General features: G+C 32.4%; 18 protein-coding genes across 59 annotated transcripts in view; 7 read left to right on the top strand and 11 right to left on the bottom strand.

Moving 5' to 3' along the window:
• Nucleotides 1–23040, bottom strand: part of LOC145943462 (CCR4-NOT transcription complex subunit 6-like) — a 588057-nt gene extending 565017 nt beyond the window's left edge. For all 11 annotated transcript variants that reach the window (XM_083050977.1, XM_083050975.1, XM_083050979.1 and 8 more), the window contains exons 1-3: nt 22892–23040; nt 21766–22084; nt 21492–21673 (exon numbers count right to left, since the gene is read on the bottom strand). In XM_083050977.1, coding sequence (XP_082907103.1) covers nt 21492–21673; nt 21766–22073 — 490 coding nt within the window. In that variant the 5' untranslated portion in view covers nt 22074–22084; nt 22892–23040. The remainder of the gene's footprint in view (nt 1–21491; nt 21674–21765; nt 22085–22891) is intronic.
• A 40588-nt stretch (nt 23041–63628) lies between these two features.
• LOC145943722 (uncharacterized) lies at nt 63629–68019 on the top strand. Of its 3 annotated transcripts, none has more exons than XM_083051511.1 (3): nt 63629–63818; nt 63964–64173; nt 64258–68019. In XM_083051511.1, the coding sequence occupies exons 1-3, from the start codon at nt 63779–63781 to the stop codon at nt 67827–67829; spliced, it is 3822 nt and encodes a 1273-aa protein (XP_082907637.1). In that variant the 5' UTR covers nt 63629–63778; the 3' UTR covers nt 67830–68019. The 3 variants fall into 3 exon arrangements, with proteins under 3 accessions (XP_082907637.1, XP_082907636.1, XP_082907635.1); XM_083051510.1 differs by having other exon boundaries at nt 63964–65649; nt 65725–68019; XM_083051509.1 differs by having other exon boundaries at nt 63964–68019.
• Nucleotides 68020–69005: 986 nt separating this feature from the next.
• On the bottom strand, nt 69006–70090 carry Snrnp-u1-c (small ribonucleoprotein particle U1 subunit C). Its single transcript, XM_083051172.1, has one exon. The coding sequence runs from the start codon at nt 69948–69950 to the stop codon at nt 69429–69431; it is 522 nt and encodes a 173-aa protein (XP_082907298.1). The 5' UTR covers nt 69951–70090; the 3' UTR covers nt 69006–69428.
• A 1586-nt stretch (nt 70091–71676) lies between these two features.
• LOC145943571 (leukocyte elastase inhibitor) lies at nt 71677–84329 on the bottom strand. Of its 4 annotated transcripts, XM_083051171.1 has the most exons (8): nt 84135–84328; nt 79862–80419; nt 75058–75402; nt 74409–74744; nt 73809–74065; nt 73565–73694; nt 72825–73210; nt 71677–72752 (listed from the first exon to the last, which is right to left on the bottom strand). In XM_083051171.1, exons 3-8 carry the CDS (start codon nt 75388–75390, stop codon nt 72257–72259), a joined length of 1938 nt encoding a protein of 645 aa, XP_082907297.1. In that variant the 5' UTR covers nt 75391–75402; nt 79862–80419; nt 84135–84328; the 3' UTR covers nt 71677–72256. The 4 variants fall into 4 exon arrangements, with proteins under 4 accessions (XP_082907297.1, XP_082907296.1, XP_082907293.1 ...); XM_083051170.1 differs by having other exon boundaries at nt 71677–73210; nt 75115–75402; nt 84135–84329; XM_083051167.1 differs by having other exon boundaries at nt 71677–73210.
• Nucleotides 84330–84686: 357 nt separating this feature from the next.
• On the top strand, nt 84687–91420 carry LOC145943552 (retinoblastoma-like protein 1). 3 transcript variants are annotated; one of them, XM_083051135.1, is made up of 9 exons: nt 84687–85016; nt 85534–86065; nt 86179–86475; nt 86957–87058; nt 87281–87387; nt 87493–87873; nt 87965–88404; nt 88822–89770; nt 90864–91420. In XM_083051135.1, exons 1-9 carry the CDS (start codon nt 84879–84881, stop codon nt 91044–91046), a joined length of 3129 nt encoding a protein of 1042 aa, XP_082907261.1. In that variant the 5' UTR covers nt 84687–84878; the 3' UTR covers nt 91047–91420. The 3 variants fall into 3 exon arrangements, with proteins under 3 accessions (XP_082907261.1, XP_082907262.1, XP_082907264.1); XM_083051138.1 differs by lacking the exon at nt 84687–85016 and adding an exon at nt 85106–85284; XM_083051136.1 differs by lacking the exon at nt 86957–87058.
• Nucleotides 91421–93611: 2191 nt separating this feature from the next.
• Fuct6 (alpha-(1,6)-fucosyltransferase 8) lies at nt 93612–98115 on the bottom strand. 4 transcript variants are annotated; one of them, XM_083051139.1, is made up of 6 exons: nt 97853–98115; nt 96734–97016; nt 96441–96608; nt 96128–96346; nt 95945–96026; nt 93613–95869 (listed from the first exon to the last, which is right to left on the bottom strand). In XM_083051139.1, exons 2-6 carry the CDS (start codon nt 96967–96969, stop codon nt 94808–94810), a joined length of 1767 nt encoding a protein of 588 aa, XP_082907265.1. In that variant the 5' UTR covers nt 96970–97016; nt 97853–98115; the 3' UTR covers nt 93613–94807. The 4 variants fall into 4 exon arrangements, with proteins under 4 accessions (XP_082907268.1, XP_082907265.1, XP_082907266.1 ...); XM_083051140.1 differs by lacking the exon at nt 97853–98115 and adding an exon at nt 97658–97810; XM_083051141.1 differs by lacking the exon at nt 97853–98115 and adding an exon at nt 97267–97630.
• Nucleotides 98116–99532: 1417 nt separating this feature from the next.
• Pum (pumilio) lies at nt 99533–207580 on the top strand. Of its 7 annotated transcripts, XM_083050962.1 has the most exons (19): nt 99533–99872; nt 100503–100989; nt 101564–101785; nt 102076–102210; nt 102294–102407; nt 119643–119784; nt 124730–124841; nt 125283–125382; nt 125504–125634; nt 127404–127755; nt 194160–194546; nt 196517–196757; nt 198420–198584; nt 200452–200571; nt 201461–201755; nt 202478–202718; nt 203179–203569; nt 203806–203974; nt 204082–207580. In XM_083050962.1, exons 2-19 carry the CDS (start codon nt 100894–100896, stop codon nt 204419–204421), a joined length of 3753 nt encoding a protein of 1250 aa, XP_082907088.1. In that variant the 5' UTR covers nt 99533–99872; nt 100503–100893; the 3' UTR covers nt 204422–207580. The 7 variants fall into 7 exon arrangements, with proteins under 7 accessions (XP_082907088.1, XP_082907090.1, XP_082907093.1 ...); XM_083050964.1 differs by lacking the exon at nt 100503–100989; XM_083050967.1 differs by lacking the exon at nt 198420–198584.
• Nucleotides 207581–217388: 9808 nt separating this feature from the next.
• Nucleotides 217389–226678, bottom strand: LOC145943593 (transmembrane protein 181). Of its 2 annotated transcripts, none has more exons than XM_083051209.1 (13): nt 226289–226678; nt 225372–225578; nt 224974–225077; nt 224558–224707; nt 223935–224037; nt 223680–223833; nt 223504–223584; nt 222841–222940; nt 222627–222754; nt 222098–222247; nt 220048–220150; nt 219224–219454; nt 217389–219045 (listed from the first exon to the last, which is right to left on the bottom strand). In XM_083051209.1, the coding sequence occupies exons 2-13, from the start codon at nt 225521–225523 to the stop codon at nt 218912–218914; spliced, it is 1590 nt and encodes a 529-aa protein (XP_082907335.1). In that variant the 5' UTR covers nt 225524–225578; nt 226289–226678; the 3' UTR covers nt 217389–218911. The 2 variants fall into 2 exon arrangements, with proteins under 2 accessions (XP_082907335.1, XP_082907334.1); XM_083051208.1 differs by having other exon boundaries at nt 225372–225558.
• LOC145943594 (peritrophin-1-like) lies at nt 220022–222079 on the top strand. 3 transcript variants are annotated; one of them, XM_083051213.1, is made up of 4 exons: nt 220022–220182; nt 220266–220443; nt 220855–221132; nt 221402–222079. In XM_083051213.1, the coding sequence occupies exons 2-4, from the start codon at nt 220431–220433 to the stop codon at nt 221711–221713; spliced, it is 603 nt and encodes a 200-aa protein (XP_082907339.1). In that variant the 5' UTR covers nt 220022–220182; nt 220266–220430; the 3' UTR covers nt 221714–222079. The 3 variants fall into 3 exon arrangements, with proteins under 3 accessions (XP_082907339.1, XP_082907337.1, XP_082907336.1); XM_083051211.1 differs by having other exon boundaries at nt 220786–221132; XM_083051210.1 differs by lacking the exons at nt 220022–220182; nt 220266–220443 and having other exon boundaries at nt 220758–221132.
• A 140-nt stretch (nt 226679–226818) lies between the features above and the next one.
• On the bottom strand, nt 226819–231776 carry LOC145943591 (pre-mRNA-processing factor 17). Its single transcript, XM_083051207.1, has 8 exons — nt 231444–231776; nt 231010–231226; nt 230294–230620; nt 229815–230029; nt 229437–229700; nt 228471–228604; nt 228166–228387; nt 226819–227114 (listed from the first exon to the last, which is right to left on the bottom strand). The coding sequence occupies exons 1-8, from the start codon at nt 231591–231593 to the stop codon at nt 226937–226939; spliced, it is 1707 nt and encodes a 568-aa protein (XP_082907333.1). The 5' UTR covers nt 231594–231776; the 3' UTR covers nt 226819–226936.
• Nucleotides 231777–233124: 1348 nt separating this feature from the next.
• Pit (probable ATP-dependent RNA helicase pitchoune) lies at nt 233125–237404 on the bottom strand. Its single transcript, XM_083052428.1, has 11 exons — nt 237213–237404; nt 236879–236956; nt 236517–236591; nt 236284–236358; nt 235922–236182; nt 235276–235590; nt 234897–235198; nt 234663–234815; nt 234333–234503; nt 233919–234096; nt 233125–233521 (listed from the first exon to the last, which is right to left on the bottom strand). Exons 1-11 carry the CDS (start codon nt 237292–237294, stop codon nt 233397–233399), a joined length of 1815 nt encoding a protein of 604 aa, XP_082908554.1. The 5' UTR covers nt 237295–237404; the 3' UTR covers nt 233125–233396.
• A 238-nt stretch (nt 237405–237642) lies between these two features.
• LOC145944215 (BRISC and BRCA1-A complex member 1) lies at nt 237643–239709 on the top strand. 3 transcript variants are annotated; one of them, XM_083052432.1, is made up of 3 exons: nt 237643–237888; nt 238005–239162; nt 239571–239709. In XM_083052432.1, exon 2 carries the CDS (start codon nt 238121–238123, stop codon nt 239123–239125), a length of 1005 nt encoding a protein of 334 aa, XP_082908558.1. In that variant the 5' UTR covers nt 237643–237888; nt 238005–238120; the 3' UTR covers nt 239126–239162; nt 239571–239709. The 3 variants fall into 3 exon arrangements, with proteins under 3 accessions (XP_082908558.1, XP_082908560.1, XP_082908559.1); XM_083052434.1 differs by having other exon boundaries at nt 237991–239162; XM_083052433.1 differs by lacking the exon at nt 239571–239709 and having other exon boundaries at nt 238005–239352.
• On the bottom strand, nt 239535–240881 carry LOC145944216 (uncharacterized). Its single transcript, XM_083052435.1, has 2 exons — nt 240598–240881; nt 239535–240026 (listed from the first exon to the last, which is right to left on the bottom strand). Exons 1-2 carry the CDS (start codon nt 240697–240699, stop codon nt 239574–239576), a joined length of 555 nt encoding a protein of 184 aa, XP_082908561.1. The 5' UTR covers nt 240700–240881; the 3' UTR covers nt 239535–239573.
• A 206-nt stretch (nt 240882–241087) lies between these two features.
• Nucleotides 241088–259313, bottom strand: LOC145944211 (multicopper oxidase 3). 4 transcript variants are annotated; one of them, XM_083052422.1, is made up of 12 exons: nt 259270–259313; nt 258504–258754; nt 248052–248119; nt 247167–247456; nt 246263–246473; nt 245644–245921; nt 245251–245374; nt 244513–244733; nt 244049–244235; nt 243360–243575; nt 243060–243278; nt 241088–242554 (listed from the first exon to the last, which is right to left on the bottom strand). In XM_083052422.1, exons 2-12 carry the CDS (start codon nt 258515–258517, stop codon nt 242184–242186), a joined length of 2199 nt encoding a protein of 732 aa, XP_082908548.1. In that variant the 5' UTR covers nt 258518–258754; nt 259270–259313; the 3' UTR covers nt 241088–242183. The 4 variants fall into 4 exon arrangements, with proteins under 4 accessions (XP_082908548.1, XP_082908549.1, XP_082908550.1 ...); XM_083052423.1 differs by lacking the exons at nt 258504–258754; nt 259270–259313 and adding an exon at nt 257316–257454; XM_083052424.1 differs by lacking the exons at nt 258504–258754; nt 259270–259313 and adding an exon at nt 253212–253398.
• A 285-nt stretch (nt 259314–259598) lies between these two features.
• Msl-2 (male-specific lethal 2) lies at nt 259599–265672 on the top strand. 3 transcript variants are annotated; one of them, XM_083052431.1, is made up of 4 exons: nt 259599–260239; nt 260326–260489; nt 260983–261180; nt 261288–265672. In XM_083052431.1, the coding sequence occupies exons 1-4, from the start codon at nt 259651–259653 to the stop codon at nt 261558–261560; spliced, it is 1224 nt and encodes a 407-aa protein (XP_082908557.1). In that variant the 5' UTR covers nt 259599–259650; the 3' UTR covers nt 261561–265672. The 3 variants fall into 3 exon arrangements, with proteins under 3 accessions (XP_082908557.1, XP_082908556.1, XP_082908555.1); XM_083052430.1 differs by having other exon boundaries at nt 260326–260561; XM_083052429.1 differs by having other exon boundaries at nt 260326–260561; nt 260980–261180.
• Nucleotides 265673–265686: 14 nt separating this feature from the next.
• Ndc80 (kinetochore protein Ndc80) lies at nt 265687–268611 on the bottom strand. 3 transcript variants are annotated; one of them, XM_083052425.1, is made up of 2 exons: nt 268290–268611; nt 265687–267552 (listed from the first exon to the last, which is right to left on the bottom strand). In XM_083052425.1, exons 1-2 carry the CDS (start codon nt 268456–268458, stop codon nt 265847–265849), a joined length of 1875 nt encoding a protein of 624 aa, XP_082908551.1. In that variant the 5' UTR covers nt 268459–268611; the 3' UTR covers nt 265687–265846. The 3 variants fall into 3 exon arrangements, with proteins under 3 accessions (XP_082908551.1, XP_082908553.1, XP_082908552.1); XM_083052427.1 differs by lacking the exon at nt 268290–268611 and adding an exon at nt 268156–268184; XM_083052426.1 differs by lacking the exon at nt 268290–268611 and adding an exon at nt 267635–268138.
• A 1217-nt stretch (nt 268612–269828) lies between these two features.
• LOC145944173 (transcription elongation factor, mitochondrial) lies at nt 269829–274394 on the top strand. The gene is made up of 6 exons (XM_083052341.1): nt 269829–270121; nt 270357–270502; nt 270594–270807; nt 270929–271075; nt 271283–271454; nt 271805–274394. Exons 1-6 carry the CDS (start codon nt 270062–270064, stop codon nt 272119–272121), a joined length of 1056 nt encoding a protein of 351 aa, XP_082908467.1. The 5' UTR covers nt 269829–270061; the 3' UTR covers nt 272122–274394.
• Nucleotides 274395–279277: 4883 nt separating this feature from the next.
• The window catches only part of Pka-r2 (cAMP-dependent protein kinase type II regulatory subunit), a 16196-nt gene continuing 7115 nt past the window's right edge, over nt 279278–288358 (bottom strand). For all 4 annotated transcript variants that reach the window (XM_083052335.1, XM_083052336.1, XM_083052339.1 and 1 more), the window contains 6 exons: nt 284203–284286; nt 283279–283385; nt 282280–282541; nt 281715–281873; nt 281455–281557; nt 279278–280849 (listed from right to left, as the gene is read on the bottom strand). In XM_083052335.1, the coding sequence (XP_082908461.1) occupies nt 280719–280849; nt 281455–281557; nt 281715–281873; nt 282280–282541; nt 283279–283385; nt 284203–284286 (846 nt within the window). In that variant the 3' untranslated portion in view covers nt 279278–280718. The remainder of the gene's footprint in view (nt 280850–281454; nt 281558–281714; nt 281874–282279; nt 282542–283278; nt 283386–284202; nt 284287–288358) is intronic.

Here is a 288358-nt window from a genome sequence, read left to right as displayed (position 1 = left end):
GTGCTAGTCGCGACAAGCGAAATTCGTTGCAATCGGGGGGGGCAGCAGGGCAGGAAGAATCGGGCAAGAATGCGTCTCGTAAATTTCGTCGCAATACAAATTCGTCCGACGTGCGAAAAAACGAAATACAAAAGAGAGAGAAAGCTGCACAAAAAAAATGCGTAGACAGAGGGTAATCCGATATGGCGGCGTCACGGAATACCTGTATCTCGTAAGCTTTAACGACACACAATGGCGGTCTGTTTTATTTTTTTTTTTTTTTATTTTTTTACATACAAAATCCACCCTCGTTAAACGTGAAGCGAATTAACCGCATCCCGGGAAGACTAATTTCGATTCGGAAGAAGCGCCATCCCCTGCCATCACGTTGATGAGCTAACAATTGAAAATTCCTGAAGCAACGCGGTCTGTCCATCGATCGCGATAAAATCCCTTTTGGAGTTGGCATCAACACAATACCGGGATACCCTTTTTATACAGCATTAAAAACGCTTCGGAAAATTCAATTTCAAACCTTTAGAAAAATCTAGCTAAAAGTCGTATTCATCAAAATTAAAAAATTAGTATTTTTTTGTAGTAATTTTTTTAATAATTAAAAGAGAAGGAGAGCGAAAGAAAATCATCATTGTATGAATGCTTTCATCCAGAAAAATTTTCCAATCCCCGAAATTTTAGAAAATTTAGTAATTTATTTAGTAACTTAAAAAATAGAAATTAATATGTCAAAATATGGAACACTAATCTAATATAAATACAATTTCTGACATGTATATCGTTAATTAATAAATTCTGTATACAATAATAATAATATATAAGTTATATTTAATATAATAATTATATATAATATATATGATACACAGTTGAAAAATTTGTGTTAAATTTAACAAATATCACATGTCCCAAACGGTCCACAGAAATTTTTGTGTTAATTTAACATAATACGGATATGTTAAATGATGACACGAATATTGTGTTAATATTTTAACATAAAATAAATGCAAACTTCAAGTAAACTTAAAATAAATTTTGTGTTAATAAATTAACATAGTTTTAATGTAAAAATTAATTAAAAAAATTGTTAATTTTACATTTTATCATCCCCACTTATATTATAAAGTAAAATTAAAATTTTTTCTGTAAATTTTAACAGATAAATCTTGTCACTAATAATATCGAACATATTTATTGTGTAAAATTAAAAGTAAATACACATTGTGTTATTTTTACACTTTTTTTCCAGTTATTTTAATAATTTAACATTTGAGTTCAATTAACACAACAGCAATATGTTAATTTAACACATGAATGTGTTAAATATTTAACACAAAAATTTTAACGGGGACCGTTTCTAACAAGAAAACACAAATTTTCAAACTGTGTATATATATATATATATATATATATAATAGTTATATTAAAAAACATATATATAATATAATATATTGTATAAATAATCCAAAATCATGTATATCATTAATTAATCAATTCTGTATACAATAATAATAATATATAAGTTATATTTAATATAATAATTATATATAATATATATGATATATATATATATAATAATAGTTATATTAAAAAACATATATATAATATAATATATTGTATAAATAATCCAAAATCATGTATATCGTTAATTAATCAATTCTGTATACAATAATAATAATATATAAGTTATACAGAGAGAATTTTCTCTTAAAATTTACGCTGAAATGATAATCGTGGGACAATATGGTATGGAAAGAATTTTAAAAATATGTTTGGTTAATTTTACCATACTTTTAGTAAAATTAATCAAACATATTTTATATTTTATTGCGATAGATATTATTACTTTTTATTGAGATAAATATTAATCAGAGAAATTCTCATAAAATTCTTTCCGTGCCATATTGTCCCACGATTACCATGATTTTCAGGGTAAATTCTAAGAGAAAATTCTCTCTGTGTATATATTATATAATAATTATATATAATATATATGATATATATAATAATTATATACAAAAAATATATATATAATATATTATATAAATAATCCAAAATCCCCCAAAATACAGTGATCAAACTTTATGAACGCGTCAACAAGACATGTCAGTATCAATCAGTATTAATCAATATTAATCATCCGTGACTTGATTTAAAAAACAAATACGACTCTGTTCAAAATTCCCGATAAAAAAGAAGAAAAAAGAGAAGTAAATCCCGCAAAACATCCATCGAGAGAACGTATCGTAGTAGAATATTCAAACTCGTAGCTGAAACGCGACAACCGACGATATCCCCCTGGATAATCCCCTGGAATCAATTTCCAGAGAAGACCGCAACCGATTATGGCGAGGGAGCGGATCGAGGACACGACCAAGTATCCCGGACGGGGGTTTTCATAGCGTGTGACAGGTAAAACTCGGTAAAATCGCGTCGCGCGGATCCCGATCGCAGAGCGGGAGCGTTTTAGCGTAGATTATAAATGAGGCGACTCGACGCCGACGCTTTCTCGACGACGGCGATAAGCTTTGAGCTGCCAGGACGCATCCAAGGCGTCGTCGTCTAATCGATAATTACGGGTGATCGTCTGATCGCTCGGGTAATCGATCGAGAGAGGGATGACAGGGGATGAGCGTCGTGATACCCGGCCACTCGCACCATCCTCGTCCTCGTCGCCTTCTTCTTACAAAGATGACGATGGCACGTCGTCTTAAGAAAACTATCGGCTTTTAGTTACGAGAAGCGACACGGAAATTAGGATAGAAAGGCTTGTCTCTCTAACGCCATTAGATTATTGCTTCCAGGTGCTCTTAACATCCACAGTTTTATATTTACAGTTTTATAGTATAATATTAAAGATTAAAAATTATTATAAAATATTTTGAAAAGTAAAATTCTCTACTCTGATATGTACAAGGTGTTTCAGGAGGAATGATCAGCATTTTAGGACATGATTGTACACATTATTTTAAGCAAAAAAGTTTGTATAAACATGTGCCCTATTCTGGACAATTATTAAGATGTGTTCAATCTTAAGAACGAATACATTTGTTAATTTAGTAGAATCAAATGCTATGAAACAATTACATTAAATTTTCGTCGTTACAATGATTACGAATGTAAATATTAGGTCACGTTTGATTAGTCCTGTGTTAGTTTGAAATTTTTGGTTTCTGCTATAATTAAAACGCCTTATATTCACTATGTCAAAATTATTATTAATTAATGGAAATTATTGTTTATTAATTAATCAAATTTATTGTAAGCTTAAAATTTAATGTAATTGTTTCATATAATTTGGTTATATTAAGTTAATAAATATATTGGTTCCTAGGATTAAACACGCTGTATCTTTATAACCGTCCAGAATAGGATAATGTTTATATAAACTTTTTTGCTTAAAATGATGTGTACAATCATGTCCTAGAATGCAGACCATTCCTCCTCAAATACCCTGTATATAAGATTCGATATTAAAAATCAAATGTCAAAGATTTCTAAGAATGTGCAGAAACAAAATAAAGCGAAATCAGGACATCAGGAGTCAACTGCAGAATGACTTATAATAATAATAATAATAATAATAATAATAATAATAATAATAATAAAGGATCAAACTTGATGTGCCGATAAAAACAGTGACAATGGTCAAGAAAGCAGAATTTGTTTCACGCTTTTCTAGAGTTTTTTCAATGCTTTGTTTGTTTCGAAAGGCGTGAACTATATTCGCTTCATTTCAAGTGCAAAGAGCGTAGAAAGTACAGGCAACACACATGACTTTGAGTACATAACGAGTACCGAATAAAGAAAACATATTCGTGTGCAACATCCGACTAATTCATTATTACACTAGTCACGGATTTTTACATGTATTCGAGACAGGAATTATTTCCAATCACGTGTGCGTACGATGTAGCTTTAGTATACATAGTGTCCACAAATGACGTGCTTCTTTGACTAACCCAACTTCTATTTTTCTTTGACGGGAGAAGAATTTTTTTGTATATTCTCTATTTTTCTTTGACGGAAAAAAAGTTTTTTAAATGCTTTTTTTACTTCTATTTTTATTTTATACTTCTATATCTATGTATGTATATATATACATATATATATATATATAGCATTTTAAAAAATTATTTTTCCGTCAAAGAAAAATAGAATATATATATGAAAAAACTCTTTCCATCAAAGTAAAAAATAAAAATAGAGGTAAAATAAATATATAGTAATCTTCGTTAATCTTGTCTTAAATTATAATTCAATTTAACCAACTACGCTTTAAATAATTAAAGATTGATTCTCAATAATCTTGAAAACTTAATTCCTAAAAAATTTTTAAAAATTATGAGCGCTGGATTTTTTATAAAGGAAAATGCACAAATAAGGCAAAAATTTTGACTCATTCATAAATTACGCTTGACCGCATTTGGGACGAATAAGACTCTTATATTTTAATGGCCACGAGCTTAAATTCCGAAAAAAAAACCTTCGAAAAAAATATTTGCCACCCCGGTTACTCGCAGAAAGCTATTTCCGTTTCGGATATTTTTGTAAAAAAAATTAATAAATAAATAAATAAATATGCAAAGGGAGAATCTCAGTGCGGGAAAACACGGGCGTGAATTTATGGCCACCGCGTGTACATCGTAACGCGCCGTCGAGCGCGATAATACCGATATTCAGTACGATGGATTTCGATTTATGCCGCCGGTGCTCGTTGAGGACGTGTTTCCCTTTGCCTAGTCACATCGTCGCACACCCCGTTGGAAAATTGCGATCGGTAATTCTAGTCGCGTTGTCGGCGCGCGCTAGTAACGGAGTTACCGGATCCAACGGTGTTTCCGGGGGGAAGGGAAAAGGAGAAAGGGGGGATTGATGCCGGACACGAAATCTATTCACAACAATCGACCGTTGCTTCTAACAGAGCGGCTCGTATTAAAGTAAACAATAGCCGAAACCCTCTACTTCTGTCTGTCTCTCGCAATAAAACTTCGCGCCAGACGAGACGTGTGAAAGAGATATTTCGATTTTAGTATCTCTGGCTGTAGATATTTGCTGCGAGAGGTATCTTGTAAGAAAAAATTAATAATGAAAAAAGGAGAAAAGAAAAAGAGGGATACAAAATAAATACTTATGCCTAAATATATTTACATCGCTTTTCATTAAGGGCTTATTTGAAAAATTCTCTTATATAGCTTGATAAGTGCAAACTCGAAGTATATAATTAGGACAAAGTCCTAATTGAACCTAATTGAACCTAACAAGTGAGCTAGAGTGAAGCGAAAGTGCAGGAAGCCGCGGTTAAACTTCCTCTGGCGATTCGTGTTCTTTATACGGATTTCAACGTTAATCAAGCTTTGTTAATAAATCTGATACAAATAAGATAAAAATTGGATAGAAAGATAAAAATTATCTGATAAAAAGGTAAAAATTTCTTCTCGTCTAAGAGCTTTTATTATTTTTATTAATTTTATTAATAAATCTGATATCAGGTAAGGTAAAATAAAAATTTGATAAAATTAGATAATATTTTTATCTCACCTTATCTGTATCGGATTTATTAACAAATATATAAAATTATTAAGTAAGGAATGAAACATAAAATTTAATTCAATTTCACGTTTTATTTCATTCATATAACCAAGTTTCACTAAAAGTTTATCCAGAATATTATTGGTCATATATGTATATAATAAATATTATAATAAAAGTTATTTAATTATAAATAATATTCGTAATTTTCGCATATATTTTGTGCTGATCAATAAATAAAAACTTATAAAAGCTCTCAGAGATAAAAAATAAAAATATTATCAAATTTTTATCTTTAGTGCGAGAGCTTTCATTATTTTTTATTTATTATGATTTACAATAAAATAAAAATTTGTTATATTATAATAATGTTTATTATATATGGCTAATAATATTCTGAATAAAAATTTTGAGTGAAAACTTGATTTAATGAATTAAATAAAACGTGAAATCGAAACTATACGTTTCGTTCCTAATTTAATAATTTTTCCATATATGTAATACAAGTAAATTTTCAATTACCCTACTTTTAACGGCAGTATTTTATATACCGTAACTTTCGTGAAACTCGCGTAATCATAATCACAGTGTCGATGTGAAACAGAAATTTGTTTAATAATATTCTACGAAACAATTATTCCGCACCGCGCGCGAATAAATGCATAAAGCCGCGTTGTTTCACGAGAATTCCAAGCCAAGAGTTTGAGAAACGCGATTGAAATTATGGCGACAGGCTCTTAGTTTCTCTATATACGTATAGCACTCTCTACGGATCTTTCCGGTCTTTCTAACGCGCGGATTCAGATGGCGACGACTACGGAATAGAAAGTAGACGCAATCTCTCCTCTCTCGGAGCAGTCGGTTATTCTTGGAATACTCCGCAAATTTATAGTACAGTGGTGAGAGGAAACTTCTCTTTCTCTCTCTGAGAAGTTCCTCATCCCGAAACTTATTAATTAATAATCCCACCTTAAGGACGATAGGGATCCCCCCCGAACTGCGTTTAACGCAGGGTTTGAAAAAACCCGGGTTTTTTTTAAAAAGCCCAGCCCAGTGGGTTCTTTTTTTTAAACCGGGTTTTTTGGGGTTTATTGGGTTTTTTTGGGTTTTATTGAGTTTTTTGGGATTTTGTTGGGTTTTTAAATTTTTTTAATTTAATTTTTTATAATTCGCTAATGATTAAGAAAATTGGCTATTTAATTGGCACAATTCCTTATTATGAATTAATTTTTATTTAATTTTTTTTATTTATTAATGTAATAGACCTTCTATTACATTAATAAATAAGAAAAATTAAATAAAAATTAATTAATATTAAATACTTCATTTATAATATTATTAAATTTTTAGCATTTTTGGATGGGTTTTATAAATGGGTTTTTAAATAAGTTTTTTAAAGTGGGTTTAACTCAATAAAACCCACCGGGTTTTACTGGGTTGGGCCCACTTAGTCAAACCCTGGTTTAACGCGACACTCGCTAGGTGTACTCTGTGATATTTAATGAAAAGGTGCGGGTACGATAATGGGATGAAAGAGAAAATTCAATCGGATTATAAAAACAGGAGTAGTAAAAGCGTCGGTAAACATTAAAATTTTTACGAACATAATATATTAAATATGTAGAGATATACACGTATATAAATAAATAAATAAAAGTAAAATACATTTAATTTTTTCAAAATTGGGTTAAAAGCGCACTTTTAGTTCTCTATAGTCTATTGTAAATTCTTTCTTTCAGATAAATGTTTACAATGGAACTAACATTCAACATTCACTTTTGATTCCATTTCGAAAAGAGAAAAATCCAAGTATAATAACTTATTTAAATCTGTATACATGAAAAATCTCTCGATTCCAAATAAAGAGGTAAAACTAAAATATTAATTTTCCCGAAATTGGGTTAAAAGCGCACGTTTAGTTCTCTCTATAGTCTATTGTAAATTCTTTCTTTCAGATAAATGTTTACAATGGAACTAACATTCAACATTCACTTTTGATTCCATTTCGAAACGAGAAAAATTCAAGTATAATAACTTATTCGAATCTATACATACACATGAAAAAAAATCTCTCTTTCCAAATAAAAGAGATAAAACTAAAATATTAATTTTTTTCAAAATTGTGTTAAAAGCGCACTTTTTAGTTCTATATATTCCATTGTGAATTTTTTTTTATCGGATAAAAGTTTACAACAGATCTAACATTCAACACTTTTGATGCAGTTTTAAAAACGAGAAAAATCCAAGTAACTTATTCAAATCTGCATACACGAAAAATCTCTCTATTCCAACAAAAATATTTTTTTAAAAAAATCTGCGATTTTTGTAGCTTTTCTATCTCACAAAAAAAAACGTAATACAATAATAAACAATATAACAATATAAGAGTACCGATTAAACGTAAATAGGCACGAGATAGGCACCGTTCCGACCATTTTTTCCAATCGATTCAATCGCGGGCGATTACTTTTATTGCAGCAAGAATGGCGGCGAGTCGAGTTGAATCGATCGAGGGCCAAATGAATACTTCATAAAGGTCCTCCAATCGTATTCCATCGCTCGCCGCACTATTAACGGTTACGGGCTCCTCTCTTCACGATCGACTCTGCGAAAGTAACGTCATTAAGACGAAACTTGAGGGGGTCTCGAATTTAGCGAGAGACCGATCGGCCCGCAATCGAGAAAAACCCCCTCATTAAACTTTCTCCCCTCGGAATAAAAGATCGGGGGGAAGAGGAGGAAGACGAGTCGTGAAAGATCGGAAAGATTTAGGGGAGGAGGGAGTCAGCTAGTCGAAGAAACGGTAATGAGAGAAAGAGAGATAGAGACAGCGAAATTCCAACTATCTTTTATTCCTCTCGTAGGACAACTAACACAGTCGCGATTTTTGCGGATCTCATCGATAACCCATCGATAACCACGCTTCTATAAATTTCCCGGCGCTAATTATTAATGCAAATTATTATACCGGTTATTGAGATCAAACTATCGCCACCATAACAATAATAATTATGCAAATTTAATCATAATAGTCCAAACGGTCCAGACTACATTCATACGTAATTTATTTATGTAACATGGTATAAAATAACTTATTTAATAATAGATAAATGAATGTATAACCACTTTATTACGTTGATCTAATGCAATGGTCAATTTATTATTAATCCATTCGCGGTATTATTCGCATACTAATATATGTATATTTGCATGTATTCAAATTTAAATGAATTTTATAAACTCTGACCGGTTTCAATTATCAAATATATTTGCGCATTGTTTTTTAAACACATATGTATTTAGAAATAAAAGAAGGAAATTATATTACATGAAATTTAAAAGTGCTAAAAATAGTAGGTATACAGTTATCGAAATTTGCAGAAATAGAAGTTGAAGAATTAGAATAAATTAAATAAATTCTTCCGGAAACAGAAAAAGAGATTTTTTTGTTAAACAAGCATGTTCACTAATTTCGACAAAAAATTCTCTCGTATAATTAATTGCAAACACTTTATATAAATATATCTCTCTTGAGTTATAAATCTTATTCTACAGAGTACGATTAAATATCTCATTAAGCACAGACTATTTTCAATTATTAAATATTACGTTGTTTTTTAAATACATATATATATTTAAAAACAAAAATAGGATTGCAATTATGAGATTTAAAAGTGTTAAAAAGTGACATACAAGTTATCAAAATTTGCAAAAATAAAAGTTGAAAAATTCGAATTGAAAATTCTCTCAAAAATAGAGAAAGAAAATTTTTGTTAAATAAACACGTTCACTAATTTCGACGCAAAATTATCTCGCAAAGTATAATTAATGCGAACACTTTATATAAATATATCTCTCTTGAGTTATAAATCTTATTCTACAGAGTACGATTAAATATCTCATGAAGCACAGACTATTTTCAATTATTAAATCTTACGTTGTTTTTTAAATACATATATATATTTAAAAATAAAAATAGGATTGCAATTATGAAATTTAAAAGTGTTTAAAAAGTGACATACAAGTTATCCAAATTTGCAAAAATAAAAGTTCAAAAATAGAGAAAGAAATTTTTTGTTAAATAAACATGTTCACGTTAAAATGCGAACACTTATCTCTTGAATTATAAATCTTATTTCATATAGAGCACGATTAAATATATATCTCGTCGAGCGAAAACGCGTTTATTAACTCGAAATTTCTCGGAAAATTTCTTGCACCCTAATTTTAAGCGCCTCGACTACCGAGACACCTTCAACTCGACTTCGTCGAACCGTAGAAGCTCAGGACAAAACGTGAGAAGGATCGGGGTCGGCTAGTTCACAGAGATAAGGAGAGTCTCGTTTATAATAAGCGCTGCCTACACTGCCCACACACACTCTCTCTCTCTTTCTCTGTCTTCCCACTTTAATGTGTTACACCGCACGCGCGAGTGAATGTCTTATCGTTTGATTCGCCTCGTTTGTTGCCGGGACCTGGCTGCCTCTAGAGAAAGGCAGGAAATCGCGTGCGGTTATACCTGCGCACACATAACGTGATTCACGAGTGATAGACGGACTGAGGAAAGAGAGACAGAGGGAAACGAGAGAGAGGGATTTGTCGATCGGAACGGATTCGGGGTTACGGGGGTTATGGGGGTCGTCGAATAAAGTTATAACTCGTACGCGCAAACCGGAACAATGGTATCCCCGAGGTGAGCGCATCCTCGACATCATCACGCAACATCACAGACTCGTATGCAACATGAATACGTACGATCGGCGGAATATACAGGGTGTGACTGAAAAAAATATATGAAGGGCACTCTCTGGCCAATTTGGAGACGACTTTTCCTCAGTGAAAATATCGAGGCAGCAATAATTTTCAAGTTATAAATGAAAAAGAAGGGCTTCTCGCGAACTAAACTTTGTGGGGAGTTTTGAAATATTAACGAAACTACATTCTTCGGTTAATTTCTGCCAGAGTTTACATTGATAGAATTTTAATTTAAGGCTTATAAAGATACACGATGGCAAAGATTGGGAACATACAAAAAATGATGACTTTCCTCGATTTTTCGCTGAAGAAAATCGTCTCCAAATTGGCCAGAGAATTTGATGGTGTGCTCCATATATATTTTTTTCAGTTACACCCTGTATACGCGCATTGCTAGAACAATATTCTCGCACCCTTCGCGCACATGCTTTAGGAATTTATTTCTTTATTTGAGAAATTGAAATAGATCCAACGGATACGGCGAAGCCATGAATATCGCGAAGAACTTCTTGAAATATCAATTTTCTTCTTTTTTTTAATACGGACAAAGATATTTTTATCGCTACGTTGTATTATGTTATATTCATATATTTGGTAGTTTCTCATATTATGAAATGATTCTACTCTCTGTGCAATATTGAAAACGCACTGGAATAATATTCTCGCGCAACATGCTTTAGGAATTTATATCTTTATTTGAAAAATTGAAATATAGATACGGCAGAGTCATAAATATTGCAAAAAAACTTCTCGAAATATCAATTCTTTTTTTTTTAATACGGATAAAGACATTTTTTGGTGATCACGTTGTATTATATATTCATATTTGATAGTTTTATATTATAAAATGATTCTAGTCTCTATGCAATATTGAAAACACACTAGAATAATACTATTACATAATAGATGTTATGAAGGCAGACTATATGTCTCCATAAAATATTTTTTCAAACAGTCATGAATAATTCAACAAAGTTTCGGATGTGGGTTTTACAAGAGTATCGCCGAATAGAATTTATAGATTGCGTTATATAACATCGTTATAGGGAACCTCCCGATCTAATATAATGCTAATATATAGTTTGCGCACTAAATTAATTTTAATACCTATAATCTCGAGAAACGTTGAAAAAGAAATCGGGCCTCGTGTGCTGACACGTTTCCTGTCTGAACGTGAGAATCGTAAATTTATTCGCGAACCCCTCATTAAAATTCGAATCGATATCGAAATGTATACGCACATTAGTGCCCGCAAAAAAAAAGCATGGAGTATATAGGTCATATCGCAGAGAAATATCCTTCGCGGAAACGAATTGCCGAGGATTATAGAAAATCGAAGGTCGACTGAATTGTTGATAAACTGTTATTTGCAAACGTAAACAGATTAAAACCGACGAGGCCGAACGTATGATTTCTAGTACTAGACTGGTATTTTCAATATGTCGGAATATAAAAGAGTTTTTCCGCTATATTTCCAATATCAGTAAAATTTTATCCGCGTGTTTTCTCATTCATTCTCCATTTTAACGCATTAGAGAGAGGGGGAAAAATCGAACATAGCAGACAGCCGCGGCTTTTCGTCAAAAAGGGACTCGAAGGCGCTAGACAGCCCCCCCGTAAAGAAGAACGTTCTTTCTATCGTCTAATAATTTCTCTCTCCCCCCTCTTCCTCCCTTTTTTGGCACGAAGGCCGCGATATCCATTTAAAGCTTTGGCAAGCTCAAGACGCGAGACTAGGCGGCCGCAAATTCCGTTTCTTTCGTATTTTTCCCTTCGAAACGACGAACGGACGGACGGACTGTGCCCTACTTTCGTTATTGCCGGAGCTATTTCGATTGAGTATAGATCGGGGGATGCGCGCACACATATACCCTATGCGAGTCTCTCCCCCCGATAAACTTGTTTGACGACGGGAAGGTATATCGCCGAGAGAAAGAGAGAGAGAGATGCGATTCCGCATCGGTGCAATTTTGAGGGCGCGTTTTCCTCCTCTCCCCCCCTGACGAAATATCCGGCACGGACTCGAAACGATATCCGCGGCGGCGCGCAAATTCACTTTCAAGAACTCCTCGAAATATCCCGAAAGAGCAATCGCGAACATCGGTTCGAGCTCGGGCGCGAGAGGGCTTTTTGCGGATCAACCTTTTGCTGGAGAAAGAAATAATGTTTGATAGTAAAATAATCGCCAGGAAGAAAAAACTACCGATCTCTCCTGTCAAAAATTCACCCGTCTTACGCTCAACTGTCAGATCAACTGACAGATCAGCTGTCGGATCAGCTGTTCAACGACGACGTTCAGGCAGAGAAACTAGCTGTTTTGTCTGCAATCTGCATCTCTGCGTTCAGGAGCCTCGCCGGAGAAGAGAACCAGGTGTTCTCCGGATGACCAGAAAACAACACGATCGTGACGAAGCGAGATAGGGGGGGAGGGGGGCAAAAAGGGTCCGAATGCTCCTTAACCATGGACGTCGGCGGCTTTGAGCGCGCGGCGATAACTCGCGACGGGAAACGAGCCGGTGGTTATCCATTCCGGCTCGCGGAACGATTTAACGGCGGGTTTGCTCGGGCCCCGGGTTAATGATAGCCCGAGCGAGGAAAGTACCTCTCGCGCGATGGCGGCGTCGGCGGTGGGGCCCCGGGACCCCGGTTGGATGGCAGGACGCGGGTCAGGTGCTGCTCTCGGTAGAAAGTGAACCAGCCGAGTGTGCTTGGGACTCGCGAGAACGAGAACGTGAATGTAACCAGTCGGTCCGGCTCGTAAAAGGAACGGAAGAGGTAAAGGGGAAAGGGGGGACACACAGGAAGGCGCCCCCTCCCCCCTCGAGGACTGATGGTGTCCCACTATCGGAGAAGACACGTCCCGATGTTACTGCTGACATAAAAAGACTTGCCCGGGAACGAGACGGTATACAGATTCGCTCTTCTCGTTTGTGTAGAGGAATTAAAAAATAAAAGAGAAATCTTTCTGTCTCTTTCTCAACAGTCGGACGCGAATTCGGGTTACTCGGCCCGAAGCGAGTCGATGCAAACATCGGTTATGAAAATGACGAGGCTATTTCGAAAATATACAAAATGCCGTGTATATGTATGTATATATTTGGGTTAAGTCGATGTTAAGTAATTCTTGATTATGATAGAGGGAATTCGTGTTTCTTCAACAACGTGATACTTGGATAAAATAATCTAATCTATGTAAATTAATCTTAATTTACATATGTTCTTAGTTAATTGAATTATCTATCATAGAGAATCAGTTAAATTCTATGAAGAGAATAGAAGTGATATTAATAATAATATCTACATTGAAAGCTGATGCGAGAAAGAAATAATTAGATAATATTGATTATTCGAAAAAAAAAAATATTTTTAAATATTTATAGAATATATCTATAGAAATTATATTATTAATTAACATCATTTTTTTCTCTAATAAATGAAACTATTTTAATATCGTTAAATTACAAAAGATGACGTCATATGCAAAATATGGTCTTCGAGTTAAAAATTTTCTTCTTAAATGATACGTTAGCAGAAGGATGCATCTTTGCATGCATCTTGTAACTTCGAGGATAACTCGACTGGCAACTACTACCTCGATCATAATCAAGTTATTGACGAGGATGATTCTTAGACAGCATAAGTTGTTAAACTGGAAAAGCAAGCCACTTTCTCAACATAAAGTATATTAAATTAGATTTGAGTTACTTTAATAGTTACTCTGTATGTTACTTGAGTTACTGTCATATATTCTACCTTATTTATTTTATATATATTTTTTTTATTGAATTTTGAAATATTTTTTTATATAAATGTGAATTTTATATAAATATTATTGAAATATTTTTTTATATAAGCAAATCCCTCTTTAATAAAATAAGGATAAAAATAAAAAAACAATATAAAAAAATTTTTCAAAATTCAAATATATATATATATAATAAATAAAATAAATTAAAAAAACATTTTTTGAGAGAATTAAAATGATTCTCTTTGAAATATACAAAAATCAGAATAATGACAAATGTAGGAATTTCTTACTTAAAAATTTCAAATTAATAAGAAAATAACAGAGGAAATTGGTTAAATCAATAAATTCGGGTAAATAATTCTATGGTGACGCTATCAAATTTTCATCATCCGTCCCCGATAAGGGAGGATCGAGTATCTCGAAAAGTAATCTAATCTCTTACATAATTAGTACGTCGCGGAGTGCGGAGCAGTGGATGCAATTTTTGCTGGGAGCGAACCTTTCAACTTAACGAACGAAGTAATTTTCGCTCGTACTTCCGAACGCCCGCAAGAAGTGCTCCCTGGCTCTAAAAAAAGGGTGCAACTTTCGCGCGCAAGTATATATATCGGAGGGAAAAACGAGAGTTTCCTCGCAGAAAGAGGAAACACACTCCGCGCTTTCCCACGCTTTCCGAATCATCGGCTATAAGTGCCGGCCGATTCGAAAATAGCACCTCTTTTCCTCCCTGGCACCGTAAAAATAAAACTTAATCGATGCACGTAGACGTTTTATGCAAGGCCGCGAGTTTACGTAACCCGATGAAAATGACAGATATCAATTATTACTCAATGCGATATTACGCGGCTAAACTTGGCTGGACCTAGCTCGTGTCATTCTACAGCTGAAGTGTAATTGAAGGACGAAATAAGGAGTCGGAATAGCATTGATCATTAATATGTGAATACCTGAGAATTGATGGAAAGGAATAATTTACGAAAGACCTTTAATGCGACAAATTAATTTTAATTAAAATTAAATATTTAATTTGAATCTGATAAAATTATTTAATATATATCAAGTATTCTTCCTCTTTTGTGTCCTATAAATGTATTTTATATTAACATATATATTACAATTGTTAATATAATAATAAATAGTTGTCTATATATTTTTAATAATAATAACTTTGTTATTTCTTAAAATGTGAAGGGGCATTTAAAAAATAAATAAAGAATATTAAATTAAATTTGAGGTATGTAAAGTCGATTTGAAATTTCTGCAAATTTACACGTGACTCACAGTCAGAAAAAAAAAACGCGTACGTCGATTACATTTCATTTTCATATGACTCTGAAATATGTATTAATCGACAATCTAGAGACACAATGCACGTATAGTGACAGTATTACTTTCAATTACTTTCACATCAAGCGTTTCCCTTTTCATAGCGAAAACAATGCCGAACTTGTTTTATGGACATGTCGCATTATACATATACATACTCTCTATCACTTCTATTAAAAATGACACGTAACAATGAATAGAATAAAATGCTAGAAGGTTTAAAATTTTAAATCGATAAATATAAATCATTAATTCTTTTTTTATAGAAACTTCGACTCACTCGCTGTATCTCATTCGCATTTTTTTTCCTACATAAATATAAGAAAAGAAAAAGAAATAATTGTGTAGCTTTACGCAGTAATCATAGTCACATTGCAGCAAACTTTTTTGTAGCGACAATCCTTAATAAGCTCTACATAAAGCGGCTATATCCAAAGACAACATGGATCTCTTTTAAACATGAGCTTCTCGTTCATTTAATTGTATGAAAGCCCTCATTTATCAACGTTACGAGAACTCGCCTTTATTTATCAACGTGACGTCAAAGTGAAGTCACGAGCCCTTTTCTTCTAAAGAAAATTTATCTTTTTAAAGAAACACGATACTTGTGAAGCACATCTCGGCGTACTGTAGTACGGAAGAAGCGGACGAACAGCGCGTTAATGAGGACACCCGAGTGACACGAATTGCTAGTGCGTGCAATTACAATTCATGACTCGTGTTTGCTTTCGGAATCGTAACTAGGATCGTTCCAGCGCATGCACGGAAACCTGAATTTAAACCTGTGTGCTTCCGAAATCGTGATGAATCCAAAAATAAATTCAATTGTAAATAATATTACGTAATATAAAGCCTTAATAAGTCGTTAAATATTTATAAAAAAATTAATATTTTAAGGGGATTATTAAAAATATCAGTTGCATATGTATATCTTCGAAAATAACATTATAGCTAATTAAATATTTTTAATATTAATTATATATTTATTATTTTATTAATTAAATTTTTTAAATCTTTAATTATGCAATGCTATTTTTAAAGATATATGTGCAACTGATATTTTCAATTATCCTCTTAAAATATTTATTTTTTATGAAGAATTAATGACTAATTTTTAATTATACATGATGTCCCATTTTTGAATTGAAGTTTCTTAAAAACCAAGGCCTCCATCGAAAAATGTTTCATACAAAAGTTGTAGGATTTTTAGGGGGACATCTTGTCGTAAACATATCTTATTCCATGTGAAGGCATTTTCGAGACTTCGAGGTCGTCATTACTTTTTTAAACGAAACTACAATAATTTTTTTATATAAATCGATTCCTCGTAATATTGGGCGTAAAAAATTGTTACGAGTTAAATAGTCAAAAAATGTATGGTTTACGAGATATTTTATGCTTCATCCTGACACATTTTGGCAAAAAATATGAAATATCTCGTAATATGATATAAAGATAGTATATACATATATAATATATAAAGAAAAAATAATATAAATAATATAAAGAAAGACATACTTATTTTTTTCTTTTTTTTAAGTATGCAGTTGCACATTGCAAACTTTTTTTTTTAATCACAAGATTGTATTTTTCTTAGACCAATTGATTTATCTCTTATTCTATGCAGAAAATTATTAAGATAAGATTATCAAAAAATGAGTATATTACGAGATATTTCATATTTTTTGTCAAAATGTGTCAGGACAGAGCATAAAATATCTTATAAACCATTCATTTTTTGACTATTCCATTCCAACAATTTTTTACACCAAATATTACGAGGAATCGATTTATGAAAGAAAATTATAGTGATTCTGTTTAAAAAAATAATGATAATCTCAAAATCACAAAAATGTCTCCACCTGGAATAAAACTATGCTTACAACAAGACGTTTCCCTCGAAATCCTACAATTTTTGTATTAAACATTTTTCGATGGAAGATTTTCAAGAAATTTCAATCCGAAAGTTAAAATGAGACTCCCTGTATAATAAATTTAAGAATTCTAATTATATATTTTTAATATAATTTTTGTAACTGGAACACAATGCCTAAATACAGAAAGAGAGAAAGAAGAGAAGATTCATATATAAGATAAGTTTTATGATACATAGAGAGAATTTTCTCTTAGAATTTACCCTGAAAATCATGGTAATCGTGGGACAATATGATATGGAAAGAATATTATGAGAATTTCTCTGATTAATATTTATCACAATAAAAAATAATATCTATCACAATAAAATATAAAATATGTTTGATTAATTTTACTAAAAGTAGAGTAAAATTTACTAAAAGTATGGTAAAATTAATCATATTTTTAAAATTCTTTCCATACCATATTGTCTCACGATTACCATGATTTTCAGGGTAAATTCTTAGAGAAAATTCTCTCTCTTCTCTACGTTTACTAATGACATTAAAATAATTATTAGATTTTCTTGTAATCGAGACAATAGCAGATAGTTAAAAAATCATTGACGAGCGATATGCCGGCAAAAAGATTTGTGCAATCGCGACAGGTGCCATCCTCGTCATGCCCTAGTTACGGGGCCCGTCTTCTTGCGTGCGTGAACACACATGCGTGTGCGCCGAATAACGCATGAATCATGCCGCGTAAGTGTATATACGCAAAGCGACGACGGTTCACTTTCTCTCCCCTCGGTTTCGTCCTCAATTACACGCCGGAGGAGTCCCGGAATGGGCCCTCCTCCCTTTCCCCCCTTTTCCTACCCCCTGTAATTACACGGATGAGATGGCTCAGTGGGCCACGCGCGCGACCGAGTGAATCGCGAATAACAATTTTATTTTTTTCGGCTCCGGAGACCCCTTTCACTTGGCCCGCTGACGCGGGACCTGGTTTCCTTCCCAAAAGGTAGCATACTCATTACACGGATGTTGTCAAACATCCAAATATAGTCGTAAATATATGTATACAACGAGATATACGTCGTGATATTGCGCATATAAAAAAATTAAGAAAATATATTAATAAAAATTGTTTAATATACTTTATGTATATATAATAATTTGTAAATATGTTAAAAATATATTAAATATATTCATTATTTATAATAATAATTTATATTAATAAATATAATATATTATATTAATTTTATATTATTATATAAATATATTATATTAAATTTTTTTATATTAATAAATATAATAATAATTTAAATCAACCTTAATTAAATTTATTAATAGCTTAAGTTCTCTCTCGATAGTATATTTTCATCTTCATTGAGATTCTTCGATACTTATAAAAAATTTCATTTATCAAAAATCCTAAACAAAGTCTCAGATATATGTATATTTTTTCTATTTGTGCTCTAAAATTGCAGTGTAAGAATCGAGAAAAATTATTATTTATTTTAGCTACACGTCATTCAATGTATTCTGTTGTACTATGATATCATTCATAGTCATGTGTCCCTATAAAATTAATGATTTTTTTTTCCAGAGAAATAAGAGACAGAAAAATCAGCAATACTTCCTAATAAATGATCAGAGAGGCTTTTTATGGAATACATTTTTTGTAATAGCTGTGTCAATTCTTTTAAAAAAAAAACAACTTAATATTATTAACAGAGAGACATAATTCTGCTTAATCTTTCTCGGATTGATAGGTGTGTTCAGGGGTAGATGAGTGGGTAGGCTGATCAGGCTTGGATTTACGCTCGATAGAAAACGAAGGCTCATGGAGAACAAATTGCAGTTGGAGAAAGAGAGAGAAAGAGGAGATTCCCGTCGTAGGGCGGGCTCCTATCTATTGTGTTGCGCGCATTTTTACCCGTTATCCGATCGCCTGAAAGGTCTCGGCTGTACCATTCCGTTTATCCATTGTTCTCCTCGGAACTTTTACTATTCGATACACCACAATACACCGCACTGCACGTCATTTCCCCTTCGCGGCTTCTCCGTCGCGGCATCAGCGGGATGTTTCCGCTCATCATCCTTTTCGCGTCCTCCTCTCTCTTCCTCATCTTCTCGAACGCGTCCTGTCTTCCCTTTCGGAGTTATCCTCTTATCTCAAATCACGCGGAAAGCATATCTATATTTTACCGGAGAGTACCGTCGAACTCGTCTTGTACACGTCACCTCGTCAGGTGTTTTTTTTTTTTTTTTAAGAACAAAAATATCCCGATGTTATTCCCTTCTCTATGAAATGAAAAAATGTATATTAGAGAAGCAAAAAGATATATATAAGTTAGAAAGAGCTCATCTTTTCGGAAAACCTTTGCAAAAATACAATATTACAAATCCATCGAGATAAATAATCAAATATTGAGATAAATACATATAACCCTGTTGAATACATCGCGACTCGTATATAAAATATATTTTGAATGTCTTCTTGTACATAATTCTTACTTATAAAATTTATTTTCTTGATTACCATAGCATAAATGGTATATATATTATAAATATATCAAAATATATTTTGAACAGAAAATCTATTTTATATTGCAAGCACAGAATTCTATTAGGTCTTAAGAGGCAGTCATAAAAGCACCAAACATTTAATGACTCTTTTTAATTTATCTTTTATAACACGTAAAATAAAATAATTTTTTTAAATATTTTATAAATAAATTTGTACAATTTCTGTAAATATTTATAGTATTTATATATAACTTTTAATTTGTGCAAGTGCATAAATTAAGGACGTTTAATATTAATGAATCTGCCTGTTAGCAAAGTCGAAAGGGTTAAAACTCGTTCGTGAAAACAGCGGTTTCTTTTCTTAATCCATGGCATCTAAATTTTTTTTTAACTTTTTTCTGAATAATATTATATGTTAGCATGTAAACAAAAGTAGCACATGCAATTTCTAAAAGTAAGAAGTAAAAATAGATCCTTTATTCAATTTTTAAACAATCCTCATTTGGGGATTATGATATACGTGTATGTTATGCAATTTTATTATAAACTCTCTCTAATTTTATTATAACAATCTCTTTCGTTAGAAAAAAATTAATAAATCGCGAAAGGAAATTAATTAATGAGGTATACATCCTTTAAATAAGGTTGCGTGCAAAATTGCATGTGAATTTGCGAATTGTTGTACAGACGACTATCGCGAAACATTGAATCGATAAATATGATAATGATTTATATAGACATATTTGGCAATCTATTCTATGGTATCGTGTGGGAGCCAAAAGTCCCGGAAACAAATTTATGCGCATTGTATCAGCGGGGATCTCTCGGCGCGGCATCGTCGTCACGACTTCTCAGGAGTAACGTGACTACAATTACGCCATAATTGGCCTAAGTATGCCCATTGTGTTCGTGTCACTTGAGTATCGCCTACAGGTGTCTCCTCCACTTTGTTGTGTATCGCGATTTATGTTCGTCGGATTGCAAAATATCGGATATCAGTTGCATCGAAGCAGTCTCTGCGTCTTTTCGTGCAATGTGTCTCTCCGTTCGTTCTCTATTTTGCAATGATTTAAAGTGAAAGAGCCTGCAGTTTCTCGTTAATTATTTTGGTTATCAGGAATTTTTCTCTGGATATCAGTAAGATAAAATTAATTCTCTAAAAAGAGTTATTAGAAATTATCTTAATTCAACTTAAGTTATTAATAAATTTAATTAAAAGTGTTTTATAAATTATGATTATATTATTATATATGTTTAATATATTTAACAATTGTTATTATACATAAAGTATATTAAACAATTTTTAATTAATATAATTCTCTTATTTTTTATCCTTTTATATGCGCAATATAACAATCACGAGATACATTTTGAAAAAAAGATTGCAAATTTATTTAAATAAACACCATTCAATATTGATTTGGGCGATATATACAATTACCCTTTGTTATGGTCTATTTAGACAATAATAATTTAACCATTTTGTTCAAAAATAAATTATATTATAAATAATCAACAAAATGGTTTTGGTTCTCTATGAAATGAGAGATTTTCCATGTGAATTTTTAATTATTCTGTCATGTTACTCTCTCATAAAACTTCTTTCATAATACTTGTAATTATTGATAAGACAATGTATAGATAATGTAATAATTCCCTGGCAGAAAATCAAAATCAAAATAATTGTTGAGAGATACATATTCTAATATCTCCAACATTCTCCCTTCTCAACAGTCTAAAGTCTTTTCACTTACCTGTTAAGTTGTCCAGCATGTACGTCAGCAGCTTGTTCGTCCCTGCAGGCTCCCCATTCCCGTACAACGTCAACACATCCTTGCTGAGTGGATTCCCTTGAAGTCCAAGCACTTGTAATTGAAACAACTTCCCTAGTTCGTACGGTAACACGCGAAGGTAGTTTTGGTTCAATAACAACTCCCTGAAACAATATAAGAAATTTTGCATAAAGAAAGATCTACAGAGTACATTCATTGATAATTTATTCAATTTAATTTTGTTTCTTTATCTTACCTGAGGTAGATAAGGTCCCCCAGTTCAGCAGGCAGACTACGCAGCTTATTACTGCTGAGATCTAAAATGCGCAAGCTGGCAAGACGACCAATCTCAGGTGGCACTCTCTGCAGACTATTGTCGTTGAGATACAAAGCTGTCAGATGAATCATTTGCCACAAGTTGGGGCTTAGGTTCCTTATACTGCCTGTTATCTCCAACTCCGACCAATGAGATTTCTTCCCCGATTGATAGTCCTCAGGGCACATGAGTGTATACATACGGCGTGGGTTGGAGTTCTCATACTTGTCCTTGTGATTGCGGGACATGTTATGATATTCTGGAAAAGAAGCAAGAGTCTTGTTAAAATAATAATACTTTGCGTTCATAAACTTTCGACAAATTTGACCATAAAATCAATCTACTGTCGCTTCATCCCTCGCATGTAAATGGGACAAAAATATAATTAATTATAATACATCTCTCGGATATAACTTGATTATTCGAAAAGAGATTAAAGAACTTTTGCATAAATCACTTTATTATATGCCTCATCGACTGGGACTAGAAGAGTTGACGAACAATATATATTTCTCGAGTCTAATTATTCAAATGTATGCTTGTGTTACTTCCAAGAAAATGAAAAAAAGGAAAAAGGCCACACATATGCCAGAGATACAGTACAACTGCTGATAGAAAATTAACACCATCGACAAGTCAATTACTGGAACAATCCTCAACTTTGTACTTGAGTGATCAACAGCCTCGCGTGTCGAGTGGAGAAAACGTCTCTAAAATTCAACAAGCGCGTAAAGAGTAACGCGAGCGAGCATTACATGGCAAATTCATTTATTCCCCACTGACGGTGCACCAGGTACCAGCCCATAACCTATGAGGCCGAGGGGGAGTTTTCGCGGTCCGGGTCGCTCGGACGCGGCGGCAATTCGCCGATCCCGAGGCGAAACGTGCGGAGGGGCCCGGCTGGCGAATTTCGCCGGACGGCGGCGAATTTTTTTCGCGTCAACCACTCGTCCTGCCGAGAGGGTTCGTTGGCTCGCGACGACGGGTCGACGCGCGGTTTTCGCGCCCGGGAGGCGACTCCGCGCGCCGAAAGTGACAGCTTCGGGCGGGAAACGTCATTACGTACCTTCATCTACCTCTTCAGCACAAACGGGACGCGCGAGGAGTTGTTACCGAGTGAAAATTTCCGCGTAAACAAAACTACCTTGACAAACACGGATCCTCCATTTATCAACTGCACCGATCGTGCGCCAAACGGAACCGCCTGATTGGCCGAAGCAGCCGACGTCGCCGAGGAACGATTCGAGCGCTGCCAACGTCGCGACGCGAAGAGAGGTTGGCAGCCCTGACTCTCTTCTCTTCGAGCGACTGAAATTTCCGGAGCGAAGGATTTTTTCATATCGCGAATATGAAGCGATAAATATGATTAATATGATCGATCTGGGCGCAGTGTTTGCTGTTATCTAAATAAAATTATATAGATGATCATCTAGATGAAATTTTGGCCTTATCTTATCTTTATGATCATTGAAAAATTCTTCTAGATCATTAAAAAATGTATTATCTATATCTGCATCTTAGATAAAAAAAAGTGTTATCTTTACTAAATTATCTAAAATAATATTCAGATAATTTGGTTTAGAGTTTCATAGCACATGAAAATATTTTAAGTAATAGAACTTGAGCAATAAACGACAAAAACTTATAAATAAAACTATAAATATATTTTTATATCTATAATTTTCATTTTTTTATTTTACATTACATTTTTATTTATTTACTTTTTTTAACTGTTTACATAAGCGATTTTAAAAATAATATTATCTGGAAGTTATCTAGATGAATCGTCTATATAATTTTATCTTTTATCTAGATATATTTAAAACAAAATCATCTTCATCTTATCTAAGATGAATTTACATATTTTTATCTCATCTTTATCTAGCTAATTTTAAAATCATCTAAGCACAACACTGTCTAGGCGATAATCTAATTAATTATCTAATTAATTTGTTTGTATACCTGGCGATCGACTTGCACCTTTCTTGCACTTCGAGAAGGAGAAAGGATAATATAACGTGAAATATATGCATGGATTTTGATCGATCCCGAATCTACGAAAGTAGGATATCACGGAAATCACGGTGATGGCGATTGCGAGAGGTGTTACTAGACCGAAGGAAACTTCTGTCGCGAGAAGAAATACACTTGCGATAATTATTCGCGCGCGAGATTCACTGTTAAACGGTAACGAGCGCGAGAAATACGGAGCGATACGAATCCGACTCCGCCGAGTACGTCGCGCCACGTTCGTTAGTAATCGCGAATCGAATTTCGATACTTCGATTCTCGAAGTATCGAATCGAATCGAAGCGCGCACAACGTGAATTTATCACAATAGGTTTGTTCTTTTTAGCTGCAAAAAATATATTTGTCTTATTTTAACTTATTGCACCAGTGTGCACTAGTGCACCAGTGCAGACTAAAAAGAACAAACCTAATATATATATATATGATTTAAAGCATTTTGAAATAAAATGCGAAAAATTTTAATAGATATCAGAAATGATCGAAATAGCGAAATTATACTGATGTATTAATAAGAGAAATTTTCTGATGGCAATCAAAGCATTGAAAAGAAAGCAGCAATAAGTTACAGTAGAGATAAAATTATATGATATGGACAAAGAAGAGATTTAGTTGCTGTTCTTTAATTTTAATTATTTGATTAAATTGTATCATATATATATATATTTTCTTGTATTCGAAATATTTTAGAGAGTCGTGTATATAATATTTGAAACTATATATAATCTTTCAAATATAAAAAAGTAAACATTCAATAAAATTAAAAATTAAATAATAAAAGAAATAATACTTAAAGATAATATTTAAAAATAATATTTAATATAATATTAATATAATAAAAATTAAAGTAAAAAATAGTTTTCTCTTTAGTTCAATAAATCCGTCTACACAGAAATGAAATATTTTAATAAATTAATTCTCTTAACCACTCAAAACGCATGCTTTTTTTCGTTTTACTTTATCTTTAAATTTATCTTTAAAAATGATGTTAGATATTTCGAATCTTATTTGCTTGTTGGACGTCGAGAGAATTTTGTTTGCATTATGTTTTGTTTTTAGAAATATATCTTACTTTATATAGTGCAACTAAATAAACTTTCTTAATTTTACTTTACCTTGAATTTTATTTTTATTAACAGCGTGTCTTTCATTAGAACTTGTGTATGGAGATCCTGAGGGCTTCACTTGAACCATCGATTTATTGATATCAGGATGTGGTCCGCTTCGTGTATTTGAAAAGCGTGGTATGAACGGTGCACTATCTGCAGAAAGATTATGCTTTACTTGAATCATCGGTACACTGGTATCAAGATTACTATCGGATCCATATTCATCTAAATCTTCATTTATTTCCGAACTCTGAGATTCATTTTCGAAACTTGTTGTACCTTGTGGTTCGATTCGTGTATTTGAAAAGCGTGGTATGAACGGTGCACTATCTGCAGAAAGATTATGCTTTACTTGAATCATCGATTTATTGGTATCAAGATTACTATCAGATCCATCAACTTTATCTGAGACTTTAATTATTTCCAAACTTTTATTGTGAGATTTATCATCGACACTTATTGCATCCTGTGGTCCGATTCGTGTAATTGAATAGCGTGGTATGAACGGTTCATTATTTACAGAGAGATTATGCTTTATTTGAACCATCGGTTTACTGATATCAATAAGATTACTATCGGATCCATCAACTTTATTTGAAGCTTCAGTTATTTCCGAACTCTGATTGTGAGATTTTTTGTCGATACTTATTGTATCCTGTGGTCCGATTCGTGTAAATGAAAAGCGTGGTGTGTACGATGCATGATTTGTAGAGAGATCGTTATGCTTTATTTGAATCATCGGTTCACTGATATCAAGATTACTATCGAATCCATTAACTTCATCTAAATCTTTATTTATTTCCGAACTCCAAGATTCATTTATTTCGGCACTTATTGTACCTTGTGATCCGATTCGTGTAAATGAAAAGCGTGGTGTGTACGGTGATGAATGATTTACAGAAAGATGATTATGCTCCACTTGAATCATCAATTCACTGATATCAAGATTGCTATCGGATCCATCAACTTTAGCTGAAACTTCAGTTATTTCCGAATTCTGAGATTCATTTCCGACACTTATTGTACCTTGTGTTTTGCTTTGTATCATTGGAAAACGTGGTATGAATGGTGCATGATTTACAGAGAAATTATGCTTCGCTTCAATCATCAGCTCACTGATATCAAGATTGCTATCGGATTCATCAACTTCTGAAACTTCAGTTATTCCCAAATTTTGAGATTTATTTATTTCGGCACTTATTGCACTGTCTAATCCGATTTGTGTAATTGGAAAGCGTGATATGTACGGTGAATGATTTACAGAGAGATTATGCTCCATTTGAACCATCGGTTCACTGACATCAGCACGATTATTATTGGATCTATCAAAAATTGAGACTTCAGTTATTTTCGAATTCTGAGATTCATTTTCGGCACTTAAAGTACTTTGAAATCCAATTTGTGTATTTGGAAAGCGTGGTATGCACGGTGCATGATTTACAAAAGGATGATTGTGCTCCATTCGAACCATCGGTTCACTGATAATATTACGATGATTAGCATCGGCTCCATTAAATTTTAAAACTTTAATTATTTCCATTTTTTGAAATTCATTTCCCATATTTATTGTACCTTGTGGTCTGATTGGTATAATTGGAAAACGTATAAACGGCGCATGATTTACAGGAAATAAACGATTGTATTGTTCTAATTGCATTATGAACCGATTAAATAAGGCATTATTTCTATCGATGTTCTCAAATTGATATTGTATATAATTAATTAGACGTGGTCCAGATGGTGGAGGAAAATCTTTAAGAAAACAAATTTTGTCTTTAAAAATCAACAATCAAGAGTATCAAGTAAATATATAATAATAAATCCCCTTTCTAAAAAAGGCATGTTATTGACATTGTTGTCGCTTTTCCGCGATGCTGATTGGCTCTCTGTCGATACGCGTTGTGTTATATACGTAGCATCGAAAGGCTGTCATCGTGAGGGTTAGCAGTTAGCAGTTTGACAGTTAGTCCAAAATAAAATTAAATAAAATAATGACATGTTTTAAATAATATGTTATAATACTTTAAATTTTGATTAATATTTTTGCGGAAAAGAGGCAACAATACTTGCGAGAATCGACTTAATGTGTCTTTTTTAGAAAAAGACTAGAATAACACAAGCGCGCGTTATGCCATTCCTCGATTTTATTAAAAAAAGTATGATGTATTTATATAAAGTTTGTTTAAACTTCATTAATATTTTTTTACAGAAATCAAATGATTAAAGCATTACATTGCCAATTAAATTTTAAAATAAAAATATGTTATAAAAATTAAAATAATATATAATTCCTTAAATTCGATTAATATTTTTTGACAGAAATCAGCTGATAGCTGTTATAAATATTAATCGAGTTTAAGGAATTATGTATTACATTATTTAAAACATATTATTTTAAATGTTATAACATATTCTTATTTTAAAAATTAATTAGCAAATTAACGTTTTAATCAGCTGATTTCTGTAACAAAAATATTAATCGAGGATAAGATATTACAACATATTATTTACAATATATTGCTATTTTAATTTTTATAACATATTACTATTTTAAAATTTAATTACCTTACTATATTAATATTTTCTAATATATTTATTTAATTAAGAAGTAGTATATTTATTAAGTTAAAAATAGAAGTGAGACATGAATACAAATTTACAATTAAGGTTTCGTAGATATAATTTTTAACACAAAAATTATTTTCTTAATTAGAGTCACAAATATATTTCGTCCGACACTTTTCGATAATCTTGATATAATTCGAATTCCGAATGCGCAGTAGAAATGAATTTTGACATATATTACCGCGATATATGCATGCAGTCACGCATAATTCGTAATAATGTGCAGACAATGTACTGTTAAAATGTATATAAGATTAATTTTTTGCACGTTTTGAAATATCGAAAATTAAAATTTTTAAGCCGCAAATCCCATACGGCGCAGATTTATATAACGTATATTAGACCAAAAAGGTAGTACGCTGGTATGCTTATGGTACAAAGATAATCAGCAAACAATACACTATTGAAATATATATACGATGAATTTTTGGCTCGCCATAAAATATTAGAAATCGATACTTTTTTACAGTTGACCCTATGCGACGCAATCTTATTCTATGTATATCAAGTTAAAACATTTGTACGCTGGTGTATGTACCAAATGATTCTGTAATCAATGTACTATTAAAATGTATAATCGATGAAATTTTGTCTCGTCTTAAAATATTAGAAATTGATACATTTTTGTCGCTGACCCTATGCGACGCATCCCTATTTTAAATATATCATATTAAAAAATTTGTACGCTGGTATCTGCATGGTACCAAAAGATTCTGTAATCAATGTACTATTAAAATGTATAATCGATGAATTTCTGGCTCGTCTTAAAATATTAGAAATTGATACTTTTTTGCGGCTGACCCTATGCGACGCATATTTATTTTATGTATATCATATTAAAAAATTTGTACGCTGGTGTCTGCATGGTACCAAAAGATTCTGCAATCAATGTACTATTAAAATGTATAATCGATGAATTTTTGGCTCGTCTTAAAATATTGGATATCGATACTTTTTTGACGCGGACCCTGTGCGACGCATACTTATTTTATGTATATCAAGTTAAAAAATTTGTATGCTGTTTTCTGGTTGAAACCAAAAGATTCTGTAATCAATGTACTATTAAAATGTATAATCGATGAATTTTTGGCTAGTCTTAAAATATTAGAAATCGATACTTTTTTGACGCGGAACCTGTGCGACGCATCCTTATTTTATGTATATCAAGTTAAAAAATTTGTATGCTGTTGTCTGGTTGGAACCAAAAGATTCTGTAATCAATGTACTATTAAAATGTATAATCGATGAATTTTTGGCTCGTCTTAAAATATTAGAAATCGATACTTTTATGACGCGGACCCTGTGCGACGCATCCTTAATTTATGTATAGCAAATGAAAAAGTTTGTACGCTGTTGTCTGCTTGGTACCAAATACTTCTGTAATCAATGTACTATTAAAATGTATAATCGATGAATTTTTGGCTCGTCTTAAAATATTAGAAATCGATACTTTTTTGACGCGGACCCTGTGCGACTCATACTTATTTTATGTTTATCGTATTAAAAAATTTGTACGCTGGTGTCTCTTTGGTACCAATTGATTCTGTAATCAATGTACTATTAAAATGTATAATCGATGAATTTTTGGCTCGTCTTAAAATATTAGAAATCGATACTTTTTTGACGCGGACCCTGTGCGACGCATACTTATTTTATGTTTATCGTATTAAAAAATTTGTACGCTGGTGTCTGGTTGGAACCAAAAGATTCTGTAATCAATGTACTATTAAAATGTATAATCGATGAATTTTTGGCTCGTCTTAAAATATTAGAAATCGATACTTTTTTGACGCGGACCCTGTGCGACGCATCCTTATTTTATTTTTATCGTATTAAATTTGTACGCTGGTGTCTCTTTGGTACCAAATGATTCTGTAATCAATGTACTATTAAAATGTATAATCGATGAATTTTTGGCTCGTCTTAAAATATTAGAAATTGATACTTTTTTGCGGCTGACCCTATGCGACGCATATTTATTTTATGTATATCATATTAAAAAATTTGTACGCTGGTGTCTGCATGGTACCAAAAGATTCTGTAATCAATGTACTATTAAAATGTATAATCGATGAATTTTTGGCTCGTCTTAAAATATTAGAAATCGATACTTTTTTGACGCGGACCCTGTGCGACGCATCCTTATTTTATATTTATCGTATTAAAAAATTTGTACGCTGGTGTCTGTTTGGTACCAAATGATTCTGTAATCAATGTACTATTAAAATGTATAATCGATGAATTTTTGGCTCGTCTTTAAATATTAGAAATCGATACTTTTTTGACGCGGACCCTGTGCGACTCATACTTATTTTATGTTTATCGTATTAAAAAATTTGTACGCTGGTGTCTGCATGGTACCAAAAGATTCTTTAGTCAATGTACTATTAAAATGTATACTCGATGAATTTCTGGCTCGTCTTAAAATATTAGAAATTGATACTTTTTTGCGGCTGACCCTATGCGACGCATATTTATTTTATGTATATCATATTAAAAAATTTGTACGCTGGTGTCTGCATGGTACCAAAAGATTCTGCAATCAATGTACTATTAAAATGTATAATCGATGAATTTTTGGCTCGTCTTAAAATATTGGAAATCGAAAGTTTTTACCGCTGACCCCATGCGACGCAATTTTATTTTATGTATATCAAGTTAAAAAATTTGTACGCTGTTGTCTGGTTGGAACCAAAAGATTCTGTAATCAATGTACTATTAAAATGTATAATCGATGAATTTTTGGCTCGTCTTAAAATATTAGAAATCGATACTTTTTTGACGCGGATCCTGTGCGACGCATCCTTATTTTATTTTTATCGTATTAAAAAATTCGTACGCTGGTGTCTGTTTGGTACCAAATGATTCTGTAATCAATGTACTATTAAAATGTATAATCGATGAATTTTTGGCTCGTCTTAAAATATTAGAAATCGATACTTTTTTGACGCGGACCCTGTGCGACGCATACTTATTTTATGTTTATCGTATTAAAAAATTTGTACGCTGGTGTCTCTTTGGTACCAAATGATTCTGTAATCAATGTACTATTAAAATGTATAATCGATGAATTTTTGGCTCGTCTTTAAATATCAGAAATCGATACTTTTTTACCGCTGATCCTATGCGACGCAATCTTATTTTATGTATATCAAGTTAAAAAATATGTACGCTGTTGTCTGGTTGGAACCAAAAGATTCTGTAATCAATGTACTATTAAAATGTATAATCGATGAATTTTTGGCTCGTCTTAAAATATTAGAAATCGATACTTTTTTGATGCGGACCCTGTGCAACGCATCCTTAATATATGTATAGCAAATGAAAAAATTTGTACGCTGTTGTCTGCTTGGTACTAAATAATTCTGTAATCAATGTACTATTAAAATGTATAATCGATGAATTTTTGGCTCGTCTTAAAATATTGGATATCGATACTTTTTACCACTGACACTGTGCGACGCATACTTATTTTATGTTTATCGTATTAAAAAATTTGTACGCTGGTGTCTGCATGGTACCAAAAGATTCTGTAATCAATGTACTATTAAAATGTATAATCGATGAATTTTTGGCTCGTCTTAAAATATTGGATATCGATACTTTTTTGACGCGGACACTGTGCGACGCATCCTTATTTTATTTTTATCGTATTAAAAAATTTGTACGCTGGTGTCTCTTTGGTACCAAATGATTCTGTAATCAATGTACTATTAAAATGTATAATCGATGAATTTTTGGCTCGTCTTAAAATATTAGAAATCGATACTTTTTTGACGCGGACCCTGTGCGACGCATCCTTATTTTATTATTATCGTATTAAAAAATTTGTACGCTGGTGTCTCTTTGGTACCAAATGATTCTGTAATCAATGTATTATTAAAATGTATAATCGATGAATTTTTGGCTCGTCTTAAAATATTGGAAATCGATACTTTTTACCGCTGAACCCATGCGACGCAATCTTATTTTATGTATATCAAGTTAAAAAATTTGTACGCTGGTGTCTGTTTGGTACCAAAAGATTCTGTAATCAATGTACTATTAAAATGTATAATCGATGAATTTTTGGCTCGACTTAAAATATTGGATATCGATACTTTTTACAGCTGACCCTGTGCGACGCATACTTATTTTATGTTTATCGTATTAAAAAATTTGTACGCAGGTGTCTGCATGGTACCAAAAGATTCTGTAATCAATGTACTATTAAAATGTATAATCGATGAATTTTTGGCTCGTCTTAAAATATTGGATATCGATACTTTTTTGACGCGGACCCTGTGCGACGCATCCTTATTTTATTTTTATCGTATTAAAAAATTTGTACGCTGGTGTCTCTTTGGTACCAAATGATTCTGTAATCAATGTACTATTAAAATGTATAATCGATGAATTTTTGGCTCGTCTTAAAATATTAGAAATCGATACTTTTTTGACGCGGATTCTGTGCGACGCATCCTTATTTTATTTTTATCGTATTAAAAAATTTGTACGCTGGTGTCTCTATGGTACCAAATGATTCTGTAATCAATGTACTATTAAAATGTATAATCGATGAATTTTTGGCTCGTCTTAAAATATTAGAAATCGATACTTTTTTGACGCGGACCCTGTGCGAAGCATCCTTAATTTATGTATAGCAAATGAAAAAGTTTGTACGCTGTTGTCTGCTTGGTACCAAATAATTCTGTAATCAATGTACTATTAAAATGTATAATCGATGAATTTTTGGCTCGTCTTAAAATATTAGAAATCGATACTTTTTTGACGCGGTCCCTGTGCGACTAATATTTATTTTATGTTTATCGTATTAAAAAATTTGTACGCTGGTGTCTGCATGGTACCAAAAGATTCTGTAATCAATGTACTATTAAAATGTATAATCGATGAATTTTTGGCTCGTCTTAAAATATTAGAAATCGATACTTTTTTGACGCGGACCCTGTGCGACTCATACTTATTTTATGTTTATCGTATTAAAAAATTTGTACGCTGGTGTCTCTTTGGTACCAATTGATTCTGTAATCAATGTACTATTAAAATGTATAATCGATGAATTTTTGGCTCGTCTTAAAATATTGGTTATCGATACTTTTTTGACGCGGACCCTGTGCGACGCATACTTATTTTATGTTTATCGTATTAAAAAATTTGTACGCTGGTGTCTGCATGGTACCAAAAGATTCTTTAGTCAATGTACTATTAAAATGTATAATCGATGAATTTTTGGCTCGTCTTTAAATATTAGAAATCGATACTTTTTTACCGCTGATCCCATGCGACGCAACCTTATTTTATGTATATCAGTTAAAAAATATGTACGCTGTTGTCTGGTTGGAACCAAAAGATTCTGTAATCAATGTACTATTAAAATGTATAATCGATGAATTTTTGGCTCGTCTTAAAATATTAGAAATCGATACTTATTTGACGCGGACCCTGTGCGACTCATCCTTAATTTATGTATAGCAAATGAAAAAGTTTGTACGCTGTTGTCTGCTTGGTACCAAATAATTCTGTAATCAATGTACTATTAAAATGTATAATCGATGAATTTTTGGCTCGTCTTAAAATATTAGAAATCGATACTTTTTTGACGCGGACCCTGTGCGACTCATACTTATTTTATGTTTATCGTATTAAAAAATTTGTACGCTGGTGTCTGCATGGTACCAAAAGATTCTGTAATCAATGTACTAATAAAATGTATAATCGATGAATTTTTGCCTCGTCTTAAAATATTAGAAATCGATACTTTTTTGACGCGAACCCTGTGCGACGCATCCTTATTTTATTTTTATCGTATTAAAAAATTTGTACGCTAGTGTCTGCATGGTACCAAAAGATTCTGTAATCAATGTACTATTAAAATGTATAATCGATGAATTTTTGGCTCGTCTTAAAATATTAGAAATCGATACTTTTTTGATGCGGACCCTGTGCAACGCATCCTTAATATATGTATAGCAAATGAAAAAATTTGTACGCTGTTGTCTGCTTGGTACTAAATAATTCTGTAATCAATGTACTATTAAAATGTATAATCGATGAATTTTTGGCTCGTCTTAAAATATTGGATATCGATACTTTTTACCACTGACACTGTGCGACGCATACTTATTTTATGTTTATCGTATTAAAAAATTTGTACGCTGGTGTCTGCATGGTACCAAAAGATTCTGTAATCAATGTACTATTAAAATGTATAATCGATGAATTTTTGGCTCGTCTTAAAATATTGGATATCGATACTTTTTTGACGCGGACACTGTGCGACGCATCCTTATTTTATTTTTATCGTATTAAAAAATTTGTACGCTGGTGTCTCTTTGGTACCAAATGATTCTGTAATCAATGTACTATTAAAATGTATAATCGATGAATTTTTGGCTCGTCTTAAAATATTAGAAATCGATACTTTTTTGACGCGGACCCTGTGCGACGCATCCTTATTTTATTATTATCGTATTAAAAAATTTGTACGCTGGTGTCTCTTTGGTACCAAATGATTCTGTAATCAATGTATTATTAAAATGTATACTCGATGAATTTTTGGCTCGTCTTAAAATATTGGAAATCGATACTTTTTACCGCTGAACCCATGCGACGCAATCTTATTTTATGTATATCAAGTTAAAAAATTTGTACGCTGGTGTCTGTTTGGTACCAAAAGATTCTGTAATCAATGTACTATTAAAATGTATAATCGATGAATTTTTGGCTCGACTTAAAATATTGGATATCGATACTTTTTACAGCTGACCCTGTGCGACGCATACTTATTTTATGTTTATCGTATTAAAAAATTTGTACGCAGGTGTCTGCATGGTACCAAAAGATTCTGTAATCAATGTACTATTAAGATGTATAATCGATGAATTTTTGGCTCGTCTTAAAATAATAGAAATCGATACTTTTTTGACGCGGACCCTGTGCGACGCATCCTTAATTTATGTATAGCAAATGAAAAAGTTTGTAAGCTGTTGTCTGCTTGGTACCAAATAATTCTGTAATCAATGTACTATTAAAATGTATAATCGATGAATTTTTGGCTCGTCTTAAAATATAAGAAATCGATACTTTTTTGACGCGGTCCCTGTGCGACTCATATTTATTTTATGTTTATCGTATTAAAAAATTTGTACGCTGGTGTCTGCATGGTACCAAAAGATTCTGTAATCAATGTACTATTAAAATGTATAATCGATTAATTTTTGGCTCGTCTTAAAATATTAGAAATCGATACTTTTTTGACGCGGACCCTGTGCGACTCATATTTATTTTATGTTTATCGTATTAAAAAATTTGTACGCTGGTGTCTCTTTGGTACCAATAGATTCTGTAATCAATGTACTATTAAAATGTATAATCGATGAATTTTTGGCTCGTCTTAAAATATTGGATATCGATACTTTTTTGACGCGGACCCTGTGCGACGCATCCTTATTTTATTTTTATCGTATTAAAAAATTTGTACGCTGGTGTCTCTTTGGTACCAAATGATTCTGTAATCAATGTACTATTAAAATGTATAATCGATGAATTTTTGGCTCGTCTTAAAATATTAGAAATCGATACTTTTTTGACGCGGATTCTGTGCGACGCATCCTTATTTTATTTTTATCGTATTAAAAAATTTGTACGCTGGTGTCTCTATGGTACCAAATGATTCTGTAATCAATGTACTATTAAAATGTATAATCGATGAATTTTTGGCTCGTCTTAAAATATTAGAAATCGATACTTTTTTGACGCGGACCCTGTGCGAAGCAACCTTAATTTATGTATAGCAAATGAAAAAGTTTGTACGCTGTTGTCTGCTTGGTACCAAATAATTCTGTAATCAATGTACTATTAAAATGTATAATCGATGAATTTTTGGCTCGTCTTAAAATATTAGAAATCGATACTTTTTTGACGCGGACCCTGTGCGACTAATATTTATTTTATGTTTATCGTATTAAAAAATTTGTACGCTGGTGTCTGCATGGTACCAAAAGATTCTGTAATCAATGTACTATTAAAATGTATAATCGATGAATTTTTGGCTCGTCTTAAAATATTAGAAATCGATACTTTTTTGACGCGGACCCTGTGCGACTCATACTTATTTTATGTTTATCGTATTAAAAAATTTGTACGCTGGTGTCTCTTTGGTACCAATTGATTCTGTAATCAATGTACTATTAAAATGTATAATCGATGAATTTTTGGCTCGTCTTAAAATATTGGTTATCGATACTTTTTTGACGCGGACCCTGTGCGACGCATCCTTATTTTATTTTTATCGTATTAAAAAATTTGTACGCTGGTGTCTCTTTGGTACCAAATGATTCTGTAATCAATGTACTATTAAAATGTATAATCGATGAATTTTTGGCTCGTCTTAAAATATTAGAAATCGATACTTTTTTGACGCGGACCCTGTGCGACGCATACTTATTTTATGTTTATCGTATTAAAAAATTTGTACGCTGGTGTCTGCATGGTACCAAAAGATTCTTTAGTCAATGTACTATTAAAATGTATAATCGATGAATTTTTGGCTCGTCTTTAAATATTAGAAATCGATACTTTTTTACCGCTGATCCCATGCGACGCAACCTTATTTTATGTATATCAGTTAAAAAATATGTACGCTGTTGTCTGGTTGGAACCAAAAGATTCTGTAATCAATGTACTATTAAAATGTATAATCGATGAATTTTTGGCTCGTCTTAAAATATTAGAAATCGATACTTATTTGACGCGGACCCTGTGCGACGCATCCTTAATTTATGTATAGCAAATGAAAAAGTTTGTACGCTGTTGTCTGCTTGGTACCAAATAATTCTGTAATCAATGTACTATTAAAATGTATAATCGATGAATTTTTGGCTCGTCTTAAAATATTAGAAATCGATACTTTTTTGACGCGGACCCTGTGCGACTCATACTTATTTTATGTTTATCGTATTAAAAAATTTGTACGCTGGTGTCTGCATGGTACGAAAAGATTCTGTAATCAATGTACTAATAAAATGTATAATCGATGAATTTTTGGCTCGTCTTAAAATATTAGAAATCGATACTTTTTTGACGCGAACCCTGTGCGACGCATCATTATTTTATTTTTATCGTATTAAAAAATTTGTACGCTAGTGTCTGCATGGTACCAAAAGATTCTGTAATCAATGTACTATTAAAATGTATAATCGATGAATTTTTGGCTCGTCTTAAAATATTAGAAATCGTTACTTTTTTGACGCGGACCCTGTGCGACGCATACTTATTTTATGTTTATCGTATTAAAAAATTTGTACGCTGGTGTCTGCATGGTACCAAAAGATTATGTAATCAATGTACTATTAAAATGTATAATCGATGAATTTTTGGCTCGTCTTAAAATATTAGAAATCGATACTTTTTTGACGCGGACCCTGTGCGACTCATACTTATTTTATGTTTATCGTATTAAAAAATTTGTACGCTGGTGTCTCTTTGGTACCAATTGATTCTGTAATCAATGGACTATTAAAATGTATAATCGATGAATTTTTGGCTCGTCTTAAAATATTGGATATCGATACTTTTTTGAGGCGGACCCTGTGCGACGCATCCTTATTTTATTTTTATCGTATTAAAAAATTTGTACGCTGGTGTCTCTTTGGTACCAAATGATTCTGTAATCAATGTACTATTAAAATGTATAATCGATGAATTTTTGGCTCGTCTTAAAATATTAGAAATCGATACTTTTTTGACGCGGACCCTGTGCGACGCATCCTTAATTTATGTATAGCAAATGAAAAAGTTTGTACGCTGTTGTCTGCTTGGTACCAAATAATTCTGTAATCAATGTACTATTAAAATGTATAATCGATGAATTTTTGGCTCGTCTTAAAATATTAGAAATCGATACTTTTTTGACGCGGTCCCTGTGCGACTCATACTTATTTTATGTTTATCGTATTAAAAAATTTGTACGCTGGTGTCTGCATGGTACCAAAAGATTCTGTAATCAATGTACTATTAAAATGTATAATCGATGAATTTTTGGCTCGTCTTAAAATATTAGAAATCGATACTTTTTTGACGCGGACCCTGTGCGACTCATACTTATTTTATGTTTATCGTATTAAAAAATTTGTACGCTGGTGTCTCTTTGGTACCAATTGATTCTGTAATCAATGTACTATTAAAATGTATAATCGATGAATTTTTGGCTCGTCTTAAAATATTAGAAATCGATACTTTTTTGACGCGGACCCTGTGCGACGCATACTTATTTTATGTTTATCGTATTAAAAAATTTGTACGCTGGTGCCTGCATGGTACCAAAAGATTCTTTAGTCAATGTACTATTAAAATGTATAATCGATGAATTTTTGGCTCGTCTTTAAATATTAGAAATCGAAACTTTTTTACCGCTGATCCCATGCGACGCAATCTTATTTTATGTATATCAAGTTAAAAAATATGTACGCTGTTGTCTGGTTGGAACCAAAAGATTCTGTAATCAATGTACTATTAAAATGTATAATCGATGAATTTTTGGCTCGTCTTAAAATATTAGAAATCGATACTTTTTTGACGCGGACCCTGTGCGACGCATCCTTATTTTATTATTATCGTATTAAAAAATTTGTACGCTGGTGTCTCTTTGGTACCAAATGATTCTGTAATCAATGTATTATTAAAATGTATAATCGATGAATTTTTGGCTCGTCTTAAAATATTGGAAATCGATACTTTTTACCGCTGACCCCATGCGACGCACTCTTATTTTATGTATATCAAGTTAAAAAAAAAGTACGCTGGTGTCTGTATGGTACGAAAAGATTCTGTAATCAATGTACTATTAAAATGTATAATCGTTGAATTTTTGGCTCGACTTAAAATATTAGAAATCGATACTTTTTTGACGCGGATTCTGTGCGACGCATCCTTATTTTATGTATAGCAAATGAAAAAGTTTGTACGCTGTTGTCTGCTTGGTACCAAATAATTCTGTAATCAATGTATTATTAAAATGTATACTCGATGAATTTTTGGCTCGTCTTAAAATATTGGAAATCGGTACTTTTTACCGCTGACCCCATGCGACGCAATCTTATTTTATATATATCAAGTTAAAAAATTTGTACGCTGGTGTCTGTTTGGTACCAAAAGATTCTGTAATCAATGTACTATTAAAATGTATAATCGATGAATTTTTGGCTCGTCTTAAAATATTAGAAATCGATACTTTTTTGACGCGGACCCTGTGCGACTCATACTTATTTTATGTTTATCGTATTAAAAAATTTGTACGCTGGTGTCTGCATGGTACGAAAAGATTCTGTAATCAATGTACTAATAAAATGTATAATCGATGAATTTTTGGCTCGTCTTAAAATATTAGAAATCGTTACTTTTTTGACGTGGACCCTGTGCGACGCATACTTATTTTATGTTTATCGTATTAAAAAATTTGTACGCTGGTGTCTGCATGGTACCAAAAGATTATGTAATCAATGTACTATTAAAATGTATAATCGATGAATTTTTGGCTCGTCTTAAAATATTAGAAATCGATACTTTTTTGACGCGGACCCTGTGCGACTCATACTTATTTTATGTTTATCGTATTAAAAAATTTGTACGCTGGTGTCTCTTTGGTACCAATTGATTCTGTAATCAATGTACTATTAAAATGTATAATCGATGAATTTTTGGCTCGTCTTAAAATATTGCATATCGATACTTTTTTGACGCGGACCCTGTGCGACGCATCCTTATTTTATTTTTATCGTATTAAAAAATTTGTACGCTGGTGTCTCTTTGGTACCAAATGATTCTGTAATCAATGTACTATTAAAATGTATAATCGATGAATTTTTGGCTCGTCTTAAAATATTAGAAATCGATACTTTTTTGACGCGGACCCTGTGCGACGCATCCTTAATTTATGTATAGCAAATGAAAAAGTTTGTACGCTGTTGTCTGCTTGGTACCAAATAATTCTGTAATCAATGTACTATTAAAATGTATAATCGATGAATTTTTGGCTCGTCTTAAAATATTAGAAATCGATACTTTTTTGACGCGGTCCCTGTGCGACTCATAATTATTTTATGTTTATCGTATTAAAAAATTTGTACGCTGGTGTCTGCATGGTACCAAAAGATTCTGTAATCAATGTACTATTAAAATGTATAATCGATGAATTTTTGGCTCGTCTTAAAATATTAGAAATCGATACTTTTTTGACGCGGACCCTGTGCGACTCATACTTATTTTATGTTTATCGTATTAAAAAATTTGTACGCTGGTGTCTGCATGGTACGAAAAGATTCTGTAATCAATGTACTAATAAAATGTATAATCGATGAATTTTTGGCTCGTCTTAAAATATTAGAAATCGTTACTTTTTTGACGCGGACCCTGTGCGACGCATACTTATTTTATGTTTATCGTATTAAAAAATTTGTACGCTGGTGTCTGCATGGTACCAAAAGATTATGTAATCAATGTACTATTAAAATGTATAATCGATGAATTTTTGGCTCGTCTTAAAATATTAGAAATCGATACTTTTTTGACGCGGACCCTGTGCGACTCATACTTATTTTATGTTTATCGTATTAAAAAATTTGTACGCTGGTGTCTCTTTGGTACCAATTGATTCTGTAATCAATGTACTATTAAAATGTATAATCGATGAATTTTTGGCTCGTCTTAAAATATTGCATATCGATACTTTTTTGACGCGGACCCTGTGCGACGCATCCTTATTTTATTTTTATCGTATTAAAAAATTTGTACGCTGGTGTCTCTTTGGTACCAAATGATTCTGTAATCAATGTACTATTAAAATGTATAATCGATGAATTTTTGGCTCGTCTTAAAATATTAGAAATCGATACTTTTTTGACGCGGACCCTGTGCGACGCATCCTTAATTTATGTATAGCAAATGAAAAAGTTTGTACGCTGTTGTCTGCTTGGTACCAAATAATTCTGTAATCAATGTACTATTAAAATGTATAATCGATGAATTTTTGGCTCGTCTTAAAATATTAGAAATCGATACTTTTTTGACGCGGTCCCTGTGCGACTCATAATTATTTTATGTTTATCGTATTAAAAAATTTGTACGCTGGTGTCTGCATGGTACCAAAAGATTCTGTAATCAATGTACTATTAAAATGTATAATCGATGAATTTTTGGCTCGTCTTAAAATATTAGAAATCGATACTTTTTTGACGCGGACCCTGTGCGACTCATACTTATTTTATGTTTATCGTATTAAAAAATTTGTACGCTGGTGTCTCTTTGGTACCAATTGATTCTGTAATTAATGTACTATTAAAATGTATAATCGATGAATTTTTGGCTCGTCTTAAAATATTAGAAATCGATACTTTTTTGACGCGGACCCTGTGCGACGCATACTTATTTTATGTTTATCGTATTAAAAAATTTGTACGCTGGTGCCTGCATGGTACCAAAAGATTCTTTAGTCAATGTACTATTAAAATGTATAATCGATGAATTTTTGGCTCGTCTTTAAATATTAGAAATCGAAACTTTTTTACCGCTGATCCCATGTGACGCAATCTTATTTTATGTATATCAAGTTAAAAAATATGTACGCTGTTGTCTGGTTGGAACCAAAAGATTCTGTAATCAATGTACTATTAAAATGTATAATCGATGAATTTTTGGCTCGTCTTAAAATATTAGAAATCGATACTTTTTTGACGCGGACCCTGTGCGACGCATCCTTATTTTATTATTATCGTATTAAAAAATTTGTACGCTGGTGTCTCTTTGGTACCAAATGATTCTGTAATCAATGTATTATTAAAATGTATAATCGATGAATTTTTGGCTCGTCTTAAAATATTGGAAATCGATACTTTTTACCGCTGACCCCATGCGACGCAATCTTATTTTATGTATATCAAGTTAAAAAATTTGTACGCTGGTGTCTGTATGGTACGAAAAGATTCTGTAATCAATGTACTATTAAAATGTATAATCGATGAATTTTTGGCTCGACTTAAAATATTGGATATCGATACTTTTTACAGCTGAACCTGTGCGACGCATACTTATTTTATGTATAGCAAATGAAAAAGTTTGTACGCTGTTGTCTGCTTGGTACCAAATAATTCTGTAATCAATGTATTATTAAAATGTATACTCGATGAATTTTTGGCTCGTCTTAAAATATTGGAAATCGGTACTTTTTACCGCTGACCCCATGCGACGCAATCTTATTTTATATATATCAAGTTAAAAAATTTGTACGCTGGTGTCTGCATGGTACCAAAAGATTCTGTAATCAATGTACTATTAAAATGTATAATCGATGAATTTTTGGCTCGTCTTAAAATATTAGAAATCGATACTTTTTTGACGCGGACCCTGTGCGACGCATCCTTAATTTATGTATAGCAAATGAAAAAGTTTGTACGCTGTTGTCTGCTTGGTACCAAATAATTCTGTAATCAATGTACTATTAAAATGTATAATCGATGAATTTTTGTCTCGTCTTAAAATATTAGAAATCGATACTTTTTTGACGCGGACCCTGTGCGACTCATACTTATTTTATGTTTATCGTATTAAAAAATTTGTACGCTGGTGTCTCTTTGGTACCAATTGATTCTGTAATCAATGTACTATTAAATTGTATAATCGATGAATTTTTGGCTCGTCTTAAAATATTAGAAATCGATACTTTTTTGACGCGGACCCAGTGCGACGCATACTTATTTTATGTTTATCGTATTAAAAAATTTGTACGCTGGTGCCTGCATGGTACCAAAAGATTCTTTAGTCAATGTACTATTAAAATGTATAATCGATGAATTTTTGGCTCGTCTTTAAATATTAGAAATCAAACTTTTTTACCGCTGATCCCATGCGACGCAATCTTATTTTATGTATATCAAGTTAAAAAATATGTACGCTGTTGTCTGGTTGGAACCAAAAGATTCTGTAATCAATGTACTATTAAAATGTATAATCGATGAATTTTTGGCTCGTATTAAAATATTAGAAATCGATACTTTTTTGACGCGGACCCTGTGCGACGCATCCTTATTTTATTATTATCGTATTAAAAAATTTGTACGCTGGTGTCTCTTTGGTACCAAATGATTCTGTAATCAATGTATTATTAAAATGTATAATCGATGAATTTTTGGCTCGTCTTAAAATATTGGAAATCGATACTTTTTACCGCTGACCCCATGCGACGCAATCTTATTTTATGTATATCAAGTTAAAAAATTTGTACGCTGGTGTCTGTATGGTACTAAAAGATTCTGTAATCAATGTACTATTAAAATGTATAATCGATGAATTTTTGGCTCGACTTAAAATATTAGAAATCGATACTTTTTTGACGCGGATTCTGTGCGACGCATCCTTATTTTATTTTTATCGTATTAAAAAATTTGTACGCTGGTGTCTCTTTGGTACCAAATGATTCTGTAATCAATGTACTATTAAAATGTATAATCGATGAATTTTTGGCTCGTCTTAAAATATTGGATATCGATACTTTTTTGACGCGGACCCTGTGCGACGCATACTTATTTTATGTTTATCGTATTAAAAAATTTGTACGCTGGTGTCTGCATGGTACCAAAAGATTCTGTAATCAATGTACTATTAAAATGTATAATCGATGAATTTTTGGCTCGACTTAAAATATTGGATATCGATACTTTTTACAGCTGACCCTGTGCGACGCATACTTATTTTATGTTTATCGTATTAAAAAATTAGTACGCTGGTGTCTCTTTGGTACCAGTTGATTCTGTAATCAATGTACTATTAAAATTTATAATCGATGAATTTTTGGCTCGTCTTAAAATATTAGAAATCGATACTTTTTTGACGCGGACTCTGTGCGACGCATACTTATTTTTTGTTTATCGTATTAAAAAATTTGTACGGTGGTGCCTGCATGGTACCAAAAGATTCTTTTGTCAATGTACTATTAAAATGTATAATCGATGAATTTTTGGCTCGTCTTAAAATATTAGAAATCGAAACTTTTTTGACGCGGACCCTGTGCGACGCATCCTTATTTTATTATTATCGTATTAAAAAATTTGTACGCTGGTGTCTGCATGGTACCAAAAGATTCTGTAATCAATGTACTATTAAAATGTATAATCGATGAATTTTTGGCTCGTCTTAAAATATTAGAAATCGATACTTTTTTGACGCGGACCCTGTGCGACGCATCCTTAATTTATGTATAGCAAATGAAAAAGTTTGTACGCTGTTGTCTGCTTGGTACCAAATAATTCTGTAATCAATGTACTATTAAAATGTATAATCGATGAATTTTTGGCTCGTCTTAAAATATTAGAAATCGATACTTTTTTGACGCGGACCCTGTGCGACGCATCCTTATTTTATTATTATCGTATTAAAAAATTTGTACGCTGGTGTCTCTTTGGTACCAAATGATTCTGTAATCAATGTATTATTAAAATGTATAATCGATGAATTTTTGGCTCGTCTTAAAATATTGGAAATCGATACTTTTTACCGCTGACCCCATGCGACGCAATCTTATTTTATGTATATCAAGTTAAAAAATTTGTACGCTGGTGTCTGTTTGGTACTAAAAGATTCTGTAATCAATGTACTATTAAAATGTATAATCGATGAATTTTTGGCTCGACTTAAAATATTAGAAATCGATACTTTTTTGTCGCGGATTCTGTGCGACGCATCCTTATTTTATTTTTATCGTATTAAAAAATTTGTACGCTGGTGTCTCTTTGGTACCAAATGATTCTGTAATCAATGTATTATTAAAATGTATACTCGATGAATTTTTGGCTCGTCTTAAAATATTGGAAATCGATACTTTTTACCGCTGACCCCATGCGACGCAATCTTATTTTATGTATATCAAGTTAAAAAATTTGTACGCTGGTGTCTCTTTGGTACCAAATGATTCTGTAATCAATGTATTATTAAAATGTATACTCGATGAATTTTTGGCTCGTCTTAAAATATTGGAAATCGATACTTTTTACCGCTGACCCCATGCGACGCAATCTTATTTTATGTATATCAAGTTAAAAAATTTGTACGCTGGTGTCTGTTTGGTACCAAAAGATTCTGTAATCAATGTACTATTAAAATGTATAATCGATGAATTTTTGGCTCGACTTAAAATATTGGATATCGATACTTTTTACAGCTGACCCTGTGCGACGCATACTTATTTTATGTTTATCGTATTTAAAAATTTGTACGCTGGTGTCTGCATGGTACCAAAAGATTCTGTAATCAATGTACTATTAAAATGTATAATCGATGAATTTTTGGCTCGTCTTAAAATATTAGAAATCGATACTTTTTTGACGCGGACCCTGTGCGACGCATCCTTAATTTATGTATAGCAAATGAAAAAGTTTGTACGCTGTTGTCTGCTTGGTACCAAATAATTCTGTAATCAATGTACTATTAAAATGTATAATCGATGAATTTTTGGCTCGTCTTAAAATATTAGAAATCGATACTTTTTTGACGCGGACCCTGTGCGACGCATACTTATTTTATGTTTATCGTATTAAAAAATTTGTACGCTGGTGCCTGCATGGTACCAAAAGATTCTTTAGTCAATGTACTATTAAAATGTATAATCGATGAATTTTTGGCTCGTCTTTAAATATTAGAAATCGATACTTTTTTACCGCTGATCCCATGCGACGCAATCTTATTTTATGTATATCAAGTTAAAAAATATGTACGCTGTTGTCTGGTTGGAACCAAAAGATTCTGTAATCAATGTACTATTAAAATGTATAATCGATGAATTTTTGGCTCGTCTTAAAATATTAGAAATCGATACTTTTTTGACGCGGACCCTGTGCGACGCATCCTTATTTTATTATTATCGTATTAAAAAATTTGTACGCTGGTGTCTCTTTGGTACCAAATGATTCTGTAATCAATGTATTATTAAAATGTATAATCGATGAATTTTTGGCTCGTCTTAAAATATTGGAAATCGATACTTTTTACCGCTGACCCCATGCGACGCAATCTTATTTTATGTATATCAAGTTAAAAAATTTGTACGCTGGTGTCTGTTTGGTACTAAAAGATTCTGTAATCAATGTACTATTAAAATGTATAATCGATGAATTTTTGGCTCGACTTAAAATATTAGAAATCGATACTTTATTGACGCGGATTCTGTGCGACGCATCCTTATTTTATTTTTATCGTATTAAAAAATTTGTACGCTGGTGTCTCTTTGGTACCAAATGATTCTGTAATCAATGTACTATTAAAATGTATAATCGATGAATTTTTGGCTCGTCTTAAAATATTGGATATCGATACTTTTTTGACGCGGACCCTGTGCGACGCATACTTATTTTATGTTTATCGTATTAAAAAATTTGTACGCTGGTGCCTGCATGGTACCAAAAGATTCTTTAGTCAATGTACTATTAATATGTATAATCGATGAATTTTTGGCTCGTCTTTAAATATTAGAAATCGAAACTTTTTTACCGCTGATCCCATGCGACGCAATCTTATTTTATGTATATCAAGTTAAAAAATATGTACGCTGTTGTCTGGTTGGAACCAAAAGATTCTGTAATCAATGTACTATTAAAATGTATAATCGATGAATTTTTGGCTCGTCTTAAAATATTAGAAATCGATACTTTTTTGACGCGGACCCTGTGCGACGCATCCTTATTTTATTATTATCGTATTAAAAAATTTGTACGCTGGTGTCTCTTTGGTACCAAATGATTCTGTAATCAATGTATTATTAAAATGTATAATCGATGAATTTTTGGCTCGTCTTAAAATATTGGAAATCGATACTTTTTACCGCTGACCCCATGCGACGCACTCTTATTTTATGTATATCAAGTTAAAAAAAAAGTACGCTGGTGTCTGTATGGTACGAAAAGATTCTGTAATCAATGTACTATTAAAATGTATAATCGTTGAATTTTTGGCTCGACTTAAAATATTAGAAATCGTTACTTTTTTGACGCGGACCCTGTGCGACGCATACTTATTTTATGTTTATCGTATTAAAAAATTTGTACGCTGGTGTCTGCATGGTACCAAAAGATTATGTAATCAATGTACTATTAAAATGTATAATCGATGAATTTTTGGCTCGTCTTAAAATATTAGAAATCGATACTTTTTTGACGCGGACCCTGTGCGACTCATACTTATTTTATGTTTATCGTATTAAAAAATTTGTACGCTGGTGTCTCTTTGGTACCAATTGATTCTGTAATCAATGTACTATTAAAATGTATAATCGATGAATTTTTGGCTCGTCTTAAAATATTGCATATCGATACTTTTTTGACGCGGACCCTGTGCGACGCATCCTTATTTTATTTTTATCGTATTAAAAAATTTGTACGCTGGTGTCTCTTTGGTACCAAATGATTCTGTAATCAATGTACTATTAAAATGTATAATCGATGAATTTTTGGCTCGTCTTAAAATATTAGAAATCGATACTTTTTTGACGCGGACCCTGTGCGACGCATCCTTAATTTATGTATAGCAAATGAAAAAGTTTGTACGCTGTTGTCTGCTTGGTACCAAATAATTCTGTAATCAATGTACTATTAAAATGTATAATCGATGAATTTTTGGCTCGTCTTAAAATATTAGAAATCGATACTTTTTTGACGCGGTCCCTGTGCGACTCATAATTATTTTATGTTTATCGTATTAAAAAATTTGTACGCTGGTGTCTGCATGGTACCAAAAGATTCTGTAATCAATGTACTATTAAAATGTATAATCGATGAATTTTTGGCTCGTCTTAAAATATTAGAAATCGATACTTTTTTGACGCGGACCCTGTGCGACTCATACTTATTTTATGTTTATCGTATTAAAAAATTTGTACGCTGGTGTCTCTTTGGTACCAAATGATTCTGTAATCAATGTACTATTAAAATGTATAATCGATGAATTTTTGGCTCGTCTTAAAATATTAGAAATCGATACTTTTTTGACGCGGACCCTGTGCGACGCATCCTTAATTTATGTATAGCAAATGAAAAAGTTTGTACGCTGTTGTCTGCTTGGTACCAAATAATTCTGTAATCAATGTACTATTAATATGTATAATCGATGAATTTTTGGCTCGTCTTTAAATATTAGAAATCGAAACTTTTTTACCGCTGATCCCATGCGACGCAATCTTATTTTATGTATATCAAGTTAAAAAATATGTACGCTGTTGTCTGGTTGGAACCAAAAGATTCTGTAATCAATGTACTATTAAAATGTATAATCGATGAATTTTTGGCTCGTCTTAAAATATTAGAAATCGATACTTTTTTGACGCGGACCCTGTGCGACGCATCCTTATTTTATTATTATCGTATTAAAAAATTTGTACGCTGGTGTCTCTTTGGTACCAAATGATTCTGTAATCAATGTATTATTAAAATGTATAATCGATGAATTTTTGGCTCGTCTTAAAATATTGGAAATCGATACTTTTTACCGCTGACCCCATGCGACGCACTCTTATTTTATGTATATCAAGTTAAAAAAAAAGTACGCTGGTGTCTGTATGGTACGAAAAGATTCTGTAATCAATGTACTATTAAAATGTATAATCGTTGAATTTTTGGCTCGACTTAAAATATTAGAAATCGATACTTTTTTGACGCGGATTCTGTGCGACGCATCCTTATTTTATGTATAGCAAATGAAAAAGTTTGTACGCTGTTGTCTGCTTGGTACCAAATAATTCTGTAATCAATGTATTATTAAAATGTATACTCGATGAATTTTTGGCTCGTCTTAAAATATTGGAAATCGGTACTTTTTACCGCTGACCCCATGCGACGCAATCTTATTTTATATATATCAAGTTAAAAAATTTGTACGCTGGTGTCTGTTTGGTACCAAAAGATTCTGTAATCAATGTACTATTAAAATGTATAATCGATGAATTTTTGGCTCGTCTTAAAATATTAGAAATCGATACTTTTTTGACGCGGACCCTGTGCGACTCATACTTATTTTATGTTTATCGTATTAAAAAATTTGTACGCTGGTGTCTGCATGGTACGAAAAGATTCTGTAATCAATGTACTAATAAAATGTATAATCGATGAATTTTTGGCTCGTCTTAAAATATTAGAAATCGTTACTTTTTTGACGCGGACCCTGTGCGACGCATACTTATTTTATGTTTATCGTATTAAAAAATTTGTACGCTGGTGTCTGCATGGTACCAAAAGATTATGTAATCAATGTACTATTAAAATGTATAATCGATGAATTTTTGGCTCGTCTTAAAATATTAGAAATCGATACTTTTTTGACGCGGACCCTGTGCGACTCATACTTATTTTATGTTTATCGTATTAAAAAATTTGTACGCTGGTGTCTCTTTGGTACCAATTGATTCTGTAATCAATGTACTATTAAAATGTATAATCGATGAATTTTTGGCTCGTCTTAAAATATTGCATATCGATACTTTTTTGACGCGGACCCTGTGCGACGCATCCTTATTTTATTTTTATCGTATTAAAAAATTTGTACGCTGGTGTCTCTTTGGTACCAAATGATTCTGTAATCAATGTACTATTAAAATGTATAATCGATGAATTTTTGGCTCGTCTTAAAATATTAGAAATCGATACTTTTTTGACGCGGACCCTGTGCGACGCATCCTTAATTTATGTATAGCAAATGAAAAAGTTTGTACGCTGTTGTCTGCTTGGTACCAAATAATTCTGTAATCAATGTACTATTAAAATGTATAATCGATGAATTTTTGGCTCGTCTTAAAATATTAGAAATCGATACTTTTTTGACGCGGTCCCTGTGCGACTCATAATTATTTTATGTTTATCGTATTAAAAAATTTGTACGCTGGTGTCTGCATGGTACCAAAAGATTCTGTAATCAATGTACTATTAAAATGTATAATCGATGAATTTTTGGCTCGTCTTAAAATATTAGAAATCGATACTTTTTTGACGCGGACCCTGTGCGACTCATACTTATTTTATGTTTATCGTATTAAAAAATTTGTACGCTGGTGTCTCTTTGGTACCAAATGATTCTGTAATCAATGTACTATTAAAATGTATAATCGATGAATTTTTGGCTCGTCTTAAAATATTAGAAATCGATACTTTTTTGACGCGGACCCTGTGCGACGCATCCTTAATTTATGTATAGCAAATGAAAAAGTTTGTACGCTGTTGTCTGCTTGGTACCAAATAATTCTGTAATCAATGTACTATTAAAATGTATAATCGATGAATTTTTGGCTCGTCTTTAAATATTAGAAATCGAAACTTTTTTACCGCTGATCCCATGCGACGCAATCTTATTTTATGTATATCAAGTTAAAAAATATGTACGCTGTTGTCTGGTTGGAACCAAAAGATTTTGTAATCAATGTACTATTAAAATGTATAATCGATGAATTTTTGGCTCGTCTTAAAATATTAGAAATCGATACTTTTTTGACGCGGACCCTGTGCGACGCATCCTTATTTTATTATTATCGTATTAAAAAATTTGTACGCTGGTGTCTCTTTGGTACCAAATGATTCTGTAATCAATGTATTATTAAAATGTATAATCGATGAATTTTTGGCTCGTCTTAAAATATTGGAAATCGATACTTTTTACCGCTGACCCCATGCGACGCAATCTTATTTTATGTATATCAAGTTAAAAAAAAAGTACGCTGGTGTCTGTATGGTACGAAAAGATTCTGTAATCAATGTACTATTAAAATGTATAATCGTTGAATTTTTGGCTCGACTTAAAATATTAGAAATCGATACTTTTTTGACGCGGATTCTGTGCGACGCATCCTTATTTTATGTATAGCAAATGAAAAAGTTTGTACGCTGTTGTCTGCTTGGTACCAAATAATTCTGTAATCAATGTATTATTAAAATGTATACTCGATGAATTTTTGGCTCGTCTTAAAATATTGGAAATCGGTACTTTTTACCACTGACCCCATGCGACGCAATCTTATTTTATATATATCAAGTTAAAAAATTTGTACGCTGGTGTCTGTTTGGTACCAAAAGATTCTGTAATCAATGTACTATTAAAATGTATAATCGATGAATTTTTGGCTCGTCTTAAAATATTAGAAATCGATACTTTTTTGACGCGGACCCTGTGCGACTCATACTTATTTTATGTTTATCGTATTAAAAAATTTGTACGCTGGTGTCTGCATGGTACGAAAAGATTCTGTAATCAATGTACTAATAAAATGTATAATCGATGAATTTTTGGCTCGTCTTAAAATATTAGAAATCGTTACTTTTTTGACGCGGACCCTGTGCGACGCATACTTATTTTATGTTTATCGTATTAAAAAATTTGTACGCTGGTGTCTGCATGGTACCAAAAGATTATGTAATCAATGTACTATTAAAATGTATAATCGATGAATTTTTGGCTCGTCTTAAAATATTAGAAATCGATACTTTTTTGACGCGGACCCTGTGCGACTCATACTTATTTTATGTTTATCGTATTAAAAAATTTGTACGCTGGTGTCTCTTTGGTACCAATTGATTCTGTAATCAATGTACTATTAAAATGTATAATCGATGAATTTTTGGCTCGTCTTAAAATATTAGAAATCGATACTTTTTTGACGCGGACCCTGTGCGACGCATCCTTATTTTATTATTATCGTATTAAAAAATTTGTACGCTGGTGTCTCTTTGGTACCAAATGATTCTGTAATCAATGTATTATTAAAATGTATAATCGATGAATTTTTGGCTCGTCTTAAAATATTGGAAATCGATACTTTTTACCGCTGACCCCATGCGACGCTATCTTATTTTATGTATATCAAGTTAAAAAATTTGTACGCTGGTGTCTGTATGGTACGAAAAGATTCTGTAATCAATGTACTATTAAAATGTATAATCGATGAATTTTTGGCTCGACTTAAAATATTGGATATCGATACTTTTTACAGCTGAACCTGTGCGACGCATACTTATTTTATGTTTATCGTATTAAAAAATTTGTACGCTGGTGCCTGCATGGTACCAAAAGATTCTTTAGTCAATGTACTATTAAAATGTATAATCGATGAATTTTTGGCTCGTCTTTAAATATTAGAAATCGAAACTTTTTTACCGCTGATTTCATGCGACGCAATCTTATTTTATGTATATCAAGTTAAAAAATATGTACGCTGTTGTCTGGTTGGAACCAAAAGATTCTGTAATCAATGTACTATTAAAATGTATAATCGATGAATTTTTGGCTCGTATTAAAATATTAGAAATCGATACTTTTTTGACGCGGACCCTGTGCGACGCATCCTTATTTTATTATTATCGTATTAAAAAATTTGTACGCTGGTGTCTCTTTGGTACCAAATGATTCTGTAATCAATGTATTATTAAAATGTATAATCGATGAATTTTTGGCTCGTCTTAAAATATTGGAAATCGATACTTTTTACCGCTGACCCCATGCGACGCAATCTTATTTTATGTATATCAAGTTAAAAAATTTGTACGCTGGTGTCTGTATGGTACTAAAAGATTCTGTAATCAATGTACTATTAAAATGTATAATCGATGAATTTTTGGCTCGACTTAAAATATTAGAAATCGATACTTTTTTGACGCGGATTCTGTGCGACGCATCCTTATTTTATTTTTATCGTATTAAAAAATTTGTACGCTGGTGTCTCTTTGGTACCAAATGATTCTGTAATCAATGTACTATTAAAATGTATAATCGATGAATTTTTGGCTCGTCTTAAAATATTGGATATCGATACTTTTTTGACGCGGACCCTGTGCGACGCATACTTATTTTATGTTTATCGTATTAAAAAATTTGTACGCTGGTGTCTGCATGGTACCAAAAGATTCTTTAGTCAATGTACTATTAAAATGTATATTCGATGAATTTTTGGCTCGTCTTAAAATATTAGAAATCGATACTTTTTTGACGCGGACCCTGTGCGACGAATCCTTATTTTATTTTTATCGTATTAAAAAATTTGTACGCTGGTGTCTGCATGGTACCAAAAGATTCTGTAATCAATGTACTATTAAAATGTATAATCGATGAATTTTTGGCTCGTCTTAAAATATTAGAAATCGATACTTTTTTGACGCGGACACTGTGCGACGCATACTTATTTTATGTTTATCGTATTAAAAAATTTGTACGCTGGTGTCTGCATGGTACGAAAAGATTCTGTAATCAATGTACTATTAAAATGTATAATCGATGAATTTTTGGCTCGTCTTTAAATATTAGAAATCGATACTTTTTTACCGCTGACCCCATCCGACGCAATCTTATTTTATGTATATCAAGTTAAAAAATGTGTACGCTGTTGTCTGGTTGTAACCAAAAGATTTTGTAATCAATGTACTATTATAATGTATAATCGATGAATTTTTGGCTCGTCTTAAAATATTAGAAATCGATACTTTTTTGACGCGGACCCAGTGCGACGCATCCTTAATTTATGTATAGCAAATGAAAAGGTTTGTACGCTGTTGTCTGCTTGGTACCAAATAATTCTGTAATCAATGTACTATTAAAATGTTTAATCGATGAATTTTTGGCTCGTCTTAAAATATTAGAAATCGATACTTTTTTGACGCGGACCCTGTGCGACGCATCCTTATTTTATTTTTATCGTATTAAAAAATTTGTACGCTGGTGTCTCTTTGGTACCAAATGATTCTGTAATCAATGTACTATTAAAATGTATAATCGATGAATTTTTGGCTCGTCTTTAAATATTAGAAATCGATACTTTTTTACCGCTGATCCCATGCGACGCAATCTTATTTTATGTATATCAGTTAAAAAATATGTACGCTGTTGTCTGGTTGGAACCAAAAGATTGTGTAATCAATGTACTATTAAAATGTATAATCGATGAATTTTTGGCTCGTCTTAAAATATTAGAAATCGATACTTATTTGACGCGGACCCTGTGCGACGCATCCTTAATTTATGTATAGCAAATGAAAAAGTTTGTACGCTGTTGTCTGCTTGGTACCAAATGATTCTGTAATCAATGTATTATTAAAATGTATACTCGATGAATTTTTGGCTCGTCTTAAAATATTGGAAATCGGTACTTTTTACCGCTGACCCCATGCGACGCAATCTTATTTTATGTATATCAAGTTAAAAAATTTGTACGCTGGTGTCTGTTTGGTACCAAAAGATTCTGTAATCAATGTACTATTAAAATGTATAATCGATGAATTTTTGGCTCGACTTAAAATATTGGATATCGATACTTTTTACAGCTGACCCTGTGCGACGCATACTTATTTTATGTTTATCGTATTTAAAAATTTGTACGCTGGTGTCTGCATGGTACCAAAAGATTCTGTAATCAATGTACTATTAAAATGTATAATCGATGAATTTTTGGCTCGTCTTAAAATATTAGAAATCGATACTTTTTTGACGCGGACCCTGTGCGACGCATCCTTAATTTATGTATAGCAAATGAAAAAGTTTGTACGCTGTTGTCTGCTTGGTACCAAATAATTCTGTAATCAATGTACTATTAAAATGTATAATCGATGAATTTTTGGCTCGTCTTAAAATATTAGAAATCGATACTTTTTTGACGCGGACCCTGTGCGACGCATCCTTATTTTATTATTATCGTATTAAAAAATTTGTACGCTGGTGTCTCTTTGGTACCAAATGATTCTGTAATCAATGTATTATTAAAATGTATAATCGATGAATTTTTGGCTCGTCTTAAAATATTGGAAATCGATACTTTTTACCGCTGACCCCATACGACGCAATCTTATTTTATGTATATCAAGTTAAAAAATTTGTACGCTGGTCACTGTTTGGTACTAAAAGATTCTGTAATCAATGTACTATTAAAATGTATAATCGATGAATTTTTGGCTCGTCTTAAAATATTAGAAATCGATACTTTTTTGACGCGGACCCTGTGCGACTCATACTTATTTTATGTTTATCGTATTAAAAAATTTGTACGCTGGTGTCTCTTTGGTACCAATTGATTCTGTAATCAATGTACTATTAAAATGTATAATCGATGAATTTTTGGCTCGTCTTAAAATATTAGAAATCGATACTTTTTTGACGCGGACCCTGTGCGACGCATACTTATTTTATGTTTATCGTATTAAAAAATTTGTACGCTGGTGCCTGCATGGTACCAAAAGATTCTTTAGTCAATGTACTATTAAAATGTATAATCGATGAATTTTTGGCTCGTCTTTAAATATTAGAAATCGAAACTTTTTTACCGCTGATCCCATGCGACGCAATCTTATTTTATGTATATCAAGTTAAAAAATATGTACGCTGTTGTCTGGTTGGAACCAAAAGATTCTGTAATCAATGTACTATTAAAATGTATAATCGATGAATTTTTGGCTCGTCTTAAAATATTAGAAATCGATACTTTTTTGACGCGGACCCTGTGCGACGCATCCTTATTTTATTATTATCGTATTAAAAAATTTGTACGCTGGTGTCTCTTTGGTACCAAATGATTCTGTAATCAATGTATTATTAAAATGTATAATCGATGAATTTTTGGCTCGTCTTAAAATATTGGAAATCGATACTTTTTACCGCTGACCCCATGCGACGCAATCTTATTTTATGTATATCAAGTTAAAAAATTTGTACGCTGGTGTCTGTATGGTACGAAAAGATTCTGTAATCAATGTACTATTAAAATGTATAATCGATGAATTTTTGGCTCGACTTAAAATATTAGAAATCGATACTTTTTTGACGCGGATTCTGTGCGACGCATCCTTATTTTATGTATAGCAAATGAAAAAGTTTGTACGCTGGTGTCTGCTTGGTACCAAATAATTTTGTAATCAATGTATTATTAAAATATATACTCGATGAATTTTTGGCTCGTCTTAAAATATTGGAAATCGGTACTTTTTACCGCTGACCCCATGCGACGCAATCTTATTTTATATATATCAAGTTAAAAAATTTGTACGCTGGTGTCTGTTTGGTACCAAAAGATTCTGTAATCAATGTACTATTAAAATGTATAATCGATGAATTTTTGGCTCGACTTAAAATATTGGATATCGATACTTTTTACAGCTGACCCTGTGCGACGCATACTTATTTTATGTTTATCGTATTAAAAAATTAGTACGCTGGTGTCTCTTTGGTACCAGTTGATTCTGTAATCAATGTACTATTAAAATGTATAATCGATGAATTTTTGGCTCGTCTTAAAATATTAGAAATCGATACTTTTTTGACGCGGACTCTGTGCGACGCATACTTATTTTATGTTTATCGTATTAAAAAATTTGTACGGTGGTGCCTGCATGGTACCAAAAGATTCTTTTGTCAATGTACTATTAAAATGTATAATCGATGAATTTTTGGCTCGTCTTAAAATATTAGAAATCGATACTTTTTTGACGCGGACCCTGTGCGACGCATCCTTATTTTATTATTATCGTATTAAAAAATTTGTACGCTGGTGTCTGCATGGTACCAAAAGATTCTGTAATCAATGTACTATTAAAATGTATAATCGATGAATTTTTGGCTCGTCTTAAAATATTAGAAATCGATACTTTTTTGACGCGGACCCTGTGCGACGCATCCTTAATTTATGTATAGCAAATGAAAAAGTTTGTACGCTGTTGTCTGCTTGGTACCAAATAATTCTGTAATCAATGTACTATTAAAATGTATAATCGATGAATTTTTGGCTCGTCTTAAAATATTAGAAATCGATACTTTTTTGACGCGGACCCTGTGCGACGCATCCTTATTTTATTATTATCGTATTAAAAAATTTGTACGCTGGTGTCTCTTTGGTACCAAATGATTCTGTAATCAATGTATTATTAAAATGTATAATCGATGAATTTTTGGCTCGTCTTAAAATATTGGAAATCGATACTTTTTACCGCTGACCCCATGCGACGCAATCTTATTTTATGTATATCAAGTTAAAAAATTTGTACGCTGGTGTCTGTTTGGTACTAAAAGATTCTGTAATCAATGTACTATTAAAATGTATAATCGATGAATTTTTGGCTCGACTTAAAATATTAGAAATCGATACTTTTTTGTCGCGGATTCTGTGCGACGCATCCTTATTTTATTTTTATCGTATTAAAAAATTTGTACGCTGGTGTCTCTTTGGTACCAAATGATTCTGTAATCAATGTATTATTAAAATGTATACTCGATGAATTTTTGGCTCGTCTTAAAATATTGGAAATCGATACTTTTTACCGCTGACCCCATGCGACGCAATCTTATTTTATGTATATCAAGTTAAAAAATTTGTACGCTGGTGTCTCTTTGGTACCAAATGATTCTGTAATCAATGTATTATTAAAATGTATACTCGATGAATTTTTGGCTCGTCTTAAAATATTGGAAATCGATACTTTTTACCGCTGACCCCATGCGACGCAATCTTATTTTATGTATATCAAGTTAAAAAATTTGTACGCTGGTGTCTGTTTGGTACCAAAAGATTCTGTAATCAATGTACTATTAAAATGTATAATCGATGAATTTTTGGCTCGACTTAAAATATTGGATATCGATACTTTTTACAGCTGACCCTGTGCGACGCATACTTATTTTATGTTTATCGTATTTAAAAATTTGTACGCTGGTGTCTGCATGGTACCAAAAGATTCTGTAATCAATGTACTATTAAAATGTATAATCGATGAATTTTTGGCTCGTCTTAAAATATTAGAAATCGATACTTTTTTGACGCGGACCCTGTGCGACGCATCCTTAATTTATGTATAGCAAATGAAAAAGTTTGTACGCTGTTGTCTGCTTGGTACCAAATAATTCTGTAATCAATGTACTATTAAAATGTATAATCGATGAATTTTTGGCTCGTCTTAAAATATTAGAAATCGATACTTTTTTGACGCGGACCCTGTGCGACGCATACTTATTTTATGTTTATCGTATTAAAAAATTTGTACGCTGGTGCCTGCATGGTACCAAAAGATTCTTTAGTCAATGTACTATTAAAATGTATAATCGATGAATTTTTGGCTCGTCTTTAAATATTAGAAATCGATACTTTTTTACCGCTGATCCCATGCGACGCAATCTTATTTTATGTATATCAAGTTAAAAAATATGTACGCTGTTGTCTGGTTGGAACCAAAATATTCTGTAATCAATGTACTATTAAAATGTATAATCGATGAATTTTTGGCTCGTCTTAAAATATTAGAAATCGATACTTTTTTGACGCGGACCCTGTGCGACGCATCCTTATTTTATTATTATCGTATTAAAAAATTTGTACGCTGGTGTCTCTTTGGTACCAAATGATTCTGTAATCAATGTATTATTAAAATGTATAATCGATGAATTTTTGGCTCGTCTTAAAATATTGGAAATCGATACTTTTTACCGCTGACCCCATGCGACGCAATCTTATTTTATGTATATCAAGTTAAAAAATTTGTACGCTGGTGTCTGTTTGGTACTAAAAGATTCTGTAATCAATGTACTATTAAAATGTATAATCGATGAATTTTTGGCTCGACTTAAAATATTAGAAATCGATACTTTTTTGACGCGGATTCTGTGCGACGCATCCTTATTTTATTTTTATCGTATTAAAAAATTTGTACGCTGGTGTCTCTTTGGTACCAAATGATTCTGTAATCAATGTACTATTAAAATGTATAATCGATGAATTTTTGGCTCGACTTAAAATATTAGAAATCGATACTTTTTTGACGCGGATTCTGTGCGACGCATCCTTATTTTATTTTTATCGTATTAAAAAATTTGTACGCTGGTGTCTCTTTGGTACCAAATGATTCTGTAATCAATGTACTATTAAAATGTATAATCGATGAATTTTTGGCTCGTCTTAAAATATTGGATATCGATACTTTTTTGACGCGGACCCTGTGCGACGCATACTTATTTTATGTTTATCGTATTAAAAAATTTGTACGCTGGTGTCTGCATGGTACCAAAAGATTCTTTAGTCAATGTACTATTAAAATGTATATTCGATGAATTTTTGGCTCGTCTTAAAATATTAGAAATCGATACTTTTTTGACGCGGACCCTGTGCGACGCATCCTTATTTTATTTTTATCGTATTAAAAAATTTGTACGCTGGTGTCTGCATGGTACCAAAAGATTCTGTAATCAATGTACTATTAAAATGTATAATCGATGAATTTTTGGCTCGTCTTAAAATATTAGAAATCGATACTTTTTTGACGCGGACCCTGTGCGACGCATACTTATTTTATGTTTATCGTATTAAAAAATTTGTACGCTGGTGTCTGCATGGTACGAAAAGATTCTGTAATCAATGTACTATTAAAATGTATAATCGATGAATTTTTGGCTCGTCTTAAAATATTAGAAATCGATATTTTTTTGACGCGAACCCTGTGCGACGCATCCTTATTTTATTTCTATCGTATTAAAAAATTTGTACGCTGGTGTCTCTTTGGTACCAAATGATTCTGTAATCAATGTACTATTAAAATGTATAATCGATGAATTTTTGGCTCGTCTTTAAATATTAGAAATCGATACTTTTTTACCGCTGATCCCATGCGACGCAATCTTATTTTATGTATATCAAGTTAAAAAATTTGTACGCTGCTGTCTGCATGGTACGAAAAGATTCTGTAATCAATGTACTATTAAAATGTATAATCGATGAATTTTTGGCTCGTCTTAAAATATTAGAAATCGATACTTTTTTGACGCGAACCCTGTGCGACGCATCCTTATTTTATTTCTATCGTATTAAAAAATTTGTACGCTGGTGTCTCTTTGGTACCAAATGATTCTGTAATCAATGTACTATTAAAATGTATACTCGATGAATTTTTGGCTCGTCTTAAAATATTGGAAATCGATACTTTTTACCGCTGACCCCATGCGACGCAATCTTATTTTATGTATATCAAGTTAAAAAATTTGTACGCTGGTGTCTCTTTGGTACCAAATGATTCTGTAATCAATGTATTATTAAAATGTATACTCGATGAATTTTTGGCTCGTCTTAAAATATTGGAAATCGATACTTTTTACCGCTGACCCCATGCGACGCAATCTTATTTTATGTATATCAAGTTAAAAAATTTGTACGCTGGTGTCTGTTTGGTACCAAAAGATTCTGTAATCAATGTACTATTAAAATGTATAATCGATGAATTTTTGGCTCGACTTAAAATATTGGATATCGATACTTTTTACAGCTGACCCTGTGCGACGCATACTTATTTTATGTTTATCGTATTTAAAAATTTGTACGCTGGTGTCTGCATGGTACCAAAAGATTCTGTAATCAATGTACTATTAAAATGTATAATCGATGAATTTTTGGCTCGTCTTAAAATATTAGAAATCGATACTTTTTTGACGCGGACCCTGTGCGACGCATCCTTAATTTATGTATAGCAAATGAAAAAGTTTGTACGCTGTTGTCTGCTTGGTACCAAATAATTCTGTAATCAATGTACTATTAAAATGTATAATCGATGAATTTTTGGCTCGTCTTAAAATATTAGAAATCGATACTTTTTTGACGCGGACCCTGTGCGACGCATACTTATTTTATGTTTATCGTATTAAAAAATTTGTACGCTGGTGCCTGCATGGTACCAAAAGATTCTTTAGTCAATGTACTATTAAAATGTATAATCGATGAATTTTTGGCTCGTCTTTAAATATTAGAAATCGATACTTTTTTACCGCTGATCCCATGCGACGCAATCTTATTTTATGTATATCAAGTTAAAAAATATGTACGCTGTTGTCTGGTTGGAACCAAAAGATTCTGTAATCAATGTACTATTAAAATGTATAATCGATGAATTTTTGGCTCGTCTTAAAATATTAGAAATCGATACTTTTTTGACGCGGACCCTGTGCGACGCATCCTTATTTTATTATTATCGTATTAAAAAATTTGTACGCTGGTGTCTCTTTGGTACCAAATGATTCTGTAATCAATGTATTATTAAAATGTATAATCGATGAATTTTTGGCTCGTCTTAAAATATTGGAAATCGATACTTTTTACCGCTGACCCCATGCGACGCAATCTTATTTTATGTATATCAAGTTAAAAAATTTGTACGCTGGTGTCTGTTTGGTACTAAAAGATTCTGTAATCAATGTACTATTAAAATGTATAATCGATGAATTTTTGGCTCGACTTAAAATATTAGAAATCGATACTTTTTTGACGCGGATTCTGTGCGACGCATCCTTATTTTATTTTTATCGTATTAAAAAATTTGTACGCTGGTGTCTCTTTGGTACCAAATGATTCTGTAATCAATGTACTATTAAAATGTATAATCGATGAATTTTTGGCTCGTCTTAAAATATTGGATATCGATACTTTTTTGACGCGGACCCTGTGCGACGCATACTTATTTTATGTTTATCGTATTAAAAAATTTGTACGCTGGTGTCTGCATGGTACCAAAAGATTCTTTAGTCAATGTACTATTAAAATGTATATTCGATGAATTTTTGGCTCGTCTTAAAATATTAGAAATCGATACTTTTTTGACGCGGACCCTGTGCGACGCATCCTTATTTTATTTTTATCGTATTAAAAAATTTGTACGCTGGTGTCTGCATGGTACCAAAAGATTCTGTAATCAATGTACTATTAAAATGTATAATCGATGAATTTTTGGCTCGTCTTAAAATATTAGAAATCGATACTTTTTTGACGCGGACCCTGTGCGACGCATACTTATTTTATGTTTATCGTATTAAAAAATTTGTACGCTGGTGTCTGCATGGTACGAAAAGATTCTGTAATCAATGTACTATTAAAATGTATAATCGATGAATTTTTGGCTCGTCTTAAAATATTAGAAATCGATATTTTTTTGACGCGAACCCTGTGCGACGCATCCTTATTTTATTTCTATCGTATTAAAAAATTTGTACGCTGGTGTCTCTTTGGTACCAAATGATTCTGTAATCAATGTACTATTAAAATGTATAATCGATGAATTTTTGGCTCGTCTTTAAATATTAGAAATCGATACTTTTTTACCGCTGATCCCATGCGACGCAATCTTATTTTATGTATATCAAGTTAAAAAATTTGTACGCTGCTGTCTGCATGGTACGAAAAGATTCTGTAATCAATGTACTATTAAAATGTATAATCGATGAATTTTTGGCTCGTCTTAAAATATTAGAAATCGATACTTTTTTGACGCGAACCCTGTGCGACGCATCCTTATTTTATTTCTATCGTATTAAAAAATTTGTACGCTGGTGTCTCTTTGGTACCAAATGATTCTGTAATCAATGTACTATTAAAATGTATAATCGATGAATTTTTGGCTCGTCTTAAAATATTGGAAATCGATACTTTTTACCGCTGACCCCATCCGACGGAATCTTATTTTATGTATATCAAGTTAAAAAATGTGTACGCTGTTGTCTGGTTGTAACCAAAAGATTTTGTAATCAATGTACTATTATAATGTATAATCGATGAATTTTTGGCTCGTCTTAAAATATTGGATATCGATACTTTTTACCGCTGACCCTGTGCGACGCATTCTTATTTTATGTTTATCATATTAAAAAATTTGTACTCTGGTGTCTGCATGGTACCAAAAGAATCTGTAATCAATGTACTATTAAAATGTATAATCGATGAATTTTTGGCTCGTCTTAAAATATTAGAAAGGGATACTTTTTTGCAGCTGACCCTATCCGACGCATCCTTATTTTATGTTTATCGTATTAAAAAATTTGTACGCTGGTGTCTGCATGGTACCAAAAGATGAAAAGATAAATATTATAATTGTTGTATAATATGTAATTAACGTACAAGCTGTGGATCGAGAATGCGCTACGAATAATTCGAAACATCATTCTATCTTTGTTCCATATTAGTAGCACATTCTCGACCGCAGCTTATATGTATAGTTGAAGGAAATAAATGGCGCGCGCGAAGCGCGCGATTTGTAGTGTTCTAGTATATATAAATTCTTAGGGAAGTAACAATATTTCGCATTTCGACATTGATTATCGACATCGAATGCCTAATAATTTTGTCAATAACTGTATAATAATTACTTTATAAAAACGAAAATAAAATGTTTTGAATATCTCTAAGGCCGGTATTCATAGTCTGTTCTTATATTTAAGACTGTCTAACGCTGGGTCCACAATAGGTGATTTAAGCCCTAAGCCTTAAGAAATTGATCAATCGCAGTCAAGTATGAGGAGAAAACTCGACTGTGATTGGTCAATTTCTTAAGGCTTAGGGCTTAAATCACCTATTGTGGACACACTGTTAAGTTCAATCTTAAGATGTGATTAATCAATCACAGAGCCGTATTTGCATCTTAAGACATTACTTAAGATGGGCTTGAAATAAGAACGGACTATGAATACTGGCCTAAGGATCAATTTCAAGGATCTCATCTAAAGCTATCTATGGCCGGTATTCATAGTCCGTTCTTATTTCAATACCGTCTTAAGTAATGTCTTAAAATGCAAATACGGCTCTGTGATTGGTTAATCACATCTTAAGATTGTACTTAAGACAGTCTTAAATATAAGAATCGACTATGAATATCGGCCTATCTCTATTTCTTTCCCCCTTATATCTCTCTGTTTCCCTCATTTCCGGTTTTCACATTAAGGTGCCTTTTCATGCTGACGCTCGACGCTCATTTTTAGCGGCAAAAGACGTCACATTACCAAAATTGACGAATTGGTATCTTTATTTATTATGGTCACGTGACGTCTTTTGACGCTAAAAATGAGCGTCGAGCGTCAGCATGAAAATGCACCTTTAATCGCGGCAGCCAATCAGAAACAACCTATTCAATGATCCATTTCTACCTAGAGGATCTCTCTATGTATACAAGCTCTATGGTACAGACAGACAAAAGAATGTGCTTTCTAGGGAATTTAAACGAGGAAAGTTTGGTATTATTGCTCCTTTTTTGCTCTTGCTACTTGCTATTGTTAAATGAGCACGTGTGTAACGTAATATGTAACGTACACAATTTTATAATAAATTTTTATTTTGCTAAAATTGGTATGTCATTTAATTGAATGAAAAATCTTTTCGTACATCCTCATTTATTTTAAAAATCTTTATAAACATGTCGGAAAATACCTTCGAAGAGAATAATTTATTCAGAGGTAAATAACCAACAAAAAATTACATATTTATATTTAATTACAAAGATTGTCCGCAATTGTTACAATTTTTTATCGCACTTTTGTACTATTATATTTGATTTTTACGACGCAAATATTAATGATGAAAATATATCATTGTGTGTAGATTATAAAACCGACAACTTCGACGACAGCGACCTGCAGTCCCGATTATATGCAGAAATCTATTATGAATCAAATGTCGAGGACGAACCAAAAAACTCGGATATTTCAGGGACGATTCAATTTGATAGCATTACCGAGTTAAACACTGAACCAGAAGGTATGCAACAAAAATCTGAAGACAAGCAACCATTGGAATCTGAAGCTGCTAAAGGTAAATCCAGTAAAGCTTGTAAGAAAATATCGAAAGAGTATTGTAATCGCAACACTCAATTGTCAAATGTGACTTCTATCATAGACTCATTGATGTGCGATGATACATTACAAGCACAAAATTCAGCCGATTGTCCTCCATCAGTTGAAATTCAGACTAACACAGACGAATTGTTAAATAAAGAGATGAATCCTGTAATACATGACAATGCAGGAAACTCTTCGGCGGAAGAGGGAAAGAGATGCAAGGAAGTTGCTGCCAAGGATAAAGCTTCTACTCGACATAGAAACATAAAGCTAGCAAAAAGAAAGTATGAAGAAAGTTCCTCAAATAATGAAACTGCTTTACTGAATGAGATGAAACATTCAAAGTACAATGTTCTTTCAAAATCTACGAAACAAGAGAAGTCCCTAGCCAAACAATTTAAGAAAAATAAAGAAGCTTCTGACAGTTCCGACTCTGATGAATCTATTTTTGAAGTACCAATTGCACCGAAACCAAAACCGCCACTTATAAATCTGCAAGATTCTGATGAGGAAAACAAAACAAATTCAGAAATGGATAGTAGGATTTCAGAAAAAATTACCTCAACCACGAGTCACGAAATTACAGGCGCATCAAGCAGTCACCAAGATACATCCTGTAAAAATAAAAGTACTGATAAATCTTCACATAATAAGAATACAATAGTAAAGCCCAAAAGTACACGCGTACAAGAAATCAGAGAAGATATTGTTTTGAATTGTACAATAGTTCAGAGAGGTGCAAAAAGTATAAATGAAATTAAACAGATGGCCAAAAGTGCAGAGTTGAATAAAAATCAAAGGTGTATATCAACCGGAGACACAAATAAAAACTCTACGCAGCCACTATCTCAAAACACATCTAAAGAGAATAACGCTAATTTCCAGCAAGAGACATTTATAACTCCACGATATTCAGATACAGGAACGGAACAGACCAGATATAATTTAAGAAGTACAAATAAAAACAAAACAGATGAAGAGGCATCTTGCAGCAATAGTGGTACAACAATAGACCGAAAGAGACAATTCGATAATAGAATCGAGAGCCCTAAACAAAAACGACAATGCATCGTTCAACCAAACAATCAAAACGTTACGCAGCAAAACAACAACAACGAGGAAAAGAGAAACGAATTCCAATCGATGCCGGACGCGCTGAGGAAGTTCTACTACGATTCGTCTCGCGGCCAGGAGAACTTCGACGTCAGCGAGTTGCAGCGAGGCATGTCGCGAGATCCGCGAATGTGGAAGATACTGGACGAGGATCTGATGCCGTGTCCACGCAGCAAGCAGCGCAACAGATTCTGGAACATCAGGTGCAGCAATTGTCAGCGGGATGGTCACCAACGCTACGACTGTCCGGTGCCACGTAGAACGCCTTGCTGCTACATATGCGGCGAAAAGGGCCACGTGGAGTCTCGTTGTCCTCAGAAGCTCTGCCTGACATGCGGTAAGCAACAGAACACGTTTCGTAAGACTTGCGAGCACTGTCGTGTCCTGTACTGTACGATGTGTCATTCGGTAGGACACGAATCGATGCAGTGTCCGGATCTCTGGCGACGATACCATCAAACGACCGACACGAGAAGCTTCCCGCAGAACCCGGGCAACGTGATGAAACCGCCGAGTTTGTTGCACTGCTGCAATTGCACCAAGCGGGGCCACGAGTCGTTCACGTGCAGGGAATATCGATGGTCCCAGCACTTTCAGACCCCTGCGGCGGTCACGAATTACACGAACGGACCCATGTATCCGACGAGTTTCTCGGATGATATCTACGAAGAGGAGATTCAATCGGTCAGCGCAACATCCAGTTCTAAAATTATGCAGCAGACTATGAAGGAACATTCGGAATTTTCCACTTCCAATGTAGACACCTTAGCATCAAGTAGTGCAAGAGCCAATGAGACATCGATTGAAGGAACTATGCGCAATTTGGAAATAGAAGGGAACTTGGAATCTCCTTCTATGGTAAATAGGATGCCTAAACCTGAAGGAAAACAGAAGATACACAGACCAAACGAAATAAAGTTCAACACCGTTATATATTCTTATGGTAAATTTTTTAACAAAGATCACGAGAACGGGTGGGTAATTACGAGAGACTTTTCATTGCTCAAGAACGATTTGTCAGTCCATGGAAAGAGGACTGTAACACATAGTTTACCAAAACGCAAAATCGAGCCCGTTTTTCTTAAGACACTGTTCGGTAAGGCAATAGAATTTGAAGTGAAAATAGGCACTACGTCAAGACAGAAAAATCAAGCCGTAGTGTTACAGGTAGTAGCGATGAAAGAATATGTAGAGCTGATATACAACTTGCTGCTTCACTGGATCAATCTTCAGGACAACGAGAAGGATTATGGGTTGGACGTAACTCTATCCATGAATCCTACAAAGATGTTTAACTTGCTGAGTTCGAGGATGCCGAAGTTCGCAAAAATGAGCTTCATAAGTTATGCCGAAAATATAAGAAACACACACAATGACCCACGATGGCTCCATAATTCGATAAAACATATGAAAATCGTATTGGAACAGCACAAAAACTCCAGCAACCATTATTTTACCTTACGTAAGAAGTTGTGGCGTGAACAAGTCAGGCTTCTTATGATCGTCAACACCGAGCCTGCACCAATTGCTGACATATCCGAGTTACAGGAGGCGATGAAGCAACTTGAGTTTAAGAAACAAGATCAAACGATCGAGAAACTTGACCCTACCACTTATCTTAAATTCACCCTGCTTTTTAATCGTTTATTTGTACCTCACACACCTGCCGATCTGCCTAAAACGCTGAGGCGCTTTAAAAAACACGCGGAAAGGATATCATACAGTTTGCTAAAGACGCAGAAAATAAAACAGAATAAAATGTACGAACCAGAAAATCTCTCTGCGATTGATATTCAGCAGGGTACAAGTAACGAGACATTAATTGACAGAAGAGATGTGATCGATATTTCGCCTGAGATCAGCGTTATCGTAAATTGCGATGAGAAGAAGGTAATGCTAAAAGAAAATTCTGTTGCGCAAGATTCGCCGGATATTATACCATTAAATACTGAGGCATTGAATTATATTGAACCGATATCGATTTCAATGGAACACGGGAACGAAGAGCAACTATTATCAAGCGATGACACCGAATGCAATATGTTCGCGAACGAACTGACTATAAAAGCGATAGATATGAGGTATCTTACGAATAATGAGAAAGGAAAAATGCTGAAATTAAGTCCTCAAGATTTATATACGTCATCCCACGAAGTGATAGATTTGAGGAATCTTTCGAAAAAAGAGAGAAAGAGAGTAAGGCGAAATTTGAGAAGGAAAGGTTTAGATCAGAATACATCAGGTACGAAACAACTTACGAAAAAACAGAGAAAGAAACAACGGGAAAGACTGGAAGAATTAAGGACCGAAGATTTATATCAGAAGGCATCGTATCTCATAGAAGAGGCTCGTACGCTTAAACAACCCCATTTGATGAGCGCAGCAGATGAACTGCAGAAGAAAATGAACGACAAAACAATTCGGACAAAACATTACCACGCAATGAATAGAATGATTAAATTCGGGAGGAAATATCAAAGGAAAGTGAGTTCATTTTGGGAAGACTTACAGGCATAGTCTTTAATGTTATTATGCTCTCGTTCACTGATATTGCAATACTGACTAAAATTATTTGTGAATGATGTAATATCCTGTATGGTTTTAAATGCGGATAAAAAAAAATTGTTTACGTTAAACGATATCAAATGACCACATGTTTATATTAGAAAGAGAAGGTATATAATATATAAAATATCTCTTTGTAAAATATCTCGCATACTGTTTCCACATATATTATATCCATTCTAATCATATATTTTCATAATTATAAGTAATGCATTATAAAATAAATTTTTTGGTATATTACAGTCATAGTATTTGCTATAATAATTATAAATCAATTATCTTTTCGCATTGTTATAGTTTTGAATGAGATATTAAATAATTATCTCAATTTTTTGTTTTCTTCATTATATCCAATTATATAATAATGAAAATATTTTAAAATATATGTATATTTGTCGCACACTTTCATATTATCAATTGCTATTTTGTCATAGCAATGAAAAAAGTGTTTTTTAAATACATTTTTTGCATTATTATGTCTTTAAATGAAATGTTAAATTGATTAATTTTAAATATACAAAAAGAAAACGTTTATTTTGTATTTCAAAAATAATATATGACGATGCAATCAAGTATAAGATATCAATATTATTTGATTTACTTATGACTAAATGTTATTTGTCATAACGATAAGTTGATTAATTTTAAATATGTAGAAAAAAACATTTATTTTGTATTTCAAAAATAATATAACAATATTATTTAGTATAAGATATCAATATTATTTGATTTACTTATAACTAAAAATTATTTATTAATTATTTACTTATCATAGCAATGGAAAAAGTATCTTTTTATAGCATGACATGTCTCTTTAAGTGAAATATTAAATTGATTAATATTGAATATACAGAAAAAACATTTATATTTCATAAATAATATCTGACAATACAATTGTTTGAGATATCAGTATTATTTGATATACATATATCTAAATGTTACTTGTCATAGCAATGAAAAAAGTGTCTTTTTATAGTATGACATTTAAATAAAATATTAATTAATTTTGAATATACAGAAAAAATGTCATTTTGTGTATTTTAAAAATAATATATAATAATTATTATAAATTAAGTTTATATCAATATTATTTATTTATGACTAAACTTTATGTAATTTTATACATATAGTAATTATACATATATTTCAGTAAAATAATTGATTTGCTAATTTAAACAATTAAAGTCTAGAGTTGTATATATTTCATAATTGTGTTCTAGGAATTCTATTCTATATGTCGAGGAATAATGAACGATAGAATGTAGAGTAAAATATACCATATAGAGATTATCGAGATAATATTACATTTACTTTTGTTGAAGAAAAGAACTCGTGAGTCGTTTTAACATGCATCAAACATACTTCGTTGACAAACTTCTAGTCGCAGAGAAGTAATTTTATAATTTGTACAGAATTCTCTTAATATATAAATGTATGCGTGTAACTATCTCTGTCTGCGCAAGACCATTCCAGCGACCACGCGCAGGCAAAGCTCAACCGAGTCCGCCGTATCCACAGAACAATATATAAGAGACAAGAATCCTCCGGCTGTTATTTCTTCATCGGCGGTGGGCCAACCATGGGAGGCGGCGGTCCGTTCATCGGCGGTCTCATGTGTCCCATCATAGGGCCCATCATAGGACCCATAGGACCCATCGGTCCCATCATAGGTGGCCTCATACCCATCATCGGAGGTGGCATGGGACCATGCGGTCCCATCATCATCGGCCCTCCAGGTCCCATGGGACCAGCTGGATGCATCCCAGGAGGTGGCATCATTCCAGGTGGTCCTTGAGGCGGCACCCCGGATCGCGAGCCCATGCTGGAGCCGAGATTCGGCGGTGGAGGTATCGCCGCACCCTTATTAGCGGCGAAGGGATTCGAGGCGATCTTACCGGCCTTGAAAGCCGCCGTCGTCGCGTCGATCAGATGCTGCGCCTGCTCCTCCATCCATTTCTGATAGAAGTATTTCACGTTATCCTTGTGCTTGCGACCCTGGCAGTGGGTCTTGCGTACGCTCGGCGAGTCATGTGTCAAGTAAGTGTCACAATAGTCGCAGTAGTATTTCGGCATCTCACGCGCCACTTTCCACGATATTTTGTAATATTTTAGGATACTTAAAAATCACTGGGTTAGGCGATAATAGAATCTTTCGGCATCTTTTAGGTTATATAGCATATACACTACCGGTAATAGGTTCATCGACAGTTTACAATGGAAGCGACAAAATGCGCATCGCCGATTGGTCGATTTTTGGACGCGAGCAGCCAATCAGAATTGCAGACACCATTTTGTTTTTTTCCATAGATGATTTGTGAACTTGTCCGGAATATCCTACCAAATAGAAATAACTATGCGATATAGGAATTTTTTATTCCCCAAATTACGGTTAGTAATAATTGATTCGTTTGAAAATTTAATTCGATCGAAAAATAATTCATAGAATATAATGTATATGAATTATGATGAGTTCGCATCGATGCAGCAAGAATTATATATTTATTTATTATTTGAAAGTAGATTATTATTTTTATATGCTTTTAGTATTTATTGAAAACACTATATAATTTAAGAGTATCGTTAGAAATTAAATTTAGATAAAATAAAATTATATATGAATAATTGATTTTAAATCCTAAAATGCAATGTTTTTGTCAAAGTTATCTTTTTAAAATAATAAATCGAAAAAACCCTGATATATATAAATATAAATTCAGGTATGAAAAGCTATATCAGTACATCAATTTTTTGTTAATTGATAGATGGTCCATATTTATATGATCCAAAGGAAATAAGACCGAAACGTTCAAAATATAAAAGCATAGAGGAATTTAAAAATAATTTTGTTGCACCTAAAATATCTGTGTCTGGCTCTTAGTAGCCCTTTTTTATACTTGAAAATGTTATTTTTTTTAATTCTCCACATAGATGATTTATTTGAATCACACGAATATATAAATAAAATAGAGAAATAGTGTGTATATGTACATATAAATAGAAATACAAAAATTATTCGAGGAAAACGAATTCTGTACATTCACAACTGATGTCATCTGACAAAAGTCGACAGCAATATACAATAACAATATTTAAAAATAATTTTTTAATTTGAAAAGTCGATCAAAACTCTTAAAAGAAAGATGATGGGAATAAAAGAGCTTATTCTTCAAGGACAACAAATTATTACGAAACAATTAAATCAATATTTGATTGCATCGATAAATAAATGTTTAATCGCGCGATAATTATAATTCATGTACTTACTGTTATTAGGCTGTGGCAGCGGATAATGTAGTGGTAATACCAAATTAGGTATATGTCCGCCTGCATTAAACGCGATAGGACATGGTGGGCGTACATTGTATAAATTTCTTATGCACACATTATTGTTGCTTTCATCTACTATCCAATTATTAGTATTATTTTTTAAATTGTTTTGATCACACATACTGTCGAGTCGAATAAAAAAAAAAACGATACAGTAACAGATATATCAGCAATACACTCGCGAATATAATAATCACGTAATTAACACGACGCGACGATTGAAATATATATACTACGGGTTTAATTATTTGCGCGATTTCAATCGCAAAAAAATCGCGAGAAATACAGAGATTCGTGTTGACAAACTCCCAATTTCGAAAAGCGAGACGATAACACAGCGATGATCTGATTATAGGGGACACGACTGTTGATCTCTCATCCTATAAACAACATCGTCCGATTAATTTTGAATGTTATATATACACATTATTATATTGGTTTCTGTCAATATTGTTTTCAAAAGTAACGAAGATTAAAGAAAGAAATTATTTATTATTGTAAAAGTACAAAATGAATCATATAGGAAAATAAGACGTGTGCGATGTCAAATAAAGCTAAGAAAAATCTAATAATTGTCTGTTATAATTAAATAGGGCGCTATACGATATAAATGTGTTGGACATTTATCCGAAATCCTGTAAACGTGAAATTATTAATATTTTTGGTCTCTTTTTAGAAACAGTATTTTCGATCACAAAATTCTCGCTCTTTCACTGAAGTAAAATATTTTAAAAATACACTGAAGATGTGTGTAATATTGTCTTAACTTAAAAATATCAGCAGATGATGCGATCTATATCTAGGCGCCAATAAAATAAAATAATAAAACGGAATATATATGTTTATAATGATGCAACGCGATGAAATTCGATAAAACTATGCAAAAATCGTCTGTTACAGAGCGATACAAAAAAAAAAGAAATAATAAATCGCATTTGTTCGAATCGTGTGAGACGAATACATAAATAGAGTATATAATATAGAGAGTAGTATAAATAGAGATATATAAATTATTCGCGAGAAAAACGAACTCTGCACATTCACAGCTCATTTCATCTGACAACGGCGTAATTCGGAATTGGCGCATTAACTGTTCCCCAGAAGAGAACGAGCTTCGTTGAATCATGCCTGATGAAGAAGATGAAGGGTCGATTGGCGATTAATTTCTTTTGACTGCCGTCTCGTCGTAAAAGCACCCCGGTCGTCGCCGCAGCTTCTGTTCCTTTTTCAGTTACATCCATATGAACCTTGTGTAGCACCTCGTCGGCGAAGAGACCCGGATTCACGAGATTCGCGCTGTTTCGGAGACTGTCCAGGCCGTAAGACGGGAAATTCTTTCCTTGCATGAATCTCAAGAAGCCCTCGTCTATGGGTCGGCTCTGCCGTCTCTTCCTCGTCCTCTTCTCAGCGCTCTGGAAACGATACTTGTTCTGCTCTAGGCTCACGTATCTCGTATTCTCGTCGCTGATCCTCGGCGCGACCTTCTCAAGGTCGTCGTCCTCGTCGGTGACGTAAGTTGTTTGCGATGACGTGACGTTGCGTCGTGTTCTACGAATTTTTTCAATATGAAATCCCGTACTCCACTGCTCGATAGTAATGCCGCGCTCCTTATCGTCGTACCTGAAGAAGTTTCTTCTCGCACCCTGGTTATCCCCAACCCGCGAGAAGATGAGCACATCGTCGGTTTTGCTCGACAATTGGTCGGGATAAACTTGCCGTGGAATTTGCGATGGCACTTGGGGAATTGGCGCAGCTTGTCCGTATCCGCTCGACAGGAGGCTCAGATCCGCGTTTTTCGCGTCGAACAACGAGCGTAAACCCAAATTTTGGAGCGCACTGTTCAGACTCAACGTACTCGAGAGTTTCATGCGAGGGAAGCCGATGATGCAGGTTTCGTTCTTAAGATTGTTTATCAGGTATTCGATGGTTTCGACTGTCAGCTGATCGTGGAAACTCTTCAGCGCGGTGGCTCCTTCGACTTTTGGCAAAAGTACATACATGGACATCTAGAAGTAAGGAAAACAATTTTTATGAATTATGAGCTTAAGAAAGAAAATGTTTAAACTTATTAACGTATTAAAAATAATATAAAAAAGCATTTTTTAAAAAGTGCAGAAATGAAATATCTTGAAAACAATTTTTGACATTTAAAGATGTCGCAAAAAATTCCATTTTATCTCGTTAATGAAAAATATATTTCTTTTTTTCAAAAATAAAAATAATATAAAAAAACAAGTCAAGATATAATTTTTAAAAATGTATCTCAACGCGCATTATTTAAATAAATGTCTTTAAGTCTCAAAGATATTTCGATATTAAATGGGAGTATAATTAATACTCTCATATTTACTTTCACCTACCTCTAAGCCTTTGTAAGGTAGAGCCAATATTTTAACGCCTAGCGATTTGTCCTCGTAAAAGGGGAAATTACCACCATTGTACATCATATCTATTGCAATCGGGTCATTCGGTTCAACGAAGAAGTCTTTTCTGCAGAAAATACAATATATATATATTATTAAAAAAATGAAGATAAAATCGTTTTCTTGATCGCCATAAAAATAAATAGAATAGGTCTAAATAAAATAGAAATACATCTCTCACCTTTGCGTCATGCCGTCTAAGAAATGCTGATTCCATTCTCCCTTGAAATAAAGCGCCGACAAAAGAATCACTGCAGTCATCGGATCCGGTTCGCTGTTCAATATCCCGTCGATCTTTCCCATCGTCCGTTCCTTTACCCAATTGTTAATAAAGCTTTCAGCTTCTTTGCCTTTTCTTTGAAAATCTAAATTTATCACCTCGCTCTTATATACGTTCTCGCTAATCGCGCGAAATTCATTGCGAATCGGATATCCCTCCTAAAACAGGAATTTATTCATTAAATTTATTAAAATAACATTTTCAAATTAAATGAAAAATGCATTTATATTTGCATATTTGAATTTTACAAAAGATTCTCCATTTTCCTTAAATAATTTATAATTTATAATTTGGATATTAATAATATTTGTGTTTGTGTGCTTGGGATATCCTTCTAAAAAGATTTCTTTTACAGGTTTAGATAATTATAATGGATTTGGGTTCGTTGCGCTGAATTTTTATTAATCTTATATATAATGGAATGATCTTATATATATATATGAATTTTTATTAATCTTATATATAATGGAAATAATCGAAACATTGAATGTACCTATATACCTGAACAAAAACACCACTTGCGGAATCAACACGCGGTTTGTTGCTTCCTTCAATCCTATAGTTCATCAAGTTCAGCAGCTGGCCAAACGTCTGATGAACAATTTCCGAATGTTGAGATATATCAACACCTGTTTCCAAACCGAGCACCCGGGATACCTCATCGAAAGTCCTGCCAGCGGAACCCAACAGGACTAATGACAAAGCAACAGCAACGCTGAGTGGAGAAAAGATGAGATTTTCACGATTATTAACCGCTGCTGTGCCTTTGGTATTGTAAATCGCTTTATCCAAATCCAAAGAGAATTTCATGATTCCTCTGGCTATGATATCGTTCACCTAAAATCAACGATACATCGACAATTAATGTACTTTCATACATATCGCGAGTGTTGCAGAATCAATGGAAGATGAACATACAAAATTCTTTGTATTTCTTTAATTATTATTGATTAATTGTTTTTAATTTGATTATTATATTGATTAATATTTTTAGTAAACTTATAATATGAAAAACTTTAAGTATAATCGATTTAAATTGTAAATTGATTTAATTCAAAAATTTACGATTAAATTAATTTTATTTTCAGGGCAAGTTTTTATTGTTGCGCATGCATAAATAACATGCAAATAACGATGTAATATGACTTACATGACCACTCCAATTTTCCAGTAATGGAATAGCTGTCGAATTAGCTAGCGGACTTACTGAGGGATACACATGAGAGGGTAGCTGGGTTGTAGGGTAAATTTGCGCCGTTTGTGGAGCGCGCGCCGGGACGCCGGATTGCGCAACAGGCACTTGATTGGATTGATTATAAGTCTGAACTGGCTGACTATTGCTGGCAGTTTTTAAGGCAGGACTTAGCAATCCTAGGACAGATGAACGACTCGGATCAACTGTCATCCTCTCATATTGATCCGGATAGACGAGCTGACCATCAGCCAACACCAGAAGACCAAACAGCAACCAAATTCGCGCCATGCTTTCTAGAATCTGCAAAATAAATGATACATATTATATAGATAATATATACATGTTTGCAATATTGATTTTCTGAGAGAACGATAAATCAAAAAAGATTGATAAGAATACATTCTGTAGCATTATGAAAATATTAATCTTTACGCGATGTCAGAAGAATTGATTTAAAAATTTTTTATATTGTATTATCTTATTTAATTTATATATTAAATTAATTTTAATTTATATTTATATTTAATATTATTAAATTGTATTATATTATTTAAAATTTCTATATTGCTTTCTATTCATCTTTTCATTTCTTATGTATAGATTTAATTTATTATATATATATGTAATTATATATTTATTAATTTATTATATATTTAATTTATGTTAAATTAATTTTAATTTATATTTATATTTAATATTGTATATTAAATTGTATTATATTATTTAAATTTTCTATATTACTTTCTATTCATCTTTTCATCTTTTATATATGTGGATTCAAACGATTCGATAACATGATTAGATAACTTCTTAGTAAGTCATTGTAAGTTTTAGTATACATATGTATATATTTTTTTTCAAACGGATGATAACGGAATTATCAGCTTGTGATTGTGAAATTTTGTATTCGTTGTAAACAATTAACAGCGGAATCTCGTAAATATAATAACATCTAATGACATGTATTTCGCATAATTGCTCACATCCTACATAAGCCAACGCTATTATTATTTGCAATACCATTATATTATTTGCAAATGCAATAAAATGATGTTTCAGATCATTTTGTCAATGATATTATAATATATCGCGCCGAGACGATATATAACATAATATATACCTGTCGATAATTATAAAAGAAACTTAAAACAAAAATATATTATTATTACATATCGTTGTGTATAAAATATATGTTTTTTAAACGACATTCGCACACATTATCATTGATTTAAAATATCATAATCAATTGTGCCAGACGTGTTTCGCTAATTATAAAGATATATGAGACTAATAATGAGACAAAATCAGTCAGGAAATGTATTTTGATAGAAATATCTACAAACAGGAAATATAGCGGAAAAAGGTCGCATTCGATATCTCATGTTAATCAGACTGCCATGATAAGCATCTTCATTGATTAATTTATTGTTTATTTTATTTTAATTTATTATTTATATTGAAATTAATGACTTATTTGCGTCAATTTTTATATGTAATATTTTTAAAAAATGTAATATACAAAATATACAAGGTGTTTTTTTTTTTTTTTAATCAATATTTAGCATATATATGAATATTAAAAACTTGCTGAGACAGAAAGAATAGAGGGTTGTTTTTTTTGCTACGAAATAATATGAGAATAATATTTTTATCTTAAAGTTTATATTAATAGGAAAAACAATCGATAGATAAAGTTATATATCCTGTATAATTGATAATATATAATCTTAAGTGCATACCAAGCCCAGCCACAAGAAAATGCATATCTAATTTTATTCAGTGTTCATTACGCTAATAGTCTATCGATCATCAACGCAAAGCTATTTACCACTATTTCTACCATCTAGTATTCACGATTATTGAGAAATAGCCACAAACATATTCTAACATCGATTAGATTGCATAGGAAAGATATACGATTCATCCGTGTTTAATTCACTTCAACAAATATTATTAAAAAAAATAAAAACAAATTAGAAATAATTTATAGAGATAAAATATTTCAAAATAATATATAAATATATATAAATATACATATATAAATATATTATAATAGAAGAAAAAAATTCGAAAATATGTTTTTTAAAATAAAACATATTAATTTGAAATAAAAAAGAAATATTTGAAGAATAAAAGAATTTTATTCACTGAAGCAATATTTTCTTATCGAGTATTTTTGAATGAATATTTTTTCAGACATCCCTTTGTGTAGAATCTATAATCATGAATCAATGTCAAGCACAAATGAATTTACAATATTTCTGTTGTGCTGCTTAACATTGGGACAATGCAGATATGTGCTAAGAATAATCCAGCGCTTTTGAGCACGTTTCATTGTCAGTAGACATCTATACATTATCTGAAAGACGCGATTGTAAAACTACTATATATAATGTCCTCGGAAATTCCCAAGGGAGTGGCAGACACGTACCATAGATTAGGGTTCAACCGCAAAAAAACATAATTAACCTTTTAATCCTCGACAAAAATGCTCTAATACGAAAATGTCATAATACGAATAATTTTTAAGATCATAAAATACTATTCTTCTTATTTAGATGCTATTTGTGTCGAAAAAATCATCTTATATATAAGAATATATAGTTGTATTATAATATAATATAATATAATATAATATAAATATATATCCTAATAAATTATAATAGATATATATACATATATTATTATATTCGTGATTTTTTTTTATTAATTTGAAGTCAATTACAAAAGTTAACAAAAAATCAAAAAAAGAAAAAATTTTCGATTTATAATCTATTAAAAATATATTCGCAAATTAAGCGAGCAAAAAATATTTAAAATATATGAAAAACAAAATTTCTTTCATTATTTGTAGAATATAATCTAATAGAATTGTCAATCAAACATCAATTATAAAAATATCACAAGTTTCAATAAAAGATAATCTTTTGAAGGAAATTTTTGCTGAAGCAAGATCAACTTTCGATTAAAAAATCCGTAAGTGACGAAAAGAAGGAATAGTTGCTTGAAAGGAATACCCTGTACATATAATAATTAAAATTAATTTCTCCCCGATAAATTCCGTGATGATGCATTTTATCGAGCATTCCGTGATGTAGTATATGCATAAACATCGAATAGTGACGTTTCTGATAGCTGGAATTCCCACCGAAGTCAAATAACGATCCGTTATTTTCACAATTACGTTCAATCGATCGAGCCCGTTTTTTTTCACGCTTATCTGAGTTGTGTTAATGTTTGTACGCGTTTATCACGTAAGTATATATACATATATATTTTTTGTAACAAAATATAAGCTATATATATATATATATATATATATTCCAAACAACAAATTATAAACAATATATTATAAATTATAAACAATTTATATATGTATATATTTAATGTGTATATTGTTTAATGACACGTTATGTACCATAGAATCTTATTAATTTCATGTTGTAATAAAAAAACATAAGAGATCGCGGTAAAAAAAATAAATCACAAAACAAGAATCGATTGTGCTATCAATACAATTATATTTGAATATTAAATGCATGTAATTATAGCTTTATGCGTATTTGTTAATAAGTAAAATTCAATGTTTAACATAATTTTTTTCGTATAAGCGCCGAAAATTGAAAACTCATCAAAATTATATCGATTTCAATCCTTGTCATAAAGATTAAAAATTTTTATTTATTTATTTTGCAAACCAAGTTCGATGTCAATTATTTTTAATTTAATTTTTCTACAGGATATTTTCGCTACAATTTCTCATTAATTATTATCATTAATTGATTAATAATCTTAGTTAAGAAATTTAATTAGTTAATTAGTTATATTATTATCAACAATCCATCAATTAAATTCAAAATAAAAGAATTAATATTTCGAAATTATATACATATACATATATAGCTTTTCGATTCAATTTACGATGTATTTACGACTTCCAATTTTTTCTTCATTTTTATTTCATTATAACTATAACTTTTACTTCATAGCTTTTACTCCAAACTAAATTAAAAAAAAAAAAAATATCTACTTAGTTATCAAAACGCCGCTTTTAAACAGGATTTGATCTTATCCCGAAGGTCATATGTGAAAGTAAAGTCGTCATGAATAGCTTATCACATATTGCACTTTTCGTATCTTCTTCAATTCGTATGATATGATAAATAATAGCGTATGAAGTAAGACTTGTCACCGTCGACTCTCAAAAGAAACTATTTTTCGTTAATTACGGTCAACGCAATTATTAATTATAAAATTCGGCACTAATTATGAAATTCGATAATTATTTAAGTAATTATAAAACCTTTGAAATTCATGTATAGAAAAATAATGTATCTGTAATCATGACAACTATTAATGATTTTGATTAACACATACAATTGAATTAACTACTTTAATCCGTTGCAAAATCTTTCTCACGAAGAATATATTATACAATAATTAATACAACTTGTAAAAAAGTATATTTTATCACTTTTTCATTTTATTAATGCTTTTATATGAATGATATAAAAAGTTATTTTAGAAATGACATTAAATACTCTAAAATCTTAATTTTTAAAATACACTTAACAGCATTAATATGATTATAATGTAAGAGCAATTTATCTCTCATTATTGTTTTTAGATCAACAACTCTTAATTTTATTTACACATAAATGTGTACTTATAAAAAAGCGATAAAAAATGTATTTTCGATATTCTTCGATATTCTTTCTACAAAGCAAGCGGAAATACAAAATTGACAATTAACACCCACCTGAGAGAAAGCGCGACAAATGTAATTTTCGTGAAGTCCTCGAAACTCTCTGTGCGATTCTCTCGATCGATTTTACCGCTTCGACGACGTTAGGACGCTCCGATGTCCTCTGGATATAGGTCAATCTACACTTTACGTTGCGAATTTAGACACGACAGTCGCTTCGAAAGCTGGTCTTGGGAAACGAAGCTCGCGTTTATCTTCGCGCTTTAAATTGCCGTCAGACGAGCCTTACTCGCGACAAGTATCGCGTGGAACACGCGAACACTAACCGGGCATCGGTCTCGCCGATCTCTTTTATTGGTACCCAGACGATGATGGCACAGAGAAAGAGAGAGAGGGAGAGGGACACGGAGAGAGAGAAAGAGATGTGAGCCACGACATAACTGGACAAGGCTTCGACGACTGACTCACCGATCTGGCTTACACTTAAGTAATGGCTTAAGCTACAGTTTACACGACACCTTCCTTCTGCCGATGTTCTTGTTTAAAAACATGTCGAGATAATTAACAGTTGAAAAAATAATTTTGCATACCCGATCCTGATGTGAAAAGGATCTGAAAGGAGAACAAGTATGCTTATACACTTGGGATAAATATAAATGTAGTGTTGTGCTTAGATGATTTTTAAATTAGTTAGATAAAGGTGAGATAAAAATATGTAAATCTTATCTTATTGTTAGATAAGATGAAGATAATTTTGTTTTAAATATATCTAAAATAAAATAAAATTATATATGGCGATTCATCTAGATAACTTCCAGATAATGACTATTCAATGATTATTTTTTGATCGCTTATGTAAACATATAGTTATAAAAAATGTAAATTTTGAAAGGGATATAAAAAATATATTCATATTTTTATTTGTAAGTTTTTATCGTTTACTGCTTAAGTTCTACTATACTTAAGTATTTTTATGTGCTATGACTCTAAATCAAATTATCTGAACATTATTAATTCTAGATAATTTAATAAAGATAACACTTTTTTTCATCCAAGATGCAGATATTATCTAGATGATCATCTATATAATTTTATTTAGATAACAGCAAACACTGTATTATTATTATATAAACATTTCAAGATTATATTGATTGTCTTGCATATGATTATAATAATTTATAAAGTTGATTATCTTAAATTATTATATATATATTATAAATTGTAGAATATTTTTAATATATTTTTTATTTTATTTTATATTATATTCATCAATCTACTTTATTTTTTATTTTATTTTATATTATAATTATCACTTTTTAGATTCATGCAGGCACCCTGGTAAAAACGCAATGGGGGCGCAGAGGAACCATTTATCATCAGGGATGTGTTGCGAACAGAAAACCGGCCTTCGCGCAAACAATATGCATTAATATAAACGTTAGATCGTAATATCATAACAGCGATAACGATATCATATATAAGCTACAGAACTTGTTTCCCGCAAATATATATAAACTACTCGGTTGTGAAATCAAAGTCCGATGGTTTAGCCGAATGGTTGATCGATTAGACTCGATTAGTAAACGATTTTAATGTAATAATATAATATAAAATAAAATAAAAAATATATTAAAAATATTCTACAATTTATAATATATATATAATAATTTAAGATAATCAACTTTATAAATTATTATAATTTGTAATTGTTATGTACATTTCAAATATAAAAGAAATTATCGATATTGTATCGCTTTCGAATAAAATTAATAAATAAATACGAATTAATATAATTAAATAAATATAAATTAAATAAAATTAAATAAGATACGCCCCGATTCGCGGTAATACTTGTTGTTTGGAATAATGACTAGTTTTATTCTCAATAATAAGACACATATTGCGCGTCTTTGAGTCATACATTTCGATTATTTATTTTGTGTAGATTATGAGTGTGTCGCGTAATTTCTGCGTGATATGGCAAACATTTGAGGTTCTGTATCAACGAGTTTTATTATACTCGTTTCCGGCAATTAATGCCTTTCCGGACCAGATGGAAAAAATATTGTCTTTGTCAGAACCGAAATTAACAATGAGCAATATATTTTTGTGACACGTAAGCGTTATTGATGAACAAAAGATTCTCATCGGGACACGTGTCTGTCTTTTATATAAAAATAATATCGATTTATCGGAAAAGGCATTAATTATAATTTATTCTTAATATTAGATATTAAAAAGTCACAACGAATAACGATCTCTTCCCAATGATTTTCTCTAAAATAAATCGACGTTTTATATACGTCTAAATGTACAATCAATTTCTTTTTCAGATGTGCTGTTTTAGTGTATATATGTGTGTGTATGTACGTTTTTTATATTTTATTTTTTTTTCGTATTCTTTTAGATGCAACAATGTTATAAAAATTAAATATGTAATAAGATATACACACATATATGCGTATATATGTATTATACCACATGCGTATATGTATAATAACACATTATATAAATATACATATTTTTCATAAAATCACTGGATCCTCGTAAAGGATGGTAAGCTTGTATTATTAAGAAAATTAAATTTTCTTTATGAAATTTTAATTTTAGGACAGAATAAACCATAATGGAAATTCTGAAATGCGCGCCAAACAATTACCAAAACTTCCGATGAGATAAAGATCACTCCAGATAATTTTTATTAATCTTGTGATAAGTTTATTGAAAAAAGAACGAGCAAAAATAAAATATATCAAACATAATCTTCCGGTTTTCTATTTAACATTTCTAATTTATACGTTAATTTTTTTTATTTTGGAAATGTTTGATATATTTTAGTTTTACCAATGCATTCGACTATATATATATATATATATATTAATAATTTATTGATTATTGATTATAATTTATTTTAATTATTAATTATAATTATATTTTATTAATTATTAATTATAATTATAATTAATTACATATATAATAATTATAATAATTATATAATTCAAGTCATTACTTATTGAATTATACAAGTACATAATTCATTACATTACCTTAATTAATGGTATAATAATTATTAACTATAAATTATTACTTATAAATTTATTGATTATTGATTATAATTTATTTGAATTATTAATTGTAATTATATTTTATTAATTATTAATTATAATTCAAGTCATTACATTTATTACACGTTCGTATAGTATATAGAGAATAAAAAAATTAATGAGTGCACCATTTAATAATTAATAAAAAACGGTTTTACCAATGCATTCGACTATATATATAGTCGAATGCATTGGTAAAACCGTTTTTTATTAATTATTAAATGGTGCACTCATTAATTTTTTTATTCTCTATATACTATACGAACGTGTAATAAATGTAATGACTTGAATTATAATTAATAATTAATAAAATATAATTACAATTAATAATTCAAATAAATTATAATCAATAATCAATAAATTTATAAGTAATAATTTATAGTTAATAATTATTATACCATTAATTAAGGTAATGTAATGAATTATGTACTTGTATAATTCAATAAGTAATGACTTGAATTATATAATTATTATAATTATTATATATGTAATTAATTATAATTATAATTAATAATTAATAAAATATAATTATAATTAATAATAAAAATAAATTATAATCAATAATCAATAAATTATTAATTAATCATTAATAAAATGATAATCAATAAAATTAATAAATTATAATCAATAATCAATCAATTTATAAGTAATAATTTATAGTTGATAATTATTATACTATTAATTAAGCTAATGTAATAATACTAAAATAAAACTAAAAATAAAACTGAATTATGTAATTATAACTGTGTTCATTGCGAGCAAAAGAATATACGCACCTAATTATCAGATAAATTTCGTTATACATTATCTGTCTTTATGAGAGTGGTCCCTATATTAAAATTATGTTGTTGTAATTAACAATACATCATATATGAAAATGTACAAATAAAATACTTTTATAATATATTTCTTAAAAAATAAATTTTTCAGCACTATACCGGACTGGCAGTACTTTCGATCGGAATAGAAGCTGGGGATCGATTATGTAACTTTTCTCTAGAGCGGAAACGTGAAAAGTGAACAATTTCACCATTGAAATCAATGAGCGACTGGCGAAATCACGGCGAAATTTTTCACGTTTTCGCTTTAGAAAAAAAGTTACACGATCGACTCCCTGACGTTTCCAAATGGCGGGAAAAGTACTGCGCATGCGCGGTAGCGCGCTCGCAGCCGCGTACGCAGCAAAAAGAACGGGAGATTATCTTATCAAGAGATATACTTACGGAAGATAGAATGAGAAGCGTCGAAAGAGAAAAAGAACGGATAAATACATGAGAGTTGTCCTGCGATCGATTAGTAGTAGCGAAGAGGAAACGCAGAAGGATAAAAATGGATGCGAAAATTAACCCGACCCAATCGGGACGATCTCTCGAGCTCTCTCGTCCCGACTACCGGAAGGAGGAAGAAATTAGGATCCTCCGCCGCGAGCGCTCGTCAGTGATGCCAATTTCAGGGGCGAGCCGCGAGCGGCGGCGGGTGGTGGGGAGAGTGGCGTGGTGGGGGCTGGGGGATGCGCGCTCCGTTTCGTCACGTGACCGCGTCACGTGGCTGCGTCACGTGGTTTGGCGGCTGCGCAGAGGTGGGGGTGGGGGGCACACCAAACCACGTGACGCGGTCACGTGACGAAACGGCGCGCGCACCTCCCAGCCCCCACCACGCCTCTCCCCCCACCACCCGCCGCCGCTCGCGGCTCGCCCATGAAATTGGCATCAGTGGCGCTCGCTCGCGGCGAACCGGCGCACCATTATTAAGGTGGCGGTGCCACACACCTATCGCACTACGTTTCCCGCCAACACGGCAAAGATGTCGGCGCTCGTGTCGTTTCCCGCCAAGCCCCCGCGGCAACAACCACGGAAGTTCGGCGGTGCCGAGGCTGTTTTTGTATGGCGGTACAAAAGTGAGCTCTATCCGCGACTTCTTCACGACTCCGTGCCTCGCGATTACGGCTGGAAATTACGGCGCGCAGGATGGGGCAGTCGGACGATATCGAGGACTCGACGTACAGCCAGCACCAGGATCTCTGCCAGAAGCTGAATATGGACGCGACCGCCGCGTCCGAGGCCTGGAAGTCCTACGAAACTATCCGGCAGAATTACACTCTCGAGGTGGCAACATTTATTATATACCTTGGCCCGACGATTGTTAATGCGATTTTTTCTCTTTCTCTTTCTTTCTTCTTTCGCGAGTATCCACCCGCGCGAAAGCGTTTCGCGAAAGAAAGGGACTCGGGATCGCGATACCGCAAATTGAATCGTCGATGTTTCCGTTTTTCGCGCGAGAAGGAGAGGGAACGTCGAGCGATTTTCTATTACTGCGCATTTATTTAGAATCGTAACGAACAAACGTCCGACGCGTTGATCTCAAAAAAGTGACGTAAGGATTAACAGTTAAAGTGTTAAACTCGCGGTAGAACAATTTTTCTCTTTCCAATATTTTTGTATGTTTTTTAATCGCAAATATATCGCTCGCACTCTGATATTTTTACCTTAAAACAATTATTCGGGAATCTTGTTAATTTTCTGTTAATAGCAATTCTTTCCCCCCCCCCTCTTGCTTTGTTCTCTAAAATGATGAATTGTAATATATTTCAGCAGAGTGTAAGAAAACTTTTCTTTTTTACAGGGTGATCAGTTGCATTGGATAGGATGCGCAGTGTACGTAGCTTGTAGAAAATCCTCCACACCCACGGTTGGGAGAACAGGTGCTAACGTGGAAGGCAATTGCGTGTCGCTGACACGTCTCTTACAATTGTGTAATCTTCCGTTGATACAGTTCTTTATAAAGAGCAAATCATGGGCGGATATGGCCAATATGCCGCAAGATTTTCGTATCAAGATAGAAAAGCTAGAAAAAAATTTCTCTGTGTCTATGGTCATATTTAAGAAGTATCAGCCAATATTCAACGATATATTCAAGGATCCAAGAGAGGATATCTCTAGACCGCATAGGTCTAGAAGGCATAGAGCGATACCCTGTACACCTACTAGAGTCTTTGAGTTCTGTTGGACGCTGTTTATATGCATAAAAGGTGCAATTCCCGACATCTTGGACGATCTTGTTAATTCTTACCATCTCTTGTTGGTCTGTTGTGATCTTATATATAGCAATGCTCTGTTATCCAATAGAAAAGATTTACTGAATCCCAAATTTCCTGGTGAGTATCCACTAAATTAATCTTAGAACAGACATGTATTACATTTTATGATACAGTGAGAAAAATTCTACATGTCTATATTTTACATATGTGTTTTATTTTTTTATTTATAGGATTGCCAGCAAATTTCAATGATGAGAACTATACTCCTTCGCAAACAGCAGATTGCATTGTTAGTTTGTTGTGCGAACGTCATGAAGCAATCCCTGTTGAAGCTAAAGTTATAAAGGAGTATTGCATGAAAAATTATATCAACAAGCTATTTAATGAGAGAATCCTACGTGGTGATCAGTCAAACTTTTCTGGTATATTAGACGCATTGAATTTTGATGGCAACAGTAAAGCTGTTAACAAGGCTTACGAACAGCGTGTGTTGAGCGTCGGAGACTTTGATGAAAGAATTTTCTTAGGTAAAATTGTTATTTAAAAACTATTATATATATATTTGTATACACATACATACAAATATATATTATAAGATAATTAAAAAGCACATACATGCATTATTGAAAGCTTGAAAGATGATTTTGCATGCTAGCTTATATCGCTTCAGTAAATATTTATATTATTAAGCAAAAATTTGTATGTGCAATTAATAATTATTTGCAACTTTTTCAGTCTTGCTAAATTTGATTTAATATACAATCAACATTTTTTTTTTCCTCAATAAAAATTTTACATTTTACTATAACTATTAATTGCTTATAACGTATAACATATGCTATAATAAATAAGTTATACCTCGTAATGAAGCTATCTGAATTTGTAGATTGAGAATGTTTCTAGTTGAAAAAAAAAAAGAATTGCTAGTTATTTATTTTAAGTTATTTTATTTTTTTTTGCTCTTAAAACAAATTTGTGTATCTGCTTTGTCGTGACTGTGCTTTGTAGCTGATTGGAGGAGAGTAAATTTGAGCAGCATATCAAATTCGGATATATCTGGCCAAGACTTTAGTAAGAATGACCAGTTTGCTAAAGACGTAGTCTTAAAAGGTGGGATATAACATTGAGTGAGAAATTCTTATATCTTGAGAGGGTGCCTTTAACATTTGAATGATTAATGAAACTAATTTCTTTTGGTTGTATTAACTCAACATTTTTGTTCATTCAATTAAAAAGTTTGTTATGTCAAACGAAAAAGGGATTTTCTCTTTTCTATATTTCTTTCTTAAATTACAAGCGTTGATTCTAATATCAATCTATGACTTGTTTCAGGCCATGACGCTAGTGAAAACATTGGTTCCCCTACGCAAATGATGAACATTGACGATTTTAATGAAAGATTGCAGATGAGCAAATTGCAAAGAGAACAGCATGCTGGGGTAAGTTTAAAGAAAAATACTATTTCTACTTTTATCTAAAGAATGTAATATATTTTTCTATATATAATGTATATCGCATAAGTAATTTTTTAATTTTTTTTTTAGCACATACAGTATCTAGCACCTCCCACACCATTGACTGGCCGTAAATACCTTCGATCGAAAGATATGTCTAATATAACACCAGTAACAACGGCAACTCAAAGTGTCATTAAGTTGCAAGCTCTGATAGCTGGGCAATCCGCTCCAAGCGAAGGTCTATTACAAATGCTGAACAATTGTTCTCAAGATGTTAAATCTTCGCTTGAAGCAAAGGTTAAACAGATCGGTGAACAATTTTGTGCAAGTTATAATAATAATGTTAATGATGGTTCGACATCCGACTTTGGAAAGAAGCGTCTTGTCATGGGACAAACTTTGTTCTACAAGCTACTAGAAATGATTTTGAACGACGAGAAGCGTAAAAAGCCGAACGATGACATAACTGTAAGTTTATATAAATTGCCTATACATCGAGGTTTTATTTTGCAGCACATGTTTAATATATTAATATATTTGTCTATATCTATATTTACAGAATCTCCTATTGAATGAAGTTTTCATTCAATGCCTGTTTGCCTGCTGCCTCGAGATAGTTATTTATTCGTACAAGAGCAACGACAAGATGTTTCCATGGATATTAAAGGCTTTGAATCTAGATGCATACTATTTTTATAAGGTCATAGAAATTATAGTAAGAGCCGAGGATCAATTGTCACGAGACGTTGTCAAACACTTGAATCAAATCGAGGAGAAGATCCTGGAGTCTCTGGCTTGGCGGAGCGATAGTCCTCTCTGGCAGACAATCGAATCTTTGTCGGACGGTGTGCCGAGCTGTGAGGAAGTTTCCTTACCTGGCACTTTGGAAACTGTCGATCCAAATGCACCTGGCCAACCTGTCTTAAGACGGATTGCTTTAGATCGAGATCGTACTCATCATGACGTTCAACAAAGTCCGATTTCATCTGCTTCAGAAAGGTATGTATAACATTCAGTTAATTGAAAGGATAGGAAATGCAGCTTAAAAAATCTAGTTTCTTCGCAAATTAAAATTGTTGTATAAATGTATTTGTGATATATAAAAAAAAAATTAATCAAAATATAGAAAAGTCATATATATGTAATAATATATATTATATAAAATATATAATATTATATAATACATACATGTATATTATATATTATATATATGTAATAAATTTGAGGATATAATCGTGATTGCACCTTTTATTCACATAATAAATTATAACAATTATTAAATTTAATTGTTTTTTACTCTCGAAAGACGATTTATCCGCGAAATAATCAAAAGAATCGTAAAAATCAAGTTTACCATCATTATTGTTTACTTGATTAATTTTTTATCGAGGAAAACATAAGTTTTGTATTGTTTAGATTTCAGTCTCCTATCGCAGCATCCGGTTTAGCGAAGAAACGATTATTCCCCGAGACCAGAGTCACCGGTCAAAGTGTTCTAAGAGTCGGGCAGAGTGTATTATCTTCTAACAGAAGAATGTTAATAGATGGCCAAAGAATCCTTTTGGTACCCGATCAAGCCGTTTCTAGAGCTTCGGACGCGCAAGCATCGAATAATTCTACTGCACAAGCTGTACAAGGAACGAATAGAGATGCAGCTAAACCAAGGAGAACAGGCTCCGTGGCGTTATTCTTTCGAAAGTTCTACAATCTCGCGTGCGTTCGCATGCAAGATTTGTGCAATTCGTTGGAAATTTCGGACACCGACAAGAAGAAGATCTGGACGATTTTTGAATACTCCATCAAAGAGCGTACCGAGTTGATGAAGGATCGACATCTCGATCAAATCTTAATGTGTGCAATTTATGTGATATGTAAACTCGTGAAGATGGAAAGGAATTCGTTCACCGAAATCATGCGTTGTTATCGTCTCCAGCCGCAGGCAGAGTCGCATATATACAGATCGGTGCTTATAAAGAAGATTTCCAATGACGATCCGACTACGACAAGCGATAATAATGAAAAATCACAGGATAATGGCACTGTAGCAGAGAATATAACTCCCCCGACTCCGACAAACATGGCTGGGACGTCGCAGAACTTTGACGGAGAGGAACGAGGCGATCTAATCAAGTTCTACAACACGGTATACGTGCCACAAGTCAAAGAGTACGCGAACAAATTTGGATCGGCTCGCGGTAACGTCATGAATCTCTCGTTGAGTCCTCTACCGAAAGGAAAAGCACCTGCTAATTCTCCAGTGAGGCGTGTTACCAGTAGTATTATGACACGTACTCTAGATCCGAAGGCTATTAGCGCATCACCGGCACCGCAATTAAGTTATTGCTTCAGTCGTAGTCCTGCCAAGGTAAAACGATTGGTTTCATCTAAATTTAAGTTTTATCTCTTTAGTTTCTACATCTTCGAGGATTTTTCCTACTAAAACTCGATCTTTTTTCATTTTTTATATGTATATATGTATGTAACATGTATCCATACATACATACATACATACATACATATATATATATAACACATATATGTATATGTATTTATACAGTAAAGTCCTGCAACAGTTAAATATCTCGAAAACAAAGGCTTTTTAAGAAAAATGTTTCAAATAAAAGTTGTAGGGCTTTAAGTGGCGCATTAAGTAATAGTATGACTATAAATAACACTGTTAAGGCCACGTAAAATTCGCTTTAAAATTTTTAAATGGAAATCTCTATTTTTTATTACATATTCATGTAGCTTATCTTAAGAGTTTTTCAAAACACTATAATAAAATTTTTTTCCGTTAAGTTTTTCGTGTTACGAGGCTTGAAAGATACAGTATTTTGATATAAAACACAAAATATCTTGTAAACATTCAGTTTTCGATAATCTTACCTTAATACTTTTATGCACAGAATAATGAGACCAATTGTAAAGGAAACGCATAATTGTTTTTAAGAAAAAATATGCTGCAAATTGTATACATTTTCTTAAAAATAACTATGCATTTTCTTTACACCAATTGATTTGTATAATTATTTTATGCATAAAAGTATTAAGGTAGGATTATCGAAAACTAAATATTTTACACAATATTTTGTATTTTATGTCAAAATACTATAAACTTCGAGCATTATAATTCGAAAAGCACTGAATGAAAAAATATTTTATTATAGTGTTTTGAAAAGCTTTCGAGATAAGCTACAAGAATGTGCAATCAAAAAAATAAGGGTTTCCATTTTTAAAAGTTCCAAAGTAAATACATGATCTTAACAATGCTATTTATAGTCACACTAACATTACTATTTAATGCGTCACTTAAAGCTCTAAACTTTTATTTAAAACATTTTTCTCAAAAAGTCTTTGTTTTCGAGATATTTGACTATTGCAGGACTTTTGGGACACCCTGTATATAATATAATTTATATATGTATATGATATATTATATTTTGTTTTTCCCCTTTCAGGATTTAGAAGCTATTAATAAAATGATGATATCTGTGGATGCGAAAAAGGGCGTAGGAAAGCGATTACTTTCTGATGACACGGATGTAGAAATGACAGAGAGTACATCTCCTAAAAAACCCGCGACCTTTGTCGCGCGAAAACTAGAAAATATCATTGGAGAACGACGAACGCAAAATCAATAACTTATGAGGGCGAAAAGAACTTTTTGGATCTGCTTATTTGCATTTGAATTGAATGGTTTACGAAAAGCAAAGGATTCTATTTACACAACACAGATGAGATCCAGTCTTGTGGTTGTGTTGTAGCGTAAATGTGAATCAAACATTACTTTTTAGGTATAGTTATTCTATTAAATTGGGGAAGGACCCAATCATATCGTTCACATTATACATAAATGCTATAATGTTGTTTGTAATTTTATTTAGTGTAAAGTCAGAATTAAATTTCCAGTATTGTTGGGGTTGACTTTTATCTTACCAGAGTAGATTTTTTTTTTTTTTTTTTTTTTTTTTTTTTTTTTTTTTTTTTTTTTTTTTTTTTTTTTTTTTTTTTTAAATTAATTTATAATTTACTGAACCAAACTGTCTTTCAAACCGTATAATACACTGGAATCTGGAACACAAAGATGTGTAGGGGATTATAATCACGAAACATGTATATTGCACTTTTCGTACATTACAATATTGTTTATAATATTGTTCAATATTATTAATATACCATCTTTTAGAATCAATTATAAATACAAACTTTAATTAATTACGATTTTTTTTAATTTGTCTATCTTTGTTACTTTTCGATCATGATTGTTACATAAAATTATCTTTATGTGGTGAAATTGCATATATACATCTTTATATTATAGTGATAATTAGTGTATATAAAATTACCGGTAATATCTATGGAAATATTAGCCAATGATTTTATGTAATCACAAAATTAATCACTTTTTCAGAATAATACATATTTAAATAAAAAGTTATTTAAATAAGGGAAAGAACATTAAATACGAAATTTGCAAAATAAATATAATAGCAATATTATTATCGTGACAATAAATTGTAATTCACACTACGATGTATGGGCTGGCTCACTACCATCGATAAATATTTTAATGATAGATTTTTGGATTAAAAAATCCGAAATATTGATTTTTCTTAAAATACAAATTCGATTAATTATGTTTTATAATTATTAACACACATTGGCTATATCATGTTAATTAAATGTTGAATGAAAATTTTGCACAAAGTCCACAGAATATATAATATTGTATTACTTATTTTTATATTTGAAACTCTTAATCTGTTAGAAATCTTTTTACCCCTTATGATTTAAAGACTTGATTGATGAAGATACAAAATTAATAAAATAATTTTTTTTATTTTTGAGTTGTAATATCTGCCATTAAAATATTATCCAATTGCGGTCGAACATCCCGTGTACACATAAATATTTCGTATTTGTAAAATAAGTTAAATAAAAAAATATATTAATTATAAATAGTTTTTATTTTTGATTGTTATGATTAAATCTCGTTAATTGCATATATCTTGTAAAAGTATAACCTAGTCAATATTTGATATATATCTTTCATACACTGGAAATTATTCTGACTATTCCAAGCACTGCGTATATTATGACTTGTTCATAAAATCATTACTTTTTTTTTTTTTATTTTGCAGTCAAAATATATACAAGGTCTATAAAAATATAGTTGCAGCCATACTTGGTGAAAGTAATTGTTTTAATGATAGATTTAAGCTTGCTATGGGAAAAAAAGTAACAAGTACTCACAGCAAATACAAATGTCAGAATTGGGTGATATTTGATTAAATTTATTTTTTTTTATAATAGAAAAATATTGATTCAGTGTAATAATTGGACATATAATCACAATTATATTTATCACATAAGCGTATCTTCTAATCTCTCGAAATGTAAGTTATTTGTATCTTTTAAAATTTAGTTTATTGAAAGTTAAAAAACTCAAAGTAGATTTATAAGTATTTCTAAATTCTATGATCTCATTAATTGCCAAATTAATTTGCCAATTAATTTGCCATTTTTATCGAACAATGTATAAAACGAGACTTAAGAGATAAGAATGAGAACAATTATCGTATTTATTGCATTGAAAGAACTTTGTAACTCGAGCTTAATATAATTGAATATCAATCACGAATTAATTAAATACTGATACTTTAATGTAATTGAATATAAATGTTCATTATGTACGAGATGATTGTGTTGCTTATTTTTATTTGCATTGTTCTATTTAGCAGTATTGTCTACATATATTTCAGTTATTATCAAGTTTTATTTTTTCTGCCGATCACAATCAGATATAAACGATCTTCATCTGCTTTTATCATTAAAATCATTTATATTGTAGGTATTTTTAAGAAACAAGATTTTAAGAAGAAATTACAGACAAAACTACTTTTTATTACGTAATTTGTATACGCAACTAATGACAATTCTAACTTTATAAATAAATAATATAAAACATTTTTTTATTGATATATGACCTGCTACTATAATCTTTCATGTACATATTATTATTATATATACGCAGAAATAAATCGGCGATATGTTTTAAAAAATGTCGACTTTCTTCTTTATAAAGAATAAACACTTCATGATTAAACTTTTATCATAAAAATATGGAATGCATATGCATATAAAATGTTTGAACCTATCTCTACATAAAATGCGATTCATGTTGTACCTAACATTGAGAAACCACAAACACATGTTTTATATGAATTAAATCTTTATTAGTCAAAATCAAATTCAAATCTTATAATAACAATTCTCGCTCGTGTTTCGCGTATAAAATATATTACAATATGTATATACACATAAGGAAAATTCCTATGTATTTAAGATAGGCCCCAAGCCTAGCTCGATGTTCGCACGCGCGTGTTTATTTTATATATATATATATAATGTATATGGACATACTTTACATATATCGTGCGTAATACATAAAATTTTAGAAATGTCCAAATATGATGAATATGTAAATTATATATTATACAATTTGTACGTTGTGAACATTGAGTCGTTAGTCAAGGATCATTAAAATATGTATGTTATTGAGACTGCTGAAGCAATATCTCTCGAAAATCTGGCAAACTTATTTACAAAACATGATGAGCTCGCAGTAAACGAGAAAAGAAATTTGTGATTATATCTCTTTTACGTATTTTCCAGTAAATTGCAAAATTGTAATTCAACGCTTCACATTGATTGGCACAAATGTCGGATACTTCAATACGCGCGGTAAGAAATTCTTTTCTCAGTCCATTGAATCTATATTATGTACATAATACAGAATGAATTCAGCTTATCGATTATTAAGAATATCGAAATACAGTATTTCGAATCGTTATATTTCAAAATATGATTCAGCATATAATTATTCCTCTCTTTAATTAAATCTCTCATCAAATCAACGATCACTTCGTAACTTCAATGAAAATATATCAAAATCTTACAAATACTGTATTGCTACATATTTGCAGTTGTGATGACCTTAATCCTAATGCATTATAGCTGCATAGTATCAACTAATTATTATTATTATTATTATTATTATTATTATTACTATTACGATTTCATATGTAAAAAATCACAATGTTTTGAAAACTTCCATTATGTTATTCAATATAAATCATATTTGTAATTTTTTGTTTAAAACCAAACATAATTATATAATTGATACACTAGATTCCTATTTGACAAGTCATGGACATTTGTAGGAATTTACAAGCATTAGAATTGTCATTTACAAGTAGCAAAATATATATACAACGTGCCATATTATCTTCGCTAACATCTTAAAAATTTGATTCGAAGAGAAATAATGATTCATCGAAGCTCCGATAATTCTTTCTATTTCCATATAAATAGAGAGAATTATCGGCTTTACTATTCCGATTTAATCGGCTTTACCTTCCAGCAGAGGAACATTCGAATATTTTGGAAAATCTACAGGATCAATGGGATTTTTAACTTTGAAACTAGGAAATAATCCTGTCATACTAGTTCTAGTGTTGTATCCCTTGGAGAAACCATCCCAATGATTGCCAAAGACCTCGATCAAGTCTCCGGCCTTCAATTCTAGCTCCCCGCTCTTCCTCGGCTTGTGATCCAAAATAGCTACGTGGGGATGCGGATTTTGTCCCCCGTAATAATATATATCGTCGAGGGATGTAAATCTATCGTATGCATCCACGTAGAAGGTTTGCATCAACTCGTACGCGACACGACACACTTGAGAACTGAATGTGCACACCAAGTAGTCGCATTCGGATAGAAGGTGAATGTCGATAATTATTCCCTGCAACGAAGCATCGGAATATCGCTTCGCTACAGACGCCGTCTCGGCGACTTCCGGATCGCCTATTATTTCGTAATTTGGATAACGTTTTTTCGCAGTTGTTATTACTTTCGGATCATCGCTGGCTATAAAAACCCTCTTTACATCCGGCTTGGTTTCAAGCTCGTCGAAATACTGTTCCACTTTAGTCATATATTCATCTATGTCATGGTAAGCTGCCTCTGTACCTACTTTATCCGTTCTACGTACGTGAATGCCGACTATAGGTTTCTTGAAACCAAGTCTCTCTTTTGTCCTTTCCAGTGTTTGTTTCATCTGATCCTGAGGTCGCATCAGGTATTTCAATACTTGTCCTACCCACCAGACTAAAGGATGACCGTGAATCTTCTCTAATCTTGGCGCCAAGTCTGCAGGTACACTAGGTGGCTGGAACCTCGGTTTCGGATAAACATTGTCTACTATTGGCAGAGATATTACTTGTTTAGAGGAATCACCAGGCCAATTGGAATGTGAAACACCTGTTACAGATAAACAAGTATCGCTGAGAGGTTTAAATACGGATTCCCAGCCACCCTTCTGATACCTCCAGCCTTTAGATTTTAGTATCAGTGTCCTTTCTGTACCATAAGCTACTAGAAAGCAGTACGTAATGTGATGAACCTGCAAATGAGAAAAGATGCACTTATTTCACTTGGCCCGTTGAAGGATTCAATTAGCATAATTTAATTCTCTTACCTGGCAGCCAAAGCCGCATCCTTTATTTATACTACATATCAATTTCTTTGCTTTATTACAATCGGCAGGATTTTGCAGATACCTTTAAAATAAATAAAATGTACAATTAGATTAGAGAAGCTATATATAGCTAGATTAGATTAAATTTGCAAGATTGCTTTGACATGTTAATATTTACATTACCTAAATCTTCTCTGAACAAGATCAGATAAATCTTTTGCTTCCCTCTCCCGCCATTCTTCGTAACCATCTACTTTCTTTAATTTATCGATATTCATTATAAGTGTCTTTTTGTGATCCCATACATTTTTCAGCACATCTTGTACCTCTTTCTCCCTCTGATCATATGTAAATTCATCAACGTGCTTTTTAAATTTGTTTAATTCGGCGTTTATATAATACCTATGATGTATATGATCAAATTGATCATCTTTCTTATAGTATGTGTTAAGAATATTTCATTTCAATTAATTTAATTAATTATTATTATAATTACCACGTCTCCTGAATATCATTTCTCAATCGCCGTCGTAGCTCTTCGTGTTCTAAGGAAGGAATGCCGTGCTGCGATCCATCTTGATGCTCTATCATATCATAATAAGCTTTCCCGACCTTATCCTGTATGGCTCCTAAATGATCGCCCTGTATAGATTTTGGTCCTTCTCTGGAAATTATGTTAGCCTATACAATAAAAAGATCGCAATGCTCCGTGTCTCAAATTTCACATTTCAATGTTGATGAATTTCTCTGTGTTTTCTTTTTCATAGATTTCTCAGTGCGTAAACATACCCTAAGATGAAGTTCTTTAACGCATCGTTTTGCCTCTTTAGAATTTCAAAGTCGTTAACCATTTGCTCTAGCCGTTGCGTGTTCTCTTTATTGGCAGTACTAGCATCTCGGCTTGACAGGGAATTGGACTTAAATATATGAACGATGGATATAATTAATACTAAAAACCATATCATTAGCAACGCTATCCCAAACTTTCCTAGCCAACCAGGTCGTCCAGACCAAATCGCTGGCATCTTGAACAAAGTACCTTAGCTTGTGATGTGTCACAACATTACGATATCTGAAAATATAATAAAATAATGTTAAATTTTTAATAAAGTACATATATACTTCATTTAAATATATTTTTCTTGTATGTTCAAATATATATATGTAAAGTTTCTAATATTTCCAAGTAACTCTCTCACGTATTCTCAAATTTCACGTATGTTATATTTTGAAATCGATGTAAAACGAAACAGAAATATAAATTTTAACACATTTTAGATACAAAAAAAAAACGATTTCGATCCTGTATATATATATATTACACTATTGAGACATTTCGCTAAAACTATCACTAGCTTTCTCTCGTTCTCTGCTCCTTGGAGTTCCATTTAATAAAGGACAATGACAGTTTAATTATTGCTGGCTATAATAAGGAAATTTAAAAATAAATACGAGCTGGTCCACGGATGAACGAAGCAACGAAGGAGCGTTAATTACTTCCGTTTCTATATTCGCAACCATTCCACGATTGCTCTAACCTCTGTATTATCTCTCTATCTTTCCGGAATATACGCGAAACATGCACGCATGTATAATAATGTCACCAACGACGATGAACGATTGATAAATCGCCAATTGTTATACGAGAATGTGAAAAATATGGAAATTTCGTTACACGAAAATCTCCGCACAAATATTAAATTAAATACACACGGTGTATAAGGAATCTCGTCTCTCCTATTTCGTCGCGCGTTCTTTCGTTACGCTCTCGCAGGACATAAATAAGGATCGCTATCGCGCGTCAAAGTTATCCGACGCCGAGTTTGTGAACGAAATTACTGTTTTTATTATTATTAAAAAAAATCTTATTTTTCACGCAACCTGATTGAACTGATTTTCGCCACTTACGTGTCAACCACTTGCCGTGCGCTCGCAATCAGCTGACTTACGAAAGACGTCGCGACGCTTATCAATCATCTGTCACTCTACCGCTCTGTGCACGAGCACTCGAGTTCAGACGTCCCGTTCGATCTCGAGTTGATTCCATCCCGCGCTCGAACGACAGACTAAATCCGGTTAGCGTGATAAGGGAGGGTTAACCAATACTGATGATTGTTGATAACAAATTCGATATGGTCGCCCTAGTGCATCGGAGCACATCGTCGAAGAACGTTTTAGACATTAATTAAATGCATGGCGTAAAAATGTTATGACGTCATGAGGTGAACATTTCGCATGGACCAGTCTTTTTTTTTTTTATTTAATTACTTTATAACGTGGACAAAATTTATAAATAAAGTTTGTTGACTATTGAAACCTCGTGACGTTACATCGATCATTAATTAAATGCATAGCATAAAGAAAAGTGTCCAATAAATTCTATTAAATGCGATATGATGACGTAGTGAGGATTTTGCATAGAGTTTTTTTTATTTAATATGGACAAAATTTATATAAATATAAAGTTTCTTGATTTTATTGAAAAATAATATAATAATATTCATATCATAATTTTTGATATTTTAAATTTCATTCCAATATCGAAAAATTCATATATATAACGAAGAAATTATTGCAAATTAATTTTGTTATACAAACTGTTTCTAATATTTCACATAAAAATTATTTTGACATTTATTTCTATGTTAATAATTATCTGTTATCGCGTGAAATTGCCGCTGCATCGACGACTTCGATACTTCGAGAATCGCAATAAAATTGCTTTTCGATAGACTCCTGAATGACGTGCAGTCTTTACATGTCGATTTATCTCCGCATCTGTCAAAAAATCGTCTTCGCGTTTTTATTTTATTTTATTTATTTATTCGTCAAAGTGCATTGAGATAGAGATACATCACATATAGAGGAGGTACATAAACAAATTGCAAGTATACATATATGATATATTTTTGTGAAACTACACATTTTTTATGAATATTAAAACGTCTGGAGTTCTCATCCTTATAATCTCTTTGATAGTAACTCAATCCCTTATTAGAGAGACTTTATCAATGTCCGAGAACCATTGAATAAAGATAACATTGTTATAAAGATTTAAACATTATTATAAAGATAATATTTATTTTATTATTAATATTATAAACAAAAATATTTATTATTGTATTATTATAAGATAATATCATTTTATAACATTATTATAAAGATTACTATCACTTTTTATCCTTTGTCGAGAAAACAATGATTGCGTGCATTCCAGTTAGTCTTTGAACGACATTCAAATTTCGCGCCGCGAGCGGCCATTTTTCTTTTCCCGTGACGTCACTAGTCGCGCGACCATAGATGGCGCTGTCGTTTTACGTAAAAATTGAATGTTCATTGCGGATATAAACGCAGCGTCTACGCGCTTCCGTTTTTTTTTTCTTTCCAATTAAAAATCATCAAATGCGCATGAAAAATATAAAAAAATTACAAGCACGTTTCATTATCGACACGAATCGCGAGAAAATCTGCAACTCGGATTCCGAGAAACGCGAAATGTAAATTGGCGCGATGATGAAGCGAGACGCCGTATGACACATCAACCGTCCTCTCTCTCTCTCCCACCTCTCCCACCACAAAAATCGCGCACGCAGCATCCTTGCGCGCGAAACACGCGTACGCCGGTGGACACGCACGTCGTGTGTCTATGGCTATCGCGTGGCTGTTGTACATACCTGTGAATAGTGTATTTTAAGCCTTTTAGTTTTAACGAAATGACCGACTGAAGAGGAGGAAGAAGAAGAAGAAGAAGGCGGGCGAGAGGCCGCGAGACGAAGCATAAATACGTGAGAGTGCGTGTGTGGAGGAAGCAGGAGGAAGAGGAGGAGGACCAAAAGAGAGAAAGACAGAGACGGAGAAAAAAAAGGGTGGCGCAGGCGGAAAGACGGTTGATTGCGGAACCTCGAGCGTCGCTCCTTCTCGAGGAGAGGTAAAAATTGCGTCTCGTCCACACCTCGTCGAAACGATATATATATATATATATATATATATAGTTTAGAATTTTCTTCTCTATCTATCTATCTCTCTCTTTCTCGCGTGCTCGAACTCGCTCACTTGTTCCATCTCTCTCTCTCTCTCTCTCTCTCTCTCTCTCTCTCTCTCTCTCTCTCTCTCTCTCTCTCTCTCTCTCTCTCTCTCTCTCTCTCTCTCTCTCTCTCGCGATCCTTCCCATTTTCCCCCCTCTCCCTCGCCCCCTCGTCGCCGCCGACGTACACGCAGTTGTTTCTCGCTTGTTTCATCTTTCTTTCCTTCCTCCGTCTTTTCTCGCGCGGCTGTCGGCCGGTTCGTTCGTTCGTACGTCGAATCCGCGCTCGTTCCGTCACTTTAGCCGGAATAATCGAGTCTCTCTCTCTCTTCCTCTCTCTCTTTCTCTCTAGCGGTCATCATCGTGCGCGCTTGTACCCGTTCACGGTTTCCTTTGTGCTCTCTCACTCCCTCTCTCTCCCTCTTTCTCCCTTCGTGTCCTCGGCGTACACAGTGTTGTCAAAAATCCGGCAGCAGCGCGCCGGAGCTGCACACAGCTGCCATTGCTGTAATTATCTGCTTTTCGCTGGTGTAGCACGGTGTATTCGCTGCTCAAGTCCTCTGTCAAGACTGACTGATATCTACGCGCTATCGTCGTCGCAGCAGCAGCGGCAGCAGCAAAAGCCGCCCCGTCACCACCATCGTCATCCTCATCAGCATCATCGTCGCCGTCGTCGTCGTGGAAACCTCCGAAGATGTGCCGCCGTTGATGAACAACGCGCGGAACATGTTCGCGCCGTAGAGCGTCATCATCGTCGTCGTCGTCGTCGTCTTCGCCGGTTGACCAGAGTTAACCTTCACGAGGGTGAACCTTCCCCCCTCCCCCTCCACCTCCCCGGGAGTTCCGCGCGTCCGGCAGCGTGGTTTGACAGCGGCCGGGGGTTTGACAGCGGGACAGAGGCTTTGACAGGAGCGCGCGAGGAAGGATGAAGTGGCTCACCGCGAGCAGCGGAGGCGCCGGAGGCGAGCCGGCTTCCTCCATGCAGCTGCATCACACCTCCGCCAACGGCCACATACCCACGGTATACCGTCCGAGCGTACGCGGCGATTTTCTCACCGGCCCTTCTCTCGACTCGGCGATCTCGTTGCCCCTTATTGGGCAACGAGCCGACACAAGGGGCGACGATAGATTTGTGCGAGATATAGGGTAGCCATAACCTCGACGGCGGGCGAGGATATCTATCGCCCTGCGATTTTGCGAATGTCTGCGCGAGAGTGTCGAGGTGTCTCCACGGAGACGCCGACTCGGAATTTTTTTCTACGGAGAAATCGTGATCCGGGATGTATAACGTAATGAGTAAAGCGGGATTAGAGAGAAATATTGCTTGATGGTTTTGCAAGTTTTAAGCGTAATTGAAATGCACAGGGTTTTCAAGTCTTGACGTAGTGACGATCCAAATTCGAATCTGAGCTTTAACGTGACGCTTGATATTAAAAATTGGAAAAGTCGTTGAATTGTGTACATTGTCAAATTTTGCAACAATCAAATCATGTATCGAGTATTGAAATTATTAACTATATAAAATTATTGTGTAATTAATGTTGCAAGCATGCTACGATGATTCTAACTTTGATATATATATGGCTTGTTATTAGGATACCGAACAGTGTGGACAAATTATGGCTGGTGGGGATAATATGCGAATTCAACCTGGTCAGACACATCAGATGGGGGTGAATAGAACTCAAGACGATGCCATGGTTGGTTATGTATTTCAACGACCTACAGAACCAGAATTTAATACCCAATCTTCGACTTTCCAAGCGAAACAGGCTCCAAGAGCGTGGGCTCTAGCGGATGATGTTATCGTCGATAATGTATGTGTAATAAAATGTTTATTTAGTTTAATAGTTCCATCACTTAATAATAATTGTGATTTATGCATGTGTTACATTTATCAAATTCATATATAATACTTATCAATTGTTGCATCTTTTTTTTTAATTTAAAGAATGAATTAAAATATTAATAATATAATATTAATAATATAATATTATATGATATTATATAATAATATAATGTAATATAATATTATATTATAATATTAGTAATATGATTATTTATAATGATAATTAGTGAATTATATAATCGAAATAATTTGTTTCAGAATCAAGAAAAGTGGAAATATTCTATGACTAAGCTCGGTGTACCTCAACAGAGTCAATCTCAACAACTTGGATTGACGATGAATAATGTACATCTCAGTAATGTACCATATGAGATACATCCTATGCAATTGAAAGTAAGCAATAATTATTAACATGTTGATTATATTTTATACATCAATAGATAGTCTTCTACAAATATTTTATGTTTATTTTATAGAGTGGAGCACCCGGCGCAGAACATTTAGTTTACTTAAACAATCAGATGACTGCTCAACAACAAGTTGCGCTCTTTCATCATCAGCAGCAACAGCAACAATTCAGAAACGGACAGGTAAGTCTTTTCATATATGATACAAATTGCATTGAATATACTATTGGTTCTTGCGCACGGGATGCAAATTGCATCATGCTTGATAAAAAATGATGCTGCCATCTTATTCGCTGAGAAATCGTAAATAACATATATTTAATATGGATAGGCAATGTTACATAAAATGTCACTAAAAAACTTGTTCGTTTCTCTTATCAATGCATAATTAGGAATTATGAATACAATTAAGAGTCTTAAATGAACAAGTTATTTATCATGATTATATAGTTAGTGTGAAGTTATGAGCATCTATTCACCTATGAAAATTTTCTTTTAACATACTATTGTATGTTTTAACTAAAGGATATGAATAGAATTCAATGAATTTATATTTTCGCGATTGATAATATATTTTATAGTATTTTATACAATGGATCACATTTTGGTCTTTTGCTTAAACTATGTTGGAGTCAATATTTGACCATCCGGCAGATATGTATATAAGGAAAAAGAATGTAGGTTGATATTGCTCACTTTTATTTTAATCCTATGAGCTATAAATAACTATATGGATATCAATTGCACATAGCATTTTATTATTGCTTGTTTGATTTATAAATTTCAACATTGAGTAATCTTTATAAATGTACAAGAATGTGGTATTATAGAATTTTATTTATTACAATCAAAATTCTCTTTTAATAATTTTTCTTTGTTGTATCAACAGGATACAATTTTAATCAAAAATTTAATTTAATGTTTTATAATATTGAAAATTGACAAGATGCAAAAATCTTTATTGTGAAATAAATTAACTTTAAATTTGTAAAAAAAAAAGAACATGACAGAGTTAATGGTAATTTTAAATATTTCTTATTAATAAAAATAATTATTTTCGTTTAAAAACGCTTGTTACTGTTTCATAATTTACTTTAATGCAAATATTTATCTAGTAAATTTATGAAACAGTGAATGCATTAAAACCTATCTCGTTTGATATCTATTATATTTGCTTTGATAGAGTAACATAAACATGTTAATCAGTTGAAATAATTTATAAATATCGAGTAACTCTACAATACTGCAGCATTTTCCAATAATCAAAAAACTGCAGCAGTTGTAAAACCGATAAAATTTATGATACTGACATTTGGCTATTATAAAATAATTGAAAAATTATTATATTACATAATGTCACGCTATTACATTTATATCGATATCATAATTATTTTGATTAATTCTGTTACATTTTACAATCTTGATCAAAATAATTATTTCTTTTGATGCACAACAATAATACTAGATCTTACTATATAAACGATACAGTACTAATATTTAATCTAACAATAAGTATGCACTTTTCTCTTTTCTGCGGAAATAATGCGAGGAAAGCACAAAACTACTAACTTGGTCTATGAATAAATTCTTTGTCGTCCTCGATATTCTCCTTGCCATTATATATACTGAGTATCTCATATTTTATTCGGCGCGCCAGTATTATTTGCCCCGTGTATAAAATATAAAACCACGAGTAGCCTCATTATTGTATAAAGAAGAGACATACCGACGTGATTTAGGGTGGGAGATAAAAGGCTTTATATAGATTATCATAGATCTTGATGATGCAATTTAATACATCTTAAGATCAACCGCTGATGGACATTGATATATATAGAATTTGATATAATATTTGTATTTAGAATTTCTATATTGATATATAGAATTTAATATGATAATGATTGATAATTAATATTTTAAATATATTGATAGAGAATTAATTCATATATAATACGTTACTTTTACTTATATTTAGATTGTCATTAATTCTTATCATAATCATTAATTCTTTTGAATAATGATAATAAATTTAACTTTTCAATATTCAGCAAAAATTGCTTAGAATATTTGCATGTGTATATTTGTGTGTAATAAAAATTAATTTAAATATTAATATATTATGAAACTATTGTTATTACATTATTTAATTTTGTTATTATGTAATATTACTATTGCTATTGATATTATTTAAATATCCTAAAGCTATGTCCATCAGTGGTTTATCTTCTTGTGTTAAGATAAATAAAAATAGGTTTTAACTTAAATATAGGGAACAATATGTGATTCTGTTTGATCAAACAGTTACATCAAATAATTTGTTATAAAAAGAATATTACAATTTTGAGAATATGATTATTTCTTAGTTTACATTCTTCTATAAATACTTATACATTTTAAATATTGAAAGTACAAAAAAAATGTGCAGCGCAAATTTTTATTTTATTTCACTTTCGATATCTTTGCTGAATATAATTTACAAAGTACATATATGAAACTTAGTTCTCTATGAAAAATATAAGTATAAAATCAGTGTCATTTTTCAGTATAAGGTTTTGAATTTTTATTTTTTTATTTTTTACATAAATTGTTCTATCATATCTGGTTTAATATAGAGTTCATGTCATAATATACATAAGGTACATTATACATTTGCCTTTATATTTAGTGTAAATTTTTCATTTTACTTTCGCTATCTTCTCTGAATACAATTTACAAAATACATATATGAAACTTATTGTTAGTAAAATCAGTTTTATTTCTCATTTTAAAAGATTATTGTGAATTTTTATTTTTTTATATTTTACATAAATTGTTCTATCGTATCTGGTTTTTTTACATAAATTGTTCTATTGTATCTGATTTAATCTAGAGTTCATATGCCATAATACGTAAAATATACATTATATGTTTTTTTATTTAATTGTCAATGGCTTTTCTCAATATTTCGCGAATGTATCACAGTTTTGCGAAGCAGTGAAGAAAAAAAATTTTTATTATAAGATTATTTTGAATTTTTATTTTTTATATAAATTGTTTTCTATTGTATCTAGTTTAATCTACACAGAGAGAATTTTCTTTTAGAATTTACCCTGAAAATCATGGTAATCGTGGGACAATATGGAATGGAAAGAATTTAAAAAATTATTAATTTTACCATACTTTTAGTAAATTTTACTATACTTTTAGTAAAATTAATCAAAAATATTTTATATATCTTATTGTGATAGATATTATTATTTTTTATTGTGATAAATATTAATCAGTGAAATTGTCATAAAATTCTTTCCATACTATATTGTTCCACGATTATTATAATTTTCAGGGTAAATTCTAAGAGAAAATTCTTTCTCTGTAGAGTTATATGTCATAATACGAAAGGTATACATTATATATGTTTTTTTATTTAATTGTCAATGGCTTTTCTCGATATTTCGCGAATGCATCGCAGTTTTGCGATGAAGAAAAAAAAAAGAGGGAAAAAAAAAATGTTCGCACACATATACACTATAGGAAATCGTAACGCGAGGCGGGCGAGGCTGGTTGGCGAAACGGCCGCTAGGGGCGCCTCGGTCGGGAGCGTCGTTCTTTGTTTCGGTTTGGAGCGCAGTCTCCGTCCGACGAAGCGCAGAGTCCGGTTGACGAAAATTCGAGTGCGCGGTAACGCGGGAGGAGAGAGAGAGAGAGAGACAGACAGAACGACGGAATACAGAGAGACGCCTTTATCGCGAGCTCTCTCCCGGGTCCGACGACGCGTTTACACGATAATCCTCGCTTCGTCCGCGAGACACAGTCGAACAGGATCGGATCGACTCGCTCTCCCTCCGTTGTAAATAAGCGCGGCGCGAGGTACCGGAGGTAATAAAGTAACTTCGCGAGTATAAAGTGAGTGTGCACAAAGTGTGCAGGCGCGAGAGAGAGAGAAGAAGAAGAAGAAGAAGGTGTAAAAAGAGAGAGGAAGAGGAGGAGGAGATATCGGAAGTTTGACAGCAGGCCAACGCTTTTTCGCCTCCTGCCTCTCTCTCCCTCTCTCTCTCTCGCTCTCTCTCTCTCTCTTCGCTCGCTAGTTTATAGTGTCGAGTGGTGACGTGATGTGTGTAGTGGTGACACTGTAAAACTCTCTCGTGCCGCGATTCGCATTGTTTGGCCGGCAGAAGGAGAAGAAAAGAGTTTGGAAGAAGGGGGGGGGGTCGCGCCGCGTCGATCATCTGTCATCGGCGAGCTGTCATCTGTCATTCGGCGCGAGAAGACGGCGTCGCGCTCGGGGGTGAATCGTCCTCGTCGGCTTCTTCCTCAGTGTCGAGCGCGCCGCGACGGGGTTTGTCGACATTTCCCCATCGATTGCCGGCCACCGATCTATCGTCTCGCCGGTTATTATTATTGCGACGCCAGTGTTGTAGCAGTATCGGTGGTAGTGGAAGTGGTGAGGAAAGAGAAGTGTCATCGTGCTGTACCGCCTAGTGTACTACCACGGGGTTAACGGTGAATCTCTCGGAGGTGACGCACCGCGCCGACGACGCCGCCGTCGTCGCCGTCGCCGCGACCTTGGAGACAGTGGAGAGTTTCGGAATCGGTTACGGCCAGGGTGCGGGCGCGAGCGCAGGCGACTGGATGAAACCGCCGGGAGATCTCTTCCTCCCCTACTCCTCGCTCGACATGAAGGATCTGACGGGTGCCGTGGGAGACATGGTACTATTATCATTATTGTTGTTATTATTATTATTATTTGTTGGTTGGGGCAAGACTATAGACTCTTGCTCCCGTGGAGGATCATTCGATCGCTTCGAAACCGCGCCCGCCTTCCGGGCCGCGTCGTGTCGCTCCTAGCCTAGTCTAGCCTAGTCTAGTCTAGCCTAGCCTAGCCCTCTCGTCGCCATGCGCGTCGATCTTTCCTTCCTTGTGTTCCCGATGGTACAGGTTAGGTTCCTCGCGCGACTTGGCTGATGCATTATAAATTAACTTTTTGTAAATTTTTCTATACATGTTTTAGCTTCATTTTTTCATTGTTATTAATTTTTCCCTTTCGTTATTTCTTCTCCCTCGATCGATTTGGCCTGCAAGCTTTTGTCTCGAGCGAACACGTGGAATGAAGTGAAAACACGCTGCATTGTTAAATTAAACATTACGTGATATTGACGTTATGTCGATTAAAACGATTAATTTTTCGATCGACGTGGAAAATCCATTTTTTCGATTGATTTTCGATGAAATATTACAAAATCTTACAGACCATTACATTTTTCTATACTTTCTGCATTTAAAGTACAATATCGATTAATTTTTGGGTTGAAAAAAATATAATTGTAGGTTTAAAAATGCAATTTTTTTAAAAATTGCGTTCTGTAATGAATTGTGTAATTTGATTAAAAAATTGTGTAACTCTCCCTTGATTTTTAGCCTGTTATCGCAGCGTTATTTTAACTTTCGTTATCGTTCTTGAGGAATCCCTCTGAAAAATGATAGATAATGAAAGTCAATATTTGATTTATTTAAATTTCCTGAAAAAAATAGCGTAACAAAAGTCAATATTTGAGAATTTTTATCAAATTTCTTGAAGAATATGATAACGAGGATCAATATTCGAGATTTTCTCGAATTTGCTGTAGAATAATAAAGGAAATCAACATAGCGTGACGATAATGAACCACATCCAACGATATGGAGAAAGTATAAGATAATAATAAAATTAGAATTTTCTAAAAATTCAAAAATTGGATAATACTTTTACAATAAACAAATTTAATGTATACAATTCATTATATCCATTTTTTATAATTGCACTTTTAACCTACAATTTTTTCTTTCATCTTTTTCAATCCAATGTCGAAAAAAATTATTTATTTTATTTTGAAGAAAGTGTATAAAACAGAATAAAATTGAGAAACACAAGATCAACATCTTATACATATATATATTATAATTTTTATTAGATCAAATACAAAATTAATTATTTGCGTTAATTGAATGACTAATCAATATAATGTAAACATTACGTACGCGTATATTTTATAATAAAACATTAGCTTTGTTTTGCGCTAAACTTTTTGCATTCAAAGTGAAATAAAAGTATATATTCAAAAAATCTTTCAATTGAAGAAAAGAGAATTTTAGTAAATTATTGAAATTTTATGTTACCAATTTTTTAAACGCAATTATATAAAATAAAATTATTTTTTTATTCGAATTTTTAACTGCTAATGTTTATTGACTTTACGATTAATATTGTTGTCGCTCGTAAAGCAAAAATATTATCTGAAAAAAGTAGGCGACATAAAAATTTTGTTTTGGAAAAGTCGGAAAGCACGGAATTTTTTTATTTTTTAATAAATAAATTACATTATAAGCTTTTTTGCATCGATCGCAATCGGTTTGCAAATATATTACAAGCAAAACGAACATTACACAAATTTGATATGCCTTGATATTTTTGCATACATATCCATAATATAAAAATGTTTATAAGATTAGTAGTTATTTTATAATTTTCAGTATAATCTATATGTATGAAACTACATCTATATAATGTATGAAACCATTGCGCATATCGTCATCAGAAAAATATATAAAATTGCACAATTAGCAATTACTATCGCATTTTTATTGAATCAATTACGAAAGGGGGGGGGGGGCTTTTTCTTTTTATTGAAGCACATTAATTTTGTGCTTTTATTTCCTCGACACGTCATCGCAAAGCTTGCTCTCATTTTTCCAAAAATTCGAAACTTTGGAATTTTTTACACGACTAAAGAAATTAGAAAAAAATCTACATCGAAAATTCGAAAAATATGAAAAAAAATAAGGATAGACAGAATATTTTTGTTTATGCTTGCAATTAATTTTATTCCGGAAAGAATTATGAAAAACATGAAAAACTATAAATAGTAAAAAGACATGAGTTATATATAATTATATATGTACTTGTAAATATAATTTATTTATATTAAAATATTAAAATATTTATATTTATATATGTGATCTTTTATATATACTATCGTATATTAATAATAATAATGCTATATTATTAATGTTATATATATAATTATATTTTGACAAATTATTAACATAATTACATTTAACATAATTATTAGTAATAACATAATTATATTAATGTAATTATAGCATTAGCCATCAGCTTATTTTTATAATATGAGGGTGTCAACAAAAAGAATATAAATACTTATAAAGAAAGCAAGTCTCAATAAGAAAAAAAATATTTTACTAATATCTTTTAATTTTTTTGTGGTGTGTAGGATATTTGTATCTTGAATCGACTTTTTGCTTGATTCTATTTATAGAAACAAGTAGTCTTAAGTTGTCTCAAAATAGCGATTAGAAAAATTCAAAATTAATCAGAGCTATTTTCAAATGTTATTTAATTATCCACATTTCCGTATTTCTTTCATTGTAATTCAGCTCATCTGACATTATCATCTTGTAACGATAAAGATCTCATTTAGAAAGCACGTGTTTGTAAGTTTCATAATGCTTTACGTTTTACGCGCGTGTGTAAAATATTCATTCAAATGTCTTAGAAAAGAGAAATTGAAAATAAACAAAACGTTATCTGTGGCATGAAATTCTTTGCGTAAGAAAATTTCTACCTAAGACAGTCGAACAGTTTAGGTATGTTGACCTTATACAGAATAAAAATAAAAGCATGAAATCTTTTTAAAACAACATCTTTTAAACTTATATAATATATGTATAACTATTTTTTATATAATATAATATATATGATATATATATTATATATAATACATATCTATATTTTATATCTTTTAGTACAATTTCGAAGGATATTTAAATCTTATAAGATATAAATATTCTTTAAATTGTATTTAAAAAATATATCTTTATTTATCTTTAAGGCTCCTGGCTCCTTGCCGACCATGTCGAAATCGTGACGTCAGAGGCGAGAAAACACACGCTAAAATTTCTTAGATGCCATTTCGAAATAAAAAAATATTTCGATGAAACAGCACTTCAGATGGCTTTAGCACACTCTTAAAAAACCCCGAAAACTATCCTTTCCCCTTTATAATCAATCAACAGCTGTAAAATGTAATATTATGAAGCCCAGTCCGTCTGGTCTTTGCACATGCGCAGTCATTCCGCATGTCAAAGTCTGATATCTCGATCATTTTACAGATGTTGATTGATTATAAAGGGAAAAGGATAGTTTTCGGGGGTTTTTAAGAGTGTGCTAAAGCCGTCTGAAGTGCTGTTTAATCGAAATATCTTTTCATTAAAAAATGGCATCTAAGAATTTTCAGCGTGTGCTTTCTCGCCTCTGACGTCACAATCCAATATGGCCGCGGTGAGCACCCAGGAGCCTTAAACAAAGTAGTTAAAATAAGCTAAAGTTAGCTAATAAAACTGATATTACACATATTTCGAAGAACAATCACTGCAGCGAGGAATATTGAAAAAATTCGGACATTTCTAAATAGATTACCGATATTTCGAGAGTTAAGGGTTAAGGTCACGAGGGTGTTTTTCGAGATATTAAACATATATGAGTGAAACACACACTAATCAGAGTATCCTTGCAAACTCAAATATCGCCCTGTTCTAGCGTCGAGATACGAATAACAAACAGCGACTTCGAGGGCATCGATTCGCGTGATTCACTTCATCTTTCGAGTTGCTTCGTGAGCTCGATTTCACTCTTTTTGCCCTTATTTGCAATCTACGTTATTTATTATTTAAACAATTTTTACGCTGTCCATATTGTAGGCGAGGAATCAAATTCATTATCGATAATATTTATTCGATTAATCATATGGGATGAATAATGTGAGACAAGACATTTATGTATTCACTTTTAGATTTTACGAAATATGAAACAATTTTTCTCAAACAACGAATATGATAAATAATTTTTTTTTTTTTTTTTTTTTCAAGATTATTTTTTATTTTTTAGAGTTATAATCTATAGTTTTTTAGGCCACATTAATTTATCTTTCAACTGCTATGCATAGTGCAGCTGATCAATTGTATTGAATTAAATGCGACTTTCTCTTTCTCTCTCTTATTGAGCATCCAGCAGTTATTTTATTTACAGCGAATGCTGTAAAACGAGGTAAAAATAAATAGTAAAATAGCGAAATGGACGGTACTTGCACTCTGTAGAGGACTTTCATTCTGACGTAGTTGGTTGTTACGACGTCAAACGGTTGTTACTGACAGTTACGTAGTCAGCTGTTACGTTTGCGCGCGAAAGGAAACTTACGTCTGATAATGTTACGCAAGATCAGTATTACTCTCTAACTACGTCGTTTTATAATCGTTTCTACCCCGTTTTATCTGGCACAGCAGACTGGTAAAATGAGTCATTAAGTTTGTCGCGTGTGTTTTCGACAAATAATTCAAAATAAAATCGAGAAATAAATTAATAGCAATACTAATTTATTAATAATAGCAAATTTTGAGATTTAAAAAAAAAAATTCTTTTCTAAATTTGATTTTATTGGTATTTTTAAATGCTTCGAATTTTGCTTTTATTTAAAAAATAACGCAAAAATAAATTTGAAAGCAATTGTAACACTAATCATTAAATTTTTGTCCCGAGAAATATTTTATTATTTTATTATAAATTGTATTATTATTTTATTATTATTTATATAAATTTCGTTATTTTATTATAATTATAATAAATTTAAATTATAAATCATATTTATTATATATTTATATTTATTATTTATATTATTATATATTATAATAAATGTTATTATAATTTTATTATTTTATTACATAAAACAATTATTTATTTATCATTGTGACATCTGTCATCCTGATTTCCAAATTTACGAGAAAATATGTGATACAGATGCAGAACGTTCTCGTCGTATATGATATTGTGGGAGAAGGTTCGTTTATCGCGGTAGACGCATGTCACTGAACTTTATGCGTAACAATATCGGTAATCGATAGTTGGTTGTGTCAAACCGGAGTCCTCGAAGTTCGGCGGTGAAAGAGAGAGAGAGGAATCGTGTGTTGTGCTCATTATCGGCGCGAATTCAATGCACATGGGATTCTCCTCTGACCAGTGCATGTTAGAATGTGTATTCGGTGTTCCTTATCAGCGTGAAAATTCTATGTCGCGTCCGGCGTATCCCCCTTTTACAACATTACACTACAAGAGCGATCGGTTTATGCGCGCGTTAGAACTTATTTTTATCAACCTCTTTTTTTTTTTTTTTTTTTTTATTTCCATGACAAACTCAGTATTTTTATGCAGCTTTAATAGCGTTTAAATTTCTATTTATTATCTCTGTTAATTGTAAGCTATCGTTAATCGGATTTAATCAGGACAATGACAATTTTTTTTTTAAATTATTAATATTGTATATGTATTTTTTCAAAGATTTTAAAAGATAGTTTTTTCCGACAAATATGTTATTTTCAAAATTAAAAATGTATTAGTTTTTAGATTTTTTTAAATTTAAATTTTATTTTTATTTTAAAAGCGTGTAACTTTTAAAATAAAAAATGTAATACAAATGTAGTTTAATATAAATATATATATTTACATTTGAAAAAATAATGAGCAACCAGCAATTTAAAAAATATAAAAATGTAATTATTTAGTATTAGAAACTAAATATTTCTCAAGTCAAACAATGAATTTTTTAAAATGAAGAATACGTAATAAATATTGTGTTTATTAACTTTAATGTTTATTAATACTAGACAGTATGACATTAAAATAATAAAAATAATTAAAATTTTATTAAATTCTATTTAATTTAATTACTAACAATTAAAACTTAATTTTCTTACACGAAAAAAAGCTGTGAATTTTTACAGATAGAAAAATCGATCATTCATTCATGGCGTTATTTTCCGTGCTCTTGCCGTCAGGTTTAGATAACAGTGTAACAATAACAACCATCGCTCTCGACAAGCAAGTGTGTCGATATGCATTAGCTCTTATGGGCGAGATACGCACGTATAAAACGATAACGTCTTCCTTCGTGCGTGCATATTGGCCCATAGAGCGGGACTATTGTAGTCTTCTCTCTCTGTGCGACTGATTCTCTCCCTCCCCCCCCTTCCCTCTCGTAGACTAGAGGACAGTGGCCGTGACCCGTGGCCGGGGGCCCCGGGGAAAGGGGTCGGTGGCCCCCGTGACAATTTAACGACGTCCACACCGCACCGTCGTGGAGAACGTGGGAGTGCAACGAAGACCTGAGGGGGATTGGTTGGAGTGAAAGGGGGAGAGAACCGCGGTGGGATGAACCGACGCGAGTCCGTCTGGTGTCTGGCTGGATGGAAAGAAAGAGAGGGAGAAATGGAGGATCGAAACTCTAGCACGCGGATACCTAGTTCTTTCGCGATTGTTCTCTGAAATGTCGAAAATCGAGGGGAGGAGACTTAAAAATAATGTGTCGATTTTATTATTTTTTACGTAAACGATAATTTTATATATCACACTCTCTTTCCAATCAGTTTGTAAAAGGCAACAGCTGATTGTCATCAACTTCCGACTTTCGCAAACAAATTCTTTTTGTGATTGGAAATTGGAGAAATAGATTGAGCCTAAAATTTTCCAATCTGTGCTCTTAATTTTTTTACCCTCACATTTTTTTTTTTCAAAAAAATATACAGCGAAAAAATTAAATATAAAAATTGCTAAAATGTATTATTATAACACTTATATTTATTGAATGAAAATATATATATATTAAAAATTAGGGAAGGATCGAGTAATGAAAAAAGAGTTGGCATTTTGCGATCGACTTTGTGCAAAAATTCTTTTCGACTGGTCCAAGTCCTGATCTGAAATAGCTACCTGAGAACGATAAGCGCGATTCGCTAAAGCTCTTTCATTGTCTTGCATCGGAGATGTAACCGCGTTTCTGTAATAACACCATCTCTCCCTTCTCTCTATCGCTGTTCGCTTTCGCGGCTCTTTGTTTAATAGGGATTTTGTTCCAGCGAGGTCATTTCCAATGGCACGATTAAAATCCCCCGTCCAGTTCGTTGCATAACAACGGAAGCAACGTGACGCACGAGGGGTTGACATTGTTGCCGATATGGTTTTCTTGCTCGCACGTGTTTCCTCTCTTCCCCCTTCGTCCCCCTTTTAGGGCAAAAACCGGTCGGTTTAGAGAAAAAAATACTGCTCCATCCTCGTTCAATAGATGGGCTAAATAATGGAAAGAGAGAGAGAGAGAAAGAAAAAAGAGTGAAAGGAATTTTTTGAGCCCATTTAGAAGTCGCACAAGTTACATCATATTTTCTCGACTGCTCTTCTTCTTGGCAGAATTTTGATGAAATATTTTTAACATCAAATGTATATTTATAAAATTAGTAACTTGTATTTGAAAATTTTAATAAATATAAATATTTTTAGAAAATATAAAACAAACTTTCTCAACTTTCCATTTTATTTTTGATTCTCTAGTCGTCAGATCTATATTTTCTCTCATATTTAAAAACAGGCAGGCAAGAGCGAATGTCAGAGTGCGTCAGTTTCAAGAAAGAATTAATATTTCGTTGAAACTGATTCTTGCGCGATACCAAGAAATTAATAAAACTTTTCGGGAGAAGACAGAGAGGTTTAAACTAAAAATTTCTCTAAAAATTCTCCTTATTTCATTAAGCGATAACTTCATAATCTTAAGGAGCGCAAATTATTCTGCGCATTGCGCAAAGCGGGTTTTTTTTCTTTACTTTGTATCGTTTATTTTGCTCTTTGCTTCTCTCCCCCTCCCTTTGTTGATACTTTTCCTTCTTCTACTCTTTCTCTCTCTCCGGTCGCGCTTTAAACGTACAAAAGCGTCTCCGGTGGTCGGCGACGCGGTCGATACTCATAGCAAATCACCCCCGGCTGACCGAGCTTCAACCCTTACCTTTGTTCTTATCTTACCGAACCTTTAGACAGATCCACCAGCTCGTTTCCCTGCGCGGCTTCGCATTTCTCCTCCATTTACATGCAAAACGGTCAATTGCCAACTTGGTATCTCTCGTTGGTTGTCGTTCTTCTGGAAAAGAGCGAGGGAATTCGAGAAATTTCCCTTTCATCGAAAAACTCGGGGAAAGTAGGTCGAATTTTTTTCGTAAATCGCAATTGATTTTTCCCGATTAATTCTTTGTCTCACGATGGAAATTAAAATTAGTTTTTAATTACGATAACTTTCGTATTTTTTCCCAAATTTAGAAGCTTCCTAGATGAAGATTTTGGAAATTAAATAATCAACATCTTTTTAGTGAGCGCAGGAATAACAAAAATTACGTATGCCATTATTTGCTTTATTTACACTATTATACAATTATAAATACTATTTAATTTCCTTATTTCAAGTTCTTTCGATAGTTGGCATTTTCAAGGATTTGTTTTAATCAAAAATTGATGAATTTTTCAACTTGAGCAATGAGAAGGAATTGTCGAGAAGAAAAAAGAAAATAATTACTTCAACCTTAATTTCTTTACCTTCACATCTTGTATATTTATTTCTGCAGAAACATGTGTAGAAAAGTATTTTGAAATGACCCACATCTTTAAAATTATCCAATTGCTTATGATTTTCAAGAAACGAGCTCGCGTTTCGAGCGGATCGATTAGGAACTGGTGTTTTACTCGGTCGCTATAGCTAACTTGGAAGTCTTGGAACCAATATGCTGTTAAGTAAATTGCGCTCGATAAGGCCGAAAAGGAGAGTCGCTTTCCAACTTATTTATTGGCACACGAATCGCTGTCACTGCTTTCGGACAATCTTATTTTGCTCATGTAATAAGCCCAACCGGTTTCTAAGCTCGTAAGACTTGTCTAAGTTTATTACATCCATTGATTTATCCTCAATTTCGATGAAAGAATCGATCGATCATCATGAACTTGATTTCTCTTTGTGAGTTAAAACAAAAGGATCATTTCTTCACTGAGAATAAAAAGTTGTTAACTTGACTAAATTGTTCAACTAATTACTATTTTATTAATTGAACATATATATAAGTATTTAAGTCAAAACACGTTATATTAGATTTAATATGATGTATTTAATTTAAATACTTCTATATGTTCAATTAATAAAATAGTAATTAGTTGAACGATTTAGTTAAGTTAACAAATTTTGTTTCTTACACAGTTGAAAAATTTGTGTTAAATTTAACAAATATCACATGTCCCAAACGGTCCACAAAAATTTTTGTGTTAATTTAACATAATACGGATATGTTAAATGATGACACGAATATTGTGTTAATATTTTAACATAAAATAAATGCAAACTTCAAGTAAACTTAAAATAAATTTTGTGTTAAATTAACATAGTTTTAATGTAAAAATTAACTAAAAAAATTGTTAATTTTACATTTTATCATTCCCACTTATATTATAAAGTAAAATTAACATTTTTTTCTGTAAATTTTAACAGATAAATCTTGTCACTAATAATATCGAACATATTTATTGCGTAAAATTAAAAGTAAATACACATTGTGTTATTTTTACACTTTTTTTCAGTTATTTTAATAATTTAACATTTGAGTTCAATTAACACAACAGCAATATGTTAATTTAACACATGAATGTGTTAAATATTTAACACAAAAATTTTAACGAGGACCGTTTTTAACAAGAAAACACAAATTTTTCAACTGTGTAGTGTCTGTGCTTGAAAATCGCAAAAATTCTGTAATATTTTATTTGAACAATTTTTTTTATACAAATTATTTCTCTCTAAATAACAAAATTATTTGACATATTATTTCAATATATTAAATAATTTTAATATATTAAATTTTGATATATTAAAATTAATTTATATGCGTAATATATTTGTCTAAAATCTTATTAATTTACTGTAAAAACAAATATATATGAAATATTTTTCACTTATATTTATATTCCATGTTCCATCTCTTGATAATTGCTTGATCGATTTATTCGGTGGATATAATTGCTATATTTCCTTTTAAATCACAATAATGGCTGTAATATGCAAATGCGCATGTATACGTACGTATAGCAATTAAAGTTAATTAACACTTGCGGATATAGCTAAGTGACGTTCAAGAAATCGATTATTTATAATTTTCTGCTTACAATGAAAACGTGCGTATAAATATATAAGATTTTTTTTTTTAAATACGAATTAATACATTCTCCTTTAATTTTTCTGTTTTATATGAACGATATATTCCCTCCAAAAATTATATTAAATAATAAAACCTGTATTTTTTGCCACTCTCGTGAATTTTAATGATATTTTCTGCATATTTTTTATTATAGTATGTTTTTAAATTTTAAAAAGCGTACATCGAGATATATAAATTCACAATGTACATGTATATGCATAGATATGCATGTCGTAAAATTTGAAAATATACTACAATAAAAAAAATGTGAATAAGTATGAATTTTTAACCATGTCATATCGTATCTAGATTACTTTTTTTTTTTTTTTTTTGTAATGAGAAAAGAGATCGATATCGTAAAGAAGTTGACTCTTGTTCTCTCCAAGATCGGTCGCGAATTTTTTTTTATATCCAAACTCCTCGAAAACTTTTAGCCGACTTCGAGAAGAGCGAAAGCACTTGCGATCTCCGAATCACGAAAGTTGAAATTGAAGCGACTTTCGCGATTCATGCGTTGTAAACGCAAGACGATGCGTCGTGACTTTGAACTCTCTCGATGTCTCATCGTGCGTTCGGTGCACCCGCATCTAAAATCCTGCGATCCGCGAGGCCGCTCCCTCCCTTCTATCCTCACCCCCTCGCGGAGGTTACGTCACTAACCTCCGGTTAGGCGAGGTCGGGATCATCATGCGGCATGTCGAGTCCGCGTCGCGATTTACTTTCATCTGCTTTGAATTCGAATATTCGTGCGATAACTAAGAAATTGACACTTCAAAAAGCGATTATTAATTATTATGGTTTGGAGAGCTCGGAAATTTTATGGTTTTTTATTTTTAAATAATATAATTCAATATAAATAAGTATCCAATTGATTATATATCAGATATTATATAAACATACATGTGACAGAAATTTTTATTTTAATTTATTAAGTAATTTTTTTAATATTATGGTTGTAGTGTTTAGAAAAAAGATTTAGAAAATTTCGAACTTTTTTTTAATGAAAGCATGCGCATATTTGTTTATATAATTCAATATAAATCAGTATTTAATTGATGTATGCATATATCAGATATATAAACGCGTACATGTAACAGAAACCTTTATTTGATTTATTTATTAAGTAATTTTTTAAATGTTATGTTGATATAGTACCTATATTTAGATAAAAAGTTTTAGAAAACTTCGACCTTTTTATTTTTTTAATGAAAGTATGCGCATATTTGTTTATATAACTTAATATAAATCAGTATCTAATTGATATGTCAGATATATAAACATATATGTGACAAAAATCTTTATTTTAATTATTTATTAATTTTTTAATATTCCGTTAATATAGTATTTAGAAAAAAAGACTTAAAAAATTAAAATTTTTTTTAAATGAAAGCATGCGCATAATTGTTTATATAATTCAATATAAATCAGTATTTAATTGATATGTGCATATATCAGATATATAAACATGCATATTTGTTTATATAACTTAATATAAATCAGTATCTAATTGATATGTCAGATATATAAACATATATGTGACAGAAATCTTTATTTTAATTATTTATTAATTTTTTTATGTATTAATATGGCATTTAATTTATCGCTCTAAAATAAAGCCATTATTAAATAAATTGGAATTAGCATTTTCGTTAGAATTAATAATTTATAAATAATCCAATGTTTAATGGATTTATTATGTTCCTTTATTATTAATTTATATACATACTACAGGATTAATATTTCAAATCTCCATGGTCAGAAATAAAAAAAAGTCGCTGCAATTGTGATAATAAAACACAAAAATGAAAGTTTTATAAAGTAGTAGATTATTGAAATCTGGTTTTTTTACGATTCTTTTAATTCTGACGATTTTTCAAATAAAATTACAAATGAATTTATGATTCGTGAATTAATAATGCTAACGGAAAGTCGTCCCCACACTCTGTCCGCATGAAATATATATATGCATGATGTTGTAAATATATTTTCGAGAATAAAACTCGATGCAATAGGTCAGTGGGACAGGGATATTATTAATTACACCAGTACACCTTGTCGAGGAAAGCAAATTTCGTTGACGCGATTATCCGAACGAATAATGTGGTGTATCACGAGACGCGTTAATCTTGTCGACGGCTTTTAATATCCTAATGCAAGTCGTAAAACTCCTATATATGCACTCTAGGAGGAGGAGGAAAAAAAAGGAAGGCGAAAGAGAGAGAGAGAGAGAGAGAGAGAGAGAGAGAGAGAGCTCCTGGGAATTCCATGTCAACACGCGCGTTTTAAAAGAGTGTTCACTGACCTCCGGGGCTTACGACCTATTCTCTTTTCATTTTTCAGATCGCTCCCTCGGCAAAAAAGCTCTGGGGCGTGGACGAAGGAGGCTCCAAGGACGAAGGGGGTGTAAAAGGCGGTGGGACCTTGCTGCACCTGGGCGACCACCAGACCACCATGTGGCGGGATTCCACCTGGAGCACGTCAGGTACGATTCGCGCAAGCGATTACGCGATTATGTAGTTTATTATACATATATATGGCGAACGGAAGCGGCAGAGTTGCTGCTGCGCGCTTACGAAACTCGAGAGAAGGTCGAGTAGAGTAATCGAAACCGTTCTGGATAAACGTAAGACTCGCAAACAAGCCGATTCAAAACACCTCTAACTTCGCCGTAACGTTTCAGTATCGTATCTGCGCACAATAATTTTATATGCGCAGTAATACATCAAAATTATTAGCAATGATTATTTTAAATACATTATCTAATTTTTTGAGGGTACAATCTTATTTCGGTATAAAATTATTTTTATATTAAAAATTTCTTTTTTTATCCAAGATTTTTTTATTTGTCTCTAGCAGAAAAAGATGAAAAATTGCTAATGAGAAATTTGTGTTCTTAAATATATATATTTATTGTTAGATTAAATTAAAATAAGATTGTCAGATAAAATAAGAATTACTATATGTATAAATTTCTTATTTTATCTGATAATTTTATTTCATTTTACAATCTTTTCCGAACGATAATCGCGTATATTTAATTAATAAGCAAATGTTTGTTAATTTAATAATTATCGATTATTGTACGAAAATTGTCAAATAAGAATGATATATTAAGGCTCCTGGCTCCTTTCCGACCATGTCGAAATCGTGACGTCAGAGGCGAGAAAACACACGCTAAAATTTCTTAGATGCTATTTCGAAATAAAAAAATATTTCGATGAAACAGCACTTCAGATGGCTTTAGCACACTCTTAAAAAACCCCGAAAACTATCCTTTCCCCTTTATAATCAATCAACAGCTGTAAAATGTAATATTATGAAACCCAGTCCGTCTGGTCTTTGCACATGCGCAGTCATTCCGCATGTCAAAGTCTGATATCTCGATCATTTTACAGATGTTGATTGATTATAAAGGGAAAAGGATAGTTTTCGGGGGTTTTTAAGAGTGTGCTAAAGCCGTCTGAAGTGCTGTTTAATCGAAATATCTTTTCATTAAAAAATGGCATCTAAGAATTTTCAGCGTGTGCTTTCTCGCCTCTGACGTCACAATCCAATATGGCCGCGGTGAGCACCCAGGAGCCTTAATAAAATAAAATTGTCAGATAAAATAAGAATATATTAAGGTTCCTAGATAGTGACGTCAGAGGCGAGAAAGCACACGTTAAAAATTCTTAGATGTAATTTCGAAATAAAAAGATATTTTGATGAAACAGCACTTCAAATGGCTTTTTAGCACACTCTTAAAATACTTCGAAAACTATCATTTCCCTTTATAATCAATCAACAGCTGTAAAATGATCTTTGCACAATCATTCCGCATGACAAAATCTGATATGATCATTTTATGGTTGTTGATTGACTGTCTAGGGAAAAGAATAGTTTTCGAGATATTTTAAAGGTGTGCTAAAGCCATCTGAAGTAGTGTTTCATCGAAATATCTTTTCATTAAAAAATGAAGCATCGAAGAATTTTCAGCGTATGCTTTCTCGCCTCTGACGTCACAATCTAGGAGCCTTAATACATAATTCTATATATAATTCTTATTTGACAATTTTCGTACAATAATCGAATTATTCAATTAACAAACATTTGCTTATTAATTCAATATACGCGGCGAGGAGCCAGGAGCTTTAATTATATAATAACAAATTATTATTATTAATTTATTAAATTATTTAATCTTATTAATGATTATTGAATTGATAAGCAAATTTTCAACAATTCGTTATACATATATATATATTTTTTTTGTTAATTTAATAATTGATTGTTGAAGAAGATTGTCAAATAGGAACGAAAGAATCGTATACGAGATTAAATGTACCCTGATCGATCACAGACCGATGTCTCTGTTTGCGAAAGACGATATACTCGTGTAGGAAAGGCGGATGCCGCGTATTTTACGTCGTACACGCTTATTGATTGATACAGCACTAAAAGAACAGCATGTAGATACACATATATACGTAGTTCGCTCGCCGCTGCCACCTTCTGCTGGTCCAGGGGAGCTTTTTCGCAGTATTATATACACGACCGATTGAACGGCAACATCGACTAATATTGCAATATTACATATATGTAATGTTCTGAAAGCTCTTCCAATATCACTTTAATTCTTTCGCGCGAGGTAGAGTATTTTTTATTATTTCACGACAAATTTTTATTCAATTGCTTTTTAATTGTATGAAATGTTAAAAAACTGTGTTGCATATATGCATTTAAAGAGTAGAACAATTCGAATAACTTTTATATATATATATATATATTTATTTTATCTTAAAAATGTAGTTATTTGATTTGAATATTGGAATGTGGAAATAATATTTTGGGAATTTTTTTTCCTTTTACGAAATTCTCAATAAATTTGAACATTCGTTTATTCTAAAAGCGATTATTTTTACGGTTTCTAATATCTAATACTGATGATTTGATTTTGACTAATTAAATTCTTTACACGCAATGTATCATGATAGATTCATTTGTCTGGTCGAGAAAGAGGGTTAACGCAGGTGTTTTAATCTTACATTAATGTTTAATTCTATTATTTTTGTGACTTATTGTTTTTGAGTTAAAAAACTCGTGAATATAAAATATATTAGTGACGGATTCATTGATATGTTAATGAAGTCTTTCAGCTTCAAAGTCCCAGAAAATGATACATAAATGCGTTTTCGAAAAACTTCGAAAAATACATTTAGCGAATGTCAGGGCATTTTACGACGTCTAATGCATATCGAACAGCATGAATATTTTATTACATTCACAGAATTTCTAAATATTTTTCCAAGTTTCGGACGCGATCACATTTAAATATTAAAGATATTTTTATTAATTAATTCATCTATAATATAGTACAATCTGCCTATTTATTTTTCAATCTTGCATTCAAGTGTCAAGTACAACAGATATCTGTCAACCGCAATTCTAAATTATGCACAACATAGGTCCGGTTTTTAAGGATGTATGGGAGGTACAATCGGAGACAAAAATATTAATTATTATTCATCTTATAAAAAATTGCTATAGTTTAATTTAGTTCTTTCCAAAGCGTTGACACAACCGAATGTTCAGTAATCGAAGAAAAAGCCAGAGTTTCAACAAATTATTATTTTCTTTTAAACGGTTTAGTGAATGTTAATGTAATTTTGCAACATTACATGTAAAAAATTTGAAATACATATCATTTTTTCAATATTTTTAACGTAATATAATCGATTATAGTCACAAATTTTCATAGGATTATATGTATAAAACTAGCGAAAATGTAAATTGCAATAACTTTTAATTGAGTTAGTGAATATATAATTTTTATAAAAATTTTGTATTATTTTTAGATATTTTTCATACATCCTTAAAAGCGCCTAATAAACGCGCATTTAATGAATAATGTTAAGGTATATCGTACATACAACGTACTGTATATTGTATACACACACAGGCAGTGTTTGCTGTTATCTAAATAAAATTATATAGATGATCATCTAGATAAAATTTTGGCGTCATCTTATATTTATATAGATAATTAAAATATGTATTATATCTATATCTGTATCTTAGATGAAAAAAAGTATTATCTTTACTAAATTATCTAGAATAATGTTCAGACAATTTGATTTAGAGTTCATAGCACATAAAAATACTAAAGCAGTAGAACAATCAGTAAGATAAAAACTTATAAATAAAAGTATATGAATATATTTTTATATCTCTTTTACAATGTACATTTTTTTTACAACTGTGTTTACATAAACGATCTTAAAAATAATATTATCTGGAAATTATCTAGATGAATCGCCATATAATTTTATCTTTTAGATATATTTAAATAGATATATTTCTAGACTATATATAAGATTAAAACAAATCATCTTCATCTTATCTAAAATTTTCATCTCATCTTTATCTAGCTAATTTCAAAGGGTGTGCGCGAAACACCTGATTTCTCGTAAATACGGTATGTTACCGGCTTTGGTGGCGGCGACGACGGCGACGACGGCGGCGGTCGCCGTGTGTGCGTCATACCCACGATGGGTGCAACGCGGCTGTTACCATGGCGACAGACGCCCGGCATCAGGCGGCGGCGGTGGGGGCAACGTCCCAACGCCCAGGATCGTACCTACTGATCCACCCCGTTGGCGAGCACCAACCAACCCCCCTTTCTCTCTCTCTGCCCCCCCGATGGCCGATCGTCCACCTGGGCCTAGTTGTATTGGCGTCATATGGAGCCGCGTGAAAGGGCGGAGAAAAACTTCTCTATCTACACGGGAGCCTAACGGAATCTCGCTCGATAATGCTCGGCGTCGCAGCTGCTGGCTCCAAGTTGACGGCAAATTGCTAGTTAGATAAATTTCATCCACCGTTTTGCTCTATCTCTCTCTTTTGATAGAATCCTCTCGAGATCTGTCAGGATGTTCATTAATTAGGTCGACGAATTTCAAGGTCTCAAGGTATTGAAAGAGCTAACATCGTTTTTTATTGCATATTTATTGGCGAGGAAAAATTGCATAATCTCACACTTTTTATGGTACGAATAAGTATGATAAATAAGTTGTCTTTCGTAGGAAAGTAGAAATATAAATCTCAAAAATCCTGCGAGACCATGTGTAGGAATTCCTTTATAGCGAGAGAGGTGTTTATATATTTGTGTCTATTGATTCTTCTTTGTATTGACTCGCAGAGTCGTCGAGAATGTCTAAAGCTTCTTGTATATAGAGAAAGTACTATTTCTCACAATAATTTGTGTGTACGCGACTTTTTTTTTTTATTAGCTTGATCAATACGTGTGACTGATCGAAAATATTCGCCACCTGTCAATATTTCTGACTCTGAATTGTACACTAAACTTGTACACCTTCCGGGAGCAAGATGGCTCTGATCGCACAAACAATCCTTGTAAACATTGACATGTATATTTTTGTCCTTTACAGATCATGCAGTGTCGCAGCCAATTTCAATGGGTACCGGTAGACGTGTGGGAGTTGGAACGGGATATCATCATCAAGCGTCTGAAGTCGGAACAGTGCTCAGTCCCAGAAGCAGGTTAGTATGTTTTTTTTTTTTATATATTTTGTATCCGAAACTTACTGTCCGTAGAATCTAAACTCCAAAATAAGACAAGCGGCATTTATTCGCCAACGGCGAAATGTTGATGTTGATGTTTTTCAAGTTATAGCTGAAGAAATGAAAGCCTTTCGACGAATTAAGCTTGAACGATACAAATAGATGACAATAATTTTATTCATTTTTCGTAGCTGTCGATTTTAAACTAGCTTTAATTACTTAAATGAACGGTTAAGATAATTGATGTTAAAATTATAGAGTTTTATAAGAATAAAATGCCCGTAAAATTGAAATATTGATGATTCAATAAAAAGAGCTATATTCGAGAGGAAAATTGCTTGGAATAATTTCTATAATTTTTTTTCATTAGTTTGCATATCCGAATTTTATTGTAATAGCATCGCATTTTCCTTCTTACAGCGAAACAGGTGGTTTGGGAGTTAAAATGGTTGAATATGTTCTTGGATCGAGTCCCACTACACCAAAAGATTTGGAACCTCGAATGGTTTCTCTGAGATTGGTGAGTATTATATACGATATCATATAAGGAACAATGTATATCTTTTAGATATATATGTATATATACATATAGATACCCTTATATCGCGCTTTACTATTTTATTTTTATTTCTTTATCGCAGAATACCGATGCAGATAAGAAAGAAAAAGACAAGGGTTCGGCAAGTCCCTTTGATAGTACAAAGGATGACACTGGCCCACAGGGTAACGGATTAGCATCTCAAAACGGTCTGGACGAAGATAAAGGATTCAAGTAAGTTTCATGAAATTTATTTTATGGCCAAAACTATTTGATATTAAACAAAATATTTTAAATATATTTTCCTTCGAATATAAATTGACATTTAATATGCGAGCTTGATTATTTTTTTTAAAAATATTTAATTAATTAATTTTTTTCAAATATTTCAACGTGTAAAATTAAAACTCTGAATTTATTATGCAATTATTTGTACGATAAATCTTGAAATTAATTTCAAGGTATTTAAATGTTTATTTTTTTTTCTTACAAATTTTCTTTGTAAACAGTTTCTTTTATTAATCCTAACTTATATAGATATCGAAAAATATAGAGGATCTCTTTTTCACTCGCGCGACATATTTATTAAATATCAATATAATAAATACCGAATAAATACAAAATAAATATAATTCTGTTAGAAAATAATTACTTTAGAAATAGCTACTCTTGGTTGAATCTGTAATTAAATAAACGTCCTGTAACCAGCTATATAATATGATCGTAGAGTTTATCGAATCGTGTATAAATATTATTTTGCATGAAATTATTCACGAAATCGTAGCAGAAAGAGTTGTAATAGAGTACTAGGTATAAGCAATTTAATAATTCGTCACGTGCGTCGTATATATAAGAGAATGTGATTTCTCGCTCATTCATTATATCCTATCTTAACTTTTCATGTGTCACATCCATCGCGCAAGCAGTACGACGAAATAGCGTAATAACGATAACTGTCAAGGGCATGTTCAACACGCGGTTGATGACATCACATTCTCTCCGCTGTTTCCTTTCGCGATATAGCTCGTCGCCTGATTTTCAGCAGTGTCGCGCCATCGGTAGCCCTCGACAGAAAACACAATCCACAATGATATTACCGACATCACCCTCCTTAGGTCGCGTTCACGTGTTGCCTCTGCTAATTTTTATATTAAAATCTTTTTTTGTTAAATTAATTCAATCAATTCAAATCGTCATTTTCACAAATTTCGTTTCTAAAATGTTTGGATTTTGAGTTTTAATTTTACTTGAAGATTTATTTGTAAATTATATAATTAGTAAAAAAATTAATAGAAATTATGTGAAATATGTTTGACACAATGAATTTCTTTCACAAGAATTTTTATTTTAAATTTAATTCTCTTGTTTTATATTATAGTTTTCGAAATTTTCGTATTGATTGAAGCGAGAAGTGGTGCAACCGCGCAGAAATGCAGTATACTATTGCAGTTTTTGCATCGTTATGATAATGACATTAGGTCACCGTTGATGGCTGTCATTGACGTGCACGAACATTACGTGCTTTCTTTTCTCACGAGATCAGTAACGCGAATCGTCCGTCTAACCTACGGATTGCGTCCTGTTTATGCGTCACTATTATGCAAAGTGCACCGTTACATGACATGCAGTCAATTGCGTAGACATAGAATCTTGCGCCGTTTCTTTATGCGAAATTATTCATGGGATTGGTTACATCAGGACTCTCGACTCTTTCTTCAACTGCTTTTTATTTAGAAAATATGATGATTATGATTTTACTAACCGGAGAATCTTAATAATAGAATTAAACTATCTATTATCAATAATTGTTAGTAAAATCGAAATATGGAGGAATGAACAAAATGGCTTACCTAATTATTTTCTTTATCAAACTATTCCAATGTAACTTATGTTACATTTCTCTTACATTTAATCAAATTGATTCTTATCTTATATATTAATATATTCTTATAAAAAACATATATTTCTTGTATATTAATTATTCTTATATATTTAAATTGCAGTCGCACACCCGGAAGCCGCCAACCGTCACCGGGCGAGGAGGAATTTCAGAAGAACGCCACTCTGGCAGTGAGCGCCGGCGGTGGTGGCGTCGTGCTGCTGAAACCCGGGGTCGACGTCGTTGGCAGCGAGGAACATTTCATGGCGGCGTTCGCACCGGCGCCGCCGCACCATCTGCAGCACCATCAGGCCCCGCCGACTCACCATCTGCAACATCCGCATTCGCACGCGGCGGCGCAACTCTTCGGGGCGCAAGCTCCGCCGCCGCCGCAGGGTCCACCGCCCTCGCAGCAACAGCAGCAGCAGCAGGGTCCACCGCAGCCGCAAGACACTACTACGCATTTCGACGTCCAAGTGAGTCCACCTTCTTTTTCTTCTCTCTTTTTTTAAGTATCATTGAATGTAGGCGAGATTAGGCGAACATAGACTGCGCCTTCATTTCGGTGTCGGAAGAAAAATTAAGAATGCGAGTGCTGCTTCTCGCAATTAGGTGATTATAATTTTAAGTATGGAACAGCCAAATATATACAGAGACTAAAATAGTGCAGACGTAAATAATGTAGGCTTGAGACTCCTGTGTCCTCGCCGTGGCCATGTTAGATTGTGACGTCAGAGGCGAGAAGAGGAACACGCTGGAAATTCTTAGATGCCATTTTTAAATGAAAAGATATTTCGATGAAACACTATTTCAGTTGGCTTAAGCACATTTTTAAAATACCTCGAAAGTCATTTGAAGTGCTGTTTCATCGAAATATCTTTTTATTTCGAAATGGCATCTATTAAGAATTTTTAGCGTGTATTTTCTCGCCTCTGACGTCACAATTCCAACATGGTCGACGAAGAGCTAGAAACCTTAAAATATTTTTTTCTTCTCGGACTTTCTAAAGCAGTTATAATGCTACGTTTTATTGTCGTAATGCAGTTATTGCAATGAGATTAATCTCGATTACGTAGTAACTGTTCATTCTTGAGAAGTGTATTCTCGGTTTGTACCGGCTTTGTCTGTCTCTTTCTCATACGGGTTTTCTTCCGAGAAATTTTTCTTAGCGCCCCACAATACCCCGAAATTACCGGAGACGTTAAGTGTAATCGTCCAGGAGACATTGAGAAACTTCTTATAAAGAGTAGCTTTTACTTTCATTAACTATTCTTTTATCTCTCGAAGTGAAGAAAATAACTTGTACCTGAAAAGAAAAATTAATCTCACTAAAGATTAAATTAGTATTGTTTATCTTTTCTTATGTAGAAAAGAATTTTATTTTCTCTAAATATTTATATATTAATGAAAGTTTCCAAATAAGGAAACAGAGAGAAAGAATCTTTTCTCACACGTATTTATAATATTTTAAGATTATATTTATCTTTTCATTCACAGTTTTTAAAATACTGTGTTATTTAAATCTCTCAAAATATCTGATCATTTTACGTGATCGCTGCTCAGCTAAAAAAACCTTGCTTAAACATTCTGATGATATCCACCCGTGAATATAATAAATGTCGATGACGATTACTTTGACATAATGAGATTAAATCTCCAAAATAGGATTTAATCTTCATACTTCATTTTTCAGTCTTTAATCGCAATCGCATGAAACGCGATTAAAGCATTACTATTTTCGAATACAGCCAGGTCGGAGAAAATAGCTAGGTACACATACACATCGTTTTGCGTCATATCCTCGTTCTCGATGACAGGACCGATTCGTTTGGCTTCGACGCAAGTATCGCTTACTCTCTTGATTTTTTCTTCGTTTCTTATCTTAAAGTCTTTAAAGTATATTTCCTCGTTGAATCGAGAAAACCTTGCAGAACTAAAAACTATACATGCGTTAAAAATAAGAGACGATCGAATATCTTGAACGAGAGAAAAATTTATATAACAAGCTGTATTTTATGAAAAAGGAGAAATATTTTTTTTCAATCTAAAACTAATATTTCAAAATAAATTAATTTTATCTCTTATCTTATTTTGGGATATATATGCGACCTTGTTCGTGCGTAGCCTAACGTAACGTGAGATTGACGTAAGAGATAAAGTCCGTGTATGACATTTTGGCCAATGGAGGTTTTTTTCTCGTCTAAACGCTTTTTTCCCACGTCTTTTCGACCAACGAATACAATGATACCACTCGCGCGACCTTGATAGTGTAATATTCTCGAGAGCATACTTTTTTTTCTCATTCGGCCTCGTAAAAGGCAGCCCTCGCATCGATAATACGTGGCGATTTGTACGGATTTGAAGGAGGGGGACCTGTATAAATCACGGAGTGACATCTTCTTGACGCGTCTACTTTGAGCACCTATTCAGAAAATAGAACAGCTGTATATCTGTACCACCGAACGTTCTTGCATCTGGTCAGAGTGTTTACACTCGGACACTTCATGCACGAGGCATAATTTTACGTTCTCATTATTTTTTTTTGTTTATATAAATACGATTAGCGTTTAGTAATTTGCAAACGTGGGTGAAGAATTTGACACAATTTCTTATCAGCTTCGCCTGATAGTATTAGATATCTAGAGCGAAAGTTCTCTCTCGAACAGTAAAAGAGCGTTGAATAGACTCTCTTCCGCGTTGATTGAAACGATAGAACCCCCGCGAATAAAGAAAAAGACGGGACAATTGTAACACGCTTTCTTGCCTGCGGGAAATAATATCTACCATCATTGTTTTCGGGGAAAAAAACCGTAACCACAAGCAAAAAACAAAACTCTGACGAGAACAGCAGAGTAGATTGTCATCAGTCGTAATTGACTATAATCGTATTTTATATACCATGGCGGCATATTTGTCGGTCTTTTATTAAGAAACATTGCACGGGATATTCGCGAAGATATTGTATATCTTCTGATTATCTGAAAGATATGCTTTAATTATACTCATATAATAATATATTCCAAATATAATTAAAATTGTGAAAATTATATATATTTTATTATTCATTAAACTGCAAGTTACGTTGAATATTATTTATATTTCTCGGCAATTATTTAATTTAATTATCTGCAGAATTTCTGCAACACACAATTCGCTGTTGTAATTATCGAAAATAATATTTAAGTACGATTTAAGGTACCGACAGATAGTTGCTAACGCGATGGCAGAATACCAAGTCTTCTCAGATTTTCTCGCTTCTCCCTTTACTTCGTCTCACGCCTCGATGAAAACGCAAAATGCGGTGCAAAGTCGCCGGCGACCGTGAACAAGACTAGATGCCTGGAAAAAGATAGACGCGACGTATTAATTTTACCTGACAAGCAGGTTCTACTTCCGTGAATGTATGCAGCAGTTTAGAGAGCGAGCATTTTTCTAACATCTCAACTTCAGTCGCTGACGAATCATTTTTAAAGAGAAGGAAAGATATAAGGTTTTATCTTTAAATAAAATATAAGGTTTTATCTTTAAATAAAATATAAGGTTTTATCTTTAAATAAAATATAAGGCGTTAAATTAGACGAATAAAATTTTATATATAGGGTGTCCCATTTTAAGTTTTGCATTGAGATTTTTCGAGAATCAAGGCTTTCATCGAAAAATGTTTCATACAAAAGTTGTAGGATTTCGAAGGGATCTTTTTATCATAAGAACATTGCAGGTGCATTTTTGAGATTTCGAAGTCGTTACTTTTTTTTAAACAGAACCATCTTAAAATCGACTCCTTATTTGGTGTATAAAAAATGGAGTAAAATGAATGATTTATGATTGATATTTTATGCTTTATTCTGACATTTTGGCAAGAAATATGAAATATCTCGCATTATTTTCATTTTTCGATAATCTTATCTTAATAATTTTTTGCATAGACTAATGAAATAAATCAATTGGTGTAAAGAACATATAGTTATTTAAAAAAAAAGTATACACATTGCAAATTGCAATTTTTTTTTAATTACAAGAGTATGTTTTTCTTAAACTAATGATTTATCTCATTATATTCTATATATCAGAAAATGATTAAGATTAAAATCGAAAAATATGTATATTACGAGATATTTCATATTTTTTGTCAAAATGTGTCAGAATGAAGCAGTCATTTTTCGACTATTTCACTTTAACAATTTTTCACGCCAAATATTACGAGGAATCGATTTATGGTTTCGTTTGAAAAAATAATGACATTGATCTCAAAAATGCCTTCACCTGGAATAAGACTGCGTTTATGACAAGACATCCCCCTCGAAATCCTACAACTTTTGTATAAAACATTTTTCGATGGAAGCCTCGGTTTTCAAGAAATTTCAATGCAAAAATTAAAATTAGGCATCCTGTATATACATAAAAATATATAAAAATATTATTAAAAAATTATATAGAAATATAATCATGTACAGGATGTCTCACTTTAATATATATATATATATATATATATATATATATATATAATTATACTTTCTGAAAAAAATTACAACTCTATCGTTATTCAACAGCGAAGTACGTCCGCAAATTTAATTGTTAAACCGCCGCATCCTCTCTGTATACTCGGGTTTTACCTGACTCGGTCGACCTTCGGGGAGTCTCTCCCTTCGCTGTCGCCTAGAGAGAGAAAGAGACATAGATTTTCGTGACGCGCTCGTCGTCGTCGTCGTGTCGTGCGTCGTACATATATATAAAAATAGGACGCACGTACGCGCTCATTCCGGGACGCATTTGTGCGCGCGTGCACGCTCGACGTTTTCACGAGGAGGAGGAAACCCGCGCACGCTCGGCGTGCTTTCGCCATTTCGCCGTGCGTTGTACATCCCTCTGTCTCCCCCGTCTCCTCCACCGCGGGAGAGAGAGAGAGAGAGCGCACGCGCTATCCGTGCACGAAAAGTGCGTGCACGCGTGAGACGGTGCTCGCTCGCTCGCCTGCCTTCCCGATCGTGTTATTACGCGAGCGCTCGTGCTCCTCGAAGCATGAAGCGCGATTCCCAGACCCTCTCACCCTCTCTCTACCCTCTCTCATCCCCCCGCTTCTGTCCTTTCCTCTTCTCCCTTTTCCGCCTCACCGTTTTTCCTCGTCCTCTCCCGGGAGCAAGAGAGAGAAAGGAAAGGAGATGGCGAAGAAGGTGTGTGCGAACTCACGTATACTGACAGATAGCGAGAGAAAAAGAGAGAGAGAGAGAGAACGGGTTGTTGACTCGCTGCCCATTCAGCATAAAGTGCAATGACTTCCTCCCGATGAAAATCTGTATCATCGCCCGAAGGTTACAATCTTACGGAGTACCGAAATCGTTTCCCCTTTGCGCCCAGGAAAATTCGAGGATCCCATCTCGAATATACATCCTCCTCCTCCCATCGATCTTAGATTTTCCGCGTGACCCGCTTCTTGGATACTCGCTGATTTTTATTTGTTGCTATCTTGTTGCCTCTTCTCCTCTTCGACACTTTTATATCCGTTTTCCGATTGGGGGATGAAAACGAAAATTGCGCAAAGTACAGAGTCTCGATCGCATCCCATTAATATTTCGCCAAAAAATCTTCCTGCTTGCACGAAAATTATAAAACAAATTGAATATAATTTTATTAATATTTTTAATTTCGGACATTTACATTTTTGGGTTTTTTTTTACATTTGAAAATTATAAAAAAATTTTTATTCAATTAAATCGTTTTTTTTTTTTTTTTTTTTTTTTCTTTTTCCTCTGAAAATTCACTTATAATAAGAAAATGATTAGATAAGAGTATATATAATAGAGTTAAATTTGTGAATATAATTAAAAATATAGAAACAAAAGCACTATTTTCCCTAGTTTCTCCTCAGATCTTACAAGTCGCCTTTCTTGCTGGTAAAATCATAAGTAAAAATCGATTTTCGTGATCTTCTGCTTTTTTTTTCTTGCGATCTATGTTTAAATCGATCGACAGGAGAATATAAAGTTCTCTCGCTGTACGAATTGAATTTAGCTGTGTCGTTAGTTTTCGAGTGTCAGGCAATTTGGACGTATTGTGCACTCTGCGTGAAATTTGCTTGATTTAATTTCAGAAAATTAAAGTAAATTTGATCCCATGTGAAGATAAAGAGAACAAAATAATTAATCATATTTTTTTATGCAATTTCGAGAGGATTTCATCTCCAATTCTGCTTTTAATTTCAAGCTAAAGATATACACGATATATTGAAAATTAAAGAGACAACGTTTATGAGGAAATCGTTTTCGAACTCGATTAAAGGGATGACAAATAGCACGATTTTGGCAATTTTGGGACTCTTGCGAAATTGTTTCAACTATAAAGTTATTTAATACTTACTTTATAATTCTTCTAGGAGACTCCGATATAGATTTATTTGATTAATGTTTAATTCTCGTGGTAATCGGAATATTCTCGTCCTCATAGATGGAGCAAATTTCGCGCAAAATTCTGCGCATTTTTATACTTGGCCCTCGAACAACCGGTCCAGACAAGGAGAGGAGGATCCCACTCCCTACTCTTTTGCGAAATAATCGTTTCTCGAATGTCGTCTCGAATTGTCCGACAACGAATATGGCCGAATAGGCCAAGTGCTTGTCACTCATTCGGCGATATTTTTGGCATTCTTACATAACATAACCGGCCATACCTCGGTTACCGATGAAGCTTCGCTGGCTCCTTCTTCCTCGCGTCTTTCGTTCGCTTCTTCCCTGTCATTTTTCACGCTGACTGATTCACTCTGACGTAGTAGATGTGCCAGGAAGAGAGCCGCTGCGAGATGCCATCTCGTTCTCTCTTTTTGCCATTCTCAATTTATCAGCGACTCGGTATATAGTTTTTCTTTCTAAAGTTTTTTCCCATCGTGTAATCTGTACTTCATTACTTGTAGCGAGATTCTTAAATTTATTTCTTCGTTCGAGTAATACATAATTAATTTATATCAATAGTATATTAGTTTTTTTATTTAATATTTATTAAAAAATATCTTAATATTTATTTAATAAATATTTTTATTAATTTTTTTATTTAATATCGTTAGTTATTAGTTTTTTTATTTTTGTATAAATTTAAGGATGTTGTAAATGCAAAATCTATTAGCATTCCTGTAATTAGCACTATTTGCCTCCTCTCCTTTCCCTTTTTTTTATTAATATCAAAAATTTTAAGTAATATAAAAAAATATTAATCAAATGATTTTATATTCTTATTAAAAAGTAGTATAAAAAGTATAAATATTGACTTTATATTGTTATTGTTTGACGCATTCGAGGATCCCGTCGTTGATGGATTGCATCCGCGGGTCGCGCACGCAGTAATTTTTGCCGAGTCAGACAAGCAGAGATACTTCTCTCATTTTTCCGACACCTGTCTCTATGCACTCGTCATCGTCTTGCAAATTTCGTGCGTGTGATGCGCATCAAGCTCTCGTCGACCAAGAACGATGAGGAGGAGGAAGTTAAAGAGCCTCTCTCTCCTGTCAAAGAAAAAGGGGATTGTAATCCCCATCGCGATGATTAAATATAAAACTTTTCGTATCTCTGCGTATCTCTTTATTATTATTTATGCGAGAGAGAGAGCAAAGAAAGCAACGGTATAGAAAGTTTTTTTTTCCCCTCCCCTCGTAAACTGTTTCCTATAAATAATCAAGCAAGAGTAGCAAAGTGGCTTCATTACGACAGTCTTTGTTGACTATATTGAGCCGCTGCTGCGCTTCACACAGAGATTGTGGAAACCAAGCCTGGATGTTCTTGACATATGCTATTTTAGCTGCGCATACACACGTACACACGCCAGTCTTACCTCATTATTTTTCACTCTTACGTACGTAGAAAACGCCTGGCGCTCGTTTCAAAGAGGAAGAGAGATTCTCCCGCCGTTTCGAGCAATGTGACATTTAATTGTCGTAATAATTAGTGATTATATCAGACATCAAAATCCCATCAAAGTTCATCTCGAAATATTCAAGTATATTCATATACAATATTATTTATTCACAATTTATTCGTATACAAGATTAATTTTAGATTATGTTAAAAAATATGCAATTATTTAATTCAAGCATTTCTCGGTAATATAAAAAATATAAATTAAAAGATTGTATAATCTCTAAAAAAATATAAATTAAAAAATTAATTGAAATATAAATAAAAAATATTAATTAAAAGATTTTACATGCTTATATTTAAAAATAAACATTATAGGTTGAAAGATTTTATATTCTTATTTGAAAGTAATAGAAAAAAATATAAATTAAAAAATATTCTATATTTTTATATTATAATGATATTATAAAGATATTATATTTTAATTTTTTTATATAGAAGAATAAATTTTTAATAGAAAAATATGAAAAGCGATGTTTTTATTATATTGTCAAGAAAGATTGCTCGTATCAGTTCCTTTCGCGTATTTGCATTCAACGTCAGTCAGATGATCCGGGATCCTGGAATCGCGTCGCATAACTTCCTCGCCAGCTTCCCGCGTCGCGATGACAGACGGAACGAATGAAGGAAGGTCAAGGTTGAACCTTATTGAAATTTATCACCGGCGTCTTTCACGCGCGGAAAATCGATCGGTGACTCATCGCGTCAAATAGCCGTGCAAATTTGAAAGTAGGTAGGGCCGAATCGTACATATTCTCGATATATATATAATATATATGGAACCATGATTATACTCAAGTTTATCTAGGCCATCGTATCTTCCGACACATACCTGCATTTTTATTCAAAACCTCTCTCTCTCTCTCTCTCTCTCTCTCTCTCTCTCTCTCTTTTTCTTGCCATGAAAAAAATTATTTACAGCGAATTTAAACCGGTGTCATTATTAATCTGTCAAAAATTCAAGACACGACACAGAAAAGAAAACAAAATTACTTTATATGATCATCGATGAGGAGAAAAGAAATGTTGATTTTAATCAAGAAAATAAATTTAAATATTATTATCCTCTTTAAAGTTACAATTTTAGTTAAGATTTTTTTTGGGTGTCGCGTTATTATATAGGGTGTTAAAAAATTAGACCGACAAATTTTGAAGGGAAATAGAAAACTTCAAAATAAACATTTTTTGTTATTTTTCTCTACGACGATTTTAGTTTTATACTACATGATATGAAATAGGAGTTTGTGACTTAAACAATAAACAAACGTATAAGTTGAAAAATTAAATTGTATTTCAATCTTAAACAAAACACGGAACAAATATATAAAAGTAATTCATTTTTTTTACAGTAAATGCTCAAAAATTTCTCCATTAACTTTAATATAAAGGTGACAATCTGAAAAGTCACAAACTCATATCTCATATCATGTAGTATTAAAACTAAATGTAGAGAAAATTAGTATTAGCAAAAAATGTTTATTTTTAAGTCTTCTTTCTTCCTTTAAAGTTTGTCGGTCTAATTTTTTAACACCCTGTATATGTACATAAAAAAGATTATAAAATGTAATATTTTTATTTTTTATAAAATTCCCCATGAAATCGCTACATATTTCGGTCCGAATAAAATCAAGTCATTTATTATTAACAACATTTAATTGCCGCGTCCGCATTCGAGAGACTCGTCGGCAAAAGCGGCCGAAAATGTCGGCGAATCGATAACACGCGACTCCATTACACATCCGTCACACGACACGAGTATGAATCCGGATAGGAACATCCGTGTGCGGGAGTTATTAATCAAACGGGAGGAAAGATCATTAGTCGCGAAAAAAAGGACACGACGTCCCTCCCGCGCGCGGCTGGATTCTTTAATTAAAAAAATCTCGGATCACCCGCGGATCTAGGCTAGAAACCAAGAGCCAGCCCCTCTCTGGCTGTCACTTGAACCACCCTTTTCCGGTCGCGCAACAACCCCTTTCTCGCGTCCTCGTCTGTCTCTCCTTCGGTGAGGAACCATCAGGCGTGTCGGGGATCCCAGAAACCTGCTATTTCTTTTTTTTTTTTTTTTTTTTTTTTTTTTGTTTCCTTATGTTTAAATCTCCAAACGCATACGTTATTGACTTGACGGTATAAGCGCGCGGATCTCGCGTTTTCCGTCTACCGCGATTAAAAGTGCTTTAATTTCCATGCAAATTGGATCCTAGGGGAATTTTTTATGTCGCTGATTACAAATCTGGGGGAGATAAAACTTGTCAAATCTAGGAAGGTGAATTTCATTCAGGCGCGTAGGCTGCTAATTAAGACGTGAAAAAAAATTTTAACTTAACAAACTGCCTCTTCCACTGTATGAAAATTTTAGTTTTAATTTTGCGCAAAAATCCCTTTTTTATTTTCCTGCTGCTCTTTTTCGCGCGGGATTTTTCTATTATAATCTTGAACATTCCACGCAAATTGAGGCTGAAAAGTTATAAAAAAGAAATCAAATATAAATGTGTTATATTCAATATTTTTTCAAAAGGACCCCGCATAAAATACATAGAATATATTTTGGCTTTCGGTGAAATTGGCTGAATTTTTGATATGTCGTAGTTTAAGGCATTCTGACCAAAGATGTAATAGCCTCAAAGCTAAATAATGGACAGTTACTGAATTACAACCAGTCAAACATCTCGCGGAGCGCGAGTTTTTCGTGTTTGACTGGCTGTAAATCAGTAACCATCTATTATTTAGCTTTTTGAGCCTATTACATTTTTTCTTCAGCAGATCATAAGCTACAACATATGAGAAAACCAGCTGAACTTACTAAGATTCAATTTTATATTATTAGTACGGGGTTTTTGAACTTATATAAAATCCTAGGTGAAATTGAAGCCCGGTAAAATCAGCTGATTTTCTCACATATTTAACTTCTGACGTGCTGAAGAAAAAATGTAATAGGCTCAAAGCCAAATAATAGATGGTTACAGCCAATCAAACACGAAAAATTAGGACTTTGCGAGTTGTTTGACTAGTTGTAACTCACAATTAGCTTTGAGGCTATCTTTTGATCAGAATGCCTTAAACTACAAGATATCAAAAGTTCAGCCAATTCCACCGAAAGCCAAAATCCTATGTATTTTGTGCGGAGTCCTTTAGTCAATTTCTATTCTGAAAATTTATCCCTCATTCTACGTGAAAAAAATTTCTCACTACGTATGAATATATACAATTCGTCTCTATTTCTTTTTTTTTTTTTTTTTTAATAATCTTTACACTTAAATATGATGAACGTTTGTTTGACGCTAATAACGTCATCGACGGAGGAGAAATGGAGGAAAGCGAATATCGGTCGGCCGTTTTATGTCGATCCCTTTTTCTGAGCGCGATTAAAACCCCCCGCTGTGCTCCAGCTAGGACATTTATTACGCCAACACCATGGGTGCATGTGCACAGGTAGCTTAGGTAGGTAGATAGGTAGATGCAGTCGGGCACTCTCTTTAGGTCTGAACGCGGTCGCCAAGTATATTTATATACGCGAGCGCGGCGCTCACGTGGAAATTTTTTATTATAATAAGAGAGACTCCAGGGGGAGGATGAGAAGAGGCGGCGGGGATAAGCCGTGTCTCACGTGAGGGTTGAAAGCTTGTGTATAGTCGAGAGAAAGAACGTGATAGGGAGGAGAGGTCAACCGAGAAGGAGAGACAAAGAGAGGAAGATATATCGAGAGAGAAACAAAGAGCTCTCTCTCTCTCTCTCTCTGTATATAACACGCGAACTAGCGTGTTCATCCATCCCTTGGAATGCGGTGGTTCTCAACTTTCGGCGTCTTTCAGCATCGCGATCATTAATAATGGTCTATCGATAGAAAAGAACAAAAGGATTTTTTAATAATATAGAATTTATTTTTTAATTTAATTAATGTTAAAATTATATAGTTTTATATATTTAATAAAATTATATTAATTATATTAATTTGTATTATCGAAAATTATTATTTTTATATTTAATATTTTATAATAAATGTAAAATTATAATATTAAAAAAAATAATATATAATATAATAATTGATATTAACATTTTTTAATATTATAATTTTACGTCTATTATAATATTTTTAAATATAATTAATATAATTAATATAATAATGTATAATTAATATAATTTTACGTATCTTTGATGAACAAATATGAATTATCGACTCGAATATATATTACCAAATGTATAATTCCCTCAGAATACCTTTGTCAAAGTAACACACGCGATCGAGCCACCCTCCTATGTCACGCAGAGGGTGACTCAAATCAATGACCACACTTTGGCGAGTCCTGCGTTGTTGTGTATCGGATGGGCGTATCTCCGATGTGCCATGAATGTCTCTCGCCTTTCAGAAATCACGTGTATACAGTTTAACGCCGTCACTCGCTCCCCGTCATATATACATATATATATACACACACACACATACACGTCACATAATTCCGCATACTCTCGACAAGTATATCACGGTATATTCTCGCGGGTAAACATATTTGTGCGTTTATGTACATCGTCGGTTGCGAAGTTGCCGACGTGTAAATAATACGGTATGGAGGATGAAGTCTCGCGACCGCGATAGGGCCTGGACCGCCAGGGCGTCTCACCCCTTTCCTCATTTTTTTTCCCTTTTTACCTCGCTTCTCTCTTTCTCTCTCCCTTCTCATTACGTTTCATCTCGTCTTTAATTTTTTTTCTTCGTTGTATTGCAACTCTATGCACGCCAACCATCATCGATACTCGGGAGTTTCTCTTTTTTTCTACTTACTCCGGGGGAAAAAGTAAGGGAAATTGAAAAACACACCGGGAAAAGGAGAAATTGCGAGAAACTTCTGGAATTTCTCGCCGCGCGCGGCAGTATTATTCGCCATTAAGAACTACGTTTGGTGAAAAAAGAATGAAAAAAATAAAACCGAAGAGAAGAAAATGCGAAGTTATCTTCCCCTTTTCGTGTACATAAGTCTCGTTGGTGTGTTGTGTGTATGTAAGAGTTTTCGTAAACTCTTTCAAACACCTTAATTTGTAATAGTCAAGAATTTTATTCCGCGATGCAAGAAAGAAAGTTTATTAGCGAAAAAAGGTAGTAGAGAGAGAGAGTAAAAACTCGTGGAACTTTTGTATATCGCATCGTTTGCTCCGTTTTTCTTTCGGATATTTGTCTAATTATTTTCAGTTATAAAAAAAGAGAATTACAAGATATATTACCCTATTATATACAGGGTGTTAAAAAATTAGACCGACAAACTTTGAAGGGAGACAAAAGACTTCAAAATAAATATTTTTTGTTAATACTAATTTTTTCTACAAAATTTAGTTTTAATATACTACATAATATGAATTTATGACTTTTCAGTTTGTCACTTTTGTATTAAAATGGAGGAATTTTTAATCATTTACTTTAAAAAGAGTAAATTATTTTTATGTATTTGTTCAAGATTAAAATGCAATTTAATTTTTTCACTTATATGTTTGTTTATTGTTTAAGTCAGAAACTCTTTCCATGCTATGTAGTATAAAACTAAAAACGTCGTTAGAGAAAAATAGTATTAACAAACAGTTTATTTTAAAGTCTTCTATTTCTCTTCAAAATTTGTCGATCTAATTTTTTAACACTCTATATATATATAAACTTCGCTTTCGCTGCTACATCATTTACGTATTTTATTTTGCATCTATCCTCAGCTCTTTCTCTCTGCATCCATCATTCATTTTTGTTCTCTTTTCTAATTTTTACACTCGCCGTCATCACGAGTATCCTTCGCTTCCCTTTCATATAACGTCATCGTCTCTCGCTCATACATGGCGGCTTTACCTCTCTATCCACACTCTTCGTGTTGTCATATCGGTGTATATATGAGGCCGCGTGCACATGAGGGAAAGGGAAAGATTCCTCGAGAGACAATAGACCGTTGGATATGGCCGACGACGAGATAGATATATCGACGAGAGACAGAGAGAGAGAGAGAACGAGATGCTATGTTATTCACTTCCTTTTGTTGCCCTACTGTCATTTTGCATATCTTTGTCCTTGATGAACCAAGTATATTACGATCGATATTACGTCACACATATCGAAATTATGACTCGACCAACGAGAGAATTATGCAGCTGTTTGCAAATTTTATAAAATGAGAAATCTTCACACTCTGAGTCTGACATCTTCTCGTTCTACAATATTTATTCGTGCTCTTAAAATTCTTGAACGATCTAGTTCTTCACGTGTCGAAGAATTTTTCTGTCAAAGCGCGGGAAATAAAATTTCTGCCGGGATAGAGAGAGATTACTTATCGTCCAGTTAATAAAAATGCGTTTCCGCTCTTAAACAGCGATAATAATCATTGAAATTGAAGAAGAGAAAAGAAAAAACCTGGGGAAAAATTCAGCAAATGAGACGGAAATCGGTAATCAGTGAGAAATGCACGAAACGATCGATCGATCGATCTCTTCGTCTATTCTCACCTCTTCTTGATGACGTCGATCGTTAGTATTTTCACCTGCGAGCCTGGAATTACTGATCTTTGGCGTAGAAAAAAAGAACCACTCGACGATCACCGTCGTCACCAGCGATATATATGGACAGGATGAGAGGGGGATACGAGAAGGGGTTAGTCGTCTTCTTTTGATTCTCGTGAAACTCTCGCGGACGGGCGCCCTTTTGTCTCGACCCCTCGTTGCAAGTACCAGGATGACGACGACGTCGTCCCTCCCTTAGGTGCGCCTCCTCAAAGGCACTTCGGGGCGAACGAAAGTAGCGGGAGAAAACGAGAACGCGCCCCCCCCCTCCCCCCTCTTCTTCCCCCGACGAAGGGCGAAAAAGGGTGAAAGAGAGTCCTGACATAAGTGCGCGTCTCGAGGCACGTCTGTCAATATTGAAAATCACGTCGGGATTTTCGAAACCATTTTTAGCCCGGAATCTGAATTATTGAGGGCATTGATGATACTAGATCTGTCAACGAGACGAATCGTTCACAAAAAATATAAGTATTATTAATATTATTGTTATGAATATTATTTATAATATAAATATAATTATATTTATAATTATAATATTAATTATTTAATATTAATTATATATAATTATAAATATAATTATATATATATATATTATATATAATATAATAATTATATATATATATATTATATATAATATAATAATTATATATATAATAATTCTATATATATAATATTTATAATATTATTATAAATATCATTTATATGTATAAATAATTTTTTTTTAATTTTGAGCACATTTAATCAAATATAATACAAAGCATAATAGATACTCGCAGAAAGATAATTTTAACGCTTTTAGCTAAGAAATTAGGTTGAAGTGACACGAGCATTTTAAAAGAAGCTTAATATTTAACCGTTGATTCTATCCTCGTTATCTTATCTTCCTTTCTTACATCACATAAAATAAATTACCACATTGATCGCATAAATTTATGAATGAGTGAAATGCTATACTAGGAATAGGCGTATTAATCCGCGTATCATGTAATCGTATGTATTTGTTAATATAATACGCAAATATTATTGGGAAACCATATATCGGTTTTCACGTTGTTTTACGGAAAAAAATGATATGCGTTAATTATTGCGTGGCTCTATATCAAAAGGAATAATTATATATAATATTTACATTTAAAATATGAGTTTTATTATACATTAATTAATTACTTAAATTACATTAATAACATTAATAAATTTTTATTATTCATTAATTTTATTTTATTTTGTATATATATAATTGTAACGATATATATTGTACCATAAGTTACGCGAAATCCCATCACATTCGACATTATTCATTTTAGACTCAAAATTGTTCGATGTTAAATTTATTACGCGATTGTGTAGCTGTTAAAAATTAATTAATGTATAATTGTTAATCGGTGTTTATGCAAATTATATTCGAGGCACATTAATTACACACGGTATACGCTTAATATACAATTAGGGAAATAATGGATATAAGGGATATAATATATTATTACTGATCTTAAATTATCTTCCATTATTATTTCGTAAACATTTTTTTATATATTTTGGCAATATTTTTTATTGCAAAATATATTTCAATTTGCTCTTGCAACGAACCTCTTGGAGCTTTAATTTTTAGTCTAGTAATAATATATGATGGTAATAAAATATATAAATATATAATTTTTATATTGATAGTATTGAATTTATAAGCATATCCTTTTATATTTTATTTTGAAATTTATTTTTCTTTATCTTTAAATTGATTTATTAATCAAATTATGCTGTTTAAAATATGAATTTTATTCAGTTTTTTTGCTTTAACTTCAATTTTTAAATACATATATACATATGCGATGAGAAGTCGTAGATAAAAACGAAATGCTAAAGATAGAAAACGAAGACGTTTTAATGAAAGACAAATACTTTTAAAATCATGAAAAATCTCTCTTTCTCTCTGTGTTTTCTCTGTTTTGTCGCGAGCAGTTTTAACTGCATATTGCTGAAACGCTAGCTTGATGCAATTGCAAACGTAAATAATATCTAGGATATTTTATCAAGAATACATGTATATTGTCTGTGATGCATATTATTAATTCGTGAATTTTATACGCTTATTAAAGTCGCGCAAATATTGTTCTCTCGATTTAGAAAGATACAATGTTTCGAAAGCTATTTTAAATACAATTGCGATTTAAATGGCGGAAGAGATATATGCATAATTTATATTTAAATATATAATATATAAAATATAATTATAAAATAAATATATATAATTATAAAATATATTATAAATTATATATAAAAATATATAAATTGTACATAGATACATATATTACAAAGATTTTGCACAATTTATCGAAAAGCTTTATTCTCGAAAACTTTCCAAGAAATTTCACGGCGTGAAAAGGAAGAGAGAGAAGATCTTTCTCTCTCTCTCTCCTTCACTATCATTAAGATCCTCGAAACGCGTCCCTAGCGAGAAAAAGAAAGAGAGGAAGTCGGTAAAACGGACACTGTTAGAAGCTCTAGGCTTTGTCGTCGCTCTTCGGTAAAGAGTATAGCTCGACAAGAGATCTAAGGGGGTAGCACTAGTAGTAGGCGCCGAGGGTTGAAAAGAAGCTGAGGGCGACAGGTCCGTATTCTCGCGGCGGGTCCTGCGGACGAATAGAGCTCTCTTAGTTCTCTATGCGCATACATATATACATGCATATGTACACCTAACCAGGCGGGAGGGATACGTAGAACATTGAAAGATAGACAAAGAGGGAGAGACCAGATGATGGTCAAAGAGTGCGTGCGACGGAGAGGGAGAGAGGAAGGGAGGGAGAAAAGGAGAGCAGTGAACTGTGAGAAAGACAGAGAGAGAGGGAGGGGAGGGTGGCAGGAAAGAAAGAGGGAGGAAGGGGCAGGAGGGCAGGAAAGAAAGAGGGGCGGGAGGGAGGGGGAGAGAGAGGGACAGCGCGTCACACCGGCGCGTCGCGTCGCCTCGCGTCACTCAAAGTTCTCTCTCGGGCCATGGGAGCGCGAGGAGGCTCGTCGAGAGAGGAGGCAGTCAGTTCTCAACTGCCTTTCTACGCGGCAGCCGTGTTGGGAGCGCGCGCGGTTTATACCGTAGTTTACTCACGCCGGGGCCTCGACTAATCAACGCGGTTCTCCGTCCCGGCTTTACGTTTCATTCGCTTTTTCTCTTTCTGTTTCCTCCCTCCCTCCCTCTCTCTCTCTCTTCCTCTCTCCTCCCTCTCTCTCACCCCCCGATCGAACAGCTGAGACGTATCGCCGAATGAACGCAGTGATTCGCGCGACGGGATAAGAGAGATCGTTTCGAACGAGTCGGTTCAGCCTTCTCCGGAGGCATTTTTATACGAGGAAGTTACGGAATTTTTTCAAGGTGCACAATGTAAGTTGGTGTATATCACGTGGCACGTCATCATCAACAATCGTGAATCTTGATGAGAATGTGATATTTTTTTTTCTTTCTTCATTGTTGATCCGGTGAATCGAAAGGGAAGAGGGATACAATGGTGCTAGGTACGATTTAACGCGATATTAAGCTCTTGGGTTCGCCAAAGCGCGTTCCTGAAGGATAATGATACTGATGATGATGATGCAGGACGTCTGCCAGTAAAGTCTCGACCGCGCGCGGTATCATCGAGCCTCCACGTGCGACAGTAACTACTGTGTGCCGCATGTGCACGAGGATACGAAGGGAGAGGAGTTGTGCCGAGTGCGTGATAAATGTCAGTGCGTCGCGGGTCGGCCACCGACGACAAAATAATCGGCTAATCAGCTCAGGAGGGAATCAGGAGGGAAAAACGCGGAGGAGGTGGTGGAGGAGGAGGGTGGTATCAGGGGTGCTAAGATATGGTGGTGCTCGAACTGGAGGCGGTCTATGCCCAGGCAGCCCCGCACACGAAACTGCTGAACAAGCGTTTCGTCGGGGCCCATCATTGGCTGGGACCGCTCAAGGAGGCTCTCGTCGCGCGACTCGCGGCTGACAAGGTACGGATTCGATTCACTGCGATCGCGATTCTTTTTTTTTTTTTTTTTTCACGTCATACTATCCTGAGAATTGTACGTTCAATTTTATTTGTTATTATATTATTTATAATTATATTTATATTAATTTTTTTTTAATTAAAAAGAATATATATGTATTATACATAAATATTATATACACAGGATGTCCCAAAAGTCCTGTAAAAGTTTAATATATCGAAAACACAGGTTTTTTTTTTAAGAAAAATGTCAAATAAAAGTTATAGAGCAATTTAAGTGTCGTATTAAATAATAATAAATTAATACAATATATGTTAATCGCCAGTAGAGTTTTAAAAACTAAATAGAATTATTCTTTCGACCATGACTGGGATAAGTTCAAAAATGTTTATTTATTAAAGATAACACAACGTTTCGACCATTGGTTTTGGTCCTTCTCAAGTGCTATCGATGTGGATTCACTTTTTACAAACATTACATCGAAAATTTTTTTATTATTAACCTGTCGTGACAATGGTCGAAACGTTGTGTTATCTTTAATAAATATTTTTGAACTTATGCCAGTCATGGTCGAAAGAATAATTCTCTTTAGTTTTTAAATAATAATATTATTTGTGTGACTATAAATAGCATTGTTAAGGCCACGTAAAATTCACTTTTTTAAATGGAAACCACTATTTTTGATTACATATTCATGTAGCTTATCTAAAGTTTTTTTCCGTTAAGTATTTTTCGAGTTATGAGGCTTGAAAGATACAGTATTTTGACATAAAACACAAAATATCTTGTAAACATTCAGTTTTCGATAATCTTATCTTAATACTTTTATGCACAGAATAATGAGACCAATCAATTGTAAAGAAAACGCATAATTGTTTTTAAGAAAAAATATGTTGCAAATTGTATACATTTTCTTAAAAATAACTATGCGTTTTCTTTACACCAATTGATTTGTATAATTATTTTATGCATAAAAGTATTAAGGTAAGATTATCGAAAACTAAATATATTACAAGATATCTTGTATTTTATGTCAAAATACTGTAAACTTCAAGCATTATGATTGGAAAAGCACTGAATGAAAATATACTTTATTATATTTACAAGAATGTGTAATCAAAAATAGGGGTTTCCGTTTAAAAATTTCAAAGTAAATTTTACATTGTCTTAACAATGCGATTTATAGTCACACTAACATTACTATTTTATTATCATTCTACGTTTTCTGTCTTTTACTTGACAAACTATGCGTTAAATATAGCTGTCAATGCGATCTCTTTTATAGGATACTATATGTTAGGATTTTAAGACTTATTTTTACGCAGTAATAATAAATAAATAAATACATTCTTCGGCATTCATAGGTTTCAATTTGAATTCTTTCGTTCACTCGAAATCGAGTGAAGTATATTTCGTCCCTCATTTTCTCTGTCGCTAGAAGCGCTTTTAATTATTTAAATGTTAGAAGTGCTTTTGATATTTTTATTGAGGAAAAAGCTATTTGAAATTGGGGTCACATACACGTACAAAGGAACCCGTATAAAAGGGCATCCCGTGTATAAGTCCGAAAGTGGTAATAACAGTTATTGAAATGTCAAGAGTACTACACGTGCTCGTCAACAGAGAGAAATGAAAAGGAATGCGAACAACCGCACTTAAAGCACATTTTTTTTTCCACCGTAGGTCGAAAATCGAACTTACCGGAATTAACGGTTTCGATTCAGGGGGGATTTATAAACCGCAGCCTTCTCGCAAAGTGACGACATTTTATCTCCCGACCGTCTGCTACTGGAACACGTTTTTGCGCGAACACACGCTTGACACATTTAGCATTTTTCGTTATTCCGGGCGTCCTTAACCGCGGACGAAAAGATTATATAATGCACGTTTGGGAAGCATTTATTTCAGTTTGTTTCGTTGAAGAATATTGATCTACAAGACCGAGCTATCGATAAAAATTAACATCGCTTACCCAAGAGTATTATTTATCCGAGAACATATTCTATTAGAGCACCACGTATTAAAATATTAATTAAAAAAATATCTTAAATAATTTCTCATCAAATAATTTTTTTTTTCTTCGATTTCAGCAGGAAATTTTATTGACACATATATAAATCAGGGTTTGAAAAAACCCGGGTTTTTTTTAAAATGCCCAGCCCAGTGGGTTTTTTTTTTAAACCAGGTTTTTTGGGTTTTTTTGGGTTTTATTGAGTTTTTTGGGATTTTGTTGGGTTTTTTAATTTTTTTAATTTTATTTTTTATAATTCGCTAATGATTAAGAAAATTGGCTATTTAATTGGCGCAATTCCTTATTATATGAATTAATTTTTATTTAATTTTTTTTATTTATTAATGTAATAGACGTATATAATACATAGTCTATAGTCTATAATCTATACACTGTATAGACTTCATTTATAATATTATTAAATTTTTAGCATTTTTGGATGGGTTTTATAAATGGGTTTTTAAGTAAGTTTTTTAAAGTGGGTTTAACCCAATAAAACCCACTGGGTTTTATTGGGTTGGGCCCACTTAGTCAAACCCTGATATAAATGCTAATATAAATAGAAATATATAGCTGAATGCTAATATACAAATAATTGATTATCTTATTACACGTTTAGAATTAAAAGTAAGATACACAAATCAAGAATACACACAGACAAGCGCGCACATCGAAAAAGAAGTCACTAATCGATATCTCGCAAAGTTTCTCGAAGCTATTTGCGAATATATCTCTCGTGTTGAGAAATTTAAAACCGATATATTTTCAATGAGTTCGGGTTTCACGGTTATAGACAGACCGAATAATTCCCGATGCTTGCGTTGTTTGCGATATATTAAAAACGCGCAACAATTGATATTTTTCTATACCCATGAAAAAAAAAAAGCCCTACGTCGATTTCAGTTCGACTCTCGCGACAGTTTTTTTTTTGCGTGATCCGTCATATTTACGCGTTGAAAACGAAATAAATATTTCTACATCGACCAACATTTGACGAGCCATCGCGCACAGCTGCATATATCGTTATCGACAGTTGTTCAGCGATTTTTTTTTAAATCGACACATAAATTGATACCCAGAATATCGCAAAATTTTGGTAGATTTTTTATTCGCTTATGGGGGAAAAAAAATGAAAAAAAAAAAAAAGAATCTGCTAATTGTTATTTTTAACGGTGGCGCATGATTTTTCCGAAGTGGACCATCGTTATTAATTGAGCGCGATGGATCGACGACGGGGGGGAGGAAGGAGCGATGGTCGATTCCCATTAAACCGTTTTAGTCGGACGCGTAATAAAAACTTTCCGCATTTTAAATATTTAACTTTTTTTGTTGAGGCGTTGCTCAACTTTTTACGTGCATTCCTGCATGCATTACTCCGCATTAAGTTGAAAATGTTGTGCATGTGCCCCCTGCCCCCTCTTTTTCTCTCTCAACTCTGCTTAGTTTTTCGGGTATATTGCGATAAATATATAATTCGGTAACCCGCTTAATTCGCGCCCTGATTTTGATAACAGAACACGCAGTGAATTTTTTTTTAATCTAAAAGGATCGCTTATAAATTCGCGAATCTTTTATATCTCAAATTTATAACGATATTTATTCTCGTTTCTCTTGTAAAGAATTAACTCTGAAAGTTAACTTCTTTTCAAATATATTCTCGGGTTATGTATTTATTTATGCCATAAATTTATTCGCGTCTCTTAAGACGGTGAATGGTCGTTTAACGTCTCGTTTTGTAGATTTAAGGCTCTTCAATTATCCATTACTCGCGTTTTCAAAAGCGTCTCTCGAAACACGTCTTGAATGCGAATCAACGTTGAATGTATTATATTTGTTGTCGGGAAAATTCTATATAAAACTCGAAGTCGAACTTCCCTTATAATCGCGGTTTCTACGATAAATGTCGGGAATAAATGTACACAAATACATACGTATTCATGAGCACTGAAACTTTGGTGCCGGCTGCAAAAAAATCAATATACGGAATTCTTAATTCTTTTCTTTTATTTAAATCTAATATTTATTGCAAGAAATTTAATTAACAAAGTACATTATTGTTATTTTTTTTCCACTATTCCGATTTTAAAATATATACAAGCTGATATAATTTTGTTTAAATTTTGATATATCTCTGCTTTTGTCACTTAATATTAATAAAAAATCATTAAATAATATATTAATAATAATAATAATAATAATAATAATTTATATATAATAATATAAAAATCACTGTGTTTGGAGATTTTTTAATTTATGGAAAATTAAACATAATTTGCACATTATTATGATTATTTGCATTTCGAGAGCGAGGGATTGCCCTAAAATCATTACGCAAGGTTTACAAAGGGATCCCTGCAAATGGCTAAATTAGTGTAAGTAGCGTTTTCCCTTAATTTTTCGCGCCCTTTCATCCGATCGCCTTTAAAGAACCCCGGTGCTGATTCAACCGAAGAAGCCTGGCGATCTTTTTTTCTCCATCGAAGAAAAAAGGAGAAAAGGAGCGCTGCTCCTATTTACCCTTGAAAAGAAAATTGGCTCTCGGACGTTCGCGGTTCTCAACCCCCTCCCCCCTTCTTTCACCCCCGTGAGAAAGATAGAGAGAGAGGAGGCGAATGCGAGACGCGGAGGGGAGAAACCGTGAGATTCTCGATAATTAAGCGAGAAAATGAGTACGGGAACGCGTTGCACCGCGTTCTAATATTTATGCGAACGCGATGCATTGTACAGTAATGGCATAGCAGTGCAGTATAACGTGGGGGCTCGTTTCGTTCTGCTGACTCGACCAGAACAAGAGAGAGAGAGAGAGAGTTCTCTCCCTAATCCTCCTGTTACCAAGTGGCCTCCTGGTTCACTCGGTGTGTCCTCCGGAATTTTTTGCCGATAACAGCGCAACTCGATCCTCTCCTCCAATCTAGAATTATTAATCGCGCGAGGAATCTCTTTTCCCGGTGCCAGACTAACCCTTTCCACGTTTGTGTTTCAGACGTCGCTTTAAAAAGATCTTACGCCGCGGAAATTCGGCTAAATACGAGGTTTCTTTTTTTTTTCTTTAGTTTTTTTTGCGCGATATGAAAGCTGAAAGCGAGAACTGAATTTTTTTGCGAAGTGATCAATCTATATTCGAAAGATAGTTGATCTTTTTCAATTACATGTGCACTTTCACATGAAATATTGTGAAACCTCGATATGTGTTTAATTAAACTGATAAAAATCTTTTTGATATGTAACTATTAAAATATATATTATAACAAAGAATAAAGGGGGGGGGGGCAATATTTTTTACATGAAATTGAGAAGACTAGGTTTTTATGACATGCGATTTCTATGACATAATATGTAATCGTTCGCGTGAAATGTTTCAAATAATTTTGTTTTACAAAAATGCACAACTGAGATGAAAAATGTGTATTCTATAATAGATCCAAAATTCGCAAGAATTTAGGATTCTATAATTAGATAATAATTGATTAAAGAGGACTATTAAATTACTAGTAAAAATAAAAATTTATAAACTATTAAATTCTCGAATAAGGAATTAACAGATATCATATATACGGATTAGTACATTAATCAAGTAATGTTGTTAATATTTGCTGAGGCGTCGCGATCCTGTACCGTGTCAAAATACCTACAAACGCTTGCTCCAGCAAATTCGCTAATTTTAGGAACAAATTTTAGTCAGTAAATTCATCAGCCGGTAAATTTAGTTAGGATTTCCCTATTGGAAATTTCAGGAATCGCCTAAAGCATCCTAATTCCATCCTTAAGTCAAGTCGAGTAGAGAAACGCGGAGGTTCATTTTCGCGGAAACGCGATGGCGTGTGAGAGTATCATGTTGTCTATTGCACCAAAATCTGACCTATCAAACTACTACTAAATCTACCTACCTTCGAAATTTTAACCCCCGTTAATATCCGTCTTAAATAGGTCCGCGAGGAAAATCGTACTATTTCTGCGCGATAACCTCCGGTGAAAGTCGCCACGCGATATGCTAATATTTCCAATATATATTTTCCCGACACGATGAGGGTAGGAGGAAACGACGCGCGGTTTTTGTCACGGCAGGACTCTCGAATTGAACGAGCGCTTTCCACGCTTTGTTCTCATTTCAGTTGTAACTACGCGCGCCATCCTCTCTCGGAATTGTTCTTCTGTTGCTTGCGCGTGCAACGGTTTCATTGGTTTGCAGTTAGTCCGCGAACGATACCTCGAGACTCGATATACAGGTTGCACCAAAAGATGAAGTCAGAACTTGATGGAGAACATCGTATATAATACATTTTTTTTATAAAATTTTTTTTTCTCGATGTGATAGTGTTTTAAATATTTTCTATAATAAATTTTTTAATATTTTTTATTTTATACGATGTAATTTAGTTAAATACTTTTTAGTTTACATATATTATTCATCAATTAATTTTATATATATATATATATATATATATTTATTTATTTATTATAATATTGTATATATTTATATATACACAGTTGAAAAATTTGTATTAAATTTAACAAATATCACCTGTCCCAAACGATCCACAGAAATTTTTGTGTTAATTTAATATAATACGGATATGTTAAATGGTGACACGAATATTGTGTTAATATTTTAACATAAAATAAATGCAAACTTCAAATGAACTTAAAATAAATTTTGTGTAAAATTAACATAGTTTTAATGTAAAAATTAACTAAAAAAATTGTTAATTTTACATTTTATCACCCCCACTTATATTATAAAGTAAAATTAACATTTTTTTTCTGTAAATTTTAACAGATAAATCTTGTCACTAATAATACGGAACATATTTATTGTGTAAAATTAAAAATAGATATACATTGTGTTATTTTTACACTTTTTTTTAGTTGTTTTAATAATTTAACATTTGAATCCAATTAACATAACAGCAATATGTTAAATTAACACATGAATGTGTTAAATATTTAACACAAAAATTTTAACGGGGACCGTTTTTAACAAGAAAACACAAATTTTCAAACTGTGTATAAAAAAATATAAAATATAATTCATATATAAATATATATCTAATATATAAATAAAATAAAAATTAAATAATAATATACATAAATTAAATTGATTTTATTTATGTATTATTTAATTTATATACTTTGTACTATATTATCTGGAATATTATATTATTATATATTAATGTGAAAAGTTAACATAACACATTGATAGACTAATTAAAATCAACTTTGCATTTTCTGCTCCAAATAATGTTCTCCATCACGTTCAACTTTTGATACGTCTTGTATGCGCCAAGAAATCGTCGGTTTGCCGAAAGGAGAGCGCTAACAAGCATGTTCGTCATTCGAGAGAGGTGTGCATTGTTAAACAAAAAATTACTTTCCGTAGTTTCATCAGTACATTTCCTGATTACTCGACTCTCCTATGCATTATTATTATTATTATACGAAGCGTCGCACGAAGAAGGTATCTTAAGCGGGGAACACAAGGTGCTTCCAAGAATTATTACGTCAATTAATTCGCTCATACGAGAGAGAGAGTCTTCCTTAAATTTTCGAAGAAATTCTGAGGCAAAGTGACAGCGAAATAATATTCGCTGTTGCGGTATATAAATATTTAAGACGCACGAATTTGTTTCGACGTTCAAACGCACTTTTCTTCCCTCCAAACATCTTTTTCATATCCGGACTTTGTGTACCCAAGAGCGTATTACGTGACACATCCCGGTATATAATAACACCAACTTTTACCGTAACGCGAGTAACCTTATTTTTCAGTGGTTTTCCACGCAAAAGAGAGAAAGAGAGAGGTTTAGTTTGTTGCCGTAATAAAATTTTAAGACGCTTGGGCGGGCGTGCAAATTATTCGCCCGGCTTTACTCAGTTTTGCGGGAAGGAGGAGGAGCGCAGTGAGCAAAACATATTCCATTAAGGTGTAAATGTTTAAGTATCCGTACAGCTTGCATCTATAATTTATCGAGATTGCCATGTGTGCTACAGTGCGCACGTGTGTACAGTTTATGCTCGTTATAATCACACTAGGGGAAGAAAGAAGGGAGATGAGTTCTATGTATAATACATATACAATATACAGGGTGTTTCTAAAATTAGTCAGAGATTTTAAGGACGTCCGAGATGAAAATCACCCCCCCATATCTTCCACTCAAAGTCGGATCAAAAACCACATAAAAATAAATGTCACTATTAATTATTACGCTTGTAAAATTTCGATCTGTGAAAAATTCTCCGAGAGCTATAATACATTTTTCGACTTTTCCCCCAACTTTAGGGGGCTATAACTCGGAGGGAAAGGATTTTTGGACCCATGTTTATTTTTTTTCTTATTTTGGCTTCTAGAATACGCTCTTAAAATCTCTGGCATAGAGTTTTTTAACACCCTGTTATACAAGGTGTTAAAAAATTAGACCGACAAACTTTAAAGGGGGAAAGAAGACTTCAAAACAAACATTTTTTGTTAATACTAATTTTCTCTGCAACGTTTAGTTTTAATACTACATGATACGAGATACACTGTAAAAAAATTTAGTAAATTTACACAAATAATAGGTGTAAAAATTACATGATTAGTCTTGTAAATATAAGAAATCATGTAATTTTACAGAAATTATGTAATTCCACAAAATTATGTAGATTTATCTTTTATTATATAAATATATCTTCTTTTATATGGAAACTTACGAAATAATATGATATTTTAAAGATTTTATGTAATTATCTAAATTTTTGTAATATTACTCAATACAACAGTAATATTCTATATATCGTGTTTAATAATATGTTTAATAATAATATGTTTAATAATATGTTTAATAATACAATTATAAAAAATATTTTTATATTATCGTTTTATAATTTTACATACATATTGTAAATTTATTTTTGCAATCAGCTTAATTACAAATGAAGAAATTAATTTTACTTGTATATACTGCAAATTTACAAACGCGTGGAAATTTACAACTATTATAGTGGGTCTTAAAATTACCCACTATAATAGTTGTAATTTTACACAAAATTTTTTTACAGTGTATGATTTGTGACTTTTCAGTTTATCACCTTTATATTAAAGTTAATGAATGACTTTTTGAGCATTTACTGTAAAAAGAGTGAATTACTTTTATATATTTGTTCCGTGTTTTGTTCAAGATTAAAATACAATTTAATTTTTCGACTTACATGTTTGTTTATTGTTTAAGTCACAAACTCCTATTTCATACTATGCAGTATAAAACTAAAATCGTAGAGAAAAATTGTATTAACAAAAAATGTTTATTTTGAAGTCTTCTATTTCCCTTCAAAATTTGTCGATCTAATTTTTTAACACCCTGTATGTATACCTACATATATATTGTATATAAAACACACACGCGTTATCTCTCCGCGCACGTCTTCGCGTAGTCTTTTGTTTTCATCCTCCCAGTATATAGAAATCCTCCGCGCGGCAGTAATCTCGTTTACCGTACTTGTGTACATACATACATACATACATACATACACACGTTCGCGGAAAAATTAGGAAAGTCTAATTACACGGCCGGCAGGCACGCGTATATATATACCAACTATCGTTTTTTGCAGTTCTTGATGAAAATTTTTGGTAAACCGCGCGGACGTTCGTAATTTCTTTTCAAGGTCCAGATGGGATTATTATTTTTTTTCTCACGGTTCAGATGGGTGATGGGACGATCTCGGACCCCCCAAAAAATTATAAAAAAATTAAGAGTAGCAAAATTGATAATAGACAGAAAGCGTGACTCGAGTTATTTAAGGTAAAATCGAAGAAAAAGGTGTTATTTCATTATTCTCTTGATTTTTCTTTTTTTACGCAACAAGAGAATTTTATTTTACGCCGTTTCGGGCCGGATAAGATTGCGCGCGAAATGTTGCGAGGAAAGAAATAACAACTACGCATTTAGTGATGTAACTTTTACGAGTCTTGGTGAAGGAATTTTCGAACGTTTATTTATGCAGCTAGTCGATCATTTTTACACACGACGAAGAGAGGAGATAGAGAAACGCTGGCTTCCCGTCTCTCCTCGAAAAGATTTTACTTCGCAGCTTGATTTTTCTCGCGGTAATGGGACGCCCAATAGAGGATCTTGGCTAATAGGAATTTAATTATCTCGTCGACGTCGCTACGGGTATACACACGCTAATGATTTTCCCTCGTGTCCCGGACTGTTCCGCCAACCGCAAAAATTATTACCGTCAGTAATAAGGATGGAAAGGCGAAATAGCAATACGCTCCTTTCGCCTCTCTCTCTCATTCCCGTTCATCGAATCTCTGTAAATACACCAACGGGGTTAGTAATACGGCGTAATATGAATTTTTTTCCCATTTTTCGCCGTCGTTAGCTTCCTCTTCCCATCCTGAAAATCCAATTTGTTCTACCTTGAGCCATTCTCGACCCAACATTTGCAACGCCAGTCCCTCGAGATCGTAATCGAAAGAAGGGGGGAAAAAATGTCCGACTGATATCGGCGGATTAATTGATATGCGGTCGGGTAAGCAAATGTTTAATTCGTTCAACGTGTCTCTGATCTTTCTAGATACGACTTGGATTCTCGAAAGGGGCGTGGAATAAATATTAATTCGTTCGACTATTTTTTTTTTCGCTCGTGTATTTTTTTCAGAATTTTTGATCGATATCAAGAACGTTACGTAAGATGTCTAAATTATAAATTGTAATAATATTATCAGGAGACCAAGATCGGCTTACGCGTTAATAATTAAACCTACATCAGCATTTGGCAAACAGGGCGATATTTTTAACGATTTTTTTTTTCGAGAATTAAAATGCTTTTCTTTCTTTTTTTTTCTGCGAAAATTGAATCGGATGCAGAGTATATCTTTCTTCGCAATTTTTATCAGATTATCACACTTTGTTATAAAATTTGTATTATACAGCGAAGTTTTTAATCCGCTGGTAATTCGAAAACCAACAACGTCTCGACGTTTCGAATAAAAATTGTTTACAATTTGCGTAGAAATATTATTTTTACGTTTATTCCGGTTACTAGGTAAAATTTACCTGGCTGGTTAACGCTGTCTACTCTTGTGATTTATCAGCGAGTGAGCTTTCACGGAATGTTCTTTTCAATTTCGAACCTCCGCCTTCTTTCGGATATATCGCGGTCGCGAGCACCGTCTTTTTCCATCTCTCCTCCACACGTTGGGTGAAAATTTAATTATCGCGTCAACCGAGCTTGGCCGTTCACGCGCGCAGAACCAACCGTGAACTACTTGATTTCACCAAGATTTCTCGCGAGGCATTGTACAAACGATTGTTATATACGTGAGAAGTGTGTATTTGAAATTACAATTGAACAAATTATAAAAAAAAATGTTTAATTAACTTTAACTTTATTTATCAAGATTTAGGGCACAAAAAAATTGCAGCTGTCACTTGGTCTCACCAAGATTTCTTATTCCACCAATTGTTATATACGTGAGAAGTGTGTATTACAATTGAACAAATTATTTAAGAAAATATGTTCAATTAATTCTAACTTTATTTATGAAAATTTAGGGCATAAAAAATTGCATCTGTCACTTGGTCTCGTCAAGATTTATCGCAAAGTATTATTATATACGTGAGAAGTGTATTTGAAATTACAATTGAACAAATTATTTTTAAAAAATGTTCAATTAACCCTAACTTTATTTATGAAAATTTAGGACATAAAAAAATGACAAAAAATTTTTTTTTAATTTATTTAAAAATCATTTTAAAAAATGACAACTGTCACAAATAAGAATATATAGAGACTTCTCTGAACAATTTTGAGAGGGCACAGCCATATGTTGTGTCCTGAAGATTTTGAAAAAAATTACAATCGAACAGATTATTTAAAAAAAAAAAAAATTAATTAGACTAATTTTATTTATGAAGATTTAGGACATAAAAAAATGACAACTGTCACAAATACGAATATATAGGGATCTTCTGTGAACAATTTTGAGGAAGCGCAGCTATATGTTGTATCTTGAAGATATTGAAAGAAATTACAATCGAACAATTATTTAAAAAAAAAAAATTAATTAGACTAATTTTATTTATGAAGATTTAGGACATAAAAAAATGACAACTGTCACAAATACGAATATATAGGGATCTTCTGTGAACAATTTTGAGGAAGCGCAGCTATATGTTGTATCTTGAAGATTTTGAAAGAAATTACAATCGAATTATTAAAAAAAAAAAAAATTAATTAGACTAATTTTATTTATGAAGATTTAGGACATAAAAAAATGACAACTGTCACAAATAAGAATATATAGGGATCTTCTCTGAGCAATTTTGAGGAAGCGCAGCTATATGTTGTGTCTTGAAGATTTTGAAAGAAATTACAATCGAACAATAATTAAAAAAAAAAAAATTAATTAGACTAATTTTATTTATGAAGATTTAGGACATAAAAAAATGACAACTGTCACAAATAAGAATATATAGGGATCTTCTCTGAGCAATTTTGAGGAAGCGCAGCTATATGTTGTGTCTTGAAGATTTTGAAAGAAATTACAATCGAACAGATAATTAAAAAAAAAAATTAATTAGACTAATTTTATTTATGAAGATTTAGGACAAAAAAATGACAACTGTCACAAATAAGAATATATAGGGATCTTCTCTGAGCAATTTTGAGGAAGCGCAGCTATATGTTGTGTCTTGAAGATTTTGAAAGAAATTACAATCGAACAGATAATTAAAAAAAAAAATTAATTAGACTAATTTTATTTATGAAGATTTAGGACAAAAAAATGACAACTGTCACAAATAAGAATATATAGGGATCTTCTCTGAGCAATTTTGAGAGGGCACAGCCATATGTTGTGTCCTGAAGATTTTGAAAGAAATTACAATCGAACAGATAATTAAAAAAAAAAATTAATTAGACTAATTTTATTTATGAAGATTTAGGACAAAAAAATGACAACTGTCACAAATAAGAATATATAGGGATCTTCTCTGAGCAATTTTGAGAGGGCACAGCCATATGTTGTGTCCTGAAGATTTTGAAAGAAATTACAATCGAACAGATAATTAAAAAAAAAAATTAATTAGACTAGTTTTATTTATGAAGATTTAGGACATAAAAAAATGACAACTGTCACAAATAAGAATATATAGGGATCTTCTCTGAGCAATTTTGAGGAGGCGCAGCCATATGTTGTGTATCCTGAAGATTTTTCAATATTGTCTTCGAATAACGACGAACGGGAAACGTCGTCGTCGTCGTCGTGGCGTTTCGTAGTGGGTCAATGATTCAAAGTAGATGTCGGAGTAGGAAACGGATGGACGACGTATCGAGTTTAGTCGCGATAGCGGCCGCGTAGCTTTGTTCATCAATTCCTGCCACATCGAGCGGAAAGACATTCTCCGACGAAGTAATATCGATAATGAGCTACACTCGTCGTTGTTTTCGTTGCAGTAACTTTGTTCGTTAGTGTTCAGAACTTATACTTTTATGATTGAATCTTTCCCGCTGGAATGGCAGCAGTAAAAATTGTATACGCGTACGTTTCATTATTTCTGCGATTATTTATTTTAAATGTGCATATAATATACATTTATATGTATTTAAGTCTTATATTAAAATAATATACGTAAAAAATATTATTTAATAGTTTAATTATTTCTATATTATTTTTATATATATTTCAATATAAATTTTTAATATATTTAATATATTTTTTAATATATATTGAAAACTTAAATTAAAATAAAATATATAGAAATAATTAGATGTGCAAATATATATAGATTATTTATATAATATATGTAGCTTTGAAAGAGAGACGTCGAGTAATAAAAGGGAGTAAAATTGGTGGCCGAGAAAAGAAATTACGAACGCAACGGGATCGTTTTTAGGGCCGATTACGTTTCGAGAATTTTGCGGAAGCGCAGGACGTTTAACGACCTCAATGGCTCGTGTTGTAATTCCGGTGCAATGCGATACTGTCATCATCTCTCGCAAACGATCTCCTCTCGCATGCCGTTTTACGCCGGCTGTTAGATGAGCCGCGAATGAAACCGTGATTCTCTCTCGATGTGGAATGCTAAAAGAGAGAAGACAGTGCAAGGCTTTTATCCCCCTTTTGCTCTCTCTCTCTCTCTCTCTCTATCTTTCTCTCTTCAGTATTCAATGCAATTCGTCAATTGCTGCATAAACCGTCACGGTGAGCCCGCGAAATTCGGCATATCTGCAGATATTGAAATTGAGCTTCCGACCGACATATCGATGGAAAGATAATTGACTGAATCGTGTGCGCTATTTTTTTTCCTCTATATGCTATATATGCGTATAACTATAGAAATCCGCGCTGCAAAGTATAAAATATTTTTTACATCGCTTTTTTAAATATGTCGTTCGAGGTATTATATAATAATAATTTCGAAAAAAAGGAAGAAAGATTGTTTTATATAATAAAATTAAAAATTCTTGTAACAAGTATAAAAACCGATAATAAATATTGTCAGCGTGTCACGGTTTGTTTGTGCCATTCCCGAGAAAATATATAAACGAGAGAATATTTTTGTTCCAAAGAAGCAACATTATATCCCGTATTTTTTATCTTTATTCATTCTTCATGGTTTCCGTTTACTTGGTTATATTTACTGCCCAGTTTAAACATAATTATTTAAAGGAAGTTGTATATGTAAAGAAAAAAAAATAACACACACGTATCTTGCAAAGTAAAATTTCTTCGCATTAAAATTTAAGGATTCTGCTTATGTACACTGTAGAAAAATGTTATGTATCACATACAAATTTGTAAAATTAAACAAAATTTTAAATTAATTAAATAAAATTTGTACATATTTTTATGTAATACATTACATTTTTTTCGATATACCGCGAGAACTCGAAGCGTTTAAAGTTTAATGCGATACTGTGTTGCATTAGCATCAGTATCGGCAAATATAATTAAAGCGTGGTGGATAAGGCTTGATGCCAAAATGGTGCATTCGTACTCGACGTTGTCGCGAATGAATCCTCGTTGCGGAATCTCCGAGTGTTGTATTTCGGAAGTTAATCCGACAATATATATATACAGGGGGTTGCATCGCACAAGGCAAGAAGCAACTATTATCCTCTCTTCCGGTTGAGACCGGAATTAACCTTACGGTGAACACTATGTATATATTCCGTATTCGATCTTTTTCATGTAAATGAATTTTCTACTTATTTATACATCGTTATCATGGATTTATACAAAGAATTGCGTGCTACTGTCGACGCGTCAAGAAAAAAAATCGTATGCACATACATAGTATGTCACAACCGCAGATTACCGGTTGAGAACAAGTTGAGAAAAACGGTGGTTAAAGGTATTCATAAATGGCAAACTGTTCAATACAGCTAGGAAATTTTCGATGAACCTCGTAACCACGATTATTAGCAGAATTTATTTAAATTGAAAATATAAAATGTTATTAAATATTTAGTTTTAACGAGATCGAATCATAAAATTTATTTTTTAATTTCTATATATATATAAATAAATCTTAATTAGCCAGCTTGCACTTTATTTGTAAAAAATTTTATTAGAATCTTTTAAATTTTACATATAATTTTCTTTTATTTTTGTTGAATAACGGAAACGCTTAAAATGCCATAACAATTATTAATTGAAATAAAATTTAAAATATAAAATGTAATTTATCTAGTTTTAACGAGATCAATTTATAAAATTTATTTTTCAATTTCTTTAAAGGAAACATTCTCTCTGTCTATATAATATAACTTTATTACGTTTATTCGTACAATTTTTCAAGTCTCCACATTGTTATATCTATGTCGAATTTATATATATATCTTAATTAGCCCGCTCCCATTTTATCGGGTGTGTGAAGTTGGCACCCCTATGTTATGCTATCATAGTTCTGTTAAAAGTTCCGAGTTATTTAGAACCATAGGAAGAGTTCTTGATAATTTTTAGAAATAGTTCCGGTCATTACGATAACGAAAATCGGTTTCAAAAAATAGGGCTGCCAACTTCACATTTTTCGAGTTCCAATAGTTTGGAGCACAGTTTTAAGGTTCTTTTAAATACTTGTATAGTTCCTGATTATTTTTTGAAAGAGTTGTGCAATTTTTAGATAAAAAAACGTTATTTCTAAAATATCTTCGATATTGAAAGTATGTTTTTTTATCTCTATAAAAATTGCAAAACTCTTTCAAAAAATAATCAGAAACTATAAAACTATTAAACAATTTAAATTTACTCACCTCACGGTTGCTCCTTTGTTGCCCGATGCCTCCCCGGGCCTCCTTCTCGTACAAGTTTCGAAACACTTGCACTCGCGTTATTTTTTTTCGTTCGCGACGCGCGGCGACGCCCGGGTTTTAGCTATCGCGATTACGATGTCGGTACGCGCGACGCGATCGGATTTATACAACCGCCAAAGATGCTAATTAATACACTCGTTTTTTCGCGGACCGGCAAGAAGCGCGCGACCAATGATCACGAAGAATCGAAGAACAGCACCGGAGGTGGAGCTAGACTGACACTGCCAGGTTCGGAACGCGCAGCGACACGCGCGCCACATCGTAGTGGTGGGGGTATGTAGAGGTTGCGACGTGGGAGCTCGGCCAATCACGCCGCGACTACATACCCCCACCACTACGACGTGGCGCGCGTGTCGCTGCGCGTTCCGAACCTGGCAGTGCCAGTCTAGCTCCACCTTCAGTGCTCTTCTTTGATTCTTCGTGATCGACGGTCGCGCGCTTCTTGCCGGTTCGCGAAAGGACGAGTGTATTAATTAGCGTCTTTGGTGGTTAATTATCGTATAAATCCGATCGCGTCGCACGTACCAATATCGTAATCGCGATCGCACGCGCGAGATTGATCTCGTCGGCCGTGAATCTCGCTCAATATTCGTCTCGCTTGCGTCCTTGGGCGACTTCAGTACGTTGCGGCCAAGTCGCCATCTTCGTTCGATACGTGCTGCTACATTCTCGTCGTATTTTCCATCGTTCCTGATCAACGGTTGCGCGCTTCTTGCCGGTCCGCGAAAGGACGAGTGTATTAATTAGCGTCTTTGGCGGTTAATTATCGTATAAATCCGATCGCGTCGCGCGTACCGACATCGTAATCGCGATCGCACACGTGAAATTGATCTCGTCGATCGTGAATCGCGCTCAATGTTCGTCTCGCTGCATCCTTCGGCCACTTCAGTGCGTCGCGGCCAAGTCGCTCGCTTGGTCATCTTCGTTCGATAAGCCCCTGCGAAAAGTGGGTCTTGGAAAAAGCGGCGACGCGAAAATGGAGCTTCGGTTTTATTCGCGCGCGAATAAGCTCTCGCGAGTCTCGCGTTTTACCGAAACGCGTCGAAGATTGTGATAGCTAAAACCCGGGCGTCGCGAACGAAAAAAAATAACGCGAGTGCAAGTGTTTCGAAACTTGTACGAGAAGGAGGCCCGGGGAGGCATCGGGCAACAAAGGAGCAACCGTGAGGTGAGTAAATTTAAATTGTTTAATAGTTTTATAGTTGCTGATTATTTTTTGAAAGAGTTTTGCAATTTTTATAGAGATAAAAAAACATACTTTCAATATCGAAGATATTTTAGAAATAAAGTTTTTTTATCTAAAAATTGCACAACTCTTTCAAAAAATAATCAGGAACTATACAAGTATTTAAAAGAACCTTAAAACTGTGCTCCAAACTATTGGAACTCGAAAAATGTGAAGTTGGCAGCCCTATTTTTTGAAACCGATTTTCGTTATCGTAATGACCGGAACTATTTCTAAAAATTATCAAGAACTCTTCCTATGGTTCTAAATAACTCGGAACTCTTAACAGAACTGTGATAGCATAACATAGGGGTGCCAACTTCACACCTTCCATTTTATCTATGAATAATTTATATATAAAACCTCTTACTTTAATATTATAATACCTATATAATAAATTTTTTTTATATATTTTCGTTGAATAAGGGATGCGCTTAAAATGCCACAAAGATTATTTCGTCTGACGCTTTTCCGTGCAGAAGGTACTCGAAATTCTCGCGCGACTCTCTCGTGCTTCTCCCGAGGAAAGTAAAGTAAAGCTTCTCACGCCCGTAGTCTCGTTTGTTTGTTTTGCCGTGTTTTGTCTGCGCGCGGCAACATTAATATACGGCCTCCTCGTCCATAATTTAGGCGTCGGACTCGCGGGACAACATTTCGTCGTTTAGAAGGAAGAGCTTCTGCCGCTGCTCTCCTGCAGGGGTGAGAAATCGTTGGCGAAGGTTCGCCTCTCTTTTCCTCCGGCCGCGCGAAACATTATTTCGTATGCGCCGAGGAAATGTCATTCCGTGTCGCGTATTCAATATTATCGTCCAACACAACATTTCTTGTCCTAGGCGCATCATTCAGCTCATTCACTCTGGCTCATTGTCGACATCGACATGCGCGGAAAATCAGCTTTATAGCTAGTTCCCTCTCTCGATGCGTCCTTATCGCGCTTTTAGACAAGAGAAGTTATTCTGAATGGAATATATGCATGCATATAAATACACATATATAACTGAAAGATTTGGGACGTTTTTGTCGAGACGTTGATTTTTTATTCATTGTTTGCGCAAAATGGTCTCGATTTAAATTTAATTATCGAATTATTATTGATATTCTTGATATTCTTGGGAAAGAGAGATATAAAAATGAGATTACCTACGAACGACTAATAGGACCGATAAAAAATTGTCTTTAAAAAGATAGAGTAGACTTGTTCTCTTATTAAAGAATAAGGAATAATTACGTTCTCTTAATATAATTATTACTTTAATAACGTATTGAAATCAAGTTTTTTTATCATTATTCTTTTTTTACAGTATTATTAAATTTATGAGATTGGAATAAGGCTCCTGGGTGCTCACCGCGGCCATATTGGATTGTGACGTCAGAGGCGAGAAAGCACACGCTGAAAATTCTTAGATGCCATTTTTTAATGAAAAGATATTTCGATTAAACAGCACTTCAGATGGCTTTAGCACACTCTTAAAAAACCCCGAAAACTATCCTTTTCCCTTTATAATCAATCAACATCTGTAAAATGATCGAGATATCAAACTTTGACATGCGGAATGACTGCGCATGTGCAAAGACCAGACGGACTGGGCTTCATAATATTACATTTTACAGCTGTTGATTGATTATAAAGGGAAAAGGATAGTTTTCGGGGTTTTTAAAGAGTGTGCTAAAGCTATCTGAAGTGCTGTTTCATTGAAATATTTTTTTATTTCGAAATGGCATCTAAGAAACTTTAGCGTGTGTTTTTTTCTCGCCTCTGACGTCACGATTTCGACATGGTCAGCAAGGAACCAGGAGCAAAATAAATTTAGATTCGCTTACTATCGATTACATCGGCAAATAATGGACCCGTGGTTGATCAGGGAAGGTTTTCAAAATTCAAATGTATTTCTGAGCCGGATTTAAACATTTTCGTCGACAAAAACCGCGCAGAGACACATCGCTGTAAGGAGAGAGCATTCCGGATTAGTACGTGAAACGTGAGGGATCATTTTTCAGAGATGTCTGCCAGACAAAAAGAAGAAAGAAAAAAGGGTCTGCGGTGAAAGAAAAGGTGGTGTACGCGTACACTCTTTTTCTTTCTCTCTCCCTTTCGACGTGGCGCTTTCATTATGCATACGACAGATTTACAGCGAAACGTACTTGCATTTTCCTCCTCCGTGGAGTCGCAGCTTCCCGTAGAAAAGCGAATCAGCCCGCGGTACGAGGCCGTGTTTACTTCGCGAAATTCAATCGTGTCGCCAACCGTGTTACCAAAGTAGCGTAGAGTCCTGCGTGAAGTATGATCGCCGAGATTTCACCCTAGTTTTTCACAGTTAGCAGTTTTTCCGCGGAAAAACACGAGCGAGAGATACTACGAGTCGCGAGCATTTTCTTCCGGTTCCGCGAGATTTTTGTCGTAGGTGAGTAGTTTATCGAGGATTAATTTTAATACGAAATCAGGTGTTAAAAGGGTTGATAAGAGAGAGTCAGGCGCAAAAAAAATTGTTTTTAAATTCCTCTTTAATTATTTTGAACGTTTCGGTTCTCGATAGGCTGAGGATGGTCTAAAGAAAGGACTGAAATGTTTCGTATTTATTTTATATATATACATAGTTGAAAAATTTGTGTTAAATTTAACAAATATCACCTGTCCCAAACGGTCCGCAGAAATTTTTGTGTTAATTTAACATAATACGGATATGTTAAATGGTGACACGAATATTGTGTTAATATTTTAACGTAAAATAAATGCAAACTTCAAATAAACTTAAAATAAATTTTGTGTAAAATTAACATAGTTTTAATGTAAAAATTAACTAAAAAAATTGTTAATTTTACATTTTATCATCCCCACTTATATTATAAAGTAAAATTAACATTTTTTTTCTGTAAATTTTAACAGATAAATCTTGTCACTAATAATACGGAACATATTTATTGTGTAAAATTAAAAATAGATATACATTGTGTTATTTTTACACTTTTTTTTAGTTGTTTTAATAATTTAACATTTGAGTCCAATTAACATAACAGCAATATGTTAAATTAACACATGAATGTGTTAAATATTTAACACAAAAATTTTAACGGGGACCGTTTTTAACAAGAAAACACATTTTCTAACTGTGTAAGAACCTTTTTTCATTTTATTATTTTAGATATATTCTACTTCGCGGTTAAAGAAACTTTAATTACATATTTCTGTAAAAATATAAACTGTCAAAAATTGAAAATTCGGAATCAAGTCTAAAACACTTTTGGTTAAAGTTTAATTTTGATAACTTTAGATATACTTCGCGATTAAAGGGTTTCTTATATAAAGCAAGTATGCAATATATTAATATAATAAGAAATTTTAATTACGTAATTTTGTAAAAATAAATTGTTAAAAATATATATATATTATCTATTTCTTTTATATATTCAATATTCGCAATCAACAAGGAACGGTTTTTTTTACATGAGGATTCTTTGAATGTTTCGCGAGACTTTCGTGCGAAAACTTAGTATTCCAGTTAACTTAAATTTTAATCCAAATTTTCCACTATATTGCGTAGCAGTTTTACCAGGAAGGAATTTCAGTTTATGAAAATAGAGGAAATTGCCGTTAAAATACTTGAAATACACTGTCATTCGTGCAATTAACATAGTTCGTAGATAAATGTGTTAAGGATCGCTCATGCCACTCTTTGTTACAAAGTTTCGTACTTTGGATCTGACCCAATGGCTTTGATACTTTGATCATGTAGCCGTCCCGAATCCGGTGGGGAGATTCCATGGGGAGACAAACTCGTGATATTAACTTCCCGTTTCTGATGCGATCAAGTCAGCCGATGTGGGTTGTAAACCTATCACCTTGTGTATAAGCACATATCAGTTTTACGATTTATTATTCGAGAGAGGCCGAGAGAGAGAGAGAGGTAGAATTTCCGACCTAATATCAACCCTAAAGTGATCGCGCTGTTAAATGGAATATTAGAGGTCTCATGGATGACACATCTGTCACTCGTTTTCACGAAATACAAATCATACGTTATGAGCATGTATTATTTATTCATGTATTAATCATTAAACTTAAATTTTAAAAAGATCGTTGACACATAAGAGAAATGAAGACACGTGGGTGACTAATGTCATCCACGTGACATTTGTCCTTCATTTTTAAAAGACGAATTAAAATATAAAGACATATACTACGAGCGTATTATTTATTCAAATATATGTTAACCATTATAAACGTAAATTTTACAAGATTGTTGACACATAAGAAAATTGCAGAATTTCGTGCACGTGGGTGACTAACGTCATCTGTCATCCATTTGTAAAAGGCGAATTAAAATATAAAGACATATATTATGAGCATATTATTTATTCAAATGCATGTGTTGACCATTAAAAACTTAAATTTTAAAAAGATCGACATTGACACATAAGAAAAATGAAAACACGTGGGTGACTAGTGTCATTCACACCAGATAGGATTAATTCCCTATTATTGTTGTTGCAAAATACACAGTATCTCGAGTGACATTCTCGAATCACTCGTAAAACGTAGCCATTCATTTAGGTCGCGTCTAATTAAATCGCGCGTGGGAGGCTGGGAAGGAAAGGGGAAGCAAATAGGGAGGAACATGCGATTCTTGCGTGTGTATAATAGTAGAGCGCGTCTCTCCTCGGAGTATATATACCTAGAAGAAGAGGTTGTGCGTCTCCTGCGGAGGTAGCCATTTCGCGTCGCGCGGGAATGTAATAATTACCAGACCTGGCTCTTATTACGCCGGCGGTCTTGCATTACCGCTGACTAGTCGGCGATGAGATAGCGCCGTGTCTTCGCTCCCCCTCATATGCTCTTCGCCCAACGTTTTCTCCTACGCTCCTCGAGAAAGCTAATGTCGACGAGAGCCATCAGCTCAGGCGCGTCTAGTTAGTCATTTAACACATAGTTGCGTGCGAGAGACGATGACGGGGATTTACGTAAATCTCGGAAAATCCAGCCAGCGATTTAAGTCACGGCGAAATATTTCAGATATTTCAAGCGTGTTATCGTGATTATATGATCCTTATCTGGCGACAGATGACTAAGGGAGGGTTATCGAACTTGAGAATTCGAAGAATTTTGAAATTTGACTTGAATTTAGAACTATCCTCGTATAAAACTATTTTTCGCTGACGTTGAAAAGTGTTTTAAAAAGGTAAAACCACCCCTTTGAAAAGATTTTTTTGTTTTTCACAAATAGCTTAAGAATTTTAAGAAATATTATAAAAATTACATACAAATTTTCATTAAAAATTTGTTTTCTATTTGTTTGAACGATAATTGTTTAAACAAAATATGGAAATGGTTTTTTTTCTTTATGGGTAATTTATAGATTAAAAAAAACTGTAACTTTTGTTTGAATTTTTTTCGACATCCCTTAGAATTCTTAAGCTATCTAGTGAAGAAAGAAAAACCTTACTGTTTCAAGAAATCTTTTTATCTCTTTAAAGCGCTTTCCATCAACAAAAATAGTTTTGTATTAAGTACTCCAAGTTCAGGCCAAGTTTAAAAATTTTTCGAATTTCCGAGTTCGATAACCTTCCTTGTAAGAAAAAAAATATTACTAGTAAAAATATAATTGACACTAAATATCGACAAACAATTAGATGGGAACAAGTTTCATTCGCGGGTCTTTTCTGTTTTTATTCCCCAAAAAAAAGTAGCTTTTCACGGGGATTTACGTTTCTTGTATACAACTTTGTCAGTTCGATGATTTGTGACAATTTTTTTGCGCCTATCTATACATCAGCATATGAAAAGATTAACTCGAAACCGTTAATTAATTTCAATACCCTCGTTTTCCAACGTACTTACTTTTTGTGTTGATATTTCAAGGACGAGACGTGAAAAATGAGAGAAATGTATGCTATCGCGAGCACGCAATCGACGAGGATATGCAAGAATGCTAATGAATAAGGGGAAAGCTTTTTAAATAAGTAATGATTTAGAATACTCAACAAGGGACTTAGAGTTTCGCCGGTAATTTATACAGCCGCGTTGTGTAAAAATAATATAATCTAGAGAAGATCAAGGGATTAAAAAGAAAATAAAGTATATTATAAGTATATTAATAGCAATAAAAAAATTACACGTCGGATATACATAGGATTCTGTAATTTTCCATTAGGTGCAACATGAAAGAGCACTCGGTAAAATTATCCTCTGAATAATATAGAAAACTGGGCATGGATAAAATTCCATGTCAAATCGCACGACGACAAACTTTAGAATGTTACCCGGCCACGCAAAGTCGCGACATTATCCTCCTCCTCTGGCGAAGAGGGAGGAGGGGATGCCGATCCGCGATTATACTTTATCGCGACAAATTTCCGCCGCCCGTGTGTTGGCTGGTCGGTTCTTTTTCTCCGGAAACCGCCTCTTCCGCCACTTTACGGAGAGGAGGAAAGAGAGTACATAGAATCGCGCGGGCGGCCTAGCTAGCTTTTTTTTCCTCGAGAGAGTATAATTCGTATAAATAATAAAATCGACTGTACACACACATACATATACACAGGCAGGCACGCACGATAATAAACAAGAGGGGCGTGGAAGAAGAGGGATTGCTGCCTATCGCGATATATCGCGCCGCGTCGCAACAATAATTCATATAACCATCGACGGAGTTAGCTCGTGCGCGAACTGCCCGATAATCGCGATGCGGAGGATTTGGGTGACCCACCGAGAGGGATTTTGCCACCTTTGCGCGAGAATGCTGAAACAGCGTTTCAGCCCCTCTTATCTTTTCGATATTTCATCATCCGGATTTAATCTTTTAACGAGCGGTTCAAGATAAGAAAGCTGATGTATTGATTCGCACAATTATATATATAGATATGCGATATTTATATATATATATATATATATATATATATATATTAATTTGAGAAACCGGTCTCTAAAACATCTAGCGAATCATGAATACAGATCACGGAGAAATACATGCATAAAAGAATAATTGACTAATGACTAATAAATAAGCGATAAAAATAAAGAATATCGTGCTTTTTAAATATTACATATTTTACTTCTATATATAGATAATTTTTTCAATATCTTATAGCTTGGCAAATATCTTAAAAATCGTAGAGATATGCAATTATTTGTAATTCGGAAATTTATACAATATATATATATATATATATAATGTTAATAAATAAAATAAATAACAAAAAATAATATATATATAATATATATGAATATATCTATATAAAATTTATCTATATAAAATTTGGAAGAAATCTGCTCTTTTAACATATCATAACATACTTATTTATCATCATTTTTAAAGTGCTTGATTTCTTTCTTGATTTCTTTATCTGGCGCACATTTGTCAGCCCTTAAAATTCGATTCTCTCGACGCCTAATTACGGGTCTGCCGGTCTCGATGGTTATCACCGAGTATAAACTAGTACGGTCGATGATTCGCATCAAGGTCCGTAGTACTGATCGCTATTCACGATTTCGATGCAGCAGAATAGCGTAAACTTCCCGTTGCACGTGAAATTCGATCGCTTTTCTTGGCGCGTGCGACATGTTGTGTGTTCCACATTCACGGAACGTCATTCTCTCTCTCTCGCTCACGCATATTATTATGTCAGGTGGTAAATATCAAGAGCAAGGTTCTCCATTCTGACAAGAGGAAACTAAACAGTCCATGTTGAGACAAGCGGAATCGCGCGTTATAGTTGCAACTCGAAATATACCGCATGTATATCCTGGTGTGGCGACGAAATGTCAAAGGATGTGAACTGTCATAGTCAGCTGTGTTCTCACAAAAGTCAAATATTTTTTAAATATTCAACATTTTTTAAATAATATATAATTATAATTATATATTAATATTATATATATTATAATTATTAATTAATATTTTTTTTATAATATTAATATTATAATTATAAATATTAAATTTTAAATAGTTGAATAATTTTCTCATATACAAGAGAAAGAGAGAGAGGGAGGGAGGGGTGGGGAGGAAGAGAAGATGTACAAAATTAATTTATATGTTTATCAAAAGCCTCGTACGTGATAATTTTTTTTTAATTAATTAATACCAGGAATTTCTTTTAGAAAAAAATAGACTATAAAATACTCTATAATTATTGATGTAATATCTAGCTCGCTTTAATATGATTAAAGTACAATGAAAGCATTAATATATTACACATAGAATAATACAGATACTTTTAAGCTGCACGTATATTACGTAAACACGGCATATATTTATAAATTCAGTGCGTATGACTAATTATACATGGATGAAGACCGATTATTGAATTTCAAAATAAATTTGCATATCGATAGATTGCAACATATAATCCACGCGAGGAAAAAATCAGCAAACATGAGTATATTCATTTATTCGAATTCACGGTCTTTTTTTATTCGAGCTGAATTTTATTTCGATCGACGAGAGATCAGGATTTTTGTTCCGCACCGACGATCGATTCCCCGATGATCTTCGATTTAATTCATGGCTTGAGCCAAACCGGAAAGCACACACGAAAAAAAAAAAAAGAGGCAAAACACATCTCGCCATGACTTAATACGGACGAGAAAAGAGTCGACTTAACGGTCAGCCAACATTTATGAGCAACCAAGAGTACCGTTGCTTCTACGGCGATCATCAGGTCGACGTATTCTACGTTTCTTGCGAGCATCGCGAATTTCACGCATTATATAAGTTGGAGATATAATGAGAAATACATTCCCTTTTACAACATTTATTGTACAATATATAAAGCAGGAATATGACGATGTTTATGATATTTATTGCGAATAAAAATTGTAAATTATGTGCATTTGTTTTATCGGTTGTTAACGATTATGTACATATTTGTTTATGCACACACATCAAAATATTTGAATAATAATTACAATACTTCTTCATGAAATATAATATACGTATAAAATATTATTGAATAAAAAGATGGTAAATATTTTACGTATGATTCTTATATGCTAGTATTGTCCACGATTATAGAAATTATATTTTAACTTTTATTATAATAATTTTTCCGTGTATGTGTGTGTGTTTATGTAAATCGATAACTTGGGTTTATGAATTTTCACAAAACAAATTTATTTTTGCGGTGTACGTACTAATAAACTATTTACAGAGCGTAGAAAACACATTCCGCGTTTACAAACAACAACACATTACAAACACATTATTTATAATTCATCATAATATTGAATTCCTTTAGAGAGACAATTGATTTATTTAAAAAATGATTATATATATTTAATCTTTTAATGATTATCATTAATAATATTACCTATAACATTCTAGTATCTATTCAAACTGATTGAAGAAAGCATGATTGACAATAATTGATGATTTATTTTTTGACAAATTATATATTGCTTAATCAATTTTTCAATGATTATTGTCGATAATTCTGTCTGTAGCATCTCTGATCAGAGAAAACATTGACAATAATTGATGATTTATTTTTATTTTATTATATTTTTCTTATATTATATATTACTCAATCAATCTTTCAATGATTATTGTTAATAATTCTGCCTATACGAGTATGACATTTTAGTATTTATTCAAACTGATCGGAGAAAGCATTGATTGACGACAATTAATTTATATAAAAAAATGACTATATATTACTAATCTTTCAATGATCATTATTGATAACTCTATAGCAATCTCTAGTATCTATTCAGATAATTAATTATTTATTTTTATTTTATTTTATTATATATAATTTAATCAATCTTTCAATGATTATTGTTAATAATTCTGTCTATATAGCATCCTAGTATTTTAAAAACTGATCGAAGAAAGCATTGATTAAGAATAATTAATGATTATTAAATAATTTGTTTTTATTAATTTATAAATTTATTTTTATTATATTATATATATTATATATTTATTTTATTATATTTATATATCATTTAATCAATCTTTCAATGATTATTGTTTATAATAATTTTGTCTATAGCATCCTAGTATTTTAAAAACTGATCAAAGAAAGCATTGATTGACAATTAATTTATAAAAAAAAAAAATGATTATATATTACTTAATCTTTCAATGATAACTCTGTAGCATCCCCTAGTACGTATCTATTCAGACCGATCGAAGAAAGCATTGATTAAGAATAATTAATGATTATTAAATAATTTGTTTTTATTAATTTATATAATTTATTTCTATTTTATTATATTATATATATTATATATTTATTTTATTATATTTATATATTATTTAATCAATCTTTCAATGAATATTGTTAATAATTCTGTCTATAACATCTTACAATTTAAAATCTGATCGAAGAAAGCATTGATTGACAATTAATATATAAGAAAATGATTATATATTACTTAATCTTTCAAGGATTATTATTGATAACTTTATAGCATTCCCTAGTATCTATTCAGACTAATCGAAAAACGCATTGATTAAGAATAATTAATGATTATTAAATAATTTGTTTCTATTAATTTATAAATTTATTTTTATTACATTATATATATTATATATTTATTTTATTATATTTATATATCATTTAATGAATCTTTCAATGAATATTGTTAATAATTCTGTCTATATAGCATCCTGGTATTTTAAAAACTGATCGAAGAAAGCATTGATTGACAATTAATATATAAAAAAATGCCAATTAATTTATTTAAAAAAATGATTATATATTACTTAATCTTTCAAGGATTATTATTGATAACTTTATAGCATCCCCTAGTATCTATTCAGACTAATCGAAAAACGCATTGATTAAGAATAATTAATGATTATTAAATAATTTGTTTCTATTAATTTATAAATTTATTTTTATTATATTATATATATTATATATTTATTTTATTATATTTATATATCATTTAATGAATCTTTCAATGAATATTGTTAATAATTCTGTCTATATAGCATCCTGGTATTTTAAAAACTGATCGAAGAAAGCATTGATTGACAATTAATATATAAAAAAATGCCAATTAATTTATTTAAAAAAATGATTATATATTACTTAATCTTTCATTATTGATAACTCTATAGCATCCCCTAGTACGTATCTATTCAGACCGATCGAAGAAAGCTTGATCGACGCCCGCAACAACATTATAATGATGATGATGATCGCGATCGACGTGCTGTTGTAGCATAAGAAAGATATCGTCGCGCTCGGCTCTGTATTTTGCGGCGCAATCAAATTCAGTAAATCCTCCCCAGGCGTAGTTACAAACGACCGGCAATTTCCAAGCTGCATCGCTCGCCTAGTCGCGTCGCGACGGCGCGTAAACTTACGTAAACGTATGTAAACCTCCTCGCGCGTCGGAGCCACATTTTCATCGATCGACGACGGTTCTCCAACGCGGTTCTCCTCGTCTAGGCAACACTAGGTCTAGACTTATGGCGGTGGTTTCCCCGGGGCCGAGCGAGTATATGTATGATGATCAGGGGTTGGCACGAAAACTCCTCCACACTCGCTCGTACACATTTTACAGCACGTATGTATATGTGTACGTGTTGCTATTCGCCATCTTCACACGATGTGCGATATAGTCTCGGGGGTGATATATGTACGACCTATATATACAGGGTGCATCGGAAGGTAATGTCAATCGGCGTTGGGGATGATGGGGAGAGGACGGAAAATGCAAAGAGAACTTTATTCGATCTGCGTTCGCGTATAGAGTCTTCTCTATTCTTTTAGGAACTGTATAAAGGAGGAGGAGAATTTATGTACCCTGGTGTATAGAGTCGTGTAGGAATGCGCAACATGTTGTTAGATACCGCGTTGAGATACGCTTGCGTGAGAGAGATATTTTTGAATCTTCGCTAACGCGAAAACTTTAGCGAGCCAATGTCCTGAATATTCGTTTCGCAAAAATTGTAAAATAATTCGAGTCGGATGAATTATAAGTTATCAGGATTTTTTTTTTAAATGGAATATATATATATTTTATTCTTATTCGCGTTGTTCTCCAATAATACTGCTAATTCGAGACGGTTCTCATCGATCAGCGGAAAAACTACTGAAATTCATCAGGATTATATTTTCTTAAATAGAACGTTGTATTTTTATTTACGAGTTCTCCAATAATTGCTTTGACAACTTCAGACGAACTTTCTTTCTCTCTCTCATCGATCTTTGTAGTATCATTGAAAATTATGCAGACTGTAAAAATAGAAGAGAACTTATCAGTTTTCAAACTTACTCTTCTCCGAGACCGAAACTTCGTCAAGAAAATCAGTTTTACATTATTGAGTGTGATTTTCACCCAGTTTCAGTTAGACGTCATTAATAACGGAACACCCGGTATGAAGCGCGAATGTAAGAGTATGGGAAAACAATGGCCTCTATATCGTCTGGACATTGCTAAGACAATCTATGCGAGTTTGCTTTGTCGATGTGGATACGATGCATATATATTTTCTCGTATAATGCATCGTATGAACAATATTAGTACAGCATTAATTTTGCTTTCTAAAAATTCTCGTAAGCTCGAGTTCACCTAACGGTTTACACAAAGAAAATATTATAATAAAAATTATAATGGAACATACTAACATAAGAACATATCACAATATTTTTATTTAATAATGTATTTAAATATATTATTATTATTATATATATATAAAATATATTTTTAACAATTAAATATATTAAAATATATTTTATATATTTTATATTTTATTCCTATTATACTTTACAAAGAAGTCTTGTAATTATTCAAATATTCTGATGCGCAAACAAATACATAATCGATAACAAACGATAAAACAAATGCATAATTTACTATTTTTATTTGCAATAAATATCTCAATATCGTTATATTCCAGCTTATAAATAAATATTGTAAAAGGAATGTATTTCCCTTTAATTTGTATATGTATACATCTATATCGCGACGTATGCAGATTTAATATATATAATGGGTTGTATATAACGTATGTATGTGTGCGTGAAGAAGTGCAATCAGGACTTACAAAGGTTGTAGCATTTCATAAAGGTCAGATCCACCACAACTCTTATCTCTCTCTCTCTCTCTCTCTCTCTCTCTCCCCTAGGGGATATTAAAATCAACCCCAACCGAGTCGGCCTTTTTCTTCTTGAACGCCTTCGGCTACGACAATATCTTCCGCTCGTAAAGGATGTTCATCTCTTTCTCTCTCTTTATCTTTATTATCGTATTTCTATTTTATATTCTTTCGCTATAAGTGTGCGTGTATATATTAAGAATCCCTATTCTCCGAGCATATACATACATATATAAATTTGACGGATGGTGCATCAGTTTTGTCGGACATCATCTTGACAAAAATTAATATCCATCTTGCTCGAACGCGACGTTACTCGACACCGATCTAATGATAGCACTCCGGATTAAATCTTGCGCCATTTTCGCAACACCTGGTGACAACTTATTTCGCTTTGTGCATTTCGAGCAGCGAAAATGATGTGTTTTGTGTAAAAGATAGTTTTTTCTAGTGTCGCCGAGGAAGAAGATCCAAAACTCTTCTTCCCTCCGTGTCCCGAGAATATATAAATTGATAAATCTGAGAATCTTCCTGTTTCTCTTCCCTCTTCGCGAAGGTAATGATACGCTTCCGCGCGTATTGATCGCGCCGCGGATCTACGCGAACTTTTCCGCCTCGTTTTTATCCGTCCAACTAAACCCAGCCATCTACACATATCCGTCTATCGACATGCCCCGGGTCGGATGATAAATCTGATATCGCCACGCGAGACAACTTCGGCGCGCTCTCTTGCTGGAAAAATCGAATCACATCGCCTGGCAGTGATAGGTACATCGCACGTGTCGCATACAGGGTGTACGTGAAATATGGCGTCAAAATGCTTCAACATGTTCCTTGCAGTTCTGTCGATAAACTTTTTTTTTTCCTCTTTATAACTCTCGAACGTCAAATTATTAATCCTGAAATATGTATTATTTTTTCTTCATTTCTTCTTTTCTTCTTCTCTCTTTTTTAAATTGCGGTTCAGAATTATTTAAAATGATGCGTATCGTTGAAGAAATAAAAAGTATTTCTTCTTTTTTTAATTGCATTTCAGAATTGTTTAAAATTATGCGTACCGTTGAAGAAATAAAAAGTATTTCTTCTTTTTTTTTTATTTCTTTTTTCTTCTCTTTTTTAATTGCATTTCAGAATTATTTAAAATGATGCGTATCGTTGAAGAAATAAAAAGTATTTCTTCTTTTTTTCTTCCTTTCTTCTCTTTTTTTAATTGCATTTCAGAATTATTTAAAATTATGCGTATCGTTGAAGAAATGAAAAGTATTTTTTTTTTCTTTATTTTTTCTTTTTCTTTTCTTTTTTTAATTACATTTCAGAATTATTTAAAATTATGCGTATCGTTGAAGAAATAAAAGTATATTTTTTCTTTTTTTGTTTATTTCTTTTTCTTTTTTTATTTCTTCTTTTCTTCTCTTTTTCAGTTGCATTTCAGAATTATTTATTAATTGAAGTTATGCGTGTCGTTGAAGAAACGAAGAGTACTATTTCGTGTAAAGTATTGCGACTAATTTATTTCTTGCTCGCTTCGGCAAACATAAGGTACTTCCCGGAGACACTGTTGTTTGATATACATCTTGTGTATAAAGGGTCGCAAGGACGAGAGAACAGATTGTTTTAGTGAGGAACGGGGGATAGTATTTCGCCGGTAACGGCCTAATAAAATTGGCGTTGCAAGATACGTCGTATAACGTTACTTGTGCGCCTACACCCCAAGAGAGAGAGAGAGACAGACACTCGAGTTCCCTTAATAAAATTAATTGATCTGTTCCCCGCCCCCCGCATCCGCCGCCGAGAATAGTTAGCTCGAGAATCTTGACGGAGGAAACAGTTTTCCATTCTTCTCGGATGTGCGTGAATATATTCCTTTAGTTGGAAATTTATAGTTTAATTCTTGGCAATTTTTATTTTTATTTTTTTAACATCGAACATCTTTGTCAGATTTTTTAAAGCACGTAAGAAAATTAAAAAGAATTTAGAGAGAGATTTTTTACATATCAGCGAGCTATTTTTTATCGATGCTTATGATCAGCTGATTTTGACAAGTGCTTGACGTAACGCGACACGTTTTATCACGCACACATTATCTCTTCCTAATGTTTTTTTGGAGACATTTTATCCCGTTCATTAACTTCTTCTCGAAACTTTCTCATTTCTTCGTTCATCAGTTCGATCGAAAATCGCGTTTACGAATGAAACGCTCGTGATGCATTATTCTTTTGCGTGCCGCGACACGCTTTCCTGCGCAATTTTCCATGCATTTATTTTCATTAAATGGATACGATGAAAGAAGATCTGTGAAGCGTGTTAACTTTGTCGTGGGAACTCTGTAAGAGATTTGTCGAACGCTCGTTTTCTCTCGGCTCGGATTCTCGCGAGAGCGTTCTTAATCGATGTTTCTACATTATCAGCGAAAAGCATTATGTATCTGTAGTACAAAAAAAATTTCGTAAGACGCGAAAGTTAAATTGCGGTGTCGAGAGATTATTTTATACGTAAGCGAGCTATTTTTGATGGATACTACTTATGATCAGCTGATCATGAAAAGTGCTTGACGTAACGCGACACATTTTTTTATTATCTTCCGGATGGTATTTCGATTTTTTTACATGTTATTCATTGTTTTATTCCATTCATTAACTTGGAAAGATTTCTTCTTCAACTGACTAAACTTTCTCACTTTTTCGTTCATTAGTTCGATCAAAAATCAGGGAATTAAAAACACAATGCTAATTTGGATTTTAATTCGCACAAAGATGATCATCTCTATCATTGTTTAATGACACAATTCATATATTTTGAAAAAGAGCTTTAAAATCAGAATAAAATCCTTTAGGGGCTTTTAGAGATCTTTTACGTATTATTTGGATTTAAATTTTTGAGCTAATTCCTTATAATCGCGAAGATTCAGATATATTCAAATGGATATATTTTTGCTATCTTGAAATAAAAATCGAGAAAAAATCTTCAAAATTCAGAAATTTTTCATTCGCACATATAATTCGCAATAAATAAAAAAATAATAATTTACGAGAAATTGACCTCTTCAGGTCATTCCCACCTCAAACCTGAATCGTCCTGGCGGACTCTCGCGTGTAGGGAGTTTATTTGTCAGGTTTTGCTGTCGTGCTCGTGTCGAGGGAGGAAGAAGAAGAAAAAAAAAAAGACGCGAGAGAAAGGCGAGGCTGCTGGTTTAGCGGCGATGACGCGGCGCATTAATGCCAGGTGGATGACGATATAACTCGGCCGCACCCTTAGAAAGAGGGAGGGAAGACCATCCAATAATAAAATCCGCGTCATTTGGCTAAAAGCTACCGCGAAGAGGGATATCTGGTATCAAGGTGTGGCGAGTTGTTGCGACCCTTATCACGCGACCTGCACCCAGTCTGGATCTGTGTATGTGTATCTATGAATGTGTGTTTCGTACTTATCTCCTTCTTCTCCCCCTTCTGTACCCTTTTTTTATCCTAGCGTGACGTTTTTGCGCGCAAGAAGGATGGGCAGTTTATTTTAATTGAATTTCGCAACTAGGCTAACGCGCGTCTCTGTCATTATAAAGCTACGTGGATGATATAGGCGACAATAAGCCATTGTTCTGAGTCTCGATACAGGGTTGGACGTCCCTCTTGTTAATGGACATACATAGCCCTCTTCGATATTTTTTTTTTTTTTTTTTTTAACAATTTCTTTTTCCTCGCCTCTGTCTCTTGTTGCATTTCTAATCGTTATCAACATCGATACTCAGATTCGTCGCTTCTCCATTATTCCTAGAAGATTTATGTGAATATATCGTGTAATGGAAATTTCAATGCTGCGGAGACACGATATTTCAATAGAGTTATCAGCTTGTCGAGAAAAATAAAAAATCTTTAGGAAAAAAAAGATACAGGCGTGTTCAGATTGCAGACTCGAAAGAAGAATTATAACAGGCGCAAAATTTTATTGCACGCGGGATTGTCTCGATTGCTACTATTTTTTCGAATCGATCTCCGGGATATTCTGACGATACACGACGTTATTACAAAGAAGAATATTCGTGTATCCGCCTCTCGATATCCACGATGATAAAAAACCTTGTCGAGGCAAATCGTTTCTCCGATAGTTTTCAGTTTGGCTCTCTGTAGTTCGAAGTTACGGAGGAAATAGAAAGAGATCGATCGAAAGAAGGAAAGAAAAATGATTCCTAGGAAAATTGCGCAAAGCATTAATCGCTTTTCGTATAAATATTTTTGATACTTGGTTCATTAGCTTGTTTTACGCAATGATTTATTAATTCTTCCTTCGCGACTTCCTATTTCACTTGTTCTTCGATAGAAGAAGAAACAATATCGACAAATATCCAAAGTATAAAATATTTTTTTATACATGTCATTCAAGATATTATATAATAATAGTTTGAAAAAAAGAAAGAAAGATTATTTTATAATATAAAAATTAAATTCCTGTAACAAGTAAAAAGTTTCTTTTCTTTTTCGTTGACACTTCGTCAAAGGACCCCGCACCAAATACATATAGGATTTTGGCTCTCGGTGGAATTGTAGATCATAAGCTACAACATATGAAAAAACATGTCAGAAAATCAGCTGAGAGATTTTACCAAAATTCAATTTTACATGATTACAGGGTTTTTGAACCTGTATAAAATCCTAGATGAAATTGAATCCCGATAAAATCAGCTGATTTTCTCTCATGTTGTAACTTATGACTTGCTGTACAAAAAACATAATAGGCTCAAAGTTAAATAATAAATGGTTACTGATTTACAGCCAGTCAAACACGAAAAATTAGGACTTTGCGAGTTGTTTGACTGGCTGTAACTCAGTAACTATTCAATATTTAGCTTCGAAGGTATTACATCTTTTGTTCAGCAAGTCATAAGCTACAACATGTGAGAAAACCAGCTGATTTTATTAGGCTTCTATATATCAAAAATCCCAACTAATCCTGTATAAAATTGAATCTTGATAAGATCAGCTGGTTTTCTCAAATGTTGTAACTATTCAATATTTAGCTTCGAAGGTATTACATCTTTTGTTCAGCAAGTTATAAGCTACCAACATGTGACAAAATCAGCTGATTTTATTAGGATTCAATTTCATTTAGGATTCTATATATCAAAAACCCCAACTAATCTTGTATAAAATTGAATCTTGGTAAGATCAGCTGGTTTTCTCAAATGTTGTAACTATGCAATATTTAGCCTTGAGATTGTTACATCTTTTGTTCAGCAAGTCATAAGCTACAACATGTGACAAAATCAGCTGATTTTATTAGGATTCAATATCATTTAGGATTCTATATATCAAAAACCCCAACTAATCCTGTATAAAATTGAATCTTGGTAAGATCAGCTGGTTTTCTCAAATGTTGTAACTATGCAATATTTAGCCTTGAGATTGTTACATCTTTTGTTCAGCAAGTCATAAGCTACAACATGTGACAAAATCAGCTGATTTTATTAGGATTCAATTTCATTTAGGATTCTATATATCAAAAACCCCAACTAATCCTGTATAAAATTGAATCTTGGTAAGATCAGCTGGTTTTCTCAAATGTTGTAACTATGCAATATTTAGCCTTGAGATTGTTACATCTTTTGTTCAGCAAGTCATAAGCTACAACATGTGACAAAATCAGCTGATTTTATTAGGATTCTATATATCAAAAACCCCAACTAATCCTGTATAAAATTGAATCTTGGTAAGATCAGCTGGTTTTCTCAAATGTTGTAACTATGCAATATTTAGCCTTGAGATTGTTACATCTTTTGTTCAGCAAGTTATAAGCTACGACATATGAAAAAAAACAGCCAATTCCACCGAAAGCCAAAATCCTATGCCTTTGCCACCGGTGAAAATTCTCGAATCACTTAAAATCCGGTAAAACGGTACAATTGAAAAAGAGGGTAGGGGAAGGGGGTTGTTTGTGCATCGATTGTACGCTCGGGTCAAATCGATCGGTTCGCGCTGGACGAAGGGAACCGGTTCCCTTTCCCGGTCGTGGAACATTTTAACGTACAGCGGTTCTCCGCCGCGAGAAACGCTTATGTCTGGTGGTCGATTAACGATCGCGGGATCGCGAAAAAGAAACGAAACATCGGGCTGGCCAACCTGTGCACTTAGAAAGTTGCCGCCGCTGCCGGCCACGTAATCTGGAACGGCCGTTTCGTAAACTGGTGTTCTCTCTACGACAATATTCCTCTCTCATTGCGCCCTGGGAACGGAATATATATAGATACATATATTCTCCGGGGAAGTGATTCGATTTTGTGGGGTTCCGTAATCTGATTCGCGATAGCGTCATTTTCGACAAAGTAATATGCGATATCGATTTTTCTTAAAAGGAACAAGCATCACGAGAGGGTAATTATTCATTCTTTAAGGTAAATCTGTGGATAGGAATATTATTATTATATTATGAAATAGGTATATCGAATTCATATAAATCTTATGTGGATATGTAAATAATATGAATATCATATATGAAAAACTTACTTGAATTTTACATATATAATATTTTACATATATTTATATAAGCTATAAATTATTCCATGAATTATTGAGAGAGATTTGAATTTTATTATCGAAATTTATCGAATCCGAGTCATCACGTGCGATTTAAATTAAATGTATGAATAGATTCTTCTATTCTAGAATTTCGTCAGGTAGAAGAAAATTAATAAATTATTCATGCATACATATGGAAATAGCGACAGCACGCGACAAGGATATCTATGATAAATTGTAGCTCTACAATAAAAAGAAATAATAATAACGATAATATATACTCTATCGAGATGGACGAACTACTTTTTTTACACGATCTATATTTACCCTCGCAAAAAGCGATGCCGCATAGTGTGACGACTCGTCACAAGTCTCGCGATATTTCACTCCTGCACATTTCGTGCAGAAGATTATGCGCTTCAAAAATGCGAGCAGGATTGGCTTTTTATTGTTCGTAATATGGTCGTGCACAGTCGGCAACATTTTGATCGATATGCACCGAATCCGTGAAGTTCGTGACTCGGTCAAATCTTGACAGTTTTTTCATTTAATAAATTAGATTTGCACTGGCATTTTTTTCGCATATACATTTATAAGATACTTATTAATGAAATTTCAGTTTTTATTTATCTTGTAAATGCCAGATTATTTCTATATTTGTGAATAATAATTATTGTGTCATTGGATTCTTATTATTTATTTATAAATTAAAAGACAAGTGTAATTTATTAATTCCTAATTATTATTAATATATTTATTAATTTTTTAATAATTATTATTAATAATAATTTATACACACATTGAGAAATAAGTATAATTTATAAGTTTTTTATAGAATTTTTTATTGAACGAAGTTCTATTAATTACGCCCGCAATAATTTCACTACTTAGGCTTCTGTCGGCGATAAAGAAATAAAAGATCAATTTTGCATTTCGCGATTCGCGTTATGCCATCAAAATTGTCGTGCACCTTGCACCTTGACCCATGACCTTTTTGTCGCGATAAATGCAACCCGAATCCTCACCATTCTCTCGTTATACTTTCGTCACGAGACTTTGCAAAGTGTGAAACCAACACTTCACAGGAAAACGTATAATTATTTCGTATATAATTGCTTGTGCTAGAAAGAAGGCTCATCGCCGTCCTAAATATTACACAACATATCGTCGATTTGTTTCTATTTTTTATGACGGTGTATCGTAAAAACTCAATTAGAGCGACAAATATGTTGTGCTGCGGGACATTTTGATGGGATCGGAGTAAATATAAATAAAATTCAATATATCAATTAGAGAGTAATGTAAAAAATATACGACATGATAAAATTGGACGATATAAATAAAATAATTCGAGGAGCAAATTATCGTGTATATATATATACTAAAGATATTGAAAGTTATTAAACGAATTTTCTTAATATTTTATTTTATTATCACTGAAGCATATTTGACAATCGATCTGTCATTTATATCGAGAAGCAAATGTATAAACTTTTCGAATTATATAAAATTCGAGAAACAAATTATTATGTACATACTAAAAATATTGAGAGATATTAAGAATTTTCTTAATATTATTTTATCATCATTAAAGCATATTTGACAATTGATTTGTCATTTATATTGAAAAGCAATTGTATAAACTTTTCAAATCAAAGAAAATTCAATACATTAATTATTGAATAATGTAAAAAATATGTGAAATAATAAAATTGGACGACAAGAATAATTCGAGAAACAAATTATTCTGGACATACTAAAAATATTGAAAGATATTAAGAATTTTCTTAATATTCATAATTTATCATCATTAAAGCATATTTGACAATCGATCTGTCATTTATATTGAAAAGCAATTGTATAAACTTTTCAAATCAAAGAAAATTCAATACATTAATTATTGAATAATGTAAAAAATATGTGAAATAAAATTGGACGACAAGAATAATTTGAGAAACAAATTATTATGGACATACTAAAAATATTGAGAGATATTAAGAATTTTCTTAATATTATTTTATCATCATTAAAGCATATTTGACAATCGATCTGTCATTTATATCGAGAAGCATTTGCATAAACTTATTGAATTATATAAAATTCAATGCATCAATTACAGAGTAATGCAAAAAATATACGAAGTAATAAAATTGGACGATAAGTAGAATAATTCGAGAAACAAATTATTGTGCTAAAGATATAGAGAGATATTAATAGAGGCAATTTTTTTAAATAATTTTATTTCATTATCCCTGAAACATCTGACGCTCGATCTGTCACTTGTCGAAGCAAAAGGTCAATGCCACGCGACAAGAACTCGGCCGAAACCGCGTTCAACGCGAAATTACACACTTATACATACGACACATCCGGAACGAAGGGATGACGTAAGAGGGAAGAGAGGTCTAATGTCCTTTCGAACGTCGTAAAAAATCGAGCGACACGGATAATCGACAGTATAAGGGAAGGATCTCGTACGGACACCTCTTTCTTTCACGAGACACCCTGTATATTCCGTACACGTAGCCAGGTGAGCTAACGGTGCTCCGAAGCGGTGAAGTAACGGGCTTCGCCGCGATTTGTCTCGTCGTTGTACCTTTATTTCACCGGGATATACTCGACTTCTAGTATCGAGAATATATCAGGGTTTGAAACAACCCGAGTTTTTTTTTAAAAAGCCCAGCCCAGTGGGGGTTTTTTTTTTAAACCGGGTTTTTTGGGGTTTATTGGGTTTTTTGGGGGTTTTATTGAGTTTTTTGGGATTTTGTTGGGTTTTTTAATTTTTTTAATTTAATTTTTTATAATTCGCTAATGATTAAGAAAATTGGCTATTTAATTGGCACAATTCCTTATGAATGAATTTTTATTTAATTTTTTTTATTTATTAATTTAATAGACCTTCTATTACATTAATAAATAAGAAAAATTAAATAAAAATTAATCAATATTAAATACTTCATTTATAATATTATTAAATTTTTAGCAGTTTTGGATGGGTTTTATAAATGGGTTTTTAAGCAAGTTTTTTAAAGTGGGTGTTTAACCCAATAAAACCCACCGGGTTTTATTGGGTTGGGCCCACTTAGTCAAATCCTGGAATATATCCAACGATATCGCGACAAATTGCGTCGTCCTTTTAATCGGGACGAGATTTAATTTCACGCTCTTACTCGAAATCAATTCGATCAATCGCTCTTTCCACAACTTTTGACAGCTCTCTCGCGGGTGAAATTTTATTAGTCGCACCAGAATGACCGATGATACCTTCATTTTTTCGCAGAGATTACATCAATGTTGTTACATGTGTGTACAAAAGCGTACGGAAATAAATTGCTTAACATAGCGTACGACTATAAACTTTAATCGTTCTCAGGCGTCAAACTGTTGTTCCGTAACACGCCTGCTCTCACGTAGATAGATACACATGCATATGCATTCACCAGACCGAAGTTTTCGGAATGAATGGCGGTGAAACATTTATGCGTCTGCGAGCTGTAATATGGACGGGACGAGATCTGTATATGTATGTGTCGACGTAACTTTCCGCGAATTAGAACTGAATACAGATTTCATTGTATATATATATATATATATATATATATATATATATATATATACATTATGCCGTATATTTTGCGTGCCAATTATTGATTTTCACGCCAAACCGTCACAAAAGATATATCACAGCGGTGGAGAATAATATTTAATTTGAGAGAATCGTCGGGGAAAATTCGTTTGACAGATTAGCAGAATATTATCTTTTCGCGATAATTTTTTGCCCCCTTTTTAAAGACGCGAATATTCTTTTGAATGCCCGATAATAAGAGCAAACACACACACAGGTGTATTTTGTCGAATAAAAAAAGTTATTCGTTCTAAGTATTTCTGCAATCATCTCCTTTGTGTTAGAAAAGAAAGTTACACACTGAAAAAAAATTGTTAACTTGACTAAACTAAATTACTATTTTGTTAATTAAACATATATTAATATTTAAGTCAAATACACGTTTTGTTAGATTTAATTTAAATACATATTTTTATATGTTCAGTTAACAAAATATTTAGTCGAACGGTTTAATCAAGTTGACAATCTTTCTTTCAGTGCACTTTAATTAATACTATTTTCTTTATTAATAGATTACTTTTTTGACAAAATGTAATTTATATAAATTATATCGCATTTATATGCAAAAATTTAATATTACATATAAAATTTCCGTTTCTTATTAATATAAAAATTATTTTTAATATAAAAACTATTAGTATAAAATAGTATAAAAAATAGTTCGCATTAAACGCGAGATATTGTTAACTTGACTAAACCTTTCAACTAAATTACTATTTTGTTAATTGAACATATATTAATATTTAAGTCAAATACACGTTTTGTTAGATTTTAATTTAAATACATATTTTTATATGTACAGTTAACAAAATATTATTTAGTCGAACGGTTTAATCAAGTTAACAATCTTTTTTTTTTTCAGTACACTTTAATACTATTTTCTTTATTAATAAATTATTTCTTCGACAAAACGTAATTTATATAAATTATATCGCATTTATATGCAAAATTCTAATATTACATATAAAATTTCCGTTTCTTATTAATATAAAAATGATTCTTAATATAAAAACTATTAGTATAAAGTAGTATAAAAAATAGTTGGCATTAAACGCGAGATATTGTTGTATTTATTATTATTAAGTCAATCAATCTTATCATGGTTTCTGTTGCACTCTCGAGAACATCCGCTTTATTATTACTAATTTTCGCGATTATGACAATGCAGCGCGATAAGATAAGGCGACGGATACGTCCTCGGATGCGAGATTAGTGACAATACCTGTATAATATATATGCGTCCGCTGTTGATGACCCGATCTCTGAGTAACTGCGACACTATTATATAGAGCGTTGATGAACCGATCTCCCGAGTAAAGTGTGATTAACGCTTTATTCATTCTTTTACTAGCACAACTATAACGAGTAAGAAAAATAAGCCAGCAAACGCTCGCTTAAATGATCTTAAGACTCTTTATTAGAGAGCTTATTTTTAAGCCGATGATTTTAAATCCACGTTTAAAAAAACGCGAGGAGTATGAGAAATGGCGGTGAGAGCCCTTAAGTATCTTCGTAAATTTTGTTAAGTTTAAAGGAAAATTATATACCGTATAATAAAAAGCGAGACCTCTTCGTCCCGGGAAATGGACGTCATCATTCGGCGGTTAAGTGGTAAAGATCGTCGAATGGGTGTGCGACGAATCGACCGATCGGAATCGAATCGTTCGACGTTCCCGGGATATATCCGCGCGCGATAGATAGATGAACTGGTGATAAATATTAAAGCACACGGTTATGAAAGGCAAACGCGCGCGGCGAAGGCGCGCACTGAGGAAAGAGGGTCATTGAACCTTCGTCGTCTCTCAAACTCGTTTCCGCGGATGATTCGCGAGGAATTTTACAACGCGGAATATCTCTTACCCAATCGTTCTTATGTCATCGGTCGCGATACGCTTCTTTTATAAGTCGCTAATTAAAGGTCGATCAGCTGATCATGTCGCCTCTCGACGAGAAACTTGACACTTGGGCGTAAACAGCGTATAATAATAATAATTTTAATAAATATAATATAATATATAATATATTTTTTATAATTTATTATATTTATAAATTATAATTTATAATATATTATAATATATAATATATTTTTTATAATTTATTATATTTATAAATTATAATTTATAATATATTATAACTATAATATATACATATTAATATGATATAATAATATAAAATATATATAAAATATAATAATCTTAATATAATAATAATAATTTTACTCCTGAAAACAGGTGGTTTAAAAAATGGGACGAAAATAAAGAGAGGCAGAAAAGTGTCATGATAAGATTAAAAATTGATCGCTTTATCCTGAGAAAGGTTTCTTCCTTTCGGTCAGGAAGCTGCGTAAAAATATCTTTCGTTCTCTTTTTAGAATTCTGCGGTGTAAAATAGAATTTTACACACTCGACGCGAAGGAAAGCTCGCGTGTTCGCGATGACAATAATAAAAAATCGCGGAAACACGCGTGTTCGACATACATGCGATTCCTTGCATTCCCTGAAAGAGAGTGCCGAATAGCAATTCAGCATCAGGATAACAAGTAGACTATCGTAGATCAGTGAAAGTCTATCCGGGATACTGATGAATGTAGGAGAAAAGTCGGCGGTCTCTATTCATTATTGCAGGACAATGATACTTTGATAGAGTAACGAGCGAATTTATATATTTTTAATTGATTTTCTCTCTCTCTCTCTCTCTCTCTTCGTTTCTGACTACATAATCAACCATGATTCTTTCACTTGGAAAGTCCTTCGCGGCGTCTATTAAAATTAATGACGCACACTTTCAATGTGCTGTCAGTTGCTAAGGGCTTATTATAAGTCGAATACCATTTAACGTGTGATTCGCACCTTGCGATATGTTGCTGACTACGCTGAAAGTTATGTTGGATTATTCCGAGGATGACAGTCATTAATCGAAAACTTGTATATACAATTTTTTTTGTAAATATTATTTTTTATTCATTTGTATGTCATGAGAACCGATGAAGCAATATATTTCTTACATAATTTTGCTGATTTAACATGCGTCCGACTTTTTAGTTCTTTCAAATTTTATATATACAGGGTGGCCCCGAACGTTCCAGCCAGACTTTGAGATCTTATAGGAAATTTAATTCTGAACAAAAAATTTCCTATAAACATGGGTCGAAAAATGCTTTCTTACCATGTTTATAGGAAATTTTTGGTTCAGAATTAAATTTCCTATAAGATCTCAAAGTCTGGCTGGAACGTTCGGGGCCACCCTGTATAATAAAGTTTCTCTTATATATTTATCTCATTATTATATTTTGGATTCTATTTATTTTATCATAATTCTTGAACAACATATGATATTTTTAAACATTCAATTATTTCAATGTTATGCTTATGATGGCGCCACAATTTGCATTTCATTCAAATGATATTTCTCGTTTTCTTGCAATTCTGAGAAACTCAGAATTAATTTTAAACGCGATGAAAGAAAATATTTGTATAAAAATACTTCCGACTCTCTCTCTCTCTCTCTCTCTCTCTCTCTCTCTCTCTCTCTCTCTCTCTCTTGAACATCATAAAAATTTTCGTAATACGTCGACAGAGGCTTGTAATTAAGAATGCAATGATCCGTTTATCTCCGTTTAAAGCGTGTTCTCGGGGGGGAAAAAAAAAATAATCGCGACGGATATTTTTTAACGACCGGGGGGGGAAAATAATCAGGTTCCGTGTTTGTAAGACCGGCTTACAAATTGGCGGAAGCCTTACTACGGATTCAACAATGACTCACTCATTTCCAGGGGTGTAACTTATCCCTTTTCTCACCCACGACACAATGCATCACCGCCATTGTTTCCCTTCCCCCTCGTCCGAAATTGACTGCCCCATCCTCCTCCTCTCTTTCTCTCCGATATGCAGTATTGTGCTTAGATGATTTTAAAATTAGCTAGATAAAGATGAGATAAAAATATGTAAATTCATCTTGGATAAGATGAAGATGATTTTGTTTTAAATATATCTAGATAAAAGATAAAATTATATGACGATTCATCTAGATAACTTCCAGATAATATTATTTTTAAAATCGCTGATGAAAACAGTTAAAAAAATGTAAATAAATAAAAATGTAATGTAAAATAAAAAAAATGGAAATTATAAAAGAGATATAAAAATATATTCATAGTTTTTTATTTATAAGTTTTTATCGTTTACTGCTCAAGTTCTACTTAAAATATTTTCATGTGCTATGAAACTCTAAATCAAATTATCTGAATATTATTTTAGATAATTTAGTAAAGATAACACTTTTTTTTTTTATCTAAGATGCAGATATAGATAATACATTTTTTAATTATCTATATAAAGATAAGATAACGCCAAAATTTCATCTAGATGATCATCTATATAATTTTATTTAGATAACAGCAAACACTGCCGATATGACATGCTTCACCCAGTTTCTTTCCTTTTTTTTCTCTCTCTTTCTCTTCCGACACATCGGCGGACTCTGCCATTTCTGCGCGAAATCACTGTAATTTCCATTTAGTCGTTTGTTTCGGTTCGTTCATTCTCGAGAACGACGCGATAAAAAGGACTGGGATAATTCGTATAAAGCTATTTCAGGTTCTCCACCTAAATTGGAAATAAAAGGCCAACATTCGTCTTTATTTTAAACTCAAACGCGACGATTATTATTATATTATTAAAGTGTCGAGTTTTACTCGTCATAAAATTTTCATCCCCCTCTTCAAAAAAATCGTCGAAAGTAAAGTGACAAATCGATATAATTAGATAATTGATATGCTGGTAGGAATAGAGAGAATAACTATCAATTTTAACATCGAGATACTAATAAAATGAGATAAAACGATTCGTTGTAACATTAAGACTTTATTAAAGAGTTTATCAGTATTATTTCTTTAGCGCTCAACAGTTGCATAATAAATTGCATCGAACGAATAATTATTATAATTATTATAATTAATGAAATATGCAAGGTGCCATCCAGAGTGAAGTCATTTAATTCCGAGAAAATTATCATCTCGAGCTGCGAGCTGATCATATTCTAACAATAAGATTACGATTTTATTAAACAAGTAGAGATGGAAACACAAAATCACGAGACTTCTTTGATTAAAAGTTTATTAACACTCGGACGAAAACGAGAAAAAACTTGGGAGTATAATATCTGACCTCAAATCGTTTTTGTACCTTACACATCTTGCAATGTAATGTTTTTTATTATTATTTTTAACATAAAGTTTTTTCTCTCCGCTCAAGATTTTATGTCAAAATTGTGGAACTGATAAATTGAAAGATGAATGACCATGCTATTTTTTTCTCTCTCTCTCTTGGAATTGCAGAGAAATCATATATTTCGTTTAAAATACCAATTACGTGTTAGATGCCAGTAATTGGCACGCTAATTACGAAGTAATTTAGCAACTGCTTCAAGATGTGTTTATAGTAGCAGAAGATTTATTTCGTTCCGTTTTATACAGAGAAAACTTCTTAAGTGACCTTTTCCTCAAGAATAATAGATGCTATATATTATTTTATATTACGTCAAATCAAATCCTATTATATTATTATTTTATAATTATATATTATATATATTATATTTTCCTTCTATATTATGTTCATTATATTATATTTTATTTTATATTATTTTATATATTTTATTTTATATTTTATTTATTTTATTTTATTAATTTTTTATATTAATTTTATTTTATATTATTATTTTATTATGTGTTTATAATAATTTAATTGTATATGTGATATATAATATGCGAGATAAATTGAAACGTTATTAATAATATTTATTGAAGAAAATGGAGAGGATTTCTCTCTCTGTCTCTCTTTCTATCGTGACTATATAATGCTCATAGAACAACGGTCAAGTGTATCTATGGCCTTGACTCAAGCTCGAGCCATTTCCGGAAGAGGTTAATACCCGAAACGCATCGTTGCCTCCTGGGGTTGGAGCGTGTCGTGTGTACGGTTTTGAGTTTTCCACGCTTCGTGAAAGAAATCAGCCGGTCGATGTTTCCTATCTATCTATTTTCTCTATCTCTCGTAAGTTTGCGAAGGTCATCGTAGGATAACTCGATCGGATAATGTTATTAAAATCAATCGATCGCTAACGCGCGCGTCCTAAGTTTTTAATTCGTATAATAAAGTATGTAAGTGATCAACGTGAGGAAAAAAAAATTTATGTGCGAACTGCTTTCATTAGCCTAATAGTCTCGGTTGCGTGCGAAATATGGTATATCTTCCTTTTATTTTTATTTTTCCATAAGAAAAATATTTACACGAAATTAATTGCATTGATATAAAGGGTGTGCATAAGCTACGATATATAAGAAAACCAGCTGATTTTATCAAGATCCAATTTTATATAAGATTAATGCAGGGTTTTTGAATCTAAACTTTATAATAAAGCACTTCTAGCCAAACTTCATATAACATTTTTTTCTTATTTCCACTTCTAGAACATGCTCCTGCAATTTGTCGGTTAAATCCCGAGACACCTTGTATAAATATATATTTTCGTCACGCTGGGATGAGTATTCAAACTCTGGAGAATAGAATTTGTTCCTTTTTTTCTGTACGAATTATCGCTACTTCTCCCTCGGTGCTTTTAATCCCGTATCTATTCTATACATCGCATCGCGCCGAATCACGGCATGTTTGTCGGTCAATTAAGAAGTTCACGGCGCGATCTCACCGGTCCGGTAACGCAGAGGAGGCGAACGCATGTCGGTGAATGTCCGGGGGGGTCGTCGACCCGGACCGACCACCAACGAGAGGTGGTGGAGGTGAAGGAGGAGGAGGAGAGGAGGTCTCGCTTGTCTTCCTCGATTTTAACATCGAGTCTCTCTTGCGTCTTTTGCGCTGGCTCCCAGACGGTTTCCTACCTGTACTCTGCCTTCGACCTTGATCCTCTCTCGGTGTTGAAAACCTTCCGCCACGGCCGATTATCCTCGTAATACGATGTCGTCATCGAGCCTTGAAGGCCCGAAAGGCCGTTTCGCTGGCACAATTTGCGCGTTACAAGATCCCTTCCTGATGTACCCGGTGTCCCTCGCAGAAAGTTCATCAGATCGTATATCATGGTTGTCGTAGAAATTCTCATATGGTGTCATCAAGGTATCATTAAATATTGCAAAGGATCCTGCATCAAATATATAGGATTTTGGTTTTCAGTGGAATTGGCTGATTTTTTCATATGTTGTAGCTTGTCCTGCTGAACAAAAGATGTTACAACATGAGAAAACCAGCTGATCTTATCAAGATTCAATTTTATACAGTATTAGTTGGGGTTTTTGATATATAAAATCCTAGATAAAATTCTAAATGAAATTGAATCCCAATAAAAGCTGATTTTCTCACATGTTGTAACTTACGACTTGCTGATCAAAATATGTAACAGACTCAAAGCTAAATAATAGATGGACACGAAAAATTAGGACTTTGCGAGTTGTTTGACTGGCTGTAACTCAGTAACTCTCCAATATTTAGCCGAGACTATTACATGTTTTGTTCAGCAGATCGTAAGCTACAACATATGAAAGAAACAGCTAATTCCACCGAAAGCCAAAATCCTATGTATTTGGTGCAAAGTCCTTTATTTTTGTTTTAATGAAAAATATTTTGCAAAAATGAGGCTGTTCCATCTTATCAAACACTAATGTTTATATCAATTTTATTATCATCTCTTCTATCATATCTGAAGAATTAAGAAAATATTACAAATAAGGAAACTTTTTCACATACTCATGTATCTCTCTTTCTTTTTGTAGCAACTGTTTCGCAGTCAACCGCAAGGCGCGACGCCGCAGCAGCTGCAGCTGCTTCAACAGCAGCAGCAACAACAGCAGCAGCAATACCTGGCCGCGTCCCAGGCGCAGCAGCAGCAGCAGCAACAGCAGCAGCAGCAACAGAACTTTCCCACGGCCCCCTACACCGTTATCAGCGGTCAGGAACCTTACGTAGGGGCACTGATAGCCGGCGCGCCGCCGCCAGTCGTACCTCAGTACTATGGAGTCGGGCCCTGGGTCTATCCGGCCGGATTGCTGCCCCAGGCACCACCCCAAGCAGCTGCCCCGCCGCCCCCTCGACGACCCCTCACCCCTTCTTCGGCGGCTGCGGCGGCCGCTGCGCAGGACACCGCGAACCTGGCGCAAACGGTGAGCTAATTATAACGTGCCGCCAGAAGTAATTGTAATGATAAATCTGTAGGGAGGAAAACAGAGGTCTCTATATTCATAAATTGTATTTATGAATAAGGAAATCATACATGGTAAAAGTCTAGTTTTCCTGGAGACGCAAGTTAAAATTATTTGGAACTATATGGGTATATCAGATAATGATTATTTTGAGAGATTAAATTGATTATTTTGATCGTTTTCATCATTTTCATCATTTTGATTGTTTGATCGTTTTAATTGTTTTGATTATTTTAATTAATTGAATTATTTTGATCATATTGATTATTTGTTCGTTTTAATCGTTTTGATTGTTTTCATCAATTTGATCCTTTTGATTGTTTTGATCATTTTGTTCAATATGATAATATGATCAGAATGTTCAAAAAATAACTATAAAAATAATGAAAACGATCAAAATATTATAATCAATATGATCAAAATAATCAAATGATTATTTTGATCGTTTTATTACAATAGCGATTCATTAGGCATTCTCTCAGACACACAATAAACTGATAAGTTTACTAATCAAGTTAATAGCTAAACAATAACATTATGAACAACAGTTGTTGAGTTGTCGAGTCTGTTTATTATTGACGTTTCTAGAGAATTTCCTGAAGAATTACGCTTTAGCAAATTTAAAATAATTAATGTAACTTAAAAAATCATTGTGGGTATTCATTGAATTTATTTTGGTGTCCTGTACATTACTAATAAAAAAAAACACGGTGATACCATTTAAAGAAAGTCAAGATGACCTTGCTTTTCTATCAAACAAAAAGTGTTTGATCAATCTTTATTATTGCAATTTGTTGTCGGTTAGAAACTGATAAACTTCGGTTCATGACTTTTTTGTCAGATTATCATAAGCATCTTAAAAATCATTATGAGGACCATCCTATATAATATAAATTGAAAAAATAAAAGTTTTACAATATTTGGCAAGATTTTCAACAGAATCATCTCCTTTTTGCACATATATTTATATATATTTTTGTTTTTTTGTTTTTTCTTTTTTTAAGAAAGACCAATAATGAGTCTGGATACGATGGCTCGCACGTGTTTCGAAATAAATCGAGCCGCGCAAAAGTATGGTGATGATGCGTGAACCATGACCATTAAATAAAGGTGCTAAATTTAGGCTTTGACGGCGGAGTTAAGACAGAGAGCTCACGAATTAGTGCGTACCGCGAATTTAGATACGTTTCTAATCCTGTAATAGCTATTTTCTCTCTCGTATTGCTGTCGCCTCTGTGTGTTACGATGATACTTGTTTTCTCTCGACGCTTGACGTACGATGAGAAACGTTTATTGTGCCAATTAGAAGCTGCCACATTATCCTTTTCAATCTAGCCAAATATTTCGCTACGGTGACAAGTAGTATAGGACGGAAAGGTGGGAGATACCGGAATGTATTCTCGACTTACAAAATTAAACGTTCAATTTGGCGAGTTACGTCTATCGTATATTTATGTGCGCAGTGCAAAAGTAATACAAACCGAAATCTCAGCGATTTCAATTGAACATCGTATAAACGTTTCAATCTCCGCAAGATTTTTTATTTTTTTTAAGTATTTTTTCAGAAAATTAATTCTTCATGTTTGAAAATAAAATCCTCGATATAACAGACTATAATAAATAATATTTATTTTTATAAAACCTACAAGTTGCTAGTAGGGCAATTTTTTACACTTTATTTTAATTTATTTTTTTTAATTTATTATTTTTAAATCTTTTATATTTTTTATTTTTATTATTTTTATTATTATTTTAAATTTAATATTTAAATTTATTTTATTATTCAATTTTTTATTTATTATTTTAATTTGTTCAATTTTTATTTTTAATATATAAATAAAAAGGATTAATTTTAAGATTATCTTATCGAGACACTTTTAATGATGTGAATTTTCTGCTATAATTAATTAACGCAATGGATTATTTTACAGGTTCAGGGCCAGTATCAGGTGATCCCGGCTTACTACGATCAGAACGGCTCCATCGTCATGGGAGGTGTTCGTGGTCTGAGCTCGGCGGCGACTCCCATGAGATTAGTTAGCCCCGCGCCGGTCCTCGTGAACAGAGCCCCGTCTCAGCCTCCACCGGGTCCACCAGCCCCGCCGCCGCCGAATCTATATTCCCAGCCGACCCCGACGTCTCACAGCAACGCTACGCCTGGCGAATGTCTAGGTGAGTCGTCCAACGTGGAGGAATAACGTTCTTCTTCTTAGTCTGGCGTTTTACTGTTCTCTCTTTGTAAACAGTACGAAGCTTTGTAAGAAGCCTCGTAAAATCATGTGTGTATAACATTTTGTAAAAATCTCTCTCTCTCTCTCTCTCTCTCTCTCTCTCTCTCTCTCTCTCTCTCTCTCTCTCTCTCTCTCTCTCTCTCTCTCTATATATATATATATATATATATATATATATATATATATATATCCTTTTCCCCTCGTCGTGTAACACGTGTCTAATGCATGAAGCACCGTGTGCTACGAGAGAACGTTGTCCGATTATATGATATATAGTAATCGTGCCAGCATATTAACGTTTGATCGTTCTCCTGTTCACCGTTGACTCGTCCGTTTTCTGTAAATATACGTATATAAAAACGCACTTGTAACATTGTGTGACTAAAAAAACGAGAAAGGAGAAAGCCATGTAGAACAAGACAGGCTCGCGTGTCGCAGATTTGGGTGTAGATTAGCGATACCCGATGAGTCCACCGAGAAACAAAAGGATATTCTCTACGCAAAAAAATTGTATAAATTAAACATTTAATGGATTGAATCAGATAGTCATAAAGAAAGATGAATTCTAAATTTCTAAATTAGAAAAAAAAAGATTGTAATTATTAACATGAAGTTATAGAGACATGTTTCTTCTTCTTTTCTGGAAAATTTCCTTTAACACAGGCTCTATTCTCCCGTGCAAAACCATGAAAACCTGGTATTCTCAGGAAATTTTGTTTTACCTTGAAAAGTCAGGGAATTTGATTGGGATTCAGGGAATTTAAAAAAAAATTTTACCCTTTTGATTTATTCTTATTTAGCACTTAAACATATATTTAACATATCTTTGCGATATTTAAGTTTTTTTTAAATGTGATTTTTTTAATGGAAGATCTATTTTTCAAGATATCAAGATCTTATGTAAGTTTCATAGAAAATTGTTCAATTAGTACTCGTTATTTATTTAATAAATAATCTATTTAAATAAATTATATTATATTATTATACTAAATTATCTTTTGTTTTATATATTTATCTTATATTTTTGCATATATTTTTAGTGGTTAGATATAGTGATATATCGCACTTATTGTCCAAATTATTTTTACAATTAATAAATCAATATTAAATGCAAGAAAAACTGTACTCTTGATAACTTTAGAATCGTATGAATAGAAAACATTATATAGAAAGCGCATGCAGCAAAGAAACTTATTTTAAAAAGCTGCATCTACAAATTTTCTTATTTTACTTGGAATTTTAAACGAAAATATCTGAAAGATCAGAGAGATTTTTTACAAAATTTAAGTAGACACCCTGTAATACGAAATCATGGAACTTTTTATCGGAAGGAAGGCGAATAAATAATTTCTCTTGATTACATAATCTTTTCCTCGGAGTTTTACACGCAACGCGGTGGCCGAAATTTATTTTTTCCGGACCAGAGGGTATAAAATCCAATCTACACCCCGATATCACGCGAGCACGCGAGCACAAAAGCGTATTATCAGAGCCAGGCTTCTTCTCCAGGCTGTAGACGGTGTAAGGCTCGGTATAACATATCGCTAATCACACTTACGACGACTAAGAGAGCGCGTGTGGGTTTCACGGGCTTTTGGTGCAGGTCTGGCAGCGTGCAGCGCAGCAGCGGTGGTCGCGCAGGCCCAGGCGGTCGCGGTGCAACAGGCTCAGCAGCAGGGCTCGGGACTTGCCGCGGGTTTAGCGGCCCTGGGATACGGCGGTTCCCCGCTCGGGGCCCTGGGCTCACCTGCCCAGCTACAGAACACAGGTATTATCATCGTCTCCACGATCTCCTCCTAGATCGTCCTAGATCCTCAAGCGTATCGCGCCCTCCTGGATTCTCGGACAGGGTGTATATGAAAACCTGATATTCTCAGGGAACTTTGTTCAACCTTGAAAAATCAAGGAATTCTCATGGAATTTTATTTGGATTCAGGAATTTTTTTTTTAAATTAAATCTTATTTTTATTTAGCACTTAAGAAACGTATGTCTAACATATCTTGGCAATATTTAAGTTTTTTAAATTTATTTTTTTATTTCTTTTTACATTGACAATTATTTTTAATATCGAGAACTTATATATAAATTATAAATTTCATAGAAAACTATTCAAATGTTTAATAATATTTATATACTATATATAATAATATTTAAATAAATTAGTACTTCTTATATTTATTTAATAAATAATTAGTTTTAATAAATAATTTAAATAAATTAATATTCCCTGAGACGTTTATAATAAATGATTTTTTGTTTTATATTTTTATTTTTATCAGGGAATTTTTTTACAAAATTCGAGTAGACACCCTGTCCTGGATCTCTATCCTCTGGAAAAATGACAGTCTTCCTTAGATCCCTCAATAGTCCATTCTCAAGTCAAAGTTTGTATATTTTAAAAAAAATACAGATCGCATGTAACGAAGCTTTCTACAAGTTTGTAATTTCTATTTTTTTTTATTTTTTTTTTTTAACGTGGATTGGAAATAAACTTCTTCAACTTAATGAATCTTGTATATATAATCGGTATAAACCGATAGGCACGGGTCGTTTTTCAGGAAATATAAAGTAAGTATGAAAAACAAGTATGTAAATTTAAATAGTCGAGTGAAAGATAGGAGAGGAAGAAAAATTTGGGCCACTGCATATAGTGTAATTATTTGTCGATAGCTGCAGTATGGATATAATTATAGGATATAACTCTGTATAAAAAGAAAGAGAGAGATTCAAATATTTTATATATATGTATATAGAGTGTCCCATTTTAATCGATCACCTCAAGAAACTTTCTTAATTTTGATTGTACAACAAAATGTTTCAAATAAAAGTTGCTTGATTTGATCGAGGACAGAACATGGTGTTATTGACTTTTTTCTATAAAGAGCACTTTTTATTTGAAGGTAATTTATGTTTTTTCTAATGGAACCACCATATTTTTTTTAAATAAATCGATTTCTCATAATTTTTAGCATAAGAAGTTATAAAGATAAGATGGCCAAAAAAATGAATAATTTACGAGATATTTCATAGTTTATGTAAAATTATGTCATATTTAAATATAAAATATCTCATAAACTATTCATTTTTTGGCCATCTTACCCTTATAATTTTGTATAAGTCAAACAACTTTTATTTGTTGTATTGTACAAAAACATTTTGCTGTACAATGAAAAATAAAAAAGTTTTTGGGGGTGATCGGATTAAAATGGGACACCCTGTATACCTATATATAAAATATATTTTTTTACAATATTAAAAGAAAAATGCTGAGATATTTAAGTTTGTTTAACTCAAGCGCTTTTTTTCCTGGGAACCAGAGAACTCCTTTACATTGGTGGTGTGCGTGTACGGAATTTTCATGTACAAAAATAAAACAACAAGCCAAGGTGTTTTGCATGCTTCATATAACAACCCGATTGATTTGTACCTCCGTGTTAAGCATACATATTAAAATGTCAACCCTCTCTCAGCCCAACCCCGCGTCTTCCTCTAGTAGAGCGTTTGTGCCGATTTGTTGATTATATCGTGCAAAAATCCGTTCAATTAATCATCATCTCGTCTCTCATGCTCGATATCGCTCGGTCTCGCCTTCGAGCGCCCCGTGTTAAGATGACGGTGTCCGTCTTGTGTGCAGGTTTAGGCCTCGGTGCGTCTTCGACCGGCAGACGAGATTCCTTTGATAGAAATACTTCAGCCTTCAGTCCAAGCTTGGAATATAGCCGGGCGAAGTGGCCTCAGAGTTACGGCGCCCTCGGTAAGGATCGCTTTGTTGTGTGTGAAATGTATTCTGATACCACAGGATGTGGGGCATCTGAAGCGATGAGTTTCGCGATAATATTCTCGTTGCGAAAAGGAAACAAACACGAAGAAGCCAACGATAACGAGAGAGAGAAGAAGATTTATCTTCACGCTGTATTATTGTATTTCTTTCCTTATTAAAAGAAACTCTCCTTATCGTTTTCTCTCTTCTTAGTCTGCAGCGACGAAGGTATTTTCGAGGATTCGACTTTTAGATGCCTGTTCACAGCTGTGAGACATCTCGGAATCGCCATAGACGCTCGATTTACCTATGTTGTACATTGTGTCTATAATATATATATATATATACATATATCGCAATTTTCATTTGTACACGTGCTTTTGTATACATAACTCGGCTATGATAACAACGCCTACCCTTCTCTCTAAAATTTATCCCGACGTTGTGAATTATGTCGCTCTCGACGAGACGCGCGAACCAGGTCGTCTTGGCACAGAGCGATCAGTCCATGCCATTGTAATTCATATATAACATTTTTAACATAACACGTTGTGCAATTAGATTCAGCCTCTATACATATTGTACATTGCTTCTATTTAAAAAAAAATAATTAAATAAAAAAATGTACAGAGATATATGTCGTATCGGCGAAATAAATAATATTCTACCGATTCTGTAGATAGAAGGTACTCGGGACACAATGTACCTACCTAAGTACAACCTGCGATTTATATAATTATATAATTCAATTATTAATTAATTATTAATTGATTATTCTTTATATTTAATAATTTATACAATTTTAAGATATTATAAACGGATGTTTGACATTTTATGCTTGATATAATTTATTTTTCTAATATATATATATTTAATTTATTAGGTACAGTTACTGCGTCACCGAGTCCCCTAGGACTTTCATTAACGCCGCCACCGTCCTTGGGCGGATCCTTGGGTGGTCTTGTCGGAGGAGCCAGTCGGGTATCAGCGGCTCCCGGTGCAGAAGCCAAGTTTCGCGCGAGCGCGGTTCCCGCCTTGACAGCCAACGGAGTGTTCGGCTCTAGTAGCTCTCTGTTTCCCAACCTCGTCGGCAAACCCGGACGCGGAGGTGCCGCTAACATCAGCGACAAGAATGCCGGAGGACGATCACGATTGTTGGAAGATTTTCGAAATAATCGGTTGGTTCTTGTCGCCTTAAGTCGCCTTTATTTGTTTAAGGCTCCTGGCTTCTCGCCTCCTGGCCTCGGCTCCTGGGCCTCATATTACAGTTATTTTACAGCTGTTGATTGATTATAAAGGGAAAAGGATAGTTTTCGAGATTTTAAGAGTGTGCTAAAGCCATCTGAAAGTGTTTCATCGAAATGTCTTTTCATTTAAAAATGGCATCTAACAATAAGAATTTTCAGCGTGTACTTTCTCGCCTCTGACGTCACAATCTTACATGGCCGCGGTGAGGATCCAGGAGCCTTAAATTGTAATATCAAAGGCAAATAATCATCACGATTTTTTTTTACACTATACGTCGAAATATATTAATTTGTCTAACGCCATAGTTTACGATTGATAGAATTGTACCAAAAATTCGTTTTGATTATCCTTCATAAAGTGGTTCGTTACATTCTTTCTTCTTAACAAAGATAGACTTTGATTAAAATATGTATATGTATGTAGCTCTTTATGTAGAAAAGTAAGAAGATTGTGTCATTAAGTTTGATATTCTACCGAATATTCAAAGTAAAATGATGTTCAACGTATATTATAAGAAATAAACATAATTTACATAATATTACATAATTTTTTTTCTTTTTTTTTTATGTCGCAATCAAGTAACATATTATCGTAGCGCGGTATCAGCTGAACAAATGTGCTAATAAAATAAAACGTGCTTCTTTCTTCTCAGGTTCCCGAGTCTTCAGTTACGTGATTTAGCTAATCATATAGTTGAATTCAGTCAAGATCAGCATGGCTCGCGGTTTATTCAGCAGAAATTGGAACGAGCCTCGGCCAACGAGAAACAACTCGTGTTTCAAGAGATTCTTTCCTCCGCGTATTCCCTCATGACGGACGTCTTTGGAAATTATGTCATTCAGAAATTCTTTGAATATGGCACACCGGAACAGAAATCAACTCTCGCTCAAAAGGTAAATTTCATTTTTCGCGCCGAAAGAAATTATTTTAATCAACAAAATCAAAATGATCAAAACTAATTTAACTGTTTATATGGAATATATCAAAGTAATTCTTAACACGTTTAAAGATAACTTTTGATTTTAAATGGCCAAGCCATCAATAAATGCTAGTACTATTATTATTATTAATATATTTAATAATATAAATATTATAAAATATATTTAATATTTTATAATATATAAAACATATTTATTATTATAAATATTAAAAAATATAATATAATAAATATAATAAATGTATATAATTATTTTGATAACTTTTGCTTGCTTTAATTAAATATGATGAAATAATTTGCGTGTCATCTGAATCCACGTGATTACGTATAAAATATTCTGATAACTTACGAAATAATTGTATCAAGAATATCTTTATAAGAAAATCATTTTGTTTTATTTCTTCCATTTACACTAGGTCCGCGGACACGTCTTGCCGTTAGCGCTGCAAATGTACGGCTGTAGAGTTATACAGAAGGCCCTCGAGTCGATCGCGCCGGAACAACAGCAGGAGATCGTGCGGGAGCTCGACGGACACGTGTTGAAATGCGTGAAGGATCAAAATGGAAACCACGTTGTTCAAAAGTGCATCGAATGCGTCGAACCGCGAGCGCTGCAATTCGTGATAGGTGCATTCGCCGGGCAAGTGTACTCCCTGAGTACTCATCCTTACGGCTGTCGAGTGATCCAACGTATTCTCGAGCATTGCACTGCCGAACAGACTCAAGGTATACTGCAGGAATTACATGCTGCGACGGATCAACTCATCCAGGATCAGTATGGCAATTACGTCATACAACACGTTCTCGGTACATTCATTTAAACTGATTAAGAGATGAGAATTTTATAATTTTATACATTTGTAGATAATAATATATTATATTATATATTTATAATATATATTAATACATTAATTTAATATATAAAATTAATTAATAAATTAATATATAAAATAATATAATATATAATATATTAATATATTATATTATTTTAAATATTTATAGATAATAATATATTCTATTAATTTATCTTTGGCTTTTCGTAGAACACGGAAAGCCAGAAGACAAAGCACAATTAATCGGCAGCGTCAGAGGCAAAGTGCTCGCCTTATCCCAGCACAAATTTGCGAGTAACGTCGTCGAGAAATGCGTAACACACGCTACGAGACAGGAACGCGCCGTGCTGATTGAAGAAGTTTGCGGCTTCAATGACAAGTGAGTGCAAACCTTTATTACAGAACGATGTATTATTGCAACATACTTAAATAGGTGTTACCTCTACTCTACGGAGAGGCTAAGCTTCTTTTTTCTTCTCTTCACAGCGCCTTGAACGTAATGATGAAGGATCAGTATGCCAATTACGTGGTGCAAAAGATGATCGACGTGGCGGAGCCGGCGCAGCGCAAGATACTGATGCACAAGATCCGGCCGCACTTGGGGAGTCTGCGCAAGTACACCTACGGCAAGCACATCATCGTCAAACTGGAGAAGTTCTTCATGAAGACCGCCTCGGCGATGGGAGTGGGAGCGACGCCGAGCGGCACGTCGACGAGCGGCGGCGGTGGCGGCGACCTGGGCCCGATCGGACCCCCGGCATCGGCCGCTTCCGGTCCGGTCTCGACGTCGAGCCAGCAGCAGTCGGCTCAGGTGACAGGTTTATAAACTGTGTCGCCGAAAAGAGGAAGAAAAGAGAAGACCGACAGACGAGAAAAGAGGCAAGCAAAACAAAAGAACCTTCCGCATGTCGCAGACGTGCGTCACTACTGTCTTACTTTTATTTTATAGCGAGATCTGTTCTATATCTATCGACGAGAATGATGAATTTTCCTCGGTTTTTTTTCTGTTTTTTTTTTATTTTTTTATTTTTTATTCGCTGTTGTCCCGCGTCCTCGACACGTCCCGCGAAGACGAGAAGGAGAACGAAGGCGAAGCGAAGCTTCGAAGATGATTTCTCGCGAGAAGTTTTCCATGTACGATTTTTTTTTTTAATCTTTGCGATCGATGATCGATGGATACCTTGTACAGTAATATCCAGCTTCTTCGGGACGCGGGACGCAACGCGAGATCACAGACGGCACATGACGAGTCCATTTTAACGAAAACCCCACGAAAAGAGGAAGCAGTCCGTAGAAACGAAGAAGGTAGAGATATGTTGTAGCGCAATTTTTCTATCGTTTTGCAAAAACGTCGTACCCCTTCTGTGCGAATATATCACACATGCGTAGAGAAAAATATTCGCGTTACAGTACACACACGAGTATAAACACTGAGTGGAAAAAAATGATCACGGCGAGTTTCAGAAACCTTACCGATCGCGGCACATGCTGAGTGTTGAGCTAAGTTGAGCTGAATCAAGCAATTGTTTAGCGTGCCGCATAAAATTTCGTCTAGAGGTTCGAAAGAAGGGAGAAATCGCTTGATTATTAGATTCGTTAAGTCCTTTCGAGGATAAAAAAAAAGAAGTAGAGAGTACCGAGATCCCCCCGGCGAGAGTAAACGAAAAAAACGGAGCATTATTATGGGAATATTAGATAAAAGCGCGGCTCGTCGAGACGTCATACGAACTCGACGAACGAATTATACACGCTTCTACGAGGGCGGCACGGTAAAAAAAAAAAAAGGGAAATCACAGAGACAGTTTTAGAGGAAGTCTTTTAGGTCTTAGTGCTGTATGCATTTATATCGACTTGTAGGAGGGTTGTAGCACACAACACAAATACACACATACATACAGCTCCCGATCTCGCGTATACCGCGCCCTCTCTCTTTTTAAATAAGAAAAGTATAAGTTGCTGCTTTTAGTATTATTTCTTTTAACGCGCGGTATCCGCCCTGATCGCGACGAAAGAGTCAGCGGACGAGAGAATAAAGGTAAAAAAATCTTGAAACGAAGAAGTAGAAGATTAGAAGTCATAGATATGTATGATTGTTTAAATGTAGCATAGCGTTTTGACATGGGAATGAAAATCGGGCACAGATTCTTGAACCTGAACCCTGGACGTGACCTGACTTGATCACCGATCTGTTCCCCACCTTCCTGAGACTACTTGGAATGTTTTCACACACAAAACGATGTTTAATTTTCTTTTCTTTCTCTTTTTTTTTTTCTTTCTTTTTTTATTACGTCGAGATAATCTTCAAAGATTTCTGAATAAGATTAAATTTTTCTTTTCTTTTTTTTTTATTGTGCTTTGATTTTCGAGTGTAATTATTATTACGTACGCATACATGCAGAGGGAAAGGAAAACGAAAACTTTTCCTCTGTTTATTTTGTTCGAGTTTTTATGAAAAACTTTCAATACGCAAACAATATAATTTTCTTTTCCTCCTTTCTCTTCCCCCCCCCCCCTTTTTTCGTCCCGTATCCCATCCTTCGAGCTTTCTTGAGAGATCCTCGAATTTTGTAAATTGTGATATAAATAAATAACAAATGTGTATAGGTACGGATATCCGAAATAACGCGAGGACCGATAAATTCTCAATGAAATATTTTATTTCTCACGGGAACTTTTCCCCCTCTCTTTCCTTCCCCCCTTTACTTTTGACGGTCTGTGAATATTATGTATTATAATAATTACTAATTATATTAAATTTAACTATGATTTACGTTCTAACGCTGCTGCTGTCCTAACACCGATATAAGTTACGCTCCCTTCTGTGTCCCAGCCTCTCTTCTAATTCTCACAAACCGATTTCATCAGTTTTTGCCGAAGTATCCAATTGTAAGATATAAACATTTTTTCATGGAATATCAGGAGAGGAAAAAAAATCCATTTATATATACATACATATTATATATCTATATATAAATAGACCCAACCCTTTACGAACCCCTTCATCCCTTATTCTCCTTACAAAATAATTTGCAGCTACGTTCTTGAAACGTGAAAGGGCCCCCTGAAGATCACATTGTACATTGTATAAATGATATAACGCATTCTCGAGAAGCATAAAAAATATCAGGAAATCGTGCACGACGCATGTGTATCTATATATAAATCCATTTTCGCGTTCCATTTTCTCCCCCCCGGCCCCCTTTATCTCTTTGGATAATGCATATAACACACACACACACACACACATGTACACACGGACCATTTTTTTTAATTGTATTATAGAAAAGGAGAGAGCATATTACTCAGCCATTTTCCATAGGATCGCCGCGTTTTTTTTTTTTTTTTTCCAACAGATTTTTTTTATATCAATCAGTTTTTCCTTGCCTTCAATGTATATGATATAATATTTCGTTGACGTTAAATATTAAAAATATGTAGAAATTGTATTAAAAAAAGAAGATACATACGAGACACTTTATCAGTAACAATTAGATTAAATATAGAAAAAAAATGCTTGATTCTGTAAAAAAAGAAGAGAAGGAAAAAAGAGTGAAAAAGGAAGAGGGAAGAATTATATGTAGCAGTTTTCTTTGTAAGATATTGTAAATAACGATTTATTAATGAAATTGACAAATTCCTAAGTACCTTTTCTATCTCTCTCTCTATCTCTCTTTGTTCCAAGCGAAGATTGTCTTCAGATTGCTGCTAAAAAAAAGAAAAATGACACTTGTATTACGATATTTCAGGAGCGACCCTTCTGAAAATCGCTGAGAATACTCGCTCTCGATGTTTATATACATACATTACACATGAATACACACATACACTAAAATAAAAAAAAGGCGAGAGAGACGGTTGATGAATAAATCTCTCTTGAAAATATATATATATATATAGACAGACATTCCACCTCATCCTCAGTCGACAGGACACAGGACCTGTATAAACCGTTGAAAAAATCGCAGCGAATTATTATTATTATTATTATAAATAAACGCGAGAGACAGTGTAAAACACGTGTTTATAATGTTTAAGGGAAACGACGTGAAAAAAAAAATAGTTCCTTCACCCGTGTAATAATCGCGCGCGCGCATCTTGTAAATTAAAGGTCGAGAAAAAAAAACACACCGCGCCTCTCATCTGTAATAGTAATCCATCAATCACCCGTCAATCAACCGCGCATATAATAAAGAAGAGCAAGGTAATAATAATAAAGACAAAAAATTATGCGAAAAATGATACGAAAGCGAAAGTCGAACGCAAAATATCTCTCTCTCTCTCTCTCTCTCTCTCTCTCTCTCTCTCTCTCTCTCTCTCTCTCTCTCTCTCTCTCTCTCTCTCTCTCTCTCTCTCTCTCTCTCTCTCTCTCTCTCTCTCTCTCTCTCTCTCTCTCTCTCTCTCTCTCTCTCTCTCTCTCTCTCTCTTTTTTTTTCTCTCTCTTTCTCTCTCTTTCTCTCTCTTTCTCTCATGTCTTATCAGCTAATGTAAGATTTACTCGACTTACCTATCATATACTTTTATTACTATTATTATTCTATACATATATATATATATATATTATTATGGTATATTGTATTATTATTGCTATTATTACTATATACTATCGAATTTTGATTAACAGTCCCCCTCTTTTCTTCTATTTGATTACTCATTTCCCCCCCTCCTCCCCCTGCTATTATTAATTGTGCTAGGCATATGTAAATATATGTATATGCATACGTTATATATCCCTCTCACCCCGCAAGTGTATACATATATATACATATACACGTGCATATATACATATACATATATACATATACGCATGTAAACTCGGCACACATATTTATAAATATGATATAGTATATTTCGAATACATTTCTCATTAATCTTTCCTATTGTCACGTTTCTCCTATCTTTCTCTCACCCTCTACACCTCTTTCTGCCCCTTTTCCCCTCCCCGTTGATAAAAAATCTCTCTGTCAAGATTTGGTATGAACGTTTAGACATAGGAAATCGCATTTACCTAGCGCTCTGTCGTCATATATATATAAATATATATATATAAACATCTACTTAAGCTCCCCCTTGTACCAAAAGGAGAAAAAAAGAACAGAACTTCTTATCGATTTTTAATTATATAAATAGTGTAAATTTTTTATATAGTGCGAGAAAAAAATATGATATCGCTGACGAGACGCTGCTCTCTCCCCGTAAATGCGTTTATTGTATTGTTAAGAGGAAGAAGAAGAAAGAAAAGAAAGAGAAAAAACGGACCGGTGAAAAATCACGCGATCTTTATTCGCTTTATTCGCATCAGCTATGTATAACTTCTTCGAGGTCTTGACAAGTCACAGTTGATTTCAGACCCAGGCTCGAACGGAAATTAATTTTCTTTTACATATGAATTATATGGAATTATCGGTTTTGTTTTCTTTTTTACTGCAACAGTCTAAAATATACTGTGACTTGTTAAGCCTAACTCTCGGCGTTAAACTATATCAACTGCGAAAGAGAAACAAAAGGGAGAAGCGGTTGACTTTGATTCATCCAATTCCCCGTATTATAAATTTTTTGGGACATCCTCTTCTTCGCTGTACTATTTTGATATAATGGTGTGCGAAAAAAGTTTTTCGGCGAGAAAATATTTTAAAGCGACGCGCATTTTTTCGAAACAAAATGTGTGCCCGAAGGCGAAAATATGTATAAGCGAGAGAAAGGACACAAAAATTGTATAAGTGGAATATATCGCTGTATATAACAAATTCAATTCTTCGCTATAAATTCGATAAAAACATAAGGACAAGTTTTACGAATATTGTAGAATTTCATTTATCAAGCTTTAAAAGCCTAAAAGCATGAAGAGTGATTTCAGAATTCACATATTTAGAGATTAAATAAGATGATTAGAGATTAAAGATTGAATGTGAATGAAGAGCTAAAACTTGGAAAATTTCTAAATATTACAATTCTGAAAATAATTTTGGGTTTTGAGGACTAACTTTGACATTTTTAAAATTATACGATTTTTTTTTTTATATAAAACATTGAATTTGTTGTATGTAGCGATCAGAAGATGCCGCATCGCCGTGATACAATTGTATATTATACATATATCCGCTCCTTTTGAACATTTGTACTTTAGGCTCAATCGTCCCTTTCTCTTTCCTCTTCCTTCTCCTCCTGTTCTCTCTCTTTCTCTCCCTCGATCCACCTTTTCCGCCGCTTTCTTCTCTATTCTTTGAGAAATCGACTCGCAAAAAACGCGAACCCGAAAGGCTCCTCTTTCTCTCTCTCTCTCACCGGGACATTAAAACATTAAGACAAACAGATTAAGCGCAGCCCTATAAATATTGATTATACATATATATAAATATATGTATACATATATATATATCTGTATATGTATATCTAAGCCTTATCGGTATGATATATATATGTAATAAGTACTATTTAAATATTGTAACAATTGTATATGATTTTAATACTACACGCTAATTGTATCATATATATATGAAGGATCTGCGACCTCCCACTTTGCAGACATATACAGACAAAACATACAAGTACACACATACACATACATGAACAACAGATATACACTTGCATATACAACACTACATAAACAAACACATACATTACACGCGCATACTTGCAAAACGCGATTGTGCAATCTTAAGACAGATCAACAAACTGACATGCTGACATATATCATCCCACACCCACCGGATTCAACTGCCACGGCGCTGGTATATGAAGTTGTTTGCTCGAATGAAGGGCCTCATCAGGCCCTTTCTCGAATATCGTCGGTCTTGAAGGAGGAAACAAAACATTCGACGACGAACAAAATTAATTATACTTCATGTATCATTATTATACGCGATAAGGTTACTATTATGCTTGTAAAATTCAGTTTTTGCGAATATTTAGCTATATGTTTCCTACATTTTTATACAATAGTATTATGTGTAGAAAAGATATGTTTAAGGCTCCTGGCTCCTCGCCGATCATGTTGAAATTGTGACGTCAGAGGCGAGAAAACACAACATGCTAAAAATTCTATTTCAGATGGCTTTAGCACATTCTTAAAATACCTCGAAAACTATCCTTTTCCCTTTATAATCAATCAACAGCTGTAAAATGATTGATATCGGACTTTGTCGTGCGGAATGACTGCGCATGTGCAAAGACCGGACTTTACCGTCATAATACAGTCATTTTACAGTTGTTATTGATTATAAAGGGAAATAGTGTTTCGCCGAAATGTCTTTTCATTTAAAAATGGCATCTAAGACATTTCAGCGTGTGCTTTCTCGCCTCTGACGTCATAATCTGACACTCTACCGCGGCGAGAATCCAGGAGCCTTTGGAATTCAGTTTTTACATGAATCTAGGGAGATCTTTGGAAGTGTAAAAATGGATTGCGTCTATTTTTTTAATGGTGATTTTTGTTTTTCTTTTAATCTTGAGACCGACGATATTGCAAAATCGCAAAGAGGGATAAGCAAGCGAACATCAACGGGAATGGTGCGCCCTGATATTAAGACTGATGTACAGTAGCGCGCTATTCTCATCATTTTCATAGTCATTAAGCACCTTCTCCTTCCACCTTCGCCTCCGTCACCTGACACCTGACACACAAAGACCACGTGGCTTTTAAACACACGCGATGAAGTGACACTTATATACACAAAATACAAAGATACGGAATCGCAGGGCTAATCAAGTATATATATATATTTCGTATATATACCAAAACGTATATATTAAATATATATATAAATATCTCGTATATATTTGTCTGATATATGTCATATATGTATGCGTAACGCTGTTCGTATCCGTCACTGGCTCTTATAGTAAATTGCGCAAGAACGCGACATTATTATCTCGCGAAGAAACGAGAAAAAGAAGAATATATATGTATCTTCGAAATTGTAAAAAAAATCTCGCGATCCAGGCGTCAATTGTCAATTGGACGCGTCGATCGAAATTCCTCGACCCGCGAATGCGTCAAATTCATCAACTATACATGTATAAATTAAAGAAATCGTTATTTCGCCAGAATAATTCTGCGTGCGCAAAGGAAAAAAAAAAAAGTATAAAAGGGCCAGTGGGCTGTCTGAGACACACAGATGTAGAGGGAAATAAAAGGAAAGGGAAACAAAACAACAGCCGTGCGAAAGAGACTATGTGTATTCCATGTTGATCGAGATAGAAGTGGGACGGACAGGCAAAATACGGATTATAAAAAAAGAAAGGCAAAATTACATAACTTGTATATTAGTGTATAGAACGTAGAAGACGATGAAATAGCCATTGAAGAAAAAAAAAAGGATCATTTTCGACAATGTTTTTTACAAACAGGCAGAACAGTGCAAGTAGATAAAACGAGAAAAAAATGTCATTGTATTATTTAAGCGATATATTATTGAAAAAAAAAAAATTAGAGGAAGCGAAATTAACGAAGGAGCATTTTTCGGAGGCAAAATCTTATAAATGCGTTAAATAGTGTGGACGAAGTCTTCGTTATATCCCGCCACTTCTCACCAAAATGACACACGAAAGAAACTGCATTACACAAACTCAGATACGTTTGACGTAGAAAAAGATATATATATATTCGGCGAAAAAGATTCCACACCGCTGGCTGAAAAAAATCTTCGAAATGTTTTTTTTTTGTTTTTTCGAGATTATGTTTAAAAACGACGCTCTAAGCGAGTTTATATCGATATGCGATTGTTTGTCGTTTGAAAAGCGTTTCTTCGATTTTTTTGTTCCTCGCTCTTCTTGTCTTTGTTCGATTTATATATTTCGGAAAGCTTATTTGTTTCTCTGTCGTTTAATAACGGTTCGCGACGACAGCGCGATATTATAAGATAAAAGGGCGCATATAATAAATAATAATCATTTGTCACCTTTATAATAATTGTATAATCAGTCTGTTTATATTATCGAGTATGTGTATAAAATTAAAATGAAATAGAAAGAAACTACTTGGAGTATATATACACTTACGAGTTAAGTCACTTGAAATCACTTCAAGTATTGTCACCGATATATGTAATTGTTCTGTTAAATCTGTACAAGCTGAAACGTCGATTTTTTTAAGATTACATTAATTATCGTTTATTACAACGAGCTGCTAAAAGAAAGCGCAATGGATTAAATACATACAGATTTCAATTTTTGAGAAATGTTAGGCGATTTTAAAGTTTAATTAAATCTGAAGAAAATATTACAGTTAATTGGAAGGGGGGCAAAATTTTATTCAGGAAAATTTATTTCAAGATTAGAATAAGAAATAAGAAATAGAAATTTTAATTGATGTGCGTTTAATTTAGTTTTAATTTTAAAAAACAATTTTTTTCGAGGCTTCTCTCTCGAAATATGATTTAATATACGGATAATAATCCGTAATAATTGTTACATTGTATTTGGGCAGAAAAAATTATGCAAAATTATTTTTTTTTTTCGATTTCGAGAGCAATTTTACATCCAATTAAAATTAAAATCTAATCTTACTACCTCATTTTGTTTGCGCAATTGGAAATTTCGCATTCTTACATTATATAATCTTATTTAAATTATATATTATATATATCTTATATAAATATTATTTTTAATTTCGTGAATCGATCGCTCGTTGTCTCGAACCGTTGATCTATTAATTAATTTCTTGTGTCTTAATTAATTTCGTTTTACGATAATTTTTTTTTCGACTTTATCGTGTATCCGAATTTTGATTAGATTCTTATTAATTTAATTATTATGGGAGACGATTGCACACTGTTTTTCGCGCATATAAGCGTCTTTCGCCTATCGGCTTTAATTAATTAATATTTTTTTAGTTTGATTCTCTTTCTCATCCTCCATCTCTCGATTATATAAAAAAAAGCCGCGAACAAATGTAAACTGAATTTTATACACACGTACATATAGACACACACACACACACACATATATACACTGAGGATTAGAGATCTATCGAGTTATTATCTTAGAATTGTCTCGGTAGCGGTTTTCCGCCGCGATTATTGAAATAATGAAGTAAATAAAGTTATAAATAATCAATTAAGGAAGATTATACATACTTGAGTAGAGTGATAAATAAGATTTGTTCTCGTGCTGCGCGAACGGCTACGTATTTTACGACTAAGTAGATGCAGTGATTATTGTATTGATTAATTAATCGTTTTACAAATAATTACATACACATGTATTGCTTTTACTGTCTTGCTTGAGTTTTGTCTTTTTTTTCTTTTTTATACGCAGCGAAAAGTATCTATACTTTTAGATCTTATTTATTGTCATCTCTATATATATCTCTCTCTCTCTTCGCGCCCACACTTTATTTAATACAAATTGTACGTAATAAGGCAATCTACATCATTACAGGAGGCTGAGATTGTAATCTGTGTATATTTGCGTTACAAAAGCGTGAAATGTTTCATATTTCTTCTCTTCATTCTCAATATGTAATATATAATATATTATAAATATTATAATATAGTATATATAATTTATGTCATATAATATATAATATTATATATTTATATTATATATTATATATTTATTATAAATATATATATATATTATAATATATTATATTATATATATATTACATATATTAAAATATAATATATATATATATATGTATATTAGACTCGATATATAATACACATATAAATCCGACATAAAAATAATTAATTAATAATTTTCCTCCGGAAATTCACCTCCTAGTGATTGATTGCAGAGAGCCGTGCTGATAATTTGTATTGAAGACTAAATAGTATTTCATTCTCATTAAATAGGCATATATTCACACGTCACGTACACACATACATATATACATACACACGCCGAAAGAAGAAAAAAATAAAGGAACACACAAGTGATACTCTCTTTTATACACACACACATTTAACGAGACAAAAAAAAGTGGATAATGGATTAACGGTATTCTAAATGTAACATGTATATGATGGCTGTACAAATGTAACATTTTTTTCCATTATGTATGATGATAATAATGATAATGATGAAAAAAAAGGGAAGATTTGATGCAAAAAAAATGTAATTGAACAAAAGAAAAAAAAATGTGTGTGCGCGCGCGTCGATTGATATGAAAGCGATGATGATGATGATGAGGTTGATGAGGATGATGAGGAGGATGATGATGATGATAATGATGATGATGATGATGATGATGATGACACAATCACGCGATGATGATCAATCCGCCGACGCACCCGCGCGAGTGATTCACCAATAAACTACTATTACTTTTAATTATTATAAAATACCATTTCTGTAATAACATTATGATATAAAACCATACATTGAATGGCAAATTGTCTTTTTCTCCTACTTTCCTGCGTCTTTTGTCATTTTTTAGTATAATTTTAAAGATTAAGAAAATAAGCACATCTTATATTGTAATTATTGAAATTATATAATACATAATTATAGGAGACACACAATATAAGCTATAATACTTTGTTATATATATTTTTAAATATATAGAATGATATATAGAAATTATTATTTTTTTTTTTTTTTAAATAATTAAAGTATTGATTTTTATGATTTATAAATTTTAAAGAAGGTTTCTTATCTGTCAAACTTTGAATTTTTATTTCTTGATAAAATTGATAATAAATGACGCAACCAAAGAAACAGAGAAAAGATGAAATATAACGAAGATGTATTGAACTAAATATTGCAAACTCAGACTAATTATTTTGATGACAATATTCTAGAGATTCGTATAATTTTTTTATTAGACTAGAACAATACAAATGTCTTTTAATATGTCCGAAAAATCGTCTGAGTTAATAGGGGAACATATTTTGCGAAGAGGTATAGTGTAGCAATATGTGTCTTTTCAGGTCCGAAAAATCGTCTGAGTTAATAGGAATACATATTATGCAAAGAGGTAGATCGAAGTAACGTCGGTAATAAAAGTTGCTAATTTATCGATAATAACCAGTCGATAATTTACCAACCTTCATTACCGACGTTACTTCGAACAACTTCTTTGCATAACATGTATTCCTATTAACTCAGACGATTTTTCGGAAATATTAAAAGACATTTATTGCCGCACTATCGACACTACCTCTTTGCAAATTATATTCTCCTATTAACGCGGATGATTTTTCGAATATATTTATTGCTGCACTATCGACACTACCTCTTTGCAAATTATATTCCCCTATTAACTCAGACGATTTTTCGGACATAAATGACACATATTACTGCAGAGATAGTGCAGTCTGTTCTATAGTTATACATATATATATATTTTTTTTACATTATTACTTTATATTATTTGTTATATATTTTTACATTATTATTTTATATATTTTATGCATTATTTAAACAGATAAAAATAAGAATAATAATTAAAATAATTAAAAAATAATATAAAGAATAATTATATTATTTTTTTTTCGAAAAAGTAAAAGTTTGCGCAATTAAGTTATAGAACATTCTATATATAATTATAAAATTTTTAACAAGATGATCTTGGAAATAATATGATTGATATGCTTAAAATAATCTAAATACAAATGCAATAAAAATATAAATGTGTACATAAATGTATATATATATAAATGCGTACATAAATGTATATATATATATAAATGTGTACATAAATGTATGTATATATATATATATAAATATGTACATAAATGTATATATATATATAAATGTGTACATAAATTAAAAAGTTAAATGTAAAACGGTGACATAAAATAATGTAGTAAATGTAAGTAGTATAGGTCAATAAAAGTAGTATAAATTAATAAAATATTAAAAGTTAATATTTATAATAATAAGCATATAATAATAAGCAAAATTAATTAATTTGAAACATTATAATTAAGGGATTAAATGCAAAACAGTGATATAAAATAATGATGTAATAAATATAAGTGGTATAGGTCAATGAAAGTAGTGTAGATCAATGAAAGTAACATAAGTTAATAAAAACACTATCAATCAATATATATAACAATAAATAATAAGCAATATTAATTAATTTTGACATCATAAATTAAAAAGTTAAATACAAAATGGTGACATAAAATAATGTAATAAATGTAAGTAGTATAGGTCAATAAAAAGAGTATAAATCGATAAAATATGACAAGTTAAAATTTATAATAATAAATAATAAGCAATATTAATTAATTTGGACATCATGATTAAAGGGTTAAATGCGAAACAGTGATATAAAATAATGGTGTAATAAATATACATATTAAGTCAACAATATACTCAATAATAAAATATACATATATATACGCGAAAAGATATAGCAGTGTTAAATTAATCATTTATAAGATATTGACGCTAAATTGAGAATAAAATAGTCCATTGATTTTAAAATGGAATCGCGCATAATTCTGTATTGGCAAGCTGCCTAAAAGTTGCCTCTTTTTTGCGATGTTGATTAGCTGCCTCAATTTGCATTGTAAATTATATTCATAACATCGAAAGGCTGTCATTGCGAGGGTTAGCAGTTTGACAGTTTGTCCAAAATAAAATAAAATAAAATAATAATATGTTTTAATACTTTAAATTCGATTAATATTTTTGACAGTTATTAGCTGATTTCTGCGTCAAAAAATATTAATCGCAGATAAAGTATATATACATATATTATAACTATATATTATAACATATTATTTTATTTACAATACATTATTATAATTAAAATAATAATATATTTTAAGTAATATAATATGTTATAATACTTTATCCGCGATTAATATTATTGACAGAAATCAACTGATAACTATCAAAAATATTAATCGAGTTTAAAGTATTATAACATATTATTTAAAACATAAAAAATTATTTTATTTTATTTTATTTTGGACAAACTGTCAAACACACTGCTAACTCTCGCGATGACAGCTGCTCGGTGCTATGAATATAATGCACAACGCGAATCGAGACAGCCAATTAGTATCGCAGAAAAGCGACAACAATGGCAATAACATGCCTTTATTTAGAAAGGGATACATAGCAAGCATGTGTTACAACATGTAAACAGTGATAAGAAACGATAATTATTATAATTAACGCAGGCTGATTTCTTTTTGTTAAACAAATTTCTGTTTATATGCTACATTTCCAAAAGTCTAGCATAATCAGAAAGAGAATAATTATGAATTGATAAGCAATCGTTACAAATTTTATCGCTGTTAAAAGAAAGCATAGCCGTGTAATTCTGATACATGTTGCGAATTCTCTTAAAATAGTTTTGAATAAATTATTTTTTAAATATAATGAATTTTCAGGTATAAAACACGCGTCTATACATCATTATGTTCTTATAGGCGTGTTTTTACACGCACATTTTCGTATAATAATAATAATGTTTTATTTATATATAATAATATACTACAGAGATGCTATATCTATTATTGTATTAAACTCTCTTGCCATACCAAATAGTTAATTACATCTCGTATAAAAACTATGGTAATATCTTACGAATATATAACGTAATATAATAGAGTTTGGCTCTTATCGATGTTTATTATTCTTTTTTAATATACGTTATATCGTACAACCGTAAATCTAGTTGAGAAAAGTATATCTTGAACTTACAAACGTATCATAGTTAAATGTTACGATGACAATCAAAATATTGAGTAGAATTTCCAGCTTTATGAAAACTAAATAATATATGCATTATGAAGAATATAAGTGAATGCATGGGTAACAAAATTTACAATATCGCAAATCATAAATTTAAAATATCTCATTGTTCATCATCTTTATCTTTGCAAAATAAAGAAGATGCTCTCTTCGCCTCTCTAGTTTTGCCATAAAAATAGATAAATAAAAAAAATAAGAGAGTTTTTTTACAAAAATATCAACAAGTTTATACAATTTTTAAAATCAGCATAATTTAAAAAATTTTCTAACATCCTTTTTTCTATTTTTTTTTTCTATTTTCCGTCCCTCATTCCGCCTCTTCATTTTCTTTCCATTCTTACGTTATTTCTATACACGATACATAAATTCATATTAGCGTACATATTTTTATATACATCTTCTTCTCGAATACTGCATGAACGTGACAAATCCTCGTAAAATTAATATTTGTTTATTTAACAAACTACCTATGCACAACTTCAGTTTGTTTTTTTTCTCTCTCTCTCTCTCTCTCTCACTCTTTTTGCAGTTTTTAATGACGGCAGTACGACTGCGAATCAGACTAGAAATTGTTGTTTCTCTCATTATCTCCTCGTTTAACAAATTTATCCTACGCTTAGAGCGTAGAGATGAATTACTAAATGCATTTTTAAGGCCCTCAGTCACTGTCCTCCGCGTTTCGCGGAACACGAGTCAGCGGTCGCCGACTATCCTCGTCCGATCCGTATATAACTTCCTCTTCCGAGTCGTTGAACATCGAGAACGCAGGATTATCTTTCGTTATCGATGAGTCTGCAATAAAGAAATTTTTTGACAGTCATATACATGTTTAATAACTGTATAATTATAATATAATTTAAAAATATATGTATAATTTATATTTAAATATATAATTTAAAGTATATAATAAAAAGGCAAAATAAATGTCACGTTAGATTCCCTGAAGACGTCTTCTTCGAGATATACTCACGTTGTCCGTAGACCTGCTGGAGTGCGGGCGCGTAAACGTACGCCATGGTGTACAAATAAAAATTGAGGAGACCGTAAAGGGCCATGAATTGCGCGGATGTGCGATAATAAGTGGAGAGGCGAGAGGCGAAACTGTCCTCTAAAACTCCGGCTCCGAATTGACGAGCCGTCACCAAACTGCAGACGCCGGCGACCACTGCTGCAAGTAGTGTCAAGAACCGCAGACGAAGATCTGCAAAACACAAAATATTAAATATTGCTCAGAAATTAATATTTATTAAAATTAAACTTAATATTAATATAATATAATATAATTTAATTTAATTATATTAATTTATAATATTAATTTAATTAATATTAATATTTATATTCCAAAAATGCAAATAGTTATATACAGTCTCAAAATTATATTCCATTCTTTACATTCAAAGAAAAAGAATCTCTCTATATATATTTTGTCCATCTTGATATTAAAAGTCTACAAATATCATTCTTGAGATTTTTTTGCTTTTTTTTTAATTAAAAAACAGAACTAATCTTATACACAAAAAATTTTTTAAAATATATAAGTTACATTAATATTTTTAGAATACATTACCCATGTATATAAATATAATAAACAAACGTATTTCATTTTAGCGAATAAATGTGTACATAAAGCGGAAAATATGAATAAATAATATATAAATAATATATAATATATAAATAATATAATATATAAATAATATTATATAAATAATATTATATAAATAATATAATATATAAATAATATATAAAATTTTTTAATTGAAGCCTTATATTAGCGTTAAAAAGATATATACTTACCAAAATATGGCATAGATCGTAATTCGCTGTATGCCTTCAATATAAGAAGCAACAAGTATGCGATGTAGAAGCCACCGACTGTGAAGAAGAATACCTTGAAGCCCTGGAAAACGGAAAACGTATTAATATACAGCAGTAAATATGCAATATATACATATTGTTTTCTTGTTAAAAGTGATATCGCGAAATCACATCTTTTTGCCGCTCATCATCGATAGACCAGTTTCGATCTCTTCGACCGCTTTCAATGCGATGCCAAATAAAGATCGAGGACTGGTAATCTTGAAGTACCAGAGACTAGCCGATGGAAAAATATTTACGACAGTACTGACTCGTGACTCGATAAGAAGAGTTGGAAACAATAGGTGTTTTGCAACGTCAACATGAGACAATTCGGTAAATATTTCTTCACCATCCTTGAGAGCTCATTAGCGATGCACTTAAGTAAAAATATATTTTTTATCGTTCTTCATAATTATATAAATAAAATATAATTCAGTATAATTATATTTTATTTATATAATTATATTTTTTATCAATTAATAGTAATAAATTTCGGTCACGATATCAGTTTTCTTTTCACGCAAAATTTATTCAGAAGTCTATTCAGAGACGCACGCAATATATAATTTTATTTTACACTTATTTTAAATATTTAAAGAATAATATTTAAAGAATTTTCGCGCAATTCATCAATTTTTCGTGAAGCAATGAATAATCAGCTGTTTGTCCGATCAGCGATCGGCATTATTATCCTGGAAATTTCGCTGAGGATCAACGGATTACACACAATTGTTGAATGTCCAGCGGAATTACAAAAAGACATCGCAAAATATAGTGACTTGAAGCTGCGGATCAGCTGCACGATGCAGCTCTTATGTCCACCGTTAAAGGAAGAGCCGAATTATGAGAACCCGGGTTACCAGGTACACGAGCACAATCCCGATGCCATGTGCGAGGTGAAGCTCAAGATCAACGTCGTGAAAAATCCAAGTGTGTTCGAGACGGAAGAGAAAAATCCGTGCACCGATCTCGAGCATCATGAACATCAGGTGTTGCTGCCTCATTCGACTAACTGCAGCTTGGTAAGTTTCCTCGCAAAAAAATTACAAAGAATTTATAAAGAATAAAATCTTTCACTTTTTACCCGTTGACATTTTCCATTTTTGTTTGCTTGTATATATCTTTCCATCGAACTGAATCTTTAATTTTAATAAAGTTTTTTATATGAGATGTCAGCTGAGGAATATTCTTTCATTATAATAAATCGAAAAGGCTCTAATATATAAATATAAATTATAATAATACATCTAATATATACACTATATCGTAAGTGTGCGTATTTTCATTCAAGTTCTACAAATGCGACTGGGGACTGCCGATGCTATTCGAGTGCCCTGAGGAATTGCACTTCAATCCCGTTCACCAGGTGTGCGACTGGCCCTGGCAGGCGGGCTGCGACTCGTCCTGGATCGGTTGCCCGCGACCTTTTCCACGATGCCCTATTCAGTATCCGGGTTTACTGCCGCATCCCTTTCTGTGCGATCGTTTCTACCAGTGCGATTGGGGAACGCCGCGATTACAAGCATGTCCCACCGGACTTCACTTTGATTCGCGTCTCAAGGTTTGCGACTGGTCTTACAACTCCAACTGTCGAAATTGCTGAGGTCGTAGGAAGAAGAACATGCGGTTCGCAAATTGACAAGCCAATTAAAAAGAAGAAAGAAAGGCTCTTTTTCGAGAATATATAAACATATCTGTCAAAAAATGGAGATGGAAAACGCCACAAAAAGAGAGATGTCGGTTTTTCTATACAATAATATAATAAATTATATATATATTATTAAGAAAAATAATATATTAATTAATGAATAATATATGTATTATTTATTAATTAATCTATTAATTTATTATTAATTAAATATATATTAATTATTATTATAATGATAGATTATAATAATATGTTTCATCAAACGTATCTATAATAATAGTTTATGATAATATTCTATTATAATAATAAACTGTACTAATTAGCGCGATGGATACTTACGTAATAATTCGATGTATCGAGAACGTAATTGTAAGTGGGGTCCTCCAACTCGGTGCAACGAAGCCACGTGGCGAGGGTGAGTGCAGCACCCCATAACATCCCTACTACTAAGAGCTTGGGCAGGTAAAACGTGATGAGCCGTCTCTCATTCTAAACAAATAAAATAATCATTAATCAATGGATCAACAATTCGTGTAATAAATAAAAATGTAAAAACTAAAATTTTGCAATGATATATGCAAAAAATATAATAATGTAATCAACGTGTTAAAATATTCAAATAATAATTTTCATTACTATAATACTTTAAATAGCGAGAGATTTAGAAATATTGCAAACCTTACTTATTTAATGCATTTTCAAATTTATTAATTAATTTAAATATTATTAAGATATGTGATAAATATGTATATTGTATATATATAACAAATTAGCTAACTAATCTAATCTTCTACTATTTCGGTTTTACACACAAGATTATATTGCGATTAATTATTTTATTCCGCGTTTGATTTTCGAATATCAATACCTGTCTGAGGCCGTGATAGACGCAGAGCCAGAACATAAGAATGGCGCAAAGAAACGTCGTTTGTAGAATCGCGTCCAGCATACCGGGCACCCAGGAGTTCACCAAGAACGTCATGGGAAACAGCGGATCTGCGTTTTAGACAAAATGTAAATTCGACAACGTGTCAAAGATTATGAGAATATAAAAACAACTTCGTAATCTCAACAACACTTACTATTGTACAGAATCAGTAATGGAAGAAGTATAGAGATCCACTTTTGCTCTATAGACCAATCGTGCAGCGGATACTTTCTAAGCGAATGACCGAACCAGCACTGAAAGTGGATACATTTTTCTTCTCTCAGTTTCTAGAGCGGGCTTTAATTGTTCGCGAAGAGAAAAAGAACGAGTTAAACAAAGTCGACGCGAGTTTATTTTGCGAGTTCTTCATCATTGAAATCGAAGATGGCTGCAGAGCCGATAAATTTCTATCTAGTTTTTTTGTCTAAGGAATTCTTCATAATTCTTTAGAATTTTCTTTTCTGATTTTTTTTTTTTTTAAAGAATGCTCTTTTTTCGTAAAAAGATTTATGTTTCAATTATAAAATTATATTAAAAAATTACATAAAATAATTATATAATATATAAAAATATATAAAAAAATAATATATAAAAATAATTATATATCGATTTAATTTGTTGTCTAAAAGTGACACATGATACAATAATTAAACCGAAATTCTTTTTATTCTATTTAATGACATCACCAAAAAAATATTGAATTTTTGAAACCAATCTTCGATATCAAAAAATCGACTCGTCAATTTAACAGAAACAAAAAACGCGACGTTTGACTCATTATTTTAATCACATGTTTTACGCGATCGTGGATTATTACCATGACTCCGAACGTGGTCAGTAAGAAGATCAATCGGAACCAGATCTCGATCTGCGTGAACGCAGGATTGTAGTTCTTAAACTGTGAACAGGAAATACGAGGACGAGATTCGGAATTGTCATATGTCGAAAACAGGGCGCAGTGATCACATTTTCGGCAGTGCAGTGCTTACTGACGTAGAATGTGAGTTCTTGTATCGTGTATCGCTGATGGAAGCTCTCGAGTCCATGGAAGCGGACGGTGATTATGTAGTAGCTGTAATCGAGGAATCCGAGATGGGCGACGACCAGCTCCTCGCAAGATTGTCTCTCGCACTTCAAGTGTCTGGTTCTAAAAAGAAAAAAAAACGATAACAATTTCGCTCTCATTATATTAATAATAACTCTTTCGTAAAATTAATTTCGCAAACTTGTTCGATAGCATTTTCGTACCGATTATGTCCAGCTTCCGGAGGTAGGACAGACACGAGCTTGCGATCAGCAGTGATACCGTCTATGGAGACGCTGACTTGGAAACCCTTGTCGTATCTTTCATCTGCAAAAGAAAACACAATCGTCAATAACTGATAATAGTTTTTTAATATAATTAATATATTAGATTAATATATTATTAATATTAATATAATACATTAATATATAATATTAATATATAATAATTATATAATATAATATATAATAATATAATATATTAATATAAATATAATAGTTTTTTTAAATTAATAGTATTTTAAAGATAAAATAGTATTTTATAGATTATATACTAGAATATAAAAGAAATAAATTTGGGATTTTTTTTCATTAAACATAATGATAGAGAATACAATGCTATAATCTTTATCATAAAATTAAGAATCTTGCATACAGTTTATTCTTATTTATTACATTTATTTTCATTTATTACTATTTATTACATAATATAGAAAAGGAAAGAAATTAAATCAGCAAGAAATTTATCATGAAAAAATAAGCGAGATAATTATCCTATCCTATAATAATCGAGCTGTACATTATGTAAGCATTTTTCGCTATTAGTTCAAATGAAAATCATACGTTACCATCGTTATTCGATGTCGACAGCTTGGCGATTACCCATAATTGCTGGCTGTACGTGGACAACAGAGGTGTCTTCATGATGAATGGACCAGTAGCCATCTCGCTGCCGTTCAGATGCGCTTTCTGTTCGCTGGTCGACGTTATAGGTGGTCCTTTAAAAGCATTTTAACACGTTCATCATCATTATAATATATTATATTTTATTAATAATTTTAACATATTAATATATAATATGTTATATATATATAAGATTAATATTAATATAAAATATTATAATATATTATAATATAGTATAATATATATATTTGAAAATATAATAATTTATTTAAAATATATTATAATTTGTTACTCGAATATCGCATGGTATTTATGATATTTTTACAAGAAAATTGGGAAATTATTTTGCTGAAATACTCACCGGCGAGGCCGATAAACACTGCTAATCCAAAACACGCGAAAAAGGCGATGAAAACCATAACAAATTCCCTCTTGTGCATCGAATACAAGCGCATCTGCACGGATCTATACAACAAATGTACAAGTTTCAATTAATTATATATATAGCTAATTATAAAATATGTAGAATTCATGAATTAATATACTGTCAATATTTTAGAAAGATGAAAAAAAATATTTTGCGACACATTTCGTAATATAAATATGAACGTCGTGAATTGTGTCAAATTGATGAAAAAAAAGAATCTGTTCGCTTTTTTTAAATGACCCTGACATATATATATACTCGTATATTAATAAGAATTATTTTAAAAAATATTAAAAATTATTATATAAATAATTTTTTGGGAAATTGCTCACCTCTCGCAGCGATCATGATGATAAGCAGGCGCGATGTACTTGTTAAATTCGCTAAAGAGGTCACTGAACTGTGACAGCGCGTTTCTGACCTTGAGGTTCCAACCAGCGGATGGAAGATGATACGAATATCCTAATCCGGGCCCGTCCATCATCCTCAGGAATGCCTTATTTTCATGTACCTAACGTTCTGATGCGCATTCTTTTTTACTTTACAGTCAATAATTAATACAATTAGTACAGATTTATTTTTATAAAGAATATATATCATTAATATTATATTTTCTTCTTCGCATATAATAGTATATTTTCTTCTTCGCATAGACTACATTGAATTTGTATAAAGAGCTTAGGAGAAAAAAATTATAAATCGAATTTTGTAAGAAAATTATACAAGATGTAATGAAACTCTAAAATTATTTTTATATGGAATTTTTCGATGAAACCTACAGATAATATACATTTCAAAAAATCCTTATTAGTCGTGTCGAAAAATCAAATAACAAAAATTTACACAAATCACAGACGTAAAACACTGAAAATATTAATTATAAATTAACTTATAAAAATGCATACACTTTTTGTATCGACAATATTTCGCTACACAAATTATTATTATTAGTAGTATTATAAATTTATAATTGCATTATAAATTTATTTTTTATCAAATAAAAAAAATAAAATAAAATTTTATTTTACCTTAATTTAATTCACGTTAATTGATTAAAATAAAAGATGTTTCAACAAAAAGAAAGATATCTATATATATATATAGATATCTTGCGCGTAAAATACCTGTCATTTTTCAATAAAGAATTAATCCTTTATCGAAACAACTAATCGCAACAATATACAATTTATTATAAAAATGACAGATTTATGCCTTATATACATATCGTGCATGTAAACAGGAAACTCACCTTCCTCTCACTTTACTGCGCGATAATAGGTGCTACTTCTATCTGATAATAAATACCGCCCGCCCGCATAATTCGGGGATGATTTCATGGACGAGATGCCGTATCGAGCATAGACAAGGGACTCGTTGACATTCGATTCGCGTAATCTTGCAACCGAGAGCGAAAATACGAGAGCGACCATACGAACGCGAGCCAAGTGTTATGTATACGAACGAGGAACATCGCGAGAGAGAGACGCGCGCACTATTGATTTTCACGTCATATGCTATACGAACCAGGCCTGCTAACTCATATCGGGGGGGTTGGAAGCGATATACGTTAAATAACGAGGGCAGATATTTGTATCGTCGGATAAGAGGTTTCAATAGCATTGTTATGCGTCACATACGTATGTGTTGCAAAACTAAAACAATCCGAGTCGATTATATATACCTTCATACACTGGTGGATGACATTCGTCGAGGACGAAAGGATTCGCAGCACGAGCGGGACGAAGAGATTGAGATATATAAAGGCGTATCTCTCTCCGATCGCGATTAAAATAAATAATTTATTATATATGTACATTTTAATCTAGAATATAAAAACAGCTTCGTACAAAATATGGTTCTAAAAATTAAAAAAATTAAGTATTGATCTCTCTGTCTCTTAGTCCCAATACTTGATCTTTCCGTCCCAACCAGCTGTAACAAGTTTAGAAGGCTCGTGCGGATGCCACAGCACGTCGATGCACACTCCATCGTGTGCTTTCCATTTTTTATATAATTTCGTTGTTTTCCAGTCCCATATGTAACATCTTCCGTCTGCATCACCCGATACTAAGTAGCTGTTTTTAAAAGAAAAATATTAATGGAACATAAACACACAACACAATATGAATAAAACTTTTTACTAAAAATATATTCGCAAGATTGGGCCTATATATTTCATTATTTTATTAAGTTTATTCAATTCAAGAATTAATAAATATTAAAATTTTAAGCATTTTGTGAAAAATGATATTATTCGATATATTTGCAAAAAAAGCATTTGCACTTATACTTTCTCTTATTAATTCTACAATACTTGCGCAAAATAATATTCTTTATAAAAAGAAGACATTGCAAGAGAATATAAATATGAAATAATTATATATATATATATATATATAATTAAATATTAATATATGTATATAATTAATAAATAAATAAATAATAATTTAATAATTTATTTAAATAAATTAGTATTCCTTAAAACATTTATACTAAATTATTTTTTATTTTATATATTTATCTTATATTTTTGCATATATTTTTAGTGTTTAGATATAGTGATATATCGTACTTATTGTCCAAATTAATTTTACAATTAATAAATCAATATTAAATGCTAGAAAAACTGCACTCTCGATAACTTTGGAATCGTATGAATACAAAACATTATATAGAAAGCTTATAATTTAGTATATCTCTTAAGGAATACTAATTTATTTAAATAAATTATTTATTAAATTATTTATTTATTTATTAAATAAATAACAGAATATTAATTTATTTAAATATTACCTATTAATAAAATGATATATTACCTATTATAAAAAATTGAACAATTTTCTATAAAACTTACATAAGATCTTGATATCTTGAAAAATCTTTAATTAGAGATCTTTAAAAAGATCTTTAATTAAAAAAATCACATTTTAAAGAAACTTAAATATTGCAAAAACATGTTAGATGTGTTAGATATGTTAAACATATGTTTCTTAAGTGATTCCCTGATTTTTCAAGGTAAAACAAAATTCCTTGAGAATACCAGGTTTTCAAGGTTTTTTTATACACCCTGAATTTAAATATATAATTTAAATAATTTTAACATACAAATAAATGATTAATAAATACCTCATATCTGGAGAGAAATCTAAACCGCATGCATATCCAGCCACCATGTGTCCCGTGAAGGTCTTCTTTCGATTCATTTTGAATCTATTTAGCGCCGAGAATATGACGATTTTATTGTCCATACTCTGACAGGCGAGCCATTTTTGGTTTCGTGACGGCGTCACGGCTGGCATGGAATGCATCGATGGGTCGGCTATATATTTCATGTCCACTGGAATATCCCTGTGCAAAGGAGAAGAATTTATTAATCAATCTAATTTTTCGGAAGTAACCCTTTATAATAAGACAATAAAGCAATCATATACCATTCCCAAACCCGCAGACTTTTGTCGTCACTAGTTGTAACGAATCTTCTGTTTTCATCGACAAATGTAATAGTATTCACCGCACCTAAATGTCTGTCGTATTCCTGAGTTATTTCACCGGAACGTATATCCCACTGTAACAAAAAAATTTATTTATTAATTATTCAATTCAAGATTTATTATTATCAAATTATCTGTTACTAATTTTATTTTAATAGTCGAGAATAAACATTGTCACATATATTAACTCTCATATTAACTCTCGTCAAAATTATATAAATTTGATGAATATATTTAACACAGGGTTGGGCAAGTTAATTATTTTTTTAAACTAAGTTAAGTTAAAGATAATGGCTTATACAATTAATTCAATTACGTTAAAAGTGCATGAACAAAAAACTAACTCAGTTAAAAGTTAAGTTAAAATTAAATTAAGTTAAATTAAATCAAAAGTTAATTTTAAAAAATATTTATATTAAATTAAAATGTCATAACTTTAATACTTTTAAATTTAATATTTTATTTGTTAATCTTTTTAAAATTTATATAAAATAACAAACAGCAAAATAACAAATATTTTGTTTTTACATAGGAATGTATTTTCTTTGTAATTACAATTATGAAAACAATAAAAACTAATAGTAGTAAACCTTTATTTATTTCACTTGTAAGAATGACATACATCATAGAATGATGTTCTTATTAAAATTTAATCGTTATTAAAAATTTAATTGTCCAATGTTTAAGATTTTATAGAAAAAAAATAATGGCATTCAAAGATGAAAAAAATTTTTAACTTAGAAAAAAGTTAATAAATTTAAGTTTAAAAATAACTAGTTTAAATTAAAAATTAACTCATTTTAAATTAACTAAGCTAAATTAAAATAAAAGTTATTAATTTTTTAACTTTTAACTAATTAACTAGTTACTACTCAACCTTGTTTATGATATATACAATATACTTACGCAAATAATTTTCTTATCACTGGTACCAGCTACGAAGAGGTGCTGCTTATCCGGATCGGGGTTGAATTTGGCACAGTATGGAATTTTTCTACTCGTAAAACGACTGATACAAGCTCCCGTTTCCGTGTCCCATAGTTTCACATAACGATCGTAAGCCGCTGACAAAAATCTCTTGCCGTCGTTATCAAAACTTATGTCTCGCACCGCTTGACGATGTCCGTAATATGTACGAACGCATCTCCTGTCCTTATACACTTCCCACAACTACGTATAAAAAAAGAGATACATTTCATATAATATATTATTTGCAAGTAATATATTAACAGATCAAAGTAATAAAATAATAATCATATTATTTAGCAAAATGCGTGTAAATACCTTCACTCGGCAGTCCATGCTACAAGATAATAACAAATGCGCTGTATGAGGGAACCATCGAATTTGCGAGATGCCTTTTGTGTGACCTTCCCACGTGTGAATTTGCGCTTTCGGTAAGAAACAACGATCGGGTGGCGATTCCGATCTCAAATTTACACCCACATCTTGAGGTGCATGCAAGAACGAGCGTCCTTGATAATCTACACTGTCCTTGACTGCAATATAAAATTATCAAGTATTATAAATTAATTCCAAAAATGATAAAAAGCTTATTAACATAATTGTTCTCTTTGGTCGAAAATATTTAAAATAAAGAATTTTCTTAAAAAAATGAAGCTAAAACTTTCATAAATCAAATCATTTTTAGATTAAGATTTATCCTTCGCTATTATTGTCTGAATTAGTAATGATAGAAGTTACAACTCTATATAGGAGAAAATTGCGACTGTTTTTTCTAAATATATATATAAAGATATTACTATGCAACACTGTCTTCTCCTCGAGTGGTTTCTCCTCTGTCTGCTTTCCTCGTTTATTTCGTTTAGCTAGTATTTCTTCCAATTCAGCCGCTTCTTCTTCACTCGGCTTTATGACACGTTTTTCATCCACATATCCACCCCATGGTCCCATAAAACCTTCTATATCCGTTGGATCACTATTTCTATGCCTCTTTCGCATGTCCGATGGTCTTAGAGTAGTATTTTCAAAAACAGTTTTGCCACCCGTTTCTTCAGCAGCTTCTTTTGAACCAATTATCAATCTACCTTCATCTGCACTACCATCTACAGTTGGATCTAATGCATATCCTGGAAAAAAATAAATAAGAATCTAGATATTGGTTTAAATTGAAGTAATAAATAAATTTCAATTAAAATTTGAGTATTAAATATTTAGATATAAATACAACTATCTTGAACATTTTATATATACACATACATTTCTCAACTTACTTAATCATATCTCTCATATATATAATTTTTTTTGTACAAATCTTACAAAAAATGTAAAATTTAAATAAAAATTTTTGTCTATATTACTTTTATAATTTATATTCAGAAGATATATAAAACTTGTTAAAATTTTCTCGCTTATTTTGTAAAATTTATATTACAGAACTTATATCAGTTAAGAAAAATTGACGAAAGAAGTAGTTTTTATCTACAAGATGTTTTATATACAAGACATTTCTATTTACCATAACTAGTAAATGTTCTCCTTTGATTTTCAAACTGAAAAGGGCTAATATGCGCATGTTCCACATATCCGGAGAGTATATTTTTCGCTGCGCGCTGCTGCTGCGTTTTGAATGGATTTTCTGGTCCGACCTCTGGCCCGAAGAGTTCTTCATACTTCAAATTAGATGCTATCTCCGTAGCGGTAGGATCAACATGCTGTACACACAATTCCGTTCCCTGAAAAAGGTGATAGATACAGATAAATTATCTTATTTTTTTATTATTATTTATTATTATTTTATTTTATTCTTTTTGTTATTATCTTATTTTTTTATTATCTTATTTTTTTTTAATTAATAAGAAACAGTTGGACAATATTATCATATAATATCATCACACATTTATAACCTCAAAAGTGAAAAATCACAAAATGCATAGAGTAATGAATATTTACCGAAGGTACAACATCCGGAGCGGAACAGATGTTTAAATTAATAGGCATTGTTAATTTATCAAGAACAATCGACTCGTTATTTTCATTCTCGTTTCCATCTTCGTCGCTGCTGCTGTTGTAATCACGGAGAAGACTGAGAGAAGACGCCATGGTGACGTTTAATGGGATTTATTAACCCTGTGAATTTTACAGAACTCTCCCGAATTGTAGAAAAAATGTTACGTTAGCGTCTGAATACAGGATTTTAAAAATTTAGGAGGAACTTAATGAAATGCGACAGATCCCGAATGACGCATTGTCGGATAAATTTTAAGGTTAGGTTAGGTCGGAGGGGAAACCATGACGTCATCTCTCAAGCCGCGAATTACAAATTCGCGATAATATAAATGTAATAAATACAAATAAGAATTTTACTAGTAATAAATACAAAAATGTTATTTTAAACAAGCAATTTAAACAATGAATATAAAGAAACTCTCATATGTTATTTACGTACAAATAAAATAGATACGCATCTCAAATTTGTTTTCTTCCCTTTTTTCGCAAAATTATGCAGCATCCCGGTAAAGAATTTTTTATGTATAATTATATATAACAATATAAAATTATATAGAAATATATAAAATTCTGTATAAACTATATATAATTATATGTAATTTTATGTGATTTATTATATAATTATATGTAATTTTATGTGATTTATTATATAATTATATATAATTTTATATTAATATTGATTAGATGCGCCAGCCAACATTAATATAAAATTATATATATAATTATATAATAAGTCATATAAAATTATATATAATTATACATAACTTATACAGAATTTTATATATTTCTATATAATTTTATATTGTTATACATAATTATAGATAAAAAATTTTTTACCGGGATCTAGTATGCAAAATATTTTTATTCTATAGTAGCTTTAATACTATATGTTATGACATATATTTGTATACATATATAATTATATTTGTGACATATAATTATATATATTTTACAATACATTTCGATTCTTATATGCATTATGAGTAATTTATCGTCTATTGAGGAGTAACTTTCTAATTATAATTTGCTGTACAATTTCACTTTAAATTTTTAAATTTAAACAATTATTTTTTTAATTTTTAAAAGTTGTTCTATATAAAATATATTAGAAATATGACATATATGGCAGGAAATGATGCTTCAACTAAATATTAAAATGTGATTTATATGCTATATATCATTATTGCTATATATTTACTGTGAATATTATGCTTTATTGATGATATAAATTATGATCATTTCTGACCGATATTTTCAAAGTCACTCCTCATTTATACCTGAATATATCATTTAAACTAGATCTCGACTGATATTTGTCTTATTTTAATAATATGTACATACATATGAAACATGAACATAGTAATTAATGTGCTATGTTGATTAAATGCATTGAGATACCGAATACAATCGATTTTAGAAAGTTGCATATTGCCTTATTGTTAATTTACAAAAATGTTATTTTAAACAAGGAATTTAATGAATAAATTTCTCGTAGAAATTCTCATGTCGTTTATGTACAAACAAAATAGATACCCTACCACATTCTTATCTTAATTTTTTCTTCCTTATTTTTACAAAATAATGCAAATTCTAGTATGCAAAATATTTTTATTCTATTTGCTCTATGACATATATTTGTATACATATAATTATATTTGTGATATATAATTATATATATTTTAAAATACATTTAGATTCTTAAATGCATTGTAAGTAATTTATCTTCTATTGAGAAATAATTTTCTAATTAACTTGCTGCAATTTTACTTTAAACTTTTTCACTTGAACAATTTTTAAATAAATTTTTAAAAGTCGATTTAATTAAACACAGAAATATATATCATTACTATTTACTATAAATATTATGCTTTATCAATGAGCAAATTATGATTATGATTATCTGCTAAACTGTCGGAATGTCTTGGCGCTCTTCATTTTCGGATTGTTCAGATTTTTGTAATGTCCGTAACCACCTCCGCCAAGTCTTTTTCGAGGTCGTGAAGCCTTGTTGATTCCAACTTCTGTATTGTGCAATTAAAAAGTTAAATAAAATATAAAAGATATTTCATAGATATTAGATTGACAAATGCATATTTTTACTATTCCACATTACAGTTCACATATTTTAATAGTCAGAATAAACTGGAGTGCAAGTGGCAAGATTTTAATTAATTCATATGTAGGCGCTAAGAGAATGACAAATATAAAAAAAGCAACTTTCTTTTTCCAATTTTGTCGAAAAAATTCTTACTCGAAATTTAAAAATATTGTGTTGCACATATTTTCAAAATGCTAAAATATTTTATTAAAGAATACTCTGCATATTTTTGCATTTGTTTCAGCTTATTCTTTTATAGAATGTATTTTTTTATTATATAATAATTTTTCATATTAAATCTGTCATTTAAAAGTACTTACTCAAGTCCACCGCCGGCGGTACAATAAATCCAAACGATTTGGCAACTTTCGCCAAATCTAAAGTTTCTATATCGAAAACCTGTTTCAAATGATGAGAATCATACGCTCTAACGTAATTTTTGAACGCATCCTTCGCCGATTGATGTAAAAAGTAATTCTTCGTTATTAGCTTCTCAAGCTAGAAATAAGAAAGAAATTGTTTATTTCTCTTATATATCAATATATTACTTTGTAATATGCAGAGATATTAATTAAAAGAGTAGAATTGCAGATTAGTTTAGATTTCTCTATTTTTTCATTAATCCATCATACGATAATCGTGTTTCTGTACTTCTTAATCATATCTTGTTCAAAATGCTATGGTCTACCACGCCATATTAAATATATATAAATATATTTATAAAGAAAGCACACCTGTAATTGTATATCTGCAATTTTATTCCAAGAGAACTCGTATTCGTTGACAGGTACGCGAGCTTCCTTGAGGTAACGAAGGAAGCCAAGCTCCTCTGGTCGCAGTATCAGCAAAGCATGACCACTGCTACCTTCTCCGCGAGCAGTTCGACCTACACGATGAATGTATTCCTAAAAAATATATAATTTGATATCATCAGAATCGATATCCATTAATCCTAAGTCCGTATTTATGATATTCGATTACAGTTTTCATAACAGTCCAACTATGCATTCAATTTTTCTTTTTTTCTTTTAATGATTAGCAAACTGAGATATAACAATCCTTACCTTGGGATCGTCCGGTGGATCATACTGCACAATCCAGTCAACGTCGGGTATATCTAAACCCCTCGCAGCCACATCGGTGCAAAGTAAAATTCCAGTAGAAGCGTTGCAAAATTGGTAAAAAGTGGTGGTTCTTTTCGTTTGCTTTTGCTTGCCCTGTCAATATAATCAGAACGTAAACATTAAGTCAAAAAACGATTTTAAAAAGTGTCTGCGAAAATAATTGATAGCACTTACATGTATACTCATCACGGGTAAATCGATGTAGTTTAGCAATTCATTATGATATTTAACGGACATGCATGTACTAAAGAAAACCATTATCTTCTTCTTCCTGTTTTTCTTTAAAAACGTGAAAAGAAGTAGAAATCGTTTTTCGCTCGGACACGCTACGTAACCCTGCTGTAGACCATCCACAGTTGCCATTTCCTTGTTGTCATCGACTCCCACATATATAGGTTCCTTCTTGAGAGCTAAGGTTGTTATCGTTGCTACCTTTTGCGTCTGCGTTGCACTAAAAAGCATGGTCTGCCGACGCTCTATAATATAATAGTTTATATAGTAATGAAAAAAATATGTATAATTTAATTTTATTGCATAATATGATGTCACTAACTAGGTAGAATGTTAATAATTTGCTTCAACTCTTCTTCGTATCCAATATCTAGAATACGATCAGCTTCGTCGATCACTAGACACTGGAGATTCTTGTACAGAAAATCAGGTGTGTTTTGCAAATGATCCAACAATCGTCCGGGTGTCGCCACGATAATATTGATTCCCTTTTCAAGCTTCTGTGCTTCGGTCTGTCTACTAGCACCACCCATCAACAAACCATATGTATGATGATGGTATTTCATTAATTCTTTCAGAACACCAAAAGTTTGCATTGACAACTCTCTAGTGGGAGACATAATAATGCATCCAGTACCTACAAATATATAACAAATATATTATATTATTTTATTATATTATATTATATAATTGAAGCATTGGAATGATCGAGACACAATATGAGAAAATTTATTAGTAATTTCTACAAATTTATTTTTATGTGGATTAAAGAAAGAAATATATATAAATAAATATATATAAAAGAAATTAAATAAATTAAAAGGAACTAATAACTTTATTATTATTCATATTTAAACGATTATTATTATCTTTTGTTTATATTGCTAAGAATAAATTCACATTTATAAAATAAAAAGTATCTCAATATCTAGTGTAGATTATATATCCACTCTGTTGAATTTACATACCGTTACGAGGCATAAACTTCAACTTGTAAATCAATTCAACTACAGGAATTAAAAATGCCAGAGTTTTGCCAGATCCGGTTTTAGCAGCACCCACCAGATCTCTTCCTTCGAGAAGAGGAGGAATTGCTTTTGCTTGTATTTCTGTCATTTTTGTAAAGCCCATGTCGGCTATAGCTTTTAATGTATGTTCGCATACTTTCTCATTCAATACTGAGAAACTGGTATCATTTGTAATTTGGAAACCTATAGCTGTACCTGGTACTAAATAAAAAATAAATATATATATATATATATATACATTTTTTAAACAGAAATATTAAATATTATTATTTAACTACTATTATTTTATAAAAAATACATACAATTCTCGGTGACTTCTTTGGTGACTTCTTCGGTTACCTCCAAATTTGATTTTGATTGAGATAATTTCTTTTTTTCTAAAAAAATATACATGCATATTAATGATTATATAATAAAGTGCAAAATAAAAATATCAATAATTAATTTGCAAATAATATTATTAGTTTCTCAATAAAAAAGATTGTATATAAAATATAAGCATTTATATGAGAATAAAATAAATTAAAAATCATACTTTTTGGAGGAACTGTTTCTTCTATGTGTTGCTTTGTATTATTTATTTCAGTTATATTATTTGATCCAATTTCATCTGAAACAGAAAGAAGTATTACATAAAAAATCTTTAGTAAATAAATGATTATTTCAAATCATAACTACAATTATCAAGCAAATAATAAGATTATAAAAATATAAATTATATATTATTATATATTATTTTATATATTATTACATATTATATATTATTACATCTCGAAAATAAAAATACCAATAATTAATTTGCAAATAACGTTATTAGATTCTCGGTATTAATTTCAGTAAAAAGGATTGTAAAATACAAGCAATTGTATATGAATAAAAATAAATTAAAAGTCATACTTTTTGGAGGAGCTTTTTCTTCCACATCTTGCTGATTTGTGTCTTTTATTTCAGTTGTATTCTCTAGTCCGGTTTCATCTGTAAGAAAAAAATATTACTTAAATTAAATAACGACAGAGGAATGTTTAAAAAACGTGGAATCGACATGAAAGACCTTCAATTTAAATAATTATCATATTATAACTATTGTATATAATGAACAATTATCAATCGAATAATAAGAATATGATAATACACACAAAAATAATATCTCGAAAATAATTAAATATCTGTAAATTTCCACACAATCTTCATCTCACGAGAGATGTAACCTCAAAGTTTTCCATGCTCTTACCTTGTTCCTTTCTACGTTTTAACAGCGTTAATTTTGTCTTTTCCCTCTTTTTAATTTTTCGCATCAGCACTTTCTCAGACATTTTCTTTTTTAATAGAAAATCGTTTTGTCTCTCAAATTTTACCACATGTGCTCGCTAATTTCCCTCGAGACAAAACTCGCGATAAATGAAAAATAAAATAAACGCGCATGCGCTCCTGTCATCCAGGATGGGCAACTTTAAGAATATATTCTGCCTAGAGAAATTTCTAGAAAATTCTAGAGAATTCCTAGAAAAGTCCACCAATCATAGACCAATGAAAACATAGAAATATAGCATCCTTGCATTTGATTGGTTCATTTTTTTCTACGAATTTTTTGGACAATTTTGGACAATTTCGCGCGTACATTTTGAATCACCGACTTCGAATCACATTCGAATCACATTCAGTGGACAAATCGACTCGCAAGCATGCAAGCAGACGTGCGACAAAATTGATACATAAATGAAACACCACAATTCTGAGTCATCCGAAAGGAATCATCTAGTTACCCAACTTCCACGAGCTATGTAAAATTCCCGGAATCCCTGGATTCCGATCGATTTGGAGAGCAGATCAACATCAGTTTTCGAGGAAAGCCACCCTGAAGAAGAGCTATTCGAAAGTGTCATTCGGGAATATTTCCAGGACATAAGGTAAACATGTCTAATTATTCAAGCATAATAATCTTTATTCTGGCTGTATGATCCTTCTATCAACAAAAGCTTAATGTCTGAAAAGCAAAAAGTAATAAGCAGGGTTCTACTTTAAGCCTGATCTCAACAAACCATCCCAATGTACATCTCTTGAAGACGATCTGGCAGCATAATCAGCACTTAACAAACCAGCTGTTTTTTTGCCACAAAAGAAGAGAATAAGAAGGTAAACATGTCCGACAAGGAGTCGAACGACGAGATCCAGGTGATATCCGAGAGGCTGCAGGCTGCTACAACCATAGATTCCGCGTACAACAACTCGCAGCAGCAGCAACATCAGCAACAGGAGAAGAGCTTGCGGAGGAGCAGCAATAATGGCGCGTCACGTCAACCTGTAGAGGGTAAAAAGTCTTGTCCACCTATCACCACCAGCATCACCACATCCACGACCTCCAGCACCACGTCCACGACCACCAGCACCACCACCATAGAGGATTACGTCCACGTAAGGAACCTTCCGGAGCTGAATCTGCCGGAGAGGATCGTCCTGGTCGTCGACACGGTGCGTGAACAGCAATGCACCCCCTTCAAACTTGGTACGGGGGCTACATTCTCGCCCCTCTACATGATAAAACGCGCGGTGGAGAGCTTCGTAGGTGCCAAGTCCACGATACAGCCTGGAGTGCACGAGTACGCACTGATGAGCCTGGATTCGCGAGGCGCCACGTGGCTCTGCGACTACACCAGCAATGTCAAGACGCTGGTGAGCCACCTGGAGGGCGTCGTCGAGGACACGCCGGACGAGGAGCAGAAGACGTACAACCTGGGTCGGCTGTTCGAGGCGATACACGCGAAGATAGCTACCCCGGCGACCAGTCAGCCGCTCTTCGTCTCCAGGGTGATCCTCATCTACGGACGGTCCAACTCCATCCCCAAGTTTCACACTGGCCAGAAGTACCTGGAGAACCTGACGGAGAATCCCTGCTTCTTCCTGGATGTTCTGTTTGTTCACGAGCCAGCCAGCGACGACAACATGTGCGAGGCCGTCTACGCGGAAATCGCAGGGTTGGATACGACGAGTTATTCATACATCTTTGAAGTAGGCAGAAACGCTGCCAAGCTGCACGATAACATGGCGAAACTCCTGGCGCATCCGCTGCAACGTCCCTTGCAAAAGGATGCCTTTTACACTCTTGTTCCAAACACAGCCGCACAGGAGGTGCACACTAATGTATAGAGTGCTGTGTACATTTGTATTTATTTTGCACCGAGAGGTTTGTATATATATTTGTAGAATCAGATCTTTCTTCGTCAACACGATGTAATTTCAAAGCAACGTAGCTTCATATTTCATATTTCAAGCAATTTGTTGAAGAGAGTTTATAAGAGACAACAGTGGCTGCGCATTATTATACATTATTGTTCAAAGTTCAAACTATTGCAAAATAAATCATTATTTTTGTATATAGATTTATAAATTCGTCCTATGCGAACAAATCAGATATATACACATTTTATAGCAAATGTCGACTTTAAAATCTAGGAGATAAATTTTTAACTAAAAGATTCATTTCCTTTTTACAAGAATGATTATTTCCATTAGATTTATGCATCGCTATATTTATCATTTATTTCGCTATGATTTATATTGTATCTTATATCATCGCATCTCTTAATCATAGGTTTCAAAGCTTAACGACACAACGCTTTAAGTGGACGGAGAGCTTGTCCTTTCGAGCGAAGGTGCGTCCGCAGATCTGACAGGAGAACGGCTTTATCCCGGAATGCGTCCGTTGATGCCTGATGAGATTAGACACGTACGAGAACCTCTGTTGACACTTGCTACACGCGTAAGGCTGCTCACCGGTGTGCTTCCTCCTGTGCTTGTTGAGATCTCCCGTGTGATGGAAGGCCTTCTGACAGAAGTCGCACATTAATTGTTGACGCTGACGTCTCCTCCTTGTCCCTCCAACATTTTCGTCCATTCGCGAATTGCGTTCCCTCGAGATATCATTGAATCCCCTGGGTGGATCTTTCGCTTGAACTTCCTCGAGAGGTAAACGCAAGTCGGAAAGATGTTGTTTCTTGAGAAGATCCTCGAGTTTGGTGATACAAGGAGAACAAACTGTGTTCAGAACCTAAATATACAGATAAAGAGGCAAACATTGATTTGTCGTCTCTTTTATAACGTAAGATGTAATTAGATTTATAGGGTGTGTAAATAAATTTAATTACCACCGATTTTTTCTATAAATGCGTCTCAAAGTCGCAAATACATTTCACTTAGCGTAAGAGATTTTTTATGGCTTTTAGAGATAACTACGATGTGATATTATTTACAAATTATTCATGAAAAATAATGATAATATTATAAATGTTACGAAAAAATATATATATCTATAAAGATATTACGTGTGTAATAGATTTCTTTATCACGTGATTTTATATCTATTGTAGCATTTATTTTCACCATAAAAAAGATAGATAAAGCATCTGTAAACCTAAAATCTAAATCTGTATCTTAAAAATCCATTGAATAACTTGTTTATTACTGATTTGATTTTAATTCTTTTTTTTTGTCGAATGTAATGAATAGAAGTAAGTCAAATTGAAAGAAAAAAAGAATATTTTTCGACAAAGGAATTTTATACTATACATTTTGAAGGTCCAATTCGCACAATTTACTCTAATGATGATTATTGCGCTTACCCCAAGTTTCAAATTCGATCTCTGTAGAATTTCGTTGCTTCCAAACACCGGCACATGTTTCTTGCAGCAGAAGTGACAGTGTCCTCGAGCATCGCACGACATGCTTCTATGATGCAAATGTTATAATTACTGACGCATACTTTCCTAAACGAGTATGAGGATAGAGTTACACGTCCAAACTAAAAAAATCTCTGGATAATGATACACGGTCTCCCCGATAAAACGTAATGTAAAAAATAACGATGTGATTGTGATAATAGTGGGAGTATTCGGGGAATACCGTATTTCAGTAAAGACTTATGTAAACAGATTCACAAATATATATATAATACACGCACATGCGAATAAAAATGATCTACAGAAGAGATAATACATAGTATCAATTATATTGAAATATATATATTATATATATAATATTTATTTAATTATATATATGTATTATATATAATTATACATATTATATATTGTAATATTATATTTGATCTTTCGTAGGAATTTATTTCGATCAGATTCTATCATTCTGGACAACCCAATTTGTGTTTGCGTATCAATTTCATCCATTCGAATAGATATTCTTGTATAATGAGTTTACGTTATACAATACAACAAAGACTGGAAATATTTACACTCTATGATTATTTCTATAAATATTACAAAACATACTCGATGTGAATATATATATGCAGACAGATACATCCATTCTGATAAAGAAACATACATTCATAACATGCAATTATAAATCTTCTACCGATTACATCTAATTAGATTGAACACTATATTGTATACATGTACAATATGTATATGTATGATTGCAATGACATAACAATTCAATAATGCATCTCTCGCAATAATTTAAAGGATGTCCCGTTTCTTGGGATTTAATTTTTAATGACAGAGTTTTTTTAATTAACTCATATAGTTCAGTTAATTTTTCTTTTATTAAAATATTACAACGGTTTTTTTTTGTTTTTTAATTTATTTTAATATAATCGAGGCTTAAGAGTGTATCTATATTTTTCTTCTGAAATTTAATTCGCAAGTTCCTTTTTTTCATAATCGCGAATTATACGAAAACTGTTATTTATGGAAAAATTTATATTCCACGAACAAAATCAATCCGTCAATAAAATTAATATGAGTATCGAAGTAGACGAGTGCATTTTATGCATCGCATAGTCGATAGACTATTAACAATAAAATAATTATAATACACTATATCACAGTAATATAAGTCATTTGCTGATATATAATGTCTGCTTATTAATTTAAGATTAATATACGATATAGTTGCAAAGTATATATCTACAAAATTTAATCTAAAATTCATCAGCTTCGCGTGATTGTGTTTATCTTAAAATATCTGACAATTATCGATAATAAAAGCGCGAATATAGTATATACTTTTTATAAATATTAATATTTTAACGTGAATGTTAATACTTAATTACGACAAAAAAATACGTCTGTCACTTAATACTATTCTCTGGTGTATTTTACTCCATTTACAATTTTGTTTCGCTTTTGGCAGCTCATCTTTACGATTGTATTTGCAATCTGCTATTACTATTTACATAGATATACGTGTGTCATAAAGAGCGCGCGTGAATCACAGAGCTCAAAAGGCAAGCGACAAGAAGTAACAATGTCACACTCAAATTGGACGCCGAAGATGTCATTTGTGATTTCAGGAGTTGCTCAAGATACCCCATATATTTCGAGATACTCTCTAGTGTATTCATAAAACGATCATCCTTCGAGTCCTCTCTTTCGATCGTCGTGGAAATTGTAGAGGTTCCTGAGTCACCTTCTACGTTCTGATGGTCTGTCATTTTCCAGTCGCCGCACTTAGGAAAATTATGAGGCACCGGCGGCATGTCCTCGTGTTCGCCCACCTTGAAGATCAGGGCCATTCCTATCTCTGCGTGAAATTCAATGTGACAGTGAAACAGCCAGTATCCTGAAAAACATATATATACATCAACATAACAATCGACTACGTATATCTCTTTCAATCAATCTCAAAATCAAGGAAATTTACAAAGCTTAAATTTTTTCTCTTTTCATTAAATTAGATGTACTAATTTAAAATGCTATAAAGTTATAAGTCAAATAGAACTAAAATTAATAATAAAAAATAATAAAATAATAATAAAATAAATAATAAAAAATAATAAAATAATAAAATAAATAATAAAATAAATAATAAAATAGAAGTTTAAATTAAAACAAATTCAGTTTTTTTTGTTTCGTGTGTAAAAGTTTAATATTTCTCGCTAATATATTCTTGACTCTTTTCTTTCTTAAAACGCGATTTATCTAATTGCGATTTTCTTAGAGTAAACATTGTTTATTTATCGGTACATATTAATACTGTTTTTTTTCCTCTAATTTATTTTATTTTTATATATTTATTTATTTTTTTCTTTAATATATATATGTATATGCATGTCGCGAGGTCTCACCTGGGTTATCGGCGTAAAATCGCACGATGGTATAACCACCATCAGGCACGGTCACCGTGTCCTTCAAAGGTGCCCGTGTGAGTCTCCTGTTTATCAAACCTTGTCTATCTAATTCTTTCACTTCGGCGACTGTAGCGGTACTTCCTATCCTCTCCATCGCCACAACGCGGAACTGATAACCGTGAAGGTGAAACGGATGATTCGCGTCATACTGAACACCTGAACAAAGATCATTATCGTTTTACGGTTAAATTTAGAGACAAGGCTTATATAGAAAAAAAAAACGGAGAACTCGCGTACCTTCATCGATCAGAATTAGTTCCACTACACTGTTGAGTTTCACCTGAAGTACATGAGTGCAGGCACAGTAATCGTTCTCGCATCCCTTAACTGTGCTGGAGTTGCAAAACTGATCCGGGTTAAGAAAGTTTCTTTCGGACAGGAGTGGATATGGCGGCAGCTTCAGTGATATGTGATTCAATTGCGGTGTAGACACTTGCTGGTTCCTAATCTTCACTAAAAAATAAAAAAAAAATTTTAACTAATTTAAAATTGGATATTTTGTTACTTTGTTGAACATCATAAAATAGCCGGTTTATTGATCATCAGATTTACTTTAAATATAGATCTATAATCGATCTTCAAAAGCATCTATTCTCAGATAGTTTCGTCGCCGAGAAACTCGTTGCTGGAGTCGATTCAGTTTTATTATTTGACTGTCTCTTCATCGCGAGATACGTCGACTTTATCATCGCGGGAGCGATATTAATAGACATTTGAAGAAGACGTATCGTTATTCCAGCTTACGCTTTAATACCTGTGCTCTAATTTGTTCGGTTTGCTTTTCTGTTAGATAGTCTAGTATACATTGTTCGGCAGAAATTCCCAACAAAGCTCACACTTGTGTACATTGAAAAGTTTCAGTCGAGTCTCTGTGATTGCAAAGATATTAAAATACAACTTGAAAAGAGATGGCACTTGAACTTTACCTTGATGATAGCCATATAGACCCTTGCGGTGAAATTGCGGGTTATCTTTCTTGTAAAAATCATACGATATGTAGAACTGATAATCCGGTTCTTTGGTATTTGACGCATCATCGTCGTCCATCGCGATCAACATCGGGATACTGATGCTACTATTCGTTTCGGTTCCTTCATTCAAAGCATTCACTTGCTGAAAAAAAAACCGGAAGCCGGTTGTCACCTTTAAATTCTCCTATCAATAGATAATTTTTCACCCTTCCATCGATACCCAGAAAAAATATTAGCTATCATAGCTAAATTTTAGGTGTGGTAACTAACATTTTAACTATAATTTCAAATAACGATAGATTAAAACTATTGCTTTGGGTATCCGGGTACCTCGTTTATTGAAGAGTTAATCTCTTATGAAATAACTTTAACGGCTTGAGAGAAGAAAAGAAGTCGAAAACATACGCTTAAACACGTACCAATCCGTAAGAATCATTTCGCGTGCGATTATATGTAACTTCCACCATCGGCTCCTCCTCAGGCGCTCCTTCGTATCGAAGTACCGCGACTTGATAGGCACTTAAAAATCTCTCGTCGCAATCCATCAGTCCTCGAAATCTCATCCAATAGTTGTCCACCGGTTGGTTCATCTCGATTATGAAATCGAACCTCTCACCGGCGTAACTCACCAGCGATTCGGCTGTAATCATTTATGCAATACATAAATATTTCAACATATATAGATATCCTCTTTTATTGTATTTATTGTGCTTATATTTCGCACGAATTAATAATGTATATACATATCTCTTAATTCAAATCACATACTGAAATTCTATCATAATCGTTACACAATAAATTTCGAATCGTATCTCATTTTATTTAATTGTTAATTATAAAAAATATTTCAATTAATGCACAATTATTTTAATTTAATTTATTAATTTTTTATGATTATCAATTATCGTATGAGTTTATTAAAAAAAAAAAAATTATGTATACTTAATTCTAATAAATTGCTTTAATAAATATCATGAAGATTAATGGATAGCTTCGTTCATTTAATTAGTATTTTTTCAATGTTAAATTTTATACCATCTTATTCATTTAGCACCAAATGAACAAAACTGTCCTTCAACTTTAGGTGTTTATTAAAACATTCAATCACTGATCTTATGTAGAAGTAAATGGCACGAAATGTGAAAGTAAACTCGTACCTTGTATTGGTTCAACATCACGTCCGTCTGAGCTGATCACGTATAAAGTATGATTGTCGACGGAAACTTCTATAGGACAGTTTAGGAATTCCGCGTTAATAAGCCTGAATCTGTATCGGAAATTCTGCAAGCAATAAATAAAATCAATCGATGTAAATACAAATAATATAATTTATTAAAAAATAAAAGAATAAAACTATTTCGAAACTTTGATGTTGATTTGAGATGACATTTTCCTCTCTTTTCAAGTGCAACAAAGATATTTCGGGAAATCGAGCTGTTAGATATGAAACGATATCTCGCTTTTTTAAAATGTATCTGTATCTTGTATTTTTTTTTACAAATACATATTTATAAATAACGCAAAAAACAGTAAAAAAATTAAAAGTTTACCGGTTTTACGACGAGCGTTGAAATAGGCATATCGGCCAGTGTTTCGTTTTCACCCTCGAGACTGACGAAACGTCCCAGACCGTTTACAAGTATGCTGGGCGGTTTGTTACTACCGTCCATGTGATGATGAGCCAAAAATTTGCTAATACCCAGTTCGTGAATCCAATCGGTGATTACCAGCGTATGATCATCATAGTCATACAGATCCTTGTGCCAGTCGACTTTAGGAGGTACACGAACGATCAACGACCCGAACACGCCGTCTCCTCTCTGAAACCCTGCAGAAGAAAGGGTGGATTAATTAATTTAATTATTTTAATTTACTTTTTCAAATTAAATTTAATTATTTTAATTTACTTTTTCAAATTAAATTTAATTATTTTAATTAATTAAATTAAGCAAAATTGCTTTTCCTTAAACTTTCTGCTGAGAATATTATTCTCGATATTTGTTTAGAACTCAGGTAGCAAGTATACGTCATTTTGACGTGTTGAATGACGTCATTAGACGTCGAATGACGTCATAGATGTCGAATGACGTCATTTTGACGTTTAATGATGTTAATTTGCTACTTGGAAAGGTTTAAAAAGGTTTAGTTTTTGAAAATGGAGATCTATACCTATATGAGAGTGCCAGAAGTGCGTCCCGGCTTCGCTGGCGATATAATTGTACCGGAAGGTCGCTCCAGGAGGGATGGGACATTGCGATACATAGGGTACACCGTCCATATAAGGCGTGGCGAGATGATGCTGTCCGTGCCAATGCATCGTGGTCCCTTCCGAGTGCAACATGTTGATCATATCGACTATTATCTTATCACCTTGACACACCTATAATTGAAATGATCTTTTTTTTAATATTTTCATTATTTTTTATTAACAATCTGAGACTCGCGGCATCTGTGCAGAGCTGCTTGCGAAGTAGAGTCGCAAGGACTTCATATATTATCAAGTATATCTGTAATTCACGATTTAAATGATACGGAGAATTGATTAGCACGAATCAATTATAATTCTCGAACAAACCGCAAACAATTCTATTTTTGTAGCTAAGAACTGCAATAAAATTGCACAGTAATTGCGATAAAAAAATAAATAAATATAATGTATTAAGCCAAGTGTTACGGGTAAACAAACAAAAAAACTTTCCGAATGATTCCTTAGAATCGTGTAATTAAATAGCGATTTCGTCTCATAAAGTGTATTAATTATAGAGACTAGATTTGGAAGTGAATCCCAGCATTGCTCTCGTAATATATGATTGCACACAATTGCGAAATAACAATAATTATGTTCAAGAAACAATATATAGAGAGAAAAAAGACGAAGCGGCTAGATATCAGCCAACATTAATATAAAATTATATATAATTATATAATAAGTCATATATAAAATATCTCAACCTTGTAAATTTCTCGACAATTCGTGTAATTTTAGAAAATAAAAATGATCAAAATAAACACGGATCAGAACAGTCTCATAAAACGTGTCTCGCAATCCAACGCAGCATCCATTTTTACGCACCTCGATCGGCGGACCAGGCATTTTCCTGTTCACGACCGTAAGAGCTCGCTTTATGCCGTCCGCTGGGATACAGTGTGGCCGAAAGCAATCCGTAATATTGAAGGGACAGTCGTAACAAGCTTTGCTCATCGCGTAATAAGACTCCAGCTTGAAAGTGTAATAACAATCCAGAGGTTTCGCGCCATCCTTGCACGTTCGTCGACACGCGTGACGTTTCCAATCGACGTCTTCGGCGATTTCTGGATTGATCGGCGACAAACCGAAGTCGTCGTGCGCCGTTATTATTGTTTCTGAAATCAATAAAGGATTTAAAAATGTTACTCTCTACCTAAAGTCGTTTTAAAATTAAAATTTTACTATAATAAGTCGAAAAGGCTTTGATATACACAAAATTATCAAGATCGAATAATAAGAGTCAAGCGCAAAAATTAGACACTACAAATTTGTTATAAAATACTTCTCTATTTAAATTATATTGAAATTATTGAAATTATAATTAAACAGAGAAGTATTTTATAACACAAGTTTTGTGCCTAATTTCTTGAATTTGTATTAAATTAAATTTTTTTTTATTTTTATTAAAATATACACACATGCGCGTTTTAGATAAAAATTTATAAAATATTTAAGAGATACCTCCAAATTTACAAAATATTTAAAAGATCTCCCTTTCTCTTTTACAAAGGTTTTTCGAAGAAAAACTTTGCTTGTTACAAAATAGAAAAAATAGGGAAAAGTATGCGAGTACAAATCAGATATGCAAAGATAAAGGTGCAATAAAATGCAATCATTATGTCATTATAAAGAGAGAAAGATATCAAGACAAAGTAAATATTAAATATATAAAATATAATATATATTAAATATAAAAAATATTGCACTCACCTGATCGGCTTTCATGAACGATCAGTTGAAGCAGAACAAGTAACACGTTCCAGATTATCATTCTCATTCTGTAAGAATTAAAATGAGTAAGACATTTTGTAATTCAAGGAAAGACATATGTAACACATGTAAATTCAGTTCATTATATACAGCATCGCGTGTAAAATAGAATACATATACATACATTATGAAGATAAAATCTCTCGACAAAGATAACCCGGGATACGCAAATATGTTCAAAAGCTATTCTACGTCCGTGTTAGTATATGTCTTATATAACGCATACGTTAGGTACGTGACTGTTTATAAACTTACAATTAGTTTAAAGCGCTGTGTATGTATAATCATTGTGGAAAAGTTTTAAAAATATAACACTGAATCGATACAAATCGAAGGAGAAATATAATTTCCAATTTTCGCGAGGTTAAAACTTAATTCGAAAACGTTTGAAATTTGTTTCCGCTACCTTCTTCATAATTATTTTATATAGGTATACATCGTAAGCAATTAAACAAATAAAGAGAATATATATTTAAGAACATATATTTAAATTTCAACTTATTAAAGATACTATTCAAGATATTAGCAGGATAATTAGTCTAATTAGAAGACTAAGACCAATAATTTTTTGTTTAACACAACGTGAATAAAAAAAAATTAAAAACATTACTTCATTTCACATTGGAAAAATTAAACAATCTTATTTGCTTATCACTAAGACTTTAGTAAAGCTCATCTCAATGTAAAATACTTATTTAAAGTTCAACGAGCTAGAAAAAGCCAGACGCGGATGATAGTGTGTCTGATTTTAGATTTTTAATAAATCCCTTCCTTCTCTAAAGAAAGCGAAAAAAGAAGAGTTTATTAAAAATAAAATTTCAAATTAAGATTTATTTAATTACTTCGTACCAAGGAAAACTTGTGTTTTATGCACAACTAATCAGTTTCAATAAAAATTAATTTTTCCTAAAAATAACGCATTTTCATAAAAATAAAGTCTTAGTAAGTTTGTAAGCAAATAAGATTTATTTATTCGGTGTGAGATAAAGCGTTATCTTAATATCTTTTTTAATGTCTTTTTATTCATGTCAGCAAAAAATTGGTCTTACAGCCTTCTAATTAAAGTAATTATCCTGCTAATATCTCTTTTCCGGTTTCCCAATGATATGTTATATTTCTGACTTCTATATATGTGTATATTATAGAGATAATCATAGAGATCATCATTTCTCATATAATTGATTCAGAAGTAGGGAATCACATTAAAGAAATTGTTATTTAAGTTATTTTTAATTCAGTTTAACGAGCTTTACTTGTACGACGAGTTTTCTATTCTCTTTACGTTAAAGTTTATAATAAAACGAAAAATTATCTCATATAAAGTATTTTACTTGTAATGCATTTGAATGATATATCCCCTCCCTCAACAAACACACACAATAATTAAGGCAAAATTAAATTTCCTTCTCAATCATTATAAAAATCACAATTTATCGCGACTTTTTAATCATATATGTATCTTTTTATCAAAATTATTTTATTTTTGTAAAGATTATTTTACAAAGATTAAAGATTTTTATAAAGAGAACTTAATTATTTGAGTTCCGAATAAAAAATTGAAGTAATATTATGTATAAATTTCATTAAAAAGTAATATTATAAGTACAAAATCTAATTTATAAAATTTTACTTTTAAAGAAAATATATCTTTTCTTAGCGATCTGTAACTTTCAAACTCCGTTTCTTTTTCCTTTCAGTACTATAAAACTTTGTATTTCTAATATTTTATATATGAAAATTAACTCTTTGTATTTCTAATATTTCAACAGAGTAAAATAATTAGCTCTTTTTAAAAGAATTCCTGGTACTAGATGCATTTCGTTTAATCACCGCGAACGGATGTAAAAAAACTGCACTTGGCGCTTCAAAGCCGATGCTGCAATGTCGAAATCTCTTTTACAACACAACACATACATATACATATCTTAGCTTTACAAATTTAGCACAACACGCACCTGTGCCTGCATCATTCTAGCACGTGACACAACTATTATTGACAATGTGAAAATAATCATCTTTATATTATTGCAAACATTATTAACTTTGTTGCGAATCCAAAAAAACAAATCTAATACGATGTCTTTTAATTACTTTTCGGTGTTGAAACGACTTCAAATATTAAAACAATTTGTAAAATCACACTCACATATGAATATATTTAGCTTGTATAAATATTTTTACCATTAAAATATTATCTATTCACACACATTCAAGGCTATCTTTTACATTTATATGTGTCGAAATATGTTTCACGTATTTTAGTATTACACACACACACATTCACAAATATGAATTTTATATTTGTGTGTATAAGTTAATTAATTTTAGAATATAATAAAAATATATTCATAAATGATTAATTTATTAAATTAATTTAATTTTTTAATAAAAATAGCTTATATAATAAAACTACAAACTTAATAATATTAATGAAAATCTATTTGTCAAAAGTAGAAATTCAAAGAATGTTTATGAATGGTCTCCGTCAGAACAAAAGCTTAAAAACACTGATCAAATTTTAAATACCTCGAGCTTTTACTCCCTATTTAATTTTATCATACTTTATCTACGTAGCGATAAATGTAATGAGGAATAATTGTGAGTTTTTTTTTATTTATGATTGTAAAATTTTTGAACGTGTTGCAACGTGGTTTTAACAATGGCAAAATAATGTACAAAAATTTGTTTAACATTTGTTGTGTAACAGGAAAACGAATTATATTTAGCTACTTTCCCGTTACAAAAAAATAATATCATCTCGAAATGTTCTTTGAATATCCATAATAGAAGTCATTAAACACACTTTTCTTAGGAATCTCAAGGATATTCAAGCAAGCCAAATGCTACGTCATTCATTCTTAATAGTAAAAGGCACATGCAATAAAAGTACCAAAGAATTATAAATTAGACTCACTTTAATAATCGTCGTATTCAATATTTATCAAGTACTTTAAAAATAGGTACCACCATTTTTCTTCATTTAATTTTTTTAAAATTTATTTTTTTTAATTTTCCTAATTTAATTTTTTTTTAATTTATTTTAAAAATGTTTTAATTTAATTATTTTTTAAATAATTAAATTAAATAATTTTAAAAATTTATTTTTATATTCAATCTATTATAAATTATTAATTAATAAATTTGTTAATTTAATTATTTTTTAAATAATGTAAGAATAATAACTAACGCGGACTTACTGCATCGTATTCCTCATCGAGATCGATGATAAGATAATCGATGGAATAAAAAAAAAATGGATAAAGAGCAGTATATGCGAATATAATTTGCGGCCGATACGCGACACGTGTCACCGGGCGTTCAACTCTCTGGACAGAACAACCGATTCGGACGCACCATGTTCACAAACACACGCGCGTTCGCGATGGAACGACGGAAGCTGCGTCTCTTCCGGCGCCTCCGACGAAAACCACGCTGACATATGCACCATATACCGGTTTCACGAACGACTTTACTAAGGACTGAACCGACTTCGCGCCACTCGCCCGCCTATATTGATACAGGAGAGATCTCTCCCGCGCGGAGATCAAGCGTCAAAACCCCACGAGAGAGGGGTTTCCTGGTGCTTCACCTGGGAGGTATGTGGAGAATAATATTGTCGTTAGGACGATATGATAGTGTACGAGGGGGTTCACGAATTCCCCACCATTTACGGTCTCCCACTCGAGTTCACGCGACCAATAACTGTACGTCCTATACACAGTGTTGTGCTTAGATGATTTTAAAATTAGCTAGATAAAGATGAGATAAAAATGTGTAAATTTATCTTATTGTTAGATAAGATAAGGATGATTTTGCTTTAAATATATATCTAGATAAAAGATAAAATTATATGGCGATTCATATAGATAACTTCCAGATAATATTATTTTTTGACCGCTTGTGTAAACGTAAGTTATAAAAAAATGTAAATTTTAAAAGGAATATAAAAATGTATTCATATTTTTATTAGTAAGTTTTTATCGCTTACTGCTTAAGTTCTACTACTTATTTTTATGACTCTAAATCAAATTATCTGAACATTATATTCTAGATATAATTTAATAAAGATAATTACTAAAGATAACACTTTTTTTCATTGTAAGATACAGATATAGATAATATTTATATTATCTATATAAAGATTTTATGAAATATTTTTATTTTCATATTTTTATTATCTATATAAAGATTGATGCAAATTTTAATTAGAAAATTTTATCTAGATAATCATCTATATAATTTTATTTAAATAACAGCAAAGACAGCCTATACAGTTTTTCCCGAGCACAGAATTCGTCAGTGGACTTTCCACTCGTTATCCGAAACTCGTTGATGAGGCAGGTAAGAATACGCGGATATTTCAATGGTTTCTTTGTATCGTAAAAATTTAAAAGTACACAGAGAGAAAGATACTTTAAGAGTACCTTTAATGTTTATGTACAAATAAAATAAAAGTGACTTCCGGCAAATTAAACTTCAAAGAAGGAAATAAATTATATTCCTCGGTTGATTTTGCGCGGCCTTCATTGAGAGTTGTTTTCATTCGGAATTCAGTTTGTTACAAAGATAATAATGTATAATAATGATATATAATTATTACATTAGATAATAATGTATATAATGACATAGTTAAAATGCTAATTGCAAATATGCAAGAAACAATGAGCTATTTAAATATTTCGATAAAAAGGAAGTTTGCAATTTATCTTATTACTTGTTAGAATACATTTTAGGATAAAACTTTAGAAGCAAATGAAATCTAATAAAAACAAATTCAAAATTTATATAATTTTCTTATCGTTTCTCCCCCCCCCCCCATCTGCTTTGTTTATTTTTCTAATTAGATCCATTTGTGCTAATATAAAACGGTATTTATCTCTTTGGATTTTAATTATACATATAAGTGTATAATTAAATAATTGAAAATTTATATCAAAATGTATATATTTAAATAATTAAACATTATTTTTCATGTCCACTAACTTTGCAACGATGTGATATTTTGACATAATAATGAAAAATATAAAAAACGATCTATTTCTCTCTCTGACGATAGCTTATATCAAATCTACGAAATTTCTAAATAAATAAAGGACTTACAATAATAATAAATTTTCCGCTATATGCAGTCACTTCTTTTTTTTTCTCGCCTTCGCTTGATCGAGAAGAGATCACTAACTATCACTTTATAGCCATTGTTTCGAAATCGCAGCTGTTGATAAATCGATATCGGAAATATAGTAATTTAACATTCCCGGAGCTTATCTTGACGTGACATTATGCTCGATTCATCGTCGATATCTTATGTTACGAAAACGCGACACGAAAAAAAAAAAAAAAACACCGTGAAAACTCGATGATACACTCGTTCACGAATAATTCGCTATCGCGAATATGTGCGCGTTCCTTTCCTTATTCAAGTTCAAAGGAAAACCACCACGTTATCTTTGGCGAGATCGGATTTAATACCCGATAATATCTGCGATAAGTGTTGCCGGTTTCGCAAGTTCCAAAAAGAATATTACTTTGACAATTAACTTTTGCGTTACTTCGACGTCTTATTTTGCATAATATTGCTAACTATGACAACTTTAGCTATCTTTCTTTTCAAGGACTTACAAAATTACAAATACTTGCAAATTCTTGCAAAATATTCCTTGCACACAGAATATTTGTAGTTCTCTTTTTTATATTACAGATATGCAGATTCTACATTTGTTACGAAGATTTCGAGTAATTCGAAAATGAATAATATAGCATACACAAAGAAAAAGTGTTTTGCGAAAACTGCTGATGAAGATGAAAACGCGAAAATGAAAAAAAAGCTTCATTATCGCGAACAATTATTGCGTCATTTTGTTGAATAAATAAAAAAATCTCGCCGAATAAACATTCCTTTGCAGAAACACAAATTTGCTGCTGAAGCGAATTAAATTTGCTCTATTAAAGTGATACGGTCAAATTTAATAAAGTCATCACTTGATAAATTAAGATAATGATAAGAAAATGATAAATTAAGAATCGATTATATATTTTCAGCGAATAAAATTGATATTCTTAGCAAATCTTTTTGCTGTCTTAATAATAATAAACTTATTAAAGATATATATAACGTTCGAGTCTATTAATTGTTCTCTAATCCGTTAATTTTTTCTTCAAACTATTATTATTCTTTTACATAATAAATGAGTCCTGAGAGAGAGAGAGAATTATGTAAAATGACTAATATTTACTCGTGCGTTTTATTGCACGTGGGAGATGACGCGTTTTATCAATATTATCTATAATAAGTTCTACAGATGCAATTATTTAACCGAGAGAGCGCATTTCTGTGATTTATACGCCAGAATCTATTACGATATATCTATACATATATATATATATATAATAAATTAAACAATGAAGCAAGACGTATCAATCTCACGTGCTTTTTCGAAATGTTTTATTTTCGTCAAAGTATACATATCTTGCGATTATGCGCAGATAAGAGCAGGCTTATTCAGATGTGTCTTAATTAAGACGGTAATTACGTAACGTTATGACACAGGCATGTCAAACACGCGGCCCGCCAACAAAAAAACTGCGGCCCGCCGAAACTTCTTGAAAATCTTTTCAAAAAAATTGTTTTGTGAAAAACGATGTCAAATATCTTCTAAAAAATAATATTAAATTGTAATTTTGTTTATTTTTCATTATAGTTTCTATTTTTGTTTTTTATAAAAAAAAGTAAAATATTTTTTATTATAGTTTCTATTTTTGTTTTTTTATTTAAAAAATCGTAAAATATTTTTATTTTAAAAAGTAACATAAGATATAAATATAAAGCGACTATGTATAATATACATTGAATATACTAAATATAATAATTTAAAAAATCGTATTTTATTTATTCTAGGAACATTGAAAACATGCGGCCCTCAGCTTAATACAAAATAGATCATGTGGCCCGTAATGCAAAACGAGTTTGACATGCCTGTTATGACATAATAATCGACATTTATTAATATTTATTAATATACTAACACGAAGGAGAAATGGAGCACGAAAATTTGTATATAAATCTTTTTTTTTAAACACGTGCAAATGATGTGTTTGCATGATAAGAGAAATCTTTTTACGAGATTAAAAAATCCTTGTCTTAATCCGACCGTGATTATATACTGATATACTGCAAAAAATGAATAAAAAAAGAAATATGATGCAATTTATTTTACTGCGCGAGCTATTTTTAATCTATGAAATCTTCAAACGCGAGTTTATGATGAGGAAATAATATTTCATTCGGAATATGAATAGTTGAATAATGCATTAAATTAATTACAGTTAATATTATTTATGAGCAGTATATCAGCGTTACGTCTTCTGATAACGTCGGTATGTCGGAATCAAAGAATGAGAAAAAATCGAAGCGTTGCTTGAATCGTGATTTTTCAAGGATTCAGTTTCACAAATTAATTTCATTTAGCGTATTTTAATTCATTTTTATTGCATACACAAAAAAAGCCGATTTTTAGACGCGTCTTAAAGGGTGATTTTAAAGTACACTGAGAAAAGAAATTATTAACTTGACTAAATCATTCAACTGATTACTATTTTGTTAATTGAACATATAGAAGTATTTAAATTAAATACATATTAATATATAAATCTAAATTAAATTAATTTAATTAAATATTAATTTCATTCGTTCAATTAATAAAATAGTTTTAAAATTAATTGAACGATTTAGTCAAGTTAATAACTTTTTTTCAGTGTACAATAATTCTTTCTAGCAAATTCAATATTATTTGATGATTATTTTCATGTAATGACCAACAACAGACAAGAGGAAACCAAACCCAGTCTGTGCTGTATGGCCTCAGGGCCAAAGCCTGCTTTTTGCTTAATAAAAAAAAAAAAAAAAATTTGATGATTCCTAGCTTGATATTCATGCATTATTTTATCTGAAATTATATTTTAGTGTTGACATTCGTATTTTAATGAGGTACTTTCGATACTAGAAAATTAGATTTTGCTGAAACACGTTGACACATCACTTTGTACCTATGTCATTTATGAGATAAGATTAAGAGACGCATATTTTCACGAAAATTTCTTCACTATAAAATTCCTATAACATCATACAGATCTTTATTGATATTTAATTAATATTTTAATTAATAATATATATTAATTATAATAATATAATATATATAATATTATAATATTATAATATATATATTATCATATAGTAATAATTAATATATATTTATATATATATATATATATATATATATATAATTTTATTAATACATATTTTATTAATATAAAAATCTATCCCGATACATTCTCCTGGATCAATTCTCCAAGAATGCTTTTGGATACATTTTCCTGAATTACAATGTTACAAAAGTTACAAAATCGGAATTTTGAAGATCGATACAAAAATAAAAGAAATATTCTTAGTATTATGTATGAGAGTTAAAAGCGATGCCCATTTTTATTAGTCATCTTCTTATGAATAAAATGATTCAATCGGATAAAAATATATACGATTTATGCATTCCTTTAGCAAAAATTTCACGAAACGAGACTCGAATGAGGGAATTCCCCGTCAAGTCTAAAATGAAAAACCGGTAATTGCTAGCTCGCGTCAGTGTTGAACGTCATTTGATCGTGTTACAAGAAGTTTCTTCCTAGTTTACCTGATACCGTCTGTCTAATTATAATCTGCAATGTGAATAATTTTTTTGCCATTCATTTATACATGGATTTTTCGATCAACTATTTACTGAGCTCGAAGATCGAGATGAATCAACAGCCGTCTATCGTTTCTCAACAGTTTTGCAATGAATACTACGAGATCTCTATTATCTCACTTGTTTCTTCACGATTTTAACATTCTGACGGAAATAAATAATATGATTATCTTCTATTCGCTCATTCTTCGAAGAGAGAAGAGGAAGCAGAAACCGATTCTCGAGATTAAATCCGTTGAATAAAAAAAAAAGAGAGGAAAAAAAGAATCGATGCGCTGAAACGCTATGGAAAAGAGAGAGCAAGATACCTATTACATAATTTTGGAACGGGCTCGATCGCGAAGGTCGCGTAATGAACGCATAAGGAATAAGGATCCGACAGGTTGATGAATGTATAACGAAAGAACGCATGTGCACGAGGCGAATTATTATCTACATTCTACGAGAGAGAAAGAGACGATCTTACCCAACCAGCCAAGCGCGCGATGGGCCATGGCCGCAAAATCAAGGGATGTGGAAAGTGGACGGAGACCATACAATGATGATGTTTGTAGAAATATTACGACACGGCTCGACATATACGATATATTTGCGTGTCAGAGTAATATTTTCCAAGTTTTCCTTCACGTAAAGAAACGTTAAGTCATTAATAAGAAAAACCGAGGTCGGTGTAGCTAGATATTGTATGTACATATGAATATACATATTTTAGTAATCCGTTCATTTTTCATTGTAAAATTTGCATTTCAAATCACATATTACATGTAAAATATTCCGCAACTGTGATTGCGTTATATTTTTGTTTTGTTCCAATAATATAAAATATCTTTTTCCTCTTTTAGCGATATCGCGTCTTTCTATTTAAATAGTTAATAATTTACATATATCTTTTTATATTTCACATTTTATATTTTATAGTTACATCGCTAAAAATATTGTAAAAGATCGTAAAAAATGAAAACGTAATACTTTCCAATAATATAATCGACAATTGTCGCTTTTTAATTATTGTACAATATTCAATAAATAAATCATTATGCGATTTTCAATCAGATTCGTCATACTTTACCGCAATTATTAAATATTTTAATTTATTATACTTTTATATATCTTTTCATTTCACATTTTATACTCACAGTTACAATGCTAAAAATTGAAAAAGATTGTAAAAAATGAAAACGTAATATTATCCAAAAATATATATATATATATATAATCGACAACTACTGTAGTTTTAATTATACGTATGATATTCAATAAATAAATATACCGTTTTTAATAAGATTCATCATTGAATATTTTTTGCCACAATTATTAAATATATATACTTCATACATCTTTTCATTTTATATTTTATATTTATAATTACATCGCTATAAAAATACTGGAAAAAAATTATAGAAAATATATAATATTTTCCAATAATATAAACGACAATTATTATCGCTTTTTAATTATAAATATGATATATTCAGTAAAAAAATCATACCGTTTTTAATAAGATTTATCATTGAATATTGTGTGCCTCAATTATTATATTACGATGTCATTTCAAGTACATTATATATATTTTATTCAATTTAAACCACATCCGTTTTTTTTTTTTTTTTGCATAGTGGAATTAATTTTATATTTTATTCCAATAAAGACTCACCTGTAACCTTGCATTTTGAGGAAGAGGGAAGAGAAAGTCCGGTCCAGAATGTCTCGGTGACAGAATATAACATTGACGAAAACGATGCATTTGCGTGTAACAAAAACGTGCAAGGACGAAAAAGAGCATTCTCCTTTACTTTATCACACACGTAAAAATCATCCGACGACCTCCATCTTTTTCTTCTAATATAAATAAACATCTTTCTTCGTATATCTTTCTCTCTCTTGCGACGAGGAGTGTATAATAATCTAAAATTAATAATATATTTTAGGTTAAAAAAAGCAATAAAGAAAATATTATTTAAGGGGTTGTAAATCGTAATTAACATAAAAGTAATTAAAATTAAAAAGTAATAAAAATTAACGTATATATATGCAGCGTTAAAAAGACAATGCTTAAAGGACATGTAAAAAGTTCACTAAAAAATAAACAGAAAATATTTATATTAAAAGAGGTTATATATGAATAAAAATAATATTCATCATGTATAATACATGTATATGAATAAAGGATCATACATGAGGTTAAAAGTAGATAAATAACAATCAATTTTATGTATACAATATTAAAATTAATACAATATTTAATAAAATAATCGATGAAAAATTCACGAACAAAATGGGGTTAATCAAAGAGCCGAGCGCTGCAAACATATATATGCGCGAATTTTCTTCTGTCTTGTGAAAAAATTAATTAATTAATCAATTAATTAGCTAATTATCCCGTTCCCTATTCGAGAATACTTTTTATTAGAGCCTCTTACCTTCTCGATGAAAAATCATTTTCTTTACGACAATTGTAACACTTGCACCATCAGCGCTCGCGAATAATTCGAAGTACGCCTGATGACGTCACTAGAGGGAACCGGCGCGCCTGATGATGTCACTGGAGGGAACCGGCGCGAAAAAGCGCTCTTCGCGCCCTCTCTGGGGATGCGGCGGAGTCGCGCTGTCACCTTCGAAACATGGCGTATGTTTTGTTTGTGTGCGCGAGGATGATGGTTACGCGCGGAGTGCTCGGCTACGAGGAGCTTTCCCGTAATTAAAGGACTTTAAATCCCCTCGGGACGGTGGGGGGGAGGGGGAGGAGGAGGAGGCGGGGGAGGAGGAGGGACAGAAGTGTCGTTGCGTGAAAGAGGGACGCGATGAACGCGACGAGCCTGTACGTGTCTACGTGTCGACTGGTGCTGCAGGCGGACGCCGAGGACCCCAACTCCTGGACGGACCTCTACAGGCTGGTGCCCTATTTGAGGCAGAGTCTCAGCTGCACGGTGTGCTCGAACCTGCTGATCGAGCCGCACACGCCGACCGAGACCAACTGTCAGCACCACGTGTGCCGGGGATGCCGCGGCGGCCGCAAGAAGCTGAAGCCGTCCTGCGGCTGGTGCAAGGACTACGACAAGTACGTGGAGAACGTTCAGCTACGGATATTATTGCAGTGCTACAAGAAGCTGTGCGAGTACCTGACCAGTACGGGTATCTATCGCACCCTCCTGCTGTCCGTCACCTCCGCGAACAGCGCTACCACCAACGGGGCACCGTCCACCATCGGTGCCAGCAGTCTGATGGAGCTTATCCAGGAAGGTGCGGGCTTCAAGGATGAGTTCAAGAGCAACGCTGGCCTGTCCAAGTCCGCATACAGCATTCTACCGTGCGTCTATACCAGTACCACCTCTACGCAGACCCAGGGCAACAGCATTCAGACCACCGAGGCGATATCCCAGAGTATACCTGGTGTGTATCGTCATTGGTGTACATTATTTCAGGATAATATAAGTAATATACGAGTAATTCTTACTTTTATCCTGTCGTCAAACTAGAATCGCCAACGATTCGTACGGTATCGAACGGATCCTCCATATATTCTGTGATGTACGCTGGATCTGGTAACAAAATTACGATAAAGCGTAAGGCTGCCGCTACGGAGGACACGGAAACGAGTCAGCAGGAGACGGACGGGAGCCAGCACAGCTCCGTAGGAGGGGTAAAATGCATTCCGTCTTCCCACCTTAGATATGGGACCCCTTCCGAGAAAAAATCTTCAAAGGGCAGCAAAGTAATTTCAATAGATATTCGGTTAATCTTATACGACCTTACAGGATTTTTATACATTCGCACTATAATCTTCGTTTAAATGCTTAAAGATAATATGCGTCCTCCGTAAGGTACACTTCTTGTAAGGTACAATAATTTTACTGACCTATTAACAATTACATAGCTGAATATTAATGATTAACTACCTGTGTATTTGTCGCTTTTATTTTTTTTGCACTAATACTAGCTTTAGAGAATATCTCGAGACTTACATTCACCTAGGTCCCATAAGAAAGATTAATGCAGATGTTTTTTTTTATGTTTAAAGAGATGTTCCAACTTTTAACTTGACTACTTCTGCATTGATCTGTAATATTTAGTTTTATATACCAATATTTCTTTACAAATATTAGCTATAACACAACTCGTTTTGTTATAAGCAGTCTTCGGGCAGTTTTAAGAAGCCGAGGTCAAGTTCCGCCAGAAGTAAAAGGAAAGGATGCAGATGCGGCAACGCCACTGCGATACCTGGGAAACTCACCTGTTGCGGTCAAAGGTGTCCATGTTACGTGGAAAGTAAACCTTGCGTAGAATGTAGGTGTAGAGGTTGCAGAAATCCTCATACAGCAGATGGATTAAAAGTGAGTTAATTTACTTTATTTAAAAAAAACCTTATTTTTCTAATTCTTGTCTTCTGCCTTCGAGCGTCTGTTTTGTCCTCTTATAATAATTCTTATCTACATTTCAGATTCGTCCACATATTCCTGAACTTCATAATTTACAATTGCAACTGTCCACCTCTTTGGATTGCGACGCACTAAGCGGAGACCCTCTGGGATCTGTACCGCAATGTCTGTCGACGTCACCTACAACAATACAAGTGTTAAATGTGTATTCTACTCCGAGACTAGATATTGACAATGTGCCGCAAAACTTACCCGCCGCTTTGTTAGTGGGGGAAGATGCTATGGTGAGTACTGAAAGTGAAGCGGAAGACAGTGATATACAAATCGATGTGTGACAAAGTATTTAAATGAACATTGCAAAGGTGATAACAAATATTAAAATAGTAACAGATTGTGACGAGTCCGCTTTTAAAGCAGAAAAGGACGCATTATGTAAATAGCTTAATCGAAACTGATCTATACTAAAAATTATAAGAATCAAAAATATGCAATTAAAAATTGCAACGGTGATAATAAACATACATATATATGTATATGTGTGTGTTTACTATCTCCTATATATTTGTGTAAATATTTTGTACATGAAAAACTGAAAAATTTAATTGGATGTTTAACACGTTCGATGCCCCACTGGACTTTCCGTTCAGGCCGTTTAATATTTTTACTATTAAATGTAACATTATTATGAAAATATTTTATAAAAACATGTATCGATGCCTAAATGCATAGTGCAAGTCAAGCTTTATATATCAAGACTCGTCTTATTCATTGTCAGCCCAACAAGCACTTAATTACAGTCATTACGGTAATATATAACCAGAGAATTAAATATTTATTTTTATGAAGCGTAAAAATTCATAATGTATAAAGAAGGAAAGAATATAAAATGCATTTGTATATCTATAAAACAATGAGACTATAATCATTATACATAATTCTTTCTTTCTTTTTTATAGCAATAATGTTACATGTTTTTTTTATTTGTTCTAAAGAACATTTTGAAAGTTACACTTTTTTTTTTTAATAATAATACTTTTTGCAATCTTATATATATTTTATGTATCATAAGCAAAATTATGAGCCTCGACAATATGAGGTGACCAACGCGACATGAACGGAAAGTCATGAAAAATCAGTCTGGCATGGAACATGTTAATCACAATGAGTCAATTTTGTCTGTAAGATTTATCATCGTTATAATTTATCATCTGTTATTTTATTATATATAATGCATTATATGCATTAACATGTTTTTTAAAAAATGTGCAAACGCTTATAACTTCTGCCGAATATTGTTCTGTTAATTGTATAGTATAAAAGGCAAGTTTTATACATGAAAATATTTCTCAAAAGTCGATTTACTATGTGTGTAAATATAATTTTCTATGTAAACGTATATTTTGTTCATATTTTATACGCCAATATAGATACGCCAATTATACAACATTGCACATTTTATAGATACACATGAATATATATTGAAACAAATTTTACGTCAACATGTGTATTCAGAATATATATTAATCTGTCCACATTCTACAATTTGTGAACATTATATAGCTGATGCTGAAACCACAGACATACAAATTGTCTGTGAAAATTAGTTGAAGCAAGGCTAGCTAAATTTAAAAATGAAAGCTGATGAATTGAATGTTTACGCATCAAAAACTATATCGTCAACTTGCCAGTTGTACATACAATGTGACAAAAAGATCGTTATCTATTTTGCATACTAATTTTTACAATCCTTAAGTATAAAAAAAGGTGTGTGGGACGGCAACCTGTTAAATTTTCCTACAATTTAAGATTGCATCGAAATAATGTGACAAATACTCTAAATATAAGCTGCGTATACTAACAGAAAATAATCTAAATCTAAATAATAAATGAAAAGATATACATACGTAAATCAGGTTGTAAAAACTGTTTATGTTTATTTTAGAAAATTGAAGATATAATTAGATAAATGCCTAGTTTTTATTTGCTTTGAAATTTTACTCAAAAGAAGATTCATGTTAAGTAGCGTTACTAGCAGGATTGGATTTTTCTAATAAATAATCACTACAGACATAAATTCTAAGGTAGCAAATTCTCAAAAAAACTATTATTATTAATTTATTAATTAGTAAGTATTAATAAAAAATATTAAATTTAAAAGTTTATTTTTTTATCACATCACATTTCAAAAGAAGGAAATATATAATTTTATTTACTTAATAAATTATTATTAAAAAGAAAATTTTATAAAGAAGAGATATGTATATCAATAAAAAAAAAAAAGAGATCTTTTATTCTTCATTTTGTATAAATAGTTTATTAATAATAAAAATGTTATTTTTATTAATAATTTTTTTCTATAAATTATATACATTATTATTTATAAAATCTGCTACAATGCGACGTGTCACCGATCAAAGAGATAGCAATAAAAGAATATACTATATATTCGATATAAAAATAAATACAAGATACTCCATTTATAATAGAGCAATTAATATAGTTTTAATGTCAAAATTTATTTATTTATATTTACTTTATTTCTTATTATTTTATATGATATATGTATATTACTTATTTTTGTTACACATATATATGGGATTTATTTAATAAATTATAAATATATAAAAATATATGCGGATAATATCTTTTTTTTCAAGCAACACTTTATGTGTCTGTAGACAACAAAGAGTTAAATCCAATCCTGCGTGGTGACTATATATTACATAAAACTTGTAATAATTATATACATTATTATGTATAAACGGTATCTTATGTCAAAAAGACGTGTAAATTTTTGGACGTGTATTTTTCAGAAATAATTCTGTTGAATTTTGTAGTATAAACGATATCGAGAATAGCAAATTTTAGAATTATAATTCACTCGCGTATAATCGAATATGTTAATTACTCATTATATTTAAAGCGTACGAAACATTAGTACAAAATTACTAAGTGTATGTAGAATATTTTTTAATTTCTATGTGTGCATGTGTGTGTGCGCGTGTGTGTGTGCATTCTCTTTTAAAGTATCTATAAATCCATCAACTGTTGCTCATGTGTAATTATGCTTGGATACAAATAGGATATCTATATCAATTCTTTTGCAACAATAGTCGACACAATAGCATACACTCTCACAGCACAGAAATGATCTCATAATTTGCGATAAGATGGTTCACAAAACGTGGAAAAAGAAAGAGATATCGATAAAATAAATACATATGGGCTAAATCCTTTGTAAATCTTATGAATAAGAAAATTTATACGGTGTATGATCCGCATTAAATTAACAATAAGGCAATATGCAATAAAGCTCAACATAAGATAAAATTAATGCAAGAATGTAATATTATCTATTTTTATATGTAATAGTTAATATTATCTAATTGCTATTTTGATTCAATTTATAATTTTGAGAATTACACACAAATATATATAGATAGTAAATTAAATCTTGCTCTCTGTTTGTTAATTTTGTCTTATGTAAAGCTAAATAAATTGGAAACTGTTTAAATTATTTTAAAATCTAATTGTAGCAAAAAAAAAAGAACAAAAGAAGAAATCGCAAATTTCTAAAATTAATTGTATTAGGTATCGCACAATGCATTTTAATCAACATAGCACATTAATTACTATGTTTCATATGTATATATTAAAGTAAGGCAAAAACAGCAGTCGGGACCTAGTTTAAATGGTACATTCAGGTATAATTGAGGAGTGACTTTGAAAATATCGGTCAGAAATGATCATAATTTGATCATCAGTAAAGCATAATATTCATAGTAAATAGCAATAATGGTATATAGCATATAAGTCACATTTTAATATTTAGTTGAGGCACCATATTCTGCCATATATGGCATATTTCTAATATATTTTAAATAGACCAACTTTTAAAAATTCAAAAAATAAAAATTGTTCAAGTTGAAAAGTTTAAAGTGAAATTGTACAGCAAACTATAATTAGAAGTTACTCCTCAATAGAAGATCAATTATTATTCATGATACAATTAAGAATCGAAATCACGTTTATATAAAATATAATTAATTCTTGAAAAATGTGAATATTTTATTGAAATTGCAACATCTCTCTTGGATGTAATATACAAAGTATTCGTTAACATCTTTTGTTATTCACAAATTAATGGTATCATGTACATCACAGGGTTAAGGAAGGGATCTATGTTTCAACTGTGTAATTTGTCAGATTATGTCAAAACTTATACGAAAAAAAAAGGAAAGAAAAAAATGCGAGTTGCATATTGTCATGACATATAGAGCTAATAGAATAAAAATATTTTACATACTAGAATTTGCATCATTTTGTAAAAAAAAGAGAAGAAAAAAGAAATATGAGACGAGGAATGCGCATCTATTTTGTTTGTACATAAACGACACGAGAGTTTCTTGCGAGAAACTTATTTATTAAATTCTTTGTTTAAAAATAACGTTTTTGTATTTATTACTATTTTACTAAATTACGACACAACATTTTACTAAAAGCATATATAACCAAACAATATAGTATAATTTATATACATTATATATATATAAATATGAAAAAAAAAAAAGTAACGAACTTATTATATATGGTATAAGAATGTTTACATAGAGATACAATTTTATTCCGTACGTTTTTTTTTCATTAAGATATCGTGCAGCTCGCTTCTATGTTCACCGATAATTTTATAAAACTTGTCGAAAAACCGTTGACCAGATTGTTCTAAAAATGTGTCTCTTCTGGTAACCGCATCCAATTTATCCTCGGCCTCTTCTATTTCAAGATCTATCGCTTGTATATCTGGCATCGTATCCTGAATTTCTTTAATTTCACTTTTCAGCACTTCTATCCGTTTTGTCAATTCAACTTTCTCATTTTTTACATCCGTCTTCATTTTATCGATGCAAGATCTCTCCTCTTCCAATTTTTCTTCATTTACAAAAGATTTAACTTTCTCTTGCAATTTCTCCAGTTCTACAGTCTCCGAAGAGATTTGAGAGTCCACTCCGCTGCATTGCTTTGCCAATAATTCTTTGAAATTATTCATTAGGGAAACTTTTTCTTTCATAATATCCATCATCTGTGGATTTAATAATCCACTTTCCGGGAGTTTCAATTCATCAAAATTCATATCAATGTCGTTATCGACATGCATAAAAATCTCTTTATTATATGCCCATATTGCTTTAGTGAGTTCGTTACTGGAGGTTGCTAAATTGATATCCAAAGTGTACAGTTCCTTTTGGTAATCCGTCAAATGCTCATCAAATCCATGTATGTAATTTTGTAGTTCTGTGCTTTCTTGGACAATCTTTTCCTTTTCAGACTTAGACATGGGCTGCTTCTTCACAGTTGAGACTAATCCTTGATACTGTATATTTGCCACTTTAAGTTGCTCGTTCACAATATCGATGTCCGTATTTAATTGTTTCGTTTCGGCAGAAACCCTTCTTATATAATCCTCTTTCTCCTTGATACTGTTCAATTGCATAGCTTCTCTGTCGCGTAAAGACGATAATTTTTCACTCAAATTTTTCACTACTTCGTCGAGTTCCCGCGACTCCTCTTCCATTATCTGTAACTTCGAGGTATTTTCTTCCAATATTTGACGGGTCTGGACTATATCCTCCTCAGAAATGCCTTTCAGATTTGCAATATCCTGTTGGTATTTTTCCAACAATTCCGCCTCGTCGTTCGGTCTCTCTTCGTTCCAAGCTCTATAGCACTCCAACAGTGCTGTTAATTCTAGTTTGCTACTTTGAGCTTGTTGCTCTGTTCCAACGAACGGTAAAGTTTCCAACTGATATGCGTTAAACGCAATTTCTCTCACTTGACATGTTTCTACCAACCAACCGATCCATCCCAGGACATGGGGCCACGAATGCATCGTATTGGCTGTTTTTAACCACGATTTGGTTATCACACCGGGGTAATGTAGCTTCTTCGCACATTTCGGAAGCTCCTCTATGTAATTTGCCATTGTAAGTTCTTGCTTGATGTCTAAAATCTTCAGCAGAAAATTGGTAACTTCTACAAACATTTTCAATGTGATGGACTTCAGACTGCCGTTGCTGTTGAGCATGGTCGAGTGCTGATTCATGTAAAAATAGTTGTCTATCTTGTTCAGCAACTCCATCTGATAACTCTTATCCGACAAGGGCCTTGTGTCTTTCCTGGGACCTTTAACACCCACGCGCTCGACAGACGGCGACCGACCTGATAAAGCCGCATGTCCACCCGAACGCGCTGAATTTGGCAAATTAAGCTTTGCAGAACCTCTCAGAGGTGTAACTAGAGTCGATGAACGTATAGGAGTTCTACCTAAACCTATACAAACAAATATATATATATACATATATGAGTTGTGATTTAAAGACTTAATAAAGATGATTTAAATAAAGATTAAAACCTGCCAGGAGATTACAAATATTTGTGTGTACAAATAAAGCTATTTTTAAAGGACCTCGCAAATACATAGGATTTTGACTTTCAGTGGAATTGGCTGTTTTTTTCACATGTTGTAGCTTATGTCCTGCTGAACAAAAGATGTAAAGCCAGCGTCAAACAACTCGTAAAGCCCAAGTTTTTCGTATTTGACTGGTTGTAACTCTCGAATATTTAGCTTTGAGGCTATTACATCTTCTGTTCAGCGAGTCATAAGCTACAACATATGAAAAAAAACAGCCAATTCCATCGAAAGCCAAAATCCTATCTATTTGGTGCGAGGTCCTTCATTAAAAACACATCTTTATCCTGCATCAATAGATAGCAAGTTTGTCAAATCAAATTCAAGATTCTGTAATCTAGCGTTCCAACAAATTGTTCAATCTTTTATATATTTATACCGCAATGTTGTATATAAACAAATTATAAATTGCATATCCTAAGTATTGGGTGGGGATAGATTTTTAGAAAATCAGAAAGGTTTACATGTGTAGTAAATATTTGCTCAATCCTGTTATTCTCTCTCTCTCTCTCTCTCTCTCTCTCTCTCTCTCTCTCTCTCTCTCTCTCTCTCTCTCTCATTCAGCTGATTGAAATTCGAATGCTTTTAGCGTAATTACCTGCACCTGGCGGTTTTAAATACGATATCCTGCCGCCAATCGATCCCGCTCGGTCGCTGGAGGAGCTTCTGAAGCGGGGCCTGGGAATATGACTTTCGTTAGTCGAAACCCTTTTCGGCTTCGACGTTTGCGTCCTTCGCTGCTCGCTTCGAGAACGACGATTATCCATCCTGGAGAAATCCTGGCCAAAGCGATCTTCGAATTTGTTCCTCTATGGATTTTCGTCTTTACAACAGATATTCGAGAATATCCTCTTCCTGATGAAATCTTTCCAACGTATTTTCGCCTCTTGGATGTCTTTTACCGCCTTAACAAAACGAGACCCAACTTAACCACGGATTTTCAAATTTTTGAAACGGTTAAAATCAGCGGGAAGGTTATAGTGACCTCTATGAGAAATAGGGATTTTGTCGAACGTTTTGATTGGCTGCCGATGCGGAACCCTAGATGTTCTCTAGCCCAGCAGCCAATTGGAACGTTCGACGAATTGTTTGATCAGCCAATCAGCGTAAAGAGATCTTTTTCCTCTTTTGCTAAAGGTGGCTTTTCATGCTGACGCTCGACGCTCATTTTTAGCGTCAAAAGACGTCACGTGACCAAAATTGACGAATTGGTATCTTTATTTTTAATATCTTATGAAAAATTAATATTAAAAAATTGTTAATATTAAAAAAAAATTATAACAGTAATTAGATTTCAAATATTAAAAAAATAATGAAACTGATATATCGATTTTCCGATTTTTTTTTGCAATAATCGATTATTTAGTATCGGTTTTTTTTTATTTTTATCGATTCTTTTCGTATCGGTTTTTTTTTCAAAATCGCGTATCCCTATAAAGGTGCCTTTTCATGCTGACACTCGACGCTCATTTTTAGCGTCAAAAGACGTCACGTGACCAAAATTGACGAATTGATATCTTTATTTTTGGTCACGTGACGTCTTTTGACGCTAAAAATGAGCGTCGAGCGTCAGCATGAAAAGGCACCTTTATAGGGATGCGCGATTTTGAAAAAAAAACCGATACGAAAAGAATCGATAAAAATAAAAAAAAACCGATACTAAATAATCGATTATTGCAAAAAAAAATCGGAAAATCGATATATCAGTTTCATTATTTTTTTAATATTTGAAATCTAATTACTGTTATAATTTTTTTTAATATTAACAATTTTTTAATATTAAATTTACATAAGATATTTGAAAATAAATCAACTTTTTGGTATCATAAGAAAGAGTGATCTATATTATTTGCCTCTCATTCTATACGTGTGGTTACTGTGGTTACCTTCAGATGAAATTTCATGAGCAGTGAAATGCAGCAGCAGTTTAGTAATTTCTAGATACAATTTGGTGATTTCTTTGATTTAGCGCAAAAATCACCAAATTGTATCTAGTAATACGGCCTGAGGCTGTGCTCATCGATATATTCACCAAAAAATATCAAAAATCGATATATCGGCAGTTAAAAATCGATTAATCGACAAAAAAAATCGAACGTTTCGATTAACTCGATCAATATCGCGCATCCCTATTTGCTAAAAAGAACATATTTTACAAACATTTTTCCATGTGTTAATTTTTACTTATAATGCATTTATAAGCGAAGTAAAAATTGTCAGACATGCCAATTAATGATTAATACATAATTAATATATTTTATGACGCCAATGGCACATCATAATAATATATAATTAGCGACCGGTATATTCATGAAGAAGATATCTATGGATAAATTGCATTTTCACATGTAATTTATTATAATAAACAGGATGTGGAACATAATGTTAAGAAAGTTATTTAATACTATTGTTAAGACTCAAAAAGCGGAGGTAAATCTTTTGCGTTATATGATAAGAGAGAGAGAAAGAATAATTTATAATTGTAGAGGTTAACTTTTATACAGATACAATAATAAACTTTGCAATTAAAAATCATAAATAAAATGTGCTCTACATTTTATCATTTATATATATATATATATATATTATTTAAAATTTGTTGTTATATATAATATATATTATTCCTCTAAAAATTTAATCTTATTTTTTATATTTTAATTTACAGGTATGCAAATATTGGAGATCAAATGCAATTGCTTTTAAAATAAACAATATGTGCACCGATGCTGTGAATGCAGATTCCCTATCTTTAGAAGATAAAGAGAAGATACTCCAAATAATAAATGGTAAAAGCACAGAAGATCTATTGCAGTGAGTTAATTATATGTATAAGAAAATATTCTATAGAAAAACAAATTTCTGATTATATATTCTTTATCATTGAAATTATATTTATGTCAAGGTACTCCATTACTAAGAAGCGTGCACAGAATTTAGAATGCCATCGGGAAAATCATGGACCGTATAAGTCATTGGAGGATTTATTACAAGTTAAGGGTATGAGTGACAAATGTCTGTACAAGTTCTATAAGTCTATCATATGCGGCAAGAAGAGGACGGGTCCTAAAAAAATTACACGAGGCTTAGTTCTAATACCAAAACCTACTGGTCAGAAGGTTCGCTTAACAAGAAATCAAACTTAATCTTCAAATTAAAATATTGCATTATATATATCATTAATATCTTTTCTTTCTCTTGTTCCTGTGCCATTAATTTTATTCATATGAAATATTGCAGGATGTCAATACAGTATTAGGCATATACATAGGATCGGATATGATAAGTTGGTCATTGTTAAATCGAGATTGCCAAGTATTAAAATGGGATTACAAGTGCTTTCCGCAAAGTAGGTTGAAGGAGAATATTCATTCTTTACTTCAAATAGTAAGTAATCACAAAAAATTACAAACACAATTAAAGGTTTATTGTATAATTATAATTTAATTGTTTTTGTGTGTTTTTCAAGTTTCCTATTATAAACTTAATAAAAAAATATAATGTTTAAAGCTCTCGAATTGACCATCAATTGCAGAATGAATATTTGGAATCGTCAGCTATGTATTTTTATTTTTATTTATTTATTTTTTTTAGACATTACCAATAGCTGCAAAATTACCAAAAGCTGATCGATATATAATGCAAGAAACTGTTAGTAAAATGGGCTATCACAAGGACCGCTCGCTTTATCAAGCTTATGTACAAGAATCTGTGATAACTGGTATCATTCTGTCACATCTGGCAACATCAAATATTAAATTTAACAGTATGAGAATTGTTTTGTACACAGATAGTCATATTAATACTAGAAGGATTAAAATTCATGATTATGTTATTGAAGGAAGAAGGAAAAATTGTTTCCTTTTTTCTACATAAATTAAAATAATTAATTACTGAATAATAAGAAATAAAATTTTTTCTCTTAATTTACATTAATCAGTTTTTAAAAATATAAGTTTAATGATTAAAATGAGATAGGCTAGCTTTAAAATTAAGTTTTTAGTTGCATTCTATAAGTCGAAAAAAATAATCTCTTTTATCCTTCTAGTATTAATATTTCATATAAAAATTTCAAAAGAAAGAAACAACATAAAAGCATTATTCTAAATTTTTCAGGTACCACAGAGTTTATAACTAATAATGTATTTATACTACGCCAGCGTATTTTACCAAAAATCTACGGACTTGTAGTTGGTGACGAAGTTATAGCTACAAAATACACGATGGAAAAATTACTGCAGGAGAGCGACGGACTGATGAAGACCAAAGAATGTCTGCCGAGCGTATTAATAAATACAGAATTAAGAAACATGTACAACGCGCAAAATCCTGCCTATCAAGAGCAAATTAGTTGGTCTTTATTGATAGCGTTAGCTTTTCTAGAATTGGTTGTACATCAAAGAACTGATATGATCGTTCGTAGCGATATATAAAGACTATTATTGTTTATTATTATCTAACAATGTTAAGGAAGAGAATGATATTAATATTATCGATGAGTTTATTTTGTAAATTGATGTTATATATTATTGTTATATAACAGCTAGTAAAATATATTTTTGTGTAATTTTGAATCTGATAAGAAAAAGTAAATCTGACATTATCGATAACATTTGTATCATTTGTATTGTAATCATAGAATGTCACAAAACGTATCGTTGACACTTTAAGTTGTCCGAGATATACGTTTGATATAAATACAAATAGATAACATAAAAGGATCTTTAATAGAATATTTATAAACTTCGATATATGATTTGGACTATTTCTGAAATTTTAATAGTCTTTTTTTCTAATTAAATGATAAAAGGAATCGATAATTCTCGTAATAAATTCACTCGCGAATGTTATATCGAAAATAATTAAAATTATGAAATTGCGAGAATTATCAATAAAAATAATAATATATAAATACGATAGACTTCTTTCTATACAGGTCCATTCATTTATTATATCGTCACGTTTCATTATGCTATCTATTTATTTATTTCCAAGTATGTATTGTTGCTCGCTGCTCGGATACAAACTCGTTTATCTCTTATAAGATTGCGTATAGCGGTATTTTTGCGACAAAAATAGAATATTATCCGGACGATGTTTGCAAAAAATCATCGAGCGAGAGCAAAATGAGTTGCTGCCTCGTCTGATCCGAAGAAGAAAAAGCTTCTCGGTGAAATAAAATATACATCTTCGTATATTCTGTACATATTTTTTTTATATAGATTTTTTCTCGTGCTGAAATATATGATACTCTAATCACGACTCGTAAGATACAGTTACGGGGGACATTTATAAGCGCCGCTGCTTTTTTAAGTGGGCAGTGATACTGCAATGCGTAAAGAAAAAAAAAAGAAAGAAAGAAAATATACCTGTGTACGAAAATGGTGATCAAGCGTAAAGGGAAACACACCAAATCTTTATTTTTCATTCTATGTATCTGAGACTTGACTTTGGTTTACAACCGCGCTTAGGCTCCATCACGAAAATACGTACATGAACGTATCCGAGTTAAGCTTATACGCGACGAGACGTGTCCACGTAAGGATATCGCGGAAAAAATTTGGAAGCTGTTTAAAGCTGAATGTCAATCGTGAAAAAAAAATATATAATAATATAATAAAAATAAAACAGACTGGATTAGAGAAGATTATTGTGACTTAATTCAGTAGGAGAGACTCCTTGTTCTGGTAAACAGAACACATTTACTGCTTTTAAAACAGCGTCCAATTTTCTACGACATCCTATGTATGAGAAAATGAGTAATCATAATTACATCATCTGTATGTACGAACAAGATTATTCGATTAATTCTGACGTTTCGGTAAAGGCTGCGCGTGCCAAAACCAGTATGTGTTATTGCACGTGTAGAGATATGTATTTTTGCCGCCAGGAATTTATTTCCAATTTCTTTTTTTTTCAATTCCTTATCGAGCAGAAAATGAAACTTTATAAGAAAAACATATTTACATATATTCGTAAGAAAGAATTTGCATAATAATTGAATTTGTCTAAATTAAAATAAAATTCGAGCGATTATACATAATTGTAGAATATATCTGTTTGTAAAAATACACGAATTAATGTGACGATCAAAAAAATGAGAGATGTAATTAGCTGTCAAGCCCAAATAGCAAGCATATGTCATTTTGACGTCGAATGACGTCATCAGACGTCAAAATGACGTCAATTTGCTACTTAGGAGCATCGTTAAATTCCAGGCATGTAAAAAAAAAGAGCACATGTATCTCTAATTTTCAGTTCATTACCGATTGCTCTCTTATAACGCATAATTATTACAAGCACTGTCTCTGCGGCGTGAAATTTATTTCGTATAAATGAATTCTATATATTCTTTTTAAAAAAAAGAAGAGAGAGGAAAAGACGACGCATGGACGACATGTGATCGCGCATCTTACAGATTTATGTTACAAAGCGTGCGCAAGTACTCCGTTTTTAATTTATACCCTTCGTCCTTCGATTATATATATATATATATATATATATATATATATATATATATATATATATATAATTCTCCGGGTTATATTTATTATGTATTGTACGTAGGTAAACTCGTGCTGCATTCACAGAGCATACAGAAAATCTTTAGTAAAATCTATTTACCTCTCGATATATTAACAAATTATATATGGACATACACATCTGCAATCGTATTATCGTACAATAAATCGATCGATCCGTCCAGCATTGCATTCGCTTTTCTCGATTACTTTGAATCGCATCGCCGCCAGATTTTTTTTTAACACAATTTATATAATTATTAGAATGATACCCGATCAGACCAGCTGGAAACGAGTGTCGACATATATACTGATATTTTATGTATATATATATATATATATATATATTTATATCTATGTATACGCGTATATATACCTAATATGTAATATACATATATGTATATTTATATTAGGTATATACACTATATACCTAACAATTGTATATATTATATATACTATACGTATACAAAGTGTCCCATATAGATGGAATACACACTCGGAAATTGATTGCCAAAGGAAAGAGATGTTTAAATTTTGACAAGGAATATCAGTTTGTATTCTATCTATATGAAACACCCTATATATATGTGCATATTTCATTATACAATACTATAACACATTGCAAAACGAGGGGCATTAAGTACGTACATTACTAATTCGTATAATTTACAACACTCTGTTATAACTAGAAACGTTCCTATTGCATGCATATGTATAAAATCTATCGTTTAAATATACAGTTCGGGGAAGGGCCGTGTATCTCAAACAATATTAACCGACAATGTAATACAACAAAAAATTCTTTACGAAATTTGGTTGCGTAAAACAAGTATATCCTTATTACTTCGCATTTAAAAGCAAGGCTACGCATTGATTTTTTTCTTCTCTCCGAAGATATAAACATTTTTGACACGTCAGCTGCCCAAGTAGCAAATTGACGTCATTAAACGTCAAAATGACGTCAATTTGCTACTTGGGTCGAAAATACGGGTTACAAAGTAGGAAATACTTAACGATTTTGCTGTTTTAAACAATACGTGTAATTAATTTCGAAAATAAGATCGACTTCTCGATTACATAACTAATGAAACGGAAAGAGATTGACATATTCTGACGTTATATCCGCTATATATAATAATAGGAGTCACGCTTCGAACAACATGTGTATACAGACACATATTTTATAAGGCTAATTATAATTATATATTCTAAATTTATTCAACATTTACAATACAATCAGAGAGATTTCTCTTTATCATACTTTGGAAGATTATAATGAAAAAATGGGGACACGCAACTAAAAAGACATATATATATAATATATGTATATATATTTCTGGGTCTTGAAACGTCCCAATTTCCCGTAACTGTATACTCTTTCCTTTCGCTCTATTGCTCTAACTGCATATAATAATGTGTCCGCGACGCGATAAATAATTATATGTCAAACGGATTCTGAAGAAATTTAGAGAAGCATATAATTTTTTTTTCGCAGGGAGAAATGTACTACAATAATAATTAAATCACCGGCATTCATTCAAGTATGGGGAAAAGAAAGTGCAGTATATGAATCGAGAACGGAGAAAGTGTCGATATTTTGCAACAAGATGACGAGAGATTTATATTCTAAGAAAAGAAAAGAGATAAAATATATATATATATTTAAGACTATCGCAAGATATATATACTTTCATACAAGCGTTTTCGGACGATGATTCACCGGACGATTGTCGGCACGCAATCGAGTTTCGAGACTCGTATTGCTTCTTTTAATTATGTATGCGTCAAAGCATAATGTGACTTGAGAAGGATTATTTTTGTAAGATTTTTCTCGAGCCACGTTTATAGGGCACACTAAATTCGTACAAAGTTTACACATCTGCACGTGGAGAAATAATATAATTTTTAAGATGACCCCATTTTCTTTAGACTCACACGCGCGATTGGGGCAGTAATAAAGTTATTAGAACGTAACATTCTAGAATAACTCGATACAACGGGAAGAATTCACGATATGTGCTAAAGCTACACGATGAGAGAAAGAATATTGGAGCGGAAAAAGAGGAAAAAATACTCGCAAGCTCACGATTGCTCTTTGAAATTGGTCCGATGCAAAGTGCACAATAACATTGACAATACATATGACTGCTAACGCTACATTTAATCAAACGTATTAAAGAAATATGCACGTAAGGGAAAACATAAATTAAAACAAGTGTAAAAGAAACGAGTACTGGCTCGTAATTAGCCAGTTTTAATCATACCGCGATCAATCACCGACTCTCTGATCTTCGACATACATGGCTACTTGGTCGGAAACATTTCTCTATATTATGTCACTTTGGACTAGAATTGCAATTTAGCGATGGGCAGAGACAAACGCTCCAAATCGATGCAAAACGCACAACAAAAAAGAGAGAGTTTCGAATCATTTTAAATATTACTTAAAATTGAAAACTCTTGAATGATTTTGTAAATGTTACATGAATATTATCCACCAAATTTGAGATGTAAAATAAAATTACTCTCTGAACGATATTTTTTTATGACAATTTTTTATAAGAATAATTTATGACAATAATAATTTAATTAATAATACAATAATTCGTAATATATATAATACTTGCAATAAAAAAATGTGCTCGTTCAAATATCACACAATTCATGTTCAATATCCAAGATTTTCGACTTTTTCTTTTATTTCAAAAGTCTCAGAAATTTATTAAAACTAGAAAAGATTCTTCGAGATAGTCAAGATTAATAAAAATTTCTAATATTCGAAATGATTCGAAATTATGACATATATATATATATATATATATATATATATATTGATTCGATTGCTTGAAGACTTGCAAGAGGGAGAATTGAATGCCCATTGCTGGATGTAGAACATGCGAATACATGACTAATACACTGCTGTTTAAAGATAAAACATTGAAAAAATTCCTGCGATACAAACTCATTACAACATGCATACCGAAATAATTCATTCGCATACTGATTATACACTAATGTACTGATTATAGACTAACGTAAGCGATTTTTAACTTACGAAGATAATGGAATTTGTGTATATGTATGTGTGTGGGGCCAAACTTATAAATAGAGTTAAATATTTACATAAATTTAGTAAGACGTTTTTCAATCATTTTATCCAGCAGTGTAAATCGCGGATATACAACGAAATCTATCTCTATCTTCGATTTACTTCATAGATCTTCCCCTCTTTGGAAGTAAAAAGGCGAAGATTCAGTGTGCGGCACAGTAAGGCATACTACTGTTACGATATTTATCCATAGGACACATTTCGATATATATATGTATATATTGTATATATATATATATATATATATATATATATATATTGCATTATATATCTTTAATGACGATAACATGAATTATACAACTATCGGAGAGTGTAAACTATCGATATAATAGTAACATAAATTAACAAATTACTGGCTCGATCGTCAAACACGCGTCATCCACATCCACATTCACACTCGCACATGAAAGGCAACACGCAACATATAAGACAAATCACATGATAGATACACAGCGTAATGTGAATTGGACAGACTTTCTAACTCTTAATGCTTTACATTTAATTCATCGAATGTAAGCTAACACAAGTAAGTACTTATGTGAGTTTATTCAATATGCGAATTGATTTTTTTTTTGTTTTTGTTTTTCTTTTGCGATACGTCTAGAGTTCCTCGTATTCAACAATAATCAAAGTCGCGTTTGCTCAAATCCATTGAAGAAATCTCTATCGCACTTATTACATATACAAGATACGTTGGTTTAGTTCATTTAAAATAAATTCACCTCAGTTTGATGTATCACGAATTCGATAACAATTACGATATTCTCTTTATTTCTTCTTGTAGGAAAAGCTACAAGAAGGGGAATGAAATACTCAGTCGAAAATAATATCACAGTCTGGAGATATACAGTGGAAGACTAAAGATGCTGACATTACAAAGAAAAAAAAACTTTTTAATTGCTAAAGTGTTAAAGTGTTAAAGTGTAAATTTGTTTCAGATTATCGACGTTTCCAGTCAATTCATTTAACTCGTTTAACTATTCTCTTGAGAATGATTCTCAATTAAACTTTTTACAAGAAAAGTTTTTGTGCGCGAAAAAAAAGGAAAAAAAAAAAAAAAATTAGAACGGTGCAAGACGTTTTAAGTGTTGTTATTAACAATTCCTACGCTATCTTTTTTCTATTTCACTCTCATACTAGTCTCCCCTTACTCCCTCACACGATTGTGATATTATTTAAAAAGCTCTTTCGCTTCATCGAGTTTCTCAGTCACGTAGTAAATATATATACGATTCATCATATATAATAAAACGTATCTTTTCTCTCTCTATTTTTCTTGACCAAGCGTAATTGTCACAAGAAAAATGGGCGGGACAATAGCACGATCATAAAAAAAAAAAGTGACTAGCACATTCGCAACTCTTGTTCGTACAATAAAATCGAATCGGTTTTCGATTGGACTCTTATTCGACGACAGACGTATATCATACATGTATAACACGTATATCATACACACGTAATAAAAATAAGTTGACGGATTCTTGTATAATCGATCCTCGAGTTACCATGATTTATCGGCAAGACACATTGAATTTAACGCTTGGCTTAAACGCGCGGTTTTTTTTATCTCTTTCACGCCAATATGTTAATATAAAGCAATTAAAGAATCTTATCTTTCCTCTCTCTCTCTCTCTCTCTCTCTTATTTCGCATTTACATCTGTGTTATTATAAAAAAGAGTGTATCTTTTATATTTATTATTTTGTACGCATGCTCAAATGTTATATTATGTTAAAATATATCGCTTTGCATCCGCGCGTTTAAGCCAATTTTAAGGCTCGCTAATCTTGGATTTCCTATGCATTTTGCGAGAGTGCTCTATATCCGAAATAGAATGCGTTTATAAGATTCTGGCATTTATTAATCTTTATACATAAAAAAGCGAATATATAAATCATCTGTATTCTTTTCAATTTTCTATTATGTCTGTATTATAGAAGCTTTTGAATAAAAATGTCATATGTAATCAACGCGCGTCTTCTTTCATTAAAAAAGTTAATCTGCAATTTAGAAAATAATTGGTATTATTTTGAGTAGGAAATTATTAATCCGATATACGCTAATTTAATCATAAATAATTATATAAAAGTTGCAATAAATTTTAAATGTGTGTATCTTGTTTTCAACACAATTATTTATATATATATATATATATATATATAAATATTATGGATTCAATGTTGCGCTTAAAAATAATTTTACTACAAATATGTGCGTTTATGTGCGATGTTTGTTCGTGCATGTATATGTGCGTATTTTATTCACAAAGAGAGTGCGTGTTAATACTCGTTGGAAATTATAGATTAAAATCTTGATTGTCTAACCTGATATTTTTTTATTAAGATATTATGTTCTTAAATAGATCACGTATCAAAGGATATTACATCGTTCCCGTTTATTTTTAAGTTTAATAGTGGCAATGTTACTTTCATTATCTTCAAAAAGGAGTGATATGCATACGTAGGTATCTCATAGAAACTTTTTACAAGACTCGTGTCACTAATACGATCGCTAATATCGTTTTTTTCTCTTGTAATCCTTATCTTCGCCAGAGAGAAGAAGAAGAAGAAGAAGAAGAACGTGTTAGAAAGAGCATTCAATTTCGAATATTACAGACTCCTGCTGTCTCATTAAATGTAACTGCCGATTTGTTTGTAAAATATGGATAATGACGAGGGATTGTATATGTATAGATTGAATATACATCGAGATAAACTGTTAAGTCATTCCAGGGATAAGAATATTAATATAATAACGCGTATTAATATATATAATGCTGTCCTAGATCTCTCGAAGCATTATATTCCAATCTTTCACTGAGACTGATAATAAAATGGAGATATATTAATTTCGCAAACGATCGAGCGCGTAATAGAATGCACTAACGTACTCTCTCTCTCTCTCTCTCTCTCTCTCTCTCTCTCTCTCTCTCTCTCTCTCTCTCTCTCTCTCTCTCTCTCTCTCTCTCTCTCTCTCTTTTTGATCTAGTACAGTCTTAGAGAATAGTTATTAAATATTTGTTATTGTTTATACATAGTCGAGTATAGTCGAGCAGCCTATAGTTTTGTTCAATGTGTGTCGTAGGTATAAACTTGGTAACTATCGTCGACGAATCTTATAATCGGTATACGTCTAAAGTGAACAGTCATACGAAACAGTTGACCTCGAGATGATACTCGAAATATATACGCGGGATGAGATTCAAAAGTAGGTGGTACAAGTTCTCTCTTTTGTGCTCGTTATACATTATATGTATATATATATATACTGTACGATATATATATATACGATATATTTACGTACGATATATACATATATATATATATGCTGTACGAAAGTGTCGCGTGTCCTTTAGTAGTACAGCAGCGCGACGACGTTGTTGCGTCTCTGCCGTAGACAGTTCATCGAATGTCGGAGATGTTGGTTTTGCTGCCGAATATTTTGACTAGCTGATCCTCGTAATCGTCAATATTACGTTTCATAAGTTCCATACACGGGCCGAGCAAACGCTCGAAAGCCTCAACGTCCAAAACTGTAAACAACGATTTGAATCAATCAAATAAGCTCTCGCTTTAGAGACGAAATTAATTATTATTTGCGCGCGTGTATGTTTGACATAAATAGAAAATTTTAAATGCGCGGAAGAAATAAATATCGCGACTCTCTCTCTCTCTCTCTCTCTCTCTCTCTCTCTCTCTCTCTCTCTCTCTCTCTCTCTCTCTCTCTCTCTCTCTCTCTCTCTCTCTCTCTCTCTCTCTCTCTCTCTCTCTCTCTCTCTCTCTCTCTCTCTCTCTCTCTCCCTCTCTCTCTCCTCTCTCTCTCCTCTCTCTCTCTCTCTCTCTCTCTCTCTCTCTCTCTCTCTCCTATCTCTCTCTCTCTCTCTCTCTCTCTCTCTCTCTCTCTCTCTCCTCTCTCTCTCTCTCTCTCTCTCTCCTCTCTCCTCTCTCCTCTCTCTCTCTCTCTCTCTCTCTCTCTCTCTCTCTCCTCTCTCTCTCTTTTCTCTTCGATACATCTAATAATAACAGTAATATATTACTGTAAATATCAATATTTCGTAACTGCGCTTATTGACGCCTCTGTTTATTGATTACCTATCAATCCAAAAGTCGTGGGCGATAAAAAACGAAATAGACTTACATGCCAGTTTGACATCCCCTACAGCGTAGGCCGAAGCAGCGCGTGGTTTATGCGTCACGAGTGCCAACTCGCCTAAATAACCGCCAGCCGGAACACGATTAATCTGCGCGATATTAAAGGTACTGGGTTAGAGTGAGGAAAACAGAAATTTTCTTGGCGCTCTCTCAGTAGTTCGTAGTCGTAATAATCATAGCTCCGGGTCGTTTCGCGGGCAGGAAACTGAATTAACCGTAATAATAATAATAATATAAATGGCCCACCTCAATCTCACGGCCGTTCTCGCCGAGTATAGTGATCCTGACGACGCCGTCCTCGACGAAGTACATCCCGTCCGCGGTGTCGCCCTGCCTGATTATCTGGTCGCCGTCGGAATACGTTTTCGGTGCCAGGGCATCCGCTAAATTCAAACGTTCGTAAGACTGAAAAACAGAATTTTCACGTTTATAATATCGTACAGAACAAACTGGCATTTTAAAGATTACTTTTTCACACACGGAGGGCGCCATACATATAGTAATTTATAATTATATTTTAATTATATTAATATATTGTATTAAAATTTTATTAATTTATAATTATATTAATATATATAATTATATATAATATATAATATTATATTAATACATTAAATATTATATTAATATATTGTATTGAAATTTTATTAATTTATAATTATAATTATATTATTAAATATATTAATTTATAATTATATTTAATCTCGAAATATGAAAAAAACTGAAGTTATTTAAGATTGTACAGCGCAAACACACATAATCGATAAAAAAAGAAGAACGAACGATTAGAGCGTAATAATAATACACTTGCCTCGAGAGATTTCAACATCGGCACTTTATTAATAAGGGCCTCGTACATTTTGCGCTTCTTGTACGCGGATTTGAGGAGAATACGTCGGAAGGTCTGTCTGTCCATAGCCCAGAGGGTGCCGAGGGTGACGGCCTTGATAGTGGCCGCTCTAGGCATGTTGTACAGGAGGGCCAGTTCTCCGAAAGCGCCGCGATTATCGTAAGTGTGAATCCGATTATCCGTCGCCGTGACGGAATCTTTCACGTAAACGTCGAATTTTCCCCTAAAATTGCGAAACGCACCGAGAAATATCGTTAGAGACGCTATTGGAAGTGAAAGAGGATGTGAATTTTGGACAGAAAACATCCCGCACTAATCTTATGTGAAATGGATTTCGGTTAAATCAGCTGTTTTTCTCATATGTTGTAGTTTATGACTTGCTAAACAAAAGATTCAACAGCCTCAAAGCTAAATAATGGACAATTATCGAGTTACAGCCAGTCAAACAGCTCGCAAAGCCCGAGTTTTTCATGTTTGACTGATTGTAAATCAATACTGTCTATTATTTAGCTTTGAGGCTATTACATTTTTTGTTCAGAATTTCACTAAGCTTCAGCAGATTTTACTAAGATTCAATTTTATATAGGATTAGTGCGGAATTTTTGAGTTTATATGAAATCCTAGATGAAATTGATGAATCCCGATAAAATTAGCTGGTTTTCTCATATGTTGTAACTTATGATCTACTGAACAAAAATTGTAATGGGCTCAAATCCATTTTACATAAGATTAGTGCGGGGTACTTTCTGTCTTGAATAATTACGCGTAAAATTATGCGAACAATCGAATGATAAGATTGATTGAACGATTGTTCGAATATTTTCAGCTCTAGAGAGTAAAAGAGCCCCGCGATCGAGCGACTGAGAGCTGCGCATCTCATCTTGGTTCATTGGAGCTTCCCGCTGAAGGGAGAAGCCTATCGATACGTTAAGTGTAATATATAAAGAAAAAGTATTATACCTCTCGATCACATAAAAGTTATCACCATCGTCGCCCTGTCGGATAATAAATTCTCCCGGTTGAACGGTTTTTTCGAACATCGCGTCAAGTACGTCCGCCATTTGTTCCTGCAAAAGTAAGGTTTTATTATTACACGTATAAATACACGCTTTAGACGCGATATTATCATCGTACCCGGGATTTAAAATATGTATATCGGTTTTAAAATTGCAAATACGGAATGTCGCGTGAATATATCGCAGGCAATAATGTATACGTGCCTCTGCATACGTAAGTGCAGTTTATATATATACATATTACGAAAGTATTTCACGAGACTCTACATGCTTTAGAGCTCAATAACTTAGTTGATAGATTCTTCAAACGATATGAAAAATTAATTTTTCTCGCTCGAAAATTTTTCTCCCTCTTTCTCGAGACTTTTCAATCCGATATCAAGTGGAACTCGATATAATTAAGTCTCTCTATACGCATAATATAAAATATATTTTATAATAAAATATATAAAATACTAGTAATATAAATATAAAAAATATAAAATATATATATGATATAAAATAAAATATATTATAATATAAAAAAAATATACATACATATATGTATATAAAATATCCATTAAAATACATTTAAATGAATTATATATAGATTAAATAAATACGTATCTCGTATCGATGAATATTATCTAATAGCCAAGTGACGATGGCGGATATTATTTGATTTGGCTCGAACAAATCGCCGATGATGAAAGGAATAATTATCTTAAACACTATGTGCTGAGTTGGCAAAAGCAATTGCTCCTAATAAGAGATTATTCGTGGATTTCTTGGTATCTCGCCGAGCTGGCGCGGAATATCTAACAGCGAGCCTGTTATATCTATTCCTGTTTGCGATCACGTCTAATGAAAGCGCAGATGTTTAACTTACCACGTCTAGAGCGCGAAACAGAAGTATGTTCTTGACGCTCTCGCTGAGCCTTTGTCGCTGCTCGTCGCTCTTTGGATGGACCATCTGAAACCAATGAACCGAGTGTGAAGGCGAAGTTAAGCTTAAGATAAAACGCAGCTTTATAAGCGAAATTACTCTAGGATCCACTGTTAAAGTGCCTGTACAATCGAGAGACATTTTCCTTTTTTTTTTCTCATCTACGTAAGAAGATTTTTCTCTCTTAACGAATAATGAGAAAAAAAAACGTACTTTACAATGAAATATATATAAATCTATAAATAAAACTTGTGCAAAATGTATGATGTTTTCTTTCTCAAAGCCTCTTCGACGTTTATCGTCGGTGTTTTTCTCCTTAAACAATAATTATAATTTATTTGCACGAATTATTGTTTATTTTGTTAATTATTTATTTTTATTTTATTAAATAATTATTTATAGCTTTATTATGTTATTTTCTTATATTATTGTTGGGTGTGTCGACATATTTGCCGCCATATTCGTCATCCCACGTTATCTATCCTTTAAGTGATTCTTGAACTTTTGACTTTAGAAACTAATTTTATAAGATTTCGCGATAGGAGGGAGAGAGAATGGAGTGCAATTCTCTCTAAAAGCCGCGAGCAAATTTGATACTTAAACTCGAAGATATTGCCTTTTGCATTAGACTTGATATAGTGAACTCTGACATCTCTCTCTCACCCTCTCTTCGCTCAACATTATTTCGGAGATAAAGCACATCATGTTCGACAAGTTTAGAGAATTGTCAAGCGATGCACGCAGTTTTGCATCCCTTAGCGAAATTATTGGCAACTAGAAATACGCATTTAATTTTTTTGTAGCCATAAATGGCTAATTATAAAAATTATGCGTCATGTGTCGAATTGAGGCTACATAAAATTCAAAATTTTAATATCTTTCTGCGCACATTTTCGTACATTATGTGTCTCTAGCATCTATTTATATTTTGAGACGCGTATATAATCCCTATATAATCACTATAAATTTTTCGTGCGTAGGAAAACAGCACTTTAGTTAAAAGGTTCCATTTTTCAGAGAAGCTACTTATTCGCTTTTCGTCCCGCGGTCATTGAAAATATTACATAACATGGCATTTATATTAAAAAAATTGCACTCCCTTCCTCTTCAGCGCTCCTATATTAAAATTAATTATCTCTAAAACTACGCGCGCTTCATTTTCCTCGCAAAGGAGAACAGTACGTGAGTAGATTTAGTAGTAATATATACGGCAGATATGTACATAGCAGAGAGAGGAGAGTGGATTTTTTTTTTCATTCCTGACTTATGCCAACTTTTTACTCCTCAGTAACACGCGCGCTTGATAATCAGTCCTCTCCACAAGCGGGCGAGTTCTTTGTTTCGTTATCGTCGCAATTGTTGAATACAAAAGCGATCAATTTTGTAGAGAACCGTTACTCTCTCTTTTTCTCTCTCTATCCTTCCATTCCTATTACGTATCCCATCTGCGAGCATTGTTGATTAAAAAACCCGGTGGCTCAGGCCGATCAGCTGTTTGGTCGACTCTGTCACCTGTAAAGCTGTTATTTCGTCACGTTGTATTATCTTTTCCATGTAGCACTCTCTCCAACACGTAACAAGGGGATATCCCGTTATATTTCAACCAAAGATTCCTCGACCAGAATTTTAAATCAATTTTTTCCTCGCGACCGATTTTTTTCGGCAACACATCTCTGTTTTCAACGTTCCCTTCAACTGAGCCCCGAATGAAAATTCTATTAAATCGAGGTAAAATAATGGCTACAAGAGCGATAGTTTAAACGCGTATATTTTAAAATTGTAAAATTGTTATTGCTATTACAAAAAAAATTTATTATTAAAAGTTATTATTTTTATTATAAATTCTATTAAATCGAGGTAAAAAAATGGCAAAAATAAGTCAAGTAGTTAAGGTGCGTACAATTTTAAAATTATAAAATTATTATTATTATAAAAAAATTATAATATTGCAAATTTAAAATCATCGAAATAAATGACGTAATACGTTTCGATTTTTTTTCTAAAAATCTATTAGAACTCCGAAGAAATTACTTTCTCGAAAGTCACAATAAATGGAAATTCTATTAAATCAAGGTAAAATAATGGCAATAAGAGCCAAATAGTTTAAACGCGTATATTTAAAAATTATAAAATTATTATAAAAAAATTATTATTATTATAAATTCTATTAAATCGAGATAAAAAATGACAATAATAAGAGTCAAGTAGTTAAGGCGCGTACAATTTTAAAATTATAATATTGCAAAATTAAAATCATCGATATAAATGACATAATACGCGTTTGTATTTTTTTCCTAAAAATCTAGATCCCCTATCCGGCCCTCTGGAGTTTCTCTTTCGCTCGCAAAATTTCGAACCCTCCTGGCCGAGGAATCTGCATAAAAAAATCAGGTGGCCACCTGACGTGTGTTGACATTCCATAAGTGAAACTCAGTTAAGAAGCTTGCGTAGTAATTTTGCGTAGAGTCTTTCGTCGTAGCTTTTTTTAAAAAAGACGCAGGTTGCCCCAGTTTCTTCTACACCTTGTTGTCCTGGTCTCGTTGTAGCTCGTAGCGAGAAAATATGATCGGTCGGCCTAGCAGCAAGCCTAGAAAGATAGAGAGAGATCGCCGATTTTCCTCTTCGTGTAACCAGCCACCACGGGGCGCCGATAATCGGATTCACCGGGTTCTGTCTTTGTGAAAATACTCTCTCTCTCTCTCTCTCTCTCTCTTTCTCTCGTCGAACCCGACCCTTCGCAAACCTTACTCTCTCTATACATATACACACATATATACATATACACGCCCCTTTCTCCCTCATTCACGGGTGCGCGATCACGTGCGATGATACACACACACATACATACATTCATACACACACACACACATGTAAATCACGTCCAGGTTATCGAACACGCGGCCTGACGTCACAAAGGTACATCGCCTCGCATCGCCGAGCAAAGTAACTCTCTTCGCTCGCGTTTCGTCACTCGCGCGGCAGCGAGAGAGAGAGACAGAGAATGCTCTGCGATGCTTTAATAGACTACGATATATTATATACCTCTACTACTATACACGCACACGTATGTATAAGCGCGGTGTATGACAATGTTTCGTAACGAGAGAGACTCTATTTTCTGCCGCTACACCGAAAAAAAAAAACAAAAGAAAAAAAAGACCTAAACCGCCTCTGTCGAAGACGCGAAGCCGGCTTCTTCGGCGTGAAATATCAACGAGAAATATGCAACGTTAATCTCTGTCTCTCTCTCTCCCTCTACGAAAAAGTAATTAAAATACATTAACTTTGTCTAAAAAAAAAAAACCTTGTCGTCGCCTAAGTATTGACGAGGAAATCGCCGAGCGTTATCGATTTACATAGATATACATCTTTCATTTTAATTACTTATTTCTTTACTGAATTCTCATTATTTCAATCTTTTTGCGTATGTAACACATTCTTTTTTACGACGGCGACACGTTTCAGCAAAACACGTATTATATCGCTGATTAAGTATACTTTCGTGTATCGGTTTTCGTCGATTCGGCAAAAATCAGGTGGTTTTAAGTGTCGTAAACATAAAAAATGTATACTTCCGCAGATTTCTCGTTGCTAAAAAATTATATTAATATATCGATTATATTATATACCTCTACTACTATACACGCACACGTATGTATAAGCGCGGTGTATGACGACGTTTCGTAACGAGAGAGACTCTATTTTCTGCCGCTACACCGAAAAAAAAACATAATATATTTAATTATATTATATAATATATTTAATATTTTTAATTATATTATATAATATATTTAATATTGTTAATTATATTTATAATATATTTAATTACATATATAATACATGTAATTAAATAAATAATTAATATACATAATTAATCATGTATAATTAAATATTAATATAAACGTAATGATCGATATATTAATATATTAATCAAGCTTTTATGTAATAAATCGAGCATCTATTATCGAGAAAAAAAACGCAGTTTTTTTTATAAAATGGTTGCCATTTGATAAACGACGAGTCAAGTCGACGGAACGAATTAATCAGATTCAACAATTATTAGGGCAATTATATTACACGAAATGTGTCGCAACATGTA

The sequence above is a fragment of the Prenolepis imparis genome, unplaced genomic scaffold (genome assembly GCF_030444845.1).
Source record: "Prenolepis imparis isolate NDT839.2.m4 unplaced genomic scaffold, iyPreImpa1.0 SCAF_12, whole genome shotgun sequence".
Taxonomy (NCBI): Eukaryota; Metazoa; Arthropoda; class Insecta; order Hymenoptera; family Formicidae; genus Prenolepis; species Prenolepis imparis.
This window is presented reverse-complemented; position numbering and strand designations above follow the sequence as displayed.

Bases quoted from the DNA above. Each gene is read 5' to 3' on its own strand.
- Pum (XM_083050962.1), top strand. From the start codon at position 100,894: ATGAAGTGGCTCACCGCGAGCAGCGGAGGCGCCGGAGGCGAGCCGGCT. The intron at 102,408-119,642 runs GTAAGTCTTTTC...TTCATTTTTCAG, and splicing joins AACAATTCAGAAACGGACAG to ATCGCTCCCTCGGCAAAAAA. The intron at 125,635-127,403 runs GTAAGTTTCATG...TTTAAATTGCAG, and splicing joins GACGAAGATAAAGGATTCAA to TCGCACACCCGGAAGCCGCC.
- Ndc80 (XM_083052425.1), bottom strand. From the start codon at position 268,458: ATGGATAATCGTCGTTCTCGAAGCGAGCAGCGAAGGACGCAAACGTCG. The intron at 267,553-268,289 runs GTAATTACGCTA...TTGTTTGTATAG, and splicing joins TTTAAAACCGCCAGGTGCAG to GTTTAGGTAGAACTCCTATA.
- LOC145944211 (XM_083052421.1), bottom strand. The intron at 245,922-246,262 runs GTATAGATCTCC...TTTCTTCTGCAG, and splicing joins CTTCTGGCACTCTCATATAG to GGTTTCAGAGAGGAGACGGC. The intron at 243,576-244,048 runs GTAAAGTTCAAG...TTTATTTTTTAG, and splicing joins TCTATATGGCTATCATCAAG to TGAAGATTAGGAACCAGCAA.
- LOC145943591 (XM_083051207.1), bottom strand. From the start codon at position 231,593: ATGGCGTCTTCTCTCAGTCTTCTCCGTGATTACAACAGCAGCAGCGAC. The intron at 230,621-231,009 runs GTAAATAGAAAT...ATTTTTTTCCAG, and splicing joins GAGAACATTTACTAGTTATG to GATATGCATTAGATCCAACT. The intron at 228,605-229,436 runs GTAAGTATATTG...TTTTTGTTACAG, and splicing joins GTGATAAGAAAATTATTTGC to TGGGATATACGTTCCGGTGA.
- LOC145943552 (XM_083051135.1), top strand. From the start codon at position 84,879: ATGGGGCAGTCGGACGATATCGAGGACTCGACGTACAGCCAGCACCAG. The intron at 85,017-85,533 runs GTGGCAACATTT...TCTTTTTTACAG, and splicing joins GGCAGAATTACACTCTCGAG to GGTGATCAGTTGCATTGGAT. The intron at 89,771-90,863 runs GTAAAACGATTG...TTCCCCTTTCAG, and splicing joins TCAGTCGTAGTCCTGCCAAG to GATTTAGAAGCTATTAATAA.
- Snrnp-u1-c (XM_083051172.1), bottom strand. From the start codon at position 69,950: ATGCCGAAATACTACTGCGACTATTGTGACACTTACTTGACACATGAC.
- LOC145944173 (XM_083052341.1), top strand. From the start codon at position 270,062: ATGTGGAACATAATGTTAAGAAAGTTATTTAATACTATTGTTAAGACT. The intron at 270,122-270,356 runs GTAAATCTTTTG...TTTAATTTACAG, and splicing joins TTAAGACTCAAAAAGCGGAG to GTATGCAAATATTGGAGATC. The intron at 270,808-270,928 runs GTTCGCTTAACA...GAAATATTGCAG, and splicing joins CAAAACCTACTGGTCAGAAG to GATGTCAATACAGTATTAGG.
- Msl-2 (XM_083052429.1), top strand. From the start codon at position 259,651: ATGAACGCGACGAGCCTGTACGTGTCTACGTGTCGACTGGTGCTGCAG. The intron at 260,240-260,325 runs GTGTGTATCGTC...TCGTCAAACTAG, and splicing joins GATATCCCAGAGTATACCTG to AATCGCCAACGATTCGTACG. The intron at 261,181-261,287 runs GTGAGTTAATTT...TCTACATTTCAG, and splicing joins ATACAGCAGATGGATTAAAA to ATTCGTCCACATATTCCTGA.
- LOC145943571 (XM_083051167.1), bottom strand. From the start codon at position 75,390: ATGGCGCGAATTTGGTTGCTGTTTGGTCTTCTGGTGTTGGCTGATGGT. The intron at 73,695-73,808 runs GTGAGAGATGTA...TATTTTCTGCAG, and splicing joins TTAGACGGCATGACGCAAAG to AAAAGACTTCTTCGTTGAAC. The intron at 73,211-73,564 runs GTAGGTGAAAGT...CCTTACTTCTAG, and splicing joins TACCTTACAAAGGCTTAGAG to ATGTCCATGTATGTACTTTT.
- Pit (XM_083052428.1), bottom strand. From the start codon at position 237,294: ATGTCTGAGAAAGTGCTGATGCGAAAAATTAAAAAGAGGGAAAAGACA. The intron at 234,816-234,896 runs GTAAGTGCTATC...TTATATTGACAG, and splicing joins TACCCGTGATGAGTATACAT to GGCAAGCAAAAGCAAACGAA. The intron at 233,522-233,918 runs GTAAGTACTTTT...TGCACAATACAG, and splicing joins ACCGCCGGCGGTGGACTTGA to AAGTTGGAATCAACAAGGCT.
- LOC145944216 (XM_083052435.1), bottom strand. From the start codon at position 240,699: ATGTCGTGCGATGCTCGAGGACACTGTCACTTCTGCTGCAAGAAACAT. The intron at 240,027-240,597 runs GTAAGCGCAATA...CTGTATATTTAG, and splicing joins GATCGAATTTGAAACTTGGG to GTTCTGAACACAGTTTGTTC.
- LOC145943722 (XM_083051509.1), top strand. From the start codon at position 63,779: ATGTCGGAAAATACCTTCGAAGAGAATAATTTATTCAGAG. The intron at 63,819-63,963 runs GTAAATAACCAA...CATTGTGTGTAG, and splicing joins AGAGAATAATTTATTCAGAG to ATTATAAAACCGACAACTTC.
- LOC145943593 (XM_083051209.1), bottom strand. From the start codon at position 225,523: ATGATGGACGGGCCCGGATTAGGATATTCGTATCATCTTCCATCCGCT. The intron at 222,248-222,626 runs GTATTGATATTC...TTATTTGTTTAG, and splicing joins TCTATCACGGCCTCAGACAG to AATGAGAGACGGCTCATCAC. The intron at 220,151-222,097 runs GTAAGTATCCAT...TCCGTTTTCCAG, and splicing joins TCGATACATCGAATTATTAC to GGCTTCAAGGTATTCTTCTT.
- LOC145944215 (XM_083052432.1), top strand. From the start codon at position 238,121: ATGTCCGACAAGGAGTCGAACGACGAGATCCAGGTGATATCCGAGAGG.
- Fuct6 (XM_083051139.1), bottom strand. From the start codon at position 96,969: ATGCCAGCGATTTGGTCTGGACGACCTGGTTGGCTAGGAAAGTTTGGG. The intron at 96,347-96,440 runs GTAATTATAATA...TATACATCATAG, and splicing joins AATGATATTCAGGAGACGTG to GTATTATATAAACGCCGAAT. The intron at 95,870-95,944 runs GTAAGAGAATTA...TCTCATTTGCAG, and splicing joins GATGCGGCTTTGGCTGCCAG to GTTCATCACATTACGTACTG.
- LOC145943594 (XM_083051210.1), top strand. From the start codon at position 220,758: ATGAATAATCAGCTGTTTGTCCGATCAGCGATCGGCATTATTATCCTG. The intron at 221,133-221,401 runs GTAAGTTTCCTC...TTTTCATTCAAG, and splicing joins ATTCGACTAACTGCAGCTTG to TTCTACAAATGCGACTGGGG.